Raw genomic sequence first — 288,358 nt, forward strand, 5'->3', positions numbered from 1 at the left:
TTTAATTTTTTCCAAAAGGGTATTTTCACATTTTAACATCTATCGACCCATGCTTGTGTGCAGTTGTGTGTGTGTATATGTGTGTAAGTAATCTCTGTTCTATTTTTGCATATTTGCGACACTTAAATGTTCCAGATCATCGAACTAATATTTATCTTTTTTAATATTAAAGAGATAACCCACACAACAAAAAATGCTGTTTGTAAATTAGATTTTTTTTGAAGAATTATTGAAAACCTACATCACCCTCCTGAACAAAATTACTAGTTGGTCCCTTGGTAGCAACAACTGCAGTTCAGTGTTTCTTACAGCTTGTGATCAGCTTGAATTTCGGTCCACTCTTCTCTGCAGAATAGTTGTAATTCAGGTTTTCCATCATGAACTTCCCTTTTCAGGTCTTGCCACAGCATCTCAACTGGGTTGAAGTCAAAACGTTGACCTGGCCACTCCAATACGTTTAGTTTGTTCTTTTTTGAGTCACTCAGATGTGGACTTGCTTGTGTGTTTTGGTTCGTTGTCATGCTGCATCAACCATTTGTGTTGAGCTTTAGGTCATGAACTGATGGTAGATATTGTCCAGGAGGATTTTCTGATATAGAAGAGGATTCTTGACTTCATCAATTATGACACGTCGCCCAGGTCCTGTGTAAGTAAAGCAGCCCCAAACCATAACACTGCCACCAACATGTTTTGCTGTTAGTATCATGTTTTTCTTGTAGAATTCAGTATTAGCTTTACGCCAGATGTAACGTCTTCCCTGTCCATAGGATTTCATCCCAAAAGTCTTGGTGCTCATCTTGATATTTTTTTGCAAATTTCAGACAAACTTTTATGTACTCAGGCAGGTGAGGTCTGCAGATCTTTTGATGTTCGTTTGTGTTCTTTTATGACCACCTTGATTCGATTTCAGCGTGCTCTTGGAAAATTTTTGGTCAGTTGGTCATTACTAGGAAGGTTCACTGCAATCTTAAATCTCTTTAAAATGTGGCATCATGTGCTGCTTTTTGAGACCCTTTTGCTACTTTGCAATGCCACACATGTTTTAATTAGTGATGTTCAGGTTCAGCGAGCCTGGCAGTAATCATATGAGAGTGTGGCTAATGAAATTGAACCCATTTGTTAAAATTAATTTGGTAATTTGGTAAAGTGGTAGCGTAAAATCAATTATTTGTGTGTTAAAAGGTCAGGAGGTCACCATGAAAAATGCAATCTCCTCTTCTGCAGCAGTGTGGTTATTCTCACAATTGACACTTGATGACCCTAATCAGATTCTGGTGGATGTAGGAGATGTAGGGGATACTACGTAATATTAGAGCTCTCGTTATTAATTGGGACACCACCTTACTTATGTAAGGAAATTAATTAACTAACATTAATTAAAAATGTATTAATCAAAATTTTGATCAATCTCATATCAAAAAAGGGATGAATCCTCGTTAAAGGGACCACATTCTTACACAAGAAACACTCAAAACTGTACTTTGGTCTAAAATGAATGTATTTATTATCCCCCGCCTCCACGAAGTGGAAAAGGGGGATATAGGTTTGGCCTCCGTCCGTCCGTCTGTCCGTCCGTCCGTCCGTGCTTCCGTGCTTCCGTGCGTCCATCCGAGATGAAGGGGACAGCTTTTCTTGGAAATTATTACAGCTAGGATTACGAAATTTATAGTGTAGCTTCACACCTTGGACACCTTGATCAAGTTCGAATATGAGACCTGTGCGATAATATTTAACAGAATTATGGCCCTTGATCACTATTTTGGATATAGACTCATAGACATCACATGTGGCGGGGGATATTGATGACCATGTCGTCTTGTTGACTATTCTATTAAAATGATGACAAGTGAACTATATACAAGGCAGATATGATGTGTGTGTGTGTGTGCGTGCATCTACGTGTGTCTGTGGAATGGGTTAGGAATGCGTGTGGTGTGTGTGTATGTGTGTGTGAGAGAGGGTGTGTGTGTAGAGTGGGAGACTGGAGATATGGTGAGAGAAGAGCCAGACCTAACTTGACGAGGTAACCGGTAATTTGGATTAAGAATTAATAATTTGTAAACGAATAAACTGATTAAATGAATTAATTGACCAAGGGGTTAGTACATCACCCATAGAATGGAATCAAAGCAAATTCAGCTGGATTCACTGAAGTCGAACCGTCAGAAGACTAGGACTTGCTGGCCTTCAGGGGACGTTCACAGCGCCCTGGACTTGCTGGTTCGGAGCGGTGTGTCGTCGCTGAGGCAACGCTTGGATGTCCCGCCGTGGTTGATCGGTTCCGCCCAAATGGACCTGTTCCAGCAGGTCTCCGGAGGTCACAGCTGAATGTCGCTTGATTTAAAAATGATGGTTCTCAGGCTTAGCTGAGTGGAAAAACAGGAAGCTTGATGTAAAGCCGTCAAATTAAGAGGAGGAAATGCTGGTTCTGAATCTGTTCTTCAGATTAAACGAATAAAGTCGGCTTAAAATTGAGCAAAATGTCTCCTTAAGTTAAAAAAATATTAACAGATAAATAGTTAACAAACTTTGATGGTGAGGGAATTTCAAAGATAGGAAAAACGCGCTTTAGGTAAGAAAATAATGGGAATCTCCGTCATGGATTCCCCAGGTAGTGAAGAAGGAAGAGAGAGCTGATTTGGGCTACAGCTGAATTTAAGTGTCAGAGACCCCTGGGGGCCGGCATAGGGCGGAGAGAGGAACTTTTCGGCACGAATCTCTGGTGGAATTTGACTCTTCCTTTGTTCTCAAAGAGGAGAGATGGAGAGAGATGGAAAACTACTCCAGAAGGAATTAAAACATTGGGATATTAAACGATTAAAACGCGATCTGTCTATTCCTTCACCAGTTGTGTGAAAGTGAAACACGTGTATAGAATTATGTGAATTATTTCATCCATAACTATATGTTTATGTTTTGGATATACTCAACTATATGTCACAGTAAAAATATGATAACAAGTCATACATTTAGTAATAAGTAAATACAATGGTCATCATTCAACCTAAATAGAGACAAAATTCAGAGATTAATAAGGGAAAAAGGAGAAATCACATTAAACCTCAAAATAAATAAATCTGGTTCTGTGAAAGATAGAATCGTGATTTTTGGATATGTTAACGATGAAGCACTGTCAGAAATTTTGGTAAAGCTGAAAAACAAAATACATATCAGAAATATGAATTTTGACCAGTGTTCTTTTGTTCCAGCTCAGAAAGTCTCTGTCTGTGTCTCCCATGTGCTCCAGCCTTCAGGTCGTAAATTTTATGACTTTGGAGCCAGGCAGAGATGTCCCTGAGAGCATTCCAGAGGGTGAAGAAGGGTCTGGTTAGATTAAATAAGGTGTTGTCCAACAAAGCATTTAAGCATAAAGTGATAGTTATTGTCTTTTAAACAAAAAAAAATATTCCAGGTATTTAAATGTTCAGCAGGAACTCCATCTTCCTGTGGATGAAACATACACAGAAATACACTGTTCCAACTTTCATAAGTCAGGAATGGGGGAAGACAGTTCAGCACAAAAGAGAGAGTTCTGGCTCATCTGAGTTTGTCATCTGGAATTCCAGAGGCCTTCACAGTATTCCTACAGAGACATCCCGTTGTCTCCAAGACAGCCGTAATTGGTCATTCTGCAGTAAACATTCAATCTGCAGATGTTCCATTTTGGTGTTAATTTTTCTTTTAGCCGTCCTCCGAAATGGTTTCTTACCAAATTTACAGCTGTGGGAAAGGTTCTCCGGATTCTCTGTGTACTGCCTTGGACTGATCTGCACCTCAGTCAATTACAGTAGCTAAGAAGACAATTATTTTTTCATAAAGGGTAAGATGGGCTGGACAGCAATTTTCCTTTAAAAAAGTGGGTTTTTTTGGTGTGTTCATGGGTTATCATTGTCTTAAATTTAAATGTGTTTGATGATCTGAAATATTTTAGACTGACAAATATAACAGAAGATTTCTGTAGCACACATATAAACATATGTGTGTCTGTGTGTGTATAGATGTATGTATATAAAATTCTTTCACTGAATGTATGTACACACACACACACACACACACATGTCTAGCCCCTAACCCTTGCCCTAACCCTAAAGAAACGTTTTTTCACTTTTACATTTTTTATTAACAACAACATGGCCAAGAAAACACTGTTTAAACTTGTTGAGACCGAAATGAGGTCCCCACAAGTGACATTGTTTTCGGTTTTCCTACAGTTGTGGGGACATTTGGTCCCCACAATATAGCCAGAACAAGTGCACACACACATGTATATGCGTATCCCCATCTAATCTGACTTTCATTGTTTTCTTTGATTGTCACACAATAAAATCAAAGAGATGCCTTGGACAACAGAAACAATCTACTTCCATCATCATGTTCAACGACTTACTGCAAAACCTGGAACCATTTTGCCACCATGTCCTCGTCTGTGCGAAATGCCTTCCTGAAGGAATCCTTCCCTTCTGGTTTCCAGTGGGCTACCTCTACAGAGTCCTTCAAGGTTGAAGGAGGCTGGTTGGAAGATGGGAAGGGAGAAACCATTTGGGACCGTTTTGGTTATGAAAATCAAGCCCTTCAAAATCAGAGTGTTGACGTCGCATGTGACAGTTATAACAAGGTGGATTTTGATGTCTACATCCTGCGAGGTCTTCAAGTCAACACCTACCAGTTCTCCATCTCCTGGGCCCGTATTTTCCCCTCAGGCCACCGAGGCAGCCTATCAGAGAAAGGGGCTCTCCATTATGACAAGCTGATCAATGCTCTGATTGAATCTGGCATACAACCTGTTGTCACTCTCTATCACTGGGATCTGCCCCAGGCACTCCAAGATGCTGGTGGATGGACCAACCCGTCCATTGTTGAAGCTTTCAAGGACTATGCAGACTTCTGTTTCTCCAGGTTTGGAGACAGGGTCAAGACCTGGAACACATTCAGTAGTCCCTGGGTGGTGAGCCATGCTGGGTATGGTACTGGTGAGCATGCCCCTGGAATAAATGACTATGTGGTTTCTTCATATCAGGTAAGACAATTGATATTATAATAGACTTATTAATATTTTTCATTGTTGTTCTGGTCCATTGACCATATTTTGCCTTTTCAGGTCACCCACAATATGCTCAAGTCCCATGCTGAAGCCTGGCATGTCTACAATGACAATTACAGGAGGACACAAGGAGGGAAAGTGGGCATTGCACTCAATTCTGACTGGGCTGAACCCCAAAGCCCCGCTCTACCTGCAGACGTAGCAGCTGCAGATCGCTACCTGCAGTTCATGCTGGGTTGGTTTGCACACCCTATATTTGTAGATGGAGATTATCCTGCACAACTCAAAACTCAGATTGAACTGAAAGGAAATAAGTGTCCCGGCTCTGAGCCTGCAAGACTTCCAGTTTTTACTCCCTCAGAGAGCCAGAGGATACTTGGAACTGCTGACTTTTTTGGACTGAACCACTACACGTCCCGGTTGGTCAGTGACAGTGATGGTGGCTGCACTCCTGGTCCTCAGGGAGTGGGTGACTTCCAGGAAAGCACAGACCCTTCATGGTCTTCCACAGCTTCTGACTGGATCGTTTCCAATCCTTCGGGACTGAGAATGCTTCTAAACTACATTTCCAAAGAGTACTTGAATGTTGCCAAAGTGCCCATCTACATAACTGGGAATGGGATGCCAACAGAGTACAGTGGGGACACTTTCAATGACACCAGCAGAATCGAGTACATGAGGGGGTACATCAATGAGGCTTTGAAAGGTTAGTGTCTGAGATTTCTCTGATATAAAAAGCATTTATTCAACATAGTTGGTATAAACTTCCATCTTTAATGTGCTGTTTTGTGTCCATTTTGTAGCAATATTTACTGATGGAGTGAATGTTCAGCGGTTCACTGTGCAGTCACTCATGGATGGATTTGAGGGAAAACAAGGCTACAGTGAAAGATTCGGTCTTCATTATGTTGACTTTGAAAATTCAGAGAGACCGAGAACCCCAAAGCAGTCTGCATATTTCTACTCACAGGTTATTGAGCAAAACGGTTTTGCTTTGAAAAAAGCTGATGTTTTTGAAGGGGTGAAGATGCAACTCCCTCGCCGTGCACCAGCTTTACCACCTTCAGAGGTTCCATCTAAATCAAAGGTCGTCTGGGAGAAATTCTCACACCAGTCAAAATTCGACAGACACATGTACCACTATGGCACATTCCCACAAGACTTCGGTTGGGGAGTTTCATCTTCAGCTTACCAGATTGAAGGAGGCTGGAATGCTGATGGAAAGGGGCCCAGTAACTGGGATGTGTACACTCACACACCTGGCGCTACGATTCCTGCTGATGCAAATGGAGATGTAGCCTGTGACAGTTACAACAGACTTGATGAAGACCTCTACATGCTGAGAGCTCTGAGAGTGAAGTCATACAGATTCTCTTTGTCCTGGTCCAGGATCTTTCCTGATGGTACTCGTTCCTCTCTGAACCAGAAAGGTGTTGACTATTACAATAGACTCATTAACGGCCTGTTAGCAAATAAAATCACTCCCATGGTGACAATTTACCATTGGGACCTCCCTCAAGCTTTGCAAGACCGTGGTGGCTGGGAGAATGTAGACATGATTGACATTTTCAATGACTATTGTGACTTCTGCTTTGACACCTTTGGTGACAGAGTGAAATTCTGGCTGACCATCAACCAGCCTCACTCAATTGCATGGCTAGGATATGGTCTTGGAACGATCCCACCAAACATTGAGAATCCAGGAATTGCACCATACATAGTTGCACACAACCTGATCAAAGCTCATGCCAAGGCTTACCATACATATGATGACAAGTATCGTGCATCCCAAGGAGGTCAAGTATCCATTGCCCTCAATGCAGACTGGATTGAACCGAAAGATGCCAATGTTCTTCGTGATGTGGAATCTGCTGACCGCGCACTGCAGTTCCAACTTGGTTGGTTTGCACATCCCATTTTCAAGAATGGTGACTATCCTGATGCGATGAAGTGGCAAATTTCAGCCAAAAGTGAACTCCAAGACCTCTCAGTGTCAAGACTACCTTCCTTCACTGAAGAGGAAAAGAACTACATCAAGGGAACTGCTGACATGTTCTGTGTAAATCATTACACTACAAAGGTAGTAACATTTGCTACAGGTCAGCTTACCAATCAGTCATATGAACAAGACAGGGATGTGTTAGAAACAGAGGAACCTAATTCACCAGAAACGCCCTATGATCAACAACGAGCTGTGGCATGGGGCTTGAGAAGACTCCTCAACTGGATCAAGGAGGAGTATGGAAATCCACAGATTTATGTTACCGAGAATGGAGTGCCTTCACCCTTTCCTTTCACAATTGAAGACACAGACAGAATATTTTACTACAAAACTTACATTGATGAGGCTTTAAAGGGTGAGTGGGCACATGATGAAGATGTTTTAGAAAATATTGTACATTAAGTATTATAATAGTATAATAATCTAGCATGCTGAAGCTAAACTCTGGTTGACATTTCAACTTGTTGTCTTTACTCTTTACTCTTACTCATTACAGTATGTGTGTAATCATATATTTTCACATGCTAGTACAGGCTATATATCTACAGATGTTCATTATTTTTGCTAATGTGGTTATTTCTCTCCTATATTATGCAGCTCAAAACCTTGATGGTGTAAACGTGAAAGGATACATGGCAACATCTCTCATGGATTCTTTTGAGTGGATGAATGGATACAACTTTTTGTTTGGATTGCACCATGTTGACTTCAATAACCCAAACCGGCCAAGGACACCCAAGCGCTCGGCTCACTATTATTACCAGGTCATAAAGGACAATGGTTTCCTGGCAACAGATGATGACAAAATACTTTATGGAGATTTTCCGGAAGATTTTTGGTGGAGCACTTCCAGCTCTGCTTATCAGGTAGGCAATACCATCCCAAATCCGTTTCAACAGTGACAGAAAGAACTTCAGATTGTTATGGCACATTGGAGTGGAAGAGAGTTGGGTTGGGATGCAGAGGATGTTGACCATGGCTGCTTTTTTAATGACGCTTTTCTTTCATTTAAGATTGAAGGTGGTTGGAGAGCCGATGGAAAAGGATTTAGTATCTGGGATGAGTTTTCCCACACTCCTGGGAGAGTGGCTGATGATGATAATGGCGATGTTGCTTGTGATAGTTACAACAAGCTTGATGAAGATATCGAGGTGCTGAAGAAGTTGAAAGTGACCCACTATCGCTTCTCTGTATCCTGGCCCAGAGTGCTTCCTGACGGCACTAATAAGAACATTAATGAAGCTGGACTCAACTACTACCTCAGATTGCTGGATGCTTTGGAAGCTGCAAATATTCAGCCCCAGGTAAACAGTGTTGTTAGTATGAATTCAACTAATGCAGTGAACATTCAAAACATGCATGATCAGAATGGGCAATCGACACATTTTGATCAGGCATGTTATCATCAAAGCTCAAATTAGCTGGTACATTCTTCGGTAAAACCAGAAGCAGAGAGAGAGAGATTAGGTCAAGACTGTAGGCCATCTTCAGCTACACAAATTTGTAGGCCTGAGGGCAACTTGTGGTAGTAGCAGTATCCTACAGTACTGACTGCCTTAGCAATGTACAGTCTGCATCATTTGTTAAAAGTGTGTCAAACTTATGAATTTAATATGCATTTTTCTCTTGTTCTTTTGTCAGCTGACACTGTACCACTGGGATCTTCCATTAGAGCTTCAGAAAGTAGGAGGCTGGGAGAATGAAACCATTGTCCAAAGATTCAGAGAATATGCAGATGTTTTATTCAGCCGACTTGGAAGTAAAGTAAAATTTTGGATCACCCTCAATGAAGCCTGGATTGTAGCCAACCTTGGCTATGGATATGGTAACTTTGCTCCAGGTAGGCAAACAATTTTTCTGTTCTTTAAATGCTCTCTGTTTTGACCAATTTTAATCACTAACTGTGAAGAAAAACTGTACAAATATATATGTATTCATTTTGTTTCGTACACAAATCCAGTGTAACTTCATACAAGTAAACAACCACAACTACCTAACGACTAATAGCTCCTAGTCATGCCAGCTGCTCTGTTAGGCCTGAAAATGACACTAGTTTAAAAAAGTGCCATCATCAGGGACTTATGATTGTCACCAAAGTAAAGGTCAAATCATGAATGGCTGTACAACATTTTATGTTTATCTGACCAAAGTTTTCAAAATAGTTCAATCAGAAAAATGCCATCACGAGCAAGAGCATACAATTCATTTTAAGTGATGAAACGATTTTAAAGGTTATTGTGTAAATTTACATTAAAAAAAATTAAGGTACCCTTTTAAAGTCATATATGTTATTGCTGAATAGTGCATACTGGAAATTTATCACAGAAATAAGAGTAATTGCTGTAATTTGTGTTTTACTCGTTGTTACTTAATGCACGGTGTATGAAAGAACAAGTTTTAACTTTCATATCACAACTGAAACAACGCAAATATAAGTTAAATGTGGTCTGTCCTAATCTCAAATGTTTCAGGTGTTCAGGGTAAGCACTACATTGCAGCTCACAACCTAATCAAATCCCATGCTGAGGCCTGGCATCTCTACAATGACAAGTATCGAGCGACACAAGGTGGTATCATCTCCATTACCATCAATTCTGAATGGGCAGAGCCAAGAAACCCAAATAAGCAGGAAGATTTGGATGCAACCAGGCGCTACATGCAGGTAATAAAACAATTGTCAACACCAGAAATCTGTCTGCCACTTTTTGTGTTCTTTCACTTTTATTGTTTACCAGGTGGTTTAAAGAATCAGGATGTCAACTGCTGTCTGGAGAATTCGTCTCAACTCATCACATGATATTTTTTTCTGCAGTTCTTTATTGGCTGGTTTGCCCATCCCATCTTCAGAGGCGATTATCCTGAAACAATGAAAAAAGTTGTTCGTGAAAGAAGCCTCGCTGCAGGTCTCCCTCAGTCACGGTAAATGAAGACTAGTTGATACCATCAATGCAGAGACATCAATTTGATTGATCCACATTGTTAGGGATACCAAGACATTTGCTAGACGTAGGGTTGAAGCCTCAATTAATATGCATGCTTTCATCTGTTTATAGTCTGGTTAAGTAAAGAGAAGATATTTGAATATGATAGATTTTAGATTTTTTTCTTTAGATAAATATTCTTTTTTGTCCTGAAGACTAAGAGTAATGCATGTGAGAAATCCTGGATAAGGTTTGAAAAAGTTTTCTTCTCCCTTTTCTTTATAAAAAATATAGGCTCCCAGAGTTTACCCCTGAGGAAGTCCAAAGGATCAATGGGACTCATGACTTCTTTGGCTTAAACTTTTACACTGGTGTTATTGTATTCCCTGTTGATTTTGGACATGACGAAAGTTATGATGCTGACAGGTAAGTTGGAATTATAAAGTCACTCTCAGGTAACTTTTGCTTTTTTGTACCTCATAATACCCGAGCAGAATATTAGTGATGCAGAAGGGAATTAAATAAGTGTGTCATAGTGTTTGTCTGCCTGTTTTAGTAAGATCATATTTACATAGAAATGATCCTGAGCTGTGATCTCCAATCCAACATTCAGGGGTGTTGCATTCATACACGACCGAAGCTGGATTCAATCCGGCTCCTCCTGGCTGCATATCACTCCATTTGCATTTAGGAGAATCCTCAAGTTTATTAAGGATGAGTATGGAAACCCACCCGTCTATGTCACAGAGAATGGAGTCTCAGAAAAAGGAGCAGTGGACTTGAATGACGTCCACAGAATATACTTCTACGAGAACTACATTAATGCTGGCCTTAAAGGTAAAACAGTCAATATGAAACAGGGAGTAGTTTATTGCTTAGATTCTCTCCATTCCTTGTATTTAAAATGGAAGTTTGTATAACAGAAAGACCAACAACAAATAATTATCCAAATTTTTTTACTTATACTGCTACACATACTTGCATGTTCAATGTACTCTTGTTGTTTCAGCCCGTATTCTGGATGGAGTTGATCTGAGAGGCTACACAGCCTGGTCGTTAATGGACAACTTTGAGTGGGCTTCTGGCTATGCAGAGAGATTTGGACTTTTCTTTGTGAACCGGTCAGACCCTGCTCTGCCTCGCATCCCTAAAAAGTCAGCATCTTTCTATAACACCCTCATCAACTGCAATGGCTTCAAAGATCCGGCCCTCGGACCCCATGAGTGTATGAACCCTGAAGGTGAAGGTAACATAATAAGAGTACATATTTAAAACGTATGCAATAACTGTAATATTGAGGATGTAAAATTTCTTGTGGAGGTGCTCGGTGGTTAGCACAGTCACCTCACAGCCAGAAGATCCCTGGTTTGCATCCCAGAATGGGCCTGGAGTTTGTATGCTCTCCTTGTGCCTGCATGGGTTCTCTCTGGGTTCTCCGGCTTCCTCCCACAGTCCAAAAACATCGGTTGAGGGTTAATTGGTGATTCTAAATTGTCTGTAGGTGTAAATTTTAATTTTAGTTGTAGCTCTGTGACAGACTGGCAGCCTGTCAAGGGTGTCCTCTGTCTTCATCTTGAGTCAACTGTGATATGCTCCAGACCCTACAGAGGTTGTATAGAATGTAAAGATAATGGATGGAACTTCCTCTAGGTTTGAATTCTGGGCAGTGCAGAGTGCAGAACGTATATCCATTTTGAACAGAGCCTGGAGTCTATGTGGTAAATGTTCACCAAACATTAGCCAATGATGACATTTTACTTGCTTCTTGTCCCACTCTCACAACAGCTACACCCTCAGCTACACCTACAGATACAACCACACCGCCCTCGACTGCAACTACAGCAGAGGATACTGTGGCCAAAGTGGACTTCTTGGGTCGGCAGCTTTCAGCTGGTGATGCTGAAGTGTCACTTTATGTCCTGTTTGGATTTCTCCTTGCAAGTCTCCTTGGGATCATAGGTGTTGTGTATGGGCTCGTGATAACAAGAAAGAAGTTGAAGAGATCATCTAAGGAATTATTTAAGTTGGACAGAATGTGAGAAAAGCTTAGGACGAAAAGTAAAACCAGCCAGAATTCTGTATTTTTTTCCATATTTATTACTACAATATAGAAGAGCTGTGCTGGTGAACATTTTGAGCCAAATAGCCTCTACATTATTCAGAGCTCTATAACAAATACCTGTGAAGATGTGCTGCTTGCCACTAGCACAGAAAGAAAGAAAACATTCAAAACTTGTTTTTGTTTGTCACACGATGTGCTATTTAATTCATTAAGAAGTTGGCTGGTGCAACTGTGCTTGTGAATTATGATTAAATAAAAGTAAAATTAATAAGCAACAATAATTCAGAAGTCTAACATGATTTTTATTGTGTATAATTTAAACATAATCTGATGCAGGAGCTTTACACACTTTTATTCACATTTGTCAGAAATTTGCGATACTAGAAATTGATTTTCATTTATTTATATTTGAATTTTATTATTCAATTTGAAGAATCTCAATAAAACATTGAACTTAAATCATGTCTTGAATTTATTTAACAAAATGAAATGGTATTCTAATACAATGGTTCTCAACCCTGTTCCTCAGGACCCCATGTCCTGCATGTTTTAGATGCTTCCTGCTCCAACACACCTGATTCAAATGATCAGCTCATCATCAGGCTTCTGCAGAGGCTTGCTGACGAGCTGATCATTTGAATCAGGTGTGTTGGAGCAGGGAAGCATCTTAAACATGCAGGACATGGGGTCCTGAGGAAAGGGTTGAGAACCACTGTTCTAATAAACCTGATGCCAAAAAATAATACCCCACAAAGAAACTCAGTCACCCCAAGACCCTACAGCGGATAAAGCAGTGTATAGAAAATGGATGGATGGATGGATGGATGGATGGATGCATGGATGCATGGATGCATGGATGGATGGACGCATTTTTGGAATTTCACATGTTGGTCAATGCCAATGAATGACCTCTGGATGGCACCAGTAAATTATGTTCCAAGGAGACACTGACAGTGACTGAACATGTTTCACATTTTGAATGCATCAGTATTTAACTACAAAGTAATATTAGGCACATACACAGATCTTGATTTTTTCCTCCATACATTTTGCTCTTTTACTACCATTTTGACAAAAACTACAACAAACGTTATTTAAGATCCTCTAATATTGCTAAGGGGCTGCACAGTGATGTTGTGGTTCGCACTTCTGCCTTGCAGCAAGAAGATCCCTGGTTCAAATTCCAGCCTGGCATCTTTCTGCATGGATTTTCCATGTTCTCCCTGTGCATGCATGGGTTTTCTTTGGTCACTCCGGGTTCCTCCCACTGTCCAAAAATATGCTGAGGTTAAAGTCTGTGTGAATGCACAGCACTGCTGACGGGGATGCCATACATATTCATGTCAAAAATCCCAAACTATCCCTTTAAATGATTATTCTAAATTGTCTGTAGGTGTGAATGGGAGTGTGATTGTTTGTCTGTATGTGTAGCATTGCGACAGACTGGCGACCTGTCCAGGGTGTCCCCTGCCTTCGCCCGAGTCAGCTGAGATAGGCTCCAGCATCCCCCGCGACCCTAGTGAGGATAAAGAATGGATGGACGGATGGATGGATAGATAGTATTGTTGATTGCAATTTTCTTGATGTCACAGACCAACCACTCATCCAAACTATTTCAGAACTGACTGCACTGATTAAAACCTTAACATTAAAACTGAAAATAGCATTACCATCTGTTCTGAAAGGTCAGGGCCAAGAACTTTCTTTTAGCAGGAGGATAAGGATGCAGTCATGCACTATACCAGTAGAAAAGCAGATTTCAACACTGTTGTTTGTGACACAATCCACAAAAATAGGGGCTACCAGGACAATTACACATCTTTCCTACTCCGACCTGTGAATTTACCAACATCTGGTCTCCAGGGTGACCTGCCTTCTCAACAGGATGCACACATTAATGCACAGTGGGTGTCTGTTCTGCAAGCTCTTCCCAGCTTGCTCCTCAACAGCTCTGATCAACAAGGGGTCTGCAACCCCAGAGTCTGTCAGGATGGGTATGAGTCAGAGTGGAGGAAAACATATTCACTCATAGTTTCTTATGGAATGTTTTTAGGTCATGTTGATTAACTTGCATGAATGTTTGATGACTTGTACAGGGATGAGTGATTCCAGGTCTGGATTATATACATTTGAGTACCTGCTGATCTGGATCTGGAAGTCTTAATACTCGTAAACTTTCTGAAATTAAATTATGGTAATTAGTATAATTAGACATCATAAAGTCTGATTTCACTGACATCCAGTTCCCAAATGAAGAAATATACAAAAACACTGATGGTAGTTATCCCTATGAGGTACAGTCGATTCCGCCTGAAATTTCTACTGAAGATGTACCCAAAGTAAATTGAATGCTGTTCTTGAACTGTTTGGAGTACATGCATGGTTCTGATCTTATTTGAAAGCTGACAACCTGAATTTTCACCCAGTGCAGTCAGAATTATTCTAAGTGCTACTGGCACAGAGTATTTTATGTTGGAACACACTGAATTAGGATGAATTTTTTTTTTCCCGCCTAAATTATTTCCCTAATAAAATACCTGAAAATAAGTGTGGCAGCACTGTGAGAGCTTGAAAACACAATTGGGCAACAGCCTGGGGTCTTACCTAGTTCAGGTCAAAATTTCATAGCAATACTACAAGAAATGAGTGTTTCACACGTTTTTGTAGGGCTATGCCCAGGCATTGTCCATTTTTGACACCCTTTGCACACCCTGGCACAGCCTTGGCACAATGGTATATGTTCGTTTTTCAGTCCGTTTGGACATTATTTTCACTGCAAAAACTCAAAAACAACTCAAAAAAACACTCAAGAACAACTACAGTGTGGACAATTAACAGAGACACACAGACGCAGCTGGAGCGCAGAGGAGAGAAGCAGACAATTTTCACACAGCTCTGCTGAAAGATCCTTTGTCTTTTTATTCACCTTATTCAGGAAGTGAGGCAGGGCGGCGCCATTTTTGAGATCGACTTCCGGTTGACCGTCTTCGCACTACAACAACATCGAGTCCTCTCGCTACTGTAGCTACTTTTAACTGTTCTTTTAAGCGATTTTAACATGTGTGGCATCAATTGCGCTGTCCGTGGGTGCCACAACAACTGGGGAAAAATGAAGCTTTCTCTCTCAGAATTGTTTAGAGCACGGAAAGGTTAGATCTGAATGCTGCGGACCAGCTCATGGCTATGTAAACACACAGCTTGCATCGGTCACTGTCAGCGCAGCTACAGCGATTCTACCAAAGTTCAGTTTCCACTAAAGACCTAGCTGTGCCATCAGTGAGGTAAAAATATACTCTCTGCTATTTTTAAACGTTGTTATGACTGCGGTTTGGTCAGAATCAGTTTTTTGTTGCTCCAGGGAATTAGCATTAGCTTGTGACAGGGCTAATAACACAGTAAACCGCAGGAGCTGTTTCAGATATGACAATAACAACCTCCGTTTGCACAACCACATCATATATACATGAATCAAATAAAGTTTTATTCAAATCAACATACCTTCCATAATATCGCAGCAGCGTGTCTGCAGGACCGTCCCAACCCAGCGATACAGTAGCATCCTATGGTCTCCACCGCTTCATCAGCTGTCACCAACACCCACGCCATGTGTGAGGAGGTACTAGCCTGACTCGGGCTGACATTAGCTTTAAGAAACGTATATTCCCGTTCTTGATGTAACAGAACAGCGCCGACTTTACCACTGTGCAAATATTGATAGGCTTCAGTGCTCTTATAATTCCTCATAGCCAAGCGATAAACGCAAAAAGACAACACGAAATACTTAAAAATATCACCATACATGACTTGTGGCCACTTTTTCATGTCATCCTCCCACTCTGTAATAAGTCACGGATGCGGCAGACTTGATCCATTTCTGTTTTTTAAAGAGGTTTTCGTTTCTTCCCACATCAATTTCTCAGTTGTAAACACCGCCATGACCGAGTTACCGGAAGTGCTACTCAAAACAGGAAGTCCCGCCCGTTGGAAAACGGGTGGAGCTGAATAAGGTGAATAGCCCTATATTCAGCAGCTCATTGGCTACAAGACCTGTCAGTCAAAAGTTTCCTCAAACGTGATTTGCTCAGCCGTAACCAAGGAAATGGGGTCGGTCCAGATTTGTCACTTTCGTCAACGGTTGGCTGTTTATGCCTGGAAGGCCGACCAAAGTTACGTGATTGGTTGAGTGAGGTGTCAATCAAAAGGTTAGAGTTCAGCCTCCATTTTGAGAGCAAAAGATCGGTAGTATTCCTTTTGTTCATGTCATTACCATAGATATACATAGAAAGGCTAGATAGCTTACAGACGCTGTGAGCCAAAGAGGGCTGACGTCGCAACGCGGCGGCCATCTTACCTAGGGGCTGCTGACTCACTGATAACATTAATGCCTATGGAGCATGTACTATTTAATTAACCATAGCTTGCTCAATTTTCAACCAATTTTTAAACGTTTTGATTTGTTATAAACGCCTGAGATGTAGTTATGTATTGCATATTTACGGATAATTATGACCATGGACTTTCATATTAAATTAAAAAAGTAGATAGTATAGCATTACCTGCCATAGCTGCACACATACACACAGTGAAATTAAATCGTCAGTGTTTATGTTAAGCATTTAATAGTTTGATATTTTATATTTCTAATTAATACATATATTAAATATAAAGGGGTAAGTTGACCCAATAGATATTTTAAACTTAAACTGAACAAATAATGTATGTACATTATATGAATTGTGATTCATATTGGTTCAATTTACCCCAAGGCTTTTGGTTCATCTTGCCCCATGGCCATCGTTTTGATAAAACCTAATTAATTTAATGATTCAGAATGATCTTTTGCTAAATGATTCACATAGTTCTATACATTGAATGTCACTAACATGCATAATGTATAAGTTTAGACCTGGGTCCATTTGCTTTAGCATAAAAATAATTATACCACAAAAGTCAAAGAATTCCACAGCCAGTTGGAAATGATGTTTGTGTTCTTATTTTAGGGTCTCGCGACAACTCATGTCTATAGTTTTAAAGATCAAGGGGATGGTTTGTTCATCTTACCTGTTCTCCCCTACATATATTTTATTATACATTTTTAAATAACCACATTCAGTAACATGACATCAAGGTTTCTTTTATTAACAGGTGCGCTTAAGCCTCAAAGTCTGCCCTGTCCTGTCAAAATCCTCACTCCTGAAATGTTGACAACATTTTACACCCTTTAACATTAATGGTAAGGACAAAAATACTGAGCTAAATTATAATATTGTTGGGGTAATTCATGTAGCCTATGCTTGATTGCCATTATGAAAACCTAAATAACAGTAACATGTTAAAAGAAATGTGAAAAAGAAATATTCAATGATTATTATGTAAACAAATGGTAGAAACATTTATAAAATGTCAGGGTCAAAATAACTTGCATTATACAAGTACAAATCCACTAAGTTAGTAACAATTATCTTTTTTTTTCTTTTTTCTTTTTTTTGTCTGCAAGTCCGCTCAAAAATGACACCAACCAACCATGGTGTCATTGCTTAAGCTTCATGTGCAATTTTTTTTTTCTTCTTTGTGACTGTGACCATCACCTGTCCTCATGGCAAATTAACCTATCATGTTTATTTCAAGCTGTTTCCTACATTATGCCACTGAGGGCTGTGCACACCCAAGTGAAACATAAAACAAACACAGGACAGACAGAAAGGTGAGGCATAGACAGTGTTCTAAGAGAAAAGGTGCATTTTATTTGTTTGTGCTCTTTAATTCACACCTTAAAACCAGTTACAAATCTAAGACCCTTCACAAACACTAAATATGACAAAATCCCAACTGGATCAATCATGAAGATGTCAGGAGACCACAAGAACGATAGATAAAGCAGAGTGAGATCCACAGACACTAACCCAGCAGCCTCCACTGACTCAGCTACCGAAGGAACAAACTCTATTGTGTTTTGGTAAGTGCCGGTGTGGTGAGTCTGGCATGCATGAAAACCTCCACCAAAAGGAGGGCGCTGTCTCCTCCAGCCCAAGGAGGTCCACACAGCCCCCCCGCAGGAGCCACCAAGCGGAGACTCAGCCCAGGAGCCCGGAGCGACCCCCCCCCCGACACAGCCAGAGCCCCAAGGCCCGCGCAGCAGAACGGGCCATAGCAGACCCCCACGCCGCCCCACCGGCCCACAGCCCCACTTCCCCCATGACGGCGCGGGCTAGGCCAGAACACCCCCACGCACCGCACCCGGTCCCCCTCCCCCTATCCTCCTCCCCCTCAGCCCCCAAGCCCCCCCACCCCATCCCACACCCGCTGAAGAAGGCAGGAGAAGGAGGGGGAGGAGGAGACGACAAGAAAGGAGAAGACAGGCAGCAGAGCATGAGGACGAGGGGAGGGAGGAGGGAGGGGGCGAGGGAGAGAGGACAAGGAGGCGGAGAAAGACGGGAGGAGGGAGGCGAGGGGGGAAAGAAGGCAAGGAGAGGAGAGGGTACCACGGGGCACCCAGAGACCCACCAGGCCGGAACCGCAACCACTAGCCGAAGAGCAACAGGCCATGCCAGAACAGTGCCGCCCCGAGCCCCCGGGCAACACCCCCGCACAGCACCCTCCGCGAGCGCCGGGAGATGGCCGAGATGCAGCGCGACCCAGCAGAGACCCGGGGGGCAGTGCCCGATCCAGACGGCCGCCAGGCCGCCGCGAGCGCCAGGAACCACGGGAAGCCAACGACACCACACAAAGCGGCCACCCCCACGAAGAAAACACGACAGGTGGCCCAGCCCGACCGAGCGCCAGACCCAGACGACCGCCGGGCCGCCATCCACGACATTTTTAGTCGCAAATGGCGACCCGGCGGACGCCCAAACCAGGCGCCCGACCGAGCCGAACCGCCCACCAGGCCCCCCCACGGAAGCAGCCACCCCGCACGATGCCACCAGCCCCCCACAACCCCCGGCCCCCGCGCCGACCCGGCGCCCGCCCGGGGAACAAGGCCAACCACGTCGAGCCACAGGGGGCAGCACCTGGAAGATTAGCCACGCATGCAGTGACACCAAGCTAGCCATTCATGCATATAGACAGAGGATCCTGGGGAGTTGTTGACTGTAAGTTGTCGTCAATACGGCCCGCTCGGTCCTGCTGACAGCGACTGGGTTCCTAACTGAAGACAATCATTATTATTATAAACTTTATTTCAGACTCCATTGGTCCATAAAAAAAAACAAAAAAAAAAACACAGAAAACATTACAACACTAAAAAACATACAAACACTTCATCCAATGTTTCCACAAACTGGATGTATACCTTGTGCTACTCCTTATAGGCTCAATTAAAGACAAAATAAGCTCATTTTGTGACACATTCAAACGACAAATAAAATTATACATAACTTTCCTAATCACAGCATGCATAGTGAGAACATTTCGATTCACAAATATCTGGCTAGCACTGGTCCACCTGGGAAGTCTCAACAGGATCCTGAAAGCATCATTATAAGCCACCTGAAGCCTCCTTAGCTTTGCCCTGCTATAGCTACACCAAAGGTAGGCAGTATAAAGTGGCGTACAATATGCTTTAAAGAGAGCAACTTTAACATTCTCAGAGCAACTGCCAAATTTCCGACACAACATGTTGGCCTGCGCATATAGTTTGCAGCACTGACGCTGAATATCATCATCATCACATAAATCGTCCCTGATAATGTGACCCAGGTACCTGACCTTGTGCACAACACTAAGCGCTTGGCTGCCCAAATAAAACAAAGGAAAATGTAACCTCTGGTCTTGTTTTGCTTTAACAAACATCACAACACTCTTCTTTTCATTAAACTTTATATTATATTCCTCACCATACTTCGAGCATATTCTTAATAATTGCTGCAGACCAACGCTATAAGGGGACAATACAACGAGGTCATCAGCATAAAGTAGATGGTTAATCAGACTTTCTCCTATGACGCATCCAGTCTTACAAGTTTTTAAGCTCTGAGACAACCCATCCATATACAAATTAAACAAGGCTGGTGACAAAATTCCACCTTGTCTAACCCCATTTGTCACTTGGAAGGGTGCAGATACACAGTTACCCCACCGCACCTGCATTTTCTGATGTGAATACCAAAAGAACAAGATCCTTATTATATATAGGGGAACCCCACGCTCTTGTAACTTTAAAAACAATTTGCCATGATTAATACGGTCAAAAGCCTTGGAAGCATCCAGAAAGCAGATGAACATCGTGGAATTGTGCATTCTATATGTACTGACCATTTCCTTCAGCGCATAAATGCATAGGTCTGTACCATGCTTACTTTTAAACCCAAATTGATGATCCGAGGTCACAATATATTGTTGAAGTCTTTCCAACAGGATCAATTCCAAAACTTTGGAAAACAGACTAGCTAGCGCAACAGGTCTATAATTTTCCATGCTAGATATTCTAGCAGTCTTATCCTTAATTACAGGGACTAATAAAACAGCCAGCATCGAATCAGGTAATATACCATGCAGTAAACATCCAGAAAAACACATTGCAACCAAAACAAAAAGTCTGTGACTAGCATATTTAAGATGCTCCGCTGTTATTTGATCAAGGCCACAAGCTTTATTCAGGGCCAATTTCTCAATAGCACAAAACACTTGATTAGGTCTAATCACTGCATTCACATCATCAGGAACAATACCAACATTAAATTCATCACTTATACCACAATTAAAAATATCACTATAAAGTTTTCTCCACAATTCCACAATGTTTCCAGATCCACTAGTCCCATCAATACTAGCTGGCAATGGCATTTTACTGTTACTGATTACCTTCACTTCCTTCCAGAAATCATTTATGTTATTATATTGTAGGTTTTTAGCCATTGCGTTTGCTCTCATTTCCTGCTCATTTCTTTTAATAAAGCGCACAGCATATTTAAATCTAGCATTAGCCTGTTTCTTAAGCTCAAATTCTGGACCATGCCTAGCTTTTCCAGCAATAATCCAATTCTTAAAGGCTTCTCTTGCCTGTCCATGCAATTCCGACACATATTCATTCCATCCTGGTCGCAAATTATTTAGCTTAGCCCTCTTTTTACAGAGAGGTTTGCTAGCATTATTTAAACTATTGATCATTTTATCATACATTTTACAGAGGTCACTACTATGATTCTGATTTTTACACCTTATATTACGGCATGAAATAGCTTCAAAGGGTATTTCAATATCACTCAGTTCCTCTTCAGAAAGAGCATTGTAGAGGCCCAGGTCACCTTCTGTAAGCCTTGACCAGTCTAATTTACCACTATATCTATGGTTTACATCTGTGGTCAGCTCAGGTACACTTTCAACATTCATCGTAAAACAAACAGGTATATGATCACTTGTACTAAGTTCATATAATATCTCAGCTTTCTCTACACAGTCATGGGCATCTGTTGTACTTATACAATGATCCAGCCATGATGTTGTATCCCATGCTTCACTGATATATGTGTAGCTTTCAGATGGCAACAATATTTTACTAGTGATAATTAACTTGCTAGTTTCACAGAATTGAAGCAGATGTCGACCGAATAATGATTTCTTATCAGCGATATCAGCATTCATATCGCCAACCACAAACATACATGTGCATGCATTTTCCCTAATAAATGAACCTACAAAAGCAAGCCTACTAAGATACTCATCCTCATTGCTATAACATTCATATGGAGTGTAAACATTTAAAATAATAAAAACATGATTGTTATATACAACTTCCACTGCTATGCACCAATCCACCCCCAGTCTAATCACATTAATCCAGGGATCATATTTTTTGTGCCACATAATTGCCACTCCCCCAGGTATTCGGCCACGCACGATTCCCATACTGAGGTCCGTTGTAGACTCCCCTGCCCCATGGAAGTCAACATGGACAGCATTAAGCTTGTCCAGGTCTTGCTTAGCTAACAGTGTCTCCTGTAAGCACAGTATATCAGCACTCTCCAGTAGCTTATCAACAACATAGCGTCGCACCTTGTCCCCTGCGGTCTGCCCCAAACGCAGGCCACGCGAGTTGTATGACACAAGTTTCATAAGTCTTACATGTGTTTACTTTAGCTACTCTCCAGCACGCAACCCGGCTTCACTCACCGCTGCCCCTACAACAGCTCCCCTATGTTGTCGTGCCTCATAAAAGCGTCGCACAAATATCCCCTCAGGCCACAACTCTGGTTCATACATTTCCTTGACCTCTTCACACTCAGCGGTGACTTTAAAGGAGCTAAACCGACTGGCACCAGTGTCTATTCGTTGACAAGTTACGTCACGGCGGAGCTTGTCTTTCAAGTAATCTGTCAGTATATCTGTATCCATATCAAGTGAAAACTTTGTTGCAAACACGCTCACCACTTTAGTCCTCACAACAGGTATATTTCCCCCAGCATTAGTTCCAACAATACCGGTCATCTTTTTCCCTCCCCGAGAGCTTTGCCCCGGTTTGGGTCGTACCTGTGCATGTACATTGTGTCCGTGGCGTCCTCGTTTTGCAACAGTACTCCACAGTGGGAATCCCTGTCCTGCCGTACTAGCGTCCTCCATGGCAGCGCTCTCCATCTCCCTGACGGCCACGTCACTGGTCGATCCGCCCTCTCCAAACTGCCCCACAGCCGGCGTGTCTCGGGGCAGAGTCTGCAAACCCGGCACACATCCATCGCCAGCGCTACGTCGCTCAATCACACCAAGGCGATGGTTGATGTCCGCTGTCACTGCACGGAGATCCTCTGAGACACTTGTCTGCAGACCCACGGCTTGTTTCATTGCCGAAATGTCCGCACTTAGCGCTCCTATCTTCCCAAGCAGGCTAGACACATCAAGGCTATTAAAAGTTACAGGGGGCAAGTCGTCAAGATGATAAGACACGAACCGAGGGGTATTTTCACCAACCTCATTCAGTAATTTCAGACAACTTTTAACATTGTTGATGTCTTTCTGTTGTCCTTTGTGCGCAACGTAGCGCAATGAGCCCGAGCAGAGTTCAAAAAGCACCTTTCTAGAATTCTCAATCCACTCAGACGCAAAGTGATTTACTGCTAGCAGCACAATTTCATCATGACACAAAGTTTTCATTTTGACGACCAGAAAATTGAGAAACTCGTCCTCCACAATAATCTTGCCATCAATAGTTGAGTAAATCTCTGGTTTTATTCGAGATTTACTTTTGGCAGCAGCAGCCCCTCCTCCAGCCCCTCTTACAGCCACGTCCGCCATTGTAGTCCATTAGTTACACAATGCCAACATACATAAGCAGCAACATATATTGGGGTGATGTGGTGGCTCTCGCTAACAGGCAGAGTCAGGTTACCAGGTTTAAGTTAAGGGAGTTAACATACGGTGACCATGTTTGTATAAAATTTAACAACTGAATTTTATTTGAAGCAGAGATTTTCTCCATTGAAATGTGATTTATTAGGAGGTTCAACCAGAGGTTAATGTTCAGAGATTGCTTATTTTTCCAGTTAACAAGGATTGTTTTTTTGGCAATGGCGAGGGCTACAAGTAAGGATTGAGATTGTTTGAGTGGTAGGTCCGTTGTTGTTAAGTCGCCGAGTAGACACAGACTTGGAGATAGAGGAATCGTGCAGTTTAAGATTGCGGAAAGCTTTTCTGAGACGTTGGTCCAGAAATTTTTTACGGGGGTGCACAGCCATAGAGCATGAAAATAAGTATCAGCAGTGTTCTGGGAGCACTGGAGACAGATGTCGGAGTCGGAGAATCCCATTTTGTTCATCATATATTGAGTAATATGTGTTCTATGGAGGATTTTGTATTGGATGAGTTGTAAGTTTGTGTGTTTTGTCATTTTAAATGCATTATTGCAAATTTGAGTTCAGAAGTCTGGTTCCGGAGATATAGATAGGTCTGACTCCCATTTAGAGATGGGTAAATGTATTGTATCAGTGCTTAAGAGTAACTTATATATTTTAGAGAGGGTTTTAGTTGTTGTCGGAGAAAGCTTTATGATTGCTTCAGCTAATGCCGGCAGCCAGAGCGTGCTTTGAAGTGTTGGGATTCTTTTCTTAATAATATTTTTAACTTGTAGATAATGTAAAAAATTCCCGTTTTTTATTTTGTATTTTTGAAGCAAGTTTGTATATGACATGAACGTATTATCTGAGAAGAGGTGGTGGAGATGTGTGATTCCATTCTGCTCCCAAACAGCTAAATGGAGCGGCTGATTGTTAACTTGAAAATCAGGGTTGTACCAAATGGGAGAAAACTTACAGGGCTCCGATTTAGAGTTTGCAATTTCTAATGCCTTCCACCAAGCGGTCAAGGTGGAGGAAATCATTGGGTTTTTAGAACAGTTATGTCGTTTGATGGATGTTGTAATAAAGAGTATGTCTGAAAGTCTGATGCTATTGCAATCCTTCTGTTCTAATTCTAACCAACAGTTGGCAGCTCCGGTAGGTTGTGTCCATAGAATAAGATATTGTAGCTGGTTAGCTAAATAATAATGCATAAAATTTGGTGCTTCTAGACCTCCTTCGGATTTACTTTTCTGAAGAGTAGATAGACTGATTTTTGCTTTTTTTATTATTCCAGTAAAATTTTGTGATAGCCGAGTCCAGCGACTGGAACCAGTTGGACGTTGGTTTGAATGGAATCATTGCAAAGAAGTAATTTACTTTTGGTAGGATTTTCATTTTGATAGTAGCTATTCGTCCCATAAGAGATATAGGGAGATTGTTCCAGCGCTGTAGGTCATTGGTGATGTTATCCAGTAATGGGGCAAAATTTAAGTGAGTTAATTCAGATAATTTAGGTGAAATTTTTATGCCTAAGTATTTTAAGTTGCCTGGAGGGAAAGAGTAGTGAGGGTCCTGATCAGCAGGATTCCATGAATTTTCTGTAATCGGAAGTAATGTTGATTTTGTCCAATTTATGGAATAATCTGATAACTGTGAAACAGTAACAATTATCCTAAATATGTCCCTCAAGTCATTTCTTACGAGTGAAAGGTGATTCCACAGGCTTTTGTTTTGAAGGAACGTTCATTTGAGCATCCATATGCTGCACAAAAGTGTGGCATCTTGCACTGTAGGGGGGTATTTTTGCAAACACAAAGCCAGCCATTTACTGTATCACAATGAATCTAAATCTAGCATATATTTCACTCATGAAACAGCTTGGAAATCATGTTAAAACGAAGGAGTAATTATGCCTTTCCCACCTGTATAGAATTAAGTCCAGGTTACTTTGTAATAGTCCAAGTGGCTCACATGTCTCATTTACAACCTCTTGTTTCTTTGCTAGCTAATACCCAACTGCATCTACACAAACTTGTTGAGCTGATTGACACCATCTCTTTGGGAGTGTAATCAAAAGACAACCTCGTAAGCTTTCAAATGAGCCATACCATGTCGAAATCTATGCATTACAAGGAAAGTTATGACCAGAAAACTGTGGCTGTGTAATGGTCTTGCATGTACCAGAAGTGGTTTGTTTACAACTTCACTCCCGTTCCAAGATGGCGGCCGGGGACGCATCGCCAGCCTATGCTGGACACTGGCGCGAGGCTTCTATGATTTCTATGGGCTGAGAGACGTCCGCTGCAAATACATGCTGTTATTCAGATTTTGACTTTCAACATCTCCAAATCCTTAGGCGGTGACAAAGATCTCTCACTGTGGCCTTGTCAGGGGTCGTCCCGGCTACCACCATGCACAATATCACCTGATTTTACTGTAGAATTTTCAAGAAAAATAAAGTCACAGTATGCTGAAATTATCGTCTATGTCCATAATGACTGATTTTGACTTTCCATATCTGGAAATCCTGAGGCGGTGACAAAGATCTCTCACTGTGGCCTTGTCAGGGGTCATCCCAGCTACCACGATGCACAATATCACCTGATTTTACTGTAGAATAACAGCATGTATTTATTTGCAGCGGACGTCTCTCAGCCTGGCTGCTCAGCGCCTGTGATAACGTTACCGTATTACGCAGAATAGCCGTGCAACGCCCACTTGACCGCAGTTTAATGGAGTGCTTCCTCCGACAGAAGCAGATCGCCGTAGAGTGAGGAGGATGGCGCCCAGTTTCACTACTAAAGGTTCCTACTACTAGCTTAACCCTATAATTCTTGAATCATTAAGTAATTGACAAAAAATTCTATTTGCACATGCACATGCGCAGTACAAATCAGGTTTCCGGGACGGATCGGGTAGTGACAGTTCATAAAAATATGGACAGAAATTCAGTGAATACGAAAAGCGCAGCGCGACGTGTGCGCGAGCTATTTGTGGATTATTTACTGATTTCAAGACATGTTTTGGACAAAATATTTTACTGGCTTGTTTTGTCTGGATGCCCAAAATTGGATTATGGCTGTTTCTTGTGGATTATTTTCATCTGTGACCAGTTATGAGCCTTCAAAGGTGAGTTGTGCTGTTTACGTGATTTGTTGTTTGTTGGACAAATGTGTTTATATTACCCGCTGTGGTAATCACATCTGAACGTGATTTATACCGGTGGATTCATGAGAATCTAAGCTTTCCATGGGTGTATAGTGTTTGTATCATCGAGTTTGCAGCTTCGGTTTTTTTTGAAAAATGCTTCTGCACATCTCAAAACGGCCCGAATACGGGCCGCTGAACCTTAACGGGACAAAACATTTATTAACCACTGCTCATACAAGCAATAGGACAAAAATCATGTAAGAAACATTGGACTGTGGATGAATGAATACAGGTGAACAAACTAAATTAACAGTAATTGACAGTGGAAGCAGGTAGTAGAGCGGTGGTCAATTTAGAAACACTTTAGAACTGAGAAGCTAATTGTAATCTCCAATTTAGAGGGAAGGGTCATTCCAGTATTGGAGAACATTTAGGCTTCAAAATGTTTTAAAAATAAACTTTCTCTTTTACAGTTTTCTGCTACAAATTCATCAATAATAGGTAGTAAACTGTCAAAGGCTCGATTGGCTCTGCTTACGTAAAAATGGTACCCTTTTTATTCCATGTTTTATTTGCTGTTATAACCTCAGTCTAATTACAGTTGCAGTTTCTTCTCATGAGTAGAAGCTAGATATTTAGCTAGCTGTTACTGCTGACCAAGAGGACAAACTTATGTGAAAAAAGTAAAGATAAAAGTAAAAGTGTTCTTCATCCTTCTTCCTTTCTCTGGCATCTCTCCCCCTCTTCTCTCTCTCTTGGCTCTCCCTCCTGTATCTCTGTCACACTCATCCTGTCTCTCTCCTGTGTGTGTGTGTGTCTCTCTCTCTCCCTGTTCCTCTGCCTCTCTCTTTCTGCATCTGTCTGTCTTTGCATCTGTCTGCCTGTCTCCCTTCTTCCTGTCTCTCTCTCTCTCTGCTTCATCTCCAAACTGTGATAGCCTCTCATGGGCCCTGCTCTGCCCCTCTACTCCCGCCAGTTCCTGTTCTGTTCTCCACCTGGATTCAGAAGACAAAGAAGTCTAGTTAATCGAACCATTTAATTTGAATGTGGCCTCATCACTCCACACAATCTTGGTGGGAAAGTGTGCATTTTTGGTACATCGTTCCAAGTACCACTCGCAATACTGTACTATTCAGTCTGGATCATTGTCATTAAGAGCATGGACTAATCTTGGAATGTTACTTTTCCATTGACAACGTTTCATGATGCGATGGACAGATGATTTTGAAATGTCTACCTCACGACTAGCTTGCCGCATAGACTTTCTTGGACTTCGCTGAAAAGTTTCCAGTACTCTTTCTTCCTTTGTTAGACTTCTCTTTTAATGGGGATACCTAAAAGACAAAGTCTACGCAATGAGACCTGCAACAGTCACTGAGTTGAGAGCAACCATTGAACGTGAATGCACGCAAATACCAAGGGAATTGTTTCATGATGTGTGCTATTCCATCGCTTCACGTTGTCGGCAGTGTCTGGACCAGAACGGACATCAGTTTGAATACAAAACAATAGAATGACGTTTGTAAATTCTTTTACTTTTTTATGTTGAAAATGAAACGAATTATAATAAACATCTAGTTTACAATTATTTAAAGTGTGTATAGATTTTTTTCGGACACTCGGTACAGGGAGAAGCACTTTGATGACTGCACTACACATTTCTGGTCTGTATTCAGTGTCAGTAGCCAATTTCCAGATTACAATTGCGACATGTTTTCGGACTGGGACACACAAGTGGTAATTTGCATCCTTTTTCACCAGGACGTCCCTGGTCCAATCATAGATGTATTGGAATGACTCCCTGGACACACAGAAGTTTTGCACAAACTGTTGCACACTGAAATCTGAGACAGTTGTGTCCCACCAGTTGCGTGATCGCAGATGTGCCCAGGCAACAGGTGCCCTCCGCCTCACAATCTACCGTAAGACCATCAATAAAGATGGTCTTAAGGCTTTTGTTTCTACTAGAGAAACACATCTGTCAGGCCAGCTGCGGCTGGTCCTACTGAGCTCTGCTCTGTGCTCTCTCTCTCTTCCCCTTTTCCTCGGTTGGTTCGGCAGGCAAGAGTGGTAACAGGTGTTTCACATTTCGTGATCATGATCAATTGGCACAGGAGCAGCTGGGGACAGCCAATCACATCTTCGTCTCTCTCTTTATAAGCGGATGCCGCCCACCTCTCTTTGCCGGATTGTAACATCCCCTGTAAATCCGCTCAGTCAGTCAGTCAGTCAGTCAGTCAGTCAGTCAGTCTGTCTTGCTACCATCGCCGCCAGTGCTTGCTCTAAATTTGTTTTCTGTTTCCTTCATTCCAGTCTGCATCACTCCCGGAACCGCCTGGTCATTCACCCTGCCGTCAACGAGACGAGATACAGCTGTGTTGCCTCCGTCACCTGGCGTTCTTCCTACCAACCTGTGGCAGTAGTCCATCACCTGCCCCTCGAACGGCCAGCCGACTTCAACCCGCTCCAGCTGCCCGGAACCCAGTCCGAGCATCCTAATTCATTGTGTTAAGTAGTTGAGAAAAAACCCACTCGTTTGTAAAGTAAGCTAGAACTGAGCCTTTAGTGACTGTCTACATTGGTGCTGACTCGCTTTAGTATATCTTTGAGATTAAGTATCTTCTGCAGTGTTTCGTGTTTGTTTAATTATGATTCTTGGATTAGGTTATTGAGAAACCTCTCTGATTTGCAAAGCGTAGTGAAACTGAGAATTAGACCTCCGTCCTGCTAGTCAGCGCTATTTTTGGTTTAAGGCTGTTGCCTAGTTCTGTTTTGATTATTTTCCCGGAAACGATTCCCTGACTGGGATTTGTAGTCTTTTCGTTATTGTTAAAATAAATCTTCAAAACCTAAGAACCTCTGTCTGTCGTTTCCTGCGCTTGAGCTCTCACCACAATCCCTAACAACATCTATCAGACTGAGCAGAGTGATAAAGTTGATCTGACTTCAGAAAGATCTTACAGTACTTTAGATAGCGTTAGCTACAGGCTAAGCATCACAGGAAACCTCCCAGTAATGAACTTAGCCACCATCAGCAAGGCAAGTCCAGCTGCACAACTTACTAACACTAGTGAGGTAGTGGGGTCTTTTCTGTGCAACAGGTACACTGGGAATGATTTTGCAACACTGCTGTGTTCATTCACCTTTAGCAGTGTCTGTTATCTCACCTTTCAAACACAGCTCCAATAATGTACTGGAGCTGCTTTGCTCTGCAAATGAACCTGTTTGTAAATCAATAGTTTTTAGTGATTGCCTGTTAATCTTCACATGTATCAGCCAATCAGATAGAGCTGTGGGCAGGACATTGATTGAGCTCACAGAGCAACTGCAGAGACAGAGAGTCAGTTGCATCACAGCCAAAGTAGCACATTTTATTAATTTTTTTAAAAATTGGTCAGTAAAAATAACATCAATAATCTAAATATGCCAAATATCAGCCTTATTAATCAGTTGGGCTGATAACTGGTGCATCTATAATTCTGTACCCGTACTCTGTTGACACTTCCAGGACCTTCGTTTCCAAATGAAATGCAAAACTTACTTTGATCTACTTCTCCTTAGCCCAGGTAAGATGTCTCTGGTTCAGTAGTTTGATATCAGGAATGGGTCAGTTGTCGCCTCTTTCATGAAGATGTCTGTGCTTGCAGGCTGTTGATGCACTGACACCAGTTTTAGTTCACTCTCTGAAGACGTCCCAAGTTCTTCAATTTCTTGACCATCCTTCCAGACTGTGATCATCCCTGTTGCTTGTGCACCTTTGCCTACCTCACTTTTTCCTTCCAGTTAACTTTATTAATATACTAACTGAGAGCACTCTGCCAACAGCAGGATTTTCTGCAATGACCTTCTGTGCTATACCTTTTCAAGTGTTGACAACTTTCAGGCCAGCAGTCTTCTAACTACTGTCAGTCTGTGCAGAACGAGACCCAGAGATACCGAAAGGAGTTTTATACTCTTTGAATTGTCATTTACTTAAACTTGGAATGAATATTTTAAGATTTTGAGATATGGATGTCTGATTTTCATGAGCTACTCATAACCATGACCATAAGCCTTCATGTGGGTATAAAGCATTTCTTATATGGGGTCTTTTATAAAATTATAATTATGTTATGATTAAATGCTCTTTTTTTCTTATTTCAAACTGTGTGACTGTGAACTCATTTAACCCAATGTACCCAGTGAATTTCCATGATCTAACTTTCACCAGGAAAATATAACAAGTTGATCCTGCAAACAGCCGGTTGAAACTGGCGGCTCAGAAACTGATAATAACCAGTGTAAGTTGTTTATGTGCCTGCTTAAAAACTACATTTTTTCCACTTATTGCCAGTCACTTGTTCAGACTGTTTAGGTGATTCCTTCTGTAGGTAAAACTTTGCTTTGACTTGAGAGACGACTCTGAGTATTAATTTGGAGAAGTCAGGATTCCACTGAAGAATTTTCCTGACAGTAGTAGTCTGAGTAACACATTTTATTTACATAAAGGGACAATTTAGGACCAACATAACTGCCACAGAATCTCCCTTCGATGCATTGTTAAAATGTGAAACTATTTTTCCCATTCTTTTCTTAAATATGACTTACCAAGTGTTTTTTTTTTTAAATTATTTCTGCCAGGCATACTGAAAGACGGACACATAAAAGAAATGCTGAGGCGGCTTGCTGTTAAATCTTTTATCTTCAGGAGAGAACCCACATCTTTTGATCTCAACCCAACTGGCAGGCATTTCCCTGTAATAACAGAAGCATTTATGACAGGTTTTGCACAACTGGACAGTGACATGCATGCAAAACTGTTTTGCTGATCTCACGTGGATTAACTGCTGACATTGGCATAGGGCCATCAATACTGTAATCAAAGGTGTCAGCATCAATTGATCATATTGATCATAAAGTATTGTTTTTTTTTATCAATGTGTGGTCAAGGCACATGGAAAAGACAATATGTCTAAAAGACAACTAAAGGAGACTGCGTGTTTGAGGTTCTGGCACCCACACAACTTGAGTCAATAACTATTAAAGACTAGAGCATGCCATATTTGTATGTGACTCATATTATTTAGGATAATTACTTTAAATTAATAAATATATTATTTATAAAGCAACTGTGAGTGTTTTGGGCTATTTTTCTGTATATCCAGGTAAAGTGTCCTTTTCTGGGGAATTCAGAATATCTGTTTAACTGAGTTTGAAGCACAGAAAGCCCCCTGACCCACGGAAAACCCCTAAAAATGGGGGGGGGGGGGGGGGGGGGGGGGACTGAAAATTTTTTGCTCTTGAGCTGAAAGTGTGTCCTCTTTTCAGAGAAACAGAATATGGTCACCCTACTTCCATTGAGACATCTTTCTTTGCTAATGTTATCTGACCTAACACACAGAGCTACGGTTAGCTAATGTTAGCTAGCAACTTACCTTAGAACAGACGTAGGTGTTCTTATTGATTTTGGAGGGATTCAGCTGATCATGCGGTCTCCCACACTGCTTAATCCACACGCGGCACCTTTCTTCTTGTGTCTTTGGCTTGGGGAATGCAAAAAAATCAACACCACCCTCCAAGCTTTGCGGATAACAAGTGTCGGACTTGCAAGTACCGTACGCACACCGCTTCGGCATATTGTCTTCTGCTGATAGCTTGACAGACCTCTCGTGCCTACTTACAGTTGCTAAGGTAGGATTGGACAGTAGCCATTTGTGGGAGGGGCTTAGCGAAGGGTCAATTAGTTGTAGCAAAAATTTATAAATTGTGTAACAGAAATGTAGTCTCACACAAGAGCAGCAAAGTAATAATATGTGGTGTCACAGCCTCACACAGCTGTACAAGATAAAAGAATATGTAAAACGTGTTGCCTCACATGGACACACCACATAATGTTGATACTACGGTACACTTTGTGATTAGAATTGCACACGTTTGGGCGCCCGTATAGCTCATCGGGTTAAGCGGGCGACCCATGTATAGGGGCTGGTTTCCGACGCAGCAGCCTGGGTTCCATTCCTGCCCGCGGCCCTTTGCTGCGTGTCTTCCCCCTACTCTTCTCCCCCGTTTCCTGTCAAGTCTTCACTGTAACTATGACAATCAAAAAAAAAATTGCACTCGTTTGTCAGGGAATCCATGCAGAGATTTAAATTAGGCCATCTGAGAGACCTTTATCAAGAATATTTCAGGTTGAATAATCACACATTTATCAAATCTACTTGTGCTGATCAGTCTCATAATCAAAAGTCGTGAACTCTTATTTCATTGACCTCCAGTTTGCAAACTGTGATTGTTACTGTGAACAGTTGGGAGAGTGATGAATTTAGAATTACAATGAAATTGGAAAACCAATTGTCATTTGCAAATTCACCCATTTAACAGAAGGCAAATGATACTTGTGTCGGCTTTGTAGGAGGGAAAGTGAGACCGCTGCAGTATATGTGGATGTGATGATCTGCAGGATGAATTGGTTGAGGAACACAGAGACAGATTGTGCCAAAGAAAAACTATTCAAAGTCAAAGATCGCAAAAGAAAAAAAATATTCAAATTGTTGTGGTATTAAGTTTAATTTAAGAAGTCCAACTGTCAGTAAAACATAGAAAAATAATTTCGATTGTATAAAATAATCCTAAATAAACCCAAAACAAATAGTTCGAACATGTATAAAAATTAAAATCCCAATAAAAAAGTGAAAAATTCAATTTTAAGCCAGCATGACAGAATCCAGTTTTAAGCCCAAGAAAAGCAATAGAAAAAGCACAATGTTAAAAAGCCCTAGTTACATTCCAGTGACTTTATTCTATACAGAACGTTTTGGACCAAATTCAAATCAGTATCTATCCAGTCATGGATGTGTTTATTCCAAGGGGTGGTCTTGACCTTCACTGTCCATCTATCTGAAACAGTTCCAGAGACAACAATAACTGGTTTAAACATGCAGACAAATCTGGAATAAACAAATTGGGAGTAAATTTCTATCATAATTAAGGACACGAGCAAGATGATGTTTGTGGATTGTGTGTGTGATTCTCCACAAACATTTCAGATGTAATGTGTTCTTCTTAAAGTGTTGGTCCAGCCTGGTAAATAGAGATTGATTGCAGATGTTGGGATCATCACTCCAGTGATGCTTAATTTTAATTCTTTATTTTGAGGCTTTCAAACTTTTGAGTGAATTGTTGTGGAAAAAAATCCTGGGTGTTTGGGAGACAGAAAGGTCAGGAGGTCACAGTAAAGAATGCAATCTCCTCTTCTGCATCAGTGTGGTTATTCGCACAATTGACACTTTATGACCCTAATCAGATTCTGGTGGAGGTACAGTAGGAGACATCCTGTTGTCTCCAAGAGAGCCATGATTGGTCATTCTGCAGTAAACATCCGAACTGCAGATGTTCCATTTGGTTGTGAGTTTTGGGTTAGCTGCCCTCTGAAATGTTTATTTTTGTATTTATTTATTTATTTTTTACCAAATTTACAGCTGTGGGAAAGGGTCTCCGGATTCTTTGTGTGTTGTCTTTGATTTCCACCTCAGTTCACTATAGTAGCTAAGGAGGTAATTGCTAATGAGATTATTTCTGTCCTATAATACGCAGCTCAAAATCTTGATGGTGTAAACGTGAAAGGATACATGGCAACATCTCTCATGGATTCTTTTGAGTGGATGAATGGATACAACTTTTTGTTTGGATTGCACCATGTTGACTTCACGAACCCAAACCGGCCAAGGACACCCAAGTGCTCGGCTCACTATTATTACCAGGTCATAAAGGACAATGGTTTCCTGGCAACAGATGATGACAAAATACTTTATGGAGATTTTCCGAAAGGTTTTTTTTGGAGCACTTCCAGCTCCGCTCACCAGGTAGGCAATACCATCCCAAATCCGTTTCAACAGTGGCAGAAAGAACTTCAGATTGCTATGCCACAGTGGAGTGAAGTGGAGCTGGGGTGGGATGCAGAGGGCATTTACCATGGCTGCTTTTGTAATACTGCTTTTCTTTCATTTAAGATTGAAGGTGGTTGGAGAGCCGATGGAAAAGGATTTAGTATCTGGGATGAGTTTTCCCACACTCCTGGGAGAGTGGCCAATAATGATAATGGCGATGTTGCTTGTGATAGTTACAACAAGCTTGATGAAGATATCGAGGTGCTGAAGAAGTTGAAAGTGACCCACTATCACTTCTCTGTATCCTGGCCCAGAGTGCTTCCTGATGGCACTACTAACAACATTAATGAAGCTGGACTCAATTACTACCACAGATTACTGGATGGTTTGAAAGCTGCAAATATTCAGCCCCAGGTACACAGTGTTGTTAGTATGAATTCAACTAACGCAGTGAACATTCAAAACATGCCTGATCAGAATGGGCAGTCAACACATTTTGATCAGGCACGTTGCCATTCAAGCTCAAATTAGCTGGTATATTCTTAGGTAAAACGAGAAGCACAGAGTGAGTAGGTTAATTAAAGACTGTAGGCCAGTGGTGGGCAACTGGCGGCACGCGGGCCAAAACTGGCCCGTCAGGAATAATATCTGGCCTGCCAGATGATTTTGAAAATTTGATTTGGCACTGAGCCAAGCCAGTCCGTCACCGCAACATGAAACTTGCGTGGTCGGCTGCTGCCGGGCATTTCCGCGTTTGCGCTACTGGTCGTACACGGTTGTACCAGCCAGATTTCACTGAGCAACAGTGTGTGCAAAACGTGTGTGTGTCTCGGCAGTCATTTTTAATACATCTGTGATCAGAATTGAGACGTGTGTCCCAAGCAGCGGCGATCAGCTGTAGAGGCTTCGCTACATTTGAAGTGATTAGGTAATTTTAAAGGTAATTGTGTAAATTTACATTTGAAAAATCGAAGTACCTTATTAAAGTTCTATATTTTATTGCTAAATCGTGCATACTGGAAGTTCATCACAGAAATAAGAGTAATTGCTGTAATTTGTGTTTTACTCATTGTTACTTAATGCACGTTGTATGAAAGAACACGTTGTAGCTTTTATATCACAACTGAAACAACACAAACATAAGTTAAATTTGGTCTGTCCTCATCTCAAATGGTTCAGGCATTTCTGGAAAACAGTACATTGTGGCTCACAACCTAATCAAATCCCATGCTGAGGCCTGGCATCTCTACAATGACAAGTATCGAGCGACACAAGGTGGTATCATCTCCATTACCATCAATTCTGAATGGGCAGAGCCAAGAAACCCAAATAAGCAGGAAGACTGGGATGCAGTGAGGCGCTACAGGCAGGTAATAAAACAACTGTCAACACCAGAAATCTGTCTGCCACTTTTTTGTGTTTTTTCACTTTTACTGTTTACCAGGTGGTTTAAAGAATCAGGATGTCAACTGGTTTTCAGTTAATTCATCTCAGCTAATTACATTTTTTTTCTGTAGTTCTTTCTTGGTTGGTTTGCCCATCCCATCTTCAGAGGCGATTACCCTGAAATAATGAAAAAAGTTGTTCGTGAAAGAAGCCTCACTGCAGGTCTCTCTCAGTCACGGTAAATGAAGACTAGTTGATACCATCAAAGCAGAAACATCAATTTGATTGATCCACATTGTTAGGGATACCAAGACATTTGCTAGACGTAGGGTTGAAGCCTCAATTAATATGCATGCTTTCATGTGTTTACCCTTACAATACTACCTTTGTTTATAGTCTGCTTAAGTAAAGTGAAGATATTTGAATATGATAGATTTTAGATTTTTTTCTTGAGATAAATATTCTTTTTTTTTGTCCTGAAGACTAAGAGTAATGCATGTAAGAAATCCTGGATAAGGTTTGAAAAAGTTTTCTTCTCCCTTTTCTTTATAAAAAAAAATGTAGGCTCCCAGAGTTTACCCCTGAGGAAGTCCAAAGGATCAATGGGACTCATGACTTCTTTGGCTTAAACTTTTACACTACTGTTATTGCATACCCTAGAGATTTTGGAAAAGAGCAGAGTTATGATGCTGACAGGTAAGTTTGAATAATAAATTGACTCTCAGTTAACTTTTGATTGGTGCCTTTTATGTACCTCACAATATCTGAGCAGAATATTAATGACACAGAAGGGAATTAAACAAATAAGTGTGTCATAGTGTTTGTCTGTCTGTTTGAGGAAGACCATATTTACATAGAAATGATCCTGAGCTGTGATCTCCAATCCAACATTCAGGGGTGTTGCATTCATACACGACCGAAGCTGGATTCAATCCGGCTCCTCCTGGCTGCATATCACTCCATTTGCATTTAGGAGAATCCTCAAGTTTATTAAGGATGAGTATGGAAACCCACCCGTCTATGTCACAGAGAATGGAGTCTCAGAAAAAGGAGCAGTGGACTTGAATGACGTCCACAGAATATACTTCTACGAGAACTACATTAATGCTGGCCTTAAAGGTACAACAGTCAATATGAAACAGGGAGTAGTTTATTGCTTAGATTCTCTCCATTCCTTGTATTTAAAATGGAAGCTTGTATGACAGAAAGACCAACAACAAATAATTATCCAAATTTTTTTAGTTATACTGCTACACATACTTGCATGTTCAATGTACTCTTGTTGTTTCAGCCCGTGTTCTGGATGGAGTTGATCTGAGAGGCTACACAGCCTGGTCGTTAATGGACAACTTTGAGTGGGCTTCTGGCTATGCAGAGAGATTTGGACTTTTCTTTGTGAACCGGTCAGACCCTGCTCTGCCTCGCATCCCTAAAAAGTCAGCATCTTTCTATACCACCATCATCAACTGCAATGGCTTCAAAGATCCGGTCCTCGGACCCCATGAGTGTATGAACCCTGAAGGTGAAGGTCATATTTAAATATTTAATATACATATTAAAAACGTATGCAATAACTGTAATATTTAGGATGTAAAATTTCGTGTGGGTGGCTTGGTGGTTAGCACAGTCACCTCACAGCCAGAATATCCTTGGGTTGCGTCCCAGAATGGGCCTGGAGTTTGTATGTTCTCCTTGTGCCTGCGTCGGTTCTCTCTTGGTTCTCCAGGGTTGAGGGTTAATTGGTGATTCTAAATTGTCCGTAGGTGTGAATTTTAGTTTTAGTTGTAGCTCTACGACAGGCTGACGACCTGTCAATGGTGTCCTCTGCCTTCATCCTGAGTCAACTGTGATATGCTCCAGACCCTACAGAGGTTGTAGAGAATGTAAAGATAATGGATGGAACTTCCTCTAGGTTTGAATTCTGGGCAGTTCAGAGTGCAGAACGTATATCCATTTTGAACAGAGCCTGGAGTCTATGTGGTAAATATTCGTGTAACAGGAATCAATGATGACATTTTGCTTGCTTCTTGTCCCGCTCTCACAACAGCTGCACATTCCCTTACTGGACAGAGTGGTCAACCTCTGAACAAAGTGGAGTTCTTGGGTCGGCAGCTTTCAGCTGATGATGCTAAAGTGTAACTTAATGTTCTGTTTGGATGTCTCCTTGCGAGTCTCCTTGGTATCATCGCCGTTGTGGGTGTGCTTCTGACAACAAGAGAGAAGTTGAAGAGATCATCTAAGGACTCATTGAAGAAGGACAGAATGTGAGGAAAGCTTAGGAAGAAAATCAAAACCAGCCAGAATATGTCTGTTTTTTTTTTTCATGTTTAACACAATATTATAGAAGAGCTGTGCTGGTTAACATTTTGAGCCAAATAGCCTCTACATTAGTCAGAGCTCTATAACAAATACCTGTGAAGATGTGCTGCTTGCCACCAGCACAGAAAGAAAGAAAACCCTCAAAATTATTTTTTATTTGTCACAAAATTTGCTATCCAATTCATTATGAAGTTGGCTGGTGCAAATGTGCTTGTGAATTCTAATTAAATAAAAGTTAAATTAATAAGTTATGATAATTTGCATGTCTACGAGTTACGGTGGCCGACAGGGGCCAACGATCTGCAACTTTCCAAAATGCCTCAGTTCAGGAAAACAGCTTCAAGTACAGAAACAATGCAAAATCACAAACTCAAACACAGGTCTAAACGAGGTACAAAAGAGGATTGTGGTGCAAATGAAATAACGCGCTGAAAAAAAAAAAATGCGCTGCTGAAAGAGGAACGATGCAAAGGAGAAAACGATCTCCAAACCAAAAAACGATCTGCAAAATCAAGTAACGATTTCCAAAACAAGAAACGATCTCCAGAACAAAGAAACGATCTGCAAACTAAGAAACGATTTCCAGAACATGAAACGATTTCCAAACCAAGAAACGATCTGCAAACTAAAAAGATCGTTTCTTTGTTTTGGAGATCGTTTCTTGTTTTGGAAATCGTTACTTGATTTGCAGATCGTTTTTTGGTTTGGAGATTGTTTTCTCCTTTGCATCGTTCCTCTTTCAGCAGCTCGTTTTGGGGGGTTTTTCAGCGTGTTATTTCATTTGCACCACAATCCTCTTTTGTACCTCGTTTAGACCTGTGTTTCAGTTTGTGATTTTGCATCGCTTCTGTACTTGAAGCTGTTTTCCTGAACTGAGGCCTTTTGGAAAGTTGCAGATCATTGGCCCCTGTCGGCCAAAGTAACGATTGTGTATAATTTAAACATAATCTGATGCAGGAGCTTAACACACCCTTATTCACATTAGTCAGAAATTTGTGATACCGGAAATTGATTTTCATTTATTTATATTTGAATTTTATTGTTCAGTTTGAAGAATCTCAATAAAACATTGAATATCAACCATATGTCTTCAGTTTATTTCATAAATTGAAATTGTAACTGTAAATTCGAATAAACTTAAAGCCAAAAATGAATACCTCAAGACCCTACAGAGGATAAAGCAGTGTATAGAAAATGGATGAATGGATGATGGATGGATTTCACATGTTGTTCAATGCCAATGAATGACCTCTAGATGGCGTGAGTAAAATATTTTTTGAAGAGACACTGACATTGGCTACCATCACAAGAACATGTAGCAGTTTCACATTTTGAATGCATCAGTATTTAACTAAAAAGTAACATTAGGCACACACACAGTCTCCTGAATTTTTACTCCATACATTTTACTCTTTTACTACCATTTTGATAAAAACAAACAATATATTTAAGATCTTCTAGTATTACTGCTTGCAGCTTTCTTGATATCACAGACTAATCACTCATCCAAACTATTTCAAAACTGATTGCACTGATTAAAACCTTATCATTAAAACAGAAAATAGCATTACCATCTGTTCTGAAAGGTCAATGCCAAGAGCCCTCTTTTAGCAGGAGGATATGATGCAGTCATACACTATACCAGTAGAAAAGCAGATTTCAACACTGTTTTTTCTTCCCATTGACCTCTGACTAAAACCATCACAGCTTGGTAGAGCTAAGACATGCCCCCTGCTTGTCCACTCAGTGACACAATCCACACAATGATGATAGCAGGACAATTACGCATCTTTCCTGCTCCCACCTGCTAGAATACCTGTATCTGATCTCCAGGGTGACCTGCCTTCTCGTAGGATGTACACATTAATGCACAGTGGGTGTCTGTTCTGCAAGCTCTTCCCAGCTTGCTCCTCAACAGCTCTGATCAACAAGGGGTCTGGTCAATATCTGAAACCCCAGAGTCTGTCAGGATGGGTATGAGTCAGAGTGGAGGAAAACATATTCACTCATAGTTTCTTATGGAATGTTTTTAGGTCATGTTGATTACCTTGCATGAATGTTTGATGACTTACACAGGAATGAGTGATTACAGGTCTGGATTATATACATTTTTATAAGATACCTCACATACAGAGAAAGTGGAACTGTTGCATTAGACTGAAATAACTGCAGAACATAAACTCTGTGCAGTAAACCGTGGCTCAGTGGTTAGCACTGTCACTTTGCAGCTACAAGATTAATTGGTAATTGTAAATTGTCCATAGGCGTGAAGGTGAGTGTAATTGTCTTAATATGTAGCCCTGCGATAGACTGACTACCAGGGGCGGCTGGTCAATAGGGGGCGCTAGGGCGCCGCCTCCTCTGTCTCACATCATGTAGAGTCACAGCCCTTCCTTTAATAAAACATTTTTAAAATTACATTTACATGTATATCCTATGTTTTTAACAAGCAAAATGGATAATAGAGCCTGTAGAGAGTTACTAAAATGTATAATTTGCAATAAAAAGTCAGAATAGAAACTTCCGACGTTGTCTACAATTACTAATAGTGGACATATATCCGGCCGGGGCGCACTCATCTTTCCCCATTGACTCTTGTTATAACTTTGACATGCGCAGTTCGTTCCTCTTCAATGCAAGAGATAGGAGACAGCGTGACGCAGGCTGACCGCGCCCTACGGGTCAGCCTGCGCTGAACTGTCGCTCATCTTCAGCAACACAGAGTTCAGGAGTTGCAATGGTGCTGTGGCTCTGTACCAGCTCTTCATGAGCAACAATCTTCAGGACACCTTCTCAGAGACTATGTCTCTCCTGAAGATCCTCATCACGACTCCAATGACGACAGCTGAATCTGAGAGGTGCTTCTCAACACTAAAAAGAATCAAGATCCTCAGGAACACGATGTCGCAGGATCGTCTTAATGCACTGGCCATGCTCTCTATGGAAAAGAAACTCGTCAGGGAGACCCCAGATTTTAACCATAGCGTCACTGAGAAATTTGCATGTCTCAAAGACAGAAGAGCAAAACTTGCATACAAAAAATAACACAGATGTAGAGGTGCTGGCTTTAATCTCTAAAACGTGAGGATTTACTTTTTTAATAATATAAATAGAAATGTTAGTTGACGCAAGTGGCACTTTAGACTGAAAGCCTGTTGATTTTCATATGTTCTGAAATCTGAGGAATTGCTGTTTTTCTTTATTTTCATTGTAAATATTTAATGTTAGTTGACAGAAGCACTTTGGGCTCAAAGCCTAAGATAAGATAAGATAAGATGGGTTTTATTTGTCACATGCACAGTTATACATAGTATAATGCCTAATGGTTTCAGTATTTTTTTTTTCAGGCAAAGTGACATATTTTTATTGCTTTGATCTTAAATATGCAGATTTTCTGTTTTCTCATTGTCATGTAAGGTTGTTAATGTAAAAGTTAGCTCACAGAAGCACTGTCTGCTTTAAGCCTTATAGTTAGGTTTTTTTTTTTTTTTAACAAAATGTCCAATGTTTGTTGGTTTCACAGGTATGGATTTGTTTTTGTTTATTTGAGTATGTAAATATAAATATGTTGTTCCAAAGATTTTGCTGGACAGAAGAAGCACTTGGCACTCTTTGAAGCTGGAAAAATGAATTGTTTCTTTTTTTAACTTTTGAAGTAAAAAATAGATTTGCATATTTATACATTCTTAATTTGTTTAATTATAGCAAAGGAGATTTTAAGGGTTTGTGTGTACCAATTACACCTTATCTGGAGCAAATCATATCAAACACTGGGGAGATAAATTAAAATTCACTAGCTGGTAACATTTACGTGCATTTAATTGTCTATTTGACTCAGCAGTAGTGCTTAGGTGTACCCTCGTAGTGGTGCATCGTAATAGCACATCAAATGGCTGTGAACATAATTTACATCAATTCTTGTATTCCGGTGTTGCCGACTCTGCTATTTGGTTTGGTAAAATAAGTGCGCACCCCCAAGAGAAAAATTCTCCAGCCGCCACTGCTGGCTACCTGTCCAGGGTGTTCCCTGCCTTCCGCTAAGTCAGCCGTAGTTTGTGATGCAGTTGAACTGTACTGCCTTATTCTCAGTTTTATCAGTGGATCCATCAAAACTTTTTAGAAACTTAATACTGAAAAAATTTGAAGCCTTCATGAGGACATCATCTAATGCAGGACTGTTTCAGAGGACCACGTATGTTTTTTCTGAATCTACACTATATTGCCAAAAGTATCCGTTCACCCCTCCAAATAATCAGAATCAGGTGTTCTAATCACTTCCATGGCCACAGGTGTATAAAATCAAGCACCTAGGCATGCAGACTACTTTTACAAACATTTATGAAAGAATGGGTCGCTCTCAGGAGCTCTGTGAATTCCAGCACGGAACTGTGATAGGATGCCACCTGTGCAACAAATCCAGTCGTGACATTTCCTCGCTCCAGCTCCGCACAGTTGCCTTTTTAAAAAAAAAAAAACACAGCAGTAACTGTCATTCTTTTGGAGTCATCTCACTGGTGCCCTGATGGACCAAGTCAAAAATCCACTCTCTTTATCTCTGTTTCTGGATTCCATACACTCCGAAACATTTGACTCTACTGACATTAAATGCTCTACTGTGTTCACCGCCTATTTTTAAAGGTGTCTGCCTTTTGGCGCTTAACAGATAGGCTTTTAAATTTATTTGTTTTTTGTCAAGGAGCAGAAAAGTTAAGGGTTAGATTTTACAGCAGGGCTTCCATCCAAATATAGCACTTTTTAGAAAAACCAATTCAGAGCAAATTTGCAAAAGAAGAACCTCATTCTGCCATTCTTTAGAGTTGGTACTCAAGGCAAATACCTGGTAGTGCTATTTCACTAGTCAATCTGTCATTAAACATCTGCATAATAGTGCAACAGGATGACTTAACTAAAAGAGTGCCAGTCAACCTTCAAATGGAGAACAACAATGCAGAGGAGATGTTGGAAATGTGACATCACTATTTATTTCACAGGTCCCTCATCGCTCCACACAATGAGTCAGTAGAAGTTGGAGTCATTTGCTTAATATAAATCATAGCTTATTTTTTTGTATTGCACTTTGTTGCATTTTCTTTTTAGTGATGCACACCTTTCATCACCTCAGTTTAAACTTTTGCTGCAATATTTCAAGATTGATCTTAAAATGTCCTCTTTCCACTCACATTTTTTTCAGTGCAATGAACATTTGTATGAAAGTAAGTGGATGGAAAACCGATGCCATGTCCTCAGATTCTATATGAAACACACAATGGTATTATAAAAATAGCAATTTCAGTGACCACTTTAAGGAATATTTATTCGGTTGCGATGTGCGAAAAGAATATTTTGTCGTCATACAAGTGTTACTATATATCAATATTTTTACATTATTTAACTGCAGAGTTTTCAGGATTAATTAAGCATCAGTTATTTAAAAATCGATAATGTAATATATTCTACAGTCATCACATGTAAAGTTGAACCATTCAAGCCTTTATTTGTTTTTTTCTTTTTGATTGTAGTTTATAGCTTATGATAATCAGAAATCCAGTATCTCCAATCATTAGAATATTTCCGAAGATCGAAAGGGCTTTACAATACAAAAAGGTCACACTTCTGAACGAAATTGCTGCGTTGAAGAAATCAGCATGTGGCACTGCTGAGGTGTAACTGAAGTCCAGGTTGCTTTTATTTATGATATTAATCTTCAGCCCGTCTATATTTTTGGGTCGGGTGTTTCTCATCTTCCTCTCGATGGGATTCAGGTCAGGTGAGTAGTTCGTCAATCAAGCACCATAACATCATGGTCAGACATCCATTTGGTAGTAGTTGGCAGGTGCTATGCCCTGCTAAAAATGAATGTCCTGTTTCAGGGTAATCTGTGGCTGCCTCCTAACTGAGCATTAGCCACTGTGAAAGCAGCTGATGTCCTGATTTATGGCTGTGCTTCTTGTTCAGTTTTTGCAGCTTGTGTTTCTGCCAGAGAAACACGTCAGACTGAGGAGAGTGAAGTTGATCTGACTTCAGAAAGATCTTACAGTACTTTAGATAGTGTTAGCTACAGGTTAAGCATCACAGGAAACCTCCCAGTGATAAACTTTCATACACAGCTCCAATAATGAACCTGTCTGTCCAGGTTCGTAAATCAATAGTTTTTAGTGATTGTGTCTTAATCTTTACAGCCAATCAGATAGAGCTGTGGGTAGGACATTGCTTGAGATCACAGAGAAACTGCAGAGACAGAGAGCCAGTTGGATCAGAGCCAAAGTAGCACATTTTATTTATTTTTAAAACATTGGTCATTTAAAATAACAATATCAATAATCTAAACATGCCAAATATCATCCTTATTAATCAATTGGGCTGATAACTGGTACATCTCTAATTCTGTACCTGTCCACTCTTGACACTTCCAGGACCTTCGTTTCCAAATGAAATCCAAAACTTCTTCTGCAAATAAGACCACTGAGCAACAGTCCAGTTCTACTTCTCCTTAGCCCAGGTAAGATGCCTCTGGCGTTGTCTCTGGTTCAGTAGTTTGATATCAGGAATGGGTCAGTTGTCGCCTCTTTCATGAAGATGTCTGTGCTTGGTGGCTGTTGGTGCACTGACACCAGTTTTAGTTCACTCAGAAGACGTCCCAAGTTCTTCAATTTCTTGACCATCCTTCCAGACTGTGGTCATCCCTGTTGCTTGTGCACCTCCTACCTTACTTTTTCCTTCCAGTTAACTTTATTAATATACTAACTGAGAGCACTCTGCCAACAGCAGCATTTTCTGCGATGACCTTCTGTGGTGTATCTTGTCAAGTGTTGACAACTTTCAGGTCAGCAGTCTTCTAACTACTGTCAGAGTCTGTGCAGAATGAGACCCAGAGATACCAAAAGGTGTTTTATACTCTTTGAATTGTCATTTACTTAAACTTGGAATGAATATTTTGAGAAATGGATGTCTGATTTTCATGAGCTGTAAGAAATAATCATCAACATTAAAACAACAAGTTGCTGTAAGCCGAAATCCGGTGAAAATATAACCGAAGCCATTACGTGCATCACGATAGCACAGTTTTGCCCTGTTTCAAGTGTTTTATATTTAATTTCACTTCCATGGAGATGGCTTTCCTTTTCTTCAAAGCACTGACATCAGAAGAGTTTGACTTACACTTAGGAGCCATAATGAAGTGCAAAATGTGCGTAGCGAAAGTAGCACAATCCAAAGTGGCGTACCAGTGACGAATCTTGACAAAGCCATCTAAAGCGCCGCATGGTGACGTATTCATCCGTTCTGCCCGCCTACTAGTTCTACATAACCAGTTCCGACGAAACGCAGAACGTCATGCACCAAGGACACCGTAGGTCAAGGACAGCGTAAAAAGAAAGGAAAGAAAATAAAGTGTGAAATGTACTCATAACCATGATCATAAACCTTGATGTGGGTAGACAGCATTATTTTCATGGGGTCTCAGTAGTAGTAGTCTTAGTAGCAAATTTTATTTCGATGAAAGGATAATTTAGAACCAACATAGCTGCTGCAGAATTTTCCTTAGACACATTGTTAAAATGTGAAGCCATTTTTCTTATTCTATTTTTAAAATGTGATTTATCAAGTTTTGACTGTTTTTTTTTTTTTTAGAAATTATTTCTGCCCGATGTAATGAAAGATGTACACATGAAAGAAACACTGATGCATCTTACTGTTGTTGAATCTTTAATCTGAGAGACAGAATCCACATCTTTAGCTCTCAACCCAACTAACAGGCATCTCCCTGTAATAACGGCTGCATTTATGACATGTTTTACATGACTCAGTGGAAGGAACATATACTTTCCAGACTCAAAATATTTGTCATGAAAAAAGGCCTGTTGGGCACAACTGGACAGTGGCTCGCATGCAAAAGTGTTTTGCTGATCTCACGTGGATTGACTGCTGACATTGGCATGATAAAACCTGGCTTAATAGGGCTATCAATATTATAATCAAAGGTGTCAGCATCAGTTGATCATAAAGTAATGATTTTTTATCACCATGTGGTCAAGGCACATGGAAAAGACAACATGTGTTGCTTAAGACCTTGATGGTTGCAGCTTCATTGAAAGGGCTGAGAATTACAACGATCGTTCCATTTGTATTGAGATATTTCAAAAGTGGTAACAAATGGCAAATTATGAAAACATAAATTGAGTCATCAGTTCATGTCATCAATTCTGTTCACCTCTGGTCAGTTTAACTCAGCTGTGTCTGGACACTGTTGATGATAGAGGTGGTGAATGTTCTTGGTGAGATGGAGGATATTTTGTGGCGAACTGGGAGCACCTGCAGGCACATCACGCCAAACATCTTCCAAGTGATTCATTGTCACCCATGAGTGTGCCAATGCTGCAAACTCCTGAAAGGTAAACTCTGCATACTGCTGAAACATCTGTACCAGCTTCTCCTGGTGCTTAGAGGCTTTATAGAACTTGGAGATATGGGATGACTGCAGTCAAAGGCATTATTAACTTCACTACCTGAGCCTTTGACCACCTGGTTTGTAAGAGGCCCTGCAAGAAGCATGAAGTCCTCCTGCTCATTCACCCCACTGTTCTGACAAACATACAGACAGAAAATGTACAGACACACAAGCCACAGGAGCGTCCTCATGGTGCCTTGAATTGAGATTGAATGATTGCCAAGCTGTTTAACAGTATTCTGTTTTCTTCTTATTGTACTGTTGTATCGTTGAGATTGAAATCACATCTAAATAGTGCTGCAATAAAACACCGCCACTTGTACAAGTTAGAGTGTTTTATTGTAGCTCTGTGATATGATCAGAAAGACTCTGGACTTGCCCAAGTTATAACTGCATCCCCATCTTGACCTCACGTTTGAAGACCAGGACATGTGCAGTTGCAATATGCTTTAAAGATGTTTGCTATTTAAGTATTAGGAGAGAAAACATAGCAGACACATAGATTTGAACTCAATGTGAGTAATACATCTTAGTAGCCATGATAAGTTAAAAATAGTGACAGTTTTGTCACAAATTTAAATTTTTTTCAGAATCAAATCGTTTCAGAATCGTTTAAATTGCTTCTACATTTCAACAAACAATGACAATTAAAATGTGTGAGATGGAATCACAGTCAAGTTTATTTACTAGCTATATTTTTATTATTGTTTAACATCTCAATCACTTGACAGCTATCACAGTGTTCATCATAATCTGTTATCAGCGTCTTGATACTAAACCTCTTGGTTTGCAAAAACATAGTAAATCAATCCTCTGATAGGTTAAAGGTAACCAGTGGAGGATTCTAAAATGTTTCTAGATTCTGGGAGGAGGGATGTGAAAAATGGAGATATTTTCCTCACAATGTACACAGTAAATGGTTGAAATACTAATCCTACAGTTTCCTATGAGTAACTGATTCAGAGGAAAGCAGCGACACCAGAAGCCAGGTTTAACTGGAACACAATACAGTGATGCCCTGAAACTAACCAGCTACATGTCAGGATGAGTTTATCCTGAATCCTACATGCAGATTAATTCTCAGACTCCAATTCTCTGTCAACTGATGTTAGGTTAGTAAAACTTAGAGGAAACCCCTGTAAACTAAGGTCATTTTAATGTAAAAGGGAGAACAATTCATATGATGCTTAAATACTGTCAAGTTCACATTCATATTGAAACTATTATTCTGGAAAAAAATGGCTCTAAGTATTGTGTATCTTGAGTGCAAGTTTTCAAATTAGTGATTCCAACATAGTCTGTTGTGATGCATCTCTACCCGCAGCGAGCTCCCAGTTTAGGCTCCTGATCCCCATGAAAAATAGAACTCTTAACCACTGTTATGAACACACCAGATTACAAGACAATAGAAAAAAAATCAAGAAAGTAAATGGATATAACTCAAATTAAAAGAGTCCGAAGCATGCCTAGACATAAAATTCATGTGAACCGAATAAAGCATGCAAAAAGAAAAAGAACTAAAAGTGACTTGTTGCAGTCACATCAGACAAACACCCTTTTCACTGATGCCTCGCATCTACATGGGATGTGCAACACACAGAGATGGTGTTTGGCAATAACCCCAAATAATAAAAGTCGGATTCAACACACAGCAAGATATATTTCAGACATAATTAAGGTCCACACTGTTTACCTTAACTGACACCTGCCATCTGAAGTTTTATGGTTGAATCACTTCCCACTGAACACACAAATAGAAGACACAATCAGGTGAAAATTTGTCCTTGGAAATTCAATTTTACATTCTGTGAACCAATCAGTGTCTCCTTTAATCTCCGTATCGATATTTACTACATTTCATAATCAATCTTCCCTGTCTTTTGCATGACTCTTTATCAGAGGGACTCCACCACTCGTGCCCAAGACATCATAAAGCATCCCAGCAGCGTGACTGCAGCACATTGGAGTATTAGCACCAATCCTGAACTCTGATCTGACTGATAGTTCAATGTTGTAAACAGGATAACTATAAAAAGGTTAACCATGCAGGGGCTCATTCAATGGACAACATGTCTCTATTGAGGAAGATTCTTCCTCTGTGCCTGATAGCTGTATATGGCTGCTTGAGTGAGAAACATGACCATCAACTTGAGGCCATCTTTCTTGCAGGCCCCATGACCAACCAACAGGTGATGGGCCTCAACGGAGAAACGTCTGACAAGGCATTGCTGGACACCTTTGACTGCAGTCATCCCATACCTCCCGATTCTACAAAGTACTTTGAGTATCTCCAGAGCCGAGGGGTGACTCACTTCAAGGTACCGCTGTCATGGGCTCAGCTCCTTCCTTCAGGCCTCCCCAGCCAGCCCCAGCAGGCTGTGGTGAACTGCTACCAGACCCTGATGAAGCAGCTGCACCAGGTGGGACTTGAGCCTCTGGTCATCCTTCATGGATCCACTGTACCAGACTCTCTGAGATCAAGGTATGGAGGCTGGGAGAGCAAGGAGCTGGTACAGATGTTTCAGCAGTATGCAGAGTTTGTTTTTGTCGAGTTTGGAGACCTGGCAAAGACCTGGGTGACACTGAGCAGCTTGGATGAGCTGAACAATGCTGACCTGCAAAACGCTCTTCATGCACATGTCAATGTCTACCGTCGCTACCACCAACTGTTTCCAGAGAAAGGTAGGAAATCAAGATTATATTTTATCCTGTGCTGAGTTTGAGTAACATGATTAGAAAATGTTCTTAATCTGTTCTTATTTTGATTCAAAATTGCCCATAGATGTGAATGCAAATGTGCTTCTTTGTCTTCATATGTAGCCCTGCAATAGACTAGCAACCTGCCCAGGGTGTACCCTGTCTTTGCCCTAAGTCAGCTGGGATAGGTTCCAGCCCCCCATGACCCTTATGAGGATTAAGCGGTGTAAAGATAATGGATGAATGTTCTAACCTTTTATTGACAGTGCAGTGTGTATAATGTCCCTATACTGTCTGATGTGCAAATATACAACCGTTAAAAAGTTCAAAATAACTTAGAAATGTCCTTATCTTTGAAAGAAAAGCAGTGATTTTCAATGAAGACAACATTAATCAGAAATACACTCTAGACACTGTGAATGTGGGAAACGCGTATTCTGGCTGGAAACAGTGGATTTTTAATGAAATATCTAGGAGTACAGAGGTCCATTTCCAGCAACCGTCATTCCTGTGTTCTGATAGTACACTGTGTTAACTAATGGTGCTGAAAGGCTTGTTGATGATTAGAAAACCCTTGTACAATTATGTTGGCACATGAATAAATGTGTGAGTTTTCATGGAAAACATGAAATTGCCTGGATGACCCCAAATTTTTGAACGGTAGTGTATTTATTTGTTTACAGTATGACATCATTCAAACTTTGCAGTCCATCAAAGTTTAAAACCATGCCTCAGTTGTTTTGCCGTAGCATGAGATTTACACATTACACACATTTACACAAAGTTAGATTGATTTTTGTGTGTATTATATCACAAATGTTTACACTGAGTTTGTCCAGCAGGATTTCAGGGGTTCATTGCCAGCTTCAGTTACTAAATTTCAGTTAGTCCAATGAAGACATGTATTGTTGGTGATACACTGACAACAGGAATTCTTGTGCATCCTCAACATCCAAATAAGAGATAAAGTCCTCTCAGTCTATTTACATTACATATTAAAATACCTGTTTACAATGTAATCCCATGACTGTATTTACACATATACTTTAGCTTGTAATCACATTTCACAAGAGTTGTTGTTTTTTTATCCTCTGTTGTAGTCTACTTTTATTAGATGCACCTTAATTATGGCTTTGTTCTATGAAATAATAGTTTCTAATAACTATTAACCACATGTCCCAAAGGTCATGATAACAGAGATGAAATAATGCAGCGGGGAGGAGAATGTAACCTCCCAGTCTGATGTGGGAGGGAAATGGCAAATTAATAACTGAATCAATCTTTGCGCAGATGGACAAGTATCAATTGGGGCAAAGGTCAATAAATTTCCTGACATCTGTGACACCCAAGTGCTGGTAAGATCACACAGTCACATAAAACAAAACATACAGTTTAAAGAGTAAAAGTAAGAATTGTGTTCATGAGCAGCACAGCAATAAGTTTGTATGACAATCTCAAGATATTTTCTAATGTACACAGCTGTTTGACAAATGTAAAGTTCATTTTATTTGGAAAAAGCAACATGTATGTCATGTTCAGCTACACTCCCATTTCTGCACCTGTGTTTCAGACATATTTAGATTTCCTGTCCATTAAAGTTCAATATGACTGCGCCGCTAGACAACACTTGGCCAAGGAGCTGCAAAGTGGGATGGTATGTCACAGATTATTTCAAAAATATAGTTTCTATTAATCTGCTACATGGTAAGCCTGCTCTGTCTGATTCTGTCAGTGCTGTAACATGAATGTTTATGTTTTCTTGCAGAGAAAGTGTGGAGACACACCCATAGTAATTTATGAGCTGAATACGGACAACTGTTCTCCTCATGAGTTTCTGTCAGACACCAACCTCTTGAAAGGTAATTAGAAATCACGACCTTCATATAAAAACAATAAACTGTTGAAAACCAAAATGTACAGCTGATCAATATTTTGATTTGCTCTCTTTAAAAAAACAGACAACTAATTCTTGTAAGTAATATTTGGCAATGACACTCAGAAATGTATTTAATACCTTGACAAGACTAAATTTGTGTACAACTGTGTCATGTTAAGCATCTCAGATTCAGTTATTCTGATGTAATGTGTAAACAATGAAAAAAAGGTGCTAAGTGAATGTTTTTACTCTACTTTTGCAGAACTAAGTAACAGAGGCCAAACTATTGTTGGAATTGACATGGTGGATATGTTACATCCAGCCGACTCTCCTCTTAAAAGGTATATTGTATTATCATGGCCTTAAATATATAAGTAAATCCTTCAGTATCCCCAATTAACCTTATTTTGTTATTCCTTTGATCGTCACAAAATAAAGAGATGCCTTGGACAACAGAAGCAATCTCCTTCGATCGTCATGTTCAACAACTTACTGCAAAACTTTGAACCATTTTGCCACCATGTCCTCATCTGCAAGAGACGCTTTCCTGAACGGATCCTTCCCTTCTGGTTTCCAGTGGGCTACCTCCACTGAGTCGTTCAAAGTTGAAGGAGGCTGGGTAGCAGATGGGAAGGGAGAAACCATTTGGGACCGTTTTGGCCATGAAGATCAAGCCTTTCAAAATCAGACTGCAGACTTAGCATGTGACAGCTACAACAAGGTAGATTACGATGTTTACCTCCTGCGAGGTCTTCAAGTCAACACCTACCAGTTCTCCATCTCCTGGGCCCGTATTTTCCCCTCAGGCCACCGAGGCAGCCTATCACAGAAAGGGGCTCTCTATTATGACAAGCTGATCGATGCTCTGATTGAATCTGGTATACAACCTGTTGTCACTCTCTATCACTGGGATCTGCCCCAGGCACTCCAAGATACTGGTGGATGGACCAACCTGTCCATTGTTGAAGCTTTCAAGGACTATGCAGACTTCTGTTTCTCCAGGTTTGGAGACAGGGTCAAGACCTGGAACACATTCAGTAGTCCCTGGGTGGTGAGCCATGCTGGGTATGGTACTGGTGAGCATGCCCCTGGAATAAATGACTATGTGGTTTCTTCCTATCAGGTAAGAGAATTGATATTATAAAATATATGGAATTATAATTTTTTTTTTATTGTTGTTCTGGTCCATTGACCATATTTTGCCTTTTCAGGTCACCCACAATATGCTCAAGTCCCATGCTGAAGCCTGGCATGTCTACAATGAAAATTACAGGAAGACACAGGGAGGGAAAGTGGGCATTGCACTCAACTCTGACTGGGCTGAACCCAAAGATTCCTCTCTACCTGCAGATGTAGCAGCTGCAGATCGCTACCTGCAGTTCATGCTGGGTTGGTTTGCACACCCTATATTTGTAGATGGAGATTATCCTGCACAACTCAAAACTCAGATTGAACTGAAAGGAAATAAGTGTCCTGGCTCTGAGCCGGCAAGACTTCCAGTTTTTACTCCCTCAGAGAGCCAGAGGATACTTGGAACTGCTGACTTTTTTGGACTGAACCACTACACGTCCCGGTTGGTCAGCGACAGTGATGGTGGCTGCACTCCTGGTCCTCAGGGAGTGGGTGACTTCCAGGAAAGCGTGGACCCTTCATGGTCTTCCACAGCTTCTGACTGGATCTTTTCTAATCCTTCAGGACTGAGAATGCTTCTGAGATACATTTCCAAAGAGTACTTAAATGTTGTCAATGTGCCCATCTACATAACTGGGAATGGGATGCCAACAGAGTACAGTGGGAACACTCTCAATGACACCAGCAGAATTGAGTACATGAGGGGCTACATCAATGAGGCTTTGAAAGGTTAGTGTCTGAGATTTCTCTGATAGAGAAAACATTTTTTAAGCATAGTTGGTATAAACTTCCATCTTTAATGTGCTGTTTTGTGTCCATTTCGTAGCAATACTCACTGATGGAGTGAATGTTCAGCGGTTCACAGTGCAGTCACTTATGGATGGATTTGAGGGAAAACAAGGCTACAGTGAAAGATTTGGTCTTCATTATGTCGACTTTGAAAGTCCAGACAGACCGAGAACCCCAAGGCAGTCTGCATATTTCTATTCACAGGTCATCGAGCAAAATGGTTTTGCTTTGAACAACGGTAGTGTTTTTGAAGGGGTGAAGATGCAACTGCCTCGCCGTGCACCAGCTTTACCACCTTCAGAGGTTCCATCTAAATCAAAGGTCGTCTGGGAGAAATTCTCACACCAGTCCAACTTTCAAAGACAATTATACCACTATGGCACATTCCCACAAGACTTCAGCTGGGGAATTTCATCTTCAGCTTACCAGATTGAAGGAGGCTGGAATGCTGATGGAAAGGGGCCCAGTGTCTGGGATGAATTCACTCACACACCCGGCAATATTCCTGCTGATCCAAATGGAGATGTAGCCTGTGACAGTTACAACAGACTTGATGAAGACCTCTACATGCTGAGAGCTCTGAGGGTGAAGTCATACAGATTCTCTTTGTCCTGGTCCAGGATCTTTCCTGATGGTACTCGTTCATCCCTGAACCAGAAAGGTGTTGACTATTACAATAGACTCATTAACGGCCTGTTGGCAAATAAAATCACTCCCATGGTGACAATTTACCATTGGGACCTCCCTCAAGCTTTGCAAGACCTTGGTGGCTGGGAGAATGTCGACATGATTGACATTTTCAATGACTATTGTGACTTCTGCTTTGACACCTTTGGTGACAGAGTGAAATTCTGGCTGACCATCAACCAGCCTCATTCAATTGCATGGCTAGGATATGGTCTTGGAACGATCCCACCAAAGATTAAGAATCCAGGAACTGCACCATACATAGTTGCACACAACTTGATCAAAGCTCATGCCAAGGCTTACCATACATATGATGACAAGTATCGCTCAGTCCAAGGAGGTCTAGTATCCATTGCCCTCAGTGCAGACTGGATTGAACCGAAAGATGCCAATGTTCTTCGTGAAGTGAGGGCTGCTGACCGCGCACTGCAGTTTCAACTGGGTTGGTTTGCACATCCCATTTTCAAGAATGGTGACTATCCTGATGCGATGAAGTGGCAAGTTGCAAACAAAAGTGATCTCCAAGATCTTTCAGAGTCAAGACTACCATCCTTCACTGAAGAGGAAAAAAACAACATCAGTGGAACTGCTGACATGTTCTGTATAAATCATTACACTACAAAGATATCAAGTCATGTTACAGGTCAGCTTTCACCTTATTCATATCAATATGACAAGGACGTGTCAGAGGCAGAGGAAAGTGATTCACCAGTCACAGGCATCACAAACCAGAGAGCTGTGGCATGGGGCTTGAGAAGACTCCTCAACTGGATCAAGGAGGAGTATGGAGATCCACAGATTTATGTTACTGAGAATGGAGTGACTACATTAACTGGGGTCACGGTTGATGATACAGACAGAGTATTTTACTACAAAACCTATGTTGATGAAGCTTTAAAGGGTGAGTTACAAGATGTTTTAGCAATAAATGTTCATTAAATAATAAATTAGCATGCTGAACCTAATCTCTGGTTGACATATCAAGAAATTCTCTTAAATAACGCACCCATTACCTTGCCCATGCAGTACCCTAACTTTTTGACCATTGTTTGTAATTACATATCATAGCACACTAGTATAGGCTACATATCTACAGATGCCAATTTTTATTGCTAATTAAATTATCTCTCATCTGCAATTCGCAGCTCAAAATCTTGATGGTGTAAATGTGAAAGGATACATCGCAACATCTCTCATGGATTCTTTTGAGTGGCTGAATGGATACAGCATTGGATTTGGATTGCACCATGTTGACTTCAATAACTCAAACCGGCCGAGGACACCCAAGCGCTCGGCTCACTATTATTACCAGGTCATGAAAGACAATGGTTTCCCATTACCGGATGATGAGAAGATACTTTATGGAGAATTTCCTCAAAATTTTTACTGGAGCACTGCTAGCGCCTCTTACCAGGTAAGCAATACCATCCCAAATCTGTCTCTACAGTGGCAGAAAGAACATCACACAGCTATGGCACAGTGAAGAGGAATAGAGCTGGGGTGGGATGCAGAGGGTGTTTGCCATGGCTGCTTTTGTAATACTGCTTTTTTTTTCATTTCAGATTGAAGGCAGCTGGAGAGCCGATGGAAAAGGATTGAGTATCTGGGACAAGTTTGCCCACACTCCTTTGAGAGTGGGTGACAGCGATAATGGCGATATTGCTTGTGATAGTTACAACAAAATTGACGAAGATATCGAGGTGCTGAAGAAGTTGAAAGTGACCCACTATCGCTTCTCTGTATCCTGGTCCAGAGTGCTTCCTGATGGCACTACTAACAACATTAATGAGGCTGGACTCAACTACTACCACAGATTAGTGGATGGTTTGAAAGCTGCAAACATTCAGCCCCAGGTAAACCATGTTGTTAGCATGGATTCAGCTAGTGCAGTAGACATTTGAAACAGGCCTGATCAGAATGGGGCAACTACTTTCCCTTCAGTATTGCTGCTTGCGGCTTCCTTGAAATCATTGAACAAGCAGTCATCTAAACTCTTTCAACATTGACTCCACTGGGTTATTAAAATGTTACCATCAAAACTCATATTAGCTCGTACATCCTCAATTAAAACTAGTAGCACAGAGAGAGACTAGGTTAATTCTAGACGACAAGCCATTTTCAACTGCATGTATATGTAGGCCATGAGGGCTTGTGGTAGCAACAATATCTCTCAGTAAAAAAAGAAAAGAAATGCCTTCTCAAAACACATTATGCATCACCTGTGAAAAGTGTATCAAACTTACCACAGTCGTATGCATATTTTTTTCTTGTCTATATTTCAGATTACACTGTACCACTGGGATCTTCCATTAGAACTTCAGAAAGTAGGAGGCTGGTTGAATGAAACCGTTGTTCAAAGATTCAGAGATTATGCTGATGTTCTATTCAGCCGACTTGGAAGTAAAGTAAAGTTCTGGATCACCCTCAATGAACCCTACATTGTAGCCAACCTTGGCTATGGATATGGGACCTTTGCTCCAGGTAAGCAAGCAATTTTTCAGTTCTTTCAATGCTCTCCACCACGACCAATTTCCATCACTTTCTGTGGGAAAAATCTGTTAAAATACATCCATAATTATTTTGTTTACTAGACAAATCGAATGAAATATTTTCAATTAAAAAGGAAATTAATAGAAGTAAACAACTGCAACTAACTAAAGACCAATAGCCCCTAGTCATCTCCATTAGGCTTGATGATGACTTTAGGTTAAAAAAGTGTCATCATCAGTCACTCATGATTTACCAAGTATCCTCAAAGTGAAGGCAAATAATGAATGTCTGGACAAATCAGGCATGAATAACCGTGACGTCACGCGTTGGTTTAAACGCCGAGAAAATGAAGCCCGGATTTTGCTACTTCCTGGTCGCCGTTTTGGATTTTTTGGAGCCAGTGACGTAAAAAGCGTCATCAAACAGGCTGGACCAGAGAGCAACTAGGGGCAGGATTGGCTGAAGACTCTCTTATCCCGCCCACATTTTACCACAGAGGCTTCTGTTGCTGTCTATCAAGTATAGCCACGCCCCCTGGCTCCGCCAACTTCAACGATTTATTTAAAATTCAGTACTGATTCATTTTAAGATCGGCCACCTGATCTCTCATTTTGACCATGAAAACTAACAGGAAAAAAATCCAGAGCTGTAGAAAATCAATCTTTCAAATTTTATTTTTTCCAAAAATGAATTGGGGTCTATGGAGCAAAAGCTTTTTGGAGCCAATCCTAGCGGACGGCGTGATATTGCAAGTTTTTGACACTTCCAGGTGGGCTTCAAATTTGGAGCCAGATGCTACGTCCATCTTTATATACAGTCTATGGGACCAATAGCACAGTCTGAAAAATGCCATCACTAACAAGAGCATACAGTAAATTTTAAGTCATGGTTTAAAAATGTTCTTGTGTACACTTAAATTTGAAACACAAGCCATGTTTTCAAGTCATATGTTTTATTGCAAGTTACTTGAAACTAGAAATAAGAATGCAATTGCCATAGTTTGTATTTTACTACTTATTAGTCAATGCACGGTGTATGAAAGAACAGGTTTTAACTTCTATATCACAACTGAAACAGCACAAACAAACGTTAAATGTGGTCTGTCCTAATCTCAAACGTTTCAGGCATTTTTAATAAACAGTACACTGCAGCTCACAACCTCATCAAGGCCCATGCAGAAGCCTGGCATCTCTACAATGACACATATCGAGCAACGCAGGATGGCCTCATCTCCATTACCATCAATTCTGATTGGGCTGAACCAAGGAACCCACATAAGCAGGAGGATGTGGATGCAGCCATGCGTTACTTGCAGGTAAAAAACAAAACAAAACAAAACAAAACAGACATCAACACCAGCACTGGGTCTGTCACTTTTAATTGTGTATTTTTCACCTATGCTGTTTACCAGAGGGTTTTCAGTGTCAGGATGTCAACTGTTTTTCCTGAATTCATCTTCAGCTAATAGCATAACATGAAAACGTTTTTTCCAGTTCTTTATTGGCTGGTTTGCCCATCCCATCTTCAAAGGTGATTATCCGGAAATAATGAAATCAATCATTCGCAGAAGAAGCCTCGCTGCAGGTCTCCCTCAATCACGGTAAATAATAGTTTATACAATCACAAGCCGAGGAATCTATTTGATAGAATCACGATATTATTATAGGGTGTACCTAGATGTTTGCATATGGTGTTTAAACATCAATCAATATGTATTCTTTTATCATTTGCTTACACTTAAAAAACTACCTTTGTTTGTGATCTGGTTAAGTAAACTGAAGTAATTTACTGGCAGGTGAATAAATATTCGTTGTCCTAAGGACTAATAGTAATTTCTGTGAAAAATCCTGGATAAGGCTTGAAAAAACTTTTTTCTTTGTTTTGTTTTTTTAAATATAGACTTCCAGAGTTTACCCCTGAGGAGATCAGCAGGATCAAAGGGACTCATGATTACTTTGGCTTAAACCATTACACCACTGTTCTTGCATCCCCTTATGATTTAGGAAATCAGCAGGATTATGAAGGTGACAGGTAAGCTGGAATTAAACAGTGAGTCAGCTAACTTTGATTGCTATGTTTTTTGGTACCTCAATATCTTAGCAGAATATTAGAGAGACAGATGGGAATTAAATCCACAAATAAGTGTGTCCAAGTAGTTGTTCTGCTATTTTAGTGAGAACATATTTATACAGATGTACCTGGAAATGTTTGTTTCTCATTTCAAAAAAGACAAGCCAGAGCTACATACCAAGCTGAGCCTGAGATGTCTTGTCTGATTCAATATTCAGGGGTACTAGACAAACTCATGACCGCACTTGGATTGGATCCGGCTCCTTCTGGTTGAAAATCACTCCATTTGGATTTAGGAGGCTCCTCAAGTTTATTAAGGAAGAGTATGGAAACCCAGCCATCTATGTCACAGAGAATGGGATCTCAGAACGAGGAGTAGTAGACTTGAATGACGTCTTCAGAATCTACTACTATGAGAACTACATTAACCAGGGCCTGAAAGGTACAATAGTCCATATGGAATAACAGAAACAATAACGATAACAAAAATTTGCTTAGATTCTTTGCATAATTTGCATTTCAAATTAGAGGTTTGCAAGCCAGAAATACTTACTCAAAATAATCATCCAAATTCACTGAGCCAAGTTTTAGTGTTTTTGACCTAAACTGTGTACTTGCATGCTAAATATACTCCTGTTGTTTCAGCCCGTGTTCTGGATGAAGTCAATCTGAAAGCATACACAGCCTGGTCGTTAATGGACAACTTTGAATGGGCTGCTGGCTTTGCCGAGCAATTTGGTCTTTTCTTTGTGAACCGCTCAGACCCTGATCTGCCTCGCATCCCTAAAAACTCAGCATTGCGCTATGCTACTATCATCAACTGCAATGGCTTCCCAGATCCTGCCAACGGAACCCATGAGTGTTTGAAGCCTGAACCTGAAGGTAACATAATAAACGTTAAAAAGGCCTAAAGAAATTTTGAGTGTGCCGGTGAAGCTTCTGCTGGTTTATGTCTTGCTGTTTTTATTCATTCTATGTAGTTTTCATGAGTTCATTTTATTTTGAAAAGCCAGTATACTTATCAGGGGATAAGCCTTTCATAACATCTCAAAACTTTTATTTTACTAGTCTAGTGTACCTTGATGCATCCTGTTAACTTTTCTATTTCAGCTAACTAGTGGCTTTTACTGTAAAAAGCCTACATACATGAACTTCCTTCCCTTAGCCTTGTCACAGACTTGTTCATTTTAAAAGAGAAAAAACAACGACATGCAGCTCCTACGGATCCTTAAACCACTCTTACTTGAGAGAGAATAATTTATAAGTTTACCCCAACAGAAATGGCGGTCCACTAAACACTCTATGGCTGATGGATATTGGTCTGAGACATGTTACAACATGTGTCAAGGCTTTGATAACATTAGTAACAGCTGTGTTGATTTCCCTTAGCGCTGCTTAAAGAAAACAGAGTAACATTATACATAGTCCATGGAGGTCACTATGTTTAACACTAAAGTGAGAAAGAAGGACTCCAGTCAGTCAATCATCTGTGAGTTGTTGGTTGTCTTGATGATTCCCACCTTTTGGGTTGAGGAGGTGGGAGGGGGAAGGAGACGCAGTTTAGGTGCTGTGAAAAAAGGGAGAGACAGAGGACAGACTCGAGAACCCCTTTCAGACATGCACTTCATTGTATTTGATGGCTACGAAACAGGTTGGATACATGTGGGAATACCCACCCCGTTTGCTTATTTCTGAAAGCTGTGCCGACATTCTTACTAGGCTGAATATAGTAATGTTTCCATATATCTTTCAACATAGCCCAAGTGTGAACTGAGCCTTCACACTGACAGACAGGTGATGAAGTTATTAAGGAAGGTTTTTTTTTTCTTCCACATCTCAGCACCAATATTCATACAAAAAAAGTTTTATATTAGTCTAATAGGAGTCAGTGATGACATTGTACTTGATTCTTGTTCCGCTCTTGCAACAGTTACACCCGCCCCGACTGAAGAGCCTGGTTATCCTGTGGACAAAGTGAACTTCTTGGGTCGGCAGCTTTCAGCTGATGATGCTGAAGTATCACTTTATGTCCTGTTCGGATTTCTCCTTGCAAGTATCTTCGGGATCATCGGCTTTGCGTATGGGTTGCTGACAACAAGAAAGAAGGTTAAGAAAGCATCCAAGGAATCAGTAAAGATGGACAGAATGTGAGGAAAGCTTAGGAAGAAAGTCAAAACCAGCCAGCATTCTGTCCAACACTCAAACGCTGTTTATTTGTTACAAAATATGATATTAAATTTCTTATCAAGTTGGCTGGTAAAATTGTGCTTGTAAATTGTAATTTAACATACATTTAATTAATAGGTGATGGCAGTTTGCATTTCTAACATGGTTGTAATGTGTGTAATTGAAATGTCCTTCGATGTCGAAACTTAACACACCTTGATTCACATTTACAGTTTTGCAGTTACTTTATTATATGCTTTTACCTCTACAGGTAGAAATATGTGATACCAGAAACATAATTTCAGGGATTTATACTTGAATTTGTTTTGCTCTATTAGGCCAGTTGAAATAAAACATTGAATTTTTATTTTTTGTTTTCAATTTGTATATAATAAATTCAAACTGTATCACAATAAAATTGAAACCAAACAGTTTGAAATTGAATTCTGTTGTTCTGTAATATTTGATCCTCACTGAAAATTCACCTCTATACATTCAGCTTTCACAATTTAAGTTCTTGCCATTCAGATTCAGATTCTGTGCTTAGTATATCTCTGGATCCATGACTGTCACACCCACTCTGTCAAAGTTATGCGACCAATACCGCTTCAGCATTCAATATTATATTAGTAACATTTTCTTTCGAGAATTACACAATGTAATTCTAGTGTTTTCACGTTTGTCAATGTCAATGAATGACCTCTGGGTGGCGCCGGTAAATTATTTTAAAAAGAGACACCAAGTATGACAAGCAGTTTCACAGTTCCTATATTTAACTAACAAATACGATTAGGCTAAATATGTGTCTCAAATGAAGAAGGTATGTCAAGAAAACAAATATGTGATCAACACCACATTCCCCTTAAATTTTGCATCCATGCATTTTACTATTTTGCTTCCATTTTGACCAAAACAACTTCATCCAGATCCTGATGAGGCATACATTTAATTAGAAAGTTTACTGAGCTCTGACACTGTGAGCTGCTTGATGCTGATGCAATGCTTATACAAATTCCCACTGGGACTAACATAGCACTTTATGTATTTCATAGCTTGAGGGTACATATACAGGATTAAAGTGATGGGCACTCAATTGCCCCACTGAGTTCTTAAGGAAGGGAAGGGGTTTTGTTTTTTCCTACATATTTTTAAGGAGTCTTTGTACTTTGGGGATTTGAACCACCAACTTCAAAAATATGATCCTACACCTCTGGGTTTTATTCCATTTTTTTTCCGCAACACTAACCTCTGACTAAAACCAGCACAGCTTGGTAGACCGAAGACATGCCCCTGCTTGTCCACTCAGTGACACAATCCACACAAATAGATGATAGCAGGACAAATACACATCTTTCCTGCTCCCACCTGCGAATATACCTACGTCTGGTCTCCAGGGTGATCTGCCTTCTCAACAGGATGCACACATTAATGCACAGTGGGTGTCTGTTCTGCAAGCTCTTCCCACCTCCTCAACAGCTCTGATCAACAAGGGGTCTGGTCGATATCTGAAACCCCAGAGTCTGTCAGGATGAGTCAGAGTGGAGGAAAACATATTCACTCATAATTTCATATGGAATGCTTTTAGGTCATGTTGATTAACTTGCATGAAAGTTTGATGACTTGTGATTGCATGTCTGAATTATATACACTTGTATAAGATGCCACACATATAGTGGAAGTGCAGCTGTTACATTAGACTGAAATAATTGCATAAATTATATACAGTAAAGGAACCATGAAAAAAGACCAGCAACGACAAAAAAAGGGTAATATTCTGGAAAATAATAACAAACATCTCTTAAAAATACTAATAATTTCCCATAATAAAAATGCATTTTCTAGTCTAAAATTTTACATAGACAGATAGATAGATGATCTGGGACACTCATGGTCTCTTGATGAAAATAACTCCGTTACATAACATTAAAATGTCATCTTATATCTCGTTAAGATAATGTTAAAAGCCTTTGCTTCCTCAGGACAATAAGTGTTTCATTTGTGTCCACGAAAACCTCATATGTACAAACAAACTTAAGAACTATATCACACATCTGCTGCTCTGCAATCTCTCCATGCTGTGTTTTGCACTGGTACGAAGATGAGCCTTGATGTTCTACTGTTACTTTAATCAAATGCTTGCTGGGTGGAAGTCTCCCTTTTGTGTCATGAAAGGAGAGTGATGGTGATTGCAAACTGCTGCATGCCATCTTTGCTCCCTAGTGTACCCTCAGCTGTATGAGCAGATTGAACAGTTACTCTCATCAAGAGTCTTTCAAAGCAAGCAAAAAAAATAAATTAAAAAAAGCAATAGTTTGCCCTTGTGTATCGTTCGTGACTGCTATACATTCTGGCTGTGTGTGATGGGTACACACATTCCTCATTTCATGTTCTAATCCATTCTGACACACAATGAGTGCTTAAATTACACTTTACAAAAGCAAAGGGTTCGAATTTTTGAGAAAAGTCGGAGTGTTTTTCGCTACTTCTTTCTTTCCAGGAAAGAGTGTAAGATCTTCCTATTTGAAATACTAGACCAGGAAAACATTATTGTTAAAGAATTGTGTGGGATGGGACGCTGGAATTGGAGCCTACCAAAATGGAGGGAGGAATATTTTCATTCCAATAATAGCAATGTGATACTGTAAGAATGTTTCCAGCTGAGCTGTTGGAGCCAGCACCTTCTGCAACACAGATCTAAAGGTCATACTGGGTGCAATTCTTCACATGTTTACAACACATTTTCCATTAATGAACAAAAAACCTAATTTCTTTCACTTCTGTGAATCAAACCATAAACAAATGTGGTTTCTAGTTTACTCAGCAGCTCTTAGACCTTATCTTGGCATTAAAGCACTAAAGCACTATCTTATCGAAGTGTCATTATAGATATGACTCCAATAACTGCTTTGCACTGGAAAACAAAACACTCACAAACATACCATCTGCAAAGAATTAGACTAATAAATGGTTGTTGGGTGTTGTTGTGTCTGCTTCCCCTGGCAACCTTATATGTGGAAACCCAGGTTGAGGATCGTGTTGCTGTGTGTTACTTTTATGAGTCTAATTAGTGAAGTACATGTTCTCTCTCTCTTTCACATACACTCACATAAACACATTGCTCTAGTAAATGACAGCAAATATCTGTATGACAAGGATATTTTAGCGGATTTAAATACAGTAAAGAAAAACAGTGTAATTTTCTCGTCAAATGTTGTTACCAATTATAAAAATACAATGGCTGGATGTTAAGACAGCTACAAATTATTTACCATTTTTCAGTCCTTAATGTACGCATTTTTTATTCAAGTAACACCACATTAAAGTAATTAACATGCCGCTGAAATTTAGAAACAGTTAGGCAATAATCTAGTTATACGTTTACTCCTAAAACAACATTAGTAGGCAACCGGATTTGTAGCTTTCCGGTTCCGGATATTTTTCACCCCATTGCTGCTTCTTTGTTGGATGAGAGCTGAAACATCTTCAAGAACCAAAAAGAGATGTCCAGTTACCTTTTACTGAAGCTCTTCGGATTCTCAGAATGACTGAAAATCTACACAGATGTAGTTATGCTAAAATGTTGTTTCTTATTTAAAAAAAATGGTTTATGCCTCTGTAAGGTGTGCGAATTTAGAAAAGTATGTTTCCAGTCATTAGAAAACAAGAGAGAGATGAGCCACCCAGACATGAACTTTCTAACTATTACGTCAAACTGCGGAAAACATCATCAAACACATCAACACTGCTTAACTCAGCTCTGATCTCAAAGTACTAAAGACAAGCTTTAGTTTGGAAAAAGAAATAAATTACACCTCAGGTAACAATGCAAGGCCTGAAGTGTGTAGCACTTGTTTGAAAGTCAGTTAGAGACCACTGCTGTGTTAGGGGTAAAATATCCAGAGGTAATCCTGATAGCCCTGTTTGAAATCACCCTATGTTTTTATGGAGATCATTATCGCAAATATTGCCTTTGACAGAATCAGTTTCTTTGTTTTGTGCTCTGTGGTGCCATATCGGCTAAATGTTGCATTCTTCCTTTGCGAATCCCATTTTACAGGTCCCTGCACGAAATAAAGCAGGAATGGAAACTGGAGCAGGAAATTGAAAAGAGGGATCCTGTTGTGTTGTGGAGACTGCTGTGCCTACCGCTATTTCCTCTCAACATGCCAGTCTTGTACACTCACCAGATGTATGTGTGCGCCATCTAATAATCTTCACAGTTCTTGAGGGAAAAATTCTGGTCAGACATGTAATGCTGTATTACCCATAGCGCTGTTACTGTTTAAAAGCTCGATTACGTTTTATTGTCGGGGCACTGACATGGCAGTAGTGTGCCCTTTGGCATCGTCAGTCCATCTTGGCTCATTCTTCATGCGGCCTGGTTGGCTGCAGCACTTCAAAGGACATGCGGCAGGATGCACACAGCAGCTGGTGTACAGCTTGGTGTGTCTCTGTGGCTTACAGATTGCTCACTAATATTACTGAGTGCCAAAACCAGTTCAGAGTCTCTGCTGATTATAACACTTCATTTTCAGAAGTGAAAAAAGAAACATGAATTACCGCGTTCTGTTTTAGTCAAGATTTTTATGATGGATTTACTTTATGTTTGCAGATTTCAGATGGAGACACCCAGAACATGGAGCAAAACAGGAGGGAAAAGAGATGAAACTAGACAGAAACAAGGTGTGAAAAGTTTACTTTCAACAAAGGAAAAAGAAAATCTTTGTCCATTCATCCATTATCGACACACTGCTTAATCCACATTAAGGTCGTAGGGGGCTGAGGTCTATCCCAGCTCACACAAGGGACATCCTGGACAGGTCACCAGTCTATCATAAGGCTACATATAGAGACAATCAATCACACTCACATTTACACCTACCGACAATTTAGAGTTACCAATTAACCTCAGCATGTTTTTGGACTGTAGGACGAAGCCAAAGAAAATCCATGCATGCATAGGAAGAACATGTAAACTCCATGAAGAAACATCCCTTTAAGGCCAGGACGTGAACCAGGGATCTTCTAGCTGCTCGGCCGAAGTGCTAACCACCAAACCACTGTGCAGCTCTGCTGTTATTATAATGTTTTTTGTTTTGCTTTGTTTTTATAAATTAATTGCATCTTCTCTGAAGCTCTGTTCTCTGGTAGCAAACGTATTAAATCAATGGATGACGACCTTCATGCAATCAGACCGTTATGTAACAATCTGCGACATCTGCACACATGTATCACTTCACATTTCAGAGAGGATAATTACAAAGTCACTGTACGCCCACACTCACAAAACGGGTTTGAACAACTTTGTCTGGCAGGTTGGATTGTTTGGAAATCCTAATTAGGTCTGGCTGGCTGGTGTGCCACCGGTCTCCGGGAAACAATTAGCAACAGCCCCACCATGACAGGATGTAGTCCGCCATTCTCCCAACAGGCTCACTCACCCTGCTGATTAGAACCTGTGCTGCTGTCTCCTCACACTGCAAAACCAACTAACAAATGCTGGAGAACTTTTAGGATGATCAGGTAGACAGATTTCATGAAGTTTACAAAAGCCTTGCTGCACATACAGTGAAAAAAAAAGATATATAACAAATGCTATACAGTGAACCCTCGTTTATCGCGGGGGTTACGTTCCAAAAAGAACCCGCGATAGGCGAAATCCGTGAAGTAGTCAGCTTTATTTTTTACAGTTATTATATAATACTGCACTTGGGGGAGCGCTGCAGCTGCAGCCAGGTGGGCCGCGGCGGTACTCTTGCCTCAGAGAGCGGGCCGGCTGAATCAATTGGAGGGGTCCGGGGTGGGGAAGGCTCACGCCTGCACTCTTCTCCTGGGGAACGCGGCTGCGGTGGCCAGAGACGGCTGGGGACCACGTCCACTGTCTGGTTGATGGTGGGGGAAAAGAATAAGGCTGCTCCGTCAGCTCCGTCTTTCAGGGTGTCTCACTACATGGAGACCAAGGAGAGAAATGATGCAGCGCTCCACAGCAGGCAGCGCTGGCCTGTATGGCAGAGGAGAGGTGCGGAGACTGTTCATGTTGGTCAGTCCCTTAGCCAATCAGGATGCAGAACACAAAAAAAGCATAAAAAAACTGCACTAAAAAATCCGTGAAACAGCGAAGCTGTGAAAGGTGAACCGCGTTATAGCGAGGGTTCACTGTACACCTGTGTTTGTTGTTCTTTGGTATCACAGTTGTTGTGATTTTGCACTATGAGGAACTTTGCTTATTTGAAGTTCAGAAATGGTTTTGGAATAACACTACCAATGTTAAACTTATCACTTTGTTTGTGGTTTTATGGTTGCAAAATGACCCTGCAAAAGTAATTGTAACTCAGTTCTTTACCTCAGACAGTGATACGAAAGGTGACAGCTAATTAAAGACCTCTCCAGTGAAAAATGAACTATTTAATCGGTCCACACAGTGTTTTGTATATGTTCAAAGCAGTCAGTGCCTTTGCTGAGAGTTCTCCAGCTGCAGCAAGTAGGGAGGAGTGAATGTAGAGAGGGGCGGGGACGTCATAGATCTGCACATTTAAAAGGCAACAGCTGTCAAGATTTACATTTAAACCATTTTACCAGAAGAAAGGAATATTATGGGCACGTTTCTGCCCATAGATAATTTGGGTTTAAAAAAATCAACTAAATATGTAAGTTTGATACACAGAGATGAGTTTTTAATCAATGACCAGAAAGAAACTGTAAGTTTTTTTTAAAAAAAAAAAAAGGTTTCCATATTACTCATTTTAAAACAAGAGTTTGAGTCTTAAATATACACTTGATGGTTAAACACATATTTTTTCAACTTTCAAGTTGGCATCATCACAAGCTAATCACACAAGACCATTGTTTGTTTTTTAAAGCAGTGAAATATGTGTGGCAAATGCAAACTATTATTCAGAATTGACAGATTTTTAGTATTTAGCAGTTGGTACAGCGTCTGAAATTACCACCTTGCTCACCCATTTACTACTTCCTTTATAATAGGCACTCAAGTAGTTTAGATTTTTGACCCTTATTAGTTCCTGTCACCTCACTCAGCTGTTGAGTCATTTTTATGTCAGTTAAAGACAACACATTGCAATGTAGGATGTGCACGTCATGAATGCTACTTTTTGTGTTAGGGAATTTTAGAGCTCATTGGCCAATATATTGTAGATATATTTGCGCACTCAAAATTCAGACACCTGAAGATATGATGAGCTGTATGTAGTGCATTATATAGTAAGTAGAGAGTGACTTCAGAATCAAACAATACAAGCAGCATTGAAGATTCTGTTGGGGGAAGAATCTTACTTTATTAACATGGATTATTCAAAGGATCTGTGACCATAAATAGTGGAGTAAGAAGAGTAAAAGTGCCATTGAATAAAGACTGCTTTGTGCACGTCTTTGAATACGATTGTATGTCAGTAATCAGCTAGACGAAGCTGATGAATTAGCCAATGAAGGATCAGCTGATAGACAGAGCTCAACTTACGAACTTAACTTGCCACAATACCACAATGACAGAGGAAGTAATATCTGTTGACTATTCATGTAAAAAGTAGATGAGGGATTTGACCATCAGTTATTTCCCACTAAATGAAACAATATCAACACTGTCTCATCCACACTGCCCCTGATTCCCCTCTATTGGCCACTTGCCATTGGACCACACCATCCCATCTACTGACCTTTGTCACATGTTATCTCTCTTGGTTGCTTTCTCCCTTTCAACATGCTATAAAGACAAAAATGCAGAAAATGGAAAAAGTGAAACTGGGATACATAAAGAGTTTTTTATTTTAGAGCAGCCAGTTGAATCCAAATGAGTCACTCACTGACTCATATGCCATTCACTGCCTCCACTGCCACACATGTGAGACAGAGTCAAATGGTGTTACACAAAAGAGGACCTGTTGATGTCTTCAGTATGTAGCCCAAACCTGTTTTTTTTCCCCAACTTTAAGCACAGAAATGTTTAAGTAATCTAAACCCAGCCATGGCTTTCCAGTGTCAGACCCCAGTGCTTTGTGCTCCCAGCAGTATGAAGCAGATGTCACGTTTCCTGAACTGAGTAAGGTTGTAGTTCTGTTTCTCCTAAACAGCCCACAACCGTATTTGGTTAAGCAAATTAATACAGCATATCTGATGTGAGCTAAGAATAGAATACTTCTCTGTTTGTGTCCATTTAGAGATATTCAAATATGAGAAAAGCATCGCCTACTGGTCAATCAGTTCTCTTTGAGAATGGTTTCATTATACTGACAAGATCCCGTGACCTCATTGGTAAGAGTGTCTATTAAGAGTTTCTAGAGCTGCAACCATTTTCAAAGCCTTTATATTGTTCTGTAGGCCTTTGTACAGTGATATAATCCTAATGCTGATTAAGGCACTAAAGACTTGTACTTGCTAACCTCATAAGATTTGCATATGAACTTATTTACCAGTTTAAATTGTGTTTTGACATTTGCTCTTCTGTGTCACTAACACTGCTAGGGTGCGCCTTAATGAATAAGGCTAAAATTGTCTGACACATCATAACAATACATCGTGGCTGTAGTCCGATCTAGTCATGCCCGAATGATTCGGGAGTGATATTGACAAGTCCATTAACTTATGCCTTCACATAGTTGACCTTTTCTTGCTCCTCTGACTTTGGCTGGAGAAGCTGTCTTGCTTGTAGCCTGTATTGTATTTTTCTGAATCCTTCATATTGATTTAGGATTACAGCTTGTTCCTCTTGTGAAAAACATGTGGCTGTAGAACTGTCCATGTTTGCTGCTGGTCATCTGGTGTCCACATCCCCGCTTATGTTGAACACAGTCATAGCTTGGTTTGGAAAGCCTGGGTTGACTTAACAAGTTGCTAACCAGCTTTGTGTTCTCACTTCACATGACTGCAGTTATTAGGTTTAGTGAAGCCAGACTTGCATTGAAGTACATGTCCATGATCTGGCAATCAAACTCATGCATGTGTAAATAACATTAGCACAAAACAGCATGTCTGCAATTCGCTGTGACCATCGAATTATGTTGGAAAAGATAAACTCCTAAGACAGTTGGATATGGTTTGCAGTGACTGAATGACATGATGGGTTGGGTTACTGTCATGTCATACTTGGATCACGTTATGAACAGCTGCTGTTTTATAATGAACAATATTTCCATATTCAAATATCCTAAATTTCCAAAAGAGAAAAGGTTGATGTTTAATATCCACGTGAGACACAAATTATTATTCAAATGAGTAATCTTAAATGCATGAATGGAGGGGGCTTTTAATTGGCCTGAGCAGAAAAATATTTGGAATTGAGTGTGACGAGGTCTAACCTTACAAAAACAAATGCATTATAAATACTGATGGGATATTTGAGAGTCTGTTTGTGGTGAATAATGCAAATGTATTCATGTTTTTTCGATCGGGCTTATCTCTTGAGAGTTAGGGTTATGTGGATCACTGAAATGGTGCAATGATAGCTGCCGGCCTGGAGTTTAAAGTAGGGAACTGTACGTATTTGCTGACAGAACGCTGCAAATCGGAAAACACAGTTAAGAGACCATAAATATGTGGGCACAAATACTCCCATGCTGTGGTTGTTACTGAAATTATGCATCAGTAAAATAACGTGTTCAATCTGTCCCACCCCTAATGTACAAGCCACAACAAAGCAGCACAATGTGAGTCTTTATCCCATGGGTTTAAGTGTACGGTTCCACTTATGTAATAGATGATAATCCACTGTTACTACAGTAATGTTGTGCACATCTGGTGTGTAGATTGCACTGTGCTGTGAAAGTATCAAACCCACTATCCCACCTCGCTGTCATTCCTCGAGCTGTCTTTCTAATGTGTTGGTGTTGTTGGCGGATTAGAGCTGCATTCTGTTTATCACACTGTCACAGGACTTTGACTCTGCTGCTGTGTTCTCCACACCTCTTAGTCCCATTCATATGTTTCCGAGGAGCATTATTGTGCTGGCGTGTAAACAAGCATGAAGTCTGGAACCGTCTGTGCGAAGCTTTTGACTTGAGCTCAGACATGAAAACGCATTATATATCACTTGTTTCAGGTACAGCAAAGGCATTCAGAAACCTGAGGACCAAAATGTGCTGCAACTGAACAAGGAATTGTTTGATTTCAGAAACAAGTATGCAGCTAATCCACTCTTAAGCTACAGCTAATGAAAAACACAAGACAAAAACCCGGGTGAAAAAGGAGAGGCAAAATGTTCCGGTTTTGCTGTGAATCAAGGAGGGATTTCCTAGATGGCTGTGGTATGAATCGAGTATCTGTGACACTGCTGAAGCTGAACGAATGAAATAGTTCATTCGTTGATGTCTCATTTTCACAGGGGTTCAGCATTAGTGGTCTGTGAAGGGGATGGGATGGGAGCTGGGACTGCTGGATGTAGTGGTATGTGAAACCTGTGCGTATGCCTAAAGACTAAACAGAGAGACACTCAGTATATTCTAGAAAAGGACTTCTGTGTACAAAACTTATTTCACGTGGCTCAACTGAATATAAACCATTTACACTCTCCCAAACTGCACCGAAAATCTGACGGGGAAAGAAAGCAAAGGACAAAGCATGAAAGACACAGGGAGCACAGAAGATATGCAGGCAGGATCAGAGTCATCTGAGTGATCCTTAGTGTCAGGAGACCCACAAGGCATCACTGAAACACATTTGAACTACTGCAGCCATGTCTGGCTTGGCTTAACAGGATTGGCTGGTGTTTTGTGGCTTGGATACCATTAATCCCTCTTATCCACTTGCTGCACCTTAAACTGTGGAGGAAGGATATACAGCATAGCAAGCTGTTGCTATCTCCTTTTGGTGAGCCCTTCTTTAAACCTCCAGCAGAGGAAAATCCAAAACCACTTATGTGTGCTGTGAATTGCATCCCACATCTCCGGTCATTGTGGGTTTAGGTAGGTAAAAGATTGCTTTGATCAATCATTGGCACACTAGTTGTCATGGATGACATTTGTATTGCTTTAAACAGTAGTATATTCTATTCCATTTCATCAGCAATTCCTGAAATACTGAAACCTCTGAATTAACAACTTAATATCACTATTGAGTAACAAAGATAGAATTATTCTACTTAATTAACTTCTAAAATTGTTAAATAACACTAATCCAGTAAAATCACAAATGAAGCCTCAACTTTACTTTTATGGTAAAAAAAATAACAGCATCATTTTACCATCCAGACTCAGCAAGAGCCTCAGATTTGTTCATAGTGTGAATGAGCTTTATTATCATGTGTTTGGGTGAAGTGCGATGTCTTGATTGGCCACTTGAGGCAGACTAAAGTCAATCCTAATTAAACCTGCATATTTAAACGCGTAACTTTACAGCAGAAAAAAAGTCCTTTCTACAGCCTGTTACAAATAATTGTTTTTGGTCTCAGTAGCTAAATTCCCCCTTCACAACAGCTGTACAGAGGATGGATTCTCATATGATTCATCTTGGTGAGTGGCATCTTTGAGTCACAAGTGAGTGCTGTCAAACGGCCGTCTATGGCCCACAGTCTGCATGTACCTCCTCAGCTCCATGTCTTTGCTCATTTTTGGATTAGCCAGGAGTTAGGCATAGCTAGGCACTGGCCAAGATGGCAACTACCGGAGTCACCAAATGGACACTGCATTCCAGTTAACAAACTTTTTCTGTATCTTTTCAGGCTGTACTATGGCTGCCTTTAGAAAGTACAAGGATTCTTCTAAACGTTCTTCGCCTTATCCTGAAACAATGTGAGTAACACCCATCTGAAGGCATAACTGTACATTATAACACCTTATGTCACTGTCCATCAAACTTCAAGTGATTGAAGCAATCAAAGAAAAAGGAGTTTAAAAGTTCAAGCTGGCTGCTGTTGCTCCAGGACAGCAGGTCCATCCACACAACAAAGCAGGGCTGGCCGCTGGCATAAACACTCTATGCCGTTGTTTATAGCCACATCCACTAGAGGGGGCCACACCACAATAAGTGTGTGATTCGCATTTTGTCCCTGTCTTCATGGGCGTAACCGACGCGGGGTACGCGTGGGACATGTCCCCCGCACTTTCCACATCTGTCCCCCCGCACTTTTTTCAGCCGTTACAACAGCTAAACCCGTTATTAGCATCCAGTAACGTGTTTTCCCGAGCCGTCTTTGAATGCACCATGAGCGCATGCTAACGCAGGTGTTCTACAGGAGACGTGCTGCTGTGCTGAGCAGTGCTGAACGTGCGTCTGGAGTAATGTTTAGCAAACCAGCCAGAGCCAGCAAGAAGCAAAAAACTTTACACAGTTTTTTCCAAACAAACCGTGTAAGTTGTGTGGCCTTGTTGGATGCAAACAATGTTAGACTTGTTAGCTAAATGATGACAAGGTAAAACGTGGCAATATATCAATATGTTAAGCTAGTTAACAATAATTCAAATGTGGTTGCCTCTGTTACATTACTTGCTAATTAGTTTATTCTTGGAATAAACCCAGTCCTCTTTCATTTCTGGGCAGAAGATGTGCTCACAATTGCTCTCCATGTATTTAAGTCTTTTGGTCCCAAAAGAGGAGAGTCAGGGAGGAGAAAAAAGAATAGGCTATCTATGGTATAAATTTACAACTATTTTTTACTCCTTCTCTTTCTAATTCTATCTCAGAATTTTGATTTTCAGATTTTTTTTAATGATTATTTCCATAACAAAGAGCAGAGTCAGGCAGGAGATGGACCAGAGGTGGCGGCCAGCAGTAATGTTGACCATGCAGAGTCTGCAGAGGTGCAAAAAAATATATATAAGTGGCTGAGAAAAAAATATGTATCTATGGGTTAAAGTGATTTTGAGGTTAAATTCTACTGCAATTTTTACTCTTCCTAATGCTATTTCAGAATTTTTCTTACCACATTTTTTTTATGTTTATTGCCATAACAGAAAGAGCAGAGTCAGGGAGGAGATGGATCAGAGGCCAGCAGCAGGGACAAGGATGTAGGGTCTTTACAGGTAAGGAGAGATTATAACTTCCTGAAAATAAGATATCTATTGCAGGGAGAAACCAGGCAGTACTGATCATTTCATGTTCAGTGTTTGGCACCTTTGGCTACTCGTCCAGTAGATGTTCAAGGGACATTGTTGTCAACTCAACTAGAGTTTGGCCACTAAAACTTTAGGTTTTATAGTTTAAAGTTTTATACTTTATAGTCTAAAGAACTAGCCTAGTTGGTCCCCTGGTATTGTACTGTGGCTGTTAGGGATTATGTGGTTCTTTAGCTACTAAGGACGGTGCAATTAAATGTAAGAGAATGATAAATCGCTCTGAAAAATTTGTCCCGCTCACTTCTGAGATTACGCCCATGCCTGTCTTTATTCCAATAAAACATAAATCATCATGGTAACATATCAATTTAAACTGGCTTATTAGAAAACTATACAGGAAAAATACAGGAAAGAAAAAATAAACCAGCAGTCAGTTGGTGACTCCATGCTTTGTGCGTAAGTTAGGCTACTGTGACACCACGGCACCGTTTCAAACTTGATCGATTACACTGGTCTGGAGAAGCCACAGATGGAAAAGCAGTAGCACTAGAGATGGCATCATGGCTCCAAAAAGGAAGTTCAGGAGTGGGCTGAATATTTGCTGTTAATCATGTGCATGTGTGTTTTAACCCAATTACAAGCTGTGCACGTGATTTGGTAGTTGCCCTGTGCATGTTTTGGGGCCACAAAAAAAATCTTGCTTAGGGCCACCAAAGTCCTAGGGCCGGCCCTGCAGCAAAGGTAAGAGAAGCAGCCAAATGTGGCTTTGAACTGTTGCCCTATGAACATATTCATCTGACCTGCACCTTCTGATTTAGGTCTGTTACCCAAACTAAAATTACATTTGTGCGGTCACCATTAGTGATGGCAAAGTCATACATGTTGCTTACAAGTATATCTGAAGGCTCAAGATGTGATCTTCTTCCATAAAAGAATAGCAAAGCTTGAACACTTGTTTAACATGTGAGATTATGTTGAAAAATAATGCAAGAGCAATCATTCATCTCTAACTTTTCTGGTGAGGTGCACGTATGCACTGCTGAACGCAGTATCCAAACATGTAGGAGTTAATTCTTTGTGATAAAATTGTGCCTGGTGGGCCTGGGATCTTTCTGCATGAAGTTTGCATGTTCTCCCTGTACATGCGTGGGTTTTCTCCGGGTACTCCGGCTTCCTCCCACAGTCCAAAAATATGCTGAGGTTAATTGATGACTCTAAATTGCCCGTAGGTGTGAATGTGAAAGTGATTGTTTGTCTCTATATGTAGCCCTGTGACAGGCGACCTGTCCAGGGTGTCCCCTGCCTTCGCCTGAGTCAGCTGGGATAGGCTCCAGCACCCCCTGCAACCCTAGTGAGGATAAACCAGTGTATAGAGAATGGATGGATGGATGGAAAATTGTGCCTGTCATGCTCACATCTTTACAGTGTACACTTTAAAATCTCCTGTTTCTGTGTTCTCAGTGGCTTAAACTTGTTACTTAAGTGAGACACTGTGACATATCTTCTGCTGCACAGAGGTTTGTGGGTCAGATTGTCCAGAAAATCATGCTGGCTTGCTGGATGTGGTGGAACATTCTGGTGCTGTTGGAATATTTAGTATACTATATATGTGGACATGCTGAGCCTTTTTATAGCATACTATATTGTATGGTATTGTGAATAATGAGATGCACTCTGAGCTTCAAACCGCTCTTCAGGAAACTGATGTGTGACGTCAGGGAGCCATCCATCCATTATCTACACACCGGTTAATCCTCATAGGGTTGCAGAGGGGCTGGAGTCTATTCCAGCGGACTTGGGACAAAGACAGGGGATACTCTGGACAGGTCGCCAGTCTGTCGCAGGGCTACATATACAGACAAACAATCACACTCACATTCACACCTACGGGGAATTTAGAGTAATCAATCAGCATATTTTTGGGCTGTGGGAGAAAGCCAGAGTACCTGCAGAAAACCGGGGGCACAGGAAGAACATGCAAACTCCATGCAGAAAGATTCTGGGAAACCTGGGACATTCGAGCTGCAAGGCGAAAATGCTAACCACCACTCCACTGTGCAATCCACGTCAGGGAGCATTTATTCAAATTTGTAAAAGCAGTTGCTTATGTCCATGATCCATCAATTCCTTAGAAATGTCCTTTATTTTCTTTTGTATAAATCACATATTTTGTCTAAGATAGAAAATATCAGAACAACGCATTTCAGTCCACAGGTTTTTTTCCCATTCCCACAGTATCGATTTACCTAATACTCATTGTGCTGCCATACAGTATCTCAACTACTGTATGGACCATCTACAGTCAGAAATCTTTCTTTTCACCCTCTTTGATAAAAACCACTTGAGTCTAACAGGAATTTTTCTCTGTGCTGCACCAGTGGGCTAAATCAATGAGCTGAGCATTCACGATAGAAAGGACTAAAACCCTGGGCCTTAATTAAATTAGCGGGATGCACAAACACACGCCCTGTTAGCTTTTTCCCTTCTTCTGTGGGTGGCTGAAATCTTAAAATTAAATAAGATAATGGCAAAGAGGAACATTATTAGATTATCCCAAAAGGGTTACAAGTAAAACCCTGTTCTCTGCACAAGAGTTTATAGCAATAGCAGCAATTTCCCCTGTTTATCATGTATGCCACATTTGCATGCCCTGGCATCTACCCCAGCTCCTTTTTCCCACTTTGAATTGCATTAACCTAGAGTGTGTGAATGTGCCAACGTTAGCTTATCTCCTAAAAGATAATGCTGTGCTCTCCTGAGAATGCTCTGCTATCATGGGTTTAGAAAAATTGATCTTCCCATCATAACGTGCAGGAAATCCATCTGCTGCTGTCAAAGCAATATTAGAATGAATGCATACAGTGTATATTTCCTGGAGATCTTGGATGACTCGGGAGCTCAAAAACAATTAGCAGTCAATTCTTGGAAGAGAAGCAGCTAGATTTAATGAAGCAGGTGTTTTGAAAGGCCTGTCCTGGCATTTCTGGAGAGTTGTCGACGGTGATTGGGTGTGCAAGCTGCTACTGTCAGCAGAGAGGAATTAGTTGTGGCTTATTAGTATTTTGGTGTGATGAAGACAGAATGCGTGTGGTTTTTACTGACTAAAATAGAATAGCTCTGGACTTTCAACACAGTTTATGTTTTTCTGGTCCATCTTGAAGACATTTCATATCAGTTCTGAGTGGATCAGAGTTGTTATTAGTTACAGTATGGTTCCATTTCAGAAAGTGTTTTTAAATGAGGTGTAACAAGAAACACTGACAGTGAATGTGTTGAGTTTATAATAAAAATTTATCTTGTATATGTATTCCAGGAATCCACAGATTAGGTCAATATAGGCAAACTGTTTACACATTTATCCTTATATTTCATGACATCTGAAACCTGAAAGCAAAGCCAATTAGTGTCAGTGATCTCACAGCATTCAAGCATTTTATTTTGCTCCAAAATACAAATGATGCAAATGACAGTTAAAAGATAATTTTGTAAAGAATGGGACTTATTTAGGTTCATGTTGACATTACTTTGCTGAATCAAAATATAATGTCAAATTTTAAAGCATAGCTGCAAGGTCTTAAACTCTGACATTCAGGTCTTTCCATTGGATTTGGGTTTCTCTTTTGTCTCCAATTCCAGTGAGCTAAACTTCCCACAAAAACCTCCATTTGGTGCCATTGTTATTTTCTGAAACCCAGGCAGCTGTCTACAGTTCTGACAGAGCAGAATGAGACAACTATAAACCCAGGTGGGAAAAAAGTCTCTTTCATCACATTTTCTTGTCACTTCAGCTCTCTTTTGTCACTTTACTATGTTGGATGTTGCCATTCTGACACTTTATGAAATGCTCTGGCAAAACTTTCACAGAGGTTTTGAGGTAGGTTTTGGCTTCCTCTCACTCTGTCTACACACATGCTGGTGGCTCTGTGAGACTGTGCTTTAATCTGAATGGTCATATCAGCATGCTGTCATATTCCAAGTGAGTTATATTGCTGTGTTTGCATGCTAACATTTGATAATTAGCATGAAATGCAACGCACAACTGAGACTGATGGGAATGCCGTTAGTTTTTGGACATGAACTTAAAAGTATTGGATAAACTGAAATTAGGACTAGATTGTGGCACCAGATGAGAAATCAAGTGATTAGATTAAATTCAATTTGTGTGAACCCTGGGTATCTCCAGCAAATTGTATGGCAATCCATCCAGTTGTTTCAATAAACAAAGAATATAACAGCACAGATTTGTAAGTGAAAAGTTAGTGGTTCATTTTTTGATATTAATCCATTCAGTAGCTGTCAAGGTATTTCAGTGTGGACTAAAGCCGTTCGCCAACACTGTTCAACTAATTTATAGATAAAAACTGCCATCCACAGAGGAGAAAAGAGGTAAACATTTTTTTCTGGGTATTTTTGGACTCATTTTAGCTTTGTGTGGTGAATGAAAGTAGGAAGCAGCAGTGTGGAGTTACATCTAATTCATTTTACTGCAGGAAGGAATTATTTTTGTGAAAAAATAAGCTAAATATGTAACTTAGATACAGAGAGAGGAGTTATTTAGGGGTTTAATCAATGACTGGGGACGGACTTTCTGGGATGAAGAAGAGAAAATTGGGAGAAAATCGACAGCTGGTCTCTGTACAGGTGCCAAAGGACTCATGCTCCCACACCAGGTATTTCAGCTTGTTTCTACAGATGCCTAAATCCACATTTAAGCTCCAAAACAGAAAATTCTCCTCCTTCTGGTCTTGTGAGAAGTGCTGATGAACAAACCAGCCACAGAAAAAAACACAAAGAGAAAACTACATACTATTTCCATTGCTTGTCCATTTTGAATCCATTGTTTATTTCAAACAGACCAAAATTATTTTAACTACAGAAAGTTTTCTTTTACGTCTTTGTCACAGAAAAAAATAGAAATCAAATCCAATGTCTTTGGCTGGATGATGAAGCAGAGCAACTGTTCAGAGCCTGAGCGCTGTGCTTACACTCAACTTTTTGTTCTTTTGTTGTGGGACACTGCCGTTCATACAGGTTGAAGATATTGATTTTATGTGAGCATAAAGTCAACAAAGCCGTGGAAAACATGGATTTGGACACCACGCCAGGCAAAGTACATATCATGAACTGCTACAAACAGTGGTATTCCTTGGCCAGTCTGAGTCTTCCAAGTCTCTGGGCAAAGAAGAAATGAGAAAGGTATTTGTCTGTAATAAATCTACAGGTTATCTGGCACATAGATGAACAGGCTGTGGCCTTACCACTACCAAATGATAATGCAGCATAGGAGTTTAGTGAAATATGTAATGCTAAAGGGCAGACTGGACTAAGATTGCAGTGAAAAAACTTCATCCTAATTCCCTGTTTCAACAAGTATGACGGCGCACAAATGTTTGGACCAGGTGACAACTGATAGTGGCAAGTGGCTAAATGCTTAACCCAAATAGAGCAACAACAACAACAACAGCAAATTTGTCTTCTTCTATTTACAGACAGTCTCTACCTAGGTAATTCTATATGTATTCAGTCTGAACTTTAACAATCTAAGTAGCTGCCTTTACCAAAGTAAAGACAGACTGCAGAATTAAGCATACAGTATATGCTTATTTGTGGTTGATTTAGCATCAAAGAATTTAGTGAGAACATTTCTCACTCTCCTGGCCTCAGAATCCTTGCAGTCTGCTCTGAACTTATTAGGCTGAGTGGGTGGTTAGAAGTCTCTGTCACACTGCAAAGCTGCAGTAACATTTTGCTCAGGGACAGTCTCACTGTTAGTCTGTCGGAAATTGTGAAGGGAAAAGCAGTCGTAAGAACCAAATGAAAGGTTCTCCATATTTACAGCATGTCCACTGCTCTGGGCATCTGGGCAGTGCTCCATATCTCGACTTAAACTGCCCTGAAAAAGCTATAATATCGTTCCTGTATGGTCACTCCATTACTGGTGTATTCTTTCATCACATAGGGTATCTATCAAGGGGTATGCATGGTATTTTAGTAATAGTTTTTGGCCTTACACACTTTTCAGATTATATTAGACCAAATGTATTGGTTATTTTCCTGGGTCTTCCTACATCGAGGCGTATTTACCTCCAGCTGTGACATCATTTTTGCTGTTAGGCCTTCAGAGTGATGATGTAATCGTTCACTCAGATAAAATAAGAAGTTCCTGGGCATTCTGAAGTTCTTACACTACACAACCTCATTCAAAAATTGTCCTTCCAGACCAAGATTTTTCCAGGTCTTCCAAAACCACCAGCCTTTGTCCAAATTGTTATTATCCTTGCTCTGGCACCTACCATACTTTCTCCTTATCCCTCTTTTTCTCTCTTTATCCCTCCTTTACTCTATCTTGATCTGTCTTTCATCTGTCTCTCATGTGTCTCTCTCTCTCATGTGTCTCTCTCCCTCTATTGTGTCTCTCTGCTCTCTGCATCTCCCGCCCTCCTGCAGTCTGATTGCAGCCATGTCAGTCAGCTGCAGTAACTAGTTCACTCGGCTCACCTGTTCACACCAGTTCACCACTGTTCCTTCCTTGGACCACTTTTGATAGATATTGACCACTGCAGACCGAGAACACGTCACAACAGCTGCAGTTTTGGAGATGCTCTGACCCAGTCGTCTCGCCATCACAATTTGCCCCACGTCAAACTCGTTCAAATCCGTATGCTTGCCCATTTTTCCTGCTTCTAACACATCAACCTTGCAGACAGAATATTCACTTGCTGCTTAATATATCCAAACCAATAATAGGTGCCATGATGAAAAGATAATTGGTATTATTCACTTCACCCATCAGTGGTCAAGATGCTCTGCCTGATCAGTGTATACATTGCCTGTACATGGTGGACATGGTGGGAAGATGATGTTAAACAAGCTCAGGAAGTAGACAGTAAGGAGGACAGCTGCCCACTGTTGTTACTTGTGCTTCCTCTGGCTTCCACTAGAGCATAAAGAAGTTGATCCAGCTCAGTGAAAGAACTCTTGGTCTGAAGCAACAGATCAGATGTCTGCAGAAAACTAAAGAGAGCCGAGTCAAAAAGCTTTGGGAGAAATTATAACAGGCCATTTGTGAGCTGAGGAGCAGCTCTAATGCGCACGTTTCTCTACTTGTCCCCTACTGTCACATCTTAGTGAATGAACAGATGCATCCTGAATCAACATCCATCTTCACCTTCTTTGTGGATCTGACATCGGCTGTGGGAGCAATCAGGAGAAAACTACGGGACATCTGGCTGAGAAATGGACAAAGCGCATACTGATGGGTAAAGTGGATGTTTAATCATCAGATTCACTGAAAGTTGTGTAGTTATGAAACAAGCTTCAATAGAGGGTCTCTCAAAACCCAGGAACGGTATCAACAGGCTAAAAGGCATGCAATCTACTCAAATCCCTCAAATCTTAAGGCAATAACCTCAAGCTTTATCGTCATCATCATTGCTTGGTATATGAGACATATCTGCTTCCATTACATCAGATAAACTCTGGATGTATCTCATTTTGCACTGTTGTGGACGAGTTTGCGAGAATACTTATTATCCTGTCAGTTGAGAGTGTGGTCGGGTTGAATTGTCTCATCCATGTTGAAATCAGCCTTCTTTACTCGCTAATGTGGACAGGTCCATTTGAGTGGATGCTTATTACGCTGTCAGTGTTTTTCTTTAGAGAGCAGCTCCACTAAATCTGAGTTGTTCCATTTCTTTTCAGATGAGCCCACACTCTTAAATCGAGAGTGCCAGTGTCTGTATAATCCCAGTTTTACTGTTGTCACATTTGTGGCAGCATCAGGTGTCCTTTCAAGCCTTAAGGTAATACAGTCCACTATTGTGCAACACTTACATCAGAGCTTTGACACACGGACTATGAGCACATGCTGTGAACTGCTGGATGTCACCACATAACTGCAATTCATCATATTTCTTTAACAGCCATAAGGCAAGTCTTAACAAGTTTTTCCATCTTCTCTCTTTTGCTTTCGCTTTCCATGAGTGTTCACTAGTCTATATTCCCTTTAAATGGAAGATGCCTTTATGGATTCTGTTTTGATCATGACAAGTAAAGTCAAGTTCATATTTGCACAGTTTCAATAAGCAGCTCCAAACAATGTGTATGGATAAGATGAATGGGTTTCAAGAAGACGAGGTGATGATTCACAACTCAGTCTTCTGTTTCTTCCACCCAATTAAACCTGTTTCCCCACTGAGAATTGTTTTTCTGTTTTTTCGTTGATATTGTGTCATTTTTATTTTTAAGTTGATGATGTCTTTGCCTGTTTAAGCAGTGTGATATGTGTTACATCCCAATGCTGGTAATTAAAGACTTCAGGGACCGAGTTGCTGTCTGTGTATATTAATGATGTTCTAAAATGAAAAACAACGCAAAAAATGTTTTGAAATTATATCTTGCAATACATATCACAGAGGAAACCATTAATTATACCCATCACTTTAATGCATTTCAGGATTTTAGTATAATTACACTGTAGGCATCAAGTAATAAAACATTTTCTCCTACTGATACTTAAATGTAGGTACAGTGAAAAAAGAGAAAAGATAGAAGAGTATTATTGTAAATGCTGAGTCACATATTTAAAAGTTTTTTGTACTTCAAAATACTTCTTCCTGCCCTAAACCTGCATAGATGAACTTCACGTCTTTGTTTCTTCTAGAATGTGGAGATCTATGAAGTTCCTTTCTGTCTCTTCATGCACTCCTTCCCACTCATTGCAGCTGGAGCACACCAGCTCCCCTACAATTTAAACTTACTCTACACTACAGTATGGTTAGGTGTAATATCAGTGGAATTCAGTTGTACATGTTTGAATTGCAAACTGATTCTGAAGAAGAAAAATCATAGAGACAGCGTGACCCTGCAAGCTGACAGGATTGGCATCCCCAGTTTGGTTCGTATACACTGCTGTTTCACGATAGAAATGCTCAGTCATGGCACTGACAGCATATTTTATGATTTTATGATGTGTCTTCTAGCATATGGGCATGTTAACAATGTAAACAACCTGATTTTCACCAGAGGGTGTCTCTAAAGAGAAACGTTTCTCTTTGTGCTGTACATTACATAGGACGAACCAGGTTGGCACACTTCCTGTAATATATGACAGACTCATTCTAATTCACTGTTTATTGACTTACTTTGGTATATTGTCAACAATTCTGTATTGATATCAATGCCTACTACAATAGCTAAGATTTAGAAAAGAAGAATTTCTGTGTTGCTCCCAGCTGTTTCAATTCAAACTATCACCCATATGTATAACTGTGATTCAACATAAAAACAATGAGACAGCTTCTCTATATTAAAGACCTGCTCCAGTTTGTTGGAGATGCTCTCATCACCATAAAGAACTGTTCTTCTGACAAATAAACATAACCAAAAGCACAAGCACCAGGTGATGCTAGTGTTGTGGTATGTAGTCACAAGATCTGTCATGTCCACGGTTTCTATTCATTGTTTGTCTAAGCAGCCATGCAATGCATTCTGGTAGCACTCTAATAAACACTGTCCATCTAAAATGAAGACAGATTCAGCAGCTGCATCGTTTATTTCTTGCCTCAAATATTTTCACAACACATTTTGATTAACTATTGTCAGAATATGAGAGAGAGTTTCCAAACAAGCCACCATATTAGTCCAGTTTAATCCCTGGGGCTAACAGCCCACGAGACAAACATTCGTTTAATCAGGTACAGTCAGTGTATCCTGTTTCAGGGAAGAGAGAGCACCTGTGGCTCATTGCACATCTCTATGTCCACACTGGTGGACATTTACCATGATACTTTCCACATTTGCGAGTAAGCAAGGGTCCGCTAGGGTTTGTAAATTATAAATTACATCATCTACTCATGTCCATGTGCAGTTCAAAGCTTTGATTAGACTTCCCTGTCAACATGCACATGGACAGCTACAGACACCACAGATGTGTAGATGTTGTGATTGTACTGCTATTCTTGTATGCTTGGAGTCCACTGGGAGGACATACATTTATGCACAGTAGGTCAGTATCATATCCCATGTATGCACACTACTATCCTTGGAGCATAGTGGCCATGAGGCCCATCGGTGTGAACATAAATTTTGGGATTCATATGGGTTACACATGCATTCTTGCGGACTTTGAGAAATTATGAAATTTACACCACGTGGACCCTAGCAGAACTTTGCGTGCCATAGGAGATGGAAAGTACAACACTGACTTTAAATGGGAGTTTCTTTGCTGCTCTGCTAAATGGACACAGGTGTGCATTTGCAGAATACATAGATGTTGCTCCACTGGGTAAATATGAAGCAGGGTCCTCCAAGCAGACTCTAAGCTGACTACAAAGTAGCAAAATAGCAACAACTATGCATCCATGGTGTCTGCAGGTGTCCGTATGTTGATAGAGTTACAATAATTAAGGGTTTAAACCTTGATTCTGCTCAAGTATTACACCTGGGGTTTTTGTACACTTAAAGACATCTGTTTGTCAGTATATAGCGGATGCATTTGAGACACTATTATGGTCAACAGATGTACTGTCAACACTCTTGAATGATATTATCCTAAAATATTTCAGTTTTAATGGTATCAGGTTTTAGAGGAAGACTCTCTTACAGGAGGCAGGCAATCATTTTCCTACCCAGCCATCTGTGTTGCAAAACCACCAATGGCAAACATGTTGTTCGTTACGTAAAGTGTACGAGTCTCACTTTTCTCAACTGGAAAATCTCTGGCCATTCTGATCCACACTCCTCTAAACATTTATGTCACATATGTCATGGTGTTTTGCATGAATGTAAAAACAGGCTGAGAACACACACAGACAGACGACGGCTCATTTCACACAACAGACTGCGATGGATATATGAGGAAGACACAATATTATGATGAAGCAGTATGTTTCAGTTGTTTGCATGAAACACACTGTACTTTGTACAGCAAGGAATACAATTTTGAAAGCAGCCTAATTTTCAGTGTAGGCAGTCTTTAAAAACTTTTTTTTGTTTTTTTTCTCTGAGAGTTGCTTTAAAATACCAGAAAGTTGAGCTTTGTATTACAACACAGCTTTTTGAATACTGAAAAACCAAATTAATATTATTAGGAGTAATAAAAAAGCTGATTTGCAGATATGGAAGAAGAGGACAGAAGCAGTAGTGATACACACATATGTGGCTTTGCCTGCTGAAACAATATGAACATGATCACAGTGACAGGGTTCAGTCATACACTGACGTCACTTGAGTTCCCTCTCAGCTGTCAATCATCCTGCCCCAGGCCCCGCCCCTACGGAAACACAGGGAGGTTGTCCGACACGTGATTAAGTCAGTATGGCGGAGCTGCGGGCTGAATGATTTTTTACAGAACCGACGGGTCCTAAAACCCTGCCACACGGATGCTCTCGGACAGTGGAAGAAAAGCAGCAGTTTGCACCCGTCAATTCAGGTTGTGTTTCCTTTCTGTCTTTGTACAACAGCCCTGTGTTTGGTTCGGACGTTTAGACAAGCATGAAACCAAACGTTGTCTCTGTTTATCTTATTGCGCTGGCTGTCTTTGGAGTCAACCTGAGTCGCCGTTCTCTGCTCGAGTTCACTGTTTCTGAGAGTTTGCACAGTATTTTAAAGTCAGCAGGAGGAAAGTTGGAAGCATTGCGCAATACCAGCATTGTTGTTCAGTATTACCAGTTTGGAGAGGAATTTAAAAAACTGTCGACTGTGCGTGTTGTGCAACATTGTTAGTCTGCGACTTGAGCTGCTCGGTTTTAGACGGATTTTTAATGTTACTGTTGGTGAAATGTTTCAAACTCGTCTGAAACATGCTGCCATGCGAGTAAAGTGACTTCCTAGGGCAGCTGACAGTCAGTAATATTAGTTTTGAAACTTTTCTGAAGGGAATTGTGTAGCAGCACAGCGCCATACATGTTGTTTTCCTTCCAAGTGTGAGGTTCGTGTAAACGGTTCCCAGATGTGTTGGAGGATTCAGTCCCCTCCTGCAGTTGTGGACGACGCCACAAATTTAGAGGAACTTCATTAGTGCGCCTAAAAAGTTGCCTTCTTTTAAATATAGTATTTCAAACTGTGTCCTCGTGTAACACAGGCAGTGCTTGCTTTCCAGTGTAATCGTTTAGTGTGTGTGAGGAGAAAGCAGTGTTGTGTTTGTATGATAGAGGTTTGTGCTGAGGTTGAACCGCCGCTGCCACAGCTTTGGGTGTAAACTTGTGTCTGCATGAAGTGTAAACACAGGAGAGCAGCAGCAAGGCTGTGCCTCTGCTCAAAGACTCCCTGGAAGCCTTTACTAGTGGAAACTATTCCCTCGGCATTACAAGCTCTGGAGCATGCTTGTAAACTCCAGGCCCCACAGGAACCAGGTCACAGCAGCCTTCTAAAATCTGTCTCCTTGAAGGATGACTCTGGTTCAGGCATATGGGTTCTGTAAAGGGTCTTGAAACAATTTGAACTGTAATTGGAGCTATATAAATAAAATTGAATTGAATTGCTGGCAGCAGAGCCCTGATAGGTACAGACGTGAAACAGCCACTGTCAATAAAGTGACCGAGATTTTTTGGATTTCATCAGGTCAGCAATATTTTAGCCATTTCAGTGACCCTCACTCTTTTCTATTAATCTGATGTGTTGGCTTAATGTCTGAATGACCACTTTAATCGCTTTTCCACGAATGTCATGGCAGCAATCGCACTATGTCGGGCCATGTAACATTCTCGCTTCACTTTCGGCTCAAGTTTGAATTGCATTAGCAGATACATGCACAAGTAGTGGTATTTTAGGTTGTGTGAAGGGAGCTGGGATTGTTGTTTGACATTTAAGGACCAACATTGATCCATAAACATCATAGATAGAGGATTGGAATCAAAACACACATTTTCCCTACAATTTCACTTCTGGGAACTGAGATGAAAACAGACCCTGTGAAAAATATTGAGACTCTCCAATAATTAATCTGATCCAGCTGAAGTTTAGTTTGTGGTTTCCAGATGTTTATGGTAGTCTTTACTCTGAGTTAATTAAACATCTGCAGCATCAGACAGCAACAGGTCCATATTAACATCTCTGAACGGAGAAACATGTACACATTTATGTATGTGGATAATTATCAATACATTTTTTCCCAACTCAGACAAATGAACTGTCTCGTAGTGCAGTGGTTCTCATCCCTGTTCCTCAGGACCCCATGTCCTGCATGTTTTAGATGCTTCCCTGCTCCAACACACCTGACTCAAATGATCAGCTCATCATCAGGCTTCTGCAGAGGCTTGCTGACGAGCTGATCATTTGAATCAGGTGTGTTGGAGCAGGAAGCATCTAAAACATGCAGGACATGGGGTCCTGAGGAACAGGGTTGAGAACCATTGTCGTAGTGAACTAAGTCACAGTTTGTAAACTACAATGGAATCTTTTGTTACATAGTGGCTGTCCTCAGGTTGTGTTCTGACCTCCATCACAGCTGTTGAGATATTTTTATCTCACTGTTGTTGATGCTACTAATGTATCCGAACACACGAATGAAAAGTTAGGTGTTTAGTAAATTATAAACAAAATGATAATGCAGTTTGAGAAAGCGTTCAAATGGTTAAGATTAAGGCTTTTGTTAAATGTTAAATTATTAAACAATATCAATCAGAGATTTACCAAGCTAGTCAAATTCAACAATAAGAAACATAGATTTTGAAAGTAGTTAAAGAGATTGAAAATGTATCTTCATATGCCTATGATGTACCACGGCTTTATCATTATGAGCTTTCAGGATGTCACACAGTCCAGTAACAGACAAAGATCAGGAGAGTCATAGTCATAGAAGTTTGCAAACAGAAATTAAGTTTTACAGTGTGCAGTTTGAGCTTTCTTCCTGTTGAAGCTCTGACCGATCTGTAGCCATTGCTTCTGCTGTGAAGCAGCTGTGTGCACCGAAGGAATCGCACACGCTATCAGTCTCACACAGTCCTGGCTTAGACATCCCATCCGGAACTCCGTCGTATCTCTGGGAACATAATCCCGTCTAAACCAAGCACTGCACACAACTGTTTTTGCTACAGATGCAGCAGTGAAGTCCCGATTTCTCACCTGCACAAAATTGGCCCAGATAACGATCATGAAAAAGTATAAAATACAAAAGTAATTGGCTAAAAGAACAACTTTCAAAACTGCAGACCCTCAGACTCACAACCGCCAGCTCCCGCACAGTTTACTGAGCCAAAGAGGATTTCCTTATGTGATGTAACGTGACCCACTGTGGACAAAAACATGTATAGGAGCAGTGCTCGGACTGCTTTTCATAAGATTTTTTCCCCCTTTGTATCTCATAAAATATAAATTATTAACTTTCCAAACAACCATTTTAAATGTTAAATATATTTTTGTGAAAAATTCAAAGCACAAGTTGCTCTTTAAGTGGCACATGTCAGGTTTTGTTATCCAAGAAAAGCACTTATTATAAGGCTCAGCGGTGTTGTCAGGCTGTAATTATTCAATAGTTAGATGAAATAATCCATTGTGGAGGAATCTGTGGATGATGGGCCTCCCTGCAAGGGGTTTATTAGATCGTAACGCAAAGCGGCCACAAGGAATGCTGTGCCTAGAATAACTGATGTGACCGAAACTTTCTCTTTGTTGTGAACAGAGTCCTGCTGTGTCCCATGCAAAGAAGTGTTACATGACTCTGCGGTGTGCAGTGCTCATTCCAGCAGTTTTTTAAAGTTATTAATATGTAAATCACTTTTCCTGTTTCCTGTCTGGTGATCATTCTATTCATGGAATGTGCAATATATCTTGTGGCTGCATTGCATTTTCGACTTTGTCTCTCCACTGATGATGTGCAGACAAATGTCTCGGTCTGTTTTCTTTTCTGTGTCTGACAGTTTTTGCAAAAACGAGACAAACAATCTTCAACTTTGAATTTAACTGCTGAACACCTGATATTTAAATTAGATTTTTAGACATCCTACACATGCTTTATTTGTTTGAAAATTAGACTTAGGCAACAACAAAGATCCTGGAATTGAAGATCCACTGAGAGATTTTTAATCAGTGTTAATTCGTTTTAGAGCGAATTTCTCTTTCCAAGAAAACCTCTTTGTGGCTCAAACACCTGCAGTAAACAGCTTCAGATTTTAACTTTGCTTGTGTGTGCACATTTGTGGAGCCAGAGTTTTGCTAATTACATCTTGTGGGATTTTGATGCCAAAAAATAATGGAGTACATCAGTAGGATTCCTGCAATGTCTAAAGCTAGTTTGACATCACCAGTATTGTTACGTCCATCAATCACAATTATCTCTGCTGCTTGACTTTACAGTCTCACCTGTTTCTCTCAGACCCTTCTGGTCTATCAGTTGTATGATTTTAGGACTTTCAGAGCTTGTTGACATCGGAAAAGTAAAAAAAAAAAAACTGTTTTATATTACCTCAATCACAATGTAGTGTTATTTTAATCTCTTTATGAAGGGAGTGTGGTAATCAATATTAGAATAACTTCAGTCTAAGACCTGTAACAGGTATATTAGCAAAACGTATGCCACAGACTGTTTCGTGCTCCTCCTATTACCACTTCATTATGTCAGCTTAATTAAAATTCCTTCCTTTCCTTCTTGCTTTGAACTTTCCATCCACTGTCTGTTTTGTAACAGATAAACTTCGACAGAGATTCATTTAGTAATTATTAAAGCTAAATGAGACTTAATAGCCCAATCTAGATTGGAAGTCTAATCGTTTTTAATGTGGTGACCTTAATATCTCCACGTTGCAAATATCTGTTGCAATTAGTACCATGCAAAATGCCTTTTTGAGGGTGTCAGCACAAACGTATGTAATGCCACTGACAGCATACGGTATGCAGGCATACACACGTGGACAAAATTGTTGGTACCCCTCAGTTAAAGAAGGAAAAACCCACAATTCTCACTGAAATCACTTGAAACTCACAAAAGTAACAGTAAATAAAAATTTATTGAAAATTAAATCATCAAAAACAGCCATTACTTTTGAATTGTTGATTAACATAATTATTTAAAAAAACAAACTAATGAAACAGGCCTGGACAAAAATGATGGTACCTCTATAAAAGATTGAAAACTATTTGACCAGAGTGACATGATTAACTCAGGTGTGTCATTTAATTGACATCACAGGTGTTTCCAAACTCATAATCAGTCAGTCTGCCTATTTAAAGGGAGACAAGTAGTCACCCTGCTGTTTGGTGAAAAGGTGTGTACCACACTGAACATGGACAACAGAAAGCGAAGGAGAGAATTGTCCCAGTACATCCGAAAAAAAAAATTATAGACAAACATCTTAAAGGTAAAGGCTATAAGACCATCTCTAAACAGCTTGAAGTTCCTGTGACAACAGTGGCTCATATTATTCAGAAGTTCAAGACCCACGGGACAGTAGCCAACCTCCCTGGACGTGGCCGCAAGAGGAAAATTGATGACAAATTGAAGGGACGGATCGTTGGAATTGTATCCAAAGAGCCCAGAGCAACCTCCAAAGAAATTAAAGGTGAACTCCAAGGCCAAGGTACATCAGTGTCAGATCGCACCATTCGTCGTTGTTTGAGCCAAAGTGGACTTCATGGGAGACGACCAAGGAGGACACCACTGCTGAAAAAAACTCATAAAAAAGCCAGACTGGAATTTGCAAAAATGCATGTTGACAAGCCACAAAGCTTCTGGGAGAATGTCCTTTGGACAGATGAGACCAAACTGGAGCTTTTTGGTAAGGCACATCAACTCTATGTTCATAGACTCAAAAACCAAGCATACGAAGAAAAGAACACTGTCCCTACGGTGAAACATGGAGGAGGCTCAGTAATGTTTTGGGGCTGCTTTGCTGCATCTGGCACAGGGTGTCTTGAAAGTGTGCAAGGTACGATGAAATCTGAAGACTATCAAGGCATTCTGGAGAGAAATGTGCTGCCTAGTGTCAGAAAGCTTGGTCTCAGTCGCAGGTCATGGGTCTTCCAACAGGACAACGATCCAAAACACACAGCCAAAAACACCCAAGAATGGCTGAGAGAAAAGCGTTGGACTATTCTAAAGTGGCCTTCTATGAGCCCAGATCTGAATCCCATTGAACATATGTGGAAGGAGCTGAAACATGCCATTTGGAGAAGACACCCATCAAACCTGAGACAACTGGAGCTGTTTGCTCATGAGGAGTGGGCCAAAATACCTGTTGACAGCTGCAGAACGCTCATTGACAAATACAGAAATCGTTTAATTGCAGTGATTGCCTCAAAAGGTTGTGCAACAAAATATTAAGTTATGGGTACCATCATTTTTGTCCAGCCCTATTTCATTAGTTTGTTTTTTTAAATAATTATGTTAATCAACAATTCAAAAGTGATGGCTGATTTTGATTATTTAATTTTCAATAAATTTTTATTTATTGTTACTTTTGTGAGTTTCAAGTGATTTCAGTGAGAATTGTGGGTTTTCCCTTCTTTAACTGAGGGGTACCAACAATTTTGTCCACGTGTGTATCTACATTTTCCTTCCATTTTCTTTCCCTTATCCTGATTCGGGTTGTGGTGACAACTGGTTAAGCAGGGCATTCCACATGTCCCTCTCACCAGCAACGTTGTTTTTTTTTTTGTTTTTTTTAAATGTTTTGAATAGTTAATACAGCCAGGATTTATATGTGAAACAAGGGTCTCCAGCTGTAATCGAACTGCTAATGTTGCAGTTACATGCATTGCGTTTTTTAGTACAACAGTGGAATCTGTTACAAAGGACCAAATTCAAACTGACCGCCTTCTAACTTTTCATCAATAAGGATATTTTTTTAAAAGGCAACCATTAGTTTAGTAAATTGCGACAGCAGCAGTTGGAGGTTATACACACGTGGACAAAATTGTTGGTACCCCTCAGTTAAAGAAGGAAAAACCCACAATTCTCACTGAAATCACTTGAAACTCACAAAAGTAACAATAAATAAAAATTTATTGAAAATTAAATAATCAAAATCAGCCATCACTTTTGAATTGTTGATTAACATAATTATTTAAAAAAACAAACTCATGAAATAGGGCTGGACAAAAATGATGGTACCCATAACTTAATATTTTGTTGCACAACCTTTTGAGGCAATCACTGCAATTAAACGATTTCTGTATTTGTCAATGAGCGTTCTGCAGCTGTCAACAGGTATTTTGGCCCACTCCTCATGAGCAAACAGCTCCAGTTGTCTCAGGTTTGATGGGTGTCTTCTCCAAATGGCATGTTTCAGCTCCTTCCACATGTTCAATGGGATTCAGATCTGGGCTCATAGAAGGCCACTTTAGAATAGTCCAACGCTTTTCTCTCAGCCATTCTTGGGTGTTTTTGGCTGTGTGTTTTGGATCGTTGTCCTGTTGGAAGACCCATGACCTGCGACTGAGACCAAGCTTTCTGACACTAGGCAGCACATTTCTCTCCAGAATGCCTTGATAGTCTTCAGATTTCATCGTACCTTGCACACTTTCAAGACACCCTGTGCCAGATGCAGCAAAGCAGCCCCAAAACATTACTGAGCCTCCTCCATGTTTCACCGTAGGGACAGTGTTCTTTTCTTCGTATGCTTGGTTTTTGAGTCTACGAACATAGAGTTGATGTGCCTTACCAAAAAGCTCCAGTTTGGTCTCATCTGTCCAAAGGACATTCTCCCAGAAGCTTTGTGGCTTGTCAACATGCATTTTTGCAAATTCCAGTCTCGCTTTTTTATGAGTTTTTTTTCAGCAGTGGTGTCCTCCTTGGTCGTCTCCCATGAAGTCCACTTTGGCTCAAACAACGACGAATGGTGCGATCTGACACTGATGTACCTTGGCCTTGGAGTTCACCTTTAATTTCTTTGGAGGTTGCTCTGGGCTCTTTGGATACAATTCCAACGATCCGTCTCTTCAATTTGTCATCAATTTTCCTCTTGCGGCCACGTCCAGGGAGGTTGGCTACTGTCCCGTGGGTCTTGAACTTCTGAATAATATGAGCCACTGTTGTCACAGGAACTTCAAGCTGTTTAGAGATGGTCTTATAGCCTTTACCTTTAAGATGTTTGTCTATCATTTTTTTTCGGATGTCCTGGGACAATTCTCTCCTTCGCTTTCTGTTGTCCATGTTCAGTGTGGTACACACCTTTTCACCAAACAGCAGGGTGACTACTTGTCTCCCTTTAAATAGGCAGACTGACTGATTATGAGTTTGGAAACACCTGTGATGTCAATTAAATGACACACCTGAGTTAATCATGTCACTCTGGTCAAATAGTTTTCAATCTTTTATAGAGGTACCATCATTTTTGTCCAGGCCTGTTTCATTAGTTTGTTTTTTTAAATAATTATGTTAATCAACAATTCAAAAGTGATGGCTGTTTTTGATTATTTAATTTTCAATAAATGTTTATTTATTGTTACTTTTGGGAGTTTCAAGTGATTTCAGTGAGAATTGTGGGTTTTTCCTTCTTTAACTGAGGGGTACCAACAATTTTGTCCACGTGTGTATGTTACTGAGTTCTTGTGAGTGCAATATCCTTGGAATGCCTTGATGCAGTTTCTTCAAATTGGCATGCATTTTTTTCCCCCCAAATTGTCAAAAGTCAACAGTCAAGGTTCCTGTGACCTCACAAAACATGTTTCTGCTCAGAACTCATATGCTAATTATGATACAATTTCACACACGTTTAACACTCTAACAGGATAAAATAAAGAATGAAGACATTTTATAGCTATTATACCGTAGAACTCACATGATTAACTTGCAAGTCACAATCTTAAAGTTTGGGAGTGCTTCACTTTTCTTTCTTTACTTGTCCCAAAGTTTGCCTATTTTAATCTCATTAATAAACTCATTTAGCTCAGTCCCACTGTGCTTTGTCACAGCCCAGATCTACACAAGCTGGCACTGAAAACTCTTGCTTGTTTGTGGACATTTTGTGGATGTTGTCACACTAATGGATACTAATGGGGTCTATAATGCTACTGCTCTGCTTGGGTACACAGAGGGTCTTCCCTTTAGGTTGCCCCCGGTCAGCATATTGCTGTATCTTTGATGTCAGTCTCTGTTCGTTTTTTTTTTTTTTGTCTGTCTCTCAATTACCCACATTGTTGGAGAAGAGACACTATTACAGTTTAACGACGGTGATTTGGAGGAATCTGCTGCTATTGACAGGCATCTAAACAAGCCAAATATGTAAACATACATAATCACCAGTTATATCGTTTTCTTGTTTTTTATTTTTGCTTTAAGTATAAAACACAAAGGTCAGTGAAAGCAGTCATTGCACTGTGACTTCACTTTTTCTAATTTAGCCTGCAAATTAATAAAAGAAAGGAACTTGGATATTAGCCAGAGAAGCAGCAAAAGTAGACAAAAGGAAGACACAGAGCTTTCACTGGGCAACTATACAGACGCTCTCAGCCTCGAATGATGTGATTTGAAGCTTGATGAATCCTTGTGGTCACCCAGTGAGTTCATGGCTGTGAATCATTCTCCCACTTTGAGCCCCTTATGCCCTGTTGTGTTGCACAACTTCAATAATACACCCGTTTTTAGCTCCTTTGTGCTTTTCCAGGACCTTGTCCTAACTGTGAACCCATCCTAGCTCCCTGAGATCCGTTAGGAAGCGGCAGGCAGTTGGGGAGGCCATCTCTGTTTGTGTGCATGTTGTGAATGTTTCGCTAATTGAGTCTATTAATGGCGCAGCATTGTTGGGTACGGGCTGCGGTACCTGTGGTGCACAGGCACACTCAACCAGCAGGACTGTGCAAACTGTCCCACCACCCTACCCCCTTCTTACCACACCATTACAATGTCTCCATGTGACATTTTATTGCAACCAAATGCTACAAGTTTAGAATTACCCTCATGGTTTCTTTTTCACTGATTGTAAACAACTTTAATTTGGTTGTCAACTTGATAACATTGTATTTGCACAGGAAAGGTAGATTTCTGCAGGGGATGCCATTAACTTTTGAGAGCGGGTCCACAGCACTGATTAATATGAACAGATACAATATCACAGATTGGATTCTGTTCCCTAAGGTGCCATATAGCCTCTGCTGCCGTATTAAATCCTTATTATTGTATCTACCTTTAAAGCAGCTCTTAGTGATCACGAAGCAATTTGAAAGGATTATTTAAGGTTCAACTAGTCATGTATGCACCTCTCAAACAACAATTGCAGTTGCTGGTTATATGTTCACAGTTTTGATTTTCATTTCTCAAAGTGTGTTGGGTTTAGTGCTATTTTGATTCCATTCACCGTCCACTCAGAAAACTGTACACACATTGCAGAAGTATTGTTTCAGCATCTGATTTCAGAAAAGGTTTAACATGACTGAAAACTGAAGTCACTGCTTATTTTCTGGTCAGCAGCGAGTCCAAATGAGAGGAAGTAAGAGGTCTAGATCAAAGTGTAAAGAATTTGAACCCTGGGTCAGTGTTTTTCTTGGCCAGTTTAGTGTGAAATTACAGTTGTTCCTTCAGGTCAGGAGTCATTGTGACCTACATAGAAAAAGGTTTTCCTCTGCGGTGTGATCATGTTAAAGCAGCTTCAGTCATTCATTTACACACTGGTCTTTAAAAAAAATCACTTTTATACATATAAAAATTTAGAAAGCATGTTTGTAAAATTACTGAAGTGTGAGATAATAGAAAATTAAAAAGGTAGTTGGGTGATGCAGAGAGAAAATTAGGCAGATACATGGGTCAAAGAGTGAGAGTGATCTTGAAAAGGTGTGAGTAATAATGAAAGGGAAGTGGAGAGGACTTCTGTCATACACAGGACTTGGCTCACTGCATGGAAAGATGGTACTTTCTGCTTTTTATTTGGCTCACAATTGTTGTTCTTTTGTTACCAGGGCAACAGCATATGGCTGTTTGTCTGTTAACATTAGCAGACGTGTGTGTGTGTGCTTTAACATAGACTGAACTACAGCGCTACATGCGAACATAAACATGAGAAAAATAACATTTTACACACAAACATTTCTAATGTTTCCATTTGGCTGCAAGTATTCACCATGATATAATATGATAGTTAGATTTTACACGACTCACATTTAGATTGAAGCAGACAGGCCTGGCTTAAGGTTGTCATCATAGTGTGTTACGGTGTTTAATGCCAAAAACTGTCATCGCCAACCCGGCATTGCTCTCCAGGTTCCACAGGATTCCTCACCGTCACATTCAAGGGAAACATGGCAGTCATAGCATTTTCCCACCAAGCAAAAACTTTAAACATAGTTTACAAATGAGACCTTTCTTGAATAAGATTACACTGCTCTAAGGGATTAAACTCTCAAACCATTCAGCAGAAGATGTTGAATGTTGTTTAGGTTATCTATAGTCCTCATCTAGGGAATAAGATAGCAGAGTTTGTAGGTCTGCTAAATCCATACCCTTAATATGTAGGTAAAACATCAAGCTTCTCTGCTGCCAGTAAACTCACACAGAGGATGCAATGAAAGTGAATTTCCAGGCATTTAGCTGGTGCGTTTGCATCCTTCCCCAGTTATGCATATTTACAGAGCTTCATTTGACATTTAACTGAATTGTAAGGTTTCGCAAAGTTGAACCAGTAAGTAAGAAAGAAAGTAAGAAAGGAAAAATAAAAAGAACCCAAACAAGATATTTTTGAGTGAATGTACATGATACATGCACTGTTAAAGTGCTCTGTTTCAAAATCACATACGGTACTACAAATACCAGTTTTGATTGTTCATTGTTAATTTGTGCCAATCCTTCAAAGTGCAAAACAGGCCTTCAGCATGGATTGGGTTCCAAAGTTTTGAGTGACTTAATTTGGAAGAATTTTGATGAGATACCATCACTTAGTTTGCCTTTAGTTTTAAATAGAAAATCACAGACATATCATCATTGTAATAGACTTGGTGTAGAAAAAAATGCTCAGTTTTGACACTAAATTTGTACTCAGATGTTTGACTTCAATGTACCCCAGTGAACAATGCGGAACATCCACTGCTGAAAACTGGTGCAAATTTGTTCAGAGCAGATGACCAGAGGTTCAAGGCCAATGACCTGAGAAGAATAAAGAGTCCTTTAAAAAGGCATGGTCTGCCATTTCATTTAAAGACACTAAGGAACTGAGTCTGCTGATAGCCCAAAGACATGTATAGGTTTATTTTTTCCCTTCTGATAAAAAAAAAAAAAAAAGACTTCAGGAGACCAATGTTATCGGCATTATTGTGCCGCGGACATCTTGTCCCGTTATGAGTGTGACTGTTACATGATGTCTCTTTACTGATGGAAAAATCTGGGGTTTGAATGGAGAAATATATGTGTAGTGTACATGTGTATCAAATGGTGTGTATGTGCTGTGGATGTTTTGTTAATTTGTAATATCTTATTTGTATTTAGTGCCTTGAATAACTCTTTACATTTCATGTTCCCATACTATTGATCCCACCTGATGATGAAAATGATCTAGGACCCTAGTTACATTTTGTATTTGTTTCCATCTCTGTCTATCAGCCTGCAGTTCAGAACAGTTTCACTTATGAGGCCCTAAATTTGGTAGCTGCTGAAGTGACTGCAGATTTGTATTTATCTATTTGATTTCTTGTGCTGAATTTTAAGTAATGTCAATTTTAGGATTTTTAAAAAAAACTGAGACGCGTAGAGAGCGATTTTGATGAAATCTCTGGATATTTGGCTTAGACTTGGTTAAGTTTTCTGTCAGATTGGCTTGTAACAGATAAGTAGTTCAAGAATAGGGACGCTGAAAATCTAACAGTTCTTTCTTATGTTGCAGACAGGGGTTTCTCTTGTGGGTGTCTAGTTTGGGAGCTGGGGCTGAACAAATAGAAATTAAAAGTGGAGTTTGAAACTTTGCAAATTGCCAATCACAAGGTCATGCAGCATGTCTGACCCAGGATTTCAAGTTGTTTTCCTTTTGTTACAGTCACATTTTTGATGTCTGATGTGGTAATTCTCTGAGTTGTTTAAAATCTGTGACACAGTGAATATTGAACACATGACTTGATCATTGCAAATCAATTTCCAATTGCAACATTTGTCAGAAAAAAATAATTTTATCCCAATATTCTAGCCCTAATGGCAGCTAAAAATAACTACTTCAACTGGATTGCCGGCATAACAGCAAAACTAGTTGTAATGTTCACTCAGCTGCAAGAATGTGTATGACGTACATTTGTTACCTACCCATGTGCACAATGGACCACAGGGACGAGTTTTGAAGCTCAAAATTTACAACCATGTGGATCATACAGATCTATTGCTGATAAGAGAATACATCTGCAGACAAATGTAGTGCAAGCCTGGAGAATTTTTTTGGAGGCCTGTATTCCTATAAATGACTGCATAAATCAGAAGCAATGAAGTATAGGCTGCACCCTGCTTTAACAATTTTTTTTTATAACCATAAATTACCCTTTCAAAGGGATATGTCAGGATTTTGTAACACCTTTAACTTACTAATTACTCTTATTTGTTACAGATTATCTTCTAATGTCTGATCTTCAGTCGTTCATTTTGATACTTGATCCTGCAACCACAGAAAAATGTGAGGCTTGTATTGTTATCATATTCACAGTTGTGTTGTGTTTGAGCTGCTTCCTGGCCATACTCGACACACAACTGTCCCCATGCTGCCGGAGTTCTGTATCAACAAGAAAAATGATCTCCCTGTGCCACTTGATACGGGTCCTCCTTGTTTGTCGTCTTGTCTCCATTTAGCCAACAGCTGATTCATGTGATGTCTTGCGGTCATAGCTGACCATGTTCACTTACAAACAAGCGACAGAAAGTGTTGTGTTGCTGCAGAGCCCGTCAAGCCAGGTAATGTCACCCCCTCATCTCGGTCATGTATTCAGTCACTTCCCTCTGTCATGTTTCTTCTCTGTACCCACTTTTGCTTAGTTACTTGCCTGTGTTTTACTGACTTTAAGCCTCACTCCTCATAAAAGACTGCGTCTGACTGTCACTGGTTCAGCTGAGGATATGACTGTGTGACACTGTATCCATCCCTCTTGTTAGTGCAATGCTTTTCCTATGGGGCTACTGTATCTTACTGAAAAATGTTTCTATATTAATATCGCTCATTATAAAGACTTCATATACACCCCCCGTCAAAAGTGTTAGGACTGGTTCTAATTTATTTGAATGAGAAAGTGTCCTACAACTTTTGACGGGGGGTGTTCATAGGATAGAGTGATACTGATGTTCTGGGGATGACACCTCTTCAATAGCACTATAGAATTTGTTTAATAGAATGCTCGATAGGTTCATTTTAATGCATCAGATGCAAACCATGAAAGCATGTAATGAAAATACACAGTTCAATTGCTTGAGCAAACTCCAAGCAAGCTGCTTGTCTGGCTCATAAACAGCCTGTCATACCTTGATAATGAAGCCCCTTCACCCTCCATCACTCTGCTCGTGGCTTCTGTGGTAGTCTGCAGCCACCTGTGCCTTTGGCTCTGGTTGAGTGTGTCCACACACACGCACAGACCTCCTCTGGTGGAGGTTACGGTCGGCAGGGATGCCCTTGCGAGATGGCCTACACTGTTTAAAGTCATCCACAACCCTATGTCTCCACTTCAGTGAGGCACTACTGGCAGTTTTGCTTTGAGAGCTGGTTAACTTTATGTTGGGATGTGTGTGAATGCGAGGTCCCCTTTCTGGTCCAGGCTGGCCACTCAGAAGCTTCCGTGTAAATTTATTTATTTTTGTCTGTTTTTCATTATTGTTCAAACATTAAAATCATTGCGCATGTGCTTCAATAAATAGGCTAAAGTGAAAAATTCTAAGTAACCCTTATTTTTTTGTTTAGAATAAGTCATTATTAATTATCAACAATAATCAGTATTGACTGAAGTAAAACATCACATCATTAGGAATTTTTCATGCAGTCCTACCTCAGCTTTCAAGAACATGTCAATCCATGGCATACAAGTGATGCTGCTAATCCCACTCGCCAGCTGAATAATTCATAGTCAATTAGGGCTGAGAGGCTGAAGCAGTCTTCATGGCACAAGTGCATTTTCAGTGATTCATTTCATGAGCTATGCAAGGGGTCTCTTAATTGTTGTTTACTGCTCGCTATCCGACCACATGTTATTTTTATGCCATCATGATTACTCCCGGCAGTGCTCAGAGTGCTTGGGAAATGAAGTCCATTAAGGGGTCCTGAGAGCTGTTTTCCTGTCAAGTACCATGAAAGGCATCCAGATTCAAACTTCACTGCACAAGAACAATAAATCTCATCCGATCTTAAGTGTCAGTTGGCGAAAATGAGGCGCTTGAAAAGATGCAGGTGATGTGTTTTATGGCGGCACTGTGTAGGAAAAATACCTGCAGTGTTGTACAGATATACATTTTTGATGGGATCCCCGAGGAACAGTTTTGATTTCAGAAAAAAAGTAGTATGACATGGAGGGGATATTAAAAGCTGCACAGCTGAAAGAGATGACTTTTACAAACTGCAGGTCGATGTTGTCGGTAAAGGAGCTTTTTTTTGGCTTCTCTTTAAGCTGCACACTGTATGCGTGTGGCAGAAAGAGCGAGAGGACTAAATGCCTTTGGGTCATTGCTGACATAGTGTAACAAGCTGTAAAAGCGCAGTCTGGATTGTTGTGTGACAGACGACTCCTTTGACGAAAATAGGCGGCTGATCTGAGAATAGCACCGCTGCCCTCCAGTTGACAGACTGAGGAGGACTTTTTTTTGACACCTCATGCCTCGACAGATCATCAACACCCACTTTTGACTGTCCCTCTGGGTCATGTCATCTGAGCATTGTTTGTGCACATGTGATTAAACTTACACCATGTCAAAGATTCACACAGACATGAAAATCTCTCCTCTGGTTATTTTACCTCTAGCCTGATTTAGGGTAGAACGATTGGTTGAAAAAAATGAGATAGCGATTACCTTGACAGATATTGCTATAAGAATATTATGCCATCTGTATCAAACAAGCATGTTTCCTTTTATCTGGAAAATATGATTAGACAGTTATTTAGTGTTTCTTTTTCACCATTTACCTCAATGCTAAAATAAAATGGAATTTGCATTTGGCCATACTGCAAGTTTGCTGAATATTTTGAATAAATGTTCAGCCCTAGTCTTAAGGACACTGTGAGGAACTGCACAGAACTTTAAGTGCATATCAGAAATAAACAACCAGTACTTCGTCATCGCAACACATTGATGTTAGTTTTCTTAAAGTCAGAAATGAAAGCCGACAGCCTGCGCTTGAACTTCATTATCCTCGTATTAGGACTGAAGGCAAAACTGCAGATCATTTTTTATTTAAACACTTCAAATATCTGATTAGTCTTCCAGCATGTTGCCTTTAGTTTTTCCACATTCAACACTAATTAATAAGCTGGGCTTCCATTAAATTTGTCATATACTTAAGGGACTGTTTTTCTTCGATGATAATTCCTAATAAATGAAGTCAGGCCATGGAGAGGGCTGGCAGTAATGTGTTTCCATGAAGCTGTAATCGGCCAAACTGCGCTGAACTTATTTATTTGACGATGATTCAGTTTAACAGCTTTAAAGTAATGGGGACAGCAAAAAGTGTGCGAGTGTGTATTTGTTATAGAAAGGGAGCACATGCACACTTTACTGTGGCCACTGCGGGGTTTCTATTGACTGATTGCAGCTCTCATTACCACTTGTTTGTGTTCAGCGCTGTTGACACCTGTTAGTTGTGACAGAGGTGAGTTTTAGTTTCTGCTGGTTAGGGTTGAATAGCCAGAGGCTTCCGCATGTGTGTACGTGTGTGTGCGCACTTGTCTGTGTGTGTGCGTGTGTTTACATACTCCTTGCAGTTTTGATTGCATAACCCACGCACACATGCGAGACAGTATGAAAAGTTTTCTTCCTTTTTTTTGTTGTGCTGTTGACTCAGAGGTAAGTCTAAGCCTTCAGGAGGCCTCTGTTTACATTTAATTTTGGGTTCTTCTGAAAGGAAGAGCCTTTTATTTAGGCACTGACTTCCCCAGCTGACCATGCAAGCTGTGGAAATAAAAAATTTAGTGATGACAGGAGAAGCCATCAAATGCTAAAACTTGTGCAGTCACATTACTATCATGAAATGTGGCTTGTTAGGAACTTCAGTGTATTATAGTAGCATTTTGGTCTGTTTTTTTATTCTTTTTTTTATTTTTACGAATCGGTTGCAACATTAAAACCCTATTTGTGTAGGTCTCCATTGTGGAGCCCAAATTTTTTTTTTCTGAGCATGGGATCTCTGGAGTTGTCCTGTGATGTGTGGCATTGCGTCCTTTAGGTTCTGTGGGTTGCTGGGGGGTAACGTGTTTGTGTGGATGTCAAAGTAGCATCCACAAAAATGCCAGAACCCCAGGTTTCCCAGCAGAACATAGTATTGCAATGATATGATCAATATTATTCACTTCACCTGTCAGTGGTTTTAATGTTGTGGCTGGTCGATGCAGCTATTAGACCAAACTAAGCAGTTGTCCCTGGCTGGGTGTGGTACAGACACTGTAGAACTAACGACGCTTACAGGGCTATGTAAACATGCTGTGATTTTAGTAAACCCAGATGGTTTAAATGAAACCAGATTCATTTTATGAAAAACAGGCATGTGATACAACTTGTGCTTGGATGAAGCCATTGTGTTTTACATTCTTTTCTGTATTTTAATTTCTCCCTCTCTCACTGACTTTTCATGGGGTTGACGTTTCTTTTTAGGTTCAGCAGATTGACTCCACTGACAAAAGAGTTAAAACGGTTGCTTTCAAAATCTTTTTAACCTTCGTGTTGTCCTGCGGGTCAAAATTGACCCATTTTAAAGTTTGAAAATGTGGGAAAAAAATATTGTCACAGTGAAACTTCTGATATCCACATTTACAACAGTATTGGGAAATCTTTGAACATTTTTTGATGTAAACAAAAGAAACGTTAAAAATGTTTCTTGAGAGCATTCATAAAAAATCAACCAAAATCCAGGTGATTTCCCTGAGTTTGGGTTGATTTTTTTTTTGTGAATGTTCTTCAAGAAAATATGTATATGCAATCACTCTAGCTGTTTTTAGGATTTTTTTTGGTAAGCGTTTTACTCATTTTTTGAAAATATTTACAAGAATTTTCTTGCCAAATTTAGGACTTTTTTTTAAAAACAAAACTTTTAAGAGAAACTTTTAAGGAATTATTGGAATTTTCTTCCTGAACGTTATACAGTTTTTTTTTAGAAATTTGGGGATTTTTTTTGCTGAATTTTTGGATTTTTTTTCAGACAAGGAAACAATATTTTTTTGGTGCCCGTAAATGAGGATAACAGGAGGGTTAAAAAAATTGGTGTACTTTCATTCATACTTTATAATAACAAAAAATTTTGAAATTAATTTCAGATATTGTAAACTGTTGCTGTTGGCTGTGAGTGCCTGGTATCCTCTGCCCTGGTAGCCACAACCCATTGCAATGATACATGAGCTGGAATACCCCATACATATGATAACACTTATTTGCATTTGTTTCTCACAGCCTGACTGTTTGGTGGAAGGAATCTTGCCCCAACACACCACTGAGGTCTCCACCTGTGGCTCGGTGTGATGAAGCCCTGAGAAACGACTCCCCCGTGTCCCTCCTTCGCCTGGCTGTGCAACACATGGTGGTCAATACACCCACCACAGAGGTGCGCTGACACCCTCACTGCTCTCCTCCATCAAGTCTGCACCTGCACCAGCAACCATAGCAATGAGCTCTCACAGTCGACAAGGTAAAATGTAAAAAAAAGCAATAAGTTACAGTTTACAACAGGAACTAATTATTTGTGAGTATGTATTGTAGTTGCGTTGACATGGAAAAGTTTTCTGCTGTATGGATACAAAGTAACATTTGAAAGAAGCGATTATGATTCTGATGAGTAATTTAGGTAGCTGATCTTCATGTTGATTCTGTGGTCATGAAAGTTTTCAAGTCTAAACCCAAACCCCTAGTTCATATTTATACCCTGTGACAAGGATGCATTATACACAGGATTTTGTAACCACACACTCTTAAATCAGGTGATGAACATGACATCAGGCAACACCGACAACAAACCACTAAAAGAAGGCTGTGACGTGTCCACATTGTTATCGCAGCAGGTTGGTCACACAAGGTCTGATGTCGGGAAAAGCAGTGTCCTGTGTTTGGGACTAAATTTAGCTGAACAAAAATCCTTTTCTAGCACCTGAGAGAGAATGAGGGGAGGAGTTTAGTGCACTGTCCTCAGTGGTATCAGTTCAAGGAGTCATTTTCTTTTCTTTGTGTTGCCACATTTTTTGTATGCATCGCTCTCCCCTCTAAAACTTTTAAATGACTTGTACTGGCTTCCAAGGCAGAAATTTGTTGTCAAGTTTTTGTGTTTTTTTTTTTTTTTAATTTTGGCCATGACTGTCCTTCATTCTTTCATTGTGTTTCCCCTCTGCTTCTTGCTTGTCAGAGAAGGATAGCATCTGTTGTTTGGTGTGTGCAGTGCTGATGGACTCATTTGAATGTTGACTTTCCTTTGAAATATCATTTTGAATGCACTTGACTAAATTCCAACTAAATTTCAATGTCATTTGAGCAACTGCGCTTGGTTGACACAAGCTGTTTTTTCTGGACATGAGTAACATGTCACTGTAGGTTTCTCTTTGCATACTTAAAACTGGTGTGCTTGACCTCAGCCAATGAGAGCTGCTCATATGGTTTGCTCAGAAACCTTTTCCCTTAATCCCAACCATGGTACAGATCTGGATTTTCCTCAACTGCAGATCAAAGTAGACAAAGGACCAATTGTGTCCCCCCCTCCCCATCATGCTTTGGTTGTCTTGGTCATGCTGTGCAGATTGATGTCACAGCCACTGGCTAATTGTTGCAGAGACACGGTGTTGTCCCAGCCAAAAGGGTTTGCGTCAGAGTGGATGTTTCAGGTCGTCACATGCGGTGGATTTTTGGCACAGTTCAAAGATATCTGTGATTTCCTTCCCCAACCTCTTTCTTTTTTGTTTAATACATCACGTTATGTAAGTGAAACGTTAGAGCAGGCCATATTTTCCTCTTTCACTTTCCTCCTGTTTTGATCACTTCTGTGCTCTCAGTTTTGTTCTCACAACATGCGCACTGTTGTTCACGTTTCTAACATAACTTTATTGTGCATGAATGCAATTTTACTGTTGTCGATTTTATTTCGAGGTGTGTCTGTCAATTTTTTGGTTATTTCATAGACATCATCCGACTCTTATGTGCTTTCATGGACCAAAAATCCAGGCGATGGAAAAGTGGCCCCAACCTGAATCCACAGCTGCCTGTGCTATAACCACATGTTTTTCATCTTATTTAATTTGTTCAATAAGGGATGCAGCCTTTTTACTCACTAGTAGGATATTTGTTGATGGACAAACATGATCTTTTGGAAAACAGATTTCTTACATAATGTCAGCTGTTACCAAGTAACCCCAGAAATATGCGAGGGGCAGTTCTGTTGAAATGTTGCACTAAGCCAAAACATTGCAACTGCCAGACCTGTCTCCACTTTGGGGTGCTCAGAAATTCAGAATGAAGCCGTCACTCCTCAATTTCACCTCCTGGGCTGTTAGCAGTTCATTTTCTCCTTGTCGCCCTCCAGCCTGTGCAGCATCGCTAAGCCCTTTTCCACTTATGACGGATCATCATTTCCTATTCTTAAACCGCCATTTTAGAGCACTGAAAGGCCTTTTGTCTGACTTAAACTTGGGTGGCAAAGGCTGGCATGTTGACATGCTACTTGGCATTTTGAAACTGGGTTTATGGCCTTGGAGGCAGAGTTAGAACACACACACAGAAAAACTCTCTCATCCCTGCGAGACCCTCCCCTTCTGTCCCCTCTCCTCCCTCCCCTCCGCTCCTCTCTCCTCTCCAGCAGCAGTAATCTGTGGCAGGTCCTGGCTGAGGGGGGATCTTGCGTCAATAAATCGTCATGCACAGCGGCTCCCCGGCCTGGAACACAAACAGAGAGGGGCCGTCTGCTGCTGGAGGCCTTGTGTAAAGCTTGTTAAAAATGCTCTGAGGCCTCTACAGTCTAACCATAAAACAGGCTAATGCTGGGTTTTGTAGGTGTTGGTATTGTTTACTAGTCTTAGTCATGTTTTTTCCTCATGGACTCACCCGAAACTCTTCCTCTTGAATTATTCGTGATGGTATAGTTACCGCTGGATGGTAGTTCTGCATTATGTTGCCACCCTATAGAGAGTGTGTCAGTTTTTTCTTGCTGGATTCTGTGTCTGCAAAGCAGGACCAAGACCCCCTTTCACTACTGGATGGTGTCGTAGATAGTTGAATTTCCCTTTGAACTTCATACTCTCTGCATTCCATCCTGTGAATGAATTTGACTTACTCTATTTTCATGTGATTTTTCATACAGCTCTCCTTGCCAGGATTGATTCACAACCTTTTATCACCATACATGCAACAAACCAAAGGGCAGATGGGTTCTGTAAGGGGAAAGAAAAAAAAACATGTAGTTTTTTAGGCTAGCTGGTTGGCATGTAAAGAATTGTCAGTTTGTCTGTCATGGCTGTGCAGTATTGAGGTATCGGGAGGGGGGGTGCTTTGAGAAGTATTTTTTATTTTTAGGATAAACATGTTTCTTATATTTTAAGTTAACAGTAAAATAATCATCACTAAATTCAAAAAAAAATCACCAAAAAACCCCTCACCTCCTCTCTTATTTTAGCCTCATTCAGACTGCTGATCCATGGCAGATGGTTGTGAATAATTCATGTCAAGTTTTTGGGACGACTGCATCCGTGTGTAGATTTTATCCCTCTTGAGTAACAGAGCGGAGGAGAGACATTACTGAGAGGAATGACAGCACAATAAGTGTCTTATAAATGATGCTGGAGTGTAAACTGATGCGAGATAAGGCTGTTGTTTTTCTGCATTGTGTTCCAGCAAGCCTTGCAACATCATTACGTGGGATTAAAGTTCCTTCTTTTACAGCTGTGATACTCATAGATTTTTTTTTTTTTCTAGTCAATTTTGTGGCCATGTCTAGTTCTAGCTCTGTGTTTTTAATGCTCTGACTATTTTAATGTTACAGTGCTCAGCTAAAAATAAAGGGCTGTGATTTTTTTTTTAAAGCTTTTCTGAAGGCACCATTCCCTGTCAAAATATGGAACAAATGTGTTGGACTTTGATATTTTAGATCAGGTTTTTCCTTTATCATAATTTAAGCTTAAGTATCAGATTTAGAGGTAATCAAAGTCAGCTGCCGTACAGTTTAGGCTCCTGCTTCTGAAATAGGAGTAGTTTTAATTCTCTCACTTGCCCTTCCTTCTCTTCTGTCACTCTCATTTCTGTATCTGTCTGTTTTTTCTCTCTCTCTCTCTCTGGCTCCCAGTTTTAATCAGTAACTGTAATAAAGACTCGCAGTGGGAGCTATCAAAAGCCTGCAGTGGTGGATTAGAAGAGAGTGGCTAGTGTCTGGGCCAGGCCACTGGAAAGTGAGGCATAATCTTCAAAAAGGGAGCTTAACACCTGCTGGCCCACGCTGATGATTCCTAATTTACAGAGGCCACTGTCACAAGGAAAAGACTGCGGGTGTTAATTGACGGTTTTAGTCTGAGCATTTTGAAGTTGTCTAAAGATGGCTGAAGTCAACCGAGGCAAGAGGCAAAATGAAGTTTAGAGGAGCTTATTGAGAGGAAGTTATTAAGGAAGTTAAACAGAGAGCGGTGCTGCTCCCTTGATCTGTGCTTCGTTATGCTGCACTCATAGCAGACACTGCTATCTAGAGATTGTCCAAACTGACACAATAGCTCTCTCTCCTATCTGTGTTGAGTAGTTCAGAAATGTTATTGTTCTAATTTATCCTTGGCTCTGCAAAATATTTCTCAATGGAAAGACGGATTGGAATGAGAGTTGAATCTGACTAAACAGAAGCCTTTTTAAGAGAACAATGGAAGCTGCTGTGGAGAAATAAGATTACTGCTTCATTATTGTCTTCCTCTCCACAGTTTTCCAGAATATTCCATTCCAGTAATCTCATTGTCAGATGAAACAAGTGTGCAATGTGGCCCTCGGAAGAATTTATTAAGCATTCAAAGCTTTGCTTCTGCCGGAAGAAAGGCTCAGAATTGAATTATGGTTTTGTGCTCCGACTGCTGTGTGGCGTTCGTTCAAATAAACAGCGATCATTATATAAGCAGATAATGCTTTTATGGCTGATTTTGGAACTAAATTAGAAAATTTAAAAACTCAAAATTTGTGTCTACCTTTTTTCTTGTTGAATCTGTCTGGCTTTCAGCAGACATGCCAGTAAAGAGATCTGTCTTGAAATTATACATGCCTCAAGAGCTGTTGCTTTGTGGTGTCAAGAATGTAATTACAGCTCAGTGGGTTTTATAGTTTTGGCAAAGATACAACTGTAGCCTCCAATATAGGCCTGAAACATGAGATGACACAGTACATTATGGGTGCAATGGATTACAAAAGTCATGGTTTGGATCAGTACGCACCCATCAGAATGACTCAGATGTTCAGACTGCTATCAATACAAAACTCAAGTGAGACATATTGTGTTTTTCTTTCCTTTTCACATATACTTAACAATGTTGCAAGACTCGAAGTTTGGCCAAAATTTGAAATAATAAGGCTCAGGCCTTCAGACTTCTTTGAATACTTGGTTACCAAAGTTATCATTTATTTATTTATTTATTTTTAACTGTTTTTGCTGATAGCAACTCATGACAGATTTCTGATTTTCTTCTCCAGGACCGTCCTGCCAACACCATTCAGTAGTTAGACAAAGACAGAATAACATTTTACTAGCTGTGTTGTCGACAGCAGACATGTGCAACTTGAACTGGTATTCTAGCACTTTTCCCCACACATACACCATGAGCAAGAGCATATGTAGAAAATAAAAGTGCATTTACAGTTTGTCGTTGAAATACTAAATCCACTGTTGTCACATAATAAACAGGTATTGGGCATAATATTTACTAAGCAGAAGTGTCCTGCTGTAATCTTCACCGTGGATATTTGTGCTTTCCAGTTATGGTCCTGGATTGAATTCAGGTTCAGAATATGTACAGATGAATTGAAGAAGTTACCATTTTCAGTTGAAAGGAGAATTTATGTGTGGGTGCTGCTCCTTGGCAGGCTTCCGAAAGTTGGCCAATAAGAAGAATGTGGGCTTTCAGTTTGGAGGACCTAGAAAAGCCTGGAGCTAATATTTCCTTTTTCAGGAAGAGGGGTGATATATAAGGATTTAAAAAAAACAAAAACAGTGAATCATGCAAAGCTAGTCTAGTGGAGTCCCAGCATAAGAATACAGAGCTGGAAATGAGCTCCTCTAAGAACATGCAAGTCCGGGAAGCTCACTCTGCAAGGATTCACATTTTCTCCCCATCTTCTCTCTGCCTAGCGAACGACTCTGGTGGAATAAGAAAAGAGAAATCCTGCATGGGGATAAGAAGGCAAAGAAATTAATTACTCAACCATAAAGTATGAAACAGCAGATGACCCGCCACTTCAGAAATTGCTCCTTCATCTGGTCATTCTAAATATCACAATCGACTGGCGTGTCCTACAGAAACTGTTCTCATGCATCTGCCAAAGGACGATCTCAGGCCTCCTGCTTAAAATCAAGCAGTACAGTGATGGTAGAGGCCTTGTGCCCCTCCGTCAGTTGTTGGTAACATTATTCCAAGTTCAGAGAAATTATAAGTCCATTGAAAGTATTTGATTTGTAGCTTGGTATTGAACATTACAGAGACCGGAGATTGTTGTTTAATCTGAGACAAGTGGGAGACCTCAGACCTGTGGTCATCTATGATGACCTCGTAAAAACACGTTGGCATTTTACTGTAGGAACATATTACTGTCTTCTTCAAGAATGTGTGTATTTCAGCTTGAGAGCACAATTTCTTGATTTTTGCATTCAGTTATGGTAATGTTCCCTCTCAAAACTCAATTCTTGCATTTATATTGCTTTCACTCAGATTTGCTCTGCTGCTGCCCTAAACTGTACGTCTGCACTTAGATATGCTGCTGTTGGCATGGATTTCTTGTGCCCCAGCTTAACCTCTCCTCCCTGTACTGAAGTTGCTTCTTTTCTGATACAAAACGTCTGCTCTTGGATCTGTGGTCCTGCAGCTGATAACGAAGTGTTTAGGACACATGTCAAATGGGTGCAGTTTTGAAGGAGCAAGGCCCTGATTAAATTCCCAAGTGGCTGTGCTTTACCTCATCTGATTTCAATGCTCTCCTTTCTCACATTCCTTGGCTTTCTCTAAGTGTATTTAATGACTGACTATTTAATAAAGGCAAAAACATTTCTGCTTGACAACCATACCAAAATTTTCCAAACAGTACAGTGCCAGTGATGACATTTTCTCTGCTACCTTGCATATGCTTGCTTTGCTCCTTAGAATGTCCCTTATGGGAGGGTGCTCTCCCTTTCATAGGCTTAGTCCAGTCCCCCACTTCCTGATTTAACTCTCTGTTGTATGACTTTTGGAATGAAAAACCGTTGATATATACTCCAGCTCAACAGCAACCTATGGTAGCTTTATGCCTATTGCACAGCAGCCATCTCTCCACATGCCAACTTAGAGAGAAGATGGCATCACTTTGCCTGGGAGAGAGAATCTAGGGTATCTGATATGGGCAACCACAGAATAACAGAATAATATGCAGCATAGCATGCTGGGAATTGACCCACGGACTCAGTACTTAATGTTTCTGCCCCCATGTGGTTTGCACCCTAACCACTGAGCTGTCAGGCTGTCACCTGTTAGAAAGAAAAGCAGGACCAGAGATACAAGACCAAAAGTTTCATGAGCGAATTGAAGCAACTGCAGTGCAAAGAGAAGATTTAAGTTGAAGCAAGCAGCAATATGTTAAAAAAAGACTGGCAGCTCAGCAACCTAAACCAGATGCACTACCATTCAAAAGTTTGGGGCCACCCAGACAATTTCATGCTTTCAATGAAAATTTATACTTTTATTCATGCTAGGATAATTGCACAAGGGTTTCCAAGCCTTTTCTTAGCCTTTCAACTCGATTAGCTAGCACCATGTAGCATTAGAACACAGGAGTGATGATTGCTGGAAATGTTCCTCTGTACCACTATGTAGATATTCCATTAAAAATCTGCCGTTTCCAGCTAGAATAGGCATTTATCATTAGCAATATCGAGACTGTATTTCTGATTATTTTAATGTTATCTTCATTGAAAAAAATGCTTTTCTTTCAAAAACAAGGACATTTCTAAATGACCCCAAACTTTTGAAAGGTACTGTATGTTAATACCCTCTGCAGCTTACTAAGCACAATATCTGTGCTTCTCATGGCAACTAAGTCCGTGGTGTTCATCTGAAGTTTGTGGCAGCCTTTTATCAGGTGGCCTAATTAGATACAGCATCACAGCTTGGTTTGGTAACCTCTCTGTGAAAATGAAGTCGAAGCTGGCCAGACTCATGCAGACAGCATGGAAGATAATGGGTGTAAGACAGCATCCATCCCTGCAGTCTACCTACAAACAGGCTGTGCAAAGGCAAGCCAAAAAGATAATAACCAACTCATCTCATGTGCTACACAGTGCTAGCTACTGCCATCAGGAAGAAACTGAGAATACCACATTGTCATTTGAAAAAATGTAAAACTATTTATAACTACTTTATAAATGACGGTGGATTCATTTGGGATAGATTCAATGTAAAAACCAACAAAGCTATATTTTTTTTACGTATATCAATGATTGCCATTTTCCCAGTTGTTGCACTTCTGTCTACTTTTTCTTTAAAATAGCTTTTTCCTCTTTTCCTGTATGTTTTTTTTTTAATCTTCTTGGATGTTTCTTGTTCCCTGTAGCTGTATCACTCTCGTTTTTGCATGTCAAATGTTTTCTTTTTTTTATGGATACAGCACAGTTGGAAGCCCCATCCAAATTTCTGACAATGCGGGACCATAAAGTGAATCTTGATCCTGATCTTGTATTTCCCATCTGGCTGGGAGGTGCAGTCGACTGTATGGGTTCAAGAGGGGACAGCGGAGAAGAGGGAGGCAGGTCAGGTGGGTTTCTGAGGATGTAATCCTCCTGCTTCTATGAACAAAACAAAATCAAAAGTTCCCAGCAGTTACACAATCCCTGTTAGGAAAGGCTCAGTGCACCCTTGGTCTCCCAGGGCAGAATGAACTTTTCCAGGCACTAATCCGAGGATAATCCCTGAAACAGAGGCCTTCAAGCTCTGCTGTGTGCCGCAGTGTGCTAAAAATGCATGAAATGCCCCACGGAGCTGTTGTGTTCACTATGATTGGCATCCCCTGCAGGTTTGTACTCACAGTATCAGCGTGATGATTAAAAGATGCAGGTCCCGCTCTTCAGGAAAGATGTTTAAGCATATAGAAAAATGTTTTTAATCTTTATTATTCTCAGAAACAGTTGTTTGGCTTTAAAACTGACTCAGTTTCATGGATTTATAATCGATTACAAATCACTTATCTGCCCTCCTCCAGACCGCGGTATATAGCCTAACATAACAAAACCTAAACCAACACTGTTATCTCCAGTCTGACACTTTCAGTTTGATTTAGTGCAGGTTTAATACACCTGCCATTTCATGAACAAGTGTTTCTGTTTGATGTGGTGATAAATGTCACTGAAGGTTAAGTAAGATTTAAGACTGCCTCCTCGAAAAACAGAGTGGACAGCATAAGAAGGATTGTCAACTTGTTTGCAATAAACTTAGTGTGTTTAGTTTGTAAATTAAGGAGTTCCTGCTTCTTTATCAGTTTGTATGTGCTTTTTCTGATACTCCTAAAACAATCTGGTCCTGGTTGACATCAAATACTTGAGCTAAAAGTAGCAGCGTAATCCTCAAAGTGCTCTCACAGAGTTTTGCAGACATCAAAGTGGGCATTTGCAGCACAAAGTGACACAGTCTTGCTTAAGGTTACCTCGCAGATACCTTCCCTCATTCCTCTGTCAGAAGCTGGTATCTGTGTTCCCAGCACCCGCAGGCAGGAGTAGGGTGCTGTACTGTGATTCTGCATCATTGTAATGACTGCTTTAGAGTGGGTCTTTTTGTTCTTGGCTTGCTCAAATCACAGAACACTCTCAACCCTAACCTGACTTTTATGAGCAGCACTACACTACCAAGTCTCCAGTTAACTGTTGAAATTCCACCTGTAGCAAGAAACTAGTCTTGGTCGGCCACAAATGGTGTATGACTATGCCTTCCTGAGGTAGAGGATGAGGACTTTAAACGAGGAGTTTTCTAGCTTTATAACTCAGATTCAGCTGGGGAAATCAGGTTTGTTTAAGTGAACATATTATGTTCCTCTTTCCGAGCCTTCTACTCAGCAAGGCTTTTGAACTCCTACTGCTCCACTGGAGCTGCTCAGCTGCCAAGAGTAGACTCCTGTGGTTGCTTTTGGCAGCCTGCATGTGTGAATGTGTGTAATTTGAAGGCCTTTTTACAAAAAGCTTTCCTTCTTAGTAAATATCACTTAAATAAATAACCATTAGGACTGCTTCTCCTAGAGTTTCTTCCATATGGCAATAAAACTGTCGAAAACCAGCAATAATCCGGCAATGACATAAGTTTTAATGTTGATTCAGTTGTACTTTTAAGATTCTATGTTTCAATTGACATGTTTACACAAGATCAGTCTGCTTGTTTGCCATGACCCACAGTGCGCAGAGCTGTAGTGGTACTGGGATATTATCAGTGTTTTGGATAAACATGCTTGCTGTTTTGGACGTTTAGTGATAAATGTGTGGGTCGTTGATTTGCAAAATGCCAAGTTTATGTTTCAGGTATATTTAGCCTCACAGAGTGAACTGCCTACGACCTCTGAACTTTAAAACAGTCAAGTAAGAATGATGACAAGTGGTAGCTCACTTAGTATCTTACAAGTGCTTGCTCTTGGGAAATAAGTTCGTAAGAGAAAGGAGGAAGCAAGAGGTAGCACAGGAGGATGAAACCTCACAGGACTGTGGATGTTCACCTGCTGGGTTACAAAGCAGATGTTGCGTCTACTCTGTTTTGTGTGCCACCATAACTCTTTAAATTTGATACTGATAACATTAAGGCAGGGGTGTCAACCTCATTTTAGTTCAGTCGCCTCATACAGCCTAATTTGATCTCAAGTGGGCCGGTCCAGTAAAATCAAAGCATATCAACCTACACTACTGTTCAAAAGTTTGGGGTCACCCCGACAATTTCATGTTTTCCATGAAAAATCACACTTTTGTTCAATGGCTAACATAACTGCACAAGAGTTTTCTAATCATCAGTTAGCTTTTCAACTCAATTAGGAAACGCAATGTACCATGAGAAGACAGAAGTGATGATTGCCGGAAATGGGCCTGTATCGCTATGTCGACATTAGTTTTGGCTCATGGGCCATACGTTTGGATTTGGGTTAGGGTTAGGGTTAGGAAATGAAAATGTACTAGTGATAGATAAATATGTACTTATTTAGGACAAAATTGAACTGCAGGACAGTGTTTTTACAGTTTATACTCAGCAAGAGATGCATGCTTAGTGTCATAAAAAGTCTACAAGTTTTGATGCTTTAGAAAAAGAACTTGACTATCTGTTGATCAGATACATGAACAGAATGACAGATGACTGTTCAGGAAAATAACTAGCTGATTGTGTAACTGCATCTTCAGAGATATGAAGCTGCTTACATGGCAATACATGACAGCAAACCTTTGAAGACGACCTCCGTGAAGGTTTTTTTTCTTGTTATGGTCCATATGGTGGATTTTACATGCAGAAAGAAATATCATGAGAAAAATAAGTAAACGATTGCCACTACCACAGATTCAGACTTCTGTTGGTTGCATATATAAGAAACGTAAGGAACCAATTTGCAGGGTGCGGCTTTCTGTGTCTCATTATTCTTGTTCAGAATCGGTTTCCGGTTCAAACATGCATGATTGAATTACTCTAATATGAAACCTTGTCATTGTGAAGTGTAGGGTAGATTTTCAGTATTTGAGTAGAGTTGGGGCGCAGGAACTTAAAGAGAAAACAATGATGTAGAATTGCATCTAAGCCAATTTAAGGCAGAAAGAGATTATTTTCAGCATACAAAAACTTCTAAATATGTAATTTTGAGACACACAGAGGAATTTTCAGGGGTTTAACCAATGACTGGAGAGGGACTTTAACCTTTACTTAACAATTAAAGCCCTCACTGAAATAAAAAATCACGTTTCAAAAGTAGCCTCGGTAAGATGTTGAGCAGAAACAACAAATAGCACAAAAAAAATCTGTCTTAAGAACACATCTGAATTGCAGTATGGAAAAACATTGCTGTCCTAAATAAAATTTTGCAAATATTGCATCTTGAAGACATTAGCTATTTCAGTGCAATCAATAACTTCTTTTTTAAGTGTAAATGTGAAACCTTTTGAACTGTAATCAGATTAGGATTTAAGGTTAGTCTCAACCAAATATCCAAGCAAATATCCACTGTACGTTTTACCTCATAAGATCGTTTAGTCTTCCATTCGTATCTAAACATCTTTTTCCAATCTTATCAAGACTTTACTGTGGTGTACCAGGAAACTTGCTGTAAAAGCGTATGCAAGATCACTGAGTTCAGCAGCAGGCGTCATCAGTCAAATTGCATGAAAATTAGGTTTGTCGTCCTCCCACTTTGTAATTTACCAGACTTCTCTTACAACCATTAGCATAACATAGCAAGCTCATTTCTCCAGCTTTCATAGGCTGTAGCCTATTAGATGAATGGAACAGCGAGGGTATGCTGTAGACTTGCCACTGGCTGGATAAATGAGGTGGTGTGAAGACGTTCGTTGAATAAAAAATACGGCTCACTGTGACCTGTGAGTTTGTAAGCTTGTCACCAAAGTTAATTGTCAAAGACGTTTGCACTTTGATGGATTTGTTCTTTTCTGTCCAACATGTTAATTTTGTTTGATGTATAATGGATAAATTAGAGAACACAAAAATGGATTTTGCTGAAACATAATATAAAACTGTAAATCGTTAAGGTACAGTTCACTGGGATGACATTACCAATTCAGATAATTTGTGTAAAATGAAGCCCTGTTGATTTTATTCTTACTGTTGCTCTTCTGCCGCTCACTGAAATGCGGTTAGCTCAAACCATCTCCTCCCCATAGCTGCCCCGACTATGATTTTGTCTTTGTGTCGGAGTCTATCGGCTCACTGTCATTCTCACACGATTACACTGGGAGCGAACACTCTAATGAGCATCCGTGCAATGACAAGCCACACAGAAAGCATTTTCACTCGCATGGAAATGCAATGGAAGATGCTGACACATCGTGTAATACATGCAAACGCTGGTCCTTCCGTGGGAATGTTTATTTGACCTGACAAAGATGTACTCTGAGGGCTGTGTGGACTGAACAATTAGATAGTTTGTAGAAAACACACTGGGTGCAGAAAGCGACACTCGGACTCTGAAGGTTGCTGTAGCCTTTAATTTCTCCACATGATGGAGTTGCAACGTACAAGTCTCTAGGATGAATGTGTTTCAAAGGCAGTAATGCGTCTTTGTTCCAAAGCATGTTAGCAATTTTGTAACACTGTTGTTATGGCTTCCCACTGAAATTCACCAATCTGTGTAGCGACCTTGTGAACATGTTCTAACAGATATTTTTAAAGCATAGTCTTTCTATGAGAAAAAAATATAATGATCATTAAGGTACATATCTTGTAATCATGTCACCTTATGTTTGCATGTGGCTGTAAATGTTACCTACATATCCCCTTATTTCTTATCATGTCATGACCACATTTGGACCAATATAGTACAAAGGTACAAATATTTTGTCATAGAAATGTTACATCATAAAACGGTCTTACTATTTAGAAGTTGTACATTTATTCGTTGCATGACTCATTTCTTCCATGCATCATTGTCTTTCTCCCAGGTCAAACGTACACTAAAACAAATTAGACATTTGTTCCACACTATCTTCTGAACTAAACTCTATTTAAGTCAATGTGAAATGGCAACATTTACACATTCTACATTTAAGACCTGTGTAATAATAGCCCTTCTTTATTTTGTTATGCCGACTTCCCACATTTAATAGATGAAAGTTAATTCAGGGTATGTAGTGACAAGATAGAGAGGGGGGACATATTTATGCTTTTGATCTATTTAAAGACAATGTTAATAGACACCAGTTACTCACCCCCTCCAATCTTTTCCTCTCTCACAGATTTATTTTATTTAGAGAACAGAGGACATTTTGTTTGAAGCACGGATTTAATGGGGCCCCCGTCCACTTTTGTCCACACTAGACACTGAGTAGCCTCATGCCAAAACCCAAATAAACAAACCACATCAAGCACCAATTCGGCAGTGAGATTTACTATTGTATTCATGATAGCAGTTTTCTACCACAGAAGGTATTTAATTGTGTTATACTTTGATTTACAACTAATTTTGAAGTTGGTTCTAAATTGGAACAAGTAAAAAAAATACTAGTAATCCAAGACATTTCTGAGACTCCCATTTTGTATTTCATGGGTTATTTTTACAGGCTTTGACTATCGCTTTGAGCTGCAGGTGCACAGTGTCATCCCATCCCTGGTCTCTCCACTGATGTTTTGACCTTGGTATTATGTCAGCAGAAGAGGATCAAGGCAGCCTGTTACATTATCCAATGAAGTAATGCCCTGTAATAATGCTGACAACGATCTAAAAGTAGACCTAAATTACAGTGCCCAAATCATGTCATCACTCTGACCATAGCAGTCTATCTAATGCCATTTAATGTGTTACATTGTTGTTGATTTTTGATAATAGATGCAAGTTCTTTGAAGCTCCAGTCTGCATTGTGGAGCAAACAAACAAACGGATGGATAGGTACAAATGTTGCACAATAATGTTTCCCAGATCCTGATGACTTTGGTGCTTCTTTGACTTTTCTAGTGAAAGACTAATGGTTGGACTCCAGTGAAATTTGGTGAAAACATTCATATTCCTAACAGGGTGGTTGTAATGCCTTTAATATACCTGCCTGCTCTGTCATCTAGAATCCCCATCAAGTCAAAAGAACAGTTGTAGTTTGCAGTAATTTTGCTATTTAAGACCTGAAGACATCAACCTCTGCTGTACTTAGTGAGAAATCCCAGTAGGTTGAAGTTGGACGCTTACCTGCAACGCTAAGATGGTAACCATGGTAAACCTTATAGGTCCTGAACATCGGCATGTTGAGAATGCAAAGTGTTGCGAAGTATGATGAAAGTCTTGTTTCTTTATGCAATTAAAAGCAAATGCCAGGACAGCAAAATGATGTTAGAAGCACACATACTTACTTATGAAAACTTAAAATATATGGTTTCAGTTTACTTAAAAGTAAATTGAAACCATTAGGGTGGACAGCAGAGCTGCTCCACTTGCAAGTAAGTGTCAATGGCTGCACTGTTTGGAGTGACTTCAAGGACATCCAGAATTAGATAGGGATGATTTATAGAGGAAAATTACGGTGGTCAGGGATGGGTTTATTCTGCTGTGCGTATGCGTCCTTGAAGTTGTTTGATACAGTGATATGGTGTCCTTGCTGATGTTTCAGTAGAAAGCACTTTATGTACTGGGGCTTGAACTAACAGCCCGTTAGCTCCTAGATGGCTTGCAGAACCAATCTGCAAGTGTTGTGGCCAGTGAAAGAGACAACCTTCTATCTCTGCTGGCAAAGGTCAGGCCTGGACACAGGGGCCCCTGCTTTTCAAAGGTCTTTTGTCATCCTGACCACAACAAACAAGTGATCCATTCTTAGCTCAGCGCTACTGTGCTTATACTGCATGAAAACAAGCGTGACTATTTTAATTGTAATTAGAGGGAGAAAATTGGTGTGGGGAATGAGCCAATTGGAGGCAACGCAATACAATATGTTTGTGTTTGCGTGCCAGTGTCTGTTAGTATATGAAGATATACTCCTTGCGTGTTTGTCTAGGACAAGCACAGTCAAGGACTTTTCAGTTTTCTTTTTCATGTGAATAATGAAGTTATCATGACTGACACTACATAAAATGACGGCGTAAAATGTAACGGTCAGAGGCCTTAATAGTTGCATGTTTAGTCATACAGTTGGTTCATTAGTGTGATCCAGAGAGGATCTACCTTTTTTCAGTCACTGCTTCATTAATATGACTCACATTCTAACATTTCAGTGGCTGTGTGTCATTGTACTGTCATCTTAGCCATTTAAAACAGCGAGGTAGGCTGCTCAGTGAGGCTTTTAGCAGTGTTCCCACCAGTGTTTCATAAGGTCAATATGTGAACACTACCAATTAGATCGCTGCTCTTGAAGAAACCAAGTGTTTTCTTTCCAACAGAAGGGACCCAATTTAATGAGCTGTGTAGTTGGTATGTATCTGCTACCTTGATTAAAAAAAGGTTGCATTTATTGAATCAGATTTCTTCGATGTGGCTTTGCTGTTTGCGCTGTATTGTGAATTTTCATATTCATGAAGTTTACAAGAAGTGGCAACAAGAATGTCCACCAGTGCAGATGACACTGTGCTTTGACTACACTAAAAATGCACACCATGCCAACCGTTTGATGAGTGGATGTGCCACAGATTGTAATTTTTCCTTTAATGGCTACAATTGCAGTCCATGTACGGTGTATGGTTGCATAAATTACAGACACAACTAGATTATTAACTGATGTTTTGTGATTTCTGTGTCTTCAGTTTTTGGTCCCACACAGCACTGTCGAGATTTTTTACAGAGTATGTGTGATATAGGTACGTAGATACTGGCCAAGAGGGACATTGTTGTCTTTCTGGTAGGCTCAATAGGCCGTCACGACATATTTTTACCGTATTTATACCATTGTGGAGGATAAAAGCTAAATCATATGTACGACCGTCATATGTCTAAGTCGATGATCCAGGCTCCACTGCTAACTCCAGTTATTGTTAGTAGAACTGAATATACACTGTAGTATAAAGTTTAGGTCATACCACTGCACATTTCAATGAATATGCTCTTAAAGCCATGTAAAAAATCAGTTTGTTTTTCTAAGGGATTAAACAGTATATTCTTCCCCTTGCTACAGACAAAGCATGATCTTACTAAACCCACCCCCTCCCCCACTTCCCTACATTTGCTTCAGTCAAACGATTTATGTCTAATTACCGGGTATAAGCTCTGCACTTCCTCTGAAAGGCTCCATATTAGAAACCAAATCTTATAATTAACCCATCCTCTCACATGAAAGTAATGGCAGTGCTCTGCCTTGTCAGAGGCCCATGTTGACAGTTCTGTCATCTCAGCACAGCCCTCCCCAGCACTGCCTCCCCAAATATGCCAGCAGTTTAAGGAAAGATGAGCTGGCTAATGGACTGCTTACTAGTGGAGAGGAGTGAAGAGATTGACCTTGAAGGGTTTTGTTTAGTTAAGTTGACTGAACAGAGAAAGCATCCATCAATTTGGACAGTTAGGGAGTGTGATCCAAATGCCATTTCACATAAACCTAAATGTCTTAACCATGAGTCATCTAATCTCTGTATATGTTGCATAAATTGCACATTCAGAACTGATGCTTTCATTTAAACATTTGAAATGTGATTAATAGTGTCATTGTTAATCTGGATTCATTAATTTTCAAATACAGATTTTCAATATTTTTGTCCTCCATTTAACATTCCATTTGAAATCTTCTATACTATGAATTTGAGCTTTTCATTTGGGTTATTCATGTCTTTCTTTATTTTTTTTTTAACCTCACTCAGTTTTGGTTCGGCAGTAAAGTGATGGACAGTACAGCGTATTAGACGAGCTCTGTGTTAATTACAATTTTTTGTGAGGAGATTTCTTGAGTTCTAAACAACACTTGTGTAAAACTTGGCTGTCCTTCAGTTTGTTGCCATTGCTAACTGATCTAGGGGAGTTTCAGGAGTGGATTAGTGCTGCTGAAGGAGCTTGTTGACATCAGATGGCATGGGAACTATGAATCCACACACAAGGCTCAGCAATGGAGCTCAAGCAAACCTGCGCTGGGCACGTAGAGAGAGGGGGGAAAAACAAATAAACTAAACCCTAAGTAAGTATCCCCACAGTTGGCTTGTTCCCATAGACATTTGGTAGAGAAAGAAGATGGATACAAGCACATTCTGGTTATCAGGGAAGGACTTGGTTAAAAATGTCCAGCTATTTGTAACAATGTGAATGGATTACTTATAAGCTACTAAGCCATTTTTAATTCAAATAATTAGATACTTTTTTTTTTTTGTCAAATTAAGTGCCAGTGTGATATAGTCAGAAATGTGTGAACTACTTTTGGAAAGTGTAACTCTTTCCAGATGCTACATAACAATGATAACACTAAGTAGAAAAATTCCAAATCATTCATCTATCTGTCTCATTTCAGGTATATATTAGTTATTGGGGGGTTGTGTTACATTGGAGGCTTGTACAAACTGGACACTTTGTTTAAAAAAAAAACAAAAAAAAAACACCAAACATACAGTACAAATCAGTGCCCAGTATGAATATTAATAATCATACTGCCAGCACAATCCACTCAGCATCAGATTGCTATGTAATCCCACAGTAAACTCTCGCTAAAACCTGAGTGAGTCATTATTATTACAGATAATCCCCTGGTCTGGTTTATGTGACGTGCTGGTGAACGCAGGACTAAACTACACACGCACACGCACTAACACCAATCTGTTTCCAAACTGATTGCATTTCAGCTATTGTCTCAGTTTCAGCAGCCGCACAGATCACAGCACAAAGCAGATGGCTGTTGCGTATAATGTTACCACAAGATTGTTTTAGTCTTATTGATGTGCTGGATGAATGCTGTCAAAGGACTGTCATCAGCTAAATGTATGGCCCAATATTCACTTGCACTTAAGGATGTCAGGGCATTACACACAGTTCCACAGTAAACAGAATCCAGTTTAGAACATGAGCCAAAGATGGACATCTACTCTCAGCAAGGCTGGGCACTGGGAACCCCTTCCAACTTAGAATTAGTTCTAAAGTTTTTATTTCAAAGGAATCATTAGAAAGTTTAAGTTTGAGTCTGCCTGTCGGTTCCTAAACCAACTGTTTGTGTCAGTTTCTGAACAGTGTTCTGCAAACTGCTACTGTTAATCTTCTGATATCAGTCTGTGCCATTAGTCATGTGAGTTCAATACAAGTGTGTGCTCCCATCTTCTAATTCGTTTGTCTTGATAAATTGTGAATCTGGCATCATTCTCAGTCAACATATTTCCCCTGAACTTAGTTGTTGGATTAACAGGTAAATGACACAAATTGTGCGATTGAAACAAATGCTACAATACAATTTACTTAATTTAATTCCTGTTAGATTTATCCGACATAACACGTTACCCATCAGGAGCGCAACCAAAATATCAAAACAATAAAATTTTCATAAAGCTGAGCCACATTGTCACCTTAAATAATAGTCTTCTTCAGTCAATATGTACCTTCTTAGGCAGTATGTTTGGCTACTCCAGGCCTGCATTTGTCAGTTATGTCTTTAAAGCACGCTGACTTTTAAGCACTGTGCTCTAAATATCTCAAACTTTTTGGCCCCTTTCACTCCACCGATTTGCCAATTGCCAACATACACATAAACAGACTGCAAAAGCACAGGAGAGCCAAATACTTGAACTGGGGTTACCATGCTCATCCTTGCTTGCTTTTTAAACAAGCAAAGGAACGCCCTCTCCCCCCCAAACCTCTCCTAGCACCCAAGTCCAGGAGGTGTGCCAAAACCAGCCTAACACTAAACATTCACAGCGCCGGGGAAGAGAAAGCAAACTCTGGGAAGGTACAGGATTGACGTCAGAGAGAGCCACATGTAAGAAATTCCTTCCTAATTACTGGGAATGTGCTGGCTTATTGTATGAAAAATGTTCCAGTTCATATTCATCTTTTAATAGGTGTCTTTTTGTTTTGTACTTCATGGTAACTTTCAGGAGTGTTTTAGTTCTCTGTGTTCTTACACATAAGTCAGCCCTAAAATGTACTGTTGTCTCTATTGACTCCTTTTTTTTTTTCCCCAACCAAGTTACAGTTTTTCCTCCTCCTGCTTCTCCCCTCCTTTTTTCTTCTCCACCTTTGCTTCTGCTCCTCTTCTCCTTCCTTCCTTGCTTGCTTCCTTCCTTCCTTCCTTGCTTGCTTGCTTCCTTCCTTCCTTCCTTCCTTCCTTCCTTTTCTACTAGTGTTGAGGTAGGTATTTTCAAATGACCAAGTGAAACCTCATGCCCACTTCTGCAGGCCCTGTTTTCTGTGTGCTGTAAAGTTGGTGTGTTTGGATTATTTCTGCTGACCCACTGGTCTTGCTGCTACTTTTTTCCTCCTTCCTGGAATGTACTAGAAGGAGGAATACATTATTACACTACGGACTGCTACTCATGGCCTTGTTTTCACAACACTGTAAAACTTGACGGAACTAATTAGGCCTATTGTTGACTGTTGTGGCCCACCTTTACTGAAACTAACACATTAACTGATATAATTAATAACCATACAACTATAACTTGTGTAAGTGTATAATGTTTTTGCAGACACACTACACTTTCATTATAAGAGCATCTCTTCTATTTAATGTTTTCCTGCTCGTAGTGTGCTGACCTTAAATCACCAAGCCTGCATTTCTGCTGCTTCTGAAGGTGACGGATGGCTTGATAACTGACCGCGCTGTGGTAAATGAGCAGTCCTGTCATCCCAGATTAAAGTAATTTCCTTTAGGCAGTCAATAAATGCTACACTATGCTGCAATATGTACTTTGGGGGAATTTTGCAACCTTTTCTGAATGTATGTTCAAATCAAGGTCAGTGTAAAATACATAAAGCATTAGCAAGACACCTTTTATCTTGGTGTATGTATATATATATATATATATATATATATATATACATATATACAACGTTTTAATGTGGCAGAATTGAAGTTTTGCCTGCAGGGCTTTTTCAGGTTTAGCTTTTCTGTCATATCTATTTTTTATTATCTGCAAGTTTCACACTTAACAGTATTTTAAGTAACGCTACTGGTCATTTATTACGTCAGATATTTTACTGACTAAAATTATTGTGATCTTTTGTGAAATTAGTAACAAAAGACCAAATTTAGTATCGATATTTGTTTGAAAATCCTAGTCTGTCATAAAAGCTATTTTTATGTCAAGATTGTGACAAAGCCAAGCAAAAGTGAAATAAAAGGTCTCTACAGTCCGTTTTTAAGGTCCTCTTCAGAGCCATACTGTAGCACTTTAGTTTGAACAGGCAGGGGATTGGCTGAGATGAGTGTAGAGAGTTGATTTAGGAGAAAGGAGTGTGATGGTGAGGTGTGAGTAGGTTTCACACACACAGGGAGGATTTCTGTTGAAAATGGAGATGGGAGGAACTTTGGGATTTATAGAGGCTCCCATATCAACTGGAGGAGTGCCTTTGAAGCCTGTTCTTTCTCCCTCTGGAAGCATTTTAGTAGCGGGGGATAGCTACTGATTTGACACATTCGACTGGATGAAGAGAGAGATGTTGGAACCAAAATGAGTGAGCACACAAGGAGAAGCAGGCCATCACCTGGCGAACAATGGTGATGTTAGCATCTGTCTGTCATATGATTCAGCGCCCATTAAGTTCATTAGTGATTTAGAGTAGAACAAAAACAGGATGCTTGGTTGCAGTAAACCTAGACTACCTCCTGCATGTTTTTTGGGGGGTTGTTTTGCAAATTGTGTGTGTGTGTGGGCATCATTTTTAGATTTTTATAGCCACCATCAACCCAATAAAGCTGCAAACTAACAGATTTCTTTCCATCCTGAGTTTCCAGGGCCTCTTAATGCTGCTGACATTTCTTAAGTGGCTACAACACACAAACTGTAGAGTGTGAAGTGTGCCACCCTAACCCCTGACCTCACCTCATAACCCTACACTCTTGCCAACAGCACCTGAGGCCGGGACAACCCACTCTGACCACCTGTCTTGGCTATTACAGCCTTGTGCTGTCATATAGTTTGCCGAAAAAGAAAAAAACTACCCATAGGAGCAAGAGACTATGACAATGATTGAAAATTGTGAGATAGCTGTCACAAAATGTTAGTCTTTCTCAAACTTTCTTGCATTTTCTTTCTATTTCTTTAACTCTCCTTTTTGTCTCATAATTCTCCTAAGTCAGAACCACAGATAACCAGCAGTTATTGGACAAGTGTTTGCTTTTCTTCACAGGGGAAATATTGGTTTGCACACCATAGAAGTTTCTTTATTGCAATAGTTTTATTGCCAGAAGTAGATGGTGGTGTTGGATAAATCTGTTGGTGGACTTGTGAAGTTGACCATTTTTTCGTACAATTTCTTAAGTGTGTGTTTAAGCAAGCTCATGTTTTTAACAGAACGGGTGTCTATTTGTTTTTATTTTGCCTCAAGCGACAAACAATACTTATTCCTATTATTTGTAAATACTTTACAGTTTAAAGCTGATTTTGAAATAGCATTTCTCATTTTGAAAATCTGATTCTGCCTGATGAGTTGTGGTCTTTGGCGTGTATTGGACTTGCTTTTAAAGGTTTTTGCCAATGTTTATAGTGGTCTGACGTATTAGAGTGGGCATTTAATAAGACTTTAACTTTATTAGCTACAAATGATTAAATTGCCATTTCATATAAACAGGATTCTTTTGTGGTGCAAAATTACAGAGAATTAGCACCACATTTGTACGTCCTTTGAGTTTTCCAGCCTCATTTTTTTAGCATATATTATTGGTTTTATGGCACTTTTACTGTAAGACCAAGTCTTACAAGGTCTCATCAACATTACACAGGCAGTCATTTGAGATCTGATTAACACAGTTATTCACAATATCTGCATCACACCAAACTTTACAGACACCAAAATGCCTAGATACATTCCTCAAAGTTCAGTAAGATGGCAATTGAGCTTAAAGGAGTATGAATATTGGATTTAGATGTTAATTTAATGAATATTAATGTTATGCCTTCATTAACCATAAACTTTACAAAGGCAAATAACCAAATTTGTAGAATGGAATAAGATACTTTCAGTTATTATTTTTGGAAGGCACACCCCATCGTAAAATTCTGTCGTGATCCTCTAATGGTGAGTAAGAGGTAAAGCTCTTCAATTAAAACACAATCTTAAACCAGTTCACAATTCGGTGTCCGTTTTAACAGAATTTCAGAGCTGTGGCTCCATGTTTAGGTAACTACTGCAGTAAACAAGAGTTTTGAATTCCCTTCTCATTTGCAGCTGTGACCGGCTTCTTCTGTGTAGTAACAGTGGTGCAGGTCATGAGTATGAGCAGAATTAGAATTAGCATTGATTCATTAATAGCATTAACAATCCATATGTGATTACTGAGAAACAGAGCTGGGATATTAGAACTGATGGTTACATGTGAAACCTACAGATTATCCACGAGAGATCTGTGCTTCCATGTACAGCAACACTGAGGATATTAAAGGCTTACAAACTGAAAGGGAAATACAGAATGGGATAACAACACCTCCAGAACCAATGCCTCCTCCCACGTTGCAACTCACCATCTCAGGATTGTGTATCTGTTAGCTATTGGGTGGCCCCATTACCATCACAGATCTGTAGAGAAGCATGGGCATGCTGTTGCTTTCATTTTGCCTGCAAACCTACACACAAATGTACACACATAGCCTATAGAGAGTTGCAATGTACGTAATCACAGGCCTCAACAGCATGCACACACGCACATGTACACACACAGTTACATTGATTTAACGTGACTGAACATGTTGGGGATCACACCCATATTCTAGGCATCAACACACACAGAATACACCGCTTGTGAAAACACACTGTAAGACATAAAAGGTGTAATTAACTACAGTTTTTTGAAGCCTAGTGGTGTAGTTAGCATGTCATGTCCAGTTTCTGTTTGTTTCCCTCTTTAAAATACACGCTCAATGTGTGCAAGGGGAAGTTAATGAGCAATAGGATCAGACTGGAACAAAGATGAAGTCGAAACAGAATAATGGGTGATTGTAAATTATTATTTGAGACAGCTCGAGGAAAATACGTGGATTGTTTTTGCATTAACCTTATGATGCCTCAGTTCTGTATTTCAAACTGGTGGTTTTTGTATACAGTGTAGCTGGAGTTGTCAGCACTTTTACTTTAAGAATAGGCCATCATTTCTGCCTCTTTGATTTTTATGTAAAATGAAAAACAAGTTGAGATTTCTTCAGGATATTAAAGGGCTCGGAGACTAAAATTAACACTGTAGAGCCTAGATATCCAGAGTTGTAATCTAACCTGGAGTTTCTCTGAACTTCTTATCCTGAGTGTTTATTAAAAATAGTAGCTCACAAACTAGTGCTGCAATTCGTTGGAAAATGGCAAGATGCTGGTGATCGTAATGTTCAGCGAGAAATCTCACGCAGTCAGTCCCTTTGGAACAGTGTTGTTCTGCAGGCACATACACTACTTTGTCTGAGTGATACAGTCTATTTTTTGAAGTTCATAAAGTATAAAGCAACAGTGCATTAACATTTGAAGAAATTCTTTTTTGTGTGTTTGCTGGAGGGGCTCCTTTTGATGTCAAAAAATTACAGACTATGCGATTTGCCAAGACTTTTGCATTCAGCTGTATATATTACAATATTTGTGACCTGTTGTCTAACCAGTAAGTGGAATCTACCATGTGATGGCCACATGTGTAATGCTCTTACCAACAGAAAGGCTCTTCTCTCTACCCAGTGACCCCTCCACTTCTGTACAGATGTCTCTCTTTTTGTACACTTTCAGGCCTTTCCCAAACGTGCTCGGATAGCAGCCGTCTTATGTGTCACAGGGATCTCCTGTCTCCCTTTGGACTTACCTCATGTTGCCTGCCTGCTGCCAGACCACATGGCCTCTGTTTGTGAACAGTTATTTTGTGTGTGAAGCACTGTGAGAGTGATAGATTGTAGGACCAGACCATCTGACCGAAAATCTCAATTGTCACATTTAACTTGATAACAACAATTATACATGTCCAGTAATAATAATTATCCTGTTTGGTTGCAGGATGAATAGTTACAGATTGTGGACATTCGGCCTGTGCTCCAGATGGACTGGCTTGTTGAACTTCTAGTTAGCTGGGTTGCAGCTACTGTCATTTTAATTAATTGATTTAGCAGTTTTTAAATGCAGCCTTATCTTACATTTAAACACTTCTATTCATTGCCATGTTTTTGATTATATTGTGGATAATTATACACACACTCTATACCCACCTATGCGTTCAATTGTCACAGAGGATACTGAGCCTATCCCAGCTGACAGCAGGCAAGACATGGGATATAGTCTGGACAGGTTGAATAAACATACACTGATCAGGCATAACATTATGACCACTTTCCTAAAATTATTTTGGTCCCCTTTATGCTGCTGAAACTCCTCCGACCCAGTGGGGCATGGACACAAGACCTCTGGGGATGTCACGTGGCACCAGAATGATGGTAATGAATTCTGTTGGTCCTGTGGGTTGCAGGGTGGGACCTACCTGGATCAGGCTTATGCTGAAACTACTGAGCAACTTTTGCAGTGTGTCGGGGTGCATTGTCATGTTGAGGGTGGCAAGTGGCATCAAGGTCTGCTTTTGCTACGGGGTATTAGGGGGTGGCCTGCTTGACCTGCAGTGTTTAGGTGGATGGTACATGTCAAACATCCAAATGAATGTCAGGACTCAAGGCTGTATTATAACAAGATGATCAATGTTATTCACTTCATCTGTCAGTGGTCATAATGTTGTGGCTGATCGGTGTATAAACAGTCATTTGAAAAAGTAGCTATATCACATGTAAACTGTTGTCTTTCTCTCTCTTTCACTCTCTTTTTTTAAATACATATTTTGAGAGGCAAACATTTGATCATCATGGTGTATATGTGCAGCAACAGAAGAAAATGTAGCTTTCTTCAATCATTTATTCAACAAAGTTATCCATACAGTTCTTGTTCTTGTCCTGTACTTACTTTTACACATGACTGTAGTAGCTACGCACAAACACATGATGTATGTTTACTGTAAACACCTAAATTGTCTTGCTTTGTCTAGTTAATACCCACAGAGTCACACAAATATATAGCAGTACACAGACAGACACATGTACAAAAACGCCCAGTGGTAGAAATAAGGTCAAATGCTGTGGTTTGTCTTGTAGGTTTAAAATGCCCAGAGGAAGTGCTGGGTAGTTGGTAAACATGGCCGCAACACCAACAAGTGGTTTTTAGCAATGCAATGGTAAGAAGCTATTCGTGGGTCTCGTGCTGCACATAGGAGGAGTCAAAAAACATCCAGAATTGCTTTTCTGTGTTTGATTCACATTACAAACATGGAATGCCACCTTTTCATGTGTAGTAAGGAGTGAGCTACATGAGAGGACATAATGATGTGAAAAACCCAAAATGCTGCTATTTTGCCGTCACATCTTGGCTTTAAACACAAGTTTGGTTTGGACGGATGGTATGACTTGTACTGGTTGACTAACATGGGATTTTTCAGGTTGAAGTTAGCCAGTATTACTGTTTTTTTGGTGCTTTTTACATTTGTTTTTTTAGCTGCAATAGAGATAAACAGAAAATGACAAAAAAAAAGACAAGGAGACAAGGCCCTACTAACTGAGAATGGACACCTTAACCTTTATACTACAGACCCACAGAAGATACTGATCAGTACCATTAATGAATAACAGTAACAACAGTCTAGATACAGAATCCTTAACATTTGTATATTAGTTATATTTTTTCATTTTTAAGAATTTGACCGAGTTACACAGCGATATAGAATTTAGTTGAAAGCTCAGTATTCTGTGGTGGAAAACTTCACACAAAGTGGAAAAAAGGTCAGAAAATTCAGTGAGAGCATTTTTTAAAAGCCTGTATTTCAACGTTTTCAATTTATTAGTCAAGCTCTAATCCACAGGGTTATCTGTGAATACTGTACTAATGGCAATTGGAATAAACCACTGGTCCTGTATTTTCTCTCTTTCTGCATCAGTGCGCTGATGCAAACTAACAACATGAGTAAAACTGTATAGAAATGACCACAGATGTTGCAACTTAATCTTCAAGGGAAATACTTTGTCATCAACGCTAATTATTGCATTCGAGATTTGGTAATTGCGGTAATTTAAGGTGCTGTTATTCACAAAGAAGCAGGAGGTATTTTGACAGCAAGGCCTATATGGCAATGTTGTTCAAGGGTTGGACGCCACACAGAATTAGCTCTTCAGTTTAGGGAGACTTCTTGTCGTGTTCCTGTTCATCTTTTTTAAGAAGCACTTACGACTAGCATCACAGGAACAGATTATTTCAAGCAGAACTTAAACCTTCTTGAGGAAACTGACTTGAAGAAAGAGACAATTTTCTATACTAAAGGCAGAAATTTCAAGTTGATCTGGAAAAAAGTCAGTCACACGATAGATATCTCATTTTGGAATGAATCTCTTCATATGCTGGCTTCCCAGCAGATTATCTTGTGGTTTAGAGTGGCGGTGACAGGTTGGCGTTGCTGGCACACTCTCAGACTGGCTCAGAGTTTGGTTGTAGCAGAAGGGCAATTTTGGTGGAGCCTCAGCAGACAGGATGGCATAGTTGGCAGAGAGGAGGGTGGCAGAGTTTTGACGCCGATATCGAGGGCTCGGAATACACCAGACTGAGTTGTAGTGGACCAAACAGGTTTGTGTGACTGGCACGCTGTCGTGATGACTGCCATTCAGGTGGAGAGAAAAGTGGCCCAAAACAAGACAGCTTGGCACTTCCACGGTGTAGCAGGAGGAAAGGTGTGTGCTACTAAACATGTTCAACCACACTGGCTGCCTTTGTCTAAGAGTGTGTTTTTCTGAATCTTCATGTATTCTCTCTGTGTTTTTTCTTGCATTGTGGAAGGGTACTCCTCAGCATTGTACACCGGGTGTGTATCCACTGAACCAGACACTCCTGCTTCCTGCTATCCTCTGAGCCAACTTGTCATCTTGCCAGGCATCGGTATCTTGGCACTCCCCCTCTTCCTTTTCCATGCGGTGATCACGTATGTCTATCCACAAGGAAGTCTGTCGACACATCTAGGCTTTTACAAATGGGATATGACACATGGAAAAAGAGCAAATCACTTTTCTCCCTGAGCTTGGAGGCACACATGTACTTTTTCAGAGCATATATTTATTTTGACTGACCGCATGTATATTCCTAAATGTCACTGGGGAATATTCTTAACTTTTGCTGAGAGGCTTGCATATGACAGAGGTCAAACAGGCCAACACATTAAAGTATCTATCACATGGCATTCTCTGTAACTGTGCTGCACATCTCCACGCAGCAGTAACACCCTGCAGGACAGTACTTACTTTAATAATAACCATATGCCGTATACAGTACAGTACATTATGATGCCCATCCTCTAAAGACTGTATAAAAACCATTAGTCGTATAAAATGTGTCATATCCCTTCTTAACACTATTAAACTTTCAAAACTGCCTCTTGTTATGGTTTAATTTTCCCACTAAAACCTTCTGCCATTCCAAGTGCTCCTCTTTCCTGTCTGCAACACTGCCAACACAGCGAGAGCTCGGACCACAGGATGAGCTGTAAGTGGCAGTGAACCTCTCTGCCTCATCTCTCTTGAACTTTATCTCTTGTTACCACCATAACTGCAGATAACAGTTGTACTGTAGAGAGGACAACTATTCAATAAAACTCTGAGGCAACGAGTGACATGATTTGGACAGCACGGATAAGTACCGTGTTTAAAGTGGACAAAAGTGCTTTGCAGATAAATGTGCGAGTGTCCACATGCTGTGTTCTCCAGCCGACTGTGTATACAGGCACTCTGTCCATTATGGTGGCTGGTAATCAGGAGTGAGACGAGAGCAAGGCAAGGGAATTAGACCAGTGCTTGGCTAGAGGATACTGTCACCAGAATAGCTTTCCAGATGTAACCCATTGATTAGCCAATTAAAGTCCCAGTTCTGAACATTTTTTACACAGTCACAGTATAGTGCAAAGTAGCAGATCTGTCATCCTTTAAACAATAAAATGACAGAATTTTAAAGTATCAAGGTGTACAAATGTACTGTTTTTAGTGGATTGTCTGGTAAAAAAAATCTAATGCTTAAATATCCTTCTTTTTTATATATTCTTCCATTTATTGATGATTTAGAACATGTTCTGAAAATCAAGCAGGGAAATTGCTTTTGAGAGCAGCAACACAAAAGCCGACATTACTCAATTTGCAAGTGTGAACTGGACAACATTATCAAATCCTGAAACCGTCAGGATTTTTCGCTTGATAGATGACTGTCATGAATACTGAGAGATCCGAGTTGTCAGCGGATAGATGTTTCATCTTTTTGAGCATCAGAATGCTTGTTTTATCTACTGTTTTTCCCAAATCTCCCGGTTACTGCATGTATTGGATAATGCTCGTCTACAGAGATGAGCAGTACTCATCAACAAATAAGAATGTAAACAGTGGGGGCAGTGTTGGTATTCGGCTGACATGTTTTGTTTTTTCCCCCCTGGGCTGCTACTGAGTATTAATGATTAAGAAGACCGTTTATACATAGATTTGCTCTAGATTTATATGTTCTAGTGTCAAAATGTAGTATTGACACTCCAAGACAAAAATACATTAACATGCTTTTGTTTTTTATGTTTTATGTACGCTGGAAGAAAAGAAAACTGTTGCACATTTATCCTTCAGTGTTAATAGGCTGTTACCAAAATATCACATTTTGAAATTAATTTATTTTATTGGGAATTGGATGAAAAACGTAGCAGTACCAATCATTAAGTAAATAGTAAATATCCGATCTAATAATTGGCAAGACCAATAATCCAGTAACCTCTCAGCAGACCTCGTCTTGATCTGCAGTAAATAGAATGTACAATAGACTCCAGGCAACAACACTGGCTGAACATGATGAAGAGAAACTGACTTGTTGCTGTTGGTGCTTTCTTTTTTCATTTTGTATATTTCTGTCCTCATCTCATTAACAATTCTAATCTCCTGATGTTATATACTGCTTTTTTTTTCTCCACGCAAGGCCATTCAGTTTGTTGTCTATGGTCTGTTTGGCAGTTATCAGCGGCCTTGAATGCAGCAGAATATAGTAACGATATCTAGCATCGTGACCACCTGTAAGCTGTTAAACTTAAATGTATTCAGATTATGAGATATACAAGCTGTTTAAATGTAGTGCTGTTATTTATAACACAAGGATTAAAAGGACACAGGTCTTTATCTGTGCAAGAGTGTCTCTCTCTGCATATTTGTTTGTTCCCATGGTTGCCATGGAGACGTTCTCTCATCGTCGTGTGTTAGGGCAGAGTACTTGACCTGCCTTCCTGCCCAGGCGTTAGAGGTCATAGTGGTCGCAGTCGACAACCTATAAAAGTGCCCGGTTTCCATGAGATACGTTTCCTGTACACACAGATAAATATACACGTGCACGTACTGTCTTCCTTGTGTATTTCGACATTGTGTGGCCTTGCATTAACACGCACATCAGCAACTCAGTTTTTCCATCGCACTCCTTTTCTTTGTCGGCGACTCTGTCGTCATGAGTCATGCAAAGGATTTTGGGGAGGACCAAAGATAAAGATGAAAAATGAGGTGATGGCTGTCATTGTAACAGAGGGAAGATGCACTGTGCTCTCTTGCAATTACAACTCTTTCTTTGTGTGTGTTTGAGTGTGTGATTGCTTGGACTGTGTCTTGCCCATCAAGCTCTGGTGTCGTCTTTCTGCCATCTGCCACTGCCACCCTACTGACATGAACGCACAAGCATACACGCATGCAGACGTACACACACATACTGTATGCAGCTTTCTTATAATACTCTGTTCATTCAAAACCCTCTTCTCTTCTCTTCTCTTCTCTTCTTCTCTTCTCTTCTCTTCTCTTCTCTTCTCTTCTCTTCTCTTCTCTTCTCTTCTCTTCTCTTCTCTTCTCTTCTCTTCTCTTCTCTTCTCTTCTCTTCTCTTCTCTTCTCTTCTCAGGTTTTTGTTTGTTTATGTTTTCATGATATGGGTTCTTAGTATCTAATGTTTGATAAAGAAACAAAGGAAGCAGGCTTTGCTCGGAATATGAAATTCCAGAAAAGCATGGGGTGTGCGTTTGTGTGTATGAAATGAATATTTAATTCAACCCCTCCCTCCATCATGTATTAATCATGGAGCAGTCTGCTTAGGCTGAAAATAGCGCCTAGCAACCCAGAAAAACAAAATCCATAGTAGTTGTGGGTATGTCATGTGCTGCTGCTCGTTCATGTGTGACACAGCACATGGTCTCCGTTCACATTTTCCTTTCTCTCACATGAGGTTTCCTTTCCTCGTGTCTGTCTCCACTGATGCAGAAGTGATGCCGATGAAGACATATTTCCAATCATGCTTTAGATTTGCTTTATGGTTTGCGAAGCGCTGATGTCTTTAAAATGTTTATTCGTTTCAGGCTTCGACAATATTTTTGTTGTGTAGCACACGCTTTAACTGAACTCCGACAGCCTGCTGTTGTCTTCACTGACACCCACTGAGTGTAGACACAGTTAGAAATATGCAACTTTCAGGAGTTTTCTTCCTGAAAGTGGTGATAATTGCAGGATTACTGACCCCATCATTCCTTCATGCTGCCAATCTTAAAGCTAAAGTGAAGTAGGCTGAGTGATTGCATAATTTCAGCTCAGCTATGTGCGGGGTAGACAGAAACTTGGTGTAGAGATTCAACAAAAGAGCTTAAAATTAAGCACATCAGGTACAAGAGTGACAGGTAACAAACTGGCTGAGTGTCACTCAGAAGCTGAAATTTGGTGTATGTTAGCAAGCCTAACAATTCAGTCCAGAGGGCTAATTATAGCAGGCTTTGTGTCCAGTGCAGTCACACACGGATAGGTTATTGAAATGGCTTCGCTCCATCAAATTGATTTTACAAACAATGATCGTGAGTTGATGACATTTTAATTTAAAGATATTTTCACCCACTATGTGAACTCATAGCACTTTTTCATACAGTAAAGCAACACGATGTCAAGGTAACCAGGTTCTTTCAAGTCCTAACAGTACATTTCCACTTGATGTTGGCTCAGATGAACTTGTGATTGTTTCGCTAAAGATGAATCAGAACACCCAAGCTAATAATGGCTGCAAGAGCTGGATGAATCTTTGTCTTCAGTTATGATAAATACTAAATTTACATTTATGTTAACTTACCCACCTGTCTCTAAAAGTAGGGGGGCAAAAAGGATGAAGTTCCTGCATCTCATCAGTTCATCTGATGTCCAAATGTGCACCCTGAAGTTAGACTAAAAGCCAGCACTGCCTCATTTTTTTGTTTCTTTCACTTTGCCTGAATACCCCCCATGTCCATGCATAGCGTATGGAGAATTGCAAGCAAATCACAGGCCTCAACATCATGCACACACACGCAAAAAAAATACCAACTGTCCTTATACTTTCTTGACCACATTGCTAATGTTGTGTGGGACATGCCAGACCCAAGATGGCAAGAGTATATTATAGCTTCTATTGGTAACGTGGTTACAGGTGACACTAGGTCACATTGTGACAAATTTAAAAAAAAAACCCCAATGTGTTCCATTCACTTTGACCTTTCAGAAACAAGTTAATTATGAAGAGAATGGTGATTAAGGACCATGGTCCTCGACATGCTTTAAACCTAGTTCTAAACTTGCAAACTTCTAAACCATATGAACCTGTTTTGATCCCTCAGACATGAGCTGGAAGTGTTCTTTGCATAGTGAGAGTTAATCTTCTGACTGAAGAATAGAAAAGCACTTATAAAATTATTACCAAGTATAACAAGCCTAATGTTTATCAGATCCTTTTAACACTGTGAAAAGTGACATCTTCCTTGTGAATGCCGCCTTCTTGAGTTGTTTTGTACTTTTTTTTTTTTTTTACCACAGACTTCACTTATCCAGATTTCATAAGCATCTGGGTCCACGTCTGCTGTCTCTAATGAGGCTCACAGAAATGACTGAAATGAATCATATCAGCCTTTATCCAGTATTTCATAATCTAGTCATACAGAATTGTTTAAAGTTTATTTTGATAGTAACTATGTTGATATGATCATATTTAACCCAACTTTTCTTACTCTCTGACAGGTGGATTGACCAGCAAGGAGCAGCCTCTGGAGCTTCTCAAACCAACTTCGCACAACCATTTTGGTAGGACCTCTATGTGTGTATATTTCTGTGTGTGAGCTGTATATGGACTGATAAATTAGTGGTTTTCAGTCTTGTTGTTGTGATCGTTGGGACACAAATGCTTTTCATTTGTCACATTCGAATCAATGCTAAAACCTGAAAACCTGAGTGGAAATGAAACTAGAGCACATTACAAAGAGATTTACCAGTAGACTGAATCTTTTTTGAACTCATTAAGTAATTTCATGAAAAAAAGTGGTTAAACCACTGCATTGATTCAGTAATGACCATCTGCTGCCTTAAACACACATATGATGCTCAAATTAATCATGTGGATTTTTGCCGGTCAGTTGACTTTCATATCATAGATGTCTTTAGATTTTGTGTGAGTAGAGGAAAAGACTTTTCCTTGGCCTTAATTTGAATACTTTTCCTTGTTTCTGTATTGTATTTATACCACTACTAACTCCAGTGGTTTCCTCCTCATAGACTCCTCAGAAATACTCTCGGTGAGAGCTGAGTGATTGATCCAGTCATATATTAGTGTGTGATGCACCACAGGTGATTACAGAACTCTACTGCTCAATGGGGGATTTCGTGATACTGTGGTTACCCTTCCTTGCTAATGTATGGCTTAAGAATACACTCTGTCAGTGTCTGTTTATGAGGAAACTTATCATTTTGTCTAAAGCATGTAATCATTTCCACCAGCTGACGTTGCGTGTTGTTTTTAGTACATGACAATGTATTATTCAGTGGTCGACTCCGTTTGGCGTTTGCACAGTCTATGTCAGCGCACATTTGCGCTTACGTGAACGTGCATGTAAACGGAGGAATTTTTTTTAGGGTTTCACGTTCTTGTTGACAGGATGATCACGCCACATCAGCATGTCATCAACCCACAAGCGGTATGTTTGTCCCATGTGGCAGCAGGAAACGCTTATGCAGCAGTGATGTCACAGCTATGGGTGCCAGGACTTGGAGATGTAGGCTGTTAATGGCATGTTTTAATGACTGCAAGGGTGACACATGTAATGGCATAAACACACAGACAGATGTTTGCACATACAGCATTGTGTAAAAGTTTTAAGCACCCTAGATGTTTAGATGCTTCTCCTTTATGCAGTACCATGAAGGAGACGTCTGATCGGTCCCAAATTCATTGTGAGCCCGCACAGACAGTCAGAATGAAAAAGAACTATCATTGGTAACAAGAACTCGTCCTGCAACAGATGGTATAGCCCCCACAGAGCCCTGGTCTCAACATAATGGAATCAGTTGGAGATTACATGAAAAGACAGAAGACACTGAGACAGCCTGAATCCACAGAAGAGAAGTGACTCTTCAAGATGCTTTCAACAGCCGAACTCCCAAGTACCTTGAAAAAGTCCATGTGAGTGTATATACACAAGTCGATCTAAGTCTAAGAAAAGGTGGTGTTTTAAAGGTAAAAGGTGGTAGCACCAAATATTGACTTGATTTAGCTATTTTTTTGTTTACTTTTCTTTGTTGGAATTATTATTTGAGTTATTTGGGACATTATTTTTGAAGGCATGTTCATTTAACTTTTAGTGCCTTAAATCTTTGCACACTACTGAATAACACATACAGACACATGCAAAACATATCATAGATTATAGGGTTCATATGGACTCTTTTTATATATTTTATTAACAAATGCACACATTCATGGTCTTTAAAGACTGGGTTTATCAATAATGTAGATGCATAAAGTTTAAACTCTCTTTGAAATTCCTCTCTTCATCTATGCTGAAAAAAGATTTTAAAATAAAATAATGGATTTAGACTTGGATACTTACACACGTGGACAAAATTGTTGGTACCCCTCAGTTAAAGAAGGAAAAACCCACAATTCTCACAGAAATCACTTGAAACTCACAAAAGTAACAATAAATAAAAATTTATTGAAAATTAAATAATCAAAATCAGCCATCACTTTTGAATTGTTGATTAACATAATTATTTTAAAAAACAAACTAATGAAATAGGGCTGGACAAAAATGATGGTACCCATAACTTAATATTTTGTTGCACAACCTTTTGAGGCAATCACTGCAATTAAACGATTTCTGTATTTGTCAATGAGCGTTCTGCAGCTGTCAACAGGTATTTTGGCCCACTCCTCATGAGCAAACAGCTCCAGTTGTCTCAGGTTTGATGGGTGTCTTCTCCAAATGGCATGTTTCAGCTCCTTCCACATATGTTCAATGGGATTCAGATCTGGGCTCATAGAAGGCCACTTTAGAATAGTCCAACGCTTTTCTCTCAGCCATTCTTGGGTGTTTTTGGCTGTGTGTTTTGGATCGTTGTCCTGTTGGAAGACCCATGACCTGCGACTGAGACCAAGCTTTCTGACACTAGGCAGCACATTTCTCTCCAGAATGCCTTGATAGTCTTCAGATTTCATCGTACCTTGCACACTTTCAAGACACCCTGTGCCAGATGCAGCAAAGCAGCCCCAAAACATTACTGAGCCTCCTCCATGTTTCACCGTAGGGACAGTGTTCTTTTCTTCGTATGCTTGGTTTTTGAGTCTATGAACATAGAGTTGATGTGCCTTACCAAAAAGCTCCAGTTTGGTCTCATCTGTCCAAAGGACATTCTCCCAGAAGCTTTGTGGCTTGTCAACATGCATTTTTGCAAATTCCAGTCTGGCTTTTTTTCAGCAGTGGTGTCCTCCTTGGTCGTCTCCCATGAAGTCCACTTTGGCTCAAACAACGACGAATGGTGCGATCTGACACTGATGTACCTTGGCCTTGGAGTTCACCTTTAATTTCTTTGGAGGTTGCTCTGGGCTCTTTGGATACAATTCGAACGATCCGTCTCTTCAATTTGTCATCAATTTTCCTCTTGCGGCCACGTCCAGGGAGGTTGGCTACTGTCCCGTGGGTCTTGAACTTCTGAATAATATGAGCCACTGTTGTCACAGGAACTTCAAGCTGTTTAGAGATGGTCTTATAGCCTTTACCTTTAAGATGTTTGTCTATAATTTTTTTTCGGATGTCCTGGGACAATTCTCTCCTTCGCTTTCTGTTGTCCATGTTCAGTGTGGTACACACCTTTTCACCAAACAGCAGGGTGACTACTTGTCTCCCTTTAAATAGGCAGACTGACTGATTATGAGTTTGGAAACACCTGTGATGTCAATTAAATGACACACCTGAGTTAATCATGTCACTCTGGTCAAATAGTTTTCAATCTTTTATAGAGGTACCATCATTTTTGTCCAGGCCTGTTTCATTAGTTTGTTTTTTTAAATAATTATGTTAATCAACAATTCAAAAGTAATGGCTGTTTTTGATTATTTAATTTTCAATCAATTTTTATTTATTGTTACTTTTGTGAGTTTCAAGTGATTTCAGTGAGAATTGTGGGTTTTTCCTTCTTTAACTGAGGGGTACCAACAATTTTGTCCACGTGTGTATACTTTATTTAGACCAACGCAGTCTGAAAAGGCCAACAGATTATCTAACCCTCTTTCATTTTCCCGCTCTTGCCCTAGGTTGAACGTGGGTTAGATATCAACTTTGTTGAGCTGACGTCTTTAATACAGATAGAGATTAATTTAGCGATATTGACATTTATAGGTCATCTAAATGACTCCCTACCAAGTGAGAGAAACGGAGGGAATGCAAATGTGTGGGTGAGTGAGCATACTGAGAGAAAAAGTAAATGTGAAACTTTATGATGCACTGTAATCTGTGGTTTCTAAAAAAAAAAAAAAAAAAAAAAAGCATTAGCTCCACTGTAGCCCACGTTCTCTGCTAATAATGGTAGATGGGACCAGTGTGGGTTAAACACATTTTCATATTTTCATTAGACCCCTATCACACACACATTTTCTGTATTTTGTGGTGTTTACTGTACATGTGAATGCGTTTCCATAGACAAAGGTAAAATGACACTAGCAAAAAATATCAAGGACAAAAATCCGTGATATAAAACTAATGTCAAACAAGTATCACTATCTCTTTAATGTTAGTCACATAGTTTTCTGTTGTTTAATCTGAATTTCAAGGACTTTCTGGACATTTATTTTTCACTGTTGGCTCATTTTTCATTGCAGTATAAATTCCACAAAACAGAACCACTAAAAGTAAAGAGACATTAGAATAGCATAAATTACAAAAAAAGATAGAATGGTAAATGGAATTTCTTTGGTTATTAATTAAACAAAATTTAAAAAACAACAACAAAACACTGCAATCTTAATGTACAACTTTATCCCTACTGTGTCCATTACTGTTACCAATCCTGGAAAAAATAGTTCATTTACACACTGTTGATATTTTACTACTTAGATTTTCAGTGTTTCCATACTTGTGCTCTCTTTGTCAGAGGACTGCTGGTTTATGTTTGGCAAATGTTTAGATGAGACATACAGAATTAAGTGGGTTTGATGAAATTTCACATTTTTTAGCTAAGAGTTTATTAATAATATCACACACTATGAAAGTTAAAAATCTCATGCTCGTCCTCTTCACTTTCTGACTGGTAATCGTTGTCAGGCTTTTGGGTTATGACTCGATGTTAGGAATAGGACTAGCAGAGATGCACACAGGTGAGAAATCGTATGGAAAAAAAAAAACATGAATTGTCTTCGGAGCAGCTTGAGTGGCCGTTGGCATTGCATCTGCAAATCTGTAACTCTGCTGGGAAAATGGAACACCAGCGGTCCAAAAAATATTCCCTCGTTTGGTGTTTTGATGATGTGGTGAAGAGCGCTGAGTAACACATCGGGCCAAAATCTTCCATGAGTGTTCAGTTAGGTTGAGATCTGGTGACTTTGAGCGCCGAAGCCTGTGATGCACTTCACTTTTATACTTCTCAAACCATTCAGTGACTCCATCCTGGAAAAGAACACTGCCATCAGAATAGAAGTGTTTCATCCCAGGATAAAGGTGATCACGCAGAACATCTTTTATTGATTTGTAGTGAACCTTCCCTCCTTAAGCGGCAAGTGGAGTGGTTTCACTTCAGTAAATAACACAAACCAACAGTTAAAATATCACAGCTTCAAGCATTGCTCACCTGAAATTACTTAAAATGTCAGTATCATTAAGATACATTTTCATCAACCAGTCCTTTTGGACTAATTGCAATGTGCATTTGTTCGAGTATCATTTGCACTTGTAAATGCTTTTAAAATGCTGAGAAACAATGTTGAACAAAAGGCGCCTGGATATGAGTCTAACTGATCGTTTCTGAAGGCTAATGCATTTGTTAGTGTTTACTTCCATGGTCAAATCATTGGACTGAATAGCTGAATAAATTCACTCAAAAAATACAGACTTTGTTCCAGCCCTAAGAATAACTAAATGTTTAAATGCCTGCCAAAAAAAGGACAACAGCATTTTATTGGAATAAGCACTGTACAATGCTCTATTAACACATTCATAAGATGTGTTAGAATTAATTAACTGTGTGCCAAGAGCAACAGTGACACTTCCTGTGTGTGTGTGCGTGTGTGTTTGTTCTCTGCTGTGAAGTCCATTTCAACACGAGCCCTAATGAGACTGCAGCAGCTGCAGTCGTCGCTGGTGACCTTAAAGTCACCAGGCTGTGTGCGGTTGTGCATTTTTAAAAAGTTTGGGATCAAAATTGGAATGAGCATCAATTAGAGTGAATGAGATTTTGCAGCGGAAATGTAAAAAAAAATGAGGGAGAGAAGCATTGAGGAGGATGATGAGGAAGACTCTGTGATGGAAACAGATTTGGGTGCATATTAATCAGGATGACTAAATTGCGCACAGGAGGAGGTACTAAGAGGAACAGAAGTCGGCACCTTTCAGAGTCACTTCCACTCTTGGATGTGAATGTAGGTTTGAGCATCTGTTTGTATCTGTGAATGCACATGTGATGTTTGGAGAAAATTGCAGACTAAACAAACATGCATTAATGAATGTGTGTGTGTGTTTGTGTGGCATGTCTATCCATCCATCTATCCTGCCGTAAAGGCTAAACTGGGCTTTTTTTTTTTTTCCCCCTCCGCAAGCCAAAACAGCTTTCTCCCACTCTGCACAAATTAGCAGCAGCCCACGCTCCACTCACACATAACTGTCAGAGCACAGACGCTGCAGGGAGTGAGGAGGAGGGAGGGGAAGGTGAGAGAAGTGATGAGGAAGGAGGAGGAGAGAGGAAGACAAATTGAGAGGAGAGGATGGAAAAATAGAAGAGTAGAGTGGGAGAAGGAGCAGAAGTGACAGATAATGTAGACCAGAAGTGGTTTTTGTAGCTCGCAGAAGGGCTTCGTTATGGCTCCTTTCATCAGTGCCTGCCTGGCGTGCACTGTTGTAATCGGCGAGAAACGTGACAGTTGTCTTTTTTTAGTTTTTTCTCAGTCTTAAGGCTTTGTGCACATGTCCATTTTCTGTCTGCACGGCACTGATAATCAAGCTTAGCTGAATGAGAGGCAGCGACAAAGTTGACAGAGGATGAAGAGCGGTTCACGCAGTCATTGACAAACCTGTTGGCCGACTCCTGTCCTCTGGCTTATCTTATCTTTATTTAGAGTTGTCAATAATACATGAGCACTTAAGAACCTGAGAGCGGGAGTAGGTAGAATAAATGCAATGAATGGAGGTGGGTGGGGGAGATGGAGATGGTAAAAGTGAGAGACAGGAGGGGAACAGCAATTTGAGGAGAAGAGGGCCTGGATAAGTAGAAAAAGAGGGATGAGGAAAGGCACATTATGCAAATATCAGCAGCCTCATTACCATTTCAAAACTCTGGAAAGGAAATCACAAAAAGTGGAGAGAAACACTTTTTGGACCACGCCAAATTATTTCTCACTCTGCATCTCCATTCCTACACACACACACACACACACACACACACACACACACACACACACACACACACACACACACACACACACACACACACACACACTCACACACTTTTCTCTTCATGAGGACACTCACTGACATAATGCATTCCCTAACCTTAACCATCACAGCTGAATGTCTTACTCTAACCCTGTGGAAAAGCCTTCGTAGCCTTGGTTTTCACATAAAACTTTTCCTCAAAATGGAATACACATTTCTGAAATAACAGATGTGAACAGAAGAGTGGAAATGCGCTTTAAAGGTGACAGGATTAGTGTTGAAAAGCCAGAGATGGAGAGCGAGGTGTGTTCCAGAGGACACCCCTCCTGTAGGTCACCATGACCAGACACTTGTCTGTCTGCCAGACCCCTGCTGCCTCCCTCCCTACTGCTCTCTGGAAAATGGGGGTTTTGTGTCTCTGCGCATGACTGAGTGCTTGACCTTAATCCTGACATTGTTAATACGTGTGTTTGTGTTTGTTTTTACTCTGTTAATGTAAAAACAACATGCCCGACACACTATGCTCTTTGGGGCTTGAGAGACACATCGGATTTGCCTTATTTTCACATCATCTTCGTTTTTCTTTTCTGCACACAGTCTCTCATCACCACTATTTTTGCTCTTACTGCAGTTGATCCTCAAAATCACATGGGGAAGGCAGCTTTTCCCCCAGGAAAAGTAGTGTCCGTGGTGAGTCAAAACACTAAGTCATTTTGCAACACAAAGTCTGAGACTTGCCAGGAAATATTTCACTTACTGAGCTGAACAAGTAATCAAATTCAAATTGAAATCAGAATTTAAAACAGTGGAAAATGTCAAAGGTTGCAATGTAGGATTTACAGGGTGTGGCTATTTAAGAATGAGACTAAAGCTGTAATTCAGTCTTGTTTAATTTGAGTAGACTGAAGCTTTCAGGAGCTGTTATGTTTGATCAATGTGTACTGCATTGTTCAGGTTGTTTACAGTGATTTGACATAAGCCCCGTCTCATATAATAGCCACACCTCGTACATTTTGCAGCATGTCTGACCCACTGTTTAAACTGTTTAACACAACAAATTTATGCTGACTTTCTTGTGTGACACACATTTTATAGTGTTTCATACAGCAAAGCTCAATCACATGTTTTAAATCTATTATACAGTGAATATTGAACCTAAGTTTGGCTTTCTAAAACAAGAAAAACATTCAGAGAGCACAGCACTCCACCAACACTGCTCAGTCATTTGATTTCCGACGGATAAGTCCTGATAAGTCTGCAGCGGTGGATTTGTAGTAGCATCACAATCATGTGATTGTCACCAGGTAGCTGTAGTAGCGTTCACTTGTTGTCATAGTTACAGTGACGCTGTGTCGCTATCTTGCAATGAAACAGAAATCTTTAACAAATCCATGTATTTAGACTATAAGCCACATCACTGCCAGAATTTAATGAGGTAGTCCTTGTGTCATTTCTGACCTTCCCTGAAAATTTCATTCAAATCTTTTATTCTGTTTTTGGGTAATGTTGCGCACAGGCAGACTAACAGACGAGAAGTTCATGTTTGAGCAGAGTCATGGTAAGCTGCTGTGTGGGGAAGAAAGAAGCGAAGTGAAATGACAACGCAACATTCCTTGTAAGGGTGAATAAAAAGGGCTAGAGAGACTTCAGATCTGCACCTGCTTAAATCAGCACTATTCCTTATGGAGATCACCTGTTTTTATGCTCGTAGTCACCAGGGAGCCCACATGGCTGTCCGGCCCTGGTCCCAGCCCTTCAGTTGGGCCCCCAGAACCACCTACCAACCCTTCTCACCCTCCTCTCTCCCTGACCTGGCATCGATCCTCCTGTTTGGTGCCAGTTTGGTGTAGGCAGGAGTTAGCGGGCAGCTGCTACTTTTCTGCTAAGCCACTGTCACTGTCACGTACACACACTCACATACTAACAACCGTGTCAAAGTCATTGCCCAAGGGATTTCTCCAAATGGTTCTCTTGAACTCCTGATGAACTGAAATATAATCCTCCACACTTTGCTTCACGTCATCTCCCTGAATCTGTCTTTTTATTTCTCCTGCACATAACAGTTTTGGAATAATTTACATTTATTTAATGTTCTTTAAAGGATACTAGAAAGTGTGGTGTATGTACGAGCAATAGGTTTATGGCTGCACGTAAGGCAAACCTGAAGCTTTGGGAGAGCATGAGGTGAAATTACATTTTATCCTGAAAGAAAGATTGGAGTTATAAAGGCAATACAAGACAGTGTACCAGTGTCTAATTATATTTACAGACATAGCCTGAGGTTGTGGCCTTCATGTCAACCCTGTTAAAGAGAAACACACACATACGCATTCAGGTCTAAGAAAGTATGGCACAGTGCTTAGAGCCAGACTTGTTTGTGTCTTCCAGCAGAACAGGCAATGCCTTAACCTACTTTGTCTGCCTCAGTGCCATTATCCTGACAGCTACAGCAGGTTGTGACAGTTTGTGTGGATGTAGTGGAGCCAGAAAGACTTTTACCATGTTACCATGCTATAAATTTTGCATATGGCCTGGTGTGTTTTGCTGTTTTGGTTGGCTGGCTTGGCTTTCGAAGGCCTTGTAGACGTCTGGAGAGAGGTTGTGTTAGCTGGTGTGTGTGCACGAATGCATACAAAATCTTGGAACTTCATTTTGGCTTGATGGTAATATTGTCAGACAGACAGGAAGTCAGGAGAAAGGCATGGGGGTTGGGAGTGCCAGAGACGTGGTGGTTATGTGGTAGGATCTGGTAACCAGGACATCCCAATACAAACTCTGTTATGAACCTGAAAAGAAAAAAAAAATCTCGGGTTTACAATAAATGTTTTAGTTTGATTTTATCGAGCTATCAACCCTTTGAACACCACCAGCAAATTTAAAAAGGCAATTTAAAAGATGACCTTTGATCACAGCTAGAAACTACTTCTAAAACAGCAGTTTCATTGGAAAACTAAAACTACCAAATCTAAGCTTAAATTTGGGGATATTTCATGAAAATCAACTTGTTCTCATGTCTGATTCAAAACAAAATGCCAAAAATGAATAATTTGCTTGTTGACTCAGCTGTACCCAGCAATCATTTGATAATAATTCAGTGACTTTTACAGCTGAACTACATGGAAGAAGAAGTTCTTTCTACTTCTAGCAATGCTTGTGCTGTTTCCATAGGTGTGCAGGACCCAATGCAGTGAAAAATGTGCCCACAGGAAACAAAATGTGACAGAAGCTAAAAATGTCCCAAAACTAACTTGGGTTCACATGGTTAGGATATTAAAATCAATATTTGTCATTTAATTTTGAAGCTATAGTGTGTTATATGCATTATTTGTGACAATTAGCAGTTAAATTGTTCATATACTGGGACAATTAACCACTGGAGGCTATCTTAAGAGAAAAGCAGGGTATGCCCTGGACAACTGTAATAAGGATCATAAATATATAACAAGAAGGCAGAGGGGGCAGTCTTGGTGATAAGTTAGTTCTTTCTACTCTGGGTCACCAACCAAAAAACAAGTTAAACAGCTCAGTCAAATGAACATGTTTATACCATCCACTCCTGACACACAGCCATCTGCCAGCCATACCACATCTGTTCTGTGAAGCAGCCTCAGCAGAGCAGGTAAAATTTTATGGTGCACAGGGATTCCTCCATTTTTTTACTCAAAGCTCACCGTTGTCCGAGTTGACTAAAGATTACGTTTCTTGGAAAATTCTTCTCAGAAAACTTATAGTTTCATTGAATTGATTTCGATCTGAAGAATTTAAATGACTTCTATGCTTGTATGTGGGGGGAGGAAATGTTGCCATTTTGTTAACCCTGACTGCTGAAATGAATTCAAGAACTTCTGTAACCAACAAACTTGTATCACTTGTTTTGGTCTGCATCTGCGGTTTCCATTACTTCACCCCTCTACCAATTTAAGGCAAATGTCTCACCAGCTCACATATTACCATCTGTATACCAACAGGTGATCATATCAGCAGCCAGAACTGTGAGTAGTTTCTTCATGCTGCTAAATATTAAACAATATTATAGTCATTAGAGCAGGCGGAAGGTCTGTATATAACATTTTGTAGTATTTTTAAAGTTAGGTCTTACCAAGTTGTACAAATCACAACCATAGTGTGTGTCTTTGTCTCTGTGTGAAGATAAACAGATGCATATTATGCACATTGTACTGCGATGCTTTGCTCTTTTGCTTCCTGTTAAAATCACTTGTTAATGTAGAGGTGTGTTTTGTAAAGGCTTTTAAAACCCCTAGCAAGACCATATGGACCTAGAAGAGTCCTCTGGAAGCTATCTATTATGGATGACCACTCCAAGGTTCAGACCTTTGCTTTTCACTCGCAAGGGGTTTGCTAGCATCTGGCCAGGACACCATCGCAGCCAGGGGCTAGCCCTCCTCAGTCCGGGAAGTGGAGTTCATTACAGACAAGCCTACAGCCTAATGGCTACAGCATGGCTGTCAGCAATAGACTGTGCCTCACCACAGACTCATTTAAGAGTAGAAATAGATGATGGTTTGCTGCTTGTGATTGTCTGTGTCAGTTTTCTAAGTGGAGTGGACTTCTAAGAAGTTTGAGAAAAAGAAGCGAGTTGGGTGTTTGCAGGACTGGTTGCTCTTATACAAAATAATCAACCACCCTGCAAGTATATATGCCATGAAATACAAACCATTGTTCAAGTGAAAGAAACTGGACAAGATTCTTCATCTGCACCAGCATTCATCCTTTTTTCATGCTTGCTCATAGTACGAATCCTTGATCTTTCCTTACATACCTGGACTCACCTTTCTTTTTCTCCATTTATAGCTGTAGCTATCTTTGCTTTCGCTATGCCTGTTTACATTATTGACAAGGCCTGTGTTAGACAAGTTGCTATACTCTGTACTCAAGCTATTGTGCACGAGGGCACTCCAGTGACCCATGTGATTTTTAAGAGCACAGGGTGCAGCGTGGTAAGCTGACATCTTTCATAAGTTCAGTTTAGCATCGCTGACGGCTAATGGCTCTCTGTCTGGTGTGAGCTCGGTGCAGACGGGGAAGGCATTACCACTGAGATGGAAGGAGAGGACGTAAAATATAAATGAACGGGAGCTCCCCACTGCAGCCAACAGCTCAAATCATCTCTTTCTGCTACCATGTCTGCTTTTTAAGAAGCTGTTTTGAAGCCTTGATGTTTCAAGGTTTTCCTCAGAACTGGCAGAATTTGATTGTTGTTGGGCGTATTTTTGGTCGAGCTCGCTACCTGAAGGAGATCAGTCTGGCAGCCTCAAACAAATTTGATCTGAGGATTGTCTTGTGTGTCTTTTGTGTGTGTACACGTGGGTTTATAGAGCACAATTCAACACCAAATCAGCTCCAGTGAAGTATACAGCAGATCAAATAAAAGTGTTTAGCTGCATAATCCAGCTCTTTGTCTTTAGATATCCCTATATGCATAAACAAGAGAAAGAAGGAGTACATCGGAGCAGTGTTTGTTTACACATGCACTGGTTTACAATCACGAGATTTGTCTGTGTGTGTTATTTGCTGTGCCTTGACGTAAGAAAAAATGTCCTTCCATTTAGATTAGATATTGCTCATGAACAGGGGTTGGCAATGTCATTAAATAGTTTATTTAAGTATTTATCAACAAAGAGATTTATACTGTGATACACTTAATTCTCTGGAAATTCAGTTCTAAGTTACTTTTTGGCCAAACAACCAGATGGAAATACAATCAAAATGCGTCATAACATTTATTTTATCATTATCACCATAAAACAATACTTCCCACTGATTTGCAACATTGCCAGTAATGCCTGATTCAGATATTAAGCTTGAGGGGTTGTGAGAGAAGTGGGAAAACATATTTTTGCTGCACCAAATTCTTAATATTTTTCTGTAGTCCCCCCCCCCAATATCTACTTTATCTCACGCAGTATAATGGGTCATTTTTCTTCTAAGCCCTCTGCTCTTTTGTGGACATGCTTCCAGTTGGTAGACATGTTTTGTTTTAAGGGGTCATAAGCCAAAACTGGTTGGGAAGCAATGGGCTGACAAAACCAGGGATATTAAAGTAGCACCTCTCTCTGCAGACATTGTTCTGTGAAATCTCTGCTGCTTTGCGAACCATTTCCCTGTATAGACATTACATTATGATATCTGACAAGTCTCGTAAAAAAAAAAAAAAGACAGTATTCTAGTGGGACTTCAGCTTGGTTTTGAGGCGTATATACTGTACCTTCATCTCTGTAGTTAGTCGGACTGTGAGAGCCATGCAGCAACTCACAGGTTACCAGCTAACTGATCGGTTTCCTTTTTTGTGTCAGTGTAGTGCAAAATATACAAAGCAAATATTATAATATAAAAGTGGAGTATATGATTCTCATCCAGAAATTTTGACTGAATGAATTTCATTTGTGTCTACACAGCGCAAGTTTTGTGAATGGGAAACAAAGTGGCTCAGACTAATCCACACAACAATTTCTCACTACAACTTGTTTGAGCTTGTGGAAGTTTGTACACAGGACAGGCGACGGAGTGGTGGGGTTAAAGGGGTCTACATGCACCCATGAACACATACACAGAACAAGAAGGACGGTAAATTTAAACACGATAACAGCGAAAGCACCAGAATTGCAGACTCCATCTCTAACTTTGCTGCCATGTTAATTAAAAAAGACAAGTGTTAGTATATATTTGAGGAAAAAAAGTAGGATTCTAGCATTAAATCAATACTTTATTCAAACTTCTGCAGAGCTGATTAAATTACGACATGAAGAAAGGTAGTTTCTCATATTCTTCATCAACTAATTATAAATTAGGAAATCATTACGCTCAATAAATCCTAGTCCCGCTGCTTAAAATGCTGATGATTGTTTAAAATAGAAGTTTCAAATTTAGTGTGCGCGTTTTGAGATTCCCCAAGATACCAGTCAATGGGACGAGAGGCAGAGAGAACGAGACAGAGAGAGGGATGTAAAGGGGGATGGGGGACACTGAGAGAGTGAGTGTGTATTATAAATAACCCAAATCAATAATAAACGACACAGTATCTCATATATTTGGAGTTGGTTTTGGGGGTTCTCTGGGGAGATGGATGAAAAAAGCAACCCTCCTTCCCCCCCCATCCCACCATCCCTCTGTCACTATGAAGGGGGGGGGGGGGGGGGGGGGGGGGGGGGGCAAGAGCGTAAGATGGTACAAAAATAAGAGTTGCTGTTTTTTCTCCCGCCTGAGCATGAGCAGGCTTGTGGTTATGGTTTGCATGTATGCCTTGTGTGTGAGTGTGTGTGAGTGTGTGTACATTACGAGTCGGACGCCATCCATTACTTATTCATCAGTCCTGTCTGCCTGGTTGCCACACTGTGTACTTCAGCATGCCTTGCAATCATTATGCCACATGTATTATTTAAGGCACACGTGCGCGCTGACTCTGATGCAGATAGCTACACAAGCTATTTATCTCAGATACACTCACTTATCGCCTATTCTGGTTCTCTCTCAGGCTGTTGCAAATAACTGCCAGCTTTCACATGCATTCACCGTGGAGTGCAGATTTCTAGGTTTTCTACATACTTTTAATTATACATATTGCTATTAAATGATGAGCATAGAAGCCATACCTAGAAGTCCTCTATATGCTCCAAGTCTCAGCACGTGGCGCTGCACAAACTGTATTTATTGTCTCTCTATGCAGAATTGTTGCACAGTCTCCATGCTTGTTGCTTCATATTGGAATCTTTGCCAAAGCAAGAACTGACTGTGATGTAAAAAGCAATGTTTGACCTCCTGTGGTCTCCTGACTGGCTGGTCTGGATCAAAGAAAGCTTAATGGTTAGACTTGCATCAAACAAAGCAAAACAGTGTCACCTTTTATCAGTGCAGAATTTTGTGTGTGTCTTGCACATAAGCGTCTGGATGGCTGTCCTAATAAGATCAAAATGTACAACAGAAGTTTTATTAATTAAGCGCAAGATCTGTGTTTTTCTGATACACTTCTACACTTGTAGCTACAATCATAGAGGAAATTAATCATAACTGCTTCTATGACATGTGAGTGGTCTAAACAGGCTCAGGAAGGCACTTGTAATCTTCAACAATTCTTCTTTTTTGTAGGCCAAAAAATAGTTTCCAAAGCTGCCCACATATATTCAAATGTTCGTTTTTGTTTGACAAGTTGCTGGGTCACCGCCACTGTTCTTTGACCATGCTTCTTGCCCACCAACCCATGTCCATGGATTGATTGTCAATGCAAAGTTCACAAGGTGTTCTTCTGCTCAGTCTGGTCACTGCCCTTCCTGAGGGTGATTCTCTCTGTTCTAAAAATGAAATGGTGTTTGTGTGCGTGTGCGTATGCCATTGTGGCTTGGGATCAGCAGCATTAGCTGTTATCAGTGTCATGGCTGCATGAAGCTTAGCTAAGCCTTTGACGTCAGCAGCATACAACAAGCTGATAACGCAGGCCTTTATCGCAGCCAGGTGTGTAGGTGTGTTGTCTGATCAAACAAAACTTCGCTTCCTGGATTCTACGCTGAACTTCAAAAATAGCTTCTGCAAACACAGAATCAGACCACCCCATGTGCACCTACATGCACACATACATACATGGACACTTATGCACACAAAAATTTGTTGATGTGATGTGTGCAAAAAACACAAAGATGATCTGATGAGTGATCGAATAGATAGACGTGGTAAATGTGAGGGGAGATCCCGTTATTAACCAACTACATTTGAATGCAGCTGGTTTTAAAATAAGATGTAGTGGTAAAGTATTTATCAGTGTTGCATACAAGTAAATGTGCCAGTAATGCGTCCTTGTTTGTCCATCGCTGGTCTGCAGACAGCTTCACGTATTATTTTTATTTTGGATGGATATGTATCATTTCTAGCACATTCTATGTAGCAGGCTGTCTCTGGCGCTAAGAACCAGTAGGGCTTAGATATATTTATTGTTGCATGCAGTTTCCGTACTCCAATCTCAATCTGTCCTGACTATATTGTTAAGTTCTTCATACCACAGAGAACTTATAAGCTCTTGCTAACGAGGGTCAGTTTTTCTTTGTTTGTAGCTCTCCATGTAGTTGAATGGGCATCTGTTTCCCATCAGAATCCAAACTTGCACAAGTGGTAGCCACAAGTTAAAACGTTCACAATTGCCCAATTTTACTCAAAATATGTGAGTCTTTGTTGCCAGCGGCAATGCTTTCAATTCTGAATGCTGCATCTTGTTGCTTCTTCAACTGCTGAGCCTGTATGGCTGAAAGGGAATCATAAATCATCCCCTTTAAGCACAAATGCAGTTGTTTTGTTTTTTTTTAATACAGTTACACTCTCCAAGTAAACAACTATTCACTCTGCGGTCAGCCCCATTCTGACTGTTTCTGTTCACACCTTTTGGTTGATTATCAAACTGCCCATTGATATGACAGCAGGACATATGTCGGGTGTCGCCCCCAGAGGAGCACTTGTCATCAGTGGACTGATTCCACTCAATAGACGAGTCCTTCAGCAGCCCTAATTGCTCCTCATTATCATTCACTCCAAAACTCATCTCTAATTCGCAACTCACTTTTCAGCCATCCATAAATAAATCTGTCTCTGCTATGATTCAGCTTCTCACTCTCGGTTTATTGGTCATGCTTTCTTTCTAAGAATTAGTCACTAAACTACGTCAATGCAGCTTCCTCAGATATTTATGTATTTGTTTAGGTTTCTCAATTTCTGCGCTTTCCCTGTATTTTGTGTAATATACTCGCCTTGTTTGAGAATTTAGAAATTGCTGCCTTGTTCAATTAGGTCTATAATTATTGTTTTAAGGTGTCGGGAACCTGTGACATTCAAGCAAATTTGCTCATGGTGGGTGCTCAAAAAGAACTGAATCTGGATACCAAACTGTACTCATGTATGTGTGCAGTGGGCAGAGAGAGATGTCTGACATATCGTCACTGGTTGTAAAATGTTCCCCTTACAAGGCCGAGCTACATCTATTGTTAGTTCAACTTCACAGCGACTGTCTGTGTGCTGTGTGTAGGAGGGTTTCAGATAGAAAGATCCACAAACCTGTGAGTGCAACAAGTAAATCGCATCAAAAAAATGTCGGTAAGTGTAACATTGAACAGAGGTGGTGCATAAAAGCGTAGAGTTTGTCTAGTCAAATAAGAATGTGGTCGCAGTCTGACGCAGTCTGCCTCACCGTTGGTCTGGGAGTTGGGAGGTAGAGACGGAGAGAACGGCGCTCATAAAATGCTCAACATGCCTGAGACTGCCCTCTGATGTCACTGAGAGAGCAAAAGGGAGAGCGCGAGGGAGAGGGAGGAAGAGTGGGAGGGGACCAGAGGAGGAGAGGGAGGGAGAGGGAGAGAGAGAGTGGCAGCTGGAGGGCAGAGCAAAATAACGTCAGTGAGAGAAGCAGGGAGAAGCGACAGAGTGAGAGACGGACCGTGTGAAAGACGGAGAGGGACAGAGATCTGTTCTCACCGCCACAGCCAGGTTGGTCTGCTGGGTCTTTGCGCTGCAGTGGACTTTACAGTTCAGTTCTCTCTCTCTCTCTCTCTGATACTGTGCACTAGACACACACCACTCAAACGTGCAACAACCGGACAGCACGGCACAACTGATGGGTAAGAGCTCTTGTTGTTACGCAAGGATTACTCTGTAAATAGCGTGCAGGGAAATGTTTTGTGATATCTTTGCTCAGCTGTATTGTGCTTTTTGTTGTGTAAGGGATGTGTTGTTGTGGCTTTCACAGAGTTTGCTATTCATGTGTTCACTAATGAATTGTGATCTGTAGTCCTCCATGTGTTTCTATGCACTTGTTTTGCCAGTGGATATGTTACTGTGTGTGCATGTTCGCTTGCTTTAGGAGTGTGTGTGCGTGCGTGTGTGTTTGTGTACATGTTGATTTGCCGTGTGGGTGTGCAGCTTCGGGTAGTGACAGTGTTTATTGAATGGTACTGATGTATGGAGGCTCGCTCAGCACCACTCAGCGCAGCCTTTAACTGAATGGAGCAGATGGCAGTGGCTGGGTCTGTCCCTCCACACACTCTATTGTGTTCATCAGTGTGCATTTGCGTTTATGCCTGTGTGTGTGTGCGTGCACAGAAGCGTGTACAAAAGTGTTTAGACATTTACAAAAAATACAAAGTAATGAATATTTGTTATCTTTTTTTATTTGAGTAAAGTGCCTATTAAGAGCTTAATTTGCATGTGGTGCCCATTGTACATGCTGTGTCACCATGTGGCTCTGCAGCTCTCTGTTGTGGATCATGTGGAGACTCAGTATCCCAGTTCACTTTGAAAGTTAAAATCACAGTGCTTTGACACAGCTAACAGAGAAGCTCCTTGAAAAGTGCCCATGAAGATTTTGCACATCTTTGTATACCCAAATGTGAACACTCTAGACTCGTTTTAAAGGACTTGATTAGTTGCTCTTTGGCTCGTTCTGTCCAGCGGAGTCCGTCTGAGGGAACACTGACGAGCTGTCATCACAGGAAGATAAAAGAGAGATGAATAAAGACAAAGAGGTGGCGGCGCACACTACAACACACATACACACCCATCCCAGATTTGACAGCAAAGCGTTGAACTTAACATACATGCAGGCCATTTGTTGAATTACTTGCCTAGCATCATTGGTTCACCCTCCACCTCAAGCCCCACCCCTGCTCTCCTGTCCAACCAACCGCTGGCCACAATCCCACAAGTCGCCATGGCGTTTGCCTCCCTCCTCTGTGAGCACCTGTGACTGTAGGGCTCACGGCAGGACAACATTATGTCAGCGATTAGGATTCATTCTTAATATGCAAGGCTTGCACTGATGTCACTGGTGTGTGTCTTTGAGTAGCTTTGTTTGTGTCACACACATTTTGCTGACATTGTGTTTAAATCATGAATGTGCGTCAGGTTTCTCGCAGACTGTGAGTAAACATTCATGGGGTTTTTCCTCTGAGTGCACTGATGCCCAGTGGGGTGAGGAACTCCCTTGGGAATCCTGCTCTATAAATAACTCCGTCTGTGTGATCCATATTCTTAGCCTGATCACGGCAGAGGGGGATGAGAGGAGGGAGGGAGAGGAGAGTCAGGGATAAAGGGACACAGAGAGGGATGGATGAAGAGATGAGGGAGACAGAAGAGGAGGCACAGGCTGACATTTCGGCAGCTTTATTTGTGTAGGTTTTCAGCGAGTTCAGCCGGATTTCCCTTCATCGTGCCTATAGCAGAGAACGCTAACAACTCTATGGGATTTTCACAAAGTAAACACAATTTCCTCTCTGCAAATCAACAGAGTTTATCTTACTTCCGCCCTTCATAGCTGTAATAGTCCTTCCAAGCTTTAATGTTCCTGCAGCTACTTAACATCTGCAGGCTTAGACACATTTAAAACATACTGTGTACATTTATAAACTGAACCTGAGAAGAAACAAACCTTTCAAATGCATAGTGTGCTTTTATATTAATATGGATTGAAATGACTGCATAACACTGGATTCATATCTTTCCTCTGGACTGCTTAGTCATGCCTGCAGCAGGAATATTTGCTTTATCATGTCTGCTGCTATGAGGGTGAGTCAGCTTGTGCAGTTACCTCTCCTTTTGTTGGCTCAGCACCATAACCTCATGCCACATTCACAGAGTGCTATCCTTGTAAGCTGGGCTAATTACTTCACAGGTGCCTGCCCCCTGTTGGGTGCTGTATGTCACCCTGTTTGTCTGCTGCTGGTGACAAAGCTTTGTTTACTATAAAAATGCTTCTTTATTCTGACAGTGTCTGAAATGATATTACTATAGCAGTACTGTGATCCTTTAGAAACATATCGGTTTGACCATGAACTGCCTGTGAGATACGCCACTAATAGGTTTTCTGTTGAAACTTTGGACACATCTTGAAGACAATGTTTGTATTAACCAGAGCAAAATCATCTGACAAACAGTATAAAAATACTGTTTTGATCAATTTTCATGTTGAAGAGATCTTTCAGTCCATATCTCCTAATGTGCACCTGATTGTGGAGTCTGAAACTCTAACACAAAATAAAAAACCTTCCCTCTTTTTCAACATGTCATAAATTTAACCAACTGCAGACGCAAAAACAACTGAGCACTGAAATGACTTGGAACAAACACTTCTCTGTGTCTGTGTGGTTCAGGTATGGGCTGTACTGTTGCTACATAAATACATCAAGTGCCCGTGTGCCTGGATGTGCAGCTTTGTGTAGCGAACATCACAGTCTGTAGCCAGCAATAGCTCTCGGTGTAGTCTTAATGTGCCAGCCAGTGTGGTTAGCCTCTGAGTAGCTGGCTGGAGCAGTGATTACACCACCTTCCCTCTTTCACTCCATCTCTGTCTCTCGCTGTGCACTTGTAGCCCCTCAGTTTGAGGATAAGTGGCTGTAATTCGTTTTTTTTGTTATTATAGTTTTCTGTCGTGCAGCCGGCCATTGCTTACGAGTCCAGAGGTGACCAGCCATTTTAACAGAACCCAATATCATAGACATTCAGGGTTTAAAATTACGTTTTTGTATTATTTAGGTATCTGAGATACAGAGCTTGCACAGTATTTCTACAAGATATGGCACAAAATTACATGTGCACATTATGCTGCATGTAGTAGTACAGTGTAATACAATGTGAAAGTATGTAAAAGATAATACCACAATTGTTTGGGCACATTTTTAGATATTTTACTTTTGTAATTATGTAATGAATTCGGACATTGCAACAACTTCTTTGCAAATATTTTTGTTTGATTGATTTTTATTAGCTTGCTTTGTAATTGCTGTTGTCAAAATATGCTTTCTTTCATTTCCTGTCAATTACAAAGCCACAGTATTATCTTTCAGGCCTTTATGGGGCTTTTTGTCCATTTTCCCAACAAGAATTTTTGGATTGTGTTGTTGCATGTGAAAATAAGAAAGCAGAAAATACACATTTCCTTTATGTAGTCTTTCAGCCTGGATGCAGTGAAAACAAGCGACCTTTGTAGAAATTTGATGTTTGATGTATTTTAATCATCTAATTTGGTAATCTCTGGTGTCAAAATCTGAGTTTCTTTATTTTTGGTAATTACAAAGCTAAATAAGGTAACTATAAAAAATTGGTAGATGGTAGAAATAATTATTAGACCACCTGTTGTTTCCTTTAAAAACTTCCCAAAGCAGGCCTTCAGCGGTGATCATTTTATTTGCATTTAATCATAGTGGTTAAATAATTACAGCGTCTTTCAAGGAACCCAGGAAAAAGTCTTATAGTAGTTCAGTACATGCAATAACTCGCATCTAAAAGTATGATGCATTGAAACTATGAAAACAATCGACCTTTGTGAAGTCTCTGTGGCATGTCGACTAAGGAAGGCACTTGAGAATGAAGACTGCGATGTTGGGGGCAAGTGCCATAACCCTATTTAGAGGAAATTGGATTGGCATTTGTGTCCAAAACTCACCTCAGTCTACATGGGAAAATATACAGCGGAGCAGGCGTTAATTAAGGTGATGATCCATGCATGCTTGTCTCTTTGAGGCTAAAACAGCCGGCGCTGGGATCCTTCTGAAAGGGGCCCCTGCATACAAAGTGGCACTCCGCGTGAAATGGACTGGCACGGCTCATGGGTAAACAAAAGGTTTTGTTTGTTTGACTTTGCTGTTTACTGCTTATTAGATATGTGTGTAAACAGTTGATAGGCATGTTTGTGTCAGTGCATGCGTGCACAGTGGATATGAGAGGTGGTGGGCTAAAAGTTTACCATGGTTCACTGGGAATGGCTTTGTCTGGTGATTGGCATCGCCTGTTGAGATTTAACAGGACAATCGGCGCCATCTACTAATGAGACGGTCTTTCTGTTGGCTTTGTAATATGTAAGTGACAAGGATACAAGTCATTAGGTCAAAGGTCCGGGAAATCTGACCTACACACTTGTATATTTGCAGGTCAGATGTCCCATATCTCTGCCTCCCTTTGCTTTGCTAAACCTGTCATTCTGATAGTTGCTAAAATCAGCTGGCATTATGATGTATGATGAAGAACTGTGCAGTTGGATAATGAAGTCCTCCACCCTTGTTTAATTAAATCTAAGCCTAACTCTTTCATCCTTTCAAAGTAAAGGACTAAGCAGAAGAAATCCTTCTAAAGTCCGGCTGTTAAGCAAGTCCTTACAAGGTTAGTGATACAACTAAACGTGCACACATGTGCACCAGTGAAGCACCAGCATGTCTGGCCTGGCCACACCCTTTCTTCTCTCCCTGCTGTCCCGTTGGGTGGTGTCGAGTTTCCTCCCGCACTGAAAACCTGCCCAGTACCAAAGATGTCATTGGCTGTCTCAGCAAGTAACTGCAACTCCATCGCCACCTCATTGGCCACTGGGGATGCCAGGACATTCATGATAGGCCGGGGATGCTTTGCACTGGTTTTAGGGTATTGATCACTGGCAGAGGGCTTGGCATGGTGCAAGGTGGTTCTCCACAGAGCAGATATTGATCAGAAAAGACTGAATGATGCACACGAGATTTAGAGCTTGAAGTCAAGCATGTATTTGGTTGCGTTAATTTGCAGATTTTGTGCCCTTGTTTTTGACCTAAGCACCTTAACAGGTTGCTCCTCACACTCATTCATGTATGAAGCTCACTTATATCAAAATCTTTCCTGGTTTTAGAACATTAAGCTTACATGTACTTGGAATGAATAAAGTACAGCAATGTCAGTGTTTGATCTCAGCATGCCATATTCAAGTTACATATCAAAGATTTAAATGCTGGCAAAGGTTTAATTAGAGTGTTTTCCCTGGTGTCATTTGGGGTTGTACTAGTGACTGTCTGTAATCTGATGTGTTGTTTGCTTGCTTTAGAGAAATAATCTGATTGCATTAGTACCTTACTAAATCAGACATATTTATTTTATTTTTTCTTTGGTTCCTACAATGCACCTCTAGAGTTCATAACATACCCGTGCTTTAACCATCTGACATGACATTTGGATGTTTTATACCTGTGATGTTTTATATATTGTTTGTTTTGCAGCACTCTAAATTGTATACTTGCATTGCCTGAGTTGGAGGCAAGAGATACAGTGTGTGGATTTTGAGTATGTTGTCATCTGTGCCCTCTCAGACCTTTGGCATTGTAAATCCATGTTTGTAAACATCAGAAAACATCCGTACACTTCCAGCATTGCACTTACAGTTAGCAAAATGTGGGGTTACTGCCCCACACGCACAGTACAAGTGGAAACATACACGCCACGCATGTCAGCAAATCCTTGCTGCGTGTTGCAGAGGGATTGTTTTTGTGCTTTCCTCTCTGATGTTTGGACATATTTATGTAAACAGTATATTTGGGAAGCTTCCTACACACTTTTCTCCCACCACAGAGATGATCTCTGGCTTTAAAAATCGCACACAGATTTTATGTTTTTGGTGCTTTGCTAATGCTCTTATCCAGTGTGTACAACTATAGTATAAAACAGACTTAAATCCTCAGCGTTGCAAGCAACCACAACCAGTGTAAAGTGCGACTGTAAGGGCTGCAGCATCCTGGCAGCTCAAGTAACAAGTGGTTATCTGTCTGATTTGCATCAGAAAAGATAAAGTTTTTGTTGCTATTAAAGAATATTAGAAAATAATGTGGGCCTTGACACATAATGATGAACTTTTACTATACGCTGACAGTCTAAACGGAAGCTTCTCTTTCTCACTTCCTTTTCTTTCAGTGGATGTGAGCACAGCAGCGCTGCCCACGCAGGTGCCCCACACCACCACAGCCATCCTTCCCATGGACCTGCGCGTAGTGGACCACCCTCACCACCACCACCAGCAGCAGCCCCCCTTTGGCCTGGTTCCCCCACCCCACCCTACACCGGCCACCTCCACAGCTTGTCCCGCATCATCTGAGACAGGCCGGGGGCCAGTCATTGGTAAGTGGTGATGATGTCTTTTTGTTTTGTGGTATCTCAACTGGTTTCTGCAAATGTGCTCTTCATTTTAGATACTCTGAGGGATTCAGTCTTCAAAATCTTTTACAGGCCACCAGGAGCAGCACCTGCAGCAGGAACTGGTGGCTCTCAAACACAAGCAGCAGCTCCAGAGGCAGCTACTGATCGCAGAGTTTCAGAGGCAGCATGAGCAGCTATCACGACAACATGAAGCTCAGCTGCAGGAACATATCAAGGTGAGGTGGTTGGATGGGAGGGGGAAGTAAAGGTCCTCTCCTCTCCTCTCCTCTCCTCTCCTCTCCTCTCCGTTTGTGTTTGAATAGTGGATGAGTGTGAGTAGGGAGTTCTTCCTTGAATACAGCAACTAAAGGGCTGTACTCAGCAGAAATGCATCTTATGAAGGACAGGAGGAAACAAGTGCATGTGTACATTTAAGTGGGTATGGCGGTGTAATTTGATCTGGTGGCAGAATTTTGCTGCTTAGTTATCTCCATGGGAACCTTGGCCCCAGTAAACCGTGTGTATGCCTGTGTGTGTGTGTTTGTGCGTGTGAATTTTGTACGCGACACACTGTGCTGAAAAGCCTCTCTCTGGTGTTGCTACGACCACAAAGCCAGCCAACAAGGATGATCAGTTTGTGCTGAAAATAACTCTGCTGCTTGTTGTCCAATCTGCTCAGTCTCCAGATTAGCATGGCTGTCATTATTGCACTAAAACTTGTTGATGTCATATGTGTCAGAAAAGCTAACTTTCAAATCCTACAATAAACCATGACTGCTCGTTGTCAAAACAATGTCTTCTTCAGCTTTGATTCTTGTAGCAACTTGATATCATGTAGTGACCTTTACCCATCCACTGTGTCTTCTTGTACTCTTTCTTACTTCCTTCAATCGTCTTTTGTCCTTCTTTTCACTAGCACCAACAAGATTTACTGGCGCTCAAGCACCAACAAGAGCTGTTGGAGCATCACAGGAAGATTGAGCAGCAACGTCATGAGCAGCAGCTGGAGAAGCAGCAGCGAGAACACAAACTCCAACAGCTCAAACACAAGGAGAGGGGACAAGAGAGTAAGTAGCACCTGCTGGAGAGAGTGATGTTTGAAGAAAGTGGCAACATATTAACTATGCGTGCCTGCAGAGTTGTTACAAGATGTCATAGAGTTGTCATGCACTGTACATTTTGTACCATCAGCACACATGACATCAACAAAATGCACAATATAAAGAACCAAATGAGTGGCCAGAAGAGGATCACTCCAGTGTTAATGAGAGAAGTCAGTGTGAGTGGTTTTGTATTCCAGCGGCTCAGAGTTGTCATGAATGAGCTCCAAATAAAGCTGTCATGTTTGACTGAGCACCTATTCTCCCTTCTGTATGCTACCAACATCTGTTGTACCTGTCCTGAAACACTGTGTCATATTATCACAGCAGGTGTCAGAGAGTCTTGCCCTACCAGCCCCTCTTTCACAGCACCTGCACTTACAGCACAGCAGTCAGAACAGCCTGACCTCACACATTCACCACAGGGAATATCAGACAGCCAACACAAGGTTAGAGGAGCAAGACACTGAACAGGCACACATGACCTCGGATTTATGATTTCTGTTTTTTCCCATATCATATTAGTTGAGAACCAAAAATTCTGTGGACCCGACTTGATGTATTGCCTTTGTTTACTTTGAATATTACTTTTATGTCTGCTTTGATTATATTTCTGTTGCTCCAGCCATTACTGTATTCTTTATAATAAAACTGCACTTGGATAGGTATGAACCTGCTGTTTCCGTTACACATTTCACACAGCTATCTCCTCCCATTTTATATCTGCATGATGACATTTTCAAAACCCTGTTTGCCGTTGGGCACAGTAACACCTCTGAGCAGCAACATGCATGCTGAAAATAACGAATCGTGACAATGCAGCAATGCAGCCCCGCTTGGTTCTTTCAGCAAATTAGCCATTTTAATGACAGTTTTTACCTTCCTGTGTACTACCAAACCAATTCCCTTGGACTTTATTTTACAGAAGCACCATTACTGCGTCCTGGGTTTAGCACCATCCAAGGCGATTATAATTGAGTAAAAGAAATACAAACCAGCTGGAGTATTCCCCCCACCCCATAGCACAGTGATAATGAATAATGAGGTGCAGCCAGACTATTCTCCAGCACTGACACAGTGCTGCGTCTGGCTATGCCAGATTAGACAGAACAAGAAAGCCAAAACTGTGAATGTTTACAATGGACAGTCTGGTTAACAATTTCACAGTCCCCCGTTGTTTCCTCTTCCAAATTGATTTGTGTGTGCTGGGACTTGGTGTATTATCCTTCCCAGATCTCAGCAATTGACTTTATGTGTAAATATCATTAGAACTGATGACCACACCTCTGGAATCAAAATTATTCTTTAGTAATTGTCAGTAGGCTGTATCTATGCTGTCAGGAATCACAATCATTCAGCTGCCAAGTTCTCTTACTTGGACTGACCGGTGCAGTGCTCCTAATATCAAATCAAATGATAGAACTGCATTTTCTTCTGACAGCAAAGTAAGATGTCTTTTATCTGTGGAAAGCCAAATGTTTTTCTTTTTCCTGTCATTGTTTTATACTACTTAAATAGAAGGTGGCATGAAAGACTGTCCTCACCTTTGAATCACAGTAATTATCTTCTTGTTAAAAAGCACTTCACACATAAAGTTGCCTTTTCTTGCACTGCTTTACTGAACAATGCATGTGATTAAATCCATGTATTTTTGTCAAAGACTTCAGCACAAATCTTTTATATATTTACTGGTGGATCCACATTTTGTACCATTATTTTCTGCCATCTCTCAACGACTCAGGACTGGGAAAAGTGAGCCTTCAGTTTGACGTCTATGGAAAGAGTATTGGGTTGTAAACAGAAGAAGCTTTGTTAACTACTGCACTAAATTGCATAGAAGGCAGTCTCATAAAAGCCAATTTGCTTCAGTGGCAAAGCAGACATATTGGGATGCCGGCACTTCCAGCTGCACCGTGATTTAGAGAACGTATATTAGCTGTTGTCTCTCTCTCTCACATGCTGAATTTACCACTTCCTCTCTTGAGCTCAACACATCACCTGTTATCACTCCCACTGTCACATTCTAATAAAAACACACCTCTGGTTTTTCCTGTTTTCTGCAAACACCTTTTTTTAAGCAGCATTTATTGCTCACCTCACTCTGTTCCTCATTTTTTCCCTTGGTCTCTCTCTCTCCCTTTCATTCATCGCTGTCTCTCTCCCTGGACAATTTGTTTTCAGCTGTGAAATGAGGGTGATGAGGTGGTAATTGAGGAGAGACCAGGAGCTGAGCGAGAGTCCTGATGTGCGTCTTCATGGCTGTCGTTTCGGTAGAAATACAATGAAACTCTGATGCAGGACTGTGCACTGTCAGAAACCTATTATCTGTCAAAGTGTGGATACATATTGTTATAATCTTCATGTTAGTGTCACAGATTGAACCGTGGGTATAATATAGTAGAGGGTCTGAGGTGCTATCTTCTCCAGAAGGGCAATACTCAAAAGATGTGTATTCATGTCGGGGAAAGGGAATATGTTTGTATCCATGTGTGTGTTTGTTTGCAATGTGTATCGAGTATAAATATGCTCACCTTTGCTTGGTGATCTCCTGCTCTCTGTGTTGCTGTGTAGGTGCAGTTGCCAGCACAGAGGTAAAGATGCGACTTCAGGAGTTTGTCCTGAACAAGAAGAAAGCCTTGGCTCAGCGAAACCTAAACCACTGTCTGCCCAGTGACCCACGCTACTGGTATGGGTGAGTGTCACCGCCCACCACCACAGAACGACCTGTGACTTTAAGTGCAGTATATATATGAAGACGTTCTGCGTATAAAGTCTGAATTCAACTTTATTTCTGCAAAAAATTTCATTTGACATCACTAAATAAATTTTAAAGAGTGGAGATGGTTGTTTTTAAGTTGATTTGATTTTGTTATTTGTACTGTATTATGTGTGTGTGTGTTATTTTCTACATTGTGCATGACTACTGGAGGTTAACACTTTTTTTTTTTACAGTGTAACTCCATATGTATTCTTTTATAGTTTTGGTGTCTTCAGTATTAATCTGCAATGTAGAAAACAATTAAAAATGAAAAACACTGAATGAGAAGGTGTGCCTCACTGATCATCAATATTGATATTGACACTGAAACAAACCAATATTGATCAACCCCTACTATGTGTATTACCTGACTGTTAACGTCTTTTTAAAAATACATGTTTTTTCTTAATATCAAATTCATGAGCATGACTTTTTGAAACTGGACTCAGTTTTCTTTTTATACCTGTACAATACATGCATTTAAGGTAATCTTTAAGAATAACCTCTGTTATTTTTTAATTTTGTACTCTGTTGCCAATAATTATCTTTAATTGTTGTGTTTTCCTCTTTCAAGAAAGAGTTCTATAGTGGTATCTAAATCCCGTAGCCTTCAAATTCAGAGCTATCACATATTAAGTGCATTGTTTTTCACGCATTTAGAAGCCTTTGAGTTGCTTCCTTTTTTAATCTAAGTTTAAAAAAAACAAACAAAAAGAAACTGCCACACTAGGAACAATATCAAACGTAAAAGCCAGTGATGGGCGACATAAAAGTCTCATCATGGATTTGCAAACACGGCAAACCCAGTGGTGTTATGAACCCCTGTTGTGTGGGCGTCTGTCACTGATGTGCTTTGTGTCCACATCAAGTTTCCAACATCAACATTAGCCCCTCTGAGTTAAGCTACAGAGAAAATGTTGAAGCAGCGAGGTTTTCTTTCTGTCAGTGTTTGTTGTCGCTGATTGACAGCTGGCTCTCTTTGAGGTGTGTTCGTGTGTGCGTATGTTTGAAGTGGGCAGAGAGAAAAGACAATTGCACCTCTCCTGCGCTTTAAATATTTGAAGGGGCTTTAAGCAGTCAAACATTTTGCCAAGGCAGGAGATGATGGAGCAATCTCAGGACTGTGTAGCTCTCTTCCACTGTTATCACCATTTCTTCAGCCTGCTTGCCGTTTGTTTTGCCTGTTGGAATTCTCCTCAGTTCTTCCAGACGTGTATTCCCTCCTCTTCATTTCTCCTCTCATCCTGCAACTCTCTTCTTCACCATCCCTGTCTTTGTGCATTTTCAATCAACCTTCTTACTGGAAAGTAGTCCTCAGTCTTTTTGCTTACTTATTATAAAAAACACAAAGGATGTTCTCAACTTTTCAGGCTTAGTCCCTTCTCTCTATTCTTTGCCTCTTTCCCCTTTCCACCCACCTTGTTGCCCACACTCTGTCGTGTTGACCTTGGAGAGTGCAATAGAAGCTGTCTTTTTTACTTCCGTTTATGTGTGGGTGTGTGTCTGTGTGTGTCAGGTGTAGTAGTTGTAGAGTGAGCTTGGCATTTATATAGAGCTAGATCTAATTTTTGAAATAATTACTTCAGTCATATTTCATGTTATGCTGAGATATCTAATTCATTTCCTTTTTTGTGACTTTTTTAGAAAAACCCAGCATAGCTCTTTGGACCAGAGCTCTCCTCCCCAAACAGCATTGTCAGCGTACAACCATCCAGTGCTGGGGACATACGACTCCAAAGACGACTTCCCACTCCGCAAAACAGGTACAAAATGAAAGGCTCTACTGGCGTATTGTTCATTTCTTGCACCCACATTCCTCCATATCCTTGCCTGCTGAGAATGAAGCACTAATGTTCCCTTTTCCTGCTTTAGCAACTGAAAGTAAAATTGGCTTATTAGGTTCCTTTGTCAGGAACCCAGAGTCAGCCAGTAGAGGATTAATAGGAGCTCCTGAAATATTCTTTGAGAAAGATGTCGAGTTATTTCCTGAAGTCTTTGGAATCATTCTAATGTAGATGAGGGAGAATGGAAGATAGTGGAGTCACTCTCTAAATTGGAAAATTAGAAACCTTGACGCAAGTTAAAGGAATATTTGCTTTCTTGCTGACAGTTTGTGGTTAATATGAAGCTAAAGGCACTAGTGGATTAGCTTTGCTTAGCTTTGCATAAAGACTGGGCAGAGCAGAAATGCTAATCTGGTTCTGTCCAGAGGTCGTGAAGTTCATCTTCCAGCATGTCGTATTTTGTTAAATCTAGGAAAACCACAATGTGAAGACGACAACAGCAACCAAAGACTCAAGGAAACCTTAAAGCGGTTTCCTTTCTTGGTTTCAAGGTCTTACAGTGAATGAAAATAGAAATATTCAAAGATTTGGGTCCAAAATTAATTTTAATCATTTATAGTCTGACTTTTACTTCATCATCAGGTGTAAAAAATTTCATAGTGAATCAGATTTTTGTTATCTGGTTATTCACCTGTTGTGGCTCATTCACACAGATATTGACAAACCCGTTTAGTCACACTTCTTCACGGACGTCATAGATCATTCTGTTCAACAAAACAACTCTTGACTACCTTTGTGCAGTGTCCTAGTAGGCATGTAAAACCACAGTTCCTGCCTTTTAGATTTATCACGCTCTGTCCATCTGCACATATTACGTACGGCCAAGCTGTGATTATTCACTTAGCGTCAGCAGCTGCTTTGGCGGTATCGCTGCCTGCTTTCACAACTGGAGGCCAAACTCTGGGTACTCTGCACTCTTGCCCACCTGCTGTGAGCTGGAGGGAAGAAAGATTTTTCCTGGCACGCAAACTCAGACTGCGAGTTTCAACTTTCAGGGACACTCGGATGTAATTCAGGAATTTTCCTTTGAGAAACAGTCACAGTACAGACAATAGTTCTTACTGATACAAGACTCAACAAGAAGCGCATTACATACATATGACAATGCGCATGTAAAGAAAGCGACATATTTGGAGAAGTGGAGTAAGAGAATTGAATACACTGGACATCATCTTTGTGTCAGTTGTGAGCAGAGGCAGAAAGGGAATACTGACTGCACACACACACACACACACACACACACACACACACACACACACACACACACACACACACACACACACACGCGCGCACACACAGCTGTTGAGGAACTGTTGTGTCAATAGTGAGCAGACATAGATCAGATTAGACTAGCTGACAGAGATATGAACTGTTCTCAAGAGGAAGTGAGCGACAGTGACAGTGGACACCACAGTTGTGCGCTCCTCTGACGTCTGCAGCTGTCATGCATGACGTTTTTCCCCCATTCTGGTCACATATCGATGTGAATTATAAGTGTACGTTAAATGTTCTTTTTCTGTCCAGTGAGTCCAGGCGTACAATATATTACTAAAGGGGCTTATTGTCCAAGTCTGAGGGGCTTTGTGATAATGGCTCTTAGAAAACAGAGGGCCACTTTGAATGCTGCGGCAGGAAGTCTGTCAGGCCTTCATGACAGAGGAAGACTTGTCATGCTGACCCTCTCACTCCCTCAGTCTTTCGGACACTGTCACACACAGACATTCCCCATATCACACTGACCACTGAACAACAACCATGCAGGATGTGTGGATGCAATATATCACTGTCATGTTTTTGTTTTATCCAGTTTGACGGTGGACAGTTAGCATTTCCAGATATTTGATGAAAGCAAACATCTAAAAGCCTGGTATTTTATGTAACTAAAGTCAGACCCTCTTTTAGTGTTTGCAATGTTGATGGCATTTAAATTGGGTGTGCTGGTGCACACATGGGTTGTTCTGGTAAGTGGCAGTTAAATATCTGCGATGTAAAAATCACCACATCCTCTTCCACCAACCTTACTCATATACCACTTGGATGTGTCAACAATCAGTATTGGACGTCACTGATTTTAACGGTCTCATGTCACCTCCATGAAAAAGCCTCATTAGCTGTAACTATCAGAGGGAACAGCTCAGCCTGCTTTTTGGTGGCCTCTGCTCAATTTTTTTTATATGCCCACAGCAGAGGTGGTTAAATAGTTTGATGTTTAGTTTAAGAACAAGTGTCTTTCGGAAATTATAAGAATTGATGGCTTTTAATCTGATGCCTTGTTCATACAACACATTTGGCTACCATGAGATTTTCAAATTTGGTTTATGTGCTTTCCTGTCTTTCGAAAATATGCATCTGAGACAAATCTGTTTATCCATATGTCTATCTCTCTGTTTATGTCCTTCTAATCTATTTATCTAATGTATCATCCACATATGATGTTTCTCGGAAGCCCTGTTGATGAGTTTCAGCAAACTACCCTATTGATTTCCATAAATCTCTCTCCCTCTCGCCTTTTCTTGGCAGAGCAGCACAGCTTCCCCGGCATGTCTCTTGCAGCTCGGGACTCCTATCTGTCAAAACAGATGAGCAGCTAATCGATATGTTTTGTATCAGAGAATCAGTTTCCTTGTCAACTCCCTATTGAAATATTGAGCATCACTTATACATACATTTAATCTGGATTTTGTACAGTTTTAATGGCTACTTTGAAGTATAAGAGTGGATCAGAGAGACGACTGCCAAGTTTTTTGTCTTGAGCAGCTTTGTGTAATAGGATGTTGGAATAAAGATGCAAAGGACACAAAGAGAAGCACAGAAGCCACAATGCAACAATGTCTATTATGAGATATGTAATTTGAAGCCACCTCTCATCAAGGCATTTGAGCATATAATATATATGGTAAAATGTGCTTTGGATTAAGGTGTGTGGTAGGTTATCTGGCCTATTCATGCCTTTTATAATGTACCTGTTATGATGTCGGGACTGTGGTTCGCTTAGACCCAAATAATTATCTACCTTAAAAATAGGTTTCCTTAACTATTATCACAGCTGCAAGACCATGTAGACAGACATGATGCTGTCTGACATTCTGACAAGAGAGGATTTGAAGTTCAAAAAAGTCGGAATGTTGAAGAAATGCTGCTTTTCACTTAATAAACAGCATAAGCTATGCTGAATTATGTGAGTCTGCATGTCCACTTTTGCCAGTGGGTGGTTATAGGGTGCTCATAAAATCTCAGTGATGATGGGGAGAGAAAATAATTCCAGAGAAAAGGAGAAGCAAGGACTTAGGGGAAGTGAGAGAAAGGAGGGGTTGGACTGAGGTGAAGGAGGGAGAGAGGGCTGCATTAAAATGCCAGCATCAGCAGTTAAACCAGTCTGGGCCCTCTGCAGCGAGTGTGTTCGCACGTGAGCTCACTGGTGTGCTTTTGCCCAGTCGGCAGTAACACCCTTCAAAGTCACTGTGTCCTGAGGTGAACACCCCCATCGCGACCAGTGCCCAGCAAGCACACATGCATACTTCTCTCTCCTTCTTTGTCTCCTTCAATGTCCTCCTCCTATCGACCTTGTCTCTCTCTCCATCTACTTCTTTTATTTGTCCATTTCGTAATCGCTCAGGACACACAGACACAACCTTGAACAACCTCCTCTTCCTCCGTTTTACTATCTGTGTGGGCCTTGTTTCTCCTTTCCTGGCTCTCACTAGATTATCTACAGTTTCTATCACCTTTGCCGCCCACTGTTGGTAGGTCTTCACTGTAGATTAATATTGTATGTGACACCTACTAACATAAAATAGCGCATCGGAGAGAGAACAAAGAGATACTCATGTCCATTTTTGGTGGTGTTTGATCCAGCACCATGGCGCATATTTGAGCTGTTTTGATTGTACTGAATACCACCCAGAACATTAATAAACATAGCACAAGCCAAATTCTCAGCACGCCAGCTGATTTACTCTTTTCAATATTATCAGAATCAAAGGCTTATCATTTAGGGATGTTCAAAGACCTTTCAAAATCAATTAGGCTTACAAGTTATTTTGAATGTTTGGAATGGTGGGGTTTTCTGTATTATTATTCTACTTCAGAGTCTGATTTGAACATGGCTGAAATACTCCAATTTTGCAATTTGCCATTGTGTAGCACAGAGTAGTTTGGCAGTGTTGAGTTACCATGGATTGGGAGGGGTGGGTGGACACAGAGGCAGGGATTTGGGGGGATTGGTTTTCATTTAAAAAGTGTCTAAACATGTAACTTTGATCCACATAAATTAATTTCTAGAGATTGAATCTGCAACCAGATGGAGACTTTACGATATCAAACTCTTCCAATTCATCATGCAGTAGACTAAGATAAGCTTTCATGGCCTGTGCTGTGTCCTTCTCTCCTTGTCTTCTTTCTCCCACTGTCTCCTCCAGTTAAACTAATGCATAGCATTTCATCCTGACCTAGCCCACTCTCTTAACAAAGACTTTGGAAGAGTGCTCTCCTCTTAGAAGAAGTTCTTTTTTTAAATAATTGAGTTTCTTCATCAGCATTGTTCTCCTGAAAACTGAGAGTGCATTTAAAAACGTACTTAGACATTATAGATTCACAGGAGGTCATCTCATCCCCACTGGCCAGAAGGTATAATGAGATCTTGTACCTCTTTGAAGTACATTAAAACTTCATCCTACCTTGATTAGCATTTGAGAGGCCAGAGGGGTTTTGATGACCCAGAATAAGTCTTCTAATAAGGATTTAATCACTACAGTACACAAAGAATCAATTGCTTCCACTTGGCTGTACGAAAAAGCCCGATCTCCCTCTCTGAGGCTAATGACCGTAGCATGGTCTGTTTGATCCAAGGTCATCGGACGAGCAATGGGTCAACCTTTGGTCAACCGTCAAGCATTAACTAATTGAACGGAAGGAATGAGGGACAAGGGAATAAAACTGCTTGTGTTTAGTGTAGTCTGGCAGAGAGACACCAAAGCAAGATTGTCCAGAAGAGACCAGGCCCTGTGGCTGACACGATTCCCAGAATACACTGCACGCTTGCCTCTTCTCCTTCCTGCACCCTTGTAGCACCTGCCAATACTGCTCCACAGCACACACAAAATCCAGAACAGGAGCATGTGTTTGCAGGCATAGCCCCAAGAAATACAGTGCTAGGCACACACATGCCATATGCATACAAACACACATGAAGGAGGACACTGGCAGGTTTCTTTTTTGTTTGTAATTGGAAGCGTCTGGAAACATGCAGTGTTCATTAGCAGAGCGTGGAGGCAGCATCATTAAGTGTGGGGTCAAGAAAGCTGCCAGTGGGTTGTTTCCCCTGTTGTTGCAGGGCATCCCACTGTCACATGATGACGGCTAACCTCAACTCCCGAATCTGTCGGCCAGCGCATACAGCGTGGCCTATAGGGACAACCTCATTAGCACCGCTACATGCCAACAAACAAGCTCCCACTTGTGCGACCCAGCAATCTACCACCAATCTGAGTGCCAGAGCAACAGTTTAGAGATACTCAGTAATTTTTAATGCATTTTTAGGGCTGATTTGGGCTGTAGCACATAAATATTTTTAAAACTAGTGGCTCTGTTGGAAATCGAACACTCAACCCTGGCAAAGCTTATCTGCATCCTTCTAGTTATGTGCTACGTGTTACATGGGGTGGAACAAGCAACAGCAGATACTGACAACACATTTTTTGGTTTTCATGTAAAAGAAAGTCTCATTTACTTTCAGGTGCTGTGTCAGTACAGAGTGAAACTTCTGTACTTTGTTCAATCTGTCCCTTTTTTGTGTCTTTTCAGCCTCTGAGCCCAATCTCAAGCTTCGTTCCAGGCTAAAGCAGAAGGTGACAGAGCGTCGCAGCAGCCCTCTGCTCCGCAGGAAAGACGGACCCATCACTACTGCCAAGAAGCGGTCTCTAGATGTGGCTGGTAAGGACTGCTGTCACTGGATTTTACCTGTTGTTTTAGGGTGGTATCCTGATTAGAATGACAATTGTCCAATTATAATAAGAACAGCAAAAAAATAAATGAAATTCTCCCATGGAGTCTGGCGAGCATCCTAACATTCATTTCAAATTGTGTTGTGTTGTAATAATTATTTTACTCATTGATCTTAAATAAGTAATGTATTTAAATATCACAGTCACACTTCAGCACAAAAAGCTTAATAACCCTAGTCAGCTGTTAGACACATGTTAATGTGTTAGACAACAAAAAAACCTAATTTCTATATTGTTTATATTCCAGAGTCTGCATGCAACAGTGCACCAGGCTCAGGTCCCAGTTCTCCCAACAACAGCTCCAGTAACATCCCCAGTGAGAACGGGGTCACAATCTCCAGCAGCCCAGGAGAGGTAAACAACATGACAGCATATATACGTGTGTCTGTTAGTGGTTGTGTCTAGGAGCCACACAGGTGAGACGAGACTTCAGGAGGAGATTTGCAGCATCCGTTTCTTTTAATGGAGGTCTCAGTCTCTCCGTGTATGTATTTGAGAGAGACAAATTGAGAAAGTAATGTACTGTGTGCAATACTGTGTCTACTTTGTGTCTGTACTGTGTAAGTATTTAGTGTAATGTTTAAGTGGATGTGTGTGTCCAGGCCTCCCTGCTTCAGAGGCTGGCAGCAAGGGAAGGTTCAGTGAGCCAGCTCTCTCTCTACACCTCACCGTCTCTGCCCAACATCACCTTGGGACTGCCAGCCACAGGTCCTGCAAGCTCTGTGAGTACACTTAATACACAATATTATACAATGATACAATAAAACATTACTTATGAAGAAGCTTGACTTTGAAAAATATGGACCAGACATTTAACTTGCATCTCAAATACATGTAAACACACTGATGGCATTCACTGACTGAATAGTTTCTTGCATAAAATAATGACTTTAATAATGATCACTTTGTTGTTGTGGTTTTGACTATCACATAGACACTTATGATTCTATAACTGAAATTGGTCTTATCAGTGGTTTTTACTTTGTTGTTCTTTCCTGCTTTCTCCATCTCAATGCCTTTTTGTCTCATTTGACCCTTCTCTCTCTTTCTCTCTCTGACCCTCTACCTTTTCTCTTCTCTCGACTTGACTCTCAATCCCCCTCTTCGTAGGTGGTATCAGGACACCAAGATGGTGAGAGTCATCTGGCACTGCCTGCATTACAGCAGGGCATTCCACTGACCTCTCCTTTCCTGCCCACTGCCCACCTGCCCTCCTACTTGGCATCTTCAGCACTGGACAGAGAGGGAGCAGGAGGGGGTACGGCTGGTCACAACCCCCTCCTCCAACACATGGTGCTGCTGGAGCAGAGCCACAGTCCAATGGGTCGGTGTTCACTGTAACATTTACAGTATTTTCTTTGTTTTTCAGCCAGTCAGTGGCTGGCGTTTGGACTGCGGACACTTTGTGGATCATAGAAAGAATTTAATGCCCAAATTATATGCTGTGGGTTATTAATGTTATCCTGGCTTTAGTGATTCCACAGTTTATTAAATTCCCAGGTGCAGTACATGCGCTGAAATTCAGCATGCTAAGATGATATCCACACTGTTCAAGACCATAAATATTTAGCCAGTTACAAGCCTGGAAGAGGTGTATCAGGGCAGATATAAAGCATCTGCTCATGTCAGATGGTGATTTAGTGCAAAAGATTATTAGCAGCTTAATACATATAATGATATTGTTTGACTTCATGTGTTTAGGTTTTATGCAGTTTCTTTTAAACTCCCTATAATTTGGGCACTAGGCCTTCTACACATACTGAAATTTCTGCATGGTTCATGGCACCATATCTCCTACGCTGATGTTAATCTTCATAAATTAAGCTAAGACTTGGCACTTTCGTAGTATATCCTTTATTTTTAACCGAATGTGCTGAAGCATAGAGCATGAAGAAAAAAAAGTTGTCACTCTCCAAATACTTAGGATCTTAACAGTATATTTAATGTATTCTTCATTTTGTCATTCTTTTCAAATCACTAGTATGTGAAGAAATAACACGTATAATTGGACTATATTGTACTGGCTGATTCTTTGTTAAACTAAATAACACAGCCCTTAGATGTAAGCATTCTATTTTTTACAGCTCTTTTTATCTCTATAATTTTCGCAACCCTGTTCTCTTTGCTAACATTTCACTCATCAACTTAATTGCAGAGATTTTAGGACACAGTCATAGCACTACACACAGTACAATGCATCACAAAGGCTACTTCAACCATTTAATTGTTTTAAACTACTTAAGAGTGAAAAATTATGCCAGATGTGCTCTAATTGTCCGGTATTATCTTGTGTTGCAAAAGTAATTTAAGTGATAAAAACGTAGCCAGAGCTGAGCCGGGAAAGATCTGTGAATTGCAACTAAAATTTACAGTTAATATTTCTGGATAGCAATTCAAATCTGTCATGTTTCCAGTCTCCTTTAAGCTGGTGAATGAAATTTATTCATAACCAGTCGTAATGATAACAAGAACGACAGAAGCAACCACCACCTTGTAAAATATGCTGATGAGGATTTCCTTTCATCACTCTTGTGTTTGCTGTAGTTGGTCTGGGTGGCCTACCACTACCATCACCTTCTGTTTCCAAGCTTGTGCGGGGCCACCGTCCACTGGGGAGAACCCAGTCGGCCCCCCTGCCCCAGCAGCAGTGTGGACAGGCCCAGGCCCTGCAGCAGTTGGTGGTCCAGCAGCAGCACCAGCAGTTCCTGGAGAAGCACAAGCAACTATTCCAGCAACAGCAGCAGCAGCACATCATCAACAAGGTATCTGAATGCGTGCACGTGTGTACAGTGTGTGTGCATTTGTCACGAGCAGTGTCAAATGTAACATCTGAACAGCTGTGGCAGAGCGACCATGCATGTATGTGCAAGGGTGTGTGGGTGTGTGTGTGTGTGTGTGTGTGTAGGAGTGTTTGTCCATCTACGCTGACACTGATTTGGTTAATGTCTGTGAATGCTGTCTTTCCTCCAAGAACAGGATGAATCAGCCTGCAATCAGCAAGTCTTTTACACAGTTTTTCTCGTCTGTGTTCATGTGTCCCTACTTCTCCCTGTCACCCTGGCAACTGTGCACTGGAGGAAGCTGCCTCCATATATGCTCACACAGGAAATGTGACTCACTGCACCAGTGTGTGTGTGTGTGCGCGCGTGTGTGTGCAAGGTGGTGTGGCTGCAGCATTATAAGGTCATTATAGAAGAGGAGATGGTTGTTTTGTGTGTGCAGTCATATGTGTTGCTCTGTGTGTGACGAACTTTCTGGAGGATTCAACTCCGTTATCTTGTGTTGTTGCGCTCTCGGTGTCTCTCTCTGCTTGTGGGTCGAACTATTTAAGCTTAAGTGATACAATCGGGTTGTTTTTGTGAATGATTGAGGGTTGTGTTAATGCTCTTTTGAGAGAAGCTGAAAATCTGAATAAGTCTAGTTTGCATGCAGTCTTGATAAATAGAAACTGCTTTTTACCTTTAATGATTATTCTAAAATCCTAGTATGCTGTGACAAGATGACATTTGTGTTGCTTCTGAGTGTAGGTGTGTTTGTTTGTTGTTAAAATACACCGAAGACTTTTTAATCATTGAAGAATGTTTTTCTAAAGCAGTAATGGGTACCTCTGATTATGCATGCTCTGACTCCTTACTTTAAATTCATTGTGCATGTGTGAAACACGTTTCCTTCTCTAGTTCAGTGCACCAAATCACAGGCCACTTACTGTACATGAATGTTAGTTCAGACTTTAAGACAGGCATTTAGTTGGATACTAACCAGACGCATCACAACACAATCTAAAGTAGCTACAACAGACAGCTCAGGACAAGTAATGTTTGCTTTTTGTGTGCTTTGGGTAAGTCCATAATGTTATGTTAAAAAATCACTGAAAACACAAGGAAACACTTTAGCCCTTTCTCAAACAATTATTGCTGTAATACAATTCAGATGCATCAAACATTTATAATGTCTATAAATAAAAACCACATGTGTAAACCCCCGTCATCAGCACAATAACTACTGTAATAATGCTATAAGCTCGTCAAATCTGCTTTTGAAGCAACCCATGGACCAAGTTTCTGTTTGGATCACTGGGAATCTGCACCTAACATTTAAATTTACAGCATAACAGTGCTACAAATTATTACCTCATTACTTTTGCGAGTGCTTGAATGTGGAACCAGTAGAAAGACATCCACAGCAGCTGCAACTGATATTATTCTCATTACATCCTTTAACTTTTACAGCAGTTAAAATAAAAGTTTAAATCTAAAGTTACATTATAGCCGCGTTAATCCACCATCTCCAGTGCATCACATTTGGCACTGCTACAAGAATCTCACAAATATTAAAATTTAATTTTGAATGCTACAGTAGCTCTGTGAACTGACTGAGGAGCTGAGTTCTGTTTGTATAAAGTTTGTGTTGGTGTGGTTTCCTGAAGGCATTCCATATTCTTGCTTCATTGCTTGAAGGTATGGAGACTATATTCAGTATTTGTCTGTATAGCACAGGTTATAGGCCTTTCATAGAGCAGCAGCCTTTCTAGCCGTCTCCTACTGAATACTTTTTCTGCATAATCAATGCCTTTTGATGCGCTTGTACAGTTAGCTCTGATAGACAGACTAAAATTACTATGTATTCATACAAACTGTGTACCATTTAAACAAAACTCAGGCAGATTTTCAGAAGATATACAGTATTGCTCAAAAGTTTGGGGTCACTCAGGCAATTTCATGTTTTCCATGAAAACACACACTTTTATTCATGTTCTAACATAATTGCTCAAGGGTTTTCTAATCATCAATTAGCCAACACCATAATGCAATGTAGCATTAGAACACAGGAGTGATGGTTGCTGGAAATAGGCCTCTGAATCTCTGTGTAGATATCCCATTAAAAATGAGCCATTTCCAGCTAGAATAGTCATTTACCACATTAACAATGTCTGGACTGTATTTTTGATTAATTTATTGTTACCTTCACTTTAAAATAAATGTATTTCTTTCAAAAAATAAGGACATTTCTAAGTGACCCTAAACTTTTGAACGATAATGTGTTAGTTAATTTCAGTAATGAGCTGAAGTAGTCATTGTATAAAGATGCAGGCATATGATGGTGATCACTCAGTTCCTTGAGCCAGGGGAACCTCTGTATTGCTTGAAAATTCCACTTACCTTACAGGATGTGGCCCATTTGAAAGTGTGACATAAAAGCTGTGTAATCTGGTCGTCCATTACTTCAAATATCACTTGGGAAAGGGCTAGGAGCTGATTTTAGACACCTCACAGCACAAGAGCACACCAAGAAAACCCATGACATGTGATAATCTCTGAGGTAATCATGTCATTTCTTATATTCAGTGAATGAGCTGTCAGTGTCCAGTCCTGCATATTACTTTGCCTGAAGCATAAAACTGTGATTAAATAATAAACTTGTGCTGTATTGTGTAACACTGGCACAGACGTCCCTCAGCCCAAGCAGTAAATTAATTCTGTCATTTTTGTTATTTTTCTTGACTTGATCTCTTTGTGACTGGAGCCATACCTGCTGCACTGCAAAACACAAGTCTGAGAGTCATGTTTTAATTTAGGCAGCTCATCTACAGGCGATTAAATGCATGCTGCTCTGGCTGATATAATAACTTATCTGTTGTTTAAATGGATTGGATTTCTGATACTAATGTACCATGCAACAGTCACTGCAGCTGTATTCCCTGTAGTCCCATCCATACAGAAATAAATTACATGTCCCTAGCTAGGCATTGCCTTTATAGTACCCCCAAGAAATATTGATTACTGAAAGCCTGAAATCTGCAACACACTTTCAGTTTGACATGAAGCGGTATAATGCTGCAGACACCAGCTTGTCTCTGCGGCAGGTTTGAATACCAGTTCCAGAATCATGGTTGCCGTTAAATTTGATTCTTAACAGCGATGCAGATTCTTTTATTTTATTTTATAAATATTCCACTGGTACATTATGTTCAGTCTCATTTATTACCTCACTGCCCCCTGAATATCTACCACTTTGTAAAAAATGACTCATCTGCTGCCTTCCCTTCCCTTCCTTGTTCACATTTGTTTTAGTCAAGTCAGCAATGAAAAGGGGCCCTTCCTGAAAACTTAAAATCTGGCTAAAGCAGTCAGACATATTGGCAGCAACGAAAGGAATCAAAGAATCTTGAAACAGTTCCACCCTGAGTGTGCTGCCTACCATTAATTACCTGAGACAGCTGAGGCAATAGTGTTGTAAACTCGCGCTCATAATATTGTTGTCCCGGTGTGTGTGTGAGAGAGAGAGAGAGATAGATACACAGAGTCAACTAGTGTCAAGTGTTTGTGTATACAACCGACTTCCCTCTGCACCTCCCACTCTTTCCATCTTCCAGCTGATTTCACAGGCTTTTTTAGTGTCTGTCCCCCTTATGGTTCATATCCCGGCAACTATTTCCTCTGTTAAAAAGCAAGGGAAAGGGAGCAAAACAGGAGAGAAAAGGAGAGCGAGAATCAGTGCAGCAGGAGTGGATCAGTGTTTTGAGTTTGTTTGGAGAAGAGGGACTGGGATGAGGCAAGAGCCTGCTCTCTGACGTCAATGGACTGTTCCCTGGGCAATATGCCAGCCAAGTGTGTGTGTGCGCCTCTATGCATGTGTGTGTGTTCCATGCACAAACAGTGGTCCAGTCAAATCATGACCTGCACATCAAGGTTAAGGTCTTTGACGACAGGGACGGGGACAGGGCCAGCTGCCACAACAAGTTTATTGAGTCACCCCTCTGCACTTCTTCCACTCCTTCTTCCTCATGTCCTTTGCTCAGTTTTTCTCAGTTTCACTTCCAGGCTCAGAACCTGGTGGACTTGGCAATGAAAGGTACAGATATTCATAAAGATTGTGTTAGGACTTTAAAAACAAATAACCAATTAGATTCCAGAGTACAGATCAGAACCTGGCTAATGTTAGCCTTTGTTTGGTTAAACTTCAGGTCTTTTACATTGTTTTTGTACTCGGACTGATCACTCAGCTATTTTTGGAATGAAAAACATTATCAGTGGACCAGCAGTTGTGAAAGTGGGCAGGTTCTCTTCCCTAATAGACCATGTTCTTTCACTTGAAAAGACATTTTTTTATCCTCTCATGTTTTTGAAGCTAGAGTTATCTTTTTGTCCTAATTGGATTTTTTTTTGTAATTTCTTCCCCTCACTTCTCTTAACACCCACAGTTGATCCCCCAATCTTGGCCTGATGTTGGAAGCATGTTTTTTTCCTCAGAAAGTGTTCATTTCAAGCACATACCACACCATGGAAATCAGACCCCCAATGATGCTCTGTCAGATATTTGACCTGAGCACTTCTTTTCATCTAGATCATGTCCAAGCCCAGTGATCAGGTCTCAGCGGCAGGCTCCAGTGCCTCGGGACCAGGCAGACAGCACCAGAGTCACCCAGAGGAGACGGAAGAGGAACTCAGGGAGCACCAGGGACTCTCCTCATCCTCCTCGTCGTCCTCTTCTACCTCTGTGCAGGAGACGGGGATTCTACGGGGGCTCGTCATCAAACAGGAGCCCCCAGACCCCCAGGAGCAGGAGGAGAGGGAGCAGAGGGAGAGACAGGCTGACCAGGACTTCCTGTTCAAACAGGTGAGGATGAGGCGTGGGGAGCAGGTGAAGGACATGTGCAGATAGGAGTAGAAGAAAATGCTTGTAAAGAAGAAAAAAAATAAAGAAAGAAGATAGAAGAATAGGTTAGAAGAGAAGTAGGAGGACAGTGCGATAAAGAGTGAATGATTGAAATTGGAGACTGACTGGGCATGAAATTGGAGTCAGTTAAGATGCAGATTCCACGAGTGCAATCTGTTTTTTAGAAACACTAGTGTAAAAATAACCAGAAGGAAGAACAAACTTTCATTTTCTTTTTGCCTGCATCCAAAGATTGCATCAAAGTTGATTGTGTTAGATTATCTCATTATGTGTATGCAGGATGGTTTGAACTGACAGTAAAAAGACACTTTGGAGGATTCTTTGGCTCTGAATCACATTATTGTAATTTACAAATAACAAAAGTGCAGTCATTTGCTAGTGATTTTTTTAAGGCAAATGGACACAAACAGCCTGACAGCAGTGACAGATGGAGCTTCTAGTGACTGACTGAAACATTACACTCTACATTCGATCTGCCTTTCTTCCCGACTGACTGACCAGCCCACTTTCTGGCATAATTTTAACTGTATTTTTCTTCCCAAGTCATACAAAATGCACTAAAAAACACACAGACTGCATGTACTAATGCAGACTGGAGTGCTTTTTATGACAGGTTTAGGACATATACTTCCTCCTAACTAGTCCCTGGCATGAGTTAAGTTGGACATTCACATGCAAATGTTTAAAATGCATACTGTACACCCACACAAAAAAAACACTATCACACATGGAGTTTCACATTTTGCATTACTTCTCTTTGGATGCAAGCAACATATTTCTTGAATTTCTATATATCTCTCTGTCTTTCTGTCGCCACGGTCATACACAGTCAGGACAGCATGTCCTGATGTGATCTGTCCAGCCCATCCCTGCTCTCCGCTTGGCCAAATTCAATCAAACACTCCTCTCACTGTCGCCATGGCGCCCATAGGGTAGGCAGACACACCCATCAGAACAGAGCAACAGGATTCCTTAGTGAGAGTCTTTTGAGTGGAAAGAGCACTGAAACATTTCATTGAGGTACATACAGATAGTTTTTGAAGCACTTACAAGTGACACTATTAGATAAAATCAGTATTAAGTAAATGTGCCAATACCTACCCTTTCACTATGTTTGGGGTTTTTTGTAAACAACTGATGGGTCATAATTGTCTAGTGACTGTCCAATCACATAAAGAGAAGAATCCTGGTAAAATGAAACTGAGCATAAAGTGGTTTAGATAAATAGTATTGATTTTTCTTATCGAAAGACAGATCTATGTAAAACTGCCGCGGTTCACATGAAGAGGTCATGGTTACTAACCTGTCCTTTACCAAGAAATGTTGCTTCACCTTCGTTACAGAACAAACATATGTTGCAGAGCAACACAGTCTTTATTGATGCAGGCTATGCTGTATGGTATAGCAGCATGGAATGTGCAAGTATTTGGTGCCACCTTCTGGCATGATAAGTATATTGCAGCCCAACACTAGATGTTTGTGTGTTTGTGTGTGAGAGCAGCAGGCTCTGCTGTTAGAGCAGCAGCGGATCCACCAGTTGAGGAACTACCAGGCTTCCATGGAAGCAGCCGGCTTATCAGTCAGCTTTGCTGGACACCGGCCTCTGTCCAGGGCTCAGTCATCTCCTGCCTCTTCCTCCTTCCCCATGGTGGTACAGGAACCACCAGCCAAGCCTCGATTCACTACAGGTCTGTTAAAGAGAAATAAAAACTTAGCTTTTACATATAAACATCACAGCGAAATGTACAATTATGCTTTGATTTGTGTGTGCACTGCATTTACACAGAGTTCTAGTATGAAACGTAGAGGCATACGTTCATCCTGCTGATTGCAAGTTAGAGGAAACCTTTTCCTGGAAAAACACAGCCTGATTAGCCGCTATACATTGGCTGTGTATATACACAGGGTGGTTCCTGGGCAATGTGGCCCACCTGACAGTGTAAACCACTACACATATAATTCACTGCATAAAATCACCACATTTCTTTTCAAATTACCCACATGACCTTTTGTTTACAATGAAGCAGGTGTTCTATATAACCACAGCATGTCTTGCAGGGTGATTATAGGAATCTTTGTTGAGACAGCTGTTGTTAGCCTTGTCAAAGCTGCATAATCACCCCAAACCTCTTTATGTGTGTGTTTGTGTGTCTGTTCCAGGTCTTGTGTATGACTCCTTGATGCAGAAGCACCAGTGTATGTGTGGCAACACCACCAGTCATCCAGAGCATGCTGGCCGTATTCAGAGTATCTGGTCCCGACTACAGGAGACAGGCCTCAGGGCACACTGTGAGGTAAAGGCCAGTTTAGACGAGACTCTACAAAAGTAGAGCTACTTTACAAAATATACAGCATTATAGCAGTGAAAATACATAAACAAATTGGTTAGTATTGAACATTTTAAAAAATCAGTCCTTGTCCATCTTTAAATGAATATGTGGGAGACTAAAACAAAGATTAAAAACAGCACATTTAGTGAGAGGTAGCTGATAGATCTAACTTTCATGGTTATTATACAGATGCACATCTCAAACATTTTGTAATAAATTTCTTTTCACAAATGCAGGTTGTTTTCACAACCAGAAGAGGGCAGTGTTATTCCATTCCACTTTGATCTTAGGGTTTGAAAATGGTTAAATATTAGTCTGACTTTTTGATACTGTTTGAACTCCATATTTCCACTGTTCTCACAATGTTATTACCTTCATGCGTCACTTCCTTCTTACCATCTTCTGGATGACTGTGACAGTTTGGTTGCCGAATACGAAGATTAATCAAAAGTTCCTTTTCTCCTCCGTTTCCTCTGTCTTCAGTGTATTCGTGGCAGGAAGGCCTCGTTGGAGGAGCTACAAACGGTTCACTCAGAGGCCCACGTCTTACTGTATGGAACTAACCCACTGCGACAGAAACTAGATTGTAAGACATGCATCCCGACACAAGCATTCAAAGACATGTTTATTAAACATGTGCTGTTCTACCACCTACGGCAGGTGTCCTCAGACTTCTTAGTCACTTACAGTTCAAAACACGCAGAGAACTGACATTATTTGTACATAATCAGTTGCATCAGTGTAATTAAGTTTAAAAAATTGAATAAAGCCCCTTTTGAACCAAACTTATTAAGTGTTGTTCAGAACGTATACATATAGAAAAATAAACAACACACATATGAAGCAATGAACATAATAAATATCTATGATAATATACAATAAAAGCAATAAATCTAAAATGTAACCTCTGAACGTCACATCTCTTGTGACTGGACTAGCACAAAGCTTAGCCACATATGACTCTGCAACTCAGTACATACACACGTGGACAAAATTGTTGGTACCCCTCAGTTAAAGAAGGAAAAACCCACAATTCTCACTGAAATCACTTGAAACTCACAAAAGTAACAATAAATAAAAATTTATTGAAAATTAAATAATCAAAATCAGCCATCACTTTTGAATTGTTGATTAACATAATTATTTAAAAAAACAAACTAATGAAATAGGGCTGGACAAAAATGATGGTACCCATAACTTAATATTTTGTTGCACAACCTTTTGAGGCAATCACTGCAATTAAACGATTTCTGTATTTGTCAATGAGCGTTCTGCAGCTGTCAACAGGTATTTTGGCCCACTCCTCATGAGCAAACAGCTCCAGTTGTCTCAGGTTTGATGGGTGTCTTCTCCAAATGGCATGTTTCAGCTCCTTCCACATATGTTCAATGGGATTCAGATCCGGGCTCATAGAAGGCCACTTTAGAATAGTCCAACGCTTTTCTCTCAGCCATTCTTGGGTGTTTTTGGCTGTGTGTTTTGGATCGTTGTCCTGTTGGAAGACCCATGACCTGCGACTGAGACCAAGCTTTCTGACACTAGGCAGCACATTTCTCTCCAGAATGCCTTGATAGTCTTCAGATTTCATCGTACCTTGCACACTTTCAAGACACCCTGTGCCAGATGCAGCAAAGCAGCCCCAAATCATTACTGAGCCTCCTCCATGTTTCACCGTAGGGACAGTGTTCTTTTCTTCGTATGCTTGGTTTTTGAGTCTATGAACATAGAGTTGATGTGCCTTACCAAAAAGCTCCAGTTTGGTCTCATCTGTCCAAAGGACATTCTCCCAGAAGCTTTGTGGCTTGTCAACATGCATTTTTGCAAATTCCAGTCTGGCTTTTTTATGAGTTTTTTCAGCAGTGGTGTCCTCCTTGGTCGTCTCCCATGAAGTCCACTTTGGCTCAAACAACGACGAATGGTGCGATCTGACACTGATGTACCTTGGCCTTGGAGTTCACCTTTAATTTCTTTGGAGGTTGCTCTGGGCTCTTTGGATACAATTCCAACGATCCGTCTCTTCAATTTGTCATCAATTTTCCTCTTGCGGCCACGTCCAGGGAGGTTGGCTACTGTCCCGTGGGTCTTGAACTTCTGAATAATATGAGCCACTGTTGTCACAGGAACTTCAAGCTGTTTAGAGATGGTCTTATAGCCTTTACCTTTAAGATGTTTGTCTATAATTTTTTTTCGGATGTCCTGGGACAATTCTCTCCTTCGCTTTCTGTTGTCCATGTTCAGTGTGGTACACACCTTTTCACCAAACAGCAGGGTGACTACTTGTCTCCCTTTAAATAGGCAGACTGACTGATTATGAGTTTGGAAACACCTGTGATGTCAATTAAATGACACACCTGAGTTAATCATGTCACTCTGGTCAAATAGTTTTCAATCTTTTATAGAGGTACCATCATTTTTGTCCAGGCCTGTTTCATTAGTTTGTTTTTTTAAATAATTATGTTAATCAACAATTCAAAAGTAATGGCTGTTTTTGATTATTTAATTTTCAATCAATTTTTATTTATTGTTACTTTTGTGAGTTTCAAGTGATTTCAGTGAGAATTGTGGGTTTTTCCTTCTTTAACTGAGGGGTACCAACAATTTTGTCCACGTGTGTATTTATGTCAGACTTTGACACATTTTTACATTTACACAATTTGCAGAAATTGTGTTCTGCAGAAAATGAGACATATTTAGAACTTCATAGCAAACTCTCTGGTGTAACATTAATGCGTGAACTCGGCAGCAACAGCACACAGCACTCTCTCCAGCAGTTAACAGAGCCTTATTACAATGTTGTCAGTGATGGGGGAAGTACGCCACATTAAAATCATATTCATCTGGGGACAGGATTTCTGTGAATAATCTTCCAGCTACATTGTATATTCAACATCACTAGCAATTTACTGATCAGTTAAAAATTTATAGCCTGGATTGACTTACTGTTCTGATTTTCAGAAGCCCCGATCTACTGTAAAGATCGCTCAAAAATTTAGTTGAATAAACTGTGGAGCCCTGAAATGAATGATTGTTGAGATTAGTGGTAAAACTCACGTGTTTCACAGTTCTTGACACACTTGGATCGAGCTCAGTTTACAAATATGCACGCAACATTAAGTTTTCAGTAACTTTGTCAAGTTGAGAAGGCTGAAGTCTCCAACTGGGCGGTCATGTAAATGCCATGAATGTGCAGTGTCTGTTAAAGGAATCTGCTTTAATGCTTAAACCATGTCATAACAAAAGGTCCATTCTAATAAAGTCCTGGAGGTGTTACGATAAGGCGAGGACCCGCTGAAGCTGTTAAACTAAAAGTCGCGCTGGCTGCTTAGTCACTTAGGTCTGGCCTTAAAGTGCAGGTGTAGCCGAGGTAGTGTGTGCAAAAAACCAAAGGGGTAAACCCCAGTGGTCATCTTAGCTTTCATTCCAGTGGAGGCATAAATTCCTCTTATTATTACTGCTTACACAGGAGTATTTGGTAATACTCCTGTGTAACACTGCGTACAGGTGGGATTCCATAGAATTGGGTAACGGAGAAAAAGAAAGTGAAAATGCAAACTGCTTTACAACTGCAAAGGTGGCAAATAGTTAGGGATGAACGAATTTACAGACACTGTATTCAGTATCTGTTAGGTGCTGTTCCTGTTGGTGAGACAATGCTGAGCATGTGTATCCTTGGCAAGTTAGCGAGTGGCCTAATGAGACTCAGGAACTTTAGCCTTGGTAATGCAAGTGCTGCTGTTGTACTCATGAAACTTTACATTGGTCTCGTGAACACTGGACTGTAGGGCTACAACTAATGATTATTTTCAATGTCGATTAGTCTGCCGATTATTTTCTCGATTAAACAATTAGTATCCATCAAATGGTGCAAAATGTTGATCACTGTTTCCAAAGTGCAACATGATGTTCTCAAATGTCTTGCTTTGTCCACAACCCAAAGATGTTCTGTCTACTGTCCTAAAGGAGGAAAGAAACCAGAAAATATTTCAATTTTAGAAGCTCCAATCCCAAAATGTTGCCTTTCTTTCTTACAAAATTGCTCGAACTGATAAATCAGTTCTCAAAATAGTTGCTGAGCAATTTAATAGGAGGCAACTCATCACTTACTTAGCTAATTGTTGTGTCTCTTGTAGACTGAGATTAGTTGAATATCTTGAAAATTTGCTCATTTAAGTCTCTACATTCTTGCATTTTTCAGGTTGAACGGTTGGATTATATTCAAGAGAGATACACTGCAGCTGTAGAACAAAGTTTTGCATACAATTCTAAATATTTATACAGGCACAAAGTATGAAGGGTATATTGTTAAACGGAAATTGTAATTGCAGTTTACATTTGAAAAGGGTCCAATCAAATTAGTCCGCTAAGTTTGTTTAGTTTCTGACATGTCAGAAAAGTGAAGTTTATTGGTCTTCATTGACAAAGCAGAAAAAAAATCTTGATTTTTTTTTTTTTTTTTTTCTCCCTGAAGAGAGGCTTGATTGTGAGGTCAATGAGATACTTTTTTTCTTCTTCACCTCACCCAATTAAAGCTGCCCCTGTGTACTCTCACTGTTAGATAAGGTCAGGAAGTCAAATGTTCAGTTTTAGGGGTCATGCACCCATTTGGGCCTGTGAATCCACCAACTTACCTATTCACCTGGTAACCTTTCACTCTTTCCTTGTCTTTTACTCTTTTGTAATCTCTCTACTTGTTTTCTTCTCTTTCAGGCTCAGTAAGTCCCATGTTTGTGAGGTTACCGTGTGGAGGCATCGGGGTAAGTTTGTGAAGTCGTGCTTTAGTCATTTTACAAATATTCACCAGCTAATTAAGTATTTGTAATTTGCGCGCCTGATATTTCTTGGAAATTGCCGTCGTTAGTCATACCGGTTTATTCAGTGGAAAATTGTTGTAATAGACTGTTGTGTTTTTACAGCACTGTGTTAATCTAATCAATACCCACCTGGCACTGCTCCATCTCACTCTGCAGTGAAGCATAGTTTCAGCATCATCAAATAGTAGCACAAGAACTAAGTCTTCCTCGCCCACTCTTTCTGCCCCCTGCCTAAATAATGGTTCCATTTGTTCTTGTTCCACCAAACAAACACACACAATCTTAACACACGAGCACGCACACACACGAGCACCACCCCTCAAGGACCAGAGGCAACAAAAGCTGTTGCTCGCCTTTCCGCCGTGTTAGTAATTATAACCAGATGTTACGAGCTCTGTGTGTGTGTGGTGGCGGTGGGTATGATTTTGTTTGTGTGCATAGCAGTGTGTTTGAGGATGTTTGTGCGCTAAGGCAATGATTTAGATGGATGCTTAGATTTGGAAGTGGTATCTTTTGAAACCGATATGTTAGAACAATCTTGCACCTGAATGTGTGTGCATTTCTTTCTCTCTTTTTTTTTTTTGCAAAGGCCTGTTCACCACCCACACACCTACAAACTCCTACATTGCTCTATACTTGCTTTTTCTTTGACATCAGTTCTTTTACATGTACCTCCAGGCTATCTGCCTTACCCTTTCTTTCCCCCCCTTTCTTTCCTCCGTTGGGGTTACTTCTCCTGCTCTGGTGGGAACTGGAAGGGCCTGAGCTCTGTGCTGCTGTGTTCTGCTCTTTATAATGGCAAATGGGACTAAATTGTTGTCTTCCTGTCATGGATACACATACAAGTCATACGTACACACACACTTCCAGGGAAAGGGGCTGAAATTAGGCTGTCAGCCTGTGGAGAACCATCATTCCGTCATACCAGCACGTTCCCGCTCTTTTATACCTCTCACACACTCCACTTCTCTTTCACTTTTTCCCAACTTAACTTCTACCCCACTCTTAGCTTGAGGCAAAACTGACATCAACATGGGAAATAATAAACCACTCAGTCTCCACATGCTGCTTTAGAACAGCATGTTTGTGCTCATTAACCTGACTTGTATATATGATTCAGTTTCCCATTCACTCACTCACTTGACTCTTCATTTGCTCGCTCGCTCAGTCACTGACTCGGCTACTACATACTGTCTTCCACCTACTCTCCGTTTCTCTCTCTCTTCACATTCAGTTCCATTAGTCACTCATCAACAACGCGTTCCATACCTCCTCACTCCCCTTTTTTTGTACTTTCTGTAGTCTATGGTAAAAGCTCCACAGTTTTATTTCATGACAAAGTCTTTCTTGGCTCAACTTAAAAAGGGCCACTTTTCTTCTCTGTGGATGTTATTATGGAGTAATCATCCAGCCTTGATCAGTTCCGTCACTGGAGACGAGAGGAAAGGGGGCCGGCTGGCTGAAAAGCTGTCGGCTTGCTTAACTCACTGACTGGTTGAAGGACTGACGAGCTGACTGGGTGGCTAAGGTTAATGTTCCACCCGGCCAGTTGACGGACTGAAGGGCCGTCGGCGTGGATGAAAGGGCCGGCTGTCCGACAGACCGAGTGACGGGCATGTTAAAGTTAACGTATTCAAAGTGGAACAGCCCTGGGTTTACATCAGAAAGCCTCGCTAGAGCTCTGGCATCGGCCCTTCTGCACATGTGTGTACAGTTCAAACACATTGACACACAGACCTTCCTTTTCTTCTTTTCCTCTGCCAGCTTCTTCTCTCTGTGTTTATCGTGTGCTCCATCTGCCTGTATATTATCCTGTGCATGGCTCTGCGTACAATCAATCACAAAGAATATTGTGGTCTATTTAGCTTTTGTGCATGTGTGTGGATGTACTGTTGTTATTGGGGCTGGGGGCCGGCCGTGCCTCAGCATAAATCAGGCTTGACCACTGAAAGCTTGCCCTGTGTGTGAGCATACTCAAACACAAACGCGCACACACAAACACACAATCAATCTGGAGAGATTGTTTCACTCCATAAAACAAACAAGTACAGTACATCTGAGGTTGGCTTTGCTCCACTTTGGGTCTGCTAGATAGAGTATTATATGTCCATTTTGTTTCAGTCTGTACTGTAACATTTTTGGATAAACTAGGAATCTTTAGTATGATGTCTGGAGGGTTCTTTAAAATTACCTGAAAAAATGACTTGCTAAATTACAAGACTAGTGTAAATTTATAAAGTAAATTACGATAAAAGTGACTCTTAAGATAATTTTGTGCCCCCCCCCCCCCCCCAAAAAAAAAAAAAAAATTATGTGTTTACTTCCATGATGTAAAAGCTGTCCTCTCTGCCGTCTTGCTTACTGAACCCACCAGATGCACTGATACAACCATCAGATTGGATGTTTTCCACTAGCATGTGGCTACCTGCAACAGGCAGTAGCAGAAACAGTGCTGATACATACTCTAGCAGCCAAAGGTTTGGACACACCTTCTCATTTAATTTTTTTTTATTATTATTTTATACTAAGACATCAAAACTATAAAAGAATACATATGAGATTATGTTGTAAACAAAAAAGTGTTAATCTTCAGTATTAATCTACAATGTAGAAAATAGTACTAATAAATGAAAAGCACTGAATGAGAGGGTGTGTCGAAACTTTTGACTGGTAGTGTAGTTTTGTTACTACTAGAAACTTGGAAATTAGGTCAAATTTTAAAGTCCCCCAATGGTTGTTATTCTATTTATCAAAGCTCCATATTTAGAAGTAGTTTTTCCCCATGAAAATAGTCCCTTTACTACCATAAAATGACTTGGATGAACTCCACATGATTTCTTTGTCCAGAATGCATTGATCTGCATAGTTCCTACTTCTTTCTCCACCCCCTGACTCCACTTACAGCACCAGCTCACCTACAATTCTGCTCAAAAACTGTAAAATGACTCTGTTACACAATGGCAAGTTGTAATATTAGAGTAACTGACCTATACTTTTTAAAATCGGTGACAGATTCTAAAGAATGATGTTACATTCAACCTGTTTGCTAAATATAATCCCTTCGAAGTCTATAGCCATGTTTTTGAGGCCATCATTGGTACACTGCAGTTTCATGGTGGAAATGTTCAGCCAGTGCTTAACCTACTGTAAATCAGGAGAGTTCATATTTTACGCTTTCGTCTTATTACTTTTTAAACCTTATTTACTGATTCATTTTCGTATTCAAAGTTACAGTAACATCTTTTTCTGGCTAAAACAAATGTTCGGAAAGTCTGTTCAGCTATGTGCAGATTGTCTGCGTGATTAAGCTGCTAAATATGTCTTACTGCCTCATTGTTTGCCTCTCTATTGTTTTCTCTCGGTGAATACATTTTCCAGGCCTTCCTACACTGTTGCTTCTTCGCCCAGAGCAGACACACTTTCAAAGACTAACTTTGATCCTGTGAAATTACATGAGCTAAATCATTTCAAATGCACTCACACTTTTACGACTTCTGTCCCACTGAAGTACTGTAAATGACACCATCAAATGCGCCCTAATTTCATACATAAATAAATAAATGGAAAACAGTATGAAGCCGCCGTATATTTGCTCCTTTGAAAAAGTCATATAAACAGCACATGACAGTTTGTGTGTGTGTGTGTGTGTGTTGACAGGTGGACAGCGACACCATTTGGAATGAAGTCCATTCGTCCAGTGCGGCTCGCCTGGCCGTCGGCTCGGTGGTGGAGCTCGTCTTCAAAGTAGCATCAGGAGAACTGAAGGTTGGTTTAGATGCTCCATGCTGTTAAATGACTCATGTTTGTTTGTTGGGGCCACAGTATATTTAGGGATTGAGATGACTAAAGGGTTTTACGCGTTTGTCATGTCTTTGTGGCCTTTATGTCTCAGTAAATGTGTGTATTTAATGGCCTTTATACGCAACATGAAACCAAGCTCAGATGAAGTCTGTGACAAAATAAGTCCATGACTAAACCTTACAGGGTTTGATTTAAGTCTGCTTGTCAGACCTTACTGGCCTAGCCTAGTTCTGTTTTCTACCTGAGTTCTAACCACATGCAGAACAAACACTTGCGTGCATGGTTGTGCAGGCGAAATGTTCTTTGTTTTTTGGGGGTTTTTTTTAGAATATTTCTACTGAATTAAAAACCTTGTTGTGCTCAGCAGTGTTTGATGAATGCATCATATCTGCAGTAGTGCTGTATTATCCATCCACACCCCCAAACACCTCAAAGAAAAGAGAAACCTTTTTCCAGAACCATCATTAGCACCTCCCAGACAGACATCCCCACCCCGTCATGCCTTGCCCCCCAGCCAGCCTTCATGTGTCTGTGGCAATGGCTGCTTACTGTTTGAACCCAGCAGGGAGTCCCAGTGCACAGGCACTGCAAATGCCAGCAGTCTCCACTAACAGGCCTCCTTTATTAGTATTATACCAAAGCCACCTGCAGAGCAGCCGTCGCACTTAGCGTTAGCTTAGCACCAACATACCCCAGACTAATGACATTCCTTGGAGACAGACAGTAGCACGCCATGCTAATACCCGCATGGTTTTTGGCTTGGATTGCTAACGCTCAGCCTTAATCATGCAGGCATGATTCTATACAGCACTATGCACATTTGCCAGAATCACAGCTTAAAATGAAAACCAAATGCATTGCTCACCAGGAGGCAAGCACAAATTTAAGATGAATAATTTCTATCTACAGCTAGGGTTAAAGTTTACAGGTATCGACTTGCCCTCAGTTTAACCTAATCTTAACACATACGTGCAGATGTGTCCGAGTGCACATGCACAAACACACATTCACACACTCATACACACATGCACATGGTCCTCTGAGGATCCTCCACAGCCAAATGAGCAAATTCCACCTGCACCAACAACTCTCTGAACTCCACAAAATGCTATAAATCTACTCAAGTCACACTCACACACACACCCACGCAGACACACATACATTTCTGTCTCTTCATCTGCTGTTTTCTACGTTTTCCCGAACGTCCATTTTAAATCGAGAAACACTTTATCTCTCTCCCCCTTGCCTCACATACACCAAACGTACGTACATCATTATGCAGAGTGCTTTAACTGGGTGTCCTCAAACCAGCTGAGGCAGTTGTCACTACAGCAATCTTCCGGCTGGCTGCTAATCCACAGCAGCTGACTCAACATCATTAGTCCAGCTTGCCTCACTCTACATCAGCCCAAACATCTATCTAATGTCCCCATATAGCGATGGGAGCCTCTACAAACTGTTGCTGGGAGTACTGCCTTAACAAAGCTCCTCTTAACTGACCTGATGTAGGCATGTGTTTCTGTGTGGACATTTGTGCACAATTTTCAGTATCAGTTTTATTTAAATTCAGTTTCATTTTTCAGTTTCTGAGAACCTAAGGCATGGTAACTAATCTTTTAAGTAACAGTTGTGATAGTTTTAGGTTTGGTTTTGACTCACACATGTTTTGGATCAAGGTGTGGTCCTGAGATAAAATTAGGTTTACTTTATTTAATTTTAATGTTTTTAATGTTTTTTATGACTTTATGTAGACGGTACAAACTTGCATGGATTATGTATAACTGTATGTATTGTGCTGTATGTTAATCGTTTTGTTTTCCCTGACAGAACGGTTTTGCTGTAGTTCGACCACCTGGTCATCATGCTGAGGAAAGCACACCCATGTAAGTAAATTAGAAATTTGATAAAGAGCATCCTCTTACATTCAGTTTCCTTCAGGACATGTATTTTTCTTACATTCCCTCCGTGTCCACCTCTGTTTAAAAGCTTTGTTTACATCTTCCTCTTGGACAGCTTACATTCTATGTCAGGATGGTACTTATGTACAATGTTGCTCCAGCTTGTCAGTATAATGCGAATTCTGTCTTGTTACTATCCTCTCTGTTTCAATTCTCAGGGGCTTCTGTTATTTCAATTCAGTCGCCATAGCAGCCAAGCTCCTGCAGCAGAGGCTCAATGTCAGTAAAATCCTCATCGTGGACTGGGTGAGTTTTACAGGCAACCTAGTGGGTTGTTTTTTTGCATCACCATTTATTTGGACGACACAGTAATGTAGGTGGACAAACACCTGTTTCTCTGAGCTCACCGAGTATTCTGAGTTTAATGCAAGTTGCATTTCCACCCTGTTTCTTTTTCTTCCTGTTTTTCAATATAATTTAATGATAATTTTGTCCTCTAACAAAAGACAGTTCTCAGTAGCAGCTGAGGAGAATCATCTACTTTGAGCAAAAAGAAGTTCTTACCATACCAGTGTGTCATCTGTTTGATGGTACTATGTCGTCTCAACCTACACAGACTTCAGAAGATAATTCCTAGTTTCTGGTGATCCTTGACTCCTCTGTCTGTCACACATCTAGGCCCTTATGAAAAATTCATCAGTGGATGTCCAGGTCTCTCCACAAGCATTCCTGTTCTTTCTCTGAAAGAATTAACTTTGATAATTATTTAATTGATATCTGATTCTGTTAAATCTGATGTGCATTTACTTTGCCCTAAAGGCCAAGTCATGGTTTTCATGCCCCGCACTGATCACTGCCAACTTCGAACGCAGACAGCTGATACAAGTGCAGTCGTATTCATACTGCAGTAGTCTGCTACACAGATGGTCACATTGCCCCTCACATAGAACACAGAAAAACACACAGTGAATGTTTCTGAAAGGCTGTGACTTTGCACTTTTTACGGGATTAAGCAGCTAGTTACAGATCGAGCTGCAGCACCATGTCGGTGAATATTCCTGACGTGGACAAAGCACATCATTTCTGGAGAATTTAGAGCTCCCCACTGTGTTTGGGCACTGCTGATAGAAGACATGTAGTTACAAATCATAGCACTTCCAAAGTCCAACAGTGACTATTTCAACTATTTAATGTTTAATTTAAAGGTGTGAGTGATAAAGAATCTCCTTGCACAGTGTCACTGACAAACAACCATTCCTATTTCCATTTCCATGTGGTTACAAGCTTTGTGGACACTTGGATGCAGAATACATGAATTGACATTAAGCCATGAATCTTTTGAATTTTGATTTTCTGTATGGCTTCTGTTTCAGCATTTCAATTGAAAAAATATCCCCTTGATTGCGAAGGCTGTAAAAAAAATACCACAGCCTTCATGTTATCAGTCCTACTCGGTGTTTTTGCTGTGTGACAGATAATGATTGTAATAGCCACTAACTGACCTTTTTGTCTTGCCTTGGCTATTTAGGTCAGATACAGTCTGTTTTTTTCAAATAGGCACAAAGTAATTTATAAGAGGGCATGACAAAGTCTTTGTCGTGTCCAGGAGCTATACTCCTCAGTGGCATCCCTGGCTGGTCATGGCCATTCCCAAAAGCCTTTGAAGGGTCTTTTCATTTCCTCTCTGTCTGTCACAGGGAGACTTTTAGTGCAGCTCGCGAGCTCATTGTCATGCCACTCGCCTCCAGCTAACAGGGACATTTTTAGGAACGTGTATTAAAGCATTCTTGGGCTATAGAAAATGAGGTCATTTAATTGATGTCATGTTGTTGGCAAAACTAAGCAACTATTGAATTTGAGTGTTTTATTGAATCCTGCTGACCATCCTTTTTTGACATCACAACATGCTACAGCTGAGATACAGTCTGTTTGGTAGTACAGGACTCACTCTCTGTGTCACCGAGTTGCTTTAAGTGCAGGTGCAGAGCCTGATGGTCTGGGCTATTTTCTATAGCTTTGTGCAGCTTCTGTTTAGTTTGAGCCATGAGAGTCAAAGGATAATTATGTTGAAAATGTTCTTGGCTCATGACAGATTTTACCATAACGTGGCCCTTTTTAATTCTTTCAGGATGTTCACCATGGTAATGGCACCCAGCAGGCCTTCTACGCCGACCCCAGTGTTCTTTACTTGTCTCTTCATCGCTATGACGACGGAAACTTCTTCCCGGGCAGTGGAGCTCCTGATGAGGTTGGATGGCTCATGAGTCTATCTTTCTGCTTGCTCACTCACCTGTTTGTCTGAATTCATGATAGCACTCGTGTGTGTTTCTGCATTATAGGTGGGCAGTGGAGCAGGTGTCGGCTTCAATGTGAATATGGCCTTTACTGGAGGATTGGAGCCTCCCATGGGTGATGCAGAGTATCTAGCTGCATTCAGGTAAGACAGTATCACCTGCTGCTGAGTGTGTGACTCAATGATCACACTGTCAATTTAGTTCCTTGGTACATTAAATATCTGCCCTGGAAGTGTCCCAAGAGGGAATGGGTTTCAAAAAGTTGGCAGCAGTCACCCTGTCACTGCCTTTGAGTTTGCACTGGAAGGTATGACAAGTTTTATATTGGGAGCTGGTTCGTTGGCAGGGGGCTCGTCCTTATACCAGGTCTGATTTCTATTATGTCCACTCTCTGGGGCTATAAATAAACTCTCACTCACACATACAGGCATGGGCTCAGCGTGGACATGTACATGTCTCTTACACATTTCTGCTCCATACAACTGGAAAGGAGCAGACCTGGATTTGTTCCAGCTCTCTTTGAAGATGAATCTGTGTTTGCAGCCGTGTGTCCATCTGGCCTGAGCCTGACACATCAAACCGACAGGCCACTGTCTTATCGCAGCTTTCGGCACGCAATCTCCAGGAAGCACACCTTAGCCCGCTAATGCACCCCAGAACCCCGTGTGCTCTCACTCTCCCTCAGTCTCCTTTGTATTCTTCTCTCCCCTCTTTCAACTCTTCTGTGTGAATGTGCACTGATGACAACCACGTAATATATATCATACTGCAGACATTATTTATAATCCATCACAGAGGCCAATAGCTACCTAGAGTATGGCTCACACACAAGTAGGTACGCCATTTTTTTTTCCATCTGTTGACACATAAGTTTCGAAAGTATTGTAGTATTACTCACAGAAATCAAATGCCACTGATCTCTTGCAAAAAGACTTTTATTTGTAAATTAGCAGATGAGCTCATGAATTTGAAGGATTGTGTTAAAAGGTGAGCTGATTGTCATCCAGAACATTCATCATTAACAACAACAAATAAAGGACGTGCACACTTAGGTACACTAATAAAGGTCTCTAAATTTTTTTAAACATTGCTGATCCATTTCAGTATTCATTTTAGTGGTGAAAAGTGTTATCTGTACATATGCTGCTTTCTCCTGTATACAACATAAACCTATGTATACAAATTACTTTTAAACTGAAATGAAGAAGCCTTTTTAATCAGAGATTTAGTTGTGCGCTGCAACCTCAGAACAGTTGTGTGAGCTTAATCAAGGGCAGTAGGTGCCAATTAACATAAAGCTTACTTTGCTCTAGCTGCAGCTCTGGGCACTGATTAATTGTTTCCTGTAATTTAGACTGAAATTAAAAGACATAAACAACAAAAATTTTAATTTCTAATGCATTGCATTTGGCCTTGTACATTTGGACAATTTTGTGCAATTTTATCAGCAATGTACTCTGTCTAGTGTATAATCACATCTTTAATTAATTGCTATAATTAGGCTGTTTTCCACTGCAGGAACTTGCAGGTCATTTTAGGGCACCTTCAACCTCCGTGCGTGTTCCTACCACAAGAACCGCCCATGTATATAGCATTTCCCAGTGTCATTTTCAGTGAAGAAAAGGGGCCTTCTGCATGGAATGTGCTTCTGAGTGCCACCTAAAACTGTGATGTGTGCCAGAGAGGACAAGCAGTGCCATTTTTCTGTCATCTTAATGTCCTTGTCAAGCAGCAGTCCTCTCTTCTAAAACAGTGCCATCAACATCAAAAATGTACCATATAGGTAAACATAACAAATCATCCATTCTTGTATTTCCTATGTGCTAATGGAATTGAAATTATATCCAATAACTATCCATTGCTTTTATGCATTTGACGTTAAACATGTCATAGATAGATACAGTTTGTGTTTGTTTGTCAATAACCCTTCTAAATTTTTTAATGATAAAAATATCAGTTCAATATTAAGACAAACTGAGCTGTCCGTGCTTAAATCATCTGGAATTTTATAGACTCATTTTAGTATGTTTGCTTGCATATGCATTCATGCAACATAAATGCAGAGAGGAGTGTTCTGCATTTGCCTGTGCTGTTTCTGTAATTATGACTCATTAAATCAGCCTTCCTTACATTATGGGAAAGTTCTGAAGATATAAAATGAAAAAGAATGAGAGTTTGGGTGTGTATTACCTCAGACCTTGGCGCCATTAATCCCCTGAGGCTTCAGCAGTATTGGACAATTTACTGGCCCCATGAGACACCAGCAAGCCTATCTTGCGGGTCATAGATTTGCCACATAAACACACGAACACACACACACACACACACACACACACACACACACACACACACACACACACACACACACACACACACACACACACGAATATGAATGCTTGTGCATACGTACACACAAAGTGACACTGATACCCGTTCCAGATAGTCTTATGTGTTTACAACACAAATGCGCATGCTGTACACAAGCTCACTGCACAGTGGTGAGCCTCAAATGTACATGAATGTGCACTAAATCACAGTGGAGCAGATGTGCAAATGCCCACACGTACACCTTTTACATCAGTGTGCTTATATGTCTGCAAACACATACAGCCACCTGATAGACTCTCTCTCTCTCTTTGCATCTTGTTGTTTATCTGTGTGATGTGGTCCTCCCTCTCTGTCTTGGGGAGGGAATGTGTGCTTTGCAGCCAGCACCTTCCCATTCCTCTGCTGGCCTATGCCACGTTGCATTTGCAGGGGATCAAGTCTGAGCCTCCAGAAAGCACAGAGAAAAAAGATAAGAAAATTGGCCCTAATGAAAACCAGAAGCACCGTCTCTCTCTCTCTCTCTCCTCTCTCTTTATTTCTCTCTCTCACTCTCCTGCTCCCCCCCCACCCCCTATTTTGCCATGAACTTGGAAAGACGAGAGAGGAGGAGAATTAAATTTAATTCAAACCAGCTCTCCGCAGCGCCAGATGACAGGGCTTTGAAGTGTAAGTGTGCGTGTGTGAGTTTTTCGCTCTCTTATTCTCTGTCTCTCTCCTCCCGCTCTCCCCTACTTTTTTATGAACGAAGGGGGAAAGCCTTCAAGCTCTCTAGTTTAACCTTTTGTTGTCTGGTTTGATAAGCGCTGCTCGCTCTAAAGGACAGAGTCTATATTTTCCCAACAGGCCTTTCAGTCAGTCGATGAAGATACAATTCTCTTGTGGTAATGGATCTGAAGCCTTTCAAGGTCTCAAAGGGGATGTTTTTGGCAGGTGTAGATGGCATTTTAGAAATAAACAACCAATTTATTATGCGTCATATTAACAAAACACAGAATGCCTTTTCTGTTCTTTTTGTTTGTCCCCAAGAATCACCAAAGTGCCACATTTTAGCCATTTTCCCTCCGTGCTATAAACTTGTAATGATGTTTTTAATGCTTTTAATCAGAAGACATAATCAAGATCTGCCAGGGGATAAATTAGGGCATAGAGGATTTACACAAAGATGAGTAGTTCCTTCAGAGGTAGTTTCTCTTGGCTCAAAAAGTTACCACTAAGCCAAAACCTGCTGCTTTATTAACCTGTGTGAACATATTTGTGTGCCATGAAATCATGACTGATGACAAGTGCCAAAAGCAGAGAGTACTTATTGGGCTGAAAAGAGGAGAAATTATTTGGAACGGAGCAAATTAAATGAATGAAGGCACTTCATGAGGTTTGACTTGGTAACATTTGAAGTCTACAGGATGCAGTGAATGTATATGTCTCTAGTCATCCATTAAGACTGTAAAAATTCATGTGTATCCAAGTTATATATTTAAAATATTTGAAAATAATTATCTCCAGCCTTAAAATGGCTTAGATTTAACTGTACACCATTGCTTCATTTAGAATGTGCAGATCTAATAAGCAATGACCTGTTTCTTCACTCATCTACTGCAGCTTGAGCACACCAGCTCACCTCTGAGTGTTCACATACTGTAAAGCTATTCTGCACTACACAATGTCATGTAATGTTGGAGTAATTCAGCCATGCATGTTGTTCTATGGTGTTAACCCTTTGCGCTTCAGTGCGCAGTAGGTGTACCGCCGGCGGTACACTTACTAATTTGCATAGGAATTTCAAGAATGTCCGACGGCTGCAAACGCGATTATACAAACACTATACGCTGATGGAAAGCTTAGATTCTCATGAATCCACCGGTATAAACCACTTTCAGATGCGATTACCACAGCGGGTGAGAAAAACACATTTGTCCGACAAAAACGAATATTCATCCATCCGTTTTCTATACACGGCTTCAACGCACACAGCGCGACTCACATTTCCGGGTTCATTATTACACACAGAAAAAAAGATTCCACAATAAACGGCCATAATCCAACCTTTTACATCCAGACAACACAAGCCAGTAAACTATTTTGTCCAAAACATGTCCTGAAGTCGGTATAAAATCCACGAATTGGTCGTTTTCAAGGAAATGCACCTCGCGATGTGCGTCCAATATTCCCTGTATTTTTCGTAATTTTTTTATTTAAAAATAGAATATTAGCGATTTTTTTGTACTGAAAACGGCTGGAATTGACTGCAGCTTAAAGGGTTAACCATGTATTTTACTTGTGCTGTGTCTTTCAGCATATAAAACATCATGTGGACATGCTAGCACAGTAAAAAAGTTGATTTTTCACTAAAGGGGTACTTTACAATCTTTCTTTAAAGAGGATGATATGTGTGTGCGGGGAGCAGGGATGCAGACATTAACACCTTTATTATACTACTTTGTGGTCGTGCACCTGGACAGCAGCAGACACCACGGACTCCCTGTTGTTGTTAGTACTTTCTAGTCTGCTTGGAATCCACTGGAAGGACTCCGTTCCTTACATGCACAATAGGTCATATCTATGTATTCTGGACATGCTACTGAGCATGTGCACTACTGCCCTTGTGCTATAGTCATGGTACTGACTGTCCAAGTGGATCCAAATTTTGGACTGGATGCAGATGTCCATAGAGAGGTGTGCATGGATTGTTGTGGACTGTAGTGTACTTGCTGACAAAGATTTTACGCTTAGTTAAAGATTTTCTGGAGCATTCTTTTTTCAAAACCATCTCTCACCAGTCCAGCAGCATTACAAGCAAATATGGTCAAGTTGGAATGACTTGATAGTCAATGCCCAGCTGGGGACCATTTGCAGCATGTCATTGCCCTACTCTCTTTCCCAAATTCCCTCTCTCTCTGCTCTGCAACATTGAAATAAAGGGATAAAAATGCTTTAAAAAATTCTTAGAAAAAATAAGCGGTGGAGTTTAATGACTATGCAACATTCCGTCACACTCTACGCATACGAATACAGGCTCACCACTGCTCAGCTGACACATGTGCACCTGTTGCTAGGTAAGCCAAACAATACTAAACAAAAGTTTACTCTGCTTAACCGACATGTAATTCTGTTCACAGTAAAATCGGACTGGGAGAGAGCCAGCAGTGGTTTAGATTGCAACCTGTTTGCTCAGGATGTCCCATAGCTTACGGCTCAGTCGTAAACTCTCCCCTCCCTAATTAACAAAAAAAGTCTTTTTCATCTCTGCATACATAGCCTCTGATTCACGCACAATTAGTCTTCCTTGAAACCACTTGCTTCCTTCTATGCCAGGCTGCTAATTGATTACTGTGGCTTTTTTATTTCTTTAAATGTCAGGATATTATTTCTGGGGGTGGGGGCTGGAACTGATGACACCAGCAGCTTTCAGCATTATGACCAGAACTGTTTCTGTCTATGTTCAAGGTTGGAGGAGGGGGCGGAGGAGCCCTCGGTGGTTGAAGTATCCTTGGCGGTCAAGGTTTTTCTGTGTGTCGTGTGTCAGCCCACATAAGCGTCTGTGGCTGACTCCCTTTAGTGTGGGGTCTTTTATGGTGCAGATGTTAATGGGCCAAGGCTGTGTATGTGGATGTGCGCTTGCGAATAGGCAGAGTAGAGGAGGGTGTAATAAATAAAGTAGATTCCCTCAGCACAGTGGTTTTTAACTTCACAGTAATACATACATACTTATAGTCATACATTTGTGTTGTTAGGAGCCGCCTTCCCTTTTACTGTAGAAAATATCAGAACAATGACACACAGGTTTTTCACCTCATCCCCATTCATGTCATTACTTTCAGAGTTATGTCAATGTTCTCTTTCTAGACAGTTTTGTCCTTTCCCCTTCTTCATCTGCATCTCTATCTTTCTCACTGAAACTCCTATATCTTCTCTGCATGACGTTTGTCTCTGAAATATTGCCAGATGCATGCTAGTGCACAATGACGCACGCACTCCTTGCTGTCTGGGACTCCCAAAAACCTCCTAAAGCTACCTCCTGCCTCTCCCTCAGACAGCTGTGTGTACGTATGAGTGTTGTGTTGTGGTGGGGGGTGGGGTGTGCACAGCTTAGGGTTATAATTTGGTGGTGAGCAAGAGATGGAAAAACCTGTGGCCTACGGAGTTCAGGGCACGCTGCTCGCCCACAGCCGGCAAACCAGCACCGTGTTCCTGAGGTCAGCAAAGTACAGGGGACCTACAGCGGAACCCTGTGGTGCTCCATCACTCGCAGACCTCACCAAAACACTACTTGCCCAAATATCCCAGACCCCAAAAAGATTCTTGTGCAGAGCCAGAGGTCCCACAGTGAATCAGAGAGAGACACTTGTTTTGCCATCTGGGAAGTCTAACTATTTATGAACTAAGTGAGACATCCTAAATCATGCTAACCAGAATGCTGTGACACATGATAGTTTTCTACAAAGTCAATGAAGCTTCCAGTGTGCCGCTCCTAGTATTACAGGCTGGTTCACTGATTGATTAGTTACTCATTTAAAGAACCCTTTACAGAAACTCAAAGGCTTGAGTTTCAGAGATTAGTCATTTTTCTTCATGTAGTATGCATATTACCTAATTTTTAATAGTTATTATATTAATATTTATCAGCCCTCTGAACCTTGAGTAGTTTCCAGGCGTTTCTTTGCTCTTGTCACGTGTTTAGTCACTGCTAATTTTCCATTGCGATGTAAAAGCTTGCACTTTTAAGGAAACAGCACAGGTATTATTAGAAGTACAGAGAACTCAGCTACTTCTTCTGTGCAGTATAACAAAATAATAATACCATAAAATCTAAAAATAAAATAAAAGTGAATTCCTTTATTTACTTTACAACAGTGGAAAAAAAAACTTGAAATCAACAACATTTTCCAGTATCCCCAGATGTTACCAATATTGGGGAAAAAAAGGGGTGACTCCAAATACTGTAGATGTTTACCTGCTTAAATGTTTTTGTAATTTGTTTCCATACTTGTGTCCTATCTGCTCTTTATAAACCCACCTGCAGGTCAGCACAGTTCAGGTGAAAAATCCCTGATTTTTGTACCGTGTGACTGATCACAGCTGAGTCACTAATAACTGCTTGACTGAATTTTAAATTTTTCATTAAATCTGGTCATTGTAAACAGTATATCACAATTTTAGGCTTAGATTTGGTTCATTTTCCCTGTGGAGCTGTACATCACATGTGATTAGGCAGCTTTGGGTGGTTAGAAAATTTAAAAAGGTTTTGTCCAACCACTACAACCATAAGATGAAGCCAATTCTAATCTTATTTTGTTTAATCTAATCTTGCTTTGCAACACTGTCTTAGAATTAAACACACATACATACAAGCAACAACAGGATCACCAAATAAACCAGACTGGATTTTCCAACCACCATATGCCCACTGTTGATTCGATTTTTGTGTATGACACATTGCGTACAAGCGCTCCCTCCTCACCAGTTGTGTGTCAGATGAAGGTTGTACACAAACAGCCCTCATTCACCACACCCATCCAGTGTTGGAATTATCCTCCGTACTTAACACACATACAATTATATCTGTCCTTCCGTTTCCCCTTTTTACTTAAGGATCCTGCAGCGAACTGCTGCCTCCAAATTTCCAAACTTTCCACTTCAAAGGTAAACGTGGTATTTTTTCCCTGCCACACACATACTGTACATACAAACTCATTAGGTGGATGTTTGCTTTGAAAACCATGAAAGGGAGAGAAAGGCCATAAAAAATATAAAAAATTCAGCAAAAATGCATATATCTTCATAAATATATCACACAAAATCACAGACGATAAATGCACTGATGACATCTGTCGATATACTTATTTTAATAGCAGTCCTCTTAAATTCCTCTTGTCCTCTTTTAGCTATCAGGGGTGACTGAGTTCACTGTGCAATTAACTTGTCTACACCAAGTAAATCATTTTTCTCCTGACTTTGCTATGTTATTTATTTTTTCTGTAGCTTTGTCATAATGGAGCACTTGTTTGAAATACCACCTTGAATTTCTTAGGTTGCACATGTACTGTTGCCTTTAGTGCCCTCAGTGCTTCAGTTCTGGGACGTCTTGAATGGCCTTGTATGTTTAGCAGTGAGTTGTGCATCCTTTGACATAGTTGCATGTATTCAAAATGCGGTAGTGGGAAAAAACAAACTGTTTATATTCACATGGGATCGTGTCCAACATTAGTATAATTAAATCTTGAAATCTTGGCTCATCAGACTTGGTGGTTTTGATTAAACGTGCAGTGAGTTAAGCAGCAGTTTCTTATCTCAGTCTATGTACTGTTTTTAATGTATTTTTGAGAAATGCGCTCTTGCTTGTATTGGCAGTCCAGTTATCCTGTCACTCATCCAAACTGTTAAATAGATGTGACACTTCAAGAATATTTGATTGCAAGAATGCTAATGAAACTTTTTGATAGGCCTTGTGGAGAAATTTGATTCAACAGGGTAGTAAAATTAGTAGGGAGCCTGCTCCCCCAGCCAGTGGGACAACATTTAACCTCACTTATCACTGAGGTTTTCATGCCGTTAATGTTTCTGAGCGACGATCTTCAAGCCCTCTCTGATTTTTGGCTTTCTTGGGGAGGGCAGCGAGCCAAAACCAAATGCATGCAACCAAGCGTGGAGTTATTTTCATACAGAGCCTCATATAAAGCCACTATCAAGAATCCTAACTTCAGACAATTCACCAAGCTTTATTAAATGTCTTGAATTTATTTGCAGTTTTTACCCTAAATGCATTACTTAGTTGACTTTACTGCTTTTGTGCTGTTTACTCTAGAACGGTGGTCATGCCTATCGCCAACGAGTTTGCCCCAGACATGGTTCTGGTATCTTCTGGCTTTGATGCGGTAGATGGACATGCTCCACCATTGGGAGGATACAAACTGACAGCCAAATGTAAGTAATGATCACAGATATTATGTATCTGTTTTTTTCCAAGCCATACCAAAAAAAATTGTATGCATGCACATTTTATGCATGCTCTCCACATCTCACAAACATTTCTCATGTTCTTTGTTGTGCAGTATAACACACACACTCCTTTTGTGTATTTTGTGCCTCTGACTTGTACATTCAGATAGAGACCTTGGCGTGCCAGCAAAGAGCTTTTCTAAAACCATCCTGCAGATCCATCCAGGTCTTAGCTGTCAAAAGGGGGTGACATGGGTGGTTTAGAGAGCACAACAGGAAGAGGGGATGGGCTAGAATTCAAAAGAGAATAAAGTATGGCTGAATGCATATAACTCCCCTCCTCCTGAGAGGAAAAACATCAAAGGCCGTGACCAAGACTAAATGCAAAGCCGCATTTATTAAAATTAAACCTGGCTCATATTAGGGCTTGTTTTTGGTCCCCCAGTAAATCCACAGTGCACGTTCTTTCTCTTTTCCTCTCTCTGATGCAGTCACCCTTTCCTTCATCCGTGCTCCAACCCCTTTCTCTGTCTTTTTTCTTTGATCAATATCCAAAAAGGAAGTCAGAGGCTGAACACCAGTTCTCCCCAATTTCATTCTTTTTCTCTTGGTCCCCCCCCCCTCCCGTTCCTCCCTCTCTGTCTCTGCCTTCTCTTTGCTGTCATTTCCTGTGTGTCCAGGCTTTGGCTACCTGACCAGGCAGCTGATGGGTCTGGCAGGCGGCCGGCTGGTGCTTGCCTTGGAGGGGGGTCACGACCTCACAGCCATATGTGATGCCTCCGAAGCCTGCATCTCTGCTCTGCTTGGGAATGAGGTAAGATATGAGCTGAATAGGGGGAGGAGGGATGTTGAAATATCGTCATAAATAACTGTCAAACTATTCTAACATAAAATATTAAAAATCGAAAAAGGAAGCTTACCTGTGGCAGACATGTAACGGTTCCACCTTGTCAGTATACTACACATTACAGGTTAATAAATGCAGGACAATACGAGGAAAAGGTGAACCTACTCAGGATAGACAGTTGGTGCATAACTCATTTTGATTATGTGAGGTATGTGGAATTGTGGAGTCATAGTTACAGCTGTTCTTTGTGTGGACACTAACGGGAAAAGAAAAACAGCAATCCATGATGGGAACTTCACTACAAATGCAAGAGAAAATGATCTGGTTGTAAATAACTGCACAAACTGCCATCATAGAAACGGTTTCATTTTTCATCACATAAAGTTCATAATAACACTAGTTTATTGTATGTGAAGTATGGTGCTATAGGCATTTGTTCAAACCAGTATAGTTATGTTTGTATGATTTGAGGGCTAAAGGTAGCCAAAGAGCATCTGCTTTAATTGTGTTACAGGCAAGAACTTTTCAGAATAATCCACATTTTTATCTGTTGCTGCTTTTGCAGAGACGTTAAGTTTGAAAACAACAAAACCACAACAGAGCAATCATTAAATTCCATTCTAACCCTTTCGATACAGTAAAACACCTCCCCTCACTTTTAATATTGACATGTCGGGCTATTTAAACATTTTGTGTACTTTTAACATAAATAGAACCATTGACTGTATATAAAGATCGATGAACACTCCATGATGTCACACATAGGTTTTCTCAGGAGCAGTTTTGAAGCATACTGTGCATATTTTTTCTTTGGCCTTTCAGTACATGCTACTTCTGCCCTTCAGAATAGCCAGAAAAACATGCTGGCTTGCTTACTACAAAATTAGACAAGATGAAGTAGGACATCCTGGTATTTTTCACGTACTGCATTTGATGTAACATGTAGTGAAACATGCTCAATCTTTTTCTGACATATACAGTACGGTAGTACGGGCATTGGAACGCACTCTTGGTGTGTTGGCTCCAGCCATTGCCATCTTGGCTGTGCCTGCCACTGTCTGATAGAGGCTTTTATTTGTCATTATGGAAATCCAATTAAATTTGTGCTTAACTCATAACTGATTCAAAAATCTGTAGAGTTGGGGACGAATGACCCTCTCATCTGTCAGTCAAGGGAGCCGTTCTCTTCATTATGGATAACTTCAATGTGTAATATTCATGTTGTGTAGCTGTACATTTAGTCACTTTAGGAACTAACCTTAGGAGGACTTTCAGGGCACTGCGGGTTTTTACACTTGCATGTAGTCTTAATTTTTCAACTGCACAGGTTGCTGCTTGGCCAAAACACACTTTGTCATGAATGAACGCCAGCAAGAGTCAGCAGACACAATATCTGGTAGGGATGATGATTTGATGGTCCTGTTACATAGATGGTTTAAGTTAAGAATGTTAATGCAGGACAAGTTTGTACATTGCAACAGCAGCGTTCCTTTTTGTCTGAGTCAACTCTTCACTCCATGTTCTGTTCTTCTCCCCACCACTAAGACAGGAAGTCAAACCCGCAAACGCACACACACACACACACAGCACACAGACAAAAACACACAAGAATACGTCAGAGGGAGAGGGTTTCCAGGCAGAAGGTTAATTGTGGGAGTGTGTAGGTTGGGCAATGGAACTCGGCAAACGTCGGCACTCTGTGATTCATGGCGTACAACAGAATAGCGACTCCTCTAAGCCTCCCACACTTTTCCTCCTGCTAATGGAGAGACTGGAGTGCTTTTGAAGTTTATGTATCCCAGATATCTCATATCCCATTTATTGCTAAAGGACTACTGACTTGTGGATGATCATCTGGATGTTTTTGTATTCCTTTAATTACAAAAGTATGTTGCAAATTTCTCCTTCCACAATCTCATACATTTTTGGCAATGTACACGGAACATGAGTAGCTACATTATGCAGACTCTGGCGTCCATACACTCACCTTTCATTTCATAGACATATTTGCAAATTAACCCCTTTAGACAAATATGGAACATGACTCGAAACACGCAGTGTTCTACTATTTATTTTTACTTTTTTCTACTGTTCTGCAAAATCCCTGCCCATATTCATCTTACCATACAAGCTAAGAACATTAACACCCTGAGTTCCAAGTAAGTAAGCACCGTACATCAACAGGGAATATCCAGACTGACATTTCATTAAGTTCATTTATTTTCAGAAAGTGACCGCTCTCAAGTGTTGCTGCAGGCCTAACCACAAGCACACCCTTGGAGTGTTGGTTGTCATTGGAATGACTTGTGTACCTGCTAAAGCCATTATCTTCTGCACAGTGAAACATTCAGAATAGTACTAAAACGTTGAGTTCTATAGTTGTTATTAGATATAAACAGCATGTTGCAATACATAAAGTTGAACTAGTGGCTATATATAGTCATCATATGGTAAAACAATTTATTGGTTTAATGAGGAAAATAAAATTTAGTTTGTGGCAAATGTCTTGAGACAGTTTAATGTGGCTTCACATCAGTACTCATAAAGTAGACGATACACAAAAACAAAAGTAGCACAAAAATACTTAAGGGTCAGGAAAATCTTCAAAACAAAACCCATCATCGATGTGTATTGCCCATGCTGAAGTATCTGTGTACTCTGAGGCGTCTTGTTCCACCCTTGCAAATCTCTAGAGCAATAAATGAGTTCATGGAGATGTGAAAAAAAAAAAAAAACTCATGGCCTCGTTCCATGTGGATCTTGGAGCTCGAGCAAAACAAACAGAATAATAGCATATGATCACATTAATTAATCTTAGTCTGCCCTTAACCAGTTCACTGTCTTCTGGAACATTAGGACACTGACCACTGCAGACACATAAACCTTGCTGGCGCTTTGAAGTGACACCGACTGGGAATTAGTTAAAGCAGTTTGGACCATGCTGGTAGTGTTGCTATCCTTTGAATGTTTCTTCCTCAGAGGAAAGCACCACTGTGTGCCAACCTGGTCAAAGGAAACTAATAGCTAATGGGAAGCAGACAAACTTAGAGGTTTAATCCAATGACTTGTGCTCTGTTTACCTGCACTGTGCCCACCAGTGACTCAAAGCTACAGTACGTAACACTGCCATTACATCTGGTAAGGCCTCAGGAATTCAAGGACACTTCAGAAGGGCGGATGCCTTTTGCTGTCACGGAGGTTTGTGCGCAGTGTGAAGGACGCTCTCGTTACTCGCAACACACCGCCTTGCAGCAAAAATAATGAATTGGACCAGGGGCTTTGCTTCTTAGGTTTCAGCAGCCTGCAGAGCACCGGCCTCAGCAGGGGTTTTGGAGGAGGTCCCTGGATGGGTGCCATAGGGAGCTGAAAATTCGAAAATAGGCAGGAGGCAGGGGGCGTCAATTGCCTCTGCCCTGCAGGGCATTGCTCTCACCCTCTCACCCGGGCCCCTGTCACTGATACACATCTGAAAATGATTACCCTCACACCTCTTCCAGCAGGGTCAGCCTGGGTCTAGGGATCAGATAATAAAAGGAAATGGAGCAATCATTTGATGTTGGGAGGGAGGAAACTATTGTTATGAAGCAGCTGTACAGAGTGCTCTACCTGTGCAGGTCTTCAAAGTCAGAAAAGATACAGAGTGAACATCAATCATATGCAGGTTTTTGAAAATATATGTGACTTGTATGTACAGTTCTGTACAAAAAGTGAATTGGGCAAGTGAGATTTTTCATTGATTTCTAACTGGTGAATTTTCGACATCTCATGAATCCGCCGGTATAAACCACTTTCAGATGTGATTACCACAGCGGGTGAGAAAAACACATTTGTCCGACAAAAACGAATATTCATCCATCCGTTCTCTATACACGGCTTCAACGCACACAGTGCGACTCACATTTCCGGGTTCATTATTACACACAAAAAAAAAAAGATTCCACAAAAAACGGCCATAATCCAACCTTTTACATCCAGACAACACAAGCAGTAAACTATTTTGTCCAAAACATGTCCTGAAGTCGGTACAAAATCCCTGAATCGGTCATTTTCAAGGAAATGCACCTCGCGATGCCTGTCCAATATTCCCCGTATTTTTTGTAATTTTTTTTATTTAAAAATAGAATATTAGCGATTTTTTTTGTACTGAAAACGGCTGGAATTGACTGAAGCTTAAAGGGTTAACTTCTGGAAAAGTGCTGTATCTTTTACAGTGGAAGCAGTCCAGTATGCACGTCATATCTACTTGGCTTTGTCTTGTATTTTTTGAAATCCTTAACAAAAAACAATTAAATATATTATGACAGCTGTCTGACATAAAAAAAACATGTTTAGAAGGCCTTATGGGTATGAATAGATTAGCAAGATGGCTTTGATAAAGTGTTGAAAAACACAAATGTGGATGTTTTTGACTTACTAAGTATAGACCTCGGCTTCTCATGACTTCCACCGGCTGGCTCTTTGGCAACAAGTGATGTCAGCTGTTTGAACAAAGGCAGATCATGCAGTTGTTTGGAGCTTTGATAGCTGATAGCAAAGAGAAAAAAAGGAGGCTAAAATGTCCCTGATCAGATCAAAACAGCAGGAAGAGAGTGTTTTTATCATAATCTCAGCGAAGGTCTCTGTAATGGACATGGAATGTTGCTGGAAAACGTCAGCGGGGGGACTGAGCCAGAGGGAAAGAATAAAAGCCTGTTTTCTTGTTTTGTTTTTCGCTCACTGTCAGGGTTTGGTAATGGCCTCAAATAGCAAATCTTAAGATCTGTTAAGGCCAGGAATTTCAAGCCTAAGGGGCAGTCTAGCCTCACTAACCAGGCTGAACAACAATGCTGTCTGGGCAGCAAGAGACCAACAGTCAGAATAATTTTTGACTTCTTTGAATGTGTCGACTGAATGAGTCTTTTGTTGTTGTTTTTTTTTTTTTTTAAGAATATATTTTAGTTTGTGCATTGTGTGTGTTGGCTGAGTGGGTTCAGGCAGAAGACCACAGCTGGATCAGCCAGTCAGCTGTGATTTGTTTATGCTGCTTCAAATTTCCTGAGGGTTTGTATTGTCTGGAAGTTTCCTGAACCCAGTACATCACCATAGTAGAAATCTCTGATCTAACTTTAGCACCCACGTAGCTTAAGTCATAAAATCTGTTGAATAATACTATCTATGCCAGTCAGCCTTTCTCTGTGGTTTACTAGTTTGGACTGACAGATGAGTTGCTGTAGTGCCAGTTTACCAGAGACATAAGACTGCAAAGTCTGCATTGTGTATCTCATATTCCTTAAAGGACATTATAATGGTTATAGAATTTTAAACAAGTATGTATTATATGGCTGGTGTTTTTGGTGCAGTATGAAATAGCTCAGTTTGGCAGCCACCACATTAGACCCCAAAACATCCCGAAGGTGTTCCTTATATCACCTTCCCCTCCTGTGCAGCTAGTACTTGCAGTACTTTACTGTTTACTCGTGTCAGATATATAGCTGCAGTTTTATTGGCAGGTTAGGACAAGCTTTGCTATAATGAGCATTAGGTTTCTTTTGAAAGCAGCTCAAATTAGCTGGGAAAGAGAGGGAAGAAAATTGCTGAATGGACTTTACAAGCTCTTTTATTCACCCCCACCACCATAATGCGTAGTCGTGAAGTCTCTCTAGTTAAATAGCTCATGAATGATGCATTGGCGACTACACTAGTCAACTCTGAACTTGGGACTAATTGATGATTGCTCGCAAACAGATGTTGGCCCAGTTTGAATCACGGTTGTTAGCAATTATTTGATAAACAACTGGCTAATATGCTAATTGTTACCAGCTGTCAGAGAGGTTATTCTGTGTGTTTACACTCCAGTTACAGTAAGACGCTCGACTTCACCTGTCCCCCTTTGGGCCTGACTGTTCCCCTTCCACCCCACAACTACAAGGCAAACCTACACCCTTTTCCAAAAAGGTCACCTGCGTTGCACAATACACATCATTACCTTGTTCAGTTAGCATAACATAATCAGCCGGTTTTAGTGACTGCCAACACATGCACATGGACAAAACAGTAAACAATGGATGCCTTGTGCACTTTTCTTTTGCTGAACAAGTGGAATTCCTCCTCTTTCCACTGTTATGGTTTCAGCCTCCCTCAGGAATGTTTTTACCGGGGCACATTCCTCCCTCTCAGCTCATGGCTTTCCATGGTGTCTCGGTTTTGTTGGCCAGAACGTCGTGTGTCGGACGACTGTGTCACACAGAGAAGCAGACTTTTTCAGAAATCAGTCAAACCATCCTTTAAGGACATTTCTCTCCCCTTCTCTCTCCGAAACTGGAACACATTGCTTGGTACCAAGATGCAGAAGTACAGCCAAGGCCAGGAACTCAAATAAACAGAAATGTCACCATGGATGATGTGGTAGACAAATGTATGCTTGTATATAGTGCACTTGTATGTCTGTGTGTGTGTGTGCACGTGTGTGCTGACCATACCTGCCGAGTGGGGGCCCCTGGAGTACCCTGACAAGAGCCATTAAAGTTTATAAGCGTGAGGCCCAGCTGTCAATCAGGTTGACAGGCTTCCCCTGTCCAACTCTGCTCTGATGTGAACCCCACGAAACCCCAAAGAACCCCTGACCTCACTTTGACAGGGAGCTGAGGCAAGCTGGGTTTGTATGGGCTAGGTAGGGCTGGGCTCTGACTGGGTTATGGTGAGTACATGTAGCCTGTAAGCTGAAGGGTTGAGAAGCAAGTTTTGACTAAAAGATTGATGATTTGAGCCCCCAGCTGTGGAAAGTTTGAGATGGGAGTGATGCATAAGTACCCCTCCCCAGACAGTAGAGTTGGATATGACGTGGGTCCATTCAGTGTGCTTCCTGTTTTATCCTCTCACTTTTTTTAGCCAGTCAGTTAAATTATATGTAAAGGCACAGTGTGACATGAATTAATTTTCATTCCTGGTAGCCACACCAGCTGACCAAAGCCAGGCAGCATCCGACCCAATTCCAACCTTACTGTAGAGGAGAGTCATGAAGGAGGACTGGCTGACAAGAGTTTTCACATACGTCACTTTGTCAGTTTGAGTCATTAAAGGACTGAAACGTTAATTTTCCTCTAAATGAGCTCCACAACTGTCAACTCCGGGCAGCTACCAGGGGTGGCTGAGTGGAGCTCTCTGATGGGTCAGTTACCGTTCATCTCTGGTCTTAGATTAAACCCCTAGAAACTCATCTCTGTGTCTCAAAGTCTGAAATTTCAAAGTTTTTTTATTTTGTTTTTGTTTGTTTTTTTTTTTTAAATGAAAATAAATCCTTCCTGCCTTAAAATGGCTCAGTTGCATCTCTAGATCGTTGCTTTCTAGGAAAACGTAAGCTTAAGAAGTCCTCACCTCTCTCCTCACTCCCGCCTGCCCAATTGCTGCAGCTCAAACTGTCGCCTCTTCTAAGACTCTTCACCAGCATTTTAAAACTACACCAAGCTGCTCAATGGCATGTTGTAATATTGGAGCAATACCTGTTTAAATATTAGAACCAGAAACTGATTCTGAAGAAGAAGAAAAATGTGGAAATTCCCATCCTCAAGTTCACAAATTGGTTCCTTAGGTTTCTAATGCATGAAACCCTGAAAGTCTTAATCTTGTTTTTGGGACAGCAATAAGTACACTATACTTTCAAAGTGGAACTGTGCAACCTTTGTATTGATTGCCTGTTTTATTCATTATATGTTTCCTAGCATATAACAAATGTAGTTATTAATCGGGCTGCAGTTAACGAAATATTGCTATTGCTGTTTAATCTAGTGACTTTGTCTGTTTTTGATTAATCGATTAGTTTTTTTTGGTCAATAAAATGTAAAAAGAAAATTGTAAAAAAAAAAAAAAAAAAAAGTCAATCAGAGTTTCCCAAAGCCCACGATGTCAAACGTCTTTTTTGTCCACATCCCAAAACTATTCTTTTTACTGTCATAGAGGAAGAAAGAAACCAGGAAAAGAAAATTTGAGAAGCTGGAATCAAAGAGTTTAAACTTTACTTATACAAATTGTTCAAAACGACTCAGTGGTTATCACAGCAGTTGCTGATTTATTGAATAGTTGAAAAACTAATTGAAATGGTAAATGGTTGTATTTATATAGCGCTTTTATCCAAAGCGCTTTAAATGATGATATGTCACATTTACCCATTCACACACACATTCACACACTGATGGTGGGAGCTGCCATGCAAGGCGCTAACCACAGTCCATCAGGAGCAATTAGGGGTTAGGTGTCTTGCTCAGGGACACCTCGACATGAGCACGACGGGCCGAGGATCAAACCGGCAACCTTCCAGTTACAAGACGGCCACTCTACCCACTGAGCCATGCCGCCCCAATGGTTGATTGATTGATTAATCAGTCAATCACTGCAGCTCTACATGTAAAAAAACAAACTTAACTTTCGCCCTGAAGGGGTCTTTAAGGAGAGCCACAGTGGTCTCATTGTGCTCATTTATGATCTTAATGTATTTACATTCTATGATCCAGCACTGTTGTTTGTCTGAAATACTTAAAAATCTATCCAGTAATAATCTTGAGTTGGCCAGAACAGTTTACATGTGCTTCAGTTGTTTATTGGAAAAGTCATGGACCATCCTGTATAAAAATATAAGCTAGTGCTTTGTCATATGATATCACAGTGGATACTTAAGCTAATAGAAACCAATGAATCACTACCAGACAGGCATCCTCTGAGAACCATTGTTTTTGAGAATTAAATTACATGAAATTATCTGAGCTGCTCTGTTTTGAAGCCAACCAGTTCTTTTTGTCAGTAGAACAGCAGTTTAGGTTTTCTGATTAGCCTCTTGATTTTACATCTAACGTGTGGATAAACTAAGGTTGGTTTTGACTGATTAAATGGATTCAAGTGGTTCAGTAAGCTTGTGCCAGTATAGATGACAGAAAATATATGATGCTCTTTCTCATTATAAAGTAATGAGCTATCGCTGCTGTTATTGAAGCTGTGCTTTGAGTATCTCAAAATCATTTACACCCTTTGAAACGTGATGCTTTGAGCTTTCAAACAATGTATATTTGGGTCCATTGCCATTAAAAATACAGCGGCAGAATTTTCACTCAGCCTGTATTCAGGACAGTTAGTGTTAAGGAGTTAAGCCTTTTCTACCATTTGAAATTTTGTAAGTTGCTCTGGATGAGAGCATCAGCCAAATGGCAAATAGCCCAAAGTAAATATTGGTGCACAATCTGCATGTACATGTGTGTCTGTTTGCATGCACCTCTGTCCATTCTGGAGTGCATGATGTGGCCTGTCGTGCCACAGCAGGATTAAAGTATCCCTCTCCCCAGACTGCCTTTTCCCTCGGCCCCCACGGACCCCTCCCACACACTATTTGTTTTAATTAAAAGAAAACTTCTAGCCCTGGCCAAGCGAGACCAACCGACGAGGACTTTTTCCTCTTCTCTCTGGCATTCACCTCCCAAATCTCAGGCCAAACCTTTTTCTTTCTCTGCGTGTCTCTCTTTGCATGTTTCTCAGTTGGTCCTTTATTCCATTGGGGTTATGACTGCGCAGAGAAGGGATGCAGGTTGTCTGTGGTGGAATGCAGAGCTGAATGAGCCTGTTTGACAAAATGGGATGAGAAAGTGTCGTATGTGCAGTCGGCCAAAGGGGAAATTGAATCATTCCGGGTTGGGAAGGCACTTTGGGGAATAGCCCTGTTTCCTCTGAATTGTGGCTTGGAGAGTTTCATAGGTTTACCAGTGCTCCCTGAAGTGTGTGTGTGGATATGTATATGGATGTGTGTTTATGTGAGCGGGCTGTTTCCATGTGTATGTGTCTGAGTACACTAGTATGTGTCCTTAGAGTGGGACAGTACAAAGCACACATTGTAGTTTGTGTCAAAGAGTAGCACAGCTCTTGGTGAGTGGGAGGAGGTGTGCATCTGCAGGCCTATTTTCTATTGTGTCAGCAGCTCAAACTTGTTCCCCACCTCTTGGATTGACTCAACAGTGGGCTGCGGTCCACATTTTAAAACTGATCCTTTAAACCAGGAGGGAACAACATTAGTTCAAACCGGTTTTTGGAGAAAAGATTCTGAACACCTGTCAGTCACATTCATAAAAAACGTATCAAGCCATACCCAATATATCTAGAAAATGCAGTGAGACGTTTAATGCACTTAGCGGATGTTCCCAGTGGGCATGGGTTCAGTGCCAATTCCATCGGTGCCAAGTTAGAGTAGCTACATTTCAGCACAAATGTCTTAAATGATCTCAAAGATGTGGCTATTTGATAGGTATGTTGCTGATTCTGTACAAAAGTGGAGAACCTTTTTTTTTTTTAAGTGAAGTTAAGCTCGAAATATTTCTTCAATATTATTTTCTGTTTGTTCCAGTTGGACCCCATTCCTGACGAGGTGCTGCAACAGAGACCCAACGCCAATGCTGTACACTCTATGGAGAAAGTAATTGAAATTCACAGTAAGTAGATTATTTACATCTATGCACACCAAGTGTCTGCATATACATTTATTTTTATTCGACATTATACGTACTGCTTTGGTATTAGTGGCCTACTTAAGAGTAAGATAAGCAGATGGTAGATGCTGCAGCCTGGAGGTTCCTGTGGGAAACCTGTTAAGCCACAAATATAACACCTCTTTAAAAACCATGTTGCTAAAAACAAACTGCATACATATACAACCAAAACTACAGTCTCAATGATGTTGATTTGTTTGTGACATAAATAGGTTTATAATCAACATATCGTATCGCTTTCCAACTGTCACTGCTTTTTAGCCAGTCAATCATACAATAAATGTAAAAAGCCTGGCCAGCGTGGTAACCTAGAAAATGGAGGAGAAGCTTCAAAAGTGTTGTAAAAGAGTTGTATTTTACCCCCAACTGCCATATTTTTTAAGCCTAGTCAGGTAGGTTTGGTACTAAACCTAACCAAACAGCAAGTGAAAATAAAACTAAATTTGAAGAATAATTGTCTCACTTGGGATTTACGCTTTTGTGAGTGTTTCAAACTGGTAACCTTTCCTGTCGGCCTTCTGTCTTAGTCTTACCTTCCAGAGAGAAAATGCATTTCTTCTGAAATGTTAATGAGAACACACTTTATCTGTAAAAGTATGTGATTTCTGTCACACAGGGTTGTCTATACTCACTCTGCATATCCGTGTTCCAATTAGACATCGACCGTGCCCTTTTCATTTGTAGGTAAATACTGGCGCTCGTTGCAACGCTCTGCCTCCACACTCGGTTGTTCGTTGAGCGAGGCCCTCCAACGGGACACAGACGAAGCTGAAACCGTCTCCGCCATGGCCTCATTGTCCGTCGCCAACAAGCACATTGGAAGCAGGTATGTGGAGTCTGTAGATTTTCTTAGAGACTGATGAACTTCAGCATACATTTAAAGGAATTGTTCAACATTTTAGGACTACACATATTGGCTCTCTTGCTAGGAGTTTGGAAAATTTTAGGCTGTTACCAGAAACCAAATAGGCTAGTTTGGAAGAAAGACTGGAAACGGTGGAGGTAAGTAGCTTGGTCACCTCCACCAGCACTTCTGGAGTTAGCATGCAAATCATCATATTTTTTTTTCCAATAATCTTATGTGCTTTTATACACTTAAACCGATCTGAACTGAAAAACGTGATAATGGACCGCCAAAATTACACAATTTATCAGAGACAGAACCTGTAAAAACAGAAAGAATCATTGAATTTAACTTTTTGAGTGTTCTGAAATAGCCAGGGGACATATAGTGTTCAATAAATGGTACAAGAAGTTTAGTTTTTGACTTTTCCTCTGTATGATTTTCGTAATTATGACTTGAGCCCTTTATACTTTACAAAAGGCATGATGATTTCTGTCTTATTTTAACATAGTTGTGCTATTCCCATAGAGATGCAGGACTTTTTTACTTTTTTCTAGCATAAAATGCCCAGGAACTGCTTGGAGTTCAGACGGTTAAAGTGTCCGTCTTAAACAGCAATAAAACTAATTTCTAATAGCGTGTGCATTCTTAAAAAGTATGCAGCCATGGTACCATAAGAAAATATTATTGCTACTTTGTTTCTGTTTCTAGAGCTGAAGAGGAACCAATGGAAGAGGAAGCTCCCATGTAAAAAAAAAAACAAAAAAAAAAAACATCCCTCTCCTTTGACCACTCAGACCAGTCTTGATCTTTGACTGTTTCCTCGTCCAGTCAGTTCTAGTTTAAACTCCTCTCCTATGTCTGACCCCTGCCGGATCAAGCTGGCGTCTCATCGTGGGAGGACAACTTGGAGAGCTGACAAAAGTGGCACTCAGAGGAAACAGACCACTGAAGATGAGCGATGCATTCACTGATCAGCAGTGCACCAAGTGATCAGCATAAATGTGCTGCATTGCATTGCACTTCAAGACCTTAGAAATACGAGGATTTACTCACCCATCCCACAAAGACAGCCTCGAGTGCCAGTGCTTTTAAACACTAGACAGATGTGCTTTTTGATTGCCAGTCGGAACCGTACACGGAGGATGTACAGTCGTCTACTTTTCATATTATTCTGTTCTTTCTGTGCTTTATCGTCATCTTCTCACTTTCATCAAGACCACCAGAGCTATTGTGATTGTGTCTGCACTAAGGATGGGTTCCCGCTCTTTCAAGATAACTGAATGAGAGGAACAAAATTTCCTGCAATTTTCCGAGGTTGTTAAAGGTTACAGAAGAGAAAGGTCAGCAGATTTCCAGGATTCCAAAATTACTGACAGTAAAAGACTGTGCATTTGTGCCTTTTTTTCCAACCTGGTGGGTTTTCTTTTGAACTCCACTGAAAGAGCTTTGCCTTAAAAACAGGTTTGGGAACGAGGCCTCTTCTCCCCAACCCCTTAAACATTTTATCCTGACAAGTCATCCACTGCCTGCATGTTGTTGGCACATAGACTGGAGGACCTTCTTGGCATGTTTACCTATAATTCCCTGCTACCAGCCTACTGTCTCTCCCTTCATCTTTGCATTTTCCGCTCATTTTCAGTCTCAGCTTGGAAGGTAGTTCCCAGCCACAAGTTGGAGGTGGCTCCATTTAAAAGGAAGGTAGAGGCGGGATTTGTATTTTTGTATAATCGTGTATCACCTAGGCATCAATTCTTCTTCATCAGTGGAAGAGTTAAGTAGCATGCACTTTACTAAAACAACAGGACTTCTGAGTAATAGAATCCTGTTTTACTGTATGTAGTAGTTAGACAACAATGAAGCCAAAGCATGACTGACTATCATCTCTGTAGAGTCAGACCCTTTACAGTCCCACACATGGAACACAGGCTCAGCAGGGACAATTTCTACATTAGAATTTTTGCAGCAAAATTGACGGATGGAAAGGAATTAATCTCACATGGGCCAATTTGTCGAACCAGCCCTCTCTTTAAGACAAATGTGTCTCCCTGGTAGCAAGGACCATACCACCTGGGATTTTCCAGAGGGATGTTCCAGAGGCTCCCACAGCTGGCTTAACATCTTTAGGCCCTTGTTAAGCACATCTGCTCTCCAAATGTCAGGTGCTGTGAGCCAGGTGTGTGTACGCCTGTCTGTTCAGATACAGTGAAGCACAAGCTGCCCTTTATGAATATTAAGTAGTTTAATAGTATCACTTGAAAACTGAAAACAAATTCATATATTTGCATCTTTAAATAGCACGTGTAGCTCAGTCTCTCCTCTGGATTTTGAATGTCCCATGTAGGGTTCCAGGAGCAGTTTATTACACCCGAATGCTCTATATTGTCTGCATCCTTTTCAAGGTTTTAAAACATTTAAGAAGAGAGGAATTATTATATTCTGAGCTTAATGATTTGAATATTTTGGAACTAAATCCACAAGAATGCTGCCAGTCAGAGCTCAGTCCCAAAAAAAAAATAAAAAATCACACTGTGCAACACACACCAGCCTCCAGATTAGTTTTTGTATAATTCTGACAGGTGAAATCATCACAAACTCTTTTTCATTTTGCCAACATGTCTGGTGAAACAGTGCAAGCTTCCTGTGTGTAACCATCCTTCCAACTTGTGTTTGGCCCTCTGGGCAACTACCTTCTGCCACCTTTTATTCCATCTACAGGCTAATCATATGTTTAATGTATTTTTTGTGTGAACAGGAAACAGAGTGCTGTGGTGTTTACTGTTGTTTACTGTACATAGGACACTGATCTCCTGAGTATTCCTGCCACAGTCTCACTCACACACACACACACACAGCTATCAATGACTACTTTTGTTGATTTTTTTCCCCCCCCTTTCCCATTCGTCTTTTTTCTGGTTTTGTTGCCCTTTCAGTGGACTCTAGTGACTTATTTTTGTACTTTTTTTAAATGTATTTTCTTGTCGTTTTGTATATGTCGCCCGCTCTCTCCTCACTGTTTCTCTGTTACATTGTAAAACTGACAAACTTCACAACAGGTGAAGGTTCAGACTCTGTTTTTGCAGACATTACATGTATGCGTTTTCTGGGTTCAGGGTTTTTGTGGGAGTGTGGGGATGCTAATGTTTCTACTTTGTATAATGATGGACAATTGTGTATTTACTGTCTGTTCATAGTAGATTTATATATAAAAAGAAATGAGTATATTATATATATCTATACATAATGAAATACTATGATCTTGTTTTTGAAGTTGGTATTGGAAAACAATACTTTTCATGGGTCTTGCAAACAGTCGGCCCTTTTAGGGTGTTCATGTCGGCACCACTTGCTGTTCTGGTTACAGCTGATTACACGTTCAGCAGCATTTTACTGGCTGTCTTTTTGTCTTTCAGCAGTGATGACTAGTTTTTCACTTTATTTATCCCGTTAGTACCATAACACTGTTACAGTAGGTGTGCAGTTGCCCTGCTCAACCTCACATATTCATGCACATATTTGTACTATTCCATACTTTTTCGATGTTGTGTGTCCATGTGATTGTAGAAAAAAACACAAATCTTGACTGGCATCTTTTAAGTATTTGAAGAAATGTGCAACTACACCTTAAAATCTGGATACAGCACTTCTCAAAAACGACCAATGTTTGTTCTTTTCCCGTAAAAGTTTCCAAGTTCATCCTCTAACGTCTTTGCAAGAACAAGAAAAATGGGAAATAGTTGAGTTTGATGTGCCTTTCCCCTGTGTTAAATCACTATGTTGGGAATTTCAAATGATTTTACGTTATCATCACTTATTTTTTTAGCAGGCCAAATACCCTTAGTTTTAATTTAAATCACCATTTGTCGAGTTTGCATCTAATTCATTGATGTGGTATGCAAGTGATGCCTTTGGGCTTTCAGGAGTTGCCTGTTGTTAAGCAAGACTTTTCCTGTATCCAAAAAGATTGCAGGTGTTCGATCCCTGCAGCAGTCCACATGTCTTCTCTTACTTGGCAGACACAAAAACTCCATTCCTTGCTTTAACTGTACAAGGACCAGTTTTTTGTTTTTTGTTTTTTTTTAAACAGAATGTCTTAAAAAGAAAAACAGAAAAAAAACACATTATGATTACATTGTCATATGCTGAATTTTCAGTCAGACTTGTAAGGAGAAAATTGAATCACTTTGACTGAATGTATCTGACATCTACTGGCAAAAAGATGATGTCCTCAATTTACATTCAGACTTTTTCATGCCTGTGTCATCTTCCACCTCAGAAATTTACAGGAACAAAGAAAATGTAGACACATCAACCTAAGTTTTTAATAAATTGTGTACCATAATGTAGGACTTGCCCAAAAGAGTGTTTTCAGAAGGGCTTTATTGGGCATCAAATCTTTAATTTTATTTCATATTTTGCTTTTTTTTGTACATTCCCTTTTGAGACACCTACACAGAAGTGTCACTTTCTCCTGTCTTGTAATTTCAGACCACTGTGTTGTGTGATACTTGCATGCAGGGTGGTTGGGATATGAAAATACATATAATGAGGCTGTCCGGAATGTCAACTCAACAGGGACAGGCTGACATCTCATTTTAATACACTTAAAAAGAGATGCTTTTCAGTAACCCAGCCCAGAACATTCCCAGAACCTTTGCACAGCATTGCCAGTCATTTCTACTGTTTAATGCTTTGGTTTCTCAAACGCAGCCAAAACTAGCACTGTCTGGCCATCTGTCTACACTGTTAGTCTTAAAACAATGTCCAGTAACCAAAAAGAAAGAAAGAAAAAACAGAAACATTCCATTTTGTTATAATTTCCATTTATTAGGAGGCAGATTTTTCTTTTCTTTTTTTTTTATTTTAACCCTCAAAAGTTCAAGAGTTGTCTGGTTATTTAGGTGGCCTGGTCTGACTAAACTCCATCCCTCTTTTCTCTCTGCATGATCTGTATGTCTGCATGCACTGTCTGTCTGTCTGTCTGTCTGTCCCCTGCCACATACCAGCACAAGGGATCGAGCACTGAAGGACATTAGTACTTTCACTGTATCCAAACTGTCTTATCTCTTTTGATGCTTTTTGTTTCTAGTGGGGAGGAGTTTGGATGCGTTCCATGCTGTGCTCTAACCTGTAGCATATGGAATCATCAAACCTGGAAGACTTAAGTTGAATATTTTACAAAAGGAAAAAGGAAAAAAAAAAAGGTATCTAGCACAGACAATAGATTTAATTGTATTTATGTAGAAAACAAATTGTTTTAGTGGGATGCTTTGTAAACTGCAACAACAGAATGGACCTTTTTAAAAAAAAAAAAAAAATCAGGCAAGATGTGACTTTGGTGGATTTTTGGGAAGACACTTGTTCTTTGTCACATCTGGACTTCTCAAAGGGCTCCATCCAGTTGCCTGGTCATTGTTACAGTCGTCCATTCCAGTAAATATGCCAGTTATCTCTATGACCACTGTGGTTCAACAACAAACAGTTCTAGGTTTACATATGTATAAAATGCTTCTTCTTTTTTTATCAGTTACGTTTTTGACTTGTTCCACCATTGTTACAGAAATAGTACTTTTTTCTCGGGAACCTTTGCTCTAACATGTTGTCTTTGACATCTACAATATAAAGTATTGTTTTGGAAAAACTGCAATGTCTATTTTTTATCTCTATGATGCTGGTTATTGGTTTTCATTGCAAAGAAAATACATATTCACTGGTGGGAAATGTCTCCCGATGTCTGGCATGAAGGCAGATGCTGAGAATGAGCATATGTCCTCATATACGATTAAAAAAAAAAACTTCAGTGCAATATAAAACCATGACAGATCAAAGATTTAACTTCTTCCATTGAACATTTGGTTTCATATGTTACTTCATCCTTGACTGTCCTGCTTCAAAGAGAACTGCACTGATTTACCATCGCAGTCCTGTAACATTGCTGGACTTCTGATCAGATGTGGCACTAACAAGCACCGTTTAGAGCCCAGTGCATCACACAGTGGGCTCTGGTTGTAAACATTGTTCTGAAGTCAGTACTTTAGAGAACCACTGACACTAAGCTGATAGGGAGCAGTAAGTGCATCTGTTGTGTTGATGCTTATAAATTAAATGCGACATAAACATACAGATGGGTGACAAATTAAAGGACGACTTGCACAGCGGGCTGCTACAACCGTTTCTGTGCTCCTTTGCATTGACTCCAAGTCTGTGGAACTCTACTGGAGGATGAACACTAACATGTCAGTCCAGTTTTGGCATTTTCCTCTGAATTCTGAAATGTGCTTTCATCTGTGTAGTGAAAGTTTAATGCACTTCAGACCAACTTCTCCCTGTATGTAATTATCGATGGTTGCTTTTCTGTTTTTCCTTTTATCACTCTACTGCACAATCTTCAGTCATCAAATGTGTGCAGTTAGCTTCAATTTCACAGTTTACTGACATATTTCCCATAGATCTACATGCAGATGTCAATTTAGACACTGTTCCTCCTGAAACATGAACCAGTTGAGTGGTCTTTGTGACTGAAGCTCCTTCTAAAATCAGTGACATCTTTTCTACTTGTCATTTTGATTCAAAGATACAAGAAATCAACTGGCCTGCTCAGCATCTCTATGCATACCACAGAGCAAGATTGAAAGTTATTGGCTTAATTGTACCATGCAGCGTACCCACTCTATGTTGAAATATCTGCATTCACTGTTTCTCCACTCTTATATTTTTCTAATAGTTTATCAACCATTTGAAATAAATCACTACTCCTGCTTTCTCTTCTAATATAAAGATTAAAGTAGGAAGATTTTCAACAATTTTTAAATAACAATTTTGACATATAATGTACTGCTCCCCAAGACCTGTAAAAAGTACACCTTTAGGTCCAGAGGGAGGCATCATTGGCAAGATTGGCAACAAGAGCCCCACGGTAGCTTCGACCAGGATTAGCCACCCATTTGGAGAGGTCAGAGGTCTGAGCTAGTGTCCAAATAAACAGCACTGAATCCCTGTTGGTGGTGGAACTAACGCTAAGACAACAGTCCAAAGGCAAACAAAACCAATCCTGTCTTTCCTCCCCTCAAATAAACATACATTCCACTGCTTTCAGTCAAACTGAACTTAGTGAGTAACAGTGTAAATACTAGCTGTGCCACAGGCTTTGTGGCCTCGTCACAGTCTCTGTAAATCATGAAGGTTTGAGACACCAGTGTCGAAGGCAAACGAAAAAGACCACATCTCTGCCTCCTTGAAGGAATAAGGTTAAATGTAGACATGAGGGACAATATTTGCCATTTTACTGATGCTGAAAAGAACTTTGAAGGCTTCCACAGGATGACAGTAAAGTTGGGAATGTGCTCTCTTTATGGTTCCTCTGTGGCTAGGGATGCTCTAACAACATCGCTCATGACACACAGACTGCCCGTCTCACCTTTAGTTCCCGTATCTCTGCTACGTAGCGACATGCCGCAACCCCATTGCCCTCTGACTCAGGTCAGGTCAGAGAAGAGGTGGAGCCCTGCTAACTGAACTTTCCCCCCTTCTGAGGCCCAACCCACAAGATGGCTGCCTCTGCCCCACAACAAAGGACCGAAATGTCAGTAGAAGATGAAATCTTGGAAAACCCCCCCTTTCTATTTTCCCTCTCGTTTCCCCGCAGTGACATTCTGGTCTGCGGCAGCTCTCTTGCTTTGCTCATCTTCTTGCAACATTGGTCGTTATCAGTTCGCTCTGTTATTACCCAGCCACCCGCATGTGTAAAAAAGGCCTCATCCTCCCAGCTGTGCTCATCACCGCGCTTTTTAATTGCAGGTTCAAGTGACTCCAAAATGGGCAATGAGGCTTTGGCCAGCTGCTTGGATGACAAATAAAACTAATTATAGAAGAGAGTCATTAGAATCCAATTTGGATCATCAACACAGGCAGGCATGCAAAAAAAACTAGGTGTATTTAAAGCACTGTAACAAACATGCTATGGGGGGATCACAGAGGTAGGGTTAGGGCAGAGGAAATGCCAAGAAAAACTTGGACAAAAATTAAAACAAATTCTGCAGTTTCCCTCAACTTATTTCATTCCAAGCATGACTTTGGAAACAATGGAAACGTACACGAGGAGCCTGTGGCCATTCGCTGTTCTTTCCAGTGGATGTTCCACCAGGTCCAGTCAGGACTTCTGATCCATAGTGTATTTGCAAAGCTGTGCAGCATTTGCTTGTCTTGCTACTGTATGTGTTTAGTCTGCTGCTCAGTGTGTACTGACATCAAAAGGGCAAGGACACACACGGCTATGTGGTGTTTGGGCTAACATAACAAAGAGGCTAGGTCACTGTCAGCTCGGGTGTCAAGAGCACCAGGGGCAGTACAGAGTTCAGAGATGGTCAGCAACACATGCTGACTGCTGGCCTGACCCACTCACATACTGCCACAAAACTTTCCCTTAAAGCTCAGCTATTCTGGTAAAGAGAGGACATGTCATTATTTAGCTACCCAAAGTAAGCAACGTGTTTTTTTTAGTTTTTGGCTCTTTATTTATTTTTTTTTAAAAGCATCCTTCAACCTCTTGTTTTTGCATTTATATACAGAATTAAGCTCAAATGTATTCATACTAAGTCAATTTTCTTGTACATCTAGACTTCTTCTGACCTAAAATGGCACAAGTAGCAAAAAATCGTGTCAGAGATGTTAATGATGATCACTGAAAATTCCAAGTGCAAAATTATTCCTATGTATTGAAATTGTTGCACATTTTTTGCAGCTTCAATGCATCACAAATGGTCCTGTTAATATGCTATAAACTCAGAACATCTGATGCAGCAGTCAGTTACTAATCAATTGCAAGTAATGACTCAAACCTTAGTGTGCTTACAGAGCTTAGTGAATTGCTATTTAGGGTCCATCGCTGAGAGAAAGTTGGGCATTGTGGCTTTTCACAAGAACTATTAAAGCTATGAAGCCATATCAAAGTCTTTTCAAGTGCCGGTGGTCACAGTTTAAACCATAGCTAAAGAGCACAAGGAGTTCCACCCTGTGATAAACCTCAAGGGTCAAAGTAGGAAGTCAAAAGTGACCCATGCAATGGGGCCAAGAAGAACCGAAGAATCACCACTAAGACCGTCCTGATGAATCTGGGCAGTTCCTGTTCATGAAGAACTCAACATGACCAAGAAAGAAACACAAACTCTCACCTCGCCTTAGCAAAAACATCACATGGACAAAGAAGAATGCTTTTGGTCATAATTTCTGTGGTCAGATGAGACAAAAACGGAGTTGTTTGGACACAAAGACACAACAGTTGACTGGAGATCAAAAAGAAAAAGTCATCACCAAGAACACCATCTTCAGGGTCAAGCATGTAATGCTTTGGAGGTGTTTTTCAGCTGACTGGCCAACATCTCGTCAAAGTAAACACTGTCATTAAGGAAATTAGCACAACATTAAGATTCTAGAGAAAATCTCAGGCAGTCTACAGAAAAGAACTTGGTCTTGAGCAGCACTGAGCTGACAATGATCTGAAACATATCGCCCAAGTATGTAAGAAATGGTTTACAGAAAACAAAATCAACATTTTGGAGGAACCCAGCAAGAGTCCAGACCTGAATCCCACTAGTAATCTATAAAAGGGAACTGAAGACCAACATGATGGCAACAAGGCATTTCAACCCCAAAGACCTGGAGGATTGTAGCAACAAAGGAGTGGTCCAAAGTCCCAGTGGAGACATGCAGAAAGCTTGTTAGTAATTATAACCATTGCTTGAATGCTGGAATGGAAAATACAGGTTTCATCTTTGACAAGAAAGAATTAACAATTAGGGGTGAATCATTTTGGAAATGACATTTTTAATAAAATACAAAACAAAGGAATAGTTGAAATTCATCATCAACTTCTCTTCTACAACGTCTTGCTGTGTTTTGTGACTCATTCATGTCATTTCTATCAATGGTCACTTCTATCTGACCTGCTGGTCAGATAGAAATTCATTAAATCAAAATTGTCCATGGATTTGAGTAATTTGACAGTTAACTGTATATCTGTAGTGTTAAATAGAGAATGACTAACCAGAGGAGACATAAGGTCCACATACATGTGACTCAACATTTTTTTGTGTGTGTGTATTGATAAATGCATCACATCTGCAGATACAGTTAGCTCAGCTGTCAGGCTCATGAAAGCCTTGTTGTTTGAGTGCTGCTTGTTTCAAGTCCTGCCACTAGGGGGTCTTCATCAGACAGCTTGAATCACTAGGCAGGCCGTGTTCAAACAATACATGTCCTCCTACTTCAAATATCTGGTGATATCTGTGTCATCTCTCTTTCCTACTGTGACAGGAAGTAACAGAAGCGTTCCTTGTCAGACTCACATGCTGCATTGAGTAAATAATTCCACTCTGACTTCAAATATGCACCCTGAGGAAATATTTTTCACATTTTTTTCTCCACCTCTAATGAGTGAAGTGAAACCCGACCCAGTGATCTCTGCTGACCACTGCAGTCATCACCAGTGCTAGTGAACAGCAAAAGAGGAGGGGTAAGTTGGCATGTTACCCCAAAAACACAACCCCCTTCTCCTGCCTGGACACAAATCAAGTTTCACAGCTGAAGCCGAGGAGGATGCTGGAACAGTTACTGGCTGTTGGATGCAAATAAGGAAGGAAAGAGAAATGAATGCAGAGTGTCCTGGGATGTCTCCGTACCTCCTCCAAGCTCAGCCTTACGATTGGCTCACAGCCATGGTGGAGGCAAGTGATCAATTCATCACAAATTTGTGCTTTATCTGTGACAGCGATGAAAGCAATGATCTGTTAATGTGTGACCCAACTCACTGACGGGGAAAGATAAATTCAGTGTGCATGTGAAAGATGAATTACTGTTAATGGGTTTTGTTTGTTTGTTTGTTTGTGAATCCAGCGAACAATGAAGGCTTGATAGTGCTTCCTTGTTGAGATGTCATGTTCCTGCTGCCCTCCATCTGAACCAGTTTGCAAAACTGGAGCAGTAAGTATTTTTTGTTTGCCGTCATATACTGGGCTGTACAGTGGTTTGGTGGTTAGCACTTTCACCTTGCAGCTAGAAGATCCCCCGGTTCGCATCGCGGCCATTCCGGGATCTTTCTGCATGGAGTTTGCATGTTTTCATTGTGCATGTGTGAGTTTTCTCTGGGTACTCCGGCTTCCTCCCACAGTCCAAAAACATGCTGAGGTTAATTGGTGATTCGAAATTCTCAGTAGGTGTGAATGTGATTGTTTGTCTCTATATGTAGCCCTGTAATTGACTGGTGACCTGTCCAGGGTGTCCCCTGCCTTCACCCTAAGTCATGTTAACCCCATATGTCCCCTCGCGCAGCTTTAGATCCTCAGGTGGGTCCTTCCTAGTTGTTCCAAAGTCGAGACTTAAATCCAAGGGTGACTGGGCCTTCATCAGGGCCCCTCGGCTTTGGAACAACCTGCCTGAAGAGATAAGGCTTGCCTAATGAGTAGATTCTTTTAAATCACTTCTTAAAACCCACTTTTGTAGACTCGCTTTCCAGTAAAGTTCTCTTTTGTCACTATGTTCTACCTGTCAAAACACTTTGTCAGTGTTCTTGTGATAGATGCTATACAAATGAAGGTATAATTATTATTTTAGGTCAGCTGGGATAGACCCCAGTCCCTCTGCGACCCTAATGAGGATTAGACAGTGTATAGATAATGGATCTACACACCATCTAATCCTCATTAGGGTCATGGGTATATAGATAATGGATTGACACATGACAAGGAAAGAGATCCTGGAATACCTATATCATCACAACTGGGAAAATTAATGGGAAGGGAGGAAGAGGCAGACAGAGAAAGAGAATGATGGATGGATTGACATCATAGCTACATATGGAAAAGACAACAGTCACAATTCAGAGAGCAAAATATCGGATTAGCTGGAGAGAATGGCATGGAACTTGACTGATTGACTGAGTCAGATTTTTGAAAATGAAGCAGATATGCCAATGCAGAAAGAAACCTGCCCTGACATATCTGCTTCCTTTTCCAAGCAGATTGTTGTTGGTTGGTGAAGTCCGATTTGTTCAGGAATGGAACAGATGAAGGATGCAGTTTATATGATGCTGTTATTGTGCACAGCAGTTGGTTGACACTTTATGCATGAGAGTGTGTGTGTAGAGGATGAGGCCAGATGGACTGTAGACAATGCCAGAAGAGAAGATATGCTCTGAGGCTCAGTGCCAAGTCATACATAAAAAACAGACAGAGAGAGTAATGCAGTGCCAAGCTAAAGGCTGTGTTCAAATTGCCGGTTCAATAGCGCTTGGCAATGACTTTTTATTTATTTACTGATCACAATCATTTGGAACATTCATGCGTAATGTCAGTCAGTAAATGAACAACAAATGACTTCATGTTTTGACAGTCTGTCATTGAAGACACCTAAATTGCACGCAATACTCCACAGAGGATTCGAGCAAAGCATCTGCCCAAACATTCATTTATTTCTCAGCCTTCCTCTCTCTGCTTTCCAGGACTCTCAATGATTGTCTTCCCTGTTTATATAATGACAGTAATCCCATACAGAGAGATATGAAAACAACATGACAGGTCAGACTTTGTTCACGTGGCAACGGCATCGAACAGTTTATTAGACTGTCACAAATCAGGAGTGAAAGGTGTTTTCTGAGCTGCACCACAGATGTGTTATCTGTGTCACACACAAAGGGAAAAATCATCACTCTCTTTATACACTCGCACTCCGCAGGACGCTATTGGCCTTGCAGGACTGCTTTTTACAACTATATCCTCCAGTCCAGTTCCACACCCACCGTTTTCCTGAGTCCTCTAGAAACCCCCGAAGAGCCGTGCAGTAAAGAGAGTTCAGAGATGAGAGGATGACATGTTCATTGATTTTATTTCATTTTTTAAAGATACTTCAAAGCACTGGAAAAAAGGAAGAAATACAAGGCTTTTCCTTGAACGAGCAGAAAGATATAGATGCAGATATGGGCTCTTCATGTCCACACGCAGCCAGTTTATCTTTTCAAAGGGTCAGTAACATCAGCAAAAGACAAAGGTTAAGGATACTTAACCAGGTGTAAGGAAGATAATCCCCACCGTCAATGTGGCAGTGAGGACGTGCAGCACCTTGATACTGTCACGTTATGCCAAAGTTGTTCAGGTTTGATGCTGTAGATCATCATTCTCTTACGACAGACTGAGAAAAGAAAGTCATTTATTTCAGTTTTCATGAATTAGTGCGTCTTGAGCATTCACACTTCAATGTAATCATATACTAATAGATTAAATGCAGCGTTGGATGAAACTGATTCTGTCAGTCAGTGAAGGATAAGATGGTTTTGGGAAATTCAAAACTCCTCAAGGAAAACAAAACACCATTCTGAAGTCTGTCAATATTACAAGCAGGTTCCTCTGTGTAGGATCGAAGTCTTAAATGTTGGAATGAAGGAAAGACAAAGGCCAGAACTTGTGCTAATTCCATTTTAACCAGGGAAGCTTCAACAGCTGACGCTCTGCCAGGTTGCACAGCACTTTCTCCTTACTGTTTGAGCTTTACTCCATTTATCAAATGCACCAGGATTTATTGTTCCCTAACTTTAGATATTCATCGTCTGCACACAGCTTTGGGTTCCTGCATTAAGGCAGCTAAAGTATTTCTCTTAGTTCCATTCAGTGCAACAGCAAGTGCAAAGATTTAAGTTACCTAAGTGTCTTTTATTGTCTCAACAATTATATAATGACTTTAACATATACACTATTGTTCCAAAGTTTGGGGTCATCCAGACAATTTCATGTTTTCCATGAAAATTCACACTTTAATTCATGTGCTAACATAATTGCACAAGGCTTTTCTAATCATCAGTTAGCCTTTCAGCATCATTAGCTAACACAATGTAGCATTAGAACACAGGAGTGATGGTTGCTGGAAATGTTCCTCTGTACCCCTATTTAGATATTCCATTAAAAATCAACTGTTTCCAGCTAGAATAGTCATTTACCGCATTAACAATATCTAGACTGTATGTCTGATTAATTTGATTTCATCTTCTTTGTGGGAAAAAAAAAAGATTTTCTTTTTAAAAAATTAGGACATTTCTAAGTGGCCCCAAATTTTTTAAACAATAGTGTATCGGGAGAATATAATGACAATCAAATGACTGCAGCTGAAAAAAAAACAACTCTAACAATTAATTTTTTTAATCCACTCACATTCTGGGTTGCAATCTTGCCTTGTCTTTATTTTGATTTCTATTCTGTGGTTATAAAACCAGTTCTTTCCTGTAAGAAGGCTAACTTGTGCATGTAGTACAGAACAACAAACAGCTATGAAAGCTGAATGTCAGACTGTGGTCAGGTTTCATAACAAAGTCCTTCTTAATCGCTGATTCCATCAGTTTGAACAGTTACTCGATAAAGTGCTCCTCCACAACACACAGTTGGAGAAGGAGAGAAGGATCAACACTTGCAGCATATCTGAAGTCTGACTAAGGCTTTGTGTATTGTCATGGTGGCAGCCGACACAGCTGACTTTCAGCTTTGCCAGCACACGCACAAACTGCACTGCACCGCATTTGGGGAAGTTCAGTCGAGCCAACATCAGCCTCCAAAGTGCTATAAGGTTAACCTTTGGATTTTCTTTTTCTTTTACTGAACCAGACGAACACAGAATACCATTTGAGGCGCACAGAATGTAAACCTTTACTTTATTCCCTTTTACTGCAAATTAAAGTTTTGTAGCTTTTTCCGCCTGATTTTACGGGAAACATCTGGATCTCTCGCACCACTGGAGCAGTGGCCCCGGGTGATTCTGTGCTGCTCAGCTGTGAGGGCCCGGGATAATGAGCAGGTATCAAACGGGCTCCTATGGATAAGCCGGCCTTGGTAGGAAGGGCTGCCCAACAGCATCCAAGACCACCATGCCAAAAGTGACTGCACACTGAGGCATCTGTTCACCTTTAACAAGTTATTGAGAAAGATTTAAGAACGGATTTCGCATGGAATTGTTTGTTAGAAATTACTCAACTTGTGATTACAGGAAGATTTGCTTCCGATTGCAGTTGTGTTGCCATGACCCTGTTTGCACTGCTCTGTGGATCTGCAAATTCACCCACATTTTACAAGAGCTTTATCCTGAGGCTTCACACAGGGAGGGTCATGTCAGTCCTGGAGCAGCAAGATTAGAATTAGTCACAGAGATCACAGCGTCACAGCATGCTCCGATAAATCATCAGTTTAAAAATACCTTGAACAGAAACAGAAAAGCCAATGATCATCACTGAGATCATTTGGGAATAAACTCCTCTGTTTGTTTAGGTGCTATCTTCCATAAAAGGCTGGGTAATGTGAGTTTGGAGCATCAGCATGTTCACAAAGCAGCAGCAGAGTGAAGCCACAGTGGCTGCAGGTGTTTCCCCATTCAGACCACATTCACAAGCCATTAGAAAAATCAGACAGAGCAGTGCTAAAATATATTCGTAGAGGTGTAGAAAACAAGAGTCATTCATTACAAGGCCTTCATTAAGTCCTGGATAATTTGTACGTATAAATACTGGAAGCTTTTACAGTTTTCCACCTGGGAAACAGTCACTTCAAAGCGTGGCCTGGCTTTGATCCAGCTTTAAAATGCAATATAGGATTCGTTTATTTCAAATCAGAGGCTGGTGCTAGTTTTTTTTTTCTGATGGTTAAAAATATTATTTAAAGTGAGGATTTCAGCAGCAGGCCTACAGAGGGAGAGAGAGAGAGAGAGTCAGCCTCCCATTTTCACCAGCAGCCCTGCTAACAATGAGCTCCTTTTGGTGTTTAGATTGCATCTAACCACGTCTGGGAAACGAGATGTAAACAGTTTTAATGTATTAAGAGAAAGCGGGAGAGATTCAAAGGAATTTCTTTAGTCGTCTATATTGTTGGGGTTCTTATGTGTTTACTCAAGCTGCACAGTTATTGTCCTTATCTGGGCTGTTGGGGCTCCCTGCTCGTTAAAGAGCCCAAAGGCATCACCATCTGAAATATTTAAGCGCACAAACTGCCCTGAATTTCCTCCACTGTTAATGAAGCTGTATTTTTTTACGGTCTGTTTTTTTTTCTTTAACTTTTCTTTCCATAACAAGAGCAGGGGGAAAGTAAAAAGGGTAACTTCTCACACCCAAGAGAGGGGGAAAAAATCAGGCAAACCAGAGGCATTTCTTTTAGTTTGCTCTGAATAATTAACTTATTTTGGGTTCTTTAGCTTATTGGAATGTATCCAGCTAAAGCTCAGAATCTACATTCCAAATAAAAAACCGAAGCAAAATTCGTTCAAAAATACGTGTTTTAATAAATAAGCAAAACAAAAAAATAATGTACATTGGACGGAGTTTGGCTGGAGACTCGCTTAAGAAAGTCGGTGAAATAAATCCATGCAGCGAAAGACTCTAAATTGCATTGGTCCCTTTACAGGCTATAGGCGCACTTACACAGGTATGTACAATATGCATTCATTTATATAGATTTATACTTTGGTTTAAAGTCTTTGAAAAACAAAATAGATTTCCTTCTAAAACAATTAAAGGATGGCTTTGGTGAAATACAGGCCGTGAATCTTTTGGCCTCTTGCAGGACTCTGGGTGTGTTTTTTCCCTTTTCTCTGCCACAAACAGCTCCAGACAGTCAGAAGCAGTGTGAAGAATCCACACACACTCCCCAAGAGTTTGTAGTTGTGGGTCACATTACATCTCTGCCATGCCTTTGAGGTCGATGGGTTCTTCAATAATCCCTTTGGTCTTCATACTTTGTAGAAGTAAACAGTCTGGGATGGAAACAAAGAGAAAAATACAGGAAATGTCATTGATCGTGCGTAAATACGCACAGAAACGCGCAGGTTATTGATTCAGGCTTATTTCTAGGGAGCACATGCGATGTTTTTTAAACACTTACTGGCTCACTAAGCATGTGGGAAGTCATTAATGAATCAATTATTAGCCACTGAGCTGAGTAAAACCACATGGAAGCAGAAAAGCACGGACGTTTTGTGTTTGGATACTGCAGCTGCAGCGGAACACAGAAAAACATCGTTCGGTTCTGGCCTTTAGTTTGAAGCACCTGAGAAAATTCACGCGTTTTCATTTCGCAGCGGATTACAGGACAAGCCTAAAATAATACAGTCCAATTCCTCTGAGCAGCATAAAGCCCCGAGTTATGACTGAAATACATCACGACGTTCACTAAGGTCACGATTCTGAAGGTTTATTTGGAGAGGCCTTTTACTTAGCCTACTTATGAATGCCCTAATATCCCCATGTGAAAATAGATTTCCAGTTTTCCAATTTTATTCCATGCGAAAAAATAAAATAAATAACACAGTATTTTCATATTAAACAAAACGTCCTTGTGTGTCACTTAGGCTGAGAAATAAAGAAATGAAACTGTTGAATAAAGCTTAAAGGCCACGAGCAGCCTCCAAGCAGCTCTGTGCACACCCCAGTTCTTTGTTATTTTCTTTTACATTTCATGAAGGCCAATTACACTCCGAAAAAATCCACCTTCCAAATGACTGTGCTTACACAAATCACTGTAATGAAGCTTATTCCTTTCCCCGCGGCCCCAGGATTGGTTTATAAGACAACAAAGCCCCGCTGATGAGCAGTTAGGACTGGGCGGTCTGCTAACTACATGTCAGGGCCAGGAGAGCTAAACACACCCCGATTCTGGTTATTTTAACTGAAAAGTGTTATTTAGTGTCAGTTTCTTGGTGCTCTAACAATGGAGAGCTTCAGTCAGACCTTCTAATGAGAAGCAACCATAAATAAACAGCTCACATGCCACCGTGCGCACCTTCATTTCCTTTAATTGTCATTATTCTGGGCCTCAATTCAATTAGAGCATCTGCCAAATATTTCAGTGAAGCGCAAAATGAACGTAAACAAAACAAAAAGGTTATTTCTCATGTGGACTGCCTCCTCCTCTTTCATATTTGGTGATAAAAATGAGTTCCTCCAAAAAAAAATATCAGTAAAAAGTAAAACAGGTCTGTTGTGATAACGACATGTCTTTACTTTTTGGCTCCAGGCAGCTCTCCAAATGTGCGCAAACTGAGCTGCAAATCTGAAACATAACGTGACCAAATCCTGCCTGCTTGTTAATACGGGCCTGTGTTTTTATTGTCTTGCACTGGATTGAACTTTCATGTCCAGCCGAGCTGCCCATTCCTGCGGTCTGCGCACAGGAAAGCTCTCTATTGTGGATATAAATTACCCGTGGTGGCACTACAGCTGCGCTTCAGTCCGGCCCAGTCAATTTCACCCGAGTCATTACGAAACACTTGAGAGCGACTGAACGAGGATTAAGTCACAACTGGCTAATTTAATAGTCGAAAGCAGGGCAGAGAGAGAACCAGAGGAGGCATATTCTTCCTGCCTGGCATGTGAAAGAGTTCCAAAACTATTATTTGCATTAATCCGCCTACTTCCCTCCGCCCGATCCCTTTCTCAAACTAAAAGCAGCGTTCTGTTTTCCCACATCCCGAGCCGCACTTTTTCTTTGACTGGATCCTAAAGGGATCCACCAGTAACGTGAGGGATCAGTGGTTACCGGGAGCTTCGCGCACAGCAGCATCCAGATGCAGACGCGCAGGCAAGGCGTTGACAAGATGCTGAGGCCTCAGTGTGAAATCTGTCACACCAGCGCACAGCTCAGGGCGCGTGAAGTTACTGGACTTTTGTGCACAGCTGATGCACAGGAACGTTTTGGTAATTACCTCAACATCTGGCCACGACGCTCCTCCAAATCCAAAACACGTGGCCAAATCACCACCTCACTACTTGTCATAGTTTGCACGAATTTAATGTTAAAAAGTGCATGAATTTGTGAGGAAAATTCACATATTACAATTTATAATCTGTAAAATGTCAGACTCCAACATTAGCCAAATTATTGTGTTTTGTATCAATGAGTGTCTCTATTTATTCGCCACCGACCCAGTCAGGAATAAAAATCAGTTTCTTCTATTATCTCTGCTTTAAATACACATAATACTGCATTTGCTCTGCTTCAGGTCGTGGTACCCACCGCTTTGGCATTGTGAGTGAAGTTCTCTGGGTGCTAGTGAGATGCTGACATTGACCAGGCGCCCTCCATCCTCCACACGGAGAACGCGTAACTGAGTCTTTCGTGCGCTACGTAGCTGCAGCTGGACATCTTGTTGTCCATCTCGTCGCTCTGCAGCACCTGACAGAGAAAATCTATGTATCTGGAGGCCAGCTTCAGCGTCTGTATCTTGCTGAGTTTGTCCGAAGGCAGCGTGGGGATAATTTTGCGCAAAGACGCAAAGGCCTCGTTCAGAGACTGAGTCCGTTGCCTCTCCCGGACGTTGGCCAAGACCCGCTGGTTCTGCAGCTCCTCGTACGACTGAGTGCTGCTGGGACTCGGCTTTTTGCCCCGCTTCACCGGCCCGGGCTGCTGCCGCTGCTGTCTTCGCTGGACTTCTTACTGTGTCTCCTCTTCCTGGCGAAGCGCTTCTGCTGCCTGTCCAGCTCCTCCTCGCTGGTCACCAGACTATCCACAGGGGAGACCGGAGAACTGGAGCCCTCTTCCATTTCTTTCTTGAAGAAATGCAGGGATAGAGAGGAAAAAACGTTGTCCACCTTTGAAGCCGTGGTTACAGAAATGTGTAGATATCCGCAAAGATGAGGGGAACTGTGTCAGGACGTCTCTCTCTGTGCGCTTTTGGGAAGTAACCGGGTTCAAACTGGCGGCTGACACGCTTCTCCTCTCGCTGGAAGTTTTTTCCTTCAATTTTTTTGGAAACTTTATCCCGGTTTCAGATGCTAAATAGTTTTGAGAGTGGAAGGGGAGGGGTTTGGAGGGCGGAGGGGGAGCCAGAGTGCGTCTCGGTGCTCTAATAAGCAGGAGGGACCAGGCAGGGTTTGGTGTATCTGAGATGACTGAAACGAGCCGCTTATTTACTGTCAGAAAGCAACGCACACTTTGGTTTGATTTGCTCTTTTTGCGCACGATCAGTCCATCAAACGGGCCATTTATTCATATGACAAGAAATTACAGTTTTTAGTTTTTATCTGTTTATTTTTATTGAAGCCAAATTAATGAAATTATGAATGAATTTATTACATGACATATTACTTTGCGCATTTATTTTAAAACGTTCTTTAACAGGAAATATTTGTTACAATGATTAATAAATAGTTTAAATCTTAAATTCACATTCATTAAATTTTATATTTCTTAAATATTTTACTTTCTAATTCAGTCTACAAACGTCATTTTTGGGTTTGAATTAAAGTCACTGCGAGTCTTATGGCTCAATAAATAATCGAATTAACTGCTGTATAAAAACTATTCGTTCTTGGAGAGTTAAAGCTTCCCTCACTCACTGTGAGGCCTTTTTACATCCACACAAACCCTCCACCTTTAACTGCAGTGTAAAGTCTGCGCGCGGTTGAGGCCGATTTACGCACAACTTCTCCGGACTGAAAGGAAACCGATCTGCTTGATCTCTAATCGAATCAAGTCCGCACTCTCTCACAGTTCCTATAATGTGCAAGTCAAACAGGAAAGAGGCTTAAACTAACCAGCGAGCTCTCCGGTTTCTGCGGATACCTCCAGTGGACCTTCTCCTCCGTGCGTTTTGTCAGCGGTCCACCTCTTCATCTGTCATGTCATGTTTTCTCTACGCAGAGCGGCGCACAGGTGGCTCATATTATGGAGCTGAATTTATCCGCTGCCAGAACGCGGAGTTTGTCCAAATCAGCTGACTGACCTCTGGAGAGTTCTGTGGCTCTATATTGTTGTGGCTTTTTGACTATAGCCAGCGTACTTCAGCTCCAATAAACCGCAAATATATCATTTAAATATTTGTTTTACTTTTTAAATTCAAAAAGAAACAACAAGAAAAGAAATATACAAGTATGATGGAATGAGTTTACAAGATATCTCTTCAAGTGGAATCCCATGTAATTTCCCTGACATAACAGGATCCACATGATGACTTTTTTAATTCAATAAAATGGCACTTGTTTTATAGTGTAATAGAAGAATATTAAAATAAAAATAAGGCAAGACTTCCTAATGAAGATTGATGAATTAGGGGGTATATTTTTTAGTAGTTAAGGCTACTTTAATGTAATTTGATGTTCCTGAACTTATCAAGGAAACAAGGCTTCAACTGTTAAAGTGAATCCATCATTAATCAAATTGTAGTGAATCATTACATGGCATTACAAAGCAATTTTGTTAGTTAAACTGTAGCATACAATCCAGTACAAGAAAAGGATCTGAAAACAATCCAATTGCAGTATCTTAAGTATTGGTGTTCTCCAGTTTGTGTTCTACATGTCCAGGGAGACTGGCTGCTGTAAATGGGGTGGAACCGAGTACCTCCTGAAAGTTGCTCAACATTGTTTAAACCCACGAGGACTTGCTTGGTACTGAGTGACTCCTTCGGCCTAAAGGGAACTTCCAGTCTGCTTTGTGTTTTGGGCTCCACTGGTAATAGTTGCTGTCACACTGCTTTTGCACAGTGCCAGAGCTCTTAATTCCCACTGTGGCAGGCCTCAGCATAAGTCGGAGTGTGGTTACATTTCACTGGTCCACTTCATACAGCCTCTTTATGTAATGTTTCACACATGCAAATATGAAAGTAATGCGAAAGTGAATATGTCCAAGCGCATAGCATGAAGGAAGAAGGAGCATGCACTTGGAGGACGATCACACTCACACACACTTTCCCTGATTATGACCTCTGACCTTTGGCTCCCTGGCCCAGCTGCAGGAGGTCTCCATGCCCAGGGGAGAAAGTTGTGACTTTGCAGAGATTGATCCTGTGCAGCGTCTGTGAGGTTGGCTTCACGTACGCACTTCACAAGGAGAACAAGAGCAAGAAGGGGGCCTCTCTCCTGCTCTTTTTCATCCACTGTATGTGCTCTGGGCAATGGTAAGTAAAAAAAGAAAGCAACAGATTATGAGGTTGACGGCTTGATTCAGTCTGATCAAATTCTGCACACATTATTGTTATTATTATTTTACAAAAAAGCATGAGCTGATTTAATTTAATTTAGGTTGGAGTGTAAAATCCTTTATCCATTAAAATACAATATCCTAATTAGCCGTGAAATCATTTTCCTGAACTGATTATTTGCGTATCTCAGCAATATCTGTGTCATGTTTTGATGTGGAAATACTCGTTAATCCTCCACTGATGTCGGTAAATGATTCATGTGCATCTCACCCAGTGTTCATTGGAGTTAAGAGGGATTTCTGATCCTTGTGACGGTTGGAAGAACCCCCAGAGAGAAAAGATGGAAGATAAAAAGAGAAGCATACATGGCAAAATGAAGTGAGACAGACGGGGGAGACGGGGATGACCTGCCTCTCAGATCAAAGATGAGCTCGGGCCGTAATTCAGCAGAGCAGGATGACGTAGCTCTGTCTTGTCTGACACCTTTGAAACCAGCTCCACATGGGTGGAGGGCACGGCCTCAGCGGGCTCAGATCCTCTCTCCGCTGTCACATCAGCAAGAACGCAGCCTCGTTGCATGCAGTGCAAAATCCGCCTCATAAACAGGAACGACTGGTCTCAAGCAAAAGTGAAACTGAGAGGTGTTGAGAGACAAAAAACAGGTTCAGAGGAAAAAGAACGAAAGGAAGGGACAAAAAAAGGGAGAAGAGAGGCCAAATGTACGGATGTGAGGTGATTCAAAAAAGGCTTTGATCTGACATGGAGGGTTACGGATGTGTGAGGGAACTTATGGAAGAGATGATTTGTTAAAGGCAGTGATGAGTGGATTTTTACTATCCATGTGCCTGCCAGGATTGGTTACCTTTGACTTTACCACCACCCCACTATCCCCAAACACTGGCTCGGCTCACCCTGAATGATCTTGGCTAGAAGATCTAAAGCTGTGGCCCATTTGCAAGCATGTGTATGTGTCTACATATGTGTGTGTGTGTGTGTGTGTGTGTGTGTGTGTGTGTGTGTGTGTGTGTGTGTGTGTGTGTGTGTGTGTGTGTGCGCTTTAAACTCATGTACAGACGACATTATCACCTCATTATTATGTACATCAGTGTAAATATACATGTGATTTTTCTCATGCACTTTCTTATGTGTGTGTATCTGCATATGTGTGTGTGTGTCAGAAAGTGATTCAAGATGAACCAAAGATGTTCAGCAGAGGCAAGGCCCAGCTGGTTTTCATTGCATAGAATACTGTGTCTATTACCAGCAGCTCAATGACTTTTAAAGCTACTTGTAGCCCCACTGCTTCCATTAGAGCAACCATTTACATATCTATACGACTACACAACTGTGCGGTGCAACCTGGGAAAAGATCAGCTGATAAGGACTGCAAAAATCATAGTGATGATTTGTTTTTGTAAATACACAGTAACAAAGAGAGTTCAAATGTTTGAAAAGCACAACAAAAAAGCACTCAGAGAGCACAGTACTCCACCAAGGCTGTTCATTCCCCCATATGGAATTGTCCGAAAGGCAGCATTTTTTTTCTGAAATGCAGCATTTTTTTTAGTTATTGATGGTCCGAAATCACCATAGAATGTGACCATTTAATATAGATGTACCCACAAACAAAATGACCCTGTGCTGAGCACAGGCGTGTGTTATGCATGTGTATGTTATGTATGCATGCCAAATCGCGTGACTTAAATATGTAGCAGGTGGCAGGAATTGAAGGGATTCAGAAACACCTAAACAATTTAATAAGTTGGTCCTGTATAATGCCGGACCGATAAGTCCTGAGAAGGCCACAATAGTCGATTTTGTAGTAGGATTGTAATCATGTGATCGTCAGCAGGATGCTGATATGTTCACTTGTTGTCATAGTTGCATCCCTGTCAAAATCTAATCAGGTGGTCCTTGTGTCATTTCTGACCTTCTCTGAAAATTTCATCCAAAACCATTAGTCCATTTTTGAGTACTGTTGTGAACAGACGGAATAGCAGATGGACAGACAAGCATGCGCCACTCATTACATAACTTCTCTGCATTCCTTGGCGGAGTAATAAAATACACACTACCATTCAAAAGTCACCCAGACAATTTCATGTTTTCCGTGAATACTTGCACTTTTATTCATGTGCTAGCATAATTGCACAAGGCTTTTCTAATGATCAATTAGCCTTTCAGCATCATTAGCTAACACAATGTAGCATTAGAACACAGGAGTGATGGTTGCTGGAAATGTTCCTCTGTACCCCTATGTAGATATTCCATTAAAAATCAGCTGTTTCCAGCTAGAACAGTCATTTACGACATTAACAATGTCTAGACTGCATTTCTGATTAATTTAATGTCATCTTCATTGGGGGAAAATGCTTTTCTTTCAAAAATAATGACATTTCTAAGTGACCCCAAACTTTTGAATGGTAGTGTATAAACCTATTGATTTTCTGATAAAGTATAGTTGTGTTGGGAGGATATATAATAACTTAATCAGCAGTAGCTTTACTAGCCCCCAAAGTGTGCTGGTACCTATTAAAACAGAAGGATAGAAATTGATGAATACATAAATAAATTTGTAAAAAAAACACACACACACACTTTGTTTTGCTTCCTGTTTTTAACTAAAAACTGGTCTTTAGTGAGAAGTGGATCGGTTTCCAGAGTTGAAGATAAACATCTATGTCTGTTTTATTGCGCAGCTCTTTTCCAGTAAGTTGTGAAAAATGTGACTCACAAGTCAACTCTGAATAAGAACTCTCACGTCAGACTCAGAGGAAATCCAAATTTAGTGTTGAAATAAAATATGCTCGGAAAGCATCACTGCTTTGATTTTAAACTGCATATATAATTATATAAATCCTTTAATTACATAACTTTACAAAACAATAGTATAAATAAAAGCAGATAAACAATAGTTAAAAATAGGTGTTAGTCAAGTTATTGCTTAGATGCACTGTCCCAAAATGCACAGCTTGTACTTTTTATGAAATAATAACATGCCTTTTGTTTCTAATCAGAGCCTGTATTTAGCAGAGGCCTCTACAGTGAATGAAACAACAGGAATATCAGTGAGAGGTACATACTGGGCTATAAAACCAGGGGGGCACCTGCACTCATAGAGTCAACTCTCAGCAACGCCAAGAGTCCATTCATTCATACATCCACACTTCTCCATTCTTCTGCCCCGGGGCTGATGACAAGGTGTTTCTGAAATCGCATTAGGGGCCCTTTCATAAAGGTTTCACTTGGGAGTGTGTAACAGCTTGAAGCATTTAGGCTTTGTTTAATACGATGCAGACTCGCCGCTCTATGCTTTGTCTCCTGTGCAAAAAAAGGGGCCCGGGATGCCAGAGACCCCCACTGTCAGAGTCTGCTTTGATATCTGGAGATGGAAGGGGAAATAGGGCAGAATAACCCCCGTCCTACACACACACACACACACACACACACACACACACACACACACACACACACACACACACACACACACACACACACACACACACACACACACACACACACACACACACACACACACACACACACACGTACATATACACCTCCTCACCCTCCCCAAAAAACGTGTACGCTCAATACCTGACTCTGCCCTGCTGCCCTGCAGAGTTATGGCCGTCCAGTGAACAAGCCGAGCTTTGAAGTGCGGCTCTCCGAGGTTTTCCGCCCTATGGGACATGTGCGTGAAGAAAAGAAATCATGATGTACAGTCCTGTGTCCATTTCAGGCGCATGCTGTATCTGTTAGGTAAGGTGCCCTGGTTCCAAAACAGTGCCGGTAAAAATGAAGTTAAAATACTTAAAAAGAAACTTGGAAAATGAATAAACATTATGCTGTATAACATGAATTTCACAGATGCCTTTTGTCCCATTTGCACACACTCAGAGGGGTGAATTTAGGGCTCATTGTGTAGCTCTACAACACTTCAACATGGGTAGTTGCTGAACCCCTTTGATTAATGACTGACCTGCTGTGCCACCAGAGCAACATATTTCTACACGTATACACAAATGGATTGGTTGTTTGAGGGGGGTGCAGATGGATATGATGTTTATTTGATCAGTTTTGTCCAACAGCAAAACATTCTTGGCTCGAACGTTGAATTCAACCACACTCAACTCGAATGCACTTCATTGACTTGACAGTTACAAAAAACAGAGTTGCCAGAGCAATTATGCTGGCTATAACACAATTATATTCATTATGCATGTACTACTTCCAGAATCTGAACTTTAACCAGGTCGAGCAGGAGGGGAGCGGGTGTTCGCGCCGATAGGGTCAGAGTAAATTTGCTGAACAAATGACAGAAAGGCTGTGCACTCGGGTGCTGATGAGGCAGCCTCCTGCACAAATAATGTAGCGTAATTAGGGCTGCACTTGTGACCCTGGTGCCAAGGTTAGCATGATGGCAGGCCCTGGTTCATGGGGCATTGTGTTACAGCCAGGTGGGCCGACTAGGCTAAGAGTGAGGCTAAACTGAGCTCAGGCAGTCTCAGGACGGCAGTGCAGGAGGGCTGGGCAAACAGCAGTGTTGTTTGTTCTGCTGATTGGGCTGCGACAAGCCGGGTGACGATCACCGGATGTCAACACAGGGGTGGCATTTACAGTCTACTGTCAGTCCCAATGTCACCTGTGTCACCAGTAACATCCCCAGCTCTGCGAGAGACTTAGCTGGTCCTCGAGGATTGTAAATCTCCTCTGTGTGGCCCACATAGTTCATCTCTTCATACTCTTTTTGAGCCTTTACCAGTACTGTTAAACTGTTTCATGTTCATTCCGGTGTGAACCCTGATACTCCTTTTAGTGCACACCGCTAACACCTTAGAGAGCCTGTAACGCTGACACTGTTTATTTCTCTTCACACAGTGTGTTTGCTCTGGCCACCAGGAGGGCTGCAGCTCTAATCCGAGGAGGATATTATTGAATGTTCCAGTGCTCATCTGAGAAGGCTTCAAATGTGTGGCCTCCCACTGCTCGGGGCCCTTGACTGCAGGCCCCTGGGACACATTGTAAAGACGACACCACATTTTTCCTTCACACACTCTGATCTGAATTATTAGCTCTGAGGCTAAAAGCACAGTCTTGTTAAGAGGAGCTGTAATGAGAAAAGCAGGTGAGCTATTTAACTAGAGTTTCACAGCTATTAAAGTGCCAACACACTGGGTCACCATGGTGATGAGTGCTGGGTGCAATTCTTCTGGGGAGTCAGCATTTCAGTTTGAGTGAGGCGGATGTTTGTTTTTTTACCAGTTACTTAAGCTAGGCTGCTTTGCTGAATAACCCATATGGCCTTAGATGCCCCAAACTGGTTGCTAAAACGAGAAGCTTCATCTCCTCTTGGAGGTGTCAGGCTTTTTGTAACAGTTAAACATCCTCTATATGCATTTAGATTTTAAAAAGACACTAAACAATCAAAGTGTAGATCAGTTACTTGAACGGTGAGGAATGGGAATAGATTTATTATGTGTCAGCCTATTCTGGCGTTTTAAGATCACATTCTTTCAGCTTCAGTATTTGGGGTTGCTGTAAACTTGTTTTTTCATCATTTAAATTATTCAGTACCTAGATGAAGTGTTTGTATATTTTTATAACTTGCGTATGTGTCAGTGCAGCTTGCTTAGACTAAAAGAGGCAATGATCAGATGTTTTCAGATCCCAGTAGGACAAAATATACTGTAGAAAGAGCTCAAGTAACGTCAGCACCGTATTTTCTACAGTAATTCAGCAACAGTCTTGGATGTAATTTCTCACTCATTTTATTTAGTGTTGACAAGAGAAACTTGTTTTTTCCAGTGGAATTGCAGGAATTGAACCAAAAATCTGGAGTTAATCTGAACTACTGTTCAAAAGTTTGGGGTCACTTAAAAAAGGCTTTATTTTTGAAATTTTTTAAATGAAGAAAACATTAAATTAATCAGAAATACATTGTTAATGTGGTAAATGACTATTCCAGCTGGAAACGGCTGATTTTTAATGGAATATCTACATGGAGGTACAGAGGAACATTTCCAGCAACCATCACTCCTGTGTTCTGATGCTACATTGTTTTAGCTAATCATGTTGAAAGGCTAATTGATGATTAGAAAACCCTTTTCTTATTATGTTAGCACATGAATCAAAGTGTGATTTTTCATGGAAAATGTGAAATTGTCTGAGTGACCCCAAACTTTTGAACTGTAGCAACTTTCACATTGGTACAGTGAGGCACAGTTCAAAACATCTAATGCAAAGATTGTTGTGACTTGGTTCTAATAGTGTAGCTGATATTATTTTCTCATTGACAGTGTGTCCATGGGTGTGTCATTGTGCAAAACGTAGTCCTGGAGACACCAACTATAGTAGGAAGTATTACAACGGTGTTTTTTTTTTTTGTCAGGTGTTTATGCATCTGTCTGCCTGTGAACAGATTTTGTCAACATGAGATCATCGCAGTCATGCAGGATGCAGTCATAAAGCTTAACTTTGAGTAGTTGAGATCAAAATGGAGGCTGTATTTGAAGATGGGTGTGGTCTGACCCATTAGTGGTGAGTATGTAGTGATGCTACTGAGCACTCATGGGTCAGAAATACAAAATGATGACATACTTTACAGTTGGTGTAATGTCATCACAAGGTAGTCTCTAGTGAAAGAATATTAGTCCTTCTTCAAACATTTTAAAACTATTCTACACTACATAATGAAAGTTTGTAATATTGGAATAATTCAACCATCCATCCATCCATTCTTTGTACACCGCTTTATCCTCACTAGGGTTACGGTGGGTGCTGGAGACTATCCCAGCTGACTCGGGCGAAGGCAGGGGACACCATGGACAGGTCGCCAGTCTGTCGCAGGGAATAATTCAACCATATATGTGTAAATTGAAAACCGAGTGTGAAGAAGAAGAATGATACAGAAAGTCCCCCCCTACAAGCTGATACTAATGGTTGATATTGGTTTGTTTTGGAGTATTAAGTTTGTTACGAATAACATTCCAGAAGTCTAAGTTTGAGTTTTCATTACAGTTTCACAGTGGAAATCCTTAGCCACGGTACTGACTGCTTATTTCTTTCATGATATGTATTCTAGCATATAAATAAATTACACATGGACATTTTAAACAAGGTGAAGAATTTGACTTTCACCAGACGGGGGTCCTTAATTATTTGTATGGTATTTTTTCCAACACAAAAGATACCTAAATTCTTCATAAAGTAATCAGCTTCAGTAATTTTAATAATTTTTTTTGCTCTATGTTTTAACCATAAAATTGTAGAATTCACTGTAGATGTGCCACAAACGTGTCGAGCTTTTGTATTCTGACTGATTTGTGACCTTTGGACAAATCTGTTTTAGATCTTCCTTTATCCAGACCTCTACATTTATTCCAACAGGATGCGATGCACTAATTATATTTACAAGTGTGAGGCCCAGACTCCACAGTTACACTAACATGATAAACACACCTGCTGGCTGATGGCAGAACAGCCTCATAGTGTTTGTCAGTGTAAGTCTGCCGGATGTTAAATCAATAAACTACCTCAATGCAAAAAACGAGGGCTGATGCAGTCCACAGACTGGGAGAATCTTACTCATTCTGGCCCCGAGAATTTTCCACTTGGCTGAATCATATCTCATCTGAATGGTATTCTGTTGTTGGTGGGTGAAGATTCTGCTGTGATCATTAGGAAATACTACATAGCTTCAAGCAACATGGAAAAGAGCATTTCTGTATCTTATGAATAAGTACATTACTAAAAAATGAATTGATCATTTTTATGGTTTGACAAAACTAAACTAAACTAAAAAAAAGCAAATAGATAAAGCAGAAAGACATCATCTAAGGTATGTTTATTAGCTTTTAGGTATATCCGTTGATCTTTATCAGCAGATGAAGTTTGTTCTGTTGTGGTTTAATTGTATATTTTTACATTTTTAATGTATTAAAGTGAAGTTATTATAGTCAATGAGTGATTCAGTTTTCATATAGTAGTTATTACGTGTAGCTATTTTTAAATTAATATTATATTAATGTGTTTCTTGTTCTATTTCTAAGATACAGAAGATTCAGTGTCTTCAAGGCGGTGTGTGAGTCTGTGTATGTGTGCGTGTGAATGGCTGTCTATATGTAGGGAGGGTGGAGAGTTGGGTTTTTTATTTTATTTCTATTTTTAATTGTATTTATTTATTGTCTTCTTTGTTTTTAATTCTTGTGAAGCACTTTGTGTTGTTCTGCATGAAAAGTGCTATACAAATAAATAAAGTTTGAAATACTGTTTTCCATTATTGATTGTTTTCTCTGTATTTAAGGAAAAAAGTATTTTGGATTATTTTATTGATCTTCTGGCCTTCATGTGTGTACTATACTTTAAATACTGACAACCATTTTAAAGATTAATGTGTGCAGAGCACCTCAAACAATAAAATGTCCTTTAATCCAACAAGCAGTGTCACTGGAATGCTATATTTTTGGACTTGTTTTTATTTTCCTGTTCAGGTTACAGCACAGGGTTTCAACTGTCTGTACAGATCTTCTTTACCGAAGATCCCAATATGAAGGAATACGCTTCACCCTGGATTAAGTCAATCAATACCACTAGAGGGACCCAGGGGTCACTGAACATTAACATTAATACTAAAGGAAAGCCATTAGTATTCCAGTCTGCTAAAATGTGCACTACCGTTCAAAGTTTGGGGTCACAGAAATGGCCTTATTGTTGAAAAAAAAAAAAGCATATGTTTTTCAGTGACGATAACATCAAATTAATCAGAAATACAGTCTTGACATTGTTAATGTGGTAAATGACTATTCTAGCTGGAAACAGCAGATTTTTTTAAATAGAATATAGGGATACAGAGGAACATTTCCAGCAACCATTACTCCTGTGTGGTCCGTGTATATTTTGGTAATTGAATTTTCCGTGGGCTGCACAGTGATGTAGTGGTTAGCACTTTTGCCTTGCAGCAAGAAGATCCCCGGTTCAAATCCCGGCCTGTCTTTTCTCCTGTCATCCAGATGTTCAGAGGGAGATGATGCCACATCTGTTCCAGCCGATGGAAGGTCTTGAAGTTCTCTGACTGAAGATGGTCCTCTCACTGGATTTAAGGTTCAGATGCTCAGGAACAAACTCCACCAATGAGCCAACAGGGAAGCTTTAGGTTTCTTAAATGTTGCTATGAAGGTTTCGCTGTTTTTCTTAGTGAATGCAATGTGCTCCAACTGAAACTTGAACTAGAACTTAGAAGTAAATCCTTCGATCTGACAGGATTTAGTTGCATTAATGACCTCATAACATTCAAATTTTTATTCCAGTCTTGGTTGGAAATAGAATCTCTGTATTGATTCAGGTAAAAACTGAACTTCACAGCACGTTGGAGCAAAACAAGCAGATGAAAAGTGTGATTGTGTTGGATTGTCAGACAGTAATGTTTTAGCTCAAAGCAGCTTTTCTATCTCAGTTCATTCTGACATTCAGCACTGAATCAACAGCAGATCCAGTTGATGGTGATCCATGCTGTGGAAGTCTCACATCTCCTCATTTAATTACACTGTTTATTCACCAACACTTTATTTAATCAAAGCTCCATCGAGTTTTTATGAGGAATGTGACGTTTTAATTTCCCTGTGAATAACTGCAGTCTGATGGAACAGTTGGAGTTGTAACATCTGTCCTGATATTGATCATGAAGTGTTGATCAGAATACTTATGGTTAGCCGTCATCCCTGAAGTTTTACATTGAAATCTTTACTTTTGTTGTGAACTTTGGTAAGAAGCAGAAACTTTAGCGTTGCCATGGATACATGAGTGTTTAATTCTCTCCATGTTTCATTCTGGGAAATGCAGTCCAGCAGATGAGTTTGTTTTTACTGACAGCTACCATTTAGTCTGAGATATTAAGAATAAATAAATGTGCATAATGTGGAAATGAACAAATTCTGTTTTTTATTTATTCGTACAGCTGCTGCAGGTAAAGATCCAGAATGTGGAGGAATTTAGTCTCACAATCACAGACAATAAATATTATCTGAAAGTCAGGTTATTGTTGTTTGTCAGCACAATACAAAAAGATTCATGTTAGAAACATTCCAGTTAAGACTCTAGAATATCATGATTTATGTAAATTTACCTCAATAATATGAATGTTCAGGTTAAGATTGTGCAGTGATATTTATTATGTGAGTTTAGCTGACTGAAGCTTACGACTCTGCACTACAATATCAATTATTTAAATTTACTTCATTATTACATTTAAGGTCAGAACCTACAGTATTGAGATTAAGAAATCAAATATTCTAGAAAATCTAAATACGCTGAACTAATTTGGATATATTTAAGTGAGACTCTCCAATATCATTTGACACAAATCTATCTAAATCAAAATTTTCATCGTTTTTACTCCAAACATTGACTGGACCGATTTATTTAAATATTAAAATCACTCCATTCTAATCCTCTGCTGTAAGTTCAAACCTGAGGCATTAAATAGAAACACACAAGTATCTGAAAGAACTTCTGCAGAGTCCTGGTTCCAGAACATGATGATAGAATTATAGACAAACTTTAACAAAAGCTGCCTGAGAGTTTACAGGTTTTTATGTCAGATTTCTTCGCTAATTTAATGAGAGTTATCAGCAAAAATCAGTTTTTCATTTGATGAACTTAATTTCCTAAAACATCCAGAATTGGAGCTCATATCTTTGGCAGCTGTAAAATTTCTGCTCGTTCAAAGTCACGACACAATGAATTAATTCCTGAAACACTCTGAATGCTGGAGAGCGTTTGTGCTGCTGAAGCAGTGACCAGTTTTTCTGTTTCTTCTCTGGAGATGCACAATGAGGGACGTCTGCAGCGACTGAGAGTCTCACCACATCCTGACATGAGTAAAAAGACTTTATTGAAGACGACAATGAGAAAAAGAGTGAAGACCTCGAATCTGATTGGACGGCCTCCTATTCAGCCACATGTGTGAACAAATGCCTCTAAGTTGATTTGTTTTCTAAAATAAATCTAGTTTGAGTCCTAATCTATGTCTGTGTGTTTGCTTCTTTACACCACTGTTGACAGTTTAGGCTGTTAGATTGTTCCAGATAAGACAAGTACAAGATACTTCAGAGCCGTTCTACCACCAGCCTGACAGGAAGAACTCAAACAGCTACTGAATGTTCCTGTGGTCTCCTCAAGGGTACAGGAGAAGTCCTACGAGGATGAGCCGGTCCACCAGGTGAAGGTCTGAGAAGAACTCAGATGGTTGGTCTAAATGTGAAATCAAGACTCATGGTCAGAAGTTTTAAGGCTTCTGTTAACCAGAAAGTTCAAACTAACAGAGACTTACTGAGAAATTTTTTAAAACTTCAGTTCTCAGACTGTCTGAAGGTTCAAACTAACAGTGAACTGCTCAGGAACTTAGAAGATACCAGTCCTTGGACTGTCTGACAGTTAAATCTAACAGAGATCTACTGTGGGACTTAGAAAATTTCAACCCTCAGATTGTGTGAGAGCTCAGGTCCTGAGGAGTCGGGAGGTCTGGTGGCTTTGGAAAATCTTGGAACTGAGGGTTCAACCCTCCAGCACAAAGGCTGAAGTCCAACCTCCTGAGAAAAACAGTCGAGTTGTGACTCGAGTTAAAAAAAAAAACTTGAAAAGGGCAAAAAATAGATAATAAATGCGCAAAAAAGAGAAAAGCCAGGATCTGAGTGAGTAGCTCAGGTGGTAAGAAGAAAGCCTACCAAGTGGAAGGTTGCTGGTTCAAGGCCCAACACTGGCATTTTTCTTTCTTTGTCTAAGTTTTTCAAAAAATTTAAGGAGGGTCTAGTCTTGAACCAGCAACCTGCAATTCTATAGGCAAACCCATAACTCACTGAGCTACAGATCAGATATAAAGAAATAAACTCGTCGTCCCTTTGACATCGTAGTTTCTGTTCCTAATAAAGTGACCACATGGGTGGAACTGAGGTGGAGTCTGCCCCCCTCTACTCCCCACCTCCCCCACCACACCTTCCTCCGCCCGACGAGTTCTTCGAGTCTCGACGGGTTTTCCCAAGTTTCTGGACTTTCCACCAGGTCGGAGGCAGAACAAGTTGTCATGAAGAGGTGTTGAAGTCGGCGAGGATAGAGTGACTTTTTACAGTGACTAGAAGACGATGAGAAGAGCAGGTCTTTTACCAGCATCCCTAAAATCCATGGAGTCAGCTCCAGAGAAATGAAGGAAGGTCAACTTTTATCAACCTCTATCCAGATGTTCAACTTGATATCTTCACTTTGAGATTTTTAGCACCACAAACCTTTAGTATCACACTTTATTATCATTTATTAGGACTTTAATGGAATCCACCAGCAGATTTAGTTTTGTTGAGAAACTTTATTCTTGTCGTCGTGGGACTGCAGGATTTAAAACTGTTACTTCTATTTCACTTCATGTTTATAGGCTTTATTGGAGAAAGTTATATTAATCGTTGATTAGTCTCTAGTAAACCAAATAATAAACTGGATGAGTCAAGAGGTTTAAATTTCTTACTTTGTCATATTTAAAATATGACAAAAAAATATAAAACTAAAGCGTCTTGAGACAATTTGACCTGTAATTGGCGTTATACAAATAAAATTGAATTTAAATAGTATGTATCTTGTAATGTTGGAGGAATTCAGCCATACATGTTGGAAAACACAGTTTCTTTGTCCATAAATCTGTTGATTGTTTTCTCCAGTAATTAATTTCTTCTTTTGATTCATAAAATGTCAAACCCAAATATATTCAGTTTCCTGTCATAAAAACCAAAAAGATTTACATTCATGATGCAGGAATCAGGCAGTTTTTCACTTTTTTTCTTAGTTTAGTCAGAAAGATAGTTGATAATGTGTGAATTGTTGCAGCTTGTGAGCTGTAAAAGGTTTTAATCTTTGGGGCCGAGTGTCAAAAAACATTTAGAAACCAACATCAACAAAACACTCAAAGATTTGAACACCATTAAAGGGATATCCAACTTTTGCATGACAATGTCTAATTAAAGGACATTTATTTCCAACGTAAATGTGTGATATTCATCCTCTGGAGTTTCTCTTTACATCGTCTTCTACCTGAACTGGTCTGGTCGGGAGCATGTGCAACAAACATCTGAAAAACTGCACTTTAACATCAATGAATGACACTGAAGTTTAATCTCTACATAAATCAGACTGAGTCTGGATGTGCTGCTTTGTCATGAACTCCTAAGTTTAGAGAAAGTTCAAACTAAAGTGGACAGTTCAGATAAGACTTGAGAATGAGCTTATTTTGAACAAACATCTCAGACTTTCTGAGCTTCAGCACCTCTAGCAAGATATTTTAGCAACAAGCAACTCAAGAGATCCAGAAGTTGGAGAGAGTTAGCTTTAGCTGAGCCAAAGAACATGTGGGACAATAACCTAGCAAACATTTCAGACTTTTCTCTGTGAATTCTGAGAAATAATTTCCTATCTAATGACAGAGCTACACATCTGAACTCAGTCTCATTAAAATAGACTCTAATTCAGTGTCATCCATCCATATTAAAGTGCAGTTACCCACAATGTTTGTTGCATGAGCTCAAAGAAAAACATGCACATGATGAAATAATGTAAAGTAGGCCATGAAAGACACTATAGAGCAGTTTGGGGCAGCTGTGGTTCAGGTGGTAGAGTGGGTTGTGCAATGATCAAAGGGTTGGCGGTTCAATTTCAGCTCACCTAGTCATGTGTTGGTGGTGATCGGAGGGGCCGTAGGCGTGGATTGGCAGCCACGCTTCTGTCAGTCTGCCCCAGGGCAGCTGTGGCTACAAATGTAGCTTACCACCACCAGAGTGAGAATGTGTGAATGAAAAATGGATTCATTGTAAAGCATTTCGGGTGTCTTGAAAAGCGCTATGTAAATGCAACCATTATTATTAGTTTTCTTTGAAAAAAAATCATCAAGAAATTTGTCAAAAAAAAAACGCCATAGTATACTATGTCGAAAAAAATGCGATTTTTTCAGCATGTCGTAAAAACATACCATATGATGAAATAATGTAAAGTAGGCTGTGAAAAACACCATAGAGCAGTTTTCTTTGAAAAAAAATCACTATGAATTTTGTCCAAAAAAACGCCATAGTATACTATGTCGAAATGTGATTTTTTTTCAGCATGTCGTAAAAACATGCTATATGATGAAATAATGTAAAGTAGGCTGTGAAAAACACTAAAGAGCAGTTTTCTTTGAAAAAAAAAATGACTATGAATTTTGTCCAAAAAAACCGCCATAGTATACTATGTCGAAAAAAATGTGATTTTTTCAGCATGTCGTAAAAACATACCATATGATGAAATAATGTAAAGTAGGCTGTGAAAAACACCATGGAGCAGTTTTCTTTGAAAAAAAATCACTATGAATTTTGTCCAAAAAAACGCCATAGTATACTATGTCGAAATGTGATTTTTTCAGCATGTCGTAAAAACATGCATATGATGAAATAATGTAAAGTAGGCCATGAAAAACACTATAGAGCAGTTTGGGGCGGCTGTGGTTCAGGTGGTAGAGTGGGTTGTCCAATGATCAAAGGGTTGGCGGTTCAATTTCAGCTCGCCTAGTCATGTGTTGGTGGTGGTTGGAGGGGCCGTAGGCGTGGATTGGCAGCCACGCTTCTGTCAGTCTGCCCCAGGGCAGCTGTGGCTACAAATGTAGCTTACCACCACCAGAGTGAGAATGTGTGAGTGAATGAAAAATGGATTCATTGTAAAGCATTTTGGGTGTCTTGAAAAGCGCTATGTAAATGCAACCATTATTATTAGTTTTCTTTGAAAAAAAATCATCAAGAAATTTGTCAAAAAAAAAAAACGCCATAGTATACTATGTCGAAAAAAATGCGATTTTTTCAGCATGTCGTAAAAACATACCATATGATGAAATAATGTAAAGTAGGCTGTGAAAAACACCATAGAGCAGTTTTCTTTGAAAAAAAATCACTATGAATTTTGTCCAAAAAAAACGCCATAGTATACTATGTCGAAATGTGATTTTTTTTCAGCATGTCGTAAAAACATGCTATATGATGAAATAATGTAAAGTAGGCTGTGAAAAACACTAAAGAGCAGTTTTCTTTGAAAAAAAAAATGACTATGAATTTTGTCCAAAAAAACGCCATAGTATACTATGTCGAAAAAAAGGCGATTTTTTCAGCATGTCGTAAAAACATACCATATGATGAAATAATGTAGAGTAGGCTGTGAAAAACACCACGGAGCAGTTTTCTTTGAAAAAAATCACTATGAATTTTGTCCAAAAAAAACGCCATAGTATACTATGTCGAAAAAAAGGCGATTTTTTTCAGCATGTCGTAAAAACATGCCATATGATGAAATAATGCAAAGTAGGCGTGAAAAACACTATAGAGCAGTTTTCTTTGAAAAAAATCATGACATTTGTCCGAAGAAAACCCACCATTGTATACTATGTCGAAAAAAATGTGATTTTTTTCAGCATGTCGTAAAAACATGCATATGATGAAATAATGTAAAGTAGGCCATGAAAAACACTATAGAGCAGTTTGGGGCGGCTGTGGTTCAGGTGGTAGAGTGGGTTGTCCAATGATCAAGGGGTTGGCGGTTCAATTTCAGCTCGCCTAGTCATGTGTTGGTGGTGGTCGGAGGGGCCGTAGGCGTGGATTGGCAGCCACGCTTCTGTCAGTCTGCCCCAGGGCAGCTGTGGCTACAAATGTAGCTTACCACCACCAGAGTGAGAATGTGTGAGTGAATGAAAAATGGATTCATTGTAAAGCATTTTGGGTGTCTTGAAAAGCGCTATGTAAATGCAACCATTATTATTAGTTTTCTTTGAAAAAAAATCATCAAGAAATTTGTCAAAAAAAAAAACGCCATAGTATACTATGTCAAAAAAAATGCGATTTTTTCAGCATGTCGTAAAAACATACCATATGATGAAATAATGTAAAGTAGGCTGTGAAAAACACCATAGAGCAGTTTTCTTTGAAAAAAAATCACTATGAATTTTGTCCAAAAAAACGCCATAGTATACTATGTCGAAATGTGATTTTTTCAGCATGTCATAAAAACATGCCATATGATGAAATAATGTAAAGTAGGCCATGAAAAACACTATAGAGCAGTTTTCTTTGGGGAAAAAATAATCATCATGATTTTGTCCAAAAAAAAAAAAAGAGCCATAGTGTACTGTCGAAAAAAACGTGATTTTTTCAGCATGTCGTAAAAACATACCATATGATGAAATAATGTAAAGTAGGCTGTGAAAAACACCATAGAGCAGTTTTCTTTGAAAAAAAATCACTATGAATTTTGTCCAAAAAAAACGCCATAGTATACTATGTCGAAATGTGATTTTTTTTCAGCATGTCGTAAAAACATGCTATATGATGAAATAATGTAAAGTAGGCTGTGAAAAACACTAAAGAGCAGTTTTCTTTGAAAAAAAAAATGACTATGAATTTTGTCCAAAAAAACGCCATAGTATACTATGTCGAAAAAAATGTGATTTTTTCAGCATGTCGTAAAAACATACCATATGATGAAATAAGGTAAAGTAGGCTGTGAAAAACACCATGGAGCAGTTTTCTTTGAAAAAAAATCACTATGAATTTTGTCCAAAAAAATGCCATAGTATACTATGTCGAAATGTGATTTTTTCAGCATGTCGTAAACCATGCCATATGATAAAATAATGTAAAGTAGGCCATGAAAAACACCATAGAGCAGTTTTCTTTGAAAAAAAATCACTATGAATTTTGTCCAAAAAAACGCCATAGTATACTATGTCGAAAAAAATGTGATTTTTTCAGCATGTCATAAAAACATACCATATGATGAAATAATGTAAAGTAGGCCATGAAAAACACTATAGAGCAGTTTTCTTTGAAAAAAAATCATCATGAAATTTGTTCAAAAAACCGCCATAGTATACTATGTTGAAAAAAAGGCGATTTTTTTCAGCATGTCGTAAAAACATGCCATATGATGAAATAATGCAAAGTAGGCGTGAAAAACACTATAGAGCAGTTTTCTTTGAAAAAAATCATGACATTTGTCCGAAGAAAACCCACCATTGTATACTATGTCGAAAAAAATGTGATTTTTTTTCAGCATGTCGTAAAAACATGCATATGATGAAATAATGTAAAGTAGGCCATGAAAAACACTATAGAGCAGTTTGGGGCGGCTGTGGTTCAGGTGGTAGAGTGGGTTGTCCAATGATCAAAGGGTTGGCGGTTCAATTTCAGCTGGCCTAGTCATGTGTTGGTGGTGGTCGGAGGGGCCGTAGGCCGGGCCCGGATGTAGGCATAGGCACGAGGGGGCATTGCCCCACTAAATTTGGCGCCTGCCCCCTCAAACGCGATGCCATGTCTGCCCCGACCAAACCTTACCAAACGCTATGGAAAGGGGCAAAAATATCACATCCTTTACAGGCAAAGATATCCCACGCTCTTCTCCCCTCCCTGAGTCTCGTTCGTCTGATTGGTAGATAATTCAAAGAGAGGGAGTGGCCACTCCCAGGCTTCACTCACTCTCACTCTCGCTTCAGTCCGACCCAGACTTGTGAAGGTCACAATGTGCTCAATCACCGCTGTGATTTAGCTCGTTTTCGTCCAACTATCTCCCCTTTCTCTATCACGATGCGGAGATTTCTTGTACCTAAAGCTAAACCTAGCAATGCTGTTGCTAACAATGCTACGGTATTAGCAACAGTGCCGAGTCAGGAGACTCCAGCCGTTGCCGCTGCTCAGCGCGCACTTCCCAGCACCAGCAGCAGCTCACTCGGCACAGGGGCAGGCTGTCCCCCTTGTGCCCAGCCCCAGTCTAACAAAAGCACCATAGCCCCCGCAGTGTACAGTACAGAGGCCGTTGCGAGTGATGAAAACACGGGCTTGAATTTGCTAGCACCGTCACAGCCCACAGCTCTGGTTTTCCCCAAACGTAATTTTGGCAAAACTTTACGTGCATTTTGCCCAGGCTGGTATCGTGGGAGACAGTGGCTGGAATATTCCACGAAGCTTGATGCATGCTTTTGTTTTCCCTGTCGCAAATTTGGGGGGAACAATGATCGAGATTTGGTTTTTACCAAACAGGGATTTACTAATTGGAAAACTGCTTTGGAAAAAGACAAGGGACTCCAAAGGCATGCATCAAGCCAAGGCCACATTAAAAATGCAAAAGCCTGGTCGGAAATGTCACAAAGAGTTAACACTGGAGAAACCATTACCAATCTACTAGGGCCCACACAAATTGAAAAAAATATATATTATGTCAAAACAATTGAAGTCGTACAGTTCCTTGCAGTAAATGAGCTTCCACTTCGTGGAACATGGGAAAGTTCTGATGGAGATGGACTGTTCTTAAAACTGCTTAATTACACACTAACAAAGGATGCAAAATTTGAAGAAATCAGTAAACACATCCCAGAAAATGCTAAGTACACATCTCACAATATTCAGAATGAAATTATTGAAACACTGGGAACAATGGTAATCAATGACATTAAAGAAAAATATGAAAATGCAGATTATTCTGGTTTTTGCCTTAAAAGTGATGGAACTAGGGACAAATGCAATGTAGAGAATATGTCAGTCATGATTAGATTTGTTCGCAATGGCATTCCAGAAGAACACCTGATTGGTTTGCTTGATCTCAGTCAATTAAATGCTGAATATATTACAACCCAAATTCTTGAGCATCTTTCTGAGTCAGGCTACAATGCAGCTGAAATAATGAGTCAGTGCTATGACGGAGCTTCTGTCATGAGTGGAGTCAAGGGTGGGGTGCAGGCTTTAATACAAAAGAAGATAGGGAAAGATATTCCTTATATACACTGCTATAACCACCAACTGCACTTGGTAGTGGTTCATGCCATGCAAGCAGAGCCATGTGCAAAAGCCTTTTTTGATCTATCAGGGTCACTGCACTCATTTTTTCACCGTCATTATATGTCTCAAAACTATGACGTCCCTTCTCTTAAACGGCTGTTGGAGATCAGGTGGACAAGCCACTATGAAGTGACCAAGTGCCTTGTGGAAAATCAGGATGCTATCATGAGTATCCTGACAGAGGTTACAGAGGATAGAGCAGCTGCTGTTGACATCTGTACAGAGGCATCAGGGCTATTGATGATGTTAAGGAGGCATAATTTCTTTGAAATAGGAAAATTCCTCCTAAAGATTCTGGGTCCCTTAAAGCCAGCAAATGCTATGCTACAGGGTCATTCTGTTGATCTGTGTTGTGCTTCAGAGCTAGTCAGTGCATCTCTGCAGACTCTGAAGCAGATCCGACATGAGCAGAGCGAAGCATTAACAAGCACAGCTACACCAGCTGCAGCAGCTAAAAGACAGCGAACAATGAGCTCACAGCTTACAGGTAGTGTTGTTATGTCCACTCTAGGCCATGAAGAAGACTCTGTGACTCCTGACCAGGCTCTGAAGAGAGCTCTTCTCAACATTTTGGATACAGCCATTGTAGAGATGGAGACGAGATTCACCAAAAGCAATCTCGATCTCATGAAAGCAGTGAATTGCCTTCAACCTCAATCCATCTCTTTTCTGGATCCTGCAATGTTAGGTCCTCTGCAGAAAATGGCAGGGTGTGATAGTGGCACACTTTCCAATGAGATTCTTGTTGGAAAAATAATGTTGGAAAATAAATTCAAAAACACTGAGGAGGGTAGAGCAGAGTTTGTAAATCTCTCCACCATTTGCCAATTTCTACAAGGGCATAAAGAAGGCTTTCCTCAGCTCCATCGCATGTATGTGACATCTATTGTGATTGGGATATCATCTGCTTCATGCGAGAGCTCTTTCTCTACTTTGTCTCGTGTCCTTACCCCCTTTCGCCGCACTATGCTACACAAGAGAAAGAGAGATTTAGTTATTCTGGCTCACGAGAAGGCTATTACAAAAGGCCTAAACATGGATGAATTTGTTAGGGTGTTTGCACAGAAAAACAGACGACTGATCCTAAAGTGATAACGATGCTATATGAAAAGAACACAGACATCAAAATAAAATAAAAGATGTACTGTAGCTAAAGAAAATTACAAAGAAATGCATGGAAGGATAAAGATAAAAAACAAGACAAAAAGCAATAAAAAAATCCTAAAAGTTGCCATAAGGTAAATGAAAATGACATAAAAGACAAAAAAACAGATATTGAAAAAAACTATGTTCTAAATAAATGAATGTTAAATGAATACATAAAAGGATAAAAAGAACAAAAAAATACAAAAAGAAAAAAAATCTTAAAAGTTGCTATAACCTGAAAAAAAATGTTCAAACACCCAAGCCCGGGTAAATGCAGAGGGTAGCGTGTCAGGTATGGCATTCAAATCCAATATAAAACCTATAGGCTAATACAAAATAAATAAAATGTATAAACTAATTATGGATTCATTAATTAACATGATGGCCATAGTCAGCATTGTTTTATGTAGTGTACTTTTAAGGGTTTGGGTGGGATTTGACACATGCCCCTCATGTCAAACCAAATGCCCCCCCCAATGGGCTGAGCTAGATCCGGCCCTGCCGTAGGCGTGGATTGGCAGCCACACTTCTGTCAGTCTGCCCCAGGGCAGCTGTGGCTACAAATGTAGCTTACCACCACCAGAGTGAGAATGTGTGAGTGAATGAAAAATGGATTCATTGTAAAGCATTTTGGGTGTCTTGAAAAGCGCTATGTAAATGCAACCATTATTATTAGTTTTCTTTGAAAAAAAATCATCAAGAAATTTGTCAAAAAAAAAACGCCATAGTATACTATGTCAAAAAAAATGCGATTTTTTCAGCATGTTGTAAAAACATACCATATGATGAAATAATGTAAAGTAGGCTGTGAAAAACACCATAGAGCAGTATTCTTTGAAAAAAATCACGATGAATTTTGTCCAAAAAAACGCCATAGTATACTATGTCGAAATGTGATTTTTTCAGCATGTCATAAAAACATGCCATATGATGAAATAATGTAAAGTAGGCCGTGAAAAACACTATAGAGCAGTTTTCTTTGGGGAAAAAATAATCATCATGATTTTGTCCAAAAAAAAAAAAGAGCCATAGTGTACTGTCGAAAAAAACGTGATTTTTTCAGCATGTCGTAAAAACATACCATATGATGAAATAATGTAAAGTAGGCTGTGAAAAACACCATAGAGCAGTTTTCTTTGAAAAAAAATCACTATGAATTTTGTCCAAAAAAAACGCCATAGTATACTATGTCGAAATGTGATTTTTTTTCAGCATGTCGTAAAAACATGCTATATGATGAAATAATGTAAAGTAGGCTGTGAAAACACTAAAGAGCAGTTTTCTTTGAAAAAAAAAATGACTATGAATTTTGTCCAAAAAAACGCCATAGTATACTATGTCGAATAAAATGTGATTTTTTCAGCATGTCGTAAAAACATATCATATGATGAAATAATGTAAAGTAATCCATGAAAGACACTATAGAGCAGTTTGGGGCGGCTGTGGTTCAGGTGGTAGAGTGGGTTGTCCAATGATCAAAGGGTTGGCGGTTCAATTTCAGCTCGCCTAGTCATGTGTTGGTGGTGGTCGGAGGGGCCGTAGGCGTGGATTGGCAGCCACGCTTCTGTCAGTCTGCCCCAGGGCAGCTGTGGCTACAAATGTAGCTCACCACCAGAGTGAGAATGTGTGAGTGAATGAAAAATGGATTCATTGTAAAGCATTTTGGGTGTCTTGAAAAGCGCTATGTAAATGCAACCATTATTATTAGTTTTCTTTGAAAAAAAATCATCAAGAAATTTGTCAAAAAAAAAAACGCCATAGTATACTATGTCAAAAAAAATGCGATTTTTTCAGCATGTCGTAAAAACATACCATATGATGAAATAATGTAAAGTAGGCTGTGAAAAACACCATAGAGCAGTTTTCTTTGAAAAAAAATCACTATGAATTTTGTCCAAAAAAACGCCATAGTATACTATGTCGAAATGTGATTTTTTCAGCATGTCATAAAAACATGCCATATGATGAAATAATGTAAAGTAGACCATGAAAAACACTATAGAGCAGTTTTCTTTGGGGAAAAATAATCATCATGATTTTGTCCAAAAAAAAAAAAGAGCCATAGTGTACTGTCGAAAAAAACGTGATTTTTTCAGCATGTCGTAAAAACATACCATATGATGAAATAATGTAAAGTAGGCTGTGAAAAACACCATAGAGCAGTTTTCTTTGAAAAAAAATCACTATGAATTTTGTCCAAAAAAAACCGCCATAGTATACTATGTCGAAATGTGATTTTTTTTCAGCATGTCGTAAAAACATGCTATATGATGAAATAATGTAAAGTAGGCTGTGAAAAACACCATGGAGCAGTTTTCTTTGAAAAAAAATCACTATGAATTTTGTCCAAAAAAATGCCATAGTATACTATGTCGAAATGTGATTTTTTCAGCATGTCGTAAACCATGCCATATGATAAAATAATGTAAAGTAGGCCATGAAAAACACCATAGAGCAGTTTTCTTTGAAAAAAAATCACTATGAATTTTGTCCAAAAAAACGCCATAGTATACTATGTCGAAAAAAATGTGATTTTTTCAGCATGTCGTAAAAACATACCATATGATGAAATAATGTAAAGTAGGCCATGAAAAACACTATAGAGCAGTTTTCTTTGAAAAAAAATCATCATGAAATTTGTTCAAAAAAACCGCCATAGTATACTATGTTGAAAAAAGGCGATTTTTTTCAGCATGTCGTAAAAACATGCCATATGATGAAATAATGCAAAGTAGGCGTGAAAAACACTATAGAGCAGTTTTCTTTGAAAAAAATCATGACATTTGTCCGAAGAAAACCCACCATTGTATACTATGTCGAAAAAAAATGTGATTTTTTTTCAGCATGTCGTAAAAACATGCATATGATGAAATAATGCAAAGTAATCCATGAAAGACACTATAGAGCAGTTTGGGGCGGCTGTGGTTCAGGTGGTAGAGTGGGTTGTCCAATGATCAAAGGGTTGGCGGTTCAATTTCCGCTCGCCTAGTCATGTGTTGGTGGTGGTCAGAGGGGCTGTAGGCGTGGATTGGCAGCCACGCTTCTGTCAGTCTGCCCCAGGGCAGCTGTAGCTACAAATGTAGCTCACCACCAGAGTGAGAATGTGTGAGCGAATGAAAAAATGGATTCATTGTAAAGCATTTTGGGTGTCTTGAAAAGCGCTATGTAAATGTAACCATTATTATTAGTTTTCTTTGAAAAAAAATCATCAAGAAATTTGTCAAAAAAAAAAAACACGCCATAGTATACTATGTCGAAAAAAAAGCGATTTTTTCAGCATGTCGTAAAAACATACCATATGATGAAATAATGTAAAGTAGGCTGTGAAAAACACCATAGAGCAGTTTTCTTTGAAAAAAAATCACTATGAATTTTGTCCAAAAAAACGCCATCGTATACTATGTCGAAATGTGATTTTTTCAGCATGTCATGAAAACATGCCATATGATGAATAATGTAAAGTAGGCCATGAAAAACACTATAGAGCAGTTTTCTTTGGGGAAAAATAATCATCATGATTTTGTCCAAAAAAAAAAACGCCATAGTATACTATGTCAAAAAAAATGCGATTTTTTCAGCATGTCGTAAAAACATACCATATGATGAAATAATGTAAAGTAGGCTGTGAAAAACACCATAGAGCAGTTTTCTTTGAAAAAAAATCACTATGAATTTTGTCCAAAAAAACACCATAGTATACTATGTCGAAATGTGATTTTTTTTCAGCATGTCGTAAAAACATGCCATATGATGAAATAATGTAAAGTAGGCTGTGAAAAACACTATAAAGCAGTTTTCTTTGAAAAAAATCAAATCATTATGAATTTTGTCTAAAAAACGCCATATTATACTATGTCGAAAAAAGGGCGATTTTTTTAGCATGCCGTAAAATAATGTAAAGTAGGCTGTGAAAAACACTGTCGAGCAGCTTTGTTTGAAAAAAAAAATCATCATGAAATTTGTTTAAAAAAAATGCCATTGTAGGCATTCTCAAATGTAGGTATGAGTGCCCGTGGGGATATTTGAAGGTATGCCAGGAGGTACGTGAGATTTTAAAAAAAACAAACAACAAAACATTGAAAACTAACAACAATTCAAAAGTCCTTTACAAAATATATTTATTCAATAATTCTTCAACAAAATACGAATGAAAGTTTATAAACTGAATTTCATATCAAGTAGACCATTCCATTTTATCACCATAAACCCAGTTTATGGAAGAGTTTAGATGAAAGAGTTTGTTTTTTTAAAATGATGTTGAACCGCGGTTCAAAGGCAATTTCTTATTTTCACTGGTTAATTTTCATAGAAATTTTTTTTTTTACTTTTGTCAGATTCAAATAATTTCTGTGACCATTGTGGGTTTTTCTTTCATTAACCGAGAGGTACCAATAATTTTGTCCACGTGTGTAAGAGGACACTTTACGTTTATGATTATTTCTGCGTAGAAATCTTTATTTACAGTTGAATAAATTATTTATTTTTCAACAAGTTTTTAGTTCTTTTTCTCCAAGTAGCTGAAGAAAGACCACTACAAATTAGCATTTTTTGCATTGATATAAAATTTTAAATATCAGAAACTGATGACGTAGTGCTGTATTTTATGTCTGTCTCTTTTTGTCAGCCAAAAATGCCTTGGTTGCGGGGTACTTGAATGAAAAAAATAATACACAGGGGGAACGTCACTGAACCAAGGTTGACAATCAATGATATAGGTGATATTCATGTCATTAGACACAGCAGCAGTTAAAGGACAGTAGTAAACCTTACTTTAAAGGGAAAATCACACTTTTTATATTCTCAGCTGATTCAGATCATGCCATCAAGCTTGATTCGTTGTGTTAACCATTGTAATGTTCCCCCAGTTGCCATGCACTTCTGCCCTCTGGAGTCAAAATGACCCCGCCTGGTTGGACTGTTATTAAAAGCATATACTATAAAATGTCAATCAAATTTGCATTACACCATTAGTCTTACTTCAATCCAATCCATTACCATTTTTTTTCCCTTCATTTTGGAATTTAGGGCCAAACAGACCTTGTTACATAAAAGTATACAATGTCTAAAGATTTTACTTGGGGTCAGAATGACCCTAAGGACAACACGAGGGTTTACCAAATCTATTGCCAGTGTGGTGCAAGAAATTGGTTAAACTTAGTCCAGTACAGGGGATGAAAACCTCTCAAGTCATCTAATAGATTTTGAAATCAAGAAAGGAGGGATAGCTAAGAGAGATGAACTGTCAGTCCTCAACCAACACTTTGTTAATTAATGTAATTTATGAATTATTTTTACCAAAATACATGAAGGTAAGTGGCAACTGACAACTGGTTACCTTTTACGATCTTGCCTGTAATTCTGCCATACATAAAATTACTCATCTAAGGTGCTGTGTGCAATTTTCTGTGGTGATCCATTTACGGAAAACTACACGTTCACATGACATTGAGTTGCTTTAAAGGTACACTGAGTCACAGCAAACACATCATTTGAGCTACAAAACAATAGACAAGCACAGTTACACAGCATATTTTGTCATAAATAAGAAATCATTATAAATAAACAAATAAATAAAAGATGATAGAGGTTGCACATGAAACAAACAGCACACAGGCAGACGCATTGCCATCTTTGGAAGCAGCACCTGACATGCTAAATCACATTACACCGACGCGCGTCTCACGCCCATCGTCTCATTTACATGATCAAGGCTCTTTTTAACACGTCGACTCGCAGCCAAACAAACAAGAGTCCAGAAAACACTTCAGCGCTACATGCAGAAGTATGAGTCCTCAGTGAGTCCATTCAGCTTCATGCCAGTGTGCCTCTCCGTGTCAAGTGCCATCCATTTGGGACAACAATGCCAACCCTCTTTCCCGCCCCTGCCCCAGAAACAATGGCTCTCAATTACCGGTCAACAATAAATTAGAATATTCAAAGCCACTGAGGACAAAGTAGACGATAGGGTTGAGAAAGCCTGAGGTGTGTGACCTGGTGAGAAGTCTGCAGATGTCGATCGGTGGGTTCAGTGGTGCCGCCTGTCTTTGACATGCAGACAGAGAGAAGAGGGAGGAACAGACCTGTAATACCTCCCTGCTACAATCTCCTCACTCTGGGTGCCCACTGTTCCTCAGCTAATCCCACTTTATCCAAGAGAGGCGGGCTGTCAGATCTGGCAAGGGGGAGCATGGGGGCAGAGAGAGACAAAAGCAGGACAAACACATAAGTTTAGATACATTTTAATGACTGTTTAACAAGTCCTAGGTCTGCGCCTGAAGAATGGGGGCACACTTACTGCTGAAAAGCCCCATAAAGAGGCTTCAGAGCAGATTCCCAAAGAATTAGTTAAGCAAATGGAGGCAGTCAGAATACAAGTACTTGTGTTTTGATAAAATGAGGCTCATTTAAGAGCAGGGAAACACACCTGGGGATAAAAGTCTGCCTGAACACACAGAAAGCTGCTTAAAATGACATTTGCTTTATGGGATTACCGTGAAAAACAACAATTACACTGTCTGTCACTGAAACACTGATTACATTTTAAATAGTTATTAAAAGCCTTTCTGGAAGTGGAAGCTTCAGAATGAGCACAAACACAGAATGAGTACTGTGTTTTGTAGGCTGTAAATGTAAGGCTGTGCTGGATGGATTTGGATAATCAGCAGAAATGTATGTTTGGTGTGTTAATTAAATGCCACTGTTACTATTAGGGCTTCTGTCAAATAAAGAAGATTTAATGAAAATGTAAAACATAGAAATTTGCAACATGTTAAGAATTTGATGACCAATTACTAATAATTTCTGTCTAATATTCTAAATCTATTATTATCTAAATTTAATCTGAAATTATGAATTTTCAGACATTTGATTAAATTCAGGATGAGCTTTACAGACTCCTGCTGCTTTAGTAGGGTAAATAATCTCATTTATTTGTTTGCCATGTCCCTCTAAACATACTGATTTTCATAAGGACCTGTCATGACTCAGATTGCATCTGCACTTTAAGACTTCATCGTTAGCTACTGACATTTTGATGAGGTTAATGAGTGTGATTTTCTCACCACTTGTGTTCCAGATGGCGTTGGTCTGATTCTTGTAGCCGTTCTTCATGCACTCGTCCACATAGGATTTGGGGTCGCAGCCTGACATGAGGATTTCCCTCAGCAGGGCGATGTAGGCTATGGCCAGGCGCAGAGTGTCGATCTTGGACAGCCTTTTCTCGTAGGGAAACGTCGGTACATGGCAGCGGAGCTCCTCGAACGCTGAGTTGATGCTCAGCATCCTCTTCCTCTCCCGGATGTTGGCTGCGTGCCGCTGCACCTTGTACGGCTGATGGGTCACCAGTCTGCGCGCCCTGCGCTTGCTCACCTCCAGGGGCTCGTCCAGGGAGGAGCTCTCGCCTTCAGCGCAGATGCTCACCCCCGGAGACTGTACGTCCAGGTCGGTGAAGGTCAGCTGTGCGTCCGGGAACATGGACTGACAGCCGAAGGAGGACCAGGGGGAGAGCTGGCCGGTGGCCGCTGTACAGTCCAGCAGGAAGGTGTCCAGCTGCGTCTGGAACTGGAAATTTTGGTCCATCTGTCCCCAAAAGGCAAAATCCGTGTTGCCATCCTGGTCTAAGTCAAAGAGAATGTCCTCCATATTTTAAAACTATTCAATCTTTTTTCCTGACAGATAAAATGGAGTGGGCTGAGGTGATGGACAAAGAGTCAGACAGCACAGCGCCCGATGCTTCCTAAATAAACTGATCTCAACCTACCTGCCTGGATGTGTGCTGTGTGACAGCTTCACGGGCACATCTCCTGGATTAAATACTTCAGGGCCTCCACGTTTCTCGGTGGGTCGCCCAGGCCAATTCTAAAGGCTGAAAGGGAGCTCTTAAGAACTCCTCTACCCCTCCTTGTCGATCGTTCATTGCTTTAAAAACGAATTACAAAAGGATCAGTAGATCTCCAAACGACAAAAAGCGGGGAAAACACGTGTCCAATTATAAACTTCCCCCCTAAGTAGTCCCGCTAATATTGACAAAAAAACACTCAGTATTAACAGTCATTGGAGGGCTTGTGCCGAACATTATGGCACAGCAGGCCGTGCGAGCCCGGCGGCCTCTGAATGGGACTGTTTTACCTATTAAAGCTCAGCTGACAACAAACACTACTGTCAGAAACACATGAAGCCTCTTTGTTAGGACAAAATGTAACGAGATGTTAATGTAATAGGAGCATTTATTTATGTTTCGCCTATGGGTTTACCCTCCACATATTTTTACGCACTGAAGTTAGATCCCAAACAGACCTACAAGATGTAAAATATTCCAACAGTGTCACCGCAACTCGCCCCACATAATTTAGGTCTAGTCGCCACATTAATACGTTCCTAATTTGCAAATGATATGACTGACTAAATGGCAAACCGTGGAGAGGACGCACGCTGTAATTACGCTGGGGTTAATCAAATAAGCCAGTTCTTTCTTTGAGGTTGGATGGAGGGCAGCTTAGGGATGAACTTTAATTCAACAAGGCTGTATGTTTGCTAACACGTGGTTTTGATTTGACGAAGTCCTTCAGGATGCAAATTTAAAGGGAAACTGCTTGTTGCAGTAAACACGGGTGGTGTGAGGCCTTCAGAGAGACTTCATGAGGAAGCAGCAGCTGATTTAACCAGAGTTATCCAGATGACTAACAAAACAACAGATGGAGCGCAGTCGGTGATTGAATCGAGAATATAAACCTGACTATCGTGTTTTAATGAACACAAAATCACTCTCTAATGAGCTGTGCTCGGGAACATCGTACAGGAATAGTAACTGCAATGTTTAATAAAGGGTGCCATAAGAAAACTTTCCTAGCTTATTGATCCTGTTTTTGTTTTTCCTTGAGGCGTTTCTAAGTTTTACATGGCCTTGAAATAGTTCCTCTTGAATTATTGCAGATTCACTTACTGACAAAAAAGTATGGAGATTCATAAGACATTATAAGAGGAATATAAAAGCCACAATCCTATCGGGAACTTTGATTCCCTGCAGACATTTTAGTGTTCGCATCAGAAGGCAAAGCTGCTCCTATCAATATACATTTTAAATAATTAATGAACCAACAGTTTTCTATTCCCCCCAAAAAATGTGTGGCACTGGTTGAAATAATTGATTTCGGATAAACACACCATAAACTTCACAGTCCTGACCTTTTTAATGCACTATAATCTTTATTAAAGGCCTAAATCGGCCAATAAAAATAATTCATTTAACCAGTTTTAATTATATAGCAATCCCTGTGACACGGAGCCGTTTATGTTTATATATATGTTAATGTGGCTACCAGGCCCAAATTAAGTGATGATTTGTGGTCGGAATATTTTGGGATCTAACTTTGGTGCGTAAAAATATGTGGACACCAGGATAAAGGAAACGCTTCTTATACATTCAAATAACGTTACATTTTACACCGTGTCTGTGTGCTTGTGTATAGGTGTGTGTAAACGCATGTACACAAGCTTCTCTATGTTTTATTCTTATAAGGACCCTGCGTAAAATAAAATTGCTCTCAGCGACTTATTGCGTCTTCATCCACGGAACAAGTGAAATTATCCTATTTCATATAAAGGATGATTTAAGAGTCACAAACTGCTTTATAGACTAAGAGCCTCGATCAAATGAACACGTACTTTACAGCTCGTCCCTGTAAAACTAAATCAGACTAGAGATTACCACTGTGCGTTTGCTCGGCTTGGTTTAATTGTTGAAGCGGAGCAGCAGCCTTTATTAAGAGCTGCGGACCCTGTCAGGACCTTCTGCTGCTCTGACAGCGGCATCTCCGCCGCAGCTGACGGTTTGGTTTGGTTTGGTCCCCACTGAAGAGACGCGCCTGTCACATTCAGATCCGCCTTATTGTTTCTACAAGGATTCAAGAGGTCTGAAGAGCTTCCAGAGAGAGACAGAGAGCAATGGTTCAGAAAAAAATAAGGGGGGAAATAAACAATTGAATAAACTCAGTATTAATCCATCAGATTTGGTAACAAAAAGTATGTAGTTATTAAAACCTTCACTCATAGTATGTGTGGAGATTATTCCTTGACATACAGGCATCACTGTGGCCCAAATGTGTTCCTCCGCTCAGGCTTCCAGCCCAGAGCACCGGACAGCCTGGAAAGTCAAGTGCGCCTTGGACGCTGCTGAAGGCCACATGCTCGCAATTAGGACTGCGGTTTTGAAGCTCTTTCCCACCTGGGAGTTACAGTGTGGAAAACAAGGAAGTTAATGAAACTCCGAATCAAACACACATCAGAATTGATCCCCACCTGCTCTTTCAAGTCCTTTATAATATTATGATTTTTAATCAGTGACATATTGTGGGGGTTCATGTAGACTATTAGCTCATACAGAGGTTGTGTCATTTCCTACAAAATGAGCTGGGTTGCTAAACTCTGATGGGGGTTTTGGAATCAGAGCCAGAATGCTTTGCAATAATGCTGCTGCTGGATCCAAACCTCTTTCTGTCTCTCATTCTATCTCATCTATCTGTCTTGAAGTTTTTCTTTCTATTTCTTTCTCTTGCTCTCAATCTTTCTTATAAAACTTTTACAATGTCTGCTCCTCGCCCAGTATCAGCTGGGACAGGCTCCAGCCCCCCACAACCCTGTACAGGATGAGGAGGGTATAGCTAATGGATGGATGGAATGTCTGCCTCTAGTTCTGTTTTTAATCCCCCTCCCTCTCTGTCTCTGTCACACAAACACAGTTGTGCTTTCAGCAGAATGCTATTGACTTACAGATTTCCTGGAGGTTTGCCGTAACCATAACCATAACCCCTACGTGCCAAATCCTTACCCTTATCCTGACCTTAACCTTAACCGAACCATAGCCTAACCTTAAACCTAAAATTTCATGATTTACATCATGGGAACTTGTTTTTTGTCCCTAAAATTTAGCATTTGGGTCCCCACAATGTGAATGTGTGAACAGATTTATATCCTCTGCACACAATACAAGTACAGTCACAGACACACACACACGCACAGTGAAAGCCGTGAACAGCAGACATGAGTTTGACCACTCGCCATCAATGCAAAAAACAAAAAAGAAAGATTAACATTTCATGGTTGTGTTCAGTGACGCACATCTTGTTTGTTTGGGTACAAGCCTGATAAACATCTCGGTTCTGAAAACCTCTGGGATCTGCTTTGGCTGCTATGAAGGAATGGCATCGCAGCCAAGTGTAATCTCCAACGTTGACCACAAACAGCTCTTTGATCCGAGCTGGGACTGAGCCATTAGACTGTCACGGCACATTGACGTGATAGCTCAGACCAGAAGTTACCCTTGACCACAGATAAGGATTCCGATAGCTGCGGGCCTTTACCTTTAAAGGTAAGCTCCAATCAGCATTAATGCAATGAGCAGTATGTGCCCAGCATCAAAGGACGTGCCAGTCAACTGAATGAAAATAATGCAGGAAATTCCTTCACTGATTGCATGCAAATCTGTCTTGCATGTGAAAAGTGTGTGGATTTGAGGTGACATGGGTTTCCTACATAAGCTGTGAGGGCATCTTTGGGGCAACAACAATTTATTTATCCGATCCTGCACATGAGTCATTTGTTCGATCTGTGCCATCAAGGCAAACCCAGGTACAAAACCTGCCAAAAATGAAGTTAATTCTTGAAGTTGAGAAGCAGCTCCGTGGCCCTGTGCAATTCCTGTCTGCATTTCAGGCTCAGGTCTGGTCTGGAAAAAGCATCACAGTCGTAAAGTTGGCCTTAAGCAAACACCCCTCCAGGGGCACCACCCCTCTCCCTGGACTAGCGGGAGCCTGAAGCTGGACTTCAGCCCCTAGTTTGATAAAAACACTTTTTTTTTTGCAGTGAGGGTGTGTATACACTGCATGACAACAGGTGGTATTTAGATAATGTGACTTCATACATGTACATCACATCATAAGCTTCCCCTTTACTGCACTATTACATTCATTAATCTCAATCTGTGCATCCACTCTGAGACTTTCGTTATACGTCTCTGTGGAATGTATGAAAGGCCACAGCACCCATGGGAGAGGACTGATACAGAGGAATGTGTAATCTGCAGTCATCAGTGGTGACACCTGCAGAATACCAGATGTCAATATGACTCCCTCCTGAAACTATCTGATTGTAAAAGATGAAGTTTATAGCTGCAAAGAATGTTCATTATCTTCATTGTTGTTGCAAGTATTTGAAAGTATTTGTTTTAGTACGTTTCCAGATCTCGAGGACAATTAAATTCATTCAACCGATGAAAAATAAGACTCTGAAACTTTCAGACCAAAGAAAGAATGATTAAAAGAAAGATGCAGTCACAGTCTGTGCCAGTGTGGTTAATTCTTCTCATGGGGAATTCTATCAAGTTGAGACATATTCTTCAGATCACCACTTCCATAATAGGAATGATGATTCTGCCTTTTTTGTTAGAGTTTACCAGAACCTCGCCGGCTGTAACAGCAGAACTACTGTTTGATCAGAGAGGAAAATAAAATTGCAAATTAATGTGGTATTCCAGAAATTTACTTACACATTTCACTTGATGGACAATATGGTAAAACACTTTAGTAATAATGCAAAATATATCTTCGTAGAGCAGAATTGTTGACAAGAACAATGCATTTATAAACCCTTACAATGCCTAATTTCTTCTCATGTGTCTTGGAATATGGCATGTAACCTTGAGTACAAATTAATACATATTCACAATTCAGTACAAGTCCCTCTCTGGTGATTGATCAAACCCCAAAAAGCCTCATCTCTTTATATCAGAGTTTTATATTTAGGATTTCTTTTCATGAAAATAATTATTTTCCATCCCAAAATGGCTGACAAGTAACTCTAACCTGCTGCTTCCCCTAACTTCCATCAGTCCATGAATCTCTTCCTTTCTCTCTATTCACTGTTTCACCAGTAACCACAGCTCCAGAACACCAGCTCACCAAATATTCTGCATAAACACTTTAAAACTACTCCAAACTACACAGTGGCAATCTACAATATTGCAGTAAGTCAGCCATACATGTGTGAATCAATTCTAAATACTTTTTTCTGAATATTTGTTTTCTGCTTGGAGCTGCTGTACTGGTGAATTTCCCCCACTGAGAGATCAATAAAGTTTATCTTATCTTTAAAAATATAATGATACAGAAAGCCCCTTCCTGCAAGTTGACGGTATTGGTTCTTGAGGTTTGTTACATATGAAACCCTAGAAGACTGAATCTGTGTTTTTGAGACTGTTGTTAGTTCACTGTAGCGTCCAGGTGTAAAAGTGTGTCTACTGTGGCTCTGACTGCTTATGATGTGTTTTCTGGCATATAAAAAAAAAACAAACCATATGGACATGTTTACAGTGTAAAAGACTTGATTTTTGCCAGAAAGGGTCTTTAAATGTTTATATACCACTTACAGATACTAAATTTAGGGACTTAAAGAAAAGTGTTAAAATCTCCTGGGTGTTGCTTTAATAAAAACAAATAGATAAAAGAAATTGTCAAAAGAAATTGTCAAATTCAAAGTAGCAGAAAAAATCTTTTACCATTCTGTTGTGTGTCCTAACATCTTGTCTTTACTTACCATAATGCAACATGATGAAAGGCTCTCTGTTCATTTTAAAAGCCAAAACTAAACTGATTCTGTTGACATTATCAGGGTTGTTTTCTCAGACCTCACGAAGCACCTTTGGAGCCACACAAAACATTGAGTAATTGGTTTGACAGGCTGAAAAGTACTAGTTATGATGAGTAAACTGAGCGTGTGTGCCCAAATCCATACACTCCTGTTCAAAAGTTTGGGGTAACTTGCAAATGTCATTTTTTTAAAAAAGAAAAACTGTAATTTTTCAATGAAGATAACATTTAACTAATCAGAAATCCAGTCTAGACATTGTTAATGTGGTAAATGACTATTCTAGCTGGAAACAGCTGATTTTTAATGGAATATCTACATAGAGGTACAGAGGAACATTTCCATCAACCATCACTCCTGTGTTCTAATGCTACATTGTGCTAGCTAGTCGTGTTGAAAGACTAATTAATTAGAAAACCCTTGTGCAATTATGTTAGCACATGAATCAAAGAGTGACATTTCATGAACTTATCCGGGTACCCCAAACTTTTGAACAGTAATGTATATGTTATCCTATTGTTTACATGATGCCACACAGTTATTTCCAATCAACAGCTGTTCATTAGAGAGTTGTTCGTCCACTTGTAGAGCTCAGCATTTGCAAAACTAATGAGCCAGCAGGGTATTGATGGTCTTTAGCCATGATGATTCTGTTGTGGAGCCTCTCGGTATCATTTATGAGGACACTCTTGCTGAAACCAGATGTGAATATGCTCCTCCTGCAACTCCACTCCTTGGAACAAAACACTATCAGGTCCATGGAGACACAAACACACACAAGCCTGATACTCAGGAGATGGTCTTAACAGGCACGGGGGCGTCTTAGGTCACTGCAGAGACATGCCGGTGGACACACTGCCCTTAAAGACCAGCTGATAGCTTTGTTAAACACTCATTGTGCCGCTCTCTCTTTGTCCTGACGCTGCTGTTCAGGTCAGCGAGGTGTTGTATGTTTTTCCAGATTGATTAGAAGAAAACAAAAGAAACAGTTGCCTCTTCAGTCTTTGGAGCGCTTTGGATTTAATTTAGAGCTGAAAAGAGCCAATGGTACTTTGGACATTCCTCTGTTTTCACAGATCAAGTGGCGGATAGGATGTGTCCAAAGCGGATCAATGAAAGAAAAGAGCCACGGCTGAACTGAGGATAGAGAGCAGAATGAATGTGTCGTTGAATACTTGGAGACCAAAGAGACAGAATAGGGAGCATCTCTAATGTCACGCCATTGTTGACGGGGTGATTATCTGATCATCCAATCATCTCTTTTCGGTTTAGATGAAACGATTTCCTTCTGGTGACAGATGCTACATGTCTGTGATGGGGCTTTGTTTGATAAAAAGGGAAAGTGACATGAACCTTTGCCGTTTGCATCTGTTCCTGATAATGATCGTCTTGAAAATATTCTGCAAAACTGTTTCCAATAACACTTATCTGCATGTACATCACAGACTTAAGCTCAAACAAGGCTAAATAAACAGAAACACAAGTTGTCTTCTATATGATATCCAAATTCCATTTTATGTCAATTTAAATACATTATTAAATTCAGTATCAGATATTTCATTGTTGGTTGTGGTTTTACCTTTATAGCCTTCTAAAAAATACAACCCTTTGACAACATGTTTGAAACTTCTCCTCTATTTTCTGGTCTACCAGTATGAGGAGTAACACCTCATCTAATATATGATTGGTGTGCCGACAAGGAGCGTACTAAAACAACTAAAAAGAAATGGCAAAGGTGTGTTAACGTGACCTGCATTTCTTTTTTAAGTTTTTTTTTTTTGCCTTTATTCTAGTGTGCAATGGAGAGAGAGAGAGACAGGAAATGTGAGGAGAAGGGTAGGGGAAAGACATGCAGTAAATGGCCATTGGTCGAACTCAAACCCATGACCGCTGCATCGGGGACTATAGTCTCTGTTTATGGGTCAACCACTCAACCTGTTGGGCTACAGTGGAACCCCTGAAATGTTTCTGATACATCACAAACAAACTCAATCTCTTAAAATGAGAATGCAGTTTAGTTAATGTAAACACATGGCATTTGTGCGCCAAACAAGAAAGATGCGCACTCAATGAAGGACCTAGGATCCCTGACCTATCACTATACACACCAGTGAGCAGTGATTCCTAACACATCTCTGGGGCTCATCAGGTGGAAACCTCTCTTCAACGGTGTTTTGGCTATTTAGTCCCATAATACCTCCAGGAGGCTAGGTGGTGAACTCTGGCATCCCAAATTCACCCACCCTCGTGCCAGTTCACACTGCTCCCACCAATCCAATCAGCACTAGCACATTCAGCTGACCTAGGCCTGTTTAGGAGATGCTCCAGGTAGTAACCAGTGCCGATGCTACCAGTTAACTAGTGCAAGATGCTGAATATCTAGTGCCAACTGCTAAAAAGTGACAAAGAAACCATAAATATAGAATCTCCAAACCTGGTGGTGCTTACTCTAAATGCTGAAGCTAGCTGCATGACTACTACAATGTCCAAAGCACCACCAGGTTTGGAGAGTCTATATTTATGGTTTCTTTGTCACTTTTTAGCAGTTGGCACTAGATATTCAGCATCTTGCACTAGTTAACTGGTAGCATCGGCACTGGTTACTACCTGGAGCATCACCTAGGCCTGTTTAGGAGATGCTCCAGGTAGTAACCAGTGCCGATGCTACCAGTTAACTAGTGCAAGATGCTGAATATCTAGTGCCAACTGCTAAAAAGTGACAAAGAAACCATAAATATAGACTCTCCAAACCTGGTGGTGCTTACTCTAAATGCTGAAGCTAGCTGCATGACTACTACAATGTCCAAAGCAAACTTACCACTTACAAAGAAACTATGCAACCTCTAATTGCTAAAATACTTCACTGCTTCAGCCAAGCTCACCTCAGACAGAAACTATACAAGCAGACTTCATCTAAGATGCAACTGCTGACTGCTAATGCTATGTAAAAAAACAACAACAAAGACACAGCCACAACTTTACAACACACACTTACCTGAGATGGCCACAAGGTCCCAAAGAGACTCTAACAGGCCACTCCCCCACCCTATCTACACTTCCTCTTCCTGGGTCTCTGCCTATTGGGAGAGGGAAAAGAATGGGGAAGGGGGGTGCTTGTAAAAATGGAACTTTAGAAGAAAGGATTGATAAAAATAGAACAAAAATAAACAGGTCTGGGAAACTATATTTCATGCCACAGAAAAGACCAAAGTTGCAGTCAATAAATAAATAAAGAGCTTTTCCTAATCACTTTTTCTTGACCTCAGTGTAAAAACATAATGAGGCCAATGTGAAGGATGTGAAGGAGAATTTGTGAAAACGTAGGAAAAGACAACCAAGGTGCTCAGAGAATCTGAATGCGCTTACTATAAGCTACTGCTGACATGGGATCCATGAATTGTTAGAGGAATTGCCAGAATTGCAACATTTATTATAGTTGGGGGATTTTGGATAGTTGAATCACATTTTGTGGCAACTGGGTGAAAATCTTTAAGATTATTGGGGTGGATTAACCAACTGACTGACACATGCACTGACATTATCATTCACAAGGCCTGCCTATAAAGATGAATACAGTGCACTATGCCATTTCTAAAAAAAAAAAAAATGCAAACCAACATTTTGCTGTCACTCTTTCACATCCAGCATAATACAAATGCAAATCAAACAACTTTTTTAAAAATTTCTTGCCTTTTTTCTTCTTTTATTTATTTTTTTAAAGCAAATAAGTGGGTAACAAAAAGTCACTCATCACACAATACCAAGGTCATTTACAAGCTTCTGTATATTGCAGTAAATTCATTTACATATCACAGAGCATTGTTGTATCTGTCAGATGTAATATAGTATATATGGAACTGGTATATGAGAAAAACATTGAAACCATGAGGAAATTTGTGCTTTTGCCAAGAAAGGAAGGCGAGTGGGTGCATACGAAGAGGACGGTTTGGCTGTTAAACATATAGTGAACCTTTTCCAACAGGACCATCTGATAGAATAATGACTGCTCCACTATTTCCCCTAGTTGTTGACATGAATGAGCCAAATCTGCATGCTGGAATGGAATCATAACTGCGCTGAGGTGCTCTTTGGGACAAAACTGGTCACTGAGCGGTCAGAAAATGCAACATTAGAAGTCCGCAGCAGCTCGATCCCAGCAGTCAGCTTAAAGGTAAAACTAGAACGCAGCCAGGAGACGATCAAGAGATGATTGACGGAAATTTTAATCATAAACCAAATGCTGCAGAAGCACCGAGCTGATGATGGAGTTTCAGATTACAGTGGAATAGGAGACAACATGCCAGATTTTCATTCTGCTTTGTATATCTTTGTAACTTTGCATTGTGTATCAAAATCTTGCTGCTTTCAGTTGAGGAAGACATGAACAGATTCTTGCAGTGCGAGATAGTGTGCATGATAAGCGTTTTGATACAAACTCACAACCTTCTCCTCTTAATTTAAAACATTGAACCGGTTTTCTGTCAGCTAATCATCTCTTCGTTACTTATTGTCTCTAAATATTGTAGATCCAAATTTAAAGTGTTAACACCGTACTTTAGAACACACAAACCAGATGGAGTTGTAGAAATGTTGCTTTCCAGGCTGGCAATTTCCTCACCATTCTGCAGCTTTACAGGCTTAAAAAGCAAAATAATTAATTGCTACAGTCATTTTCCAAGTAGAGTTTATGGATTCTTTTATCGAACACGGACAGCAGAGTGAAATTTGTCTCACGATAATATGCAAATATTTGAAAGTCATTCAAACATACTTTAGTGTGATAGACAGCTTATCAAACACTGTACTGTCTAAGCGAAGTAAACCAAACTCATCTGTTTGCTGTTCATAGGTACAAACAATCCTATTCTTTGCCTTCTTTGCCATGACTGTTTGACCTCGGCCGATCTGCCCTCACAATGATTCAGACCACAAGCCCTCAGAGGCACGCAAGCTTTTTTAATCAACAGCATTGAATTAATCCAACCTTTGAACAGCGCAAAGTCACACATTTCGGCTCACACCAAAAGCTTCAGCATCTGAGAACAATTAAACGTCTGGTTTCCATGAGAAGCTGATTTGCCAGTTGACAGTTGCAGTGGAGGGGGGAACGCTAACCCCCTGAGTGCCCCACTGCCTGCCCAAATCATACCACCAGCACAACATTAGCATTGAAGCCTGAGCAATTTTAAATCACAAAGACTAAGAAAACAGTGTTTGAAAATTAAAGCAACAACTCTGCAAATATTCTGATCCATTACAGACATGAGAAGCGCATTCCTTCCTGGTACACCATGCTGCCTCCCCTGTGGCGCCATCTCACAGACCCCATGTTTATTCCAAAATGGCTCTAAAAAATGAGGCTTTGACACTAGGCAGACGTTTTAAAGCTGGCTAGGACTGGTATTGAAATGCTAATTCTCTTATTTGTTTGATATCTAATGGAAATATTTCATATTTTGGGAAATACACTTTCTTGTGAGAACTAGATGAAAAGATTAGTAGCTCTCTTATGTTTGTATGTTTAACTTATCTTAGCACAAACCCTGGAAACTGTTACCTAGACTTTGTGTTGTTCTAGCAAGATCAGCCTACCAGGACACCTGAAGTTTATTGATTAAAACCTTGTTTAATGTGTGCAAAAGTGTAACAACAACAATGCTGCAGCTGACATCAAAAATCAACCAAGCTGCAAAAACTCACCACAACCCCTCTCACAATTGTAAATCGTCATTTTTGCACTTTGGTTTTTGGACATATCAAAATTGCTGTCAGATGTTAATAAGTCACTAGTTATTAAAATACTGCTGTAAGAGATGCTGTATGTGTTAGGTGCTTGTGAAGCTGATACTCCTGTCAGCTAGCAGGGTGGGGTCTTCTGCAAAATTAATATTTTTTGTTCGAACTGCTTTTTTTTCAATTTGTAGGACAGCAATTTTTGAGTAGAATCGTAGGTGATCTGATGTGCGCCAGCTCTATCAGCTGGCAGAGGGAAGGATGGAGAAGGAGGCAGGGACTGGGATCTGGATATTAAACAGAAAGCAATGATGCAGAGTTACATCTAAGCCATTTGAAGGCATGAAGGGAATATGTACTTGAAAAAAAAATCTTTGGAATATACACTACCATTCAAAAGTTTGGGGTCACTCAGAAATGTCCCTATTTTTGAAAGAAAAGCATTTTTTTTTCTATGAAGATAGCAACAACCATCCAACAACCATCACTCCTGTGTTCTAATGCTACATTGCCAATGGTGCTGAAAGGCTAACTGATGATTAGAAAACTCTTGTGCAATTATGTTAGCACATGAATTAAAGTGTGAGTTTTCATGGAAAATGTGAAATTACCCGGATGCCCCCAAACTTTTGAACGGTAGTAAATAACTGTGATACATAGAGATGAGTTCTCAGGGATTAAATCAATGAATGTAGAGGGTTTAAGTTTAAAATTTTGCATATGGTAAATTGTAGTATTTGCTGTGAGTATCGTCACAGTCTTCCCTAAAAATTCACTCTATACGGTCTGTTGCAAGATGAATTTCCCAAGTGGATCAGCTTCGTAGCAGCATACTGTGGTCACAGAGGGCAGCTCTCAGGTGTGAATTACTTTAACTGCATAAATGTGAAGAGGGATGTTGCAGAAAATGAGTACATGTGGTCAGCAAATCCATCTCAAATGAAAAATAATAAAAGAAAATGTTTATGGCTCAGATTTAGCAGTCAACCAGTATTGCTTCAGAAAGAACCTCCACTTTTTTGGGAGAAAAAAGGAAAGTCTCCCATTGAGGCCGTGCAAGTATGATTGACCTCTGAGAAGAAAACAACCAACATGTCATGAGCTGAAGATGCTTCTGTGTCTCATTAAAGTGTTTTTTTTTTGATTGTCTGTTTCTGTTTTTCTTTTTTTTTTACTTTCTATTTTTCTTGCCAAATATATTCCCCCTTTGCGCTCTTGCACTCTAAGTCTAATAGCAAATGGGGATAAATGACACTGTGGGGATATTTGTTACATCTATATTAACAATACTTTATCTTCCAAAGTTAACTAGCTCCATTGAGAAGCACATAAGAAATCAGAAGTAATGTGCTTTTTCCATTTGAGACAGCCCCACCTTCAACCCACAGGCATATACACACACTCCTTCCCCAATATGGACATTTGGATTAGATTGAATGGCTCATGCTGTAGGTGTTGCCATTTTATAACTGGTTTAACTGCTGCCAAGCACTAAAACCCCCTTATCCTTGAGTAGGCTTAATCTTGGAACATTTCATAGAGACAATAAAGAGCAACTTTTAAAAAAAGTAAAAAAAAAAAATAGATGGGGAGAAAGTGGTGGGGTGGAGGACAGAAGGAATAAAGACCGGAAAACCAAAAGGTTATAAGAAACAGATTGCTAAACATAAACACCAATCAGTTGACGGGAGCAGAAACAGGAAATTAGATTCCCAGGAGCTGGAAAACGCATCCATGAGAGAAAAATGAGTATCAATGATTTGTTGTACTTCTACTGCTACAGTAAAATGAGAAAAAAAGAGGAGGGGAATAAGAGGAAAAAGAAGACAGAGCTGGAGACATAGAGAGGAGACTGAGAAAGTAAAGAATCAACAGAATAGGAAGAAAGAACTGATAAGGACTTGTCCATGATCTGCAGACACTAGGTTGAACATATTCTCCCAATAAACATATTTTCTGGTTTCACAGATGTAAAGCGAGATGCCATTTACTATCCTTTCTTTGACTGAGCTAAAATCTCATCATGTACACTGGGATGGGTCAAAATGTTAAAATGCAAAGGCCCAAAGGTCACTTTAAGTTCTGTTCTGACTATGCCATTTGTTCATTCCTCATTTGTTCACTTATTTCCTAAGCTAAACAACTGCACTGCTATTCAAATTCACTTCAGTGCATAGTGGTACCTGACACCGGTCAGCTTTTTTGTAGGTGAATGCAACATCGTTCATGCTGTCACTACGTTCAACTCTTATTCTGACTGTCCTCACTTGAGTAGTATTCTCCATCTGTTCAGTTTAGTATAAAACTATTCCATAGGTAATATCTCAACCATCCATTTTTTTTACAACCAAGTTATCAGATTTGAATTGTTTCTGTTGCTTTCAATTCCTTTAGTTTGCTTTAAACAGTGGGGAACATACTGTGAATTCAACCTCTGGTGCTGAACAACCAAGTCAGAGTGGAAATGACCAAAAGCTGCAGTTCCTTAAATGGCCACTTGAGGCTGGCTGCAATACAACTCCCTCTCCATAGACCACTATGTTTAAATGCACAACTTTATAGCTGAAATGAACACACTTACAGCCTGGAACAAAAACCAGTTGGGGCCTCTGTAGCTAAGTCCCCCATTCTAGAAAATTGTATAGTGGGTGCATTTCTAAATAGCTCACATGGTAAAAATTTATTAAGACTTTAAGTTTTGCATAAATAAGAGTTTGACTACTTTTAGTGGCTGGTGGGTGCCATCATAGGGCAGCTGGCAATGACACATTTGTACCGCTCACCTCAGCTCCTCTCCTGCTTCACCAGATGGGTGACCTATGGGCCCCCAAAGGGTGACCTCACGCAGCGTTACATCCATCATTTATACAGTCAGTGATCACAGATGAGCACAAAACAGCAATAGAGATTTTTTTTAAACCCTTGAATATCTTCAGCACATTGCAGAATTTCACGCTACACACTGACCTGATCTCAACAGTACTTGGGAATCAGGTCAGTTGAGCTTCACATAAGGAGTAGAAACAGCTATCTTGGTGTAGGCAGCAAAAAACACTTGCCACAGTTTTTACTCCATAAGCTGACATTTAAGGCCAAGCGTGTCTTCTTCTGAGTTTAATCACATCTTGTTGTTAACCCCAGATCTCCAGATAGTCTGTATTACATTAAAGAAAATCACTATATCCTATTGAGAAATAGGCCAGCGCATAAATATACAGTAAGACCACAATCTTCTCCTCTTTGTACTCTAATTTTTAGACAGATCAGACAAACAAAATTTGAATTGCTTTTGTATAGAGGTGCTGTTTGTCTGCTTAGTAACCTTTGGAAGAGCCCAGTTTGCTGTTTGCACTCTTTATGCTAAGCTAAGTTAACCAGCTGCTGATTATATCTTTATATTTACTGTACAGACACAATATCTGAACACTGCATGTTGATGCTTCTGTCTGTAATACTGACTGACTGGTGGATTCTCCACACAGCCCCTTGTCTCCTCCTCATCTCCGTTCAGTTCATTTGTCGAAGAAATACAGAAATTTTTGGTCTGTTTTGGAAATGAATAGAACATGTTGGAATACAAACAGCCTCTCTGATCAATGGTGTCAGTGGATTTCCTGCTGAATCACCTGAAACACTGGAGCCATCTAGCCAATTTGATGAGTCACTGCATTCTTGGGGAAAAAGTCACGACATGTCACATAATGAATTATAGTCAACTCCCCAATTATTGCATTAACATCAATCAGAATCAAGTCAGCTACCGCGAAAATAGTCAAAAACAAACTTTTTAAATGTTTAGTGTGGCTCATAAGAGAAGCCACAACAAAAAAAAGATGTATTTTCCGTCACTTTTAATTTTTTGATGTGAAATATTTTTGGTAAGGCCTTCCCACTCCTTTAAGACTAACCACGGAAAACAGAAAGTTTAATAATACAACATGAAACCCTTGTTTGACAGTCAAACCGCAGCTTCTCAGGCTTAAAATGAAACTAAAGTAAAATTAGGCTTGACAAGAGGTTCTGCAGGGACCCTGGAACGATGGATTGGATGCTCATATAATGTTTTAGAGAAGACGTAAGGTTAGTGATACCATACAGACTAGTCGTGCCTTGTGGAGGGTACAAAGAGGGTACTGGAGCTGCAGGGTTGAAGTCAAGAATGTGACCCATTTTTCTTGAAGGCCCTACCTCGCAGTAGCCCCGTCACAGCAAGGAGGAATCCCGGCCATACAACCTGGAGACTAGCAAGAATGGCACGAGGCCAAACTGGCAAGAGTCTCAGTGTTTTGGGGGCAATGAAAAATAATTTCCTCCTGAAGATGTGCCTCAGGGGATCCAGCTTGGCCCAGAGCAGAGGAGTGTGAGCCATGCAGGAGGAATTCCAAGGCGGGGTGACTGAGAACGTCAGCGGGAAATGTCAAAGACAGACGGCGGCGTCAGGCTGCTGTACCCTGGACCTGTTTACTCAATGCCTGATTAAAGTGCACTACGGAGGAATTCATCATTCAGAGCGGAGCATGAGTCAAACAACCGGCATTAAGCCTCTAATGTGCCGTGCAGTTCTGCCGTTTCACTGTGTTACTGACAGGTTGCAAACTTACCAGTATAACTGAATCGCATTTATGGGTAAGATGTTGGTGTTGAGGAGCTCATAGTTTATGAAGCAGATATTAGGAAGTTTCATTACTAACAAAATTGACCTGAAAAATAAAATCAGCATAGTCTTTTCCTGATAATTGTGACCACCAATGTACCTGTTGAGAGAAAAGCTTGTTCTGATTGCTTTGTGAAATCATCCCTTTGTCTTAATCCTAATTGTGCTGACAATTATATCTACCAAACCTTTATTTTTTTTCAGTTTAATAGAGAATGGTTTTACAGTTTAAAAAAAAATAAAAGACAGACTTTTGAAAAAGCTCCACAAAGTACATTGAGTGCATAAAGAGGTAGCCGTGGTAGTGGAAGGAGATGAGATTATAAACGTCATAGTTATGAACATAACAGCTGAATAATCGTGAAAAATGTTTGGTTATATTAATATGTAAGACTGGATATCAACTTACCTGAACTGACCTACGCAAACCTAATGACCAATGAAAAGGCAGGTGTAATCCCACTGATTTTATGAATGTATATTTAAGATGTCCTGCAGTGAAAATCTTTTTTTTTAAAATGTTTTTTTTCACCTTGTAAGCATGTCCATTTGTTTTTGTTTTTTTATTTGCGAGAGGTCATGCGTTACGTCCGGAGAACTAGGGGAAGAGGGGAGTAACAAATATAAAGATGAACGAGGTAAAGGGGCTGAAAATTGATCATGCGGCAGAGAGATAACTTTATTTACAAAGGAAGTTAAGCCCGAGATCCACACGAGAGAAAACGAGTTCCTTAACCACGAAAGAATGTTTCAACAATGAATCGATGCACAACAGCCGAGTCCAGGCCCAACACCAGTAACCAATGCACACCCCAGCTGCCGGTCTGGCCAAAAGGCGAGGCTGATCTGGGTGGCTGAGCTTTACACCTTCCCAGCTGATTGTCAATGAGCCACAGGTGCCCCTGGCCACTCCGGCTGGGCGTAATCTAAAAAGAGAATAAAGAAAGCAAACCTTACCTTATCTACACACACACACAAGAACATAACACGTCATGAGTTAAATAAGCTCGTCATGCCAAACCTGAGACATCCTCAGTGATCTGTGTGCTGGTAGGATTGGAGGACTTGAAGTTAAGCCCAGTGAAGTTTAAATTTAAGTGACAAAAGGAAAATCTCAGTTATTTAAGTGACTGTGGCAGATTCCATTATTTACAGGGGTAGTGGACTGATATGCTTTTCTCCTCCTTTCAAATCAGCTGGATGTTTGAAGACTGGAAAAAAAGGCCATGATGGAAAATCCTTCTCCATGATGGAATGTCGGTCCCAGTGTTTTATGAGGAGATGATAATTGGTATTTTTACAGGGCATCTTCTGATGTTCTTTAAGGCCAGAGATTTCAGCTGTACATTTCATTGTAGCCTTAAAAAGCTAAGGGAAGATGATGAAAAAAAGATTTATTGTGAAAAATGTCTTTACAGTTATTTTCACACACTAACATATACACATCATCTACCTTAGTTGAATCCACTATACTGAGTTGTTTTCTAGTGACACAAGACACCGCAGCAAACAGAGAAGTTGGGACCTTTACAGAAGCCTGCACTCTGCTGCTCTTGCGTATAAAGTTTTCCACTTTCCCAGGCACTTGTTTTAGGACCCAGACTTCAAAGAGCACTTGAAAAGGTAGAGATATCAACCCCAGCCCAACATCCACTCCCCATTTCCACAAGAGGAGAGTGGAGCAATGTGGTTCATATTATTTGATAAGCATCCCATATTCTCAGAGGTATTTTAATGCCCTGCGGCTAGTGTTTTCATGGTCTTGGCGTTAACTCTCCAATGACACTTAGGGAGAATGCATATGAGAAGGTCTTGACTGAGGAGGGTTAGCAAGATCTTTATTACACAATGACACCCAACTAGTATACTGTGTATGATGGAAGGAGGAGATCAACTCTGCTTTCATCCAGACCACTGGTATTCATTATGTATCTTCTTTTTCCATCTGTCCGTTTATTTTTCGCTGTCTGGAGATGTCAGGGCGAGTGTGGGTTCTTCCCTTGCCGTGACTGTACGAGTGTGTACTGATGGCCGTCAGGAGGGACAGATTGTGTATTGTTTTAGGCCGTGTGGCAAGCCAGCTGTCATGGACGGCCTTGGCCGAGGTTCTCCTCAAGCCTCTGTGTTTCTTAGTCCTTACAAGTGCAGCCTGTGAGGTCTTTGGCTACGTCAAACCCTGCACTGATAGGTTTAGACCAGAAACAGGGATCTCGCCACAGAGGGTTTTTCACAACATCAGCGTAAAGATTCATCTGAGCCCTGATGACAGCCACCCAAGCAGGGCTGTCAGTATGTGTGGAGTGAACAGACACAGAAAGATCTGAACGAAAAATCTTGTGTACCTCACAGATGTTATACATTGTTGAAAAACTTTATATTGATCATCTAATTTTGCTCATATTGGAGCAAAATTTCTCTACATTAAAAAGATTTTTCTAGATATTGTGCATATTGATGGTCAGCAGACTGTTTCTGTGGACTGTAAGATGTCCAGAGATGAAGCCAAGTGATCTAGAATAGCATCCAGCTGCTATCATCCTCCCAAACTTTTGTCATCACTGTCAAGTTACACCAAAAGTGATTGCACAAATACCCAGCGGCACAAATGGGATATGAACGGTAAACTTTACCATAAAACAAAACTTTACAGACATTTACCATCTATGGAGCATTGTAAGGAAGTTTCACGCTGGTATTTTATGGTTTTGGATGGAACATCTTGCCACTTTCCAGTCTCCTGTCCCATCCTCTCGTCAGCATACAGCTGCATTGTTTGCCTTCATCAAGCTGTGCCGCAAAAGCCAAGTCTCACCCTTCGGGGGTTGGAGTTCGGCCTCATTTACCGACATCAGAGTTTGTTTGTGTGGATGAGTTATGGACTTACTCTGCTGGTATGTTCTTTTGTGGTGATTACAAAGGCCTATACAGTGACTGGAGGCTTCCACTAAACTGTCACACAGCGACTTCTTTGTTCCAGAAAAACTTCCAGGAGGTGACTCTTTACATAGCAAACACCCCGATCTCCCAACAGCCCCACTTTCCCCCGAACTGTAAACCTGCCAATCCCTCCGGACCCCACTGGCATCTCAACGGAGTCAAACAAAAAGGCCTTAAACCAAACATAAGGCTTTTACTGTTGGATCTGGAATATGTATTTCTCACTCTTGTTCATAGTGTGTATATTTTTTTGGAATAATACTTCTGAGAATCCACATTTTCCTTTCCTCTGGGGAACTGCAGGGCCGGGGAGTTGGGGGAGATACTCGTCATGTTGTGGTTTTTCATGCAAAATCCTGATTTTCTTTGATGTGTTTCGAAACAGGCTTCGCAGTCCAAGCAACAGTACCCAGCCTGAGCAGCTACACTGGTTTGACTTTGCCCCGTGTCTGTCCATGATTTCCCTTTTACTTTGAGAAAATGTGTTGTGGATTCCTGAACTGCAGCATATTGTAAATTGAGTGTAAAATGACAGAAACATGTGAATTATGAGGATTGATGCATCATGATCTAAATATGCAGTTCGTGCAGAGTGCAGATTTGACTTGTTCTGTTTTTTGTTTTTTCAAGAAATCTCCGTTCCAGATTGTAGGAGATGAAACAGGGAGGAGCACAGAGAAAGAAGCTGAGTTTGAGTAGTTACAACAGCATTCGCGATTTATACTAATAGACCAGATGATTTCAAATGGTTTCAGTGCAGAAACATCCTGCAGATGAGCCCTTGATTCTACAAACTTATGTGTCTTTGATTTTCTTAATTTTCATTTCCATTCATTACAGACAAGCAGTCTGGCCAGGCATGGATACTTTAGAGCAAGGCCAAAGACTTCCTGAGCTGCAATGACTCAAGAAGTGTAAAATAAACCAGAGCAGACAAAATAAAAAGGAGATAATGTTTTTTTAAAAGCTGGAACAATAGACAGTAAACAAGAGCTTCCAACCTTCAGCATTCTTCACAAATACTTATCATGGTTTGGTTAATCCTACTCCAGTGCCAGATGGTGTGACAAATAAGCAGACACCAGATGCCACAAAAAGATTTTTTTTTGTTTATTTGCAATTATTCTGAGGTTATCTAGACTTTAAAGGTTAGACTTATTTACTGGAGTCAGTTTGAATGTATTCAGTATTGATGGTACCATGATTTTATGAATGTTTATTTTATCATGTTCATCCATCCATTCTCTATACACCACTTTATCCTTACTCGGGTTGTGGGGGGTGCTGGAGCCTATCCCAGCTGACTCGGGCGAAGGCAGGGGACATCCAGGACAGGTCACCAGTCTGTCTCAGGGCTACATATACAGACAAACAATCACACTCACATTCACACCTACGGACAATTTAGAATAATCAATTAACCTCAGCATACTTTTGGACTGTGGGAGGAAGCTGGAGTACCCCGAGAAAACCCACGCATGCACAGGGAGAACATGCAAACTCCATGCAGAAAGATCCCAGGCTCAGGCCGGGATTTGAACTGGGGATCTTCTTGCTGCAAGGCGAAAGTGCTAACCACGAGGCCGCTGTGCAGCCTCAGGTTCAAACATGTACGGCTAATTTACTTTTACAAATTCCCCATTGTGTGCCCTTATCTTGTACAGTGTAAATCATTTTAGGTTCATTCAGCTTTGAAACATAAGCTCTCCTACTGCCTTAAGAATATCAGATAAGTAATTCAAACTCATCTCATGAGTTGTGAAGAGTGTAAAAGTAGCTGATTAAATAAGCTAGAGAAAACAGGTTAAATAAACCAAACATATTAAGTTCAATCAACTAATTTCCTAAACGACAGTTAGAGACAGACTTGCTTACTGAACTTTGTCGTTGTTGCAGTGTTTGTCAATTATTGTGAAAAAAAACTGCTAGAATTAAATTAAAAAACAACACAAAGCAAGTTTCTATCATGTCACTTTCCTAAAACTACAAAAATAAGAGTCTCTTGGGAATTTTATCTCTCTAATAATGCGTCCTGGGAAGTCTGCTTATGTTAATAGTTTTGTTTCTTAGAAACTTCATTTAAAGAGTTATGTGAACTCTCAGCAGCTCTTCATTCATTCAACTCATTATTTTAAGTCAAAATGGCTCAAGGTATAATATAAGGTCTAAGGTGGTCTGAAATTTTTTAAAAAGACATTTTAAATTAAATTAACAGGAGATTAGTAACATAGTACATTAAACAAACTAGATGACATGATTTGACTATATTCCTTTATGGTGTTTTACAGTGTAGACAGATGCTATGCTGTGATGAAATGTTTTGACAACATTTTATTTATGTCTGTACGTAAGCAGTAAAACATTGCACTGAAAGAAAATGTAAAAACTTTGGATAATAAACATTTTTCAGTAAATTGCAGACAGAGACTTTCTTCAGCTTTTTCATACGATTTTCAAATGAGACTCGTCTTGTACTTTTGTTTTCTGACACATTTATACTTCAATTCAATTTTTTAAAATTTACCTTAAATTGATAACATCGATATTCAGATTTGTAGTTGAGTTTGTGCTAAAACGGTGTGGGTATGAACAGTTTAAAAGATGTCAAAGAAAGACTAAAACGGCTACACAGAAAGTCAAAAAAAATTTCAAATACATCAGAAAAACAAATGAACGTTTGCTAATTCATGCTGAGATACACTACCGTTTAAAAGTTTGGGGTCACCCAGACAATATCATGTTGTCCATTGAAAAGTCACACTTTTTTTCTTGTGCTAATATTCCATTAAAAATCAACTGTTTCCAGCTAGAACAGTCATTTACCACATTAACGATGTCTAGACTGTGTTTCTGATTAATTTAATGTTATCTTCATTGAAAATCACTGTTTTTCCTTCAAAAAAAAAGGACATTTGAACGGTAGTGTGTATCTAAGATTGTGACAGATCAGGAGACCCTCTTTCTGCACAATGATGATCCATACATTAGAATAAACTCCCCGCACCAACATCTTATGATCAATGTCTGATGTACTAAAATGTTTCAGAGGTTTGAGCACAGCAGGTTTTCTTTGCTTTTTTTTTGTAGTTTTCCATCAAATGGAAAAGCAGTACATGTGAAATGTCAAGTTAGAATATAGAAGGCAGTCTGACCACTCAGAGTTAAGGATAAGTCTCGATGCAGCTGTTTGATCTTACGCACAGAGAGGGGGTGGGTGTCATCGACATGAGGAAGAGTGAGAGACACATAAAAAGGCTGGAATAGAAGAGCAGCAAATCAATCAAACAGCAGCAGACGGTGCTGATGACCTTCTGTATGAGATACAGAGTTCAGGACTCTGCCTCTCTCTCCCCCGCCTCACCCCTTTTCTTTTCTTTTATCCCTTCCTTCCCTTTCTGAGCATCGCCCTGTCTGTCTTGTCTTTGACTTTCCTTTGTTTTATGCAAAAGCCGGCATGTCCAGAAGGAAAAGATTTGCAGGACTGCTTTGATCCTGTTGCTATGATTCTTTTATTTGCCTCAGCCACATCCTTCTCTCTGCTGCAGTCGCTCCACAAGATGCTTTGAATTAGGCCGGAGGATAGGATGGTAAGAGAGGATGTAGGGAGGGGTGGGTGATGCTCATGTTGAGACCTAAAGGTCCTCGATGCAGCCTCGTATGGAGAGGTGAGGAGTCGTCCTGCAAGATGGGCCTGAGTGACCTCAATCTCTTCTGTCTTTTCATTGTTTAACAACTTGTAAATACAATTTAAACTCAAAAATATAATACTTTTAAGTAAGGCTTGATCAACTCATGTCACATTTATTTGTTTCCTGTCTTTTCTTTGATTTAATACTGTTCTAAATAAAACTATTCGTAAACCTAAAGGGTGCGACCGATGTTGAAATTCTTGAAACTCCCACTTCCATCAGTAACAGAGTCATGGTGTGGTGTGTGATGAGACTTAGTCACTGCAATGTTTGAATCAAAGCTCTTTGAACTGAAAGGTTTAACTCGGTGAAATAAACTGAAGATTGCTGATGTGATGATGTTCTCCTCTTTTGTGGTTACGTCTTCAGTGCTATAGTCTTCCCTCCTGTTGGTCTTTGTCACAGAAAGATGAAATAAAATGACGTAACTGTGTATTGTCTGTCTGTACCTGTACGTCAGTGTTCATGAGATTCATTTGAAGGTTTTGTTGAAGGCTGTAGCTTTGTGTGGTTACTGTTGCTATGTGTGGTTCCTGT

At 40.3% G+C, this 288,358-nt stretch overlaps 6 protein-coding genes across 7 annotated transcripts; 4 read left to right on the forward strand and 2 right to left on the reverse strand.

Annotated features, from left to right (window-relative positions):
- Nucleotides 1-7,966: 7,966 nt before the first annotated feature.
- LOC110972385 (lactase/phlorizin hydrolase-like) lies at nucleotides 7,967-22,769 on the forward strand. Its single transcript, XM_051959431.1, has 3 exons — nucleotides 7,967-8,347; nucleotides 8,685-8,883; nucleotides 22,471-22,769. The coding sequence occupies exons 1-3, from the start codon at nucleotides 7,967-7,969 to the stop codon at nucleotides 22,767-22,769; spliced, it is 879 nt and encodes a 292-aa protein (XP_051815391.1).
- A 25,864-nt stretch (nucleotides 22,770-48,633) lies between these two features.
- On the forward strand, nucleotides 48,634-55,122 carry LOC127537275 (lactase/phlorizin hydrolase-like). The gene is made up of 4 exons (XM_051959432.1): nucleotides 48,634-48,941; nucleotides 53,315-54,286; nucleotides 54,374-54,458; nucleotides 55,087-55,122. The coding sequence occupies exons 1-4, from the start codon at nucleotides 48,634-48,636 to the stop codon at nucleotides 55,120-55,122; spliced, it is 1,401 nt and encodes a 466-aa protein (XP_051815392.1).
- Nucleotides 55,123-55,144: 22 nt separating this feature from the next.
- On the forward strand, nucleotides 55,145-57,607 carry LOC110962138 (lactase/phlorizin hydrolase-like). Its single transcript, XM_051959433.1, has 3 exons — nucleotides 55,145-55,492; nucleotides 55,922-56,120; nucleotides 57,591-57,607. The coding sequence occupies exons 1-3, from the start codon at nucleotides 55,145-55,147 to the stop codon at nucleotides 57,605-57,607; spliced, it is 564 nt and encodes a 187-aa protein (XP_051815393.1).
- A 27,064-nt stretch (nucleotides 57,608-84,671) lies between these two features.
- hdac4 (histone deacetylase 4) lies at nucleotides 84,672-220,855 on the forward strand. Of its 2 annotated transcripts, XM_022210043.2 has the most exons (28): nucleotides 84,672-84,797; nucleotides 102,834-103,068; nucleotides 135,447-135,509; nucleotides 159,023-159,226; nucleotides 159,335-159,480; nucleotides 160,161-160,311; nucleotides 162,916-163,036; nucleotides 164,747-164,865; nucleotides 170,749-170,877; nucleotides 171,196-171,302; nucleotides 171,551-171,670; nucleotides 172,059-172,272; nucleotides 173,493-173,710; nucleotides 178,293-178,565; nucleotides 180,127-180,313; nucleotides 180,786-180,919; nucleotides 181,439-181,541; nucleotides 185,663-185,709; nucleotides 189,424-189,531; nucleotides 191,395-191,450; nucleotides 191,684-191,771; nucleotides 193,594-193,713; nucleotides 193,805-193,902; nucleotides 202,890-203,008; nucleotides 203,704-203,837; nucleotides 214,228-214,312; nucleotides 215,054-215,195; nucleotides 215,925-220,855. In XM_022210043.2, exons 2-28 carry the CDS (start codon nucleotides 103,047-103,049, stop codon nucleotides 215,962-215,964), a joined length of 3,348 nt encoding a protein of 1,115 aa, XP_022065735.1. In that variant the 5' UTR covers nucleotides 84,672-84,797; nucleotides 102,834-103,046; the 3' UTR covers nucleotides 215,965-220,855. The 2 variants fall into 2 exon arrangements, with proteins under 2 accessions (XP_022065735.1, XP_022065736.1); XM_022210044.2 differs by lacking the exons at nucleotides 84,672-84,797; nucleotides 102,834-103,068; nucleotides 135,447-135,509 and adding an exon at nucleotides 152,606-152,946.
- Nucleotides 220,856-231,527: 10,672 nt separating this feature from the next.
- twist2 lies at nucleotides 231,528-234,955 on the reverse strand. Its single transcript, XM_022210048.2, is given in 3 exon segments — nucleotides 231,528-231,983; nucleotides 234,242-234,628; nucleotides 234,631-234,955. Coding segments are annotated over 2 exon segments (492 nt in total). The 5' UTR covers nucleotides 234,769-234,955; the 3' UTR covers nucleotides 231,528-231,983; nucleotides 234,242-234,274.
- A 26,316-nt stretch (nucleotides 234,956-261,271) lies between these two features.
- On the reverse strand, nucleotides 261,272-265,714 carry LOC110967251 (protein Fer3). The gene is made up of 2 exons (XM_022216799.2): nucleotides 264,232-265,714; nucleotides 261,272-263,342 (listed from the first exon to the last, which is right to left on the reverse strand). The coding sequence occupies exons 1-2, from the start codon at nucleotides 264,809-264,811 to the stop codon at nucleotides 263,305-263,307; spliced, it is 618 nt and encodes a 205-aa protein (XP_022072491.1). The 5' UTR covers nucleotides 264,812-265,714; the 3' UTR covers nucleotides 261,272-263,304.
- Between the last annotated feature and the right edge of the window lie 22,644 nt (nucleotides 265,715-288,358).

The sequence above is a fragment of the Acanthochromis polyacanthus genome, chromosome 14 (assembly GCF_021347895.1).
Source record: "Acanthochromis polyacanthus isolate Apoly-LR-REF ecotype Palm Island chromosome 14, KAUST_Apoly_ChrSc, whole genome shotgun sequence".
Classification (NCBI taxonomy): Eukaryota; Metazoa; Chordata; class Actinopteri; family Pomacentridae; genus Acanthochromis; species Acanthochromis polyacanthus.

Coding starts and splice junctions, on each gene's coding strand:
- LOC110962138 (XM_051959433.1), top strand. CDS start 55,145: ATGCAGAGGGTGTTTGCCATGGCTGCTTTTGTAATACTGCTTTTTTTT. Junction 55,493..55,921: donor CTGCAAACATTCAGCCCCAG/GTAAACCATGTT, acceptor TCTATATTTCAG/ATTACACTGTACCACTGGGA.
- LOC127537275 (XM_051959432.1), top strand. CDS start 48,634: ATGACCAACCAACAGGTGATGGGCCTCAACGGAGAAACGTCTGACAAG. Junction 48,942..53,314: donor CCAGACTCTCTGAGATCAAG/GTATGGAGGCTG, acceptor CAACTTTCAAAG/ACAATTATACCACTATGGCA. Junction 54,287..54,373: donor TCAAGTCATGTTACAGGTCA/GCTTTCACCTTA, acceptor CACAAACCAGAG/AGCTGTGGCATGGGGCTTGA.
- hdac4 (XM_022210043.2), top strand. CDS start 103,047: ATGAGCTCTCACAGTCGACAAG. Junction 159,481..160,160: donor AGCTGCAGGAACATATCAAG/GTGAGGTGGTTG, acceptor TCTTTTCACTAG/CACCAACAAGATTTACTGGC. Junction 215,196..215,924: donor AACAAGCACATTGGAAGCAG/GTATGTGGAGTC, acceptor TTCTGTTTCTAG/AGCTGAAGAGGAACCAATGG.
- LOC110972385 (XM_051959431.1), top strand. CDS start 7,967: ATGGCACATTGGAGTGGAAGAGAGTTGGGTTGGGATGCAGAGGATGTT. Junction 8,348..8,684: donor CTGCAAATATTCAGCCCCAG/GTAAACAGTGTT, acceptor TTCTTTTGTCAG/CTGACACTGTACCACTGGGA. Junction 8,884..22,470: donor ATATGGTAACTTTGCTCCAG/GTAGGCAAACAA, acceptor CCTCCCCGAGAG/CTTTGCCCCGGTTTGGGTCG.
- LOC110967251 (XM_022216799.2), bottom strand. CDS start 264,811: ATGGAGGACATTCTCTTTGACTTAGACCAGGATGGCAACACGGATTTT. Junction 263,343..264,231: donor CGCCATCTGGAACACAAGTG/GTGAGAAAATCA, acceptor CCCCCTTGCCAG/ATCTGACAGCCCGCCTCTCT.